This window comes from Vigna angularis, chromosome 2, assembly GCF_016808095.1.
Source record: "Vigna angularis cultivar LongXiaoDou No.4 chromosome 2, ASM1680809v1, whole genome shotgun sequence".
Taxonomy (NCBI): domain Eukaryota; kingdom Viridiplantae; phylum Streptophyta; class Magnoliopsida; order Fabales; family Fabaceae; genus Vigna; species Vigna angularis.
Window position 1 is genome coordinate 17630154 of NC_068971.1, and position 288358 is coordinate 17918511.

A 288358-nucleotide genomic window follows, 5' to 3' on the forward strand; every position below is an offset into this window, starting at 1 on the left:
CTTACCATTTTATATTACTTGTGCGATTTGGTACACTTGCCAATCCATCAACACTTGGCGCCCAAGCTCAACTTGTTTATTATTTTTGGAGGGAAATTAGGCCAAAAGTGAGGCCCCTCTTCACCTATAAATAAGAGGGCCTCTCCTTTGTAATTTTCACTTTTGAGCTTTAGAGAAATGCTGCAGAATTTGATTCCAGCCCTATATGCTCTTGAGTCACTCTTTCTGTTCACTTTCTCTACCCTTTCCTCTAGCTTCCTTCCATAATAGGAAGGCCTTCTGAGCTGAGTGGTCTCTACACACACTCCTTCCATTAAAAACACACTAAAACACCACTCATCTTCATTCATTCCGCTGCACATCAATGCTTTCTATTTGGAGTTGCTACCTGCGAGTTTCAAGCCTAGGCAGGCTTCCATCAGATGATGTATATTCCAATGGCCTTGTGGTGAATACTCACTTTTGCAATCCATGTTGGATCACGTAAAGAGGTACATTTTCCATAAAATTAGTTAAAATTCTTAGTCGAAGTAACTTAACATTTCCCTAAACCTATTAGCAATATACATCAACCAATCTGAATTGTTATTTTCATGTCACCTAGTCTGTTATGTTCACAAGCTTTAACAACACATCGCAACAACATCACTATATATGTTCCTTTCAACGAATCAAGGGTTAAGATATGCTCAACCTAATGTTAACCAACAATCCTGAAAATGAAAGTATTATTTCAATAATGCTCCCCAAATCATGTATTTTGGATACATATATAGACGAATTCTGAAGTAGTGTACTTACAATGGATGTTAATGAATTTTTTTCTACCAATAACCAAGCATTGGATGTAAAGTCACGATCAAGACTTGATTTTGCTATATCATTCAAAAATTGTTATTCATAGTGTTATTCAAATTGTATTTGATCATTAAACGAAGGAAATAATTTGTTCTATGCCAAGGAAATTTAACCAAGCCATTAAATATTCAAACCATAAAGACCTCCGATAGAACTGGCTTCCAAAGCAAGTTTTACCCTAGTCACAATGATCCTTTTTTATAAGGGAAATCTATAATTAAAAATATACCCCTATTATGCATTAATTGTGATTGCTTGTGAATGGAATGACTAATTCATTTAATTCAATTGTCAAAATTGAACCACTCACCTACTTTTTCATCTTTGTATTGCAATGAAATGTAGGAAAAGAGTGTTTCCAACACAAAAGAATTATTATCAATACATAAACCCTAACAATGGTAGAAGACGAACCTAGTGAATGTAGTGGTCAACGTCATTGATTCAACTGCTTCAATGTGAACAACCACTGTAGTTTTATTAAATAGGTTAGTTATTACAACTTTATATATTATGGAAAAAATAGTTCATTGTGTTACCCACTGTTGTGATTTGAGGAAAGAAGAGTTTTTATTAATTGAGGACTTATTCCTCTCTAACCTTAAGCTTACATTTATAGGAAAATAACTCTAACTAACCACACTCCTTTCCAACTCACACACAACTCATACACACTCACACACAGCTCATACACAACTCACACACACTAACCAATAATTCTAACACTCCCCCTCAAGCTGGATCATACATATTGTATGAGTCAAGCTTGGAATAAACATACTCAAATGGAAATAACATCAATAAACCAAATTGCAAATACAAGCACTAAGAAACTTCAACTTGGAAAGTCTTCAGACACAAGAGATTTCCTTTGCAGTGTTGTCTTGGAACGATACTCCCCCTCACTGTAGGGACTAAATTGTCATCACTTTCTGATGGGGCCTGTAGTGGCTGGAAGCGACAAAACTACAGGGACTGCCATCACTAACTGACGAGATGATGGGGACTTACAGGGACGGCCATCTAGCACTGACTGATGGGGCCTGCATGCCATCACTGACTGATGAGGTGATGGGGACTTACAGGGACGACCATCTAGCACTGACTGATGGGGCCTGTATGCCATCACTTACTGATGAGGGCCTACAGTGGTTGGAAGCATACTCCCCCTCACGACTGAACAACATGAACGTGAAGGTGGAAGAATGGGTGAGAACCGATCCGTACGAGGGTTTGGACAAATCTGAAACCCATAACTTCGGAAGATTCAATTCAGCGGACGGTCTCAAAGAACAACTCCACATGAGCTCACATGAGCTGTTACAACAAGGCATCTGCGGTCCAAAGACATGTTGGAGGTCCAAAATTCTTTGTTGGACAACTCTCAAGTAGTGATACTTAGCAGTGTATCACAAGACGATCAGGTTAAACTCTAGCACCGAACAACGGCAAACAATACCGAACTGAGGCAAACTACGCCTGGAAAACAACAAAACGACGAATAAGCTGGACATAGTCCAGCAGAGAGGGCTGGAAATTCACGGTCCAGGTGCTGGAAAAAAGAAGGAAATACACAGTATGGAAGGTCACGGTTTTGAGAGGCATGGCAGCAGCTGCACACAACATTGATGGCTGGAAGGAAAGAGATGAATCACGTCCATCAATAACATTTCACGTTCCCACCAGCTGCTAAGGAAAAAAAAGAAAACAGCAGCAAGTGGTAAGCATCCAGCAAACACAAGCCCAGCAAAGAGTGTGGACTTGAGAGAAGGCCGTCAGATAGCTGCTGGTCCAGGTGGAGAAGTGCAGCTCATGTAAGACATATCACGTCCAACAGAGAAAGCACACAAAGAGAGGATGATAGAGACAAGAAGCCCTTCACATTAGTGAAGGCAGAGAGCCCTTCTCAATGGAGAAGGAGATGATGGAAGCTGGAGATGATGAAGACGGTAGCAATGGCTGCTTTGGAGGGTCATACTGGAGAGAGGAAACTCTGGCGAGACGACCGGCATCGGTATTTCGACAGCGGGACAGCGACGCGTGAATAGTACACGTCTGTTCGCAGCACACAAAGAGACGGCGCGTGACAGAGCGTGGAGGAGAATCAGGCGAACCCACCGTCGGGGTTGGCTGTCGCGTGAAGAGGCGAACCAGATCCAGTGGTCGCGGACGAAACAGTGACGGCGAAAATCGACAAGGCGGCCGTGGAACCACGCGTCCGAGATCCACCGGAAAGAAGAAGAGCGTGGAGGCGCGTGAAGAGGTGTTAGAGACGGCGACCACCGGGGTTAGGTCGCGCTCAAAGAGGCGATCCAGATCCGCTGGTCACCGGTCGAATCTGTGACGGTGGCCGGCGGCGGACGGTGGCCGGCGGCGGACGGTGGTCGACGGCGGACTTATTTGGCGCTCGTGGTGGCGCGTTCGGAGGCTTCTGGTCCTGTCTCCGGCAGGGTTGTTCGTCGCTCAAGGAGACGGTCCTGATCCGCTGTTCATCGGACGAAACTGAGATGGTCGCTGGCGGCGGACGGTCGTCGGCGACGTACGGAAACAAGCGGCATTAGCGGTGGTGCACGGCGAAGTAAGCAGCGATAGTGGCTTTCTTGGGTTCTTCGAAGAAGAGACTACCGGTCTCTTAGATTCAATGTGAAACATCAAATGGATGAAGGGAATGCCAAAATTATTTGACTTCTAACACATGTAAAGTACCAGTTTCAGCTACTGGTCCAAAAGGGAAAGGAAATGGGTTCAAACCCCATTCTGAGACAAATTCTGGAAGAGCCTAAATTCTAAAGAAGAGACTTTTAGGAGGGGCTATCGGCGGCCGACCCGGTGGCCATGGTGGCCGGTGACGGCGACGGCAGCGGCGGCGACGGTGGCCGGCTGCAGACAGAGGCTGGCGGCGGACAGTGGCTGGCGATGATCGACAGCAGAGACGTTTGGCTGCACTAATGCTTACTGTGGCACTAATTTAAGAAGAAGAGAAAGAGTTGTCCTCTGGAATTTTAGGGGCTGCAGGCGGCCATGGCGGCCAGCCGCCGGCAGACGACAAAGACCACAGAGAAGGATCAGAGAACCTACTCTGATACCATGTTGTGATTTGAGGAAAGAAGAGTTTTTATTAATTGAGGACTTATTCCTCTCTAACCTTAAGCTTACATTTATAGGAAAATAACTCTAACTAACCACACTCCTTTCCAACTCACACACAACTCATACACACTCACACGCAGCTCATACACAACTCACACACACTAACCAATAATTCTAACACCCACAATGTTGTTGAGGTTATTGATTGTTTGGATTTATATTTCTCATACTCCCCTCATTTTATCATTTGAATGAGGCCAATAAACAAAAATCGTTCTAATATTTGACTATTAAGGAACTCAAACTTAGAAGTTCATATATGTTAAATAGGTTATATTTTAAAATTGCTTTATAATGTTAAGTGTGTAACGATTGATTCCATAGTCACGGTATGTTGTCCCGTTATAGTTACAATTCTTCTTTTGAATTAATGTACGAAAAGTAGGTAGAAGGAGGATATAAATACATCTTTGGATGATATTCAATATGATAAAGAACATGACAAAACACATGAAGAATTAAATGAAAACCATGTTCAATCCAATTCAATCCCTCTAACAATTGGAATGGTTTTTGAAACTATTAATGAAATGAAGTCATTTTATAGACAATACGCAATATCAAAGGGTTTTAGAATTCGAACACGGAGTTCAAGGAAGAACAACAACAACAAATTATGTTACTTCATGATGGTGTGTTCAACGGCGAAAAAATATGTGTCCCCCATTCAAAATCAGATGATTGCACGTCCAACATATGCTAATGATTGTGCAACACGAATTATTGTAACAAAAAGAGATCAAAAGTGGTACATTTCGTCATTTTATGATGTTCATACTCATGATCTTACTCCAACAAAGTCAAGGTTGTTTTGAGGCAAGAAAAGAATGAATCTAAACGTGAAAAGGACGCTAGACTTGAACACCGAAGCAGGAGTTAGGATTAACAAGAGTTTCCCATTCTTGGTTTGTGCTACAGGAGGGTATGAGAACATAGAGTTTGTCGAACAAGATGTTAGAAATTATGTGGCGAAACAGAGAAGAGCATTATCAAAAAGATGGTGATGCTAAAGCACTCTTAAACATTTCTCTTCCATGAGAGAATTAAATAAGGATTTCTTTTATGACATAGATGTTGATGACGACAACCGCATACTATGAGTTTTAGGCTAATGCACGAAGTAGGGCAATTGTGAGTATTTTGGTGATGTGATATCTTTTGACACAACATACTTAATGAATAAGTACGACATGTCATTTGCTCCTTTCATTGGTGTCAACCACCATCGACAATCTATATTTTTAGGTTGTGGTTTGTTATCTTCAGAGGACATAGAGTCATTTGTTTGGCTATTTAATTCATGACTTTGGTGCATGTCCAACACGTACCCCAAGGAATTGTTACAAATCAGTGCAAAACAATGAAGAAAGCAATAGAAAATATATTGAAAAATATACCAAAGTTATAAGGTTATGCCGCTTACAAAGATATCAAGTCACAACTTAAGGAAGTTATGTATAGTTCTGCTTCAGTTGATAGTTTCGTTTATGGATGGGAAAGGATGATAACAATTTTTTCACTCCACACAAATGAATGACTTTCTTCACTTTACGAAGAACGACACAGAGGGGTTCCTTATTACTTGAGAAACAATTTTTGGGCTGACATGTTGTTCGGATGTCGGCAAGTGAACTGAATCGTATCAAGTAATAATAAATGGTAAGACCAAGTATCGTTTTCCAAGAGACTCACGACACTAGACTATCATGTAATTACTTAACTAATTAAGACTCCAAAGAACAAATTTTGGGGTTTTTGAATGCAAATGCAATAAAAATAAACATGAATGAAATTTGATCAATTAAGGCTAAACACAAAGATGAATGGATGATATTGAAAATATGAGATGAATATGTTGTTGGGGATTAGAGTTCACCAATTTTCCTCTCATGCATGTATGAATTCATCTTCTTCATTAATGTTAATATCACTTTCTAAATTACTTAAAACCCGATGTCTCAGCAAAGAAAGTCTATCCTTAATTATTAGTTTACAATGTCTTGTGTCCCTAGCAATTAATTCTGCATTACATACGCACAGAAGCTTAAGATTACCAAAACTCATATCCCTATGTCTAGGCAATACTGCTTTTGGGAGCAATTATCCAGATCTACGTTTCCCCTGTCAGGAAGCGGCTGCAGCGGAATGGTTAGCGTGGAATAACAAACCAAGAGGGTTTTTAATACTAACTTGTGCCTTTTAATTTCTACTCAGTTAAACTTACTTAGCAATTAATATTGACAAACAAAGAGAGTAAGGTTGAGAGAAATTTGCACAGATGATTTTATCCTGGTTCGGATCTTACCAATCCTACGTCCAGTCGCTTATCTCAAAACAAGATAAACAGTTTCACTAACACAAAACAATTACAAACTACAATCACAAAGATACAATTTGTAAAAGTTTAGAAACCACCTCTCTTGATGCCACAAGAGATGAGACAACACCTCCTTTGAATCTTCACAAAGGATGAAACACTTCCTCCGAATACTTCACGAAGGATGAACACCTCCTCCGAATACTTCACGAAGGATGAACTTCCTCTTCCAGACACCTCCTTAGACACACCAAGGATGAACCAGCTATTCCTCTATCACCGTAGCAGTATATCACCAACTCTACAGACAGAGTTTCCTTAGCTGAGCAAGAGCACACAATTCTCAAGAGTTTCAGAGTATTTGAGCACAAGGGAAGAGTTGTAGGTAGTTCTTGAGAGAAAATGAGAGTCTATTTATAGACTCATCCAAAGGCTCCTCCATTTTTCGTTTTCAACTTTTCTGACAGTGTTAATCGATTAGCTACAGTGGTTAATCGATTAGCACCCCAACGGATAGTCCAACGGCTCTTAAAACGGCTAGTTTTTCAAACGGTCCCTGTGTTAATCGATTAGTCTGCTCTGCTAATCGATTAACGTTAATCGATTAACAGCCCCTGTTAATCGATTAGCTAATCGATTAGTCTGATCTGCTAATCGATTAGACTGCATTGATGTGCTTCTTCATGGCGCACTGGAACAATCGATTAACACCCTCTGTTAATCGATTAGCACTGCACAGTTTTGGGTTTTTGGTTTATTTTTACATCACTTTTGAATGCATACATAAAACTACTAATTTTCCTATGTTCATACAATTATTACAAAAGGTTACAAGTCTTCAAAGATCATTCTTCATGAGTCTTGATTGTTCTTGACTTGATTTGGACATCATCAAAACTTCATCTTCATCATTTTGCTAACAATCTCCCCCTTTTTGATGATGATCAAAACCTTCTTGATTTAAAGCTTTTGGTAATAATCTGTATTTAAAAAACAACTTAAGGAAGAAACAATTGTTAGTGAACTTAGAAATAAGTTTAAGGCTTTAAATATTTCTCCCCCTTTTTGATCATTATTAAAAAGTGATGTAGTATAGCTCCCCCTAAATTTATTAGAAAATATACTCCCCCTTAATAAAAGCATGTATGCATATTAAGGAAAAAACAATATATATTTTATTGAATTTTTAAAGAGGTAAGCATGCAATGAAATATAAAGGGCATACACTAATAAAAACATAGAAATATAAAGTACCCCTTTAGATATCCCTCCAATTTTGTAATGAGAATCCTCTAGGTTGTTTTCACATTTTGTTTAGATCTTCATCTTGAGGATTGACATCATTCTTCACTTCATTTGTTGTCTTCTACAAATCTTCATCATTGCCTGCAAATAATTTAAATGACTCAAGAGGTTTTGCCTCAAGGTCTACAATTTCATCAAAGACAACATGCACACATTCTTCTATTTTTCCGTTTGAAAAATAATTCCATTTACCTTGGAATAAAAATTTCTTAATTCTTCTTTTCAAATATGTAGAACAAAAACAAATTTTTAAAAGAAAATTTCTTAAATATTGTTTTAAAGAAATTTTAAATTTTAAACAATAGGTACCCAACTATTTTGTATGGGTCCTTTGGGTTAGTTTGAAAATTTGAAATCATTTTACAACCCAAATATATCTACCACTTGGAACACCATAATGCTTAATTTTACATTTGTTAGATGTATGACCCTTTTTCATACAATAAAAGCATGATACAACATTTGTGTTCCTATAAGTTGTTCCTTTTTCTACCCAATTTCTACGGGTTTTATGATTGTGTTTATTTTTAATTCTAGGAACATACTTATTTTTAATAACCTTATTTTCATTATTTTTACTACATTCTCCTGAGGTTGTTTGTTCTAGTAGTTTCTTAAAATTTTCACAAGAAGCACATTTATCACTACTAGTAAATTTACCTTTTTCATAAATTAAAACTTTATTTTTCAAATCTTTATTTTCTTCAAAAATATTTTCCAAATTTAATTTTAAATTCTTATTTTCTTCAAGAATATTTTCAAAGTCTGATTTCAAATTTATATTATGTTCAGAAATATTTTCAAAATTTAATTTTAAATTTTTGAAATCCTTTTTCAATTTCTGATGGGCTTTATCTAATTTTTCAGATTCTACTATTAAAGCAGCATAAATTTCATGCAATTCATTTTCACTAATTTGACTAGAATTATCAGAATCGCTAGATGTACTTACTTGGCTTCCAGCGTCGTCGTTCACCACTAAACAGATGTTTGCTTCTTCATCTGAGTAGCTTGAATCTGAAATGGTCTCATTGTCGTCTTCCCATGCAATGTATGCCTTCTTTTTCTTGAAGAATTTCTTTTCTTCACCCTTCTTTTGATTTGGGCAGTCTGCTTTTAAATGTCCCTTTTCTCCGCAACCGTAGCATCGGTAATTTGAGGAAGATACTGGATTATCTTTCTTTTCGTATCTAAATTTTCCTTTACCTTTAGACTTCATGAACCTGTTGACCCTTTTTATCATGAGTCTCAATTCTTCTTCTTCGTCTGAGTCTTCATCTTCCGATTTACCTTTGCTTCTTTCAACCTCAGATTTCAAGGCTAGACTCTTTTTCTTAGTTTTTGCTTTTGCTTCTTCTTCATCTAGTCTTCCGAGGTCAAGTTCATGTTCCCTCAACTTTCCAAAAAGTTCCGCCATAGTCATGGTGTTGAGATTTTGTGACTCAGAAATTGCAGTCACTTTTGGTTGCCAAGACCTGTCTAAAGATTTCAGAATTTTTATATTAAGCTCATCAGTATCGAAAGATTTACCTAGTCCAATGAGATGATTGACAATGTTGGTGAAGCGTTTTTGAACATCTACTATTGTTTCCCCTTGCTTCATCCTGAACATTTCGTATTCCTGGATTAAGGTATTCTTTCTAGCTCTCTTAACATCATCTGTACCTTCATGGGTTACTTTAAGTACTTCCCACATTTCTTGTGCAGTTTTACAAATAGAAATCCTGTAAAACTCATCAACAGTTAAAGCAGATGAAATAATATTACGAGCTTTTACATCATTACCAAATTTTTTCTTATCTTGAGCAGTCCATTGGTCACGGGGCTTTGGTTCCTGCATATTGTTAATTGGAACAAAAGGACCAGATGCAACAGCATCCCAAATATCTATATCAATAGATTCCATAAAAATTTGCATTCTTACCTTCCAGAATGCGTAATTTTCACCTGTGAATAGTGGTGGTCTATTGATAGAAGCACCCTCTGCAAAGGTTTGATGTGATCCCGCCATTTGAATGACTATCAAAGCAAGTTCTGATACCAATTGTCAGGAAGCGGCTGCAGCGGAATGGTTAGCGTGGAATAACAAACCAAGAGGGTTTTTAATACTAACTTGTGCCTTTTAATTTCTACTCAGTTAAACTTACTTAGCAATTAATATTGACAAACAAAGAGAGTAAGGTTGAGAGAAATTTGCACAGATGATTTTATCCTGGTTCGGATCTTACCAATCCTACGTCCAGTCGCTTATCTCAAAACAAGATAAACAGTTTGACTAACACAAAACAATTACAAACTACAATCACAAAGATACAATTTGTAAAAGTTTAGAAACCACCTCTCTTGATGCCACAAGAGATGAGACAACACCTCCTTTGAATCTTCACAAAGGATGAAACACTTCCTCCGAATACTTCACGAAGGATGAACACCTCCTCCGAATACTTCACGAAGGATGAACTTCCTCTTCCAGACACCTCCTTAGACACACCAAGGATGAACCAGCTATTCCTCTATCACCGTAGCAGTATATCACCAACTCTACAGACAGAGTTTCCTTAGCTGAGCAAGAGCACACAATTCTCAAGAGTTTCAGAGTATTTGAGCACAAGGGAAGAGTTGTAGGTAGTTCTTGAGAGAAAATGAGAGTCTATTTATAGACTCATCCAAAGGCTCCTCCATTTTTCGTTTTCAACTTTTCTGACAGTGTTAATCGATTAGCTACAGTGGTTAATCGATTAGCACCCCAACGGATAGTCCAACGGCTCTTAAAACGGCTAGTTTTTCAAACGGTCCCTGTGTTAATCGATTAGTCTGCTCTGCTAATCGATTAACGTTAATCGATTAACAGCCCCTGTTAATCGATTAGCTAATCGATTAGTCTGATCTGCTAATCGATTAGACTGCATTGATGTGCTTCTTCATGGCGCACTGGAACAATCGATTAACACCCTCTGTTAATCGATTAGCACTGCACAGTTTTGGGTTTTTGGTTTATTTTTACATCACTTTTGAATGCATACATAAAACTACTAATTTTCCTATGTTCATACAATTATTACAAAAGGTTACAAGTCTTCAAAGATCATTCTTCATGAGTCTTGATTGTTCTTGACTTGATTTGGACATCATCAAAACTTCATCTTCATCATTTTGCTAACATCCCCGTTTGTGTCCATATCACGAAAACCAATAATAATGCCATGAATGAGTTAAACATAACAATGCATAGAGCGAAGAAGAATAACCCTAACAATTAATGAAAGAAGCATAAATCAATCATAATCAATTCAAAATACATGAGAGTTTAAAAGGTTACATCTTTCCCAACAACAAATAAGGTTTAGTTCTCTATTATCATGGAAAAACTAGATTAACAATGGAATGAAAGAATGAAAGAGATAGAAAAACCCTAGAAAGAGAAGAGGAGAGCTGTCACATCCCCAAATCTACCCCCAAGGGATGAAAAGTGTGTTTTTATGCTCAAACCATCAAAAGATATAATCCTTAGGACGTCCAAGTCCTTAAATAGAACAAAAAAATATCAAAAAACGGGTCCAAACCCAACACGCTGGCGCTCAACGCCCTCATTTAGGGTGCCTGTGCGAAACTCCAAGAAAAGTGGCGCTCAGCGCCCCTAGAAGGGCGCCCACGCGTGGTGCGGGACTGAAACTGGCGCTCAGCCCCACCGGTAGCATTCCAACACTCACTTTTTTTGCTGGTTTGGCTGTTTTTATAGCTGATTCAGCTCTATACAGCTCTATATATTGTTGGATATTCTTCTAGGCACATTATTAGCTACAAAATAAAGGGAATTTAGTGATAAAATCATAAAGTATAACCTCTACTCACTTATTTGCAAAACTAAAGAAAAAACATGAGTTCAAGCAAGTATCTAAGTAAAAAAGGGTGCGTTTAGTATCAAAATTGAATCACAGATAACGATATATTTAACCGTTATCACATGTCAACATTTCAAAGAAGCGAGAGCATGAATGCATTCTTCGATGGATATATTAAGTCACAAACTACTCTTCAAGAATTTGTTAAACAATATGACAATGCACTATAATAAAGACAGAAAAAGAGACCAAAGTTGACTTCATGTCGTTAAGAACAACTCTTCCATACGGGTCACAGTTACTCATAGAGCGACAATTCCAAAACCATTACTCACATGCTACGTTTGCAGAAATACAGTCATAATTTAGAGGTAAAATTAATTGTTTCGTTGATGGTGTTGTTCTATGCGAAAATTTGTCATTGTACAAGGTCATGGAGGACTCTATTCATAATGAAATAAGTCAAGAGAGGGTATTCATGTTACATTTCACCGAGACACAATGAATGTCGATTGCAATTGTTTGTTGTTTGAGTTTAAGGGCTTTGTATGTAGACATTTTTGTGTGTGTCCTGGCACAAGAGCGAGTAATAGAGCTTCGTGCTAAGTACATGCTCACAAAATTGTGTAAAAATATCTACAAAAGGCACATGTATATTAAAGAAATATACAACAACAAACAGAAAGATCCATATATTGAACACTATGATAACTTATGCAAGATTTTTGGTAATATTGCTGAGACTGCCTATGAGTCAACAAAGATGACACAATTATTGGTTGACAACTTTAGATCATTTGTCAAGAAGCATGGCCTACAAATTTGACCCTCACTATACTAAACAACACCACCCACATAATACAAGAAGACCTTCATCATAGTGACATAGGCCATGATGTAGAAAAAAGTACACATAATGTTGAAATCCAAAGCCCTAAATATGTGAAGCGAAAGGGTCGACCTAGGACAAGAAGGTTGAATTCCACTTCTGAGAGACTAACAAGGAAGAAACCATCAGTGAAATGCACTAGTCGAATATTCATTGATATTGTTGTAAGTTATTATTTTATTATTTCTTACTATTATCAGTTGCAATAAACATTTGGTAGTGTTAAAATTTGCAAAGTACTACAATTTAAACTAACTTCATACCGACTATTCATAAAGGAAACATTGATGAACGTACCAAATACAACATTCAGCAATAACATTGATGTTACACTAAACACACACTACACAACAACCAATTCAATTGAACTGGTAAGGTTCAATAGTTATTTCATAGTTTATTCATTTCATATTTACTAGGTCGTACATATATTTAAATGTCTTGCATTGGATGCTGTGTGATGTAGGTATCAACTGTGTCATCCCTTGCGTTAATGATAATTTTTGGTGATGTGCTTTGAAAGATGTGGTGGCTTCAACCAAAATGAATGTCATATTTACCCAGATTGAACACAAATGTCATATTTATGTCATTCTGTTCTATAGTTTTTATACTCAGTCACTTGTATCCATGTTAACCATTTTGTTTTTGTATACAGTGACTGTCACAACTAACCACAAAATATGAATTGAATAACCACTTACTGAGGAAGAATCATACCACTTAAAATGACAACTTTGTTGTGCATAATACCATTACAACTAACCACATAACCTCATACATAACACTAAACTATAAGCGTGTCACATGTTCAATGAAATGCACAAACAAAGTGTACCGTACCCATGTATTCTACACGTATAACTAACGACAATGCTCACATCATTCTAACACAATAAGAACATTTTCATTATGTTTTATTAACCAATCACCATTCATTTACAAACTTAGTGTCATGGTACACACACCATACGAACCATATTAAACTCAACATATAATGTGATTCATACCAAATTTGATAGCTCAAATTCCAAATCTGTCTAGCATCTATTTACTCCAATAATTTAGTGCTTTGACATGTTAAATATGCCTTTTTGCTACATTGATTCCAGGTGTTAATTTAGATTATTATCCCAACTCTTCAAGGTTCAACCATGGGTAACACAAAAAATGTCCTTCGCTTCATTATTGTTTTCAATATTTTTCAAAGCTAGTTTTGATTTTTTCATTCTCATCACAAATTATAAAAGCTATAGGGATGGTGACAGAAACAACATGGGTAGAAGCTGCTTACAACCTAATCCTTTATATGTTCGCTAGCCATGTAAGTAGCTTAAATTAAAACTACTTTTCTTGATTGCTCATGCAATTGAAGTTATTCCTTATGCTATTATGTTGATTACAAAAAATTAAGTCTCGCGTTAAGAGAAAAATGTTAATACAAATAAAAAAAAAACTACAGTGGTTTATATTTCATCACATGTCAACATTATGCAACCTCTTTTTATTATCTTGGTTTTTGAATGAAAAATATTCCAAAAATATTTTAGGGGCTTGCTAGTATCTTCTGTCAATCGAGCAACAAGAAGCATGTTGGAGAAGTGTATGTGATTTGGAGAGTCATTTTGTGAATATGGATTCTTTGACTACCACAGGGTTAAAGATACCCATAGGGTCTCTTGGTTTATATAAAGTAATATCACAAATTTATGCTCACTAAATGCAAAAGATGAATTCTATCACTTTGGTATATACGTTTTGAAGTTACATCCTCAGCATTCTTCAACAAGTACTTCTTCTACGTGTGGTGGGGTCTAAGTGATACAAGAAGGTCTAACACCATAGGACCCATCACAAGAGGAATGGCCAAAAAGCTCCAAGATGAGTATTCTCCCCAAGGTCAAATACTATTTGCTATTTTTTGATGGAAAATTGGAGAACAAGAAGATGTTCCAAATTTGCCAAAACATGGAGAAGGGTAAAATGGACATTTACACACAAGAAGGGGTGTGCTTATCCTTCTATGGGGTGGCATTAGTAATTTTTCATTTTCACATGTAAAATTCAATTATCAACGTGTTTCATAAGGCTTTCTAGAAGCCACACATTTAGCACATGGTTAACATTTTAGATCTAAAGAAAACGTGTAAAAGGCTTGCTTAAGCTTTGAGATTGATCTATAAAATCTCATAAGCAAAGCTTGAAGTTCACTTTTGAATATATGGAGTTTTACTATGCTGATGCATTTTTTCCAGCAACCAGAACTCTGCCAAAAGTCACCTCTTATTGAGCTTTCCTTCTCCTTCTAGCCTCCTTCCAGTGAAGGCTTTCTAAGTTAGATAATCCATTCACCATAGAGCTCTGCATCCATCTCTACATCCATCTCTATATCCATCTCTGCATCCAGATCTGTCTCCACTGCATTAACTATACTGCTGCTGTTAAATCACATCTCAGTCCGCTGCCACTACCTCTCGTGAGCCATATTCAACATTGCTCATGATTCAATTCATCATTCCACTGCCTTCAATCCTCACTTTTGCTGGAGCAACTTCACCAAGTGGTATTCAGAGCCTTGGTTCTGCATCACGCTCCAGCTGAGTATCTGTTTTAATTCACTGCATTCTATCAACATTTCCATTCTTGTTTTCTGTATTTTGTTGTACTGTTACATTGTTTTCACAGTTCCAGTAGATTTCAATTGAGAAATTTGTTGTTTCCAGCTTTTAATTGCTTTATTGTTCATCATTTTAATCGGTCAATTCTTTGCTTTGAGTCTTTTAATTTTGAAATCTAATTCTGTCATGTCTAGTACTGTGTTTTGGTTTATTTTGTCAAATTTCTGAGTTGAAACTAGTTTGGGATAAATCTGCTGTGTTTGATTGGATTTTCAATAGAAGAACATGAGATGAGCAATGATTAAAGAGCTCAGTGCATCTTGAATTCCATCACAGTGCAGTGCCAATGAATGCTGATCCAAATCTGTTTTAAATATGGTTTTCATATGTTTTCTCTGAAACTGCATTGTATGGAAATATCATCCTTGGCTGTGATGATATGCTGACTTTACAATATGTGCAAACCATATTAATATTGTATTGTCTAAGACCATAAAAACTGGATGCACCATTATGCAAAATCTGGAAATCCTGGTTTAAGCAGCTTGACCGAACTGCAATCATCATTGTTTGAGTCATTTTTCTGATTTTGAATCTGTCCAAATTAGAACTTATATTTGGATATTTTTTCAGTCATTCCTAGAGTCTTGTTTAAGTTTGATTTGCTGTCCTAGAGTCATTTTAATTGATTACATATCAGTTTGATTCTTTTGCTAAAAATTGGATGGTGAATTGGCCAAATTTGGTGTGAAAGAGCAACTGCAATAGTCAAATTTTGATTTAAAAGCATTTAGCCTCTGCTGGCAGTTTGCACAAGTCATATTTGGTAAAACAAATTTGCTCCAATCATAAAATTAAGAGTCCAAATTTGTTTGTGCAAAAATGACCATTCAAACCACCAATTTTTAAGCATCTTTTCCTGGTATAGTTGCAGAATTTTTAATTTGAAAGCTTGTTGTGATTACTGCATCAAATTTAGTTCAGAATTGGTAGCAAAAGCTTGGTTCAATTGAATTAAAAGAAGTGCACAATTCAAATCTTACCATAAAATGCATTGTAAAAAGCTGTGTGAACCAGTGCCAAGCAAAATTTAAAATCTGATGCACAGTTTTTCAGCTTTCTTCTAGGCATTTTATCAAACACTTTGCCTAGTTTACATTTGCTTTCGAAATTGATCAAAGCTGCAACTTATCTTTGTTTCTTGCTTTTCAAATCTACTCTAGATCCTTTCCTAAGTTCATTTTGAGTGCCACCATTCATTGGAAACCGATTAATTGATTGATTTAAGCTGTTTGAAAATCCTGCACATAAGCTGTTTGATAAAACTACAGTTGTGCATTCTGGTTTAACAGTTTCTGGTAGCAACATTGTTGATTTTCTGGCTTAATAATTGATTATTGGTGGTCTGTATGAGCTCTTTGTTGGGTGCAGAATTATCTTAGGAGGTCCTACAACACTGGTAGCATCTTAGGGAGTGGATTGGAGCAAGGAAAGATCAACATTGAGGCTGAAATTTTTGGTGCAGCAGAACCAATTTCTTCACTGGTCTGCATCAAACTGGTTGCTGCAAGAACAACATAATTCACTTGCAGCTGAGAGAATTGCATGAATCCAAGCTGATTCATTACTTGTTTGAGAGCAACCAAAGCTGCCACATTCAACCACATTCTTGTTTTCCCAAATTTTGTGTTTCCCTTGTATTTTTGGTGTTTACTTTCTTTTTTTTCAATTTTGTAAGTTGGCCATTTCAAGCAAGTGAAGTGGAAGAGCTCATAAGTGTTCTTCCCTCATTTGCTAACTTGACTGAAAGAAGTCTCACAACCTAAAATTGAGTAGTCGGTGAGTGTGTCTTAGATCCAAAGTCTAAGCCTCACCTAGGAGACCTCACTTTAATTGCTTTTCTCATTCTCGACTAGATAGCATATATTTTGTGCGAATAGGAAGCTCTCTTAGGGGTCCGAATTTAGAGTTAGGTTGTGTTTATTCTTTGCTTTGTGTTTTCTTTGTTGTCTTTAAGACTTAAGTGGATTTAAGAGTGATTTTGATTTAAGGACTCTAGTAAGTAACTAGAAGCATATTTGGCAAGGATAAGGCTTGGTACTTAAGCATTCCTAGTGAATCACCTCCCTTACCTGGAATATTGCTTTTAAGTGAAAAGCTCTAGTCTTTACTTCAAGAATAACATTTAAGTCCATCATAATGTCTAGAAGGCATTCTCCTAGGATTAGTGATAGTGAAAAAGAACATTTTTCTCTTCAAACTTTAGTTAATGAATTCAAGGAAATAAGAAGAGAAATGAATGAAGAAAAAGTCAATAGAGAGCTTCAAAATGCTGTTATTCAAGATGAGTTGAGAATGATAAGGAAAAGTAAGTCTAGGGGAAGTCAGAGTGAAAACTCTCAAGAGGGAGGGATGTCTATGAGTCTGGGTGATTATTACCCTCATCAGCCTTCTACTTCTAGAAGGCATAGGAGAAATTCACATGCACCTTCACCCCCTAAAGAAGTCAATGTTGTGTTGCCTCACTTCCATGGGAAGGACAATGTAGAGGCTTATCTTGATTGGGAGATGAAGGTAGAACAATTGTTTGAATGCCACCAAGTGAATGAAGAGAGGAAGGTATCTCTAGCTACCCTAAGCTTTCAAGGGTATGCAATGTACTGGTGGACTGCTTTAGTCAAAGAGAGGCTTAGACATCAAGCCCCTCCCATCCACTATTGGAATGATCTCAAGTCTGCCCTTAGGAGGAGACACATTCCCTCCTACTACAATAGGGAACTCATGGATAAACTCCAAAGGTTACAACAAAGGTCTATGACAGTTGAGGAATATAGACAAAAGATGGAGTTGTATATGATGAGGGCAGGCATAGTGGAGGGTCCAGAAATTACTTTAGCTAGATTTTTAAGTGGGCTCAATTTTGACATAAGAGATAGGGTTGAACTTCTACCTTATAGAGATTTGAATGATCTTGTTCAAATGTGTATAAAGGTAGAACAACAAAACTTGAGAAAATCTTCTTCTAAAAGAATTCAAGTTCAACCTACTTTTGAAAAGAAAATTTTTAAAGAAAAAGAGCCATTTAAACCTCTAGCCAAAATAGAAGAGAGACCCAAGAAAGAAACACCCTCACACACCAGAACAAGTGAAATCAAATGCTTCAAATGTCTAGGAAGGGGTCATGTAGCTACTCAATGTCCTACAAAAAGAAACATTATTTTGAAAGGCAAGGACATTTATAGTAGTGAAAGTGACACCCCAACTAGTACGAGTGAGAGTGAGGAAGAAGAGAGGGAAGAGGAAATATATGCTGATGATGGGCAACTTCTCATGGTGAGAAGGATACTTAGCAACCAACCAAGTCTTGAACACATATCACAAAGAGAGAACAACTTTCACACAAGATGTAAAATTCAAGAAAATCATTGTTCTCTCATTGTTGATAGTGGATCTTGTTGCAATTGTTGTAGCACAAGGTTGGTTGAGAAGTTGAAACTTGATATTATACCCCATCCAAAACCTTATAAACTTCATTGGCTAAATGAAGATGGGGATATAATAGTCAAGAATCAAGTGAAGTTGGCATTTTCCATTGGGAACTTCAAAGATGAAGTTTTATGTGATATAGTTCCCATGGAAGCATGTCATGTGTTATTGGGGAGACCATGGCAATTTGATCATCAAACTATCCATCATGGTCTAACCAATACCATCACTATCCATCAAAAGGACAAGAAGTTTGTGCTTCATCCTTTGACTCCTACCCAAGTGGCTAAGGATCAAGCACAAATGAAGTCTTTAAGAAAGCAAGAACATAAACAAAAGAAAAAGTCAAAAAGAAAGGAGGGTATAGAAACAAGTGTGCCACCAAAGGTCACTCAACATGAAGTCCTTTTAAACAAAAAGACTTTAATCAATACACTTCAAGTTGAGCAACCTTCATATCTTCTTCTTTGTCAAGGGACACTTACATGCACATCTAGTGATTCAAAGACTTCAACTCTTTCTCCTTCCATTCAAAAGCTTTTGAAAGAATTTGATGACCTATTCCCACAAGAAATTCCAAAAGGGCTTCCACCCATAAGAGGAATTGAACATCAAATTGATTTCATTCCAGGGGCAATTCTTCCTAATAGGCCAGCCTACAGGACAAACCCCCAAGAAACTAAGGAGATTGAGACACAAGTCCAAGAGTTGCTAGATAAAGGCTTAGTTCAAAAGAGTCTAAGTCCATGTGCTGTACCAGTGTTGCTTGTACCAAAAAAAGATGGGAAGTGGCGCATGTGTTGTGATTGTAGAGCTATCAACAACATCACAATCAAGTATAGACATCCCATTCCTAGGCTTGATGATATGTTGGATGAATTGCATGGAGCACAAATATTTTCAAAGGTAGATTTAAAAAGTGGCTATCACCAAATAAGAATTAAAGAAGGTGATGAATGGAAAACTGCCTTTAAGACCAAGTTTGGATTATATGAATGGCTAGTTATGCCTTTTGGTCTTACAAATGCTCCAAGCACATTCATGAGACTTATGAATCATGTCCTTAGGGATTGCATTGGGAAGTTTGTAGTTGTCTACTTTGATGACATCTTGATATATAGTCAAAATTTGCAAACTCATGAACATCATTTGAGAGTTGTTTTGACAACTCTTAGAACACACAAATTGTTTGCAAACTTTGACAAGTGTACCTTTTGTGTTGATAGTGTCATATTTCTTGGATTTGTGGTCACCAAAAATGGGGTTCATGTGGACCCAGAAAAAATAAAGGCCATCCAAGATTGGCCTCCTCCAAAGAATGTAGGAGAAGTAAGGAGCTTCCATGGGTTGGCAAGCTTTTATAGAAGATTTGTTCCTAACTTCTCTAGTCTTGCTTCACCCCTCAATGAGTTGGTGAAAAAAGATGTTACATTCCATTGGGGGGATAAACAACAAAAGGCTTTTGAGCTACTCAAAGAGAAGCTCACACAAGCACCCATTCTAGCTTTGCCAAATTTTTCCAAAACTTTTGAGCTAGAATGTGATGCTTCAGGATTTGGCATAGGTGCAGTATTATTACAAGAAGGACACCCAATTGCATACTTTAGTGAAAAACTTCATGGTGCCTCTTGTAATTACCCCACCTATGACAAAGAACTCTATGCACTTGTGAGGGCTCTTCAAACTTGGGAACATTACCTTGTTGCCAAGGAGTTTATCATTCATAGTGATCATGAATCACTTAAGTATTTGAAGAGTCAACACAAGTTACAAAAGAGGCATGCTAAGTGGTTGGAATTCATTGAACAATTCACTTATGTTATTAAATACAAGAAAGGAAAATCCAATGTTGTGGCTGATGCTTTGTCAAGAAAAATTAATCTATTAGCCACATTGGGAGCTCAAATTCTTGGATTTAATAACATTCTTGAATTATATTCACAAGATCTTGATTTTGCTCATATCTATGAGGAATGTCTCAATAAGCCTCAAGGAGGGTTCTATGTGAAAGAGGGGTATCTTTTTAAAGAAGGAAAAATTTGCATTCCCCAAGGTTCACATAGAAAACTCCTTGTTAAAGAGACACATGAGGGAGGATTAATGGGACATTTTGGGGTAGAAAAGACCCTTGGCATGTTGAAAGAAAAATTCTTTTGGCCTCACATGAGAAGGGATGTTCAACGACATTGCTTTAAGTGTATAACTTGTTTAGAAGCTAAATCTAAATCAATGCCTCATGGACTTTATACTCCTTTGAATGTTGCTTCCACCCCTTGGGAAGAGATAAGTATGGATTTTGTGTTAGGTCTTCCCAAAACTTCTAGGGGTTTTGATTCTATCTTTGTGGTGGTAGATAGATTTAGCAAAATGGCTCATTTTATACCTTGCCACAAAGTAGATGATGCAAGCAACATTGCAAAGTTATTCTTTAGAGATGTGGTTAAACTTCATGGGTTACCTAAGGTAATAGTTTCGGATAGAGATACAAAATTTCTTAGTCACTTTTGGCGGACCTTATGGTCTAGATTAGGGACTAAGTTATCTTTTTCTACTACTTGCCATCCTCAAACAGATGGTCAAACTGAAGTAGTCAATAGATCTCTTTCCACTTTACTAAGGGTAGTTCTTAAAGGAAATCACAAATCTTGGGATGAGTACCTACCTCATGTTGAGTTTGCATACAATAGAGTAGTTCATGGAACTACTAAATTGTCTCCTTTTGAAGTTGTTTATGGTTTTAATCCTTTGACACCCATGGATTTAATACCCCTTCCAAATTCTATTGATTTTATTCATCACGATGGGGTATCTAAGTCTAAATTTATCAAAGAATTACATCAAAGGGTTAAAATTCAAATTCAACAACAAAATGAGAAATATGCCAAGCAAGATAATAAGGGCAAGAAAGAGTTAATCTTCAATGAAGGAGATTTAGTTTGGATTCATCTTAGAAAAGAAAGATTTCCTCAACTAAGAAAATCCAAACTCAATCCTAGAGGAGATGGACCTTTTAGAGTGATAAGGAGGATTAATAACAATGCATATCAACTTGATCTTCCTCCTGAATATGGTGTTCATGCTACCTTCAATGTATCTGATCTTAAACCTTTTTCAGGATTTGATAGTGAAGATGAAGACCTTTTGGATTTGAGGGCAAATCCTTCTCAAGAGGGAGGGGATGATACAAGAAGGTCTAACACCATAGGACCCATCACAAGAGGAATGGCCAAAAAGCTCCAAGATGAGTATTCTCCCCAAGGTCAAATACTATTTGCTATTTTTGGATGGAAAATTGGAGAACAAGAAGATGTTCCAAATTTGCCAAAACATGGAGAAGGGTAAAATGGACATTTACACACAAGAAGGGGTGTGCTTATCCTTCTATGGGGTGGCATTAGTAATTTTTCATTTTCACATGTAAAATTCAATTATCAACGTGTTTCATAAGGCTTTCTAGAAGCCACACATTTAGCACATGGTTAACATTTTAGATCTAAAGAAAACGTGTAAAAGGCTTGCTTAAGCTTTGAGATTGATCTATAAAATCTCATAAGCAAAGCTTGAAGTTCACTTTTGAATATATGGAGTTTTACTATGCTGATGCATTTTTTCCAGCAACCAGAACTCTGCCAAAAGTCACCTCTTATTGAGCTTTCCTTCTCCTTCTAGCTTCCTTCCAGTGAAGGCTTTCTGAGTTAGATAATCCATTCACCATAGAGCTCTGCATCCATCTCTACATCCATCTCTATATCCATCTCTGCATCCAGATCTGTCTCCACTGCATTAACTATACTGCTGCTGTTAAATCACATCTCAATCCGCTGCCACTACCTCTCGTGAGCCATATTCAACATTGCTCATGATTCAATTCATCATTCCACTGCCTTCAATCCTCACTTCTGCTGAAGCAACTTCATCACTAAGGAATTTGAGGTAATTGTTATGCGGTCGTTCTACCTTATCATTATCTTTTACACCCTAGTCAAGCTTCTAACAATTATGTCACCCTTTGCTCTCTTCAAAACAATTTAATTTTAATCCTAATTCAATAATCACGATTCATTCAAAATATGCCAAAAGTGCAACTCGTCTATTTTATTTCTTTTCATCTTGTTGAACAAAGGATAATGTGATCCATATCCTCTTATCCTCTTCTCAAGCAAATGGAATAAATTCTGCATGTGATAACAGTTGAAAAATTGTTATTTTCATGCTTAAAATTGACACTAAAAGCAACCTTTACACTTAGAAACTAGCTTGAAATCATGCTTTTACCAATATTTTCAGAAATAAGAGAGCTGGACAGGTTTATGCTTGATTTCAGTGTTTTTGTGCAGGTTTTAAGGTGAATTTGGTGAAAGAAGTGAAGAAGGAGAGAGATGAAATCAGATAAGACATCAAAAAGTGCAAAAAGAGAAGCCGCAACTGCCGCTCAGCGGCATTTTACCGCTGAGCGGCACTCAGGCAGTCACGCTGGCTCCGCTGAGGGGTGAAATGGCTGCTGAGGGGAGAAAACAAAGTCACGCACTCACCGCTGAGCGGTATTTTACCGCTGAGCGGCACTTTAATGGGCTTGGACTTGACTTTTTGTAATTTACGAATGATATATAAGCTTTAGGGTTTCCTAGGGTTAGGCATCTTTGGCAGAAACGAGGCAAACACTCTCTCTTCCACCCCTTTGAAGGAGGATCTTGGATGCTCAGGCTACCTCTTCACCTTTTTAGGGTTTATTCTTTCATTCTTTCATTGTAATTCATCTAGGTTCACCATGAATATGGTGAACTAAACCTTGTATGTTTGTTGGGGAATCAATGTAATCTTATGAAGCTCTCATATATGGAATCTGTTTGTTACATCTTTTAATTAAGATTTATGCTTTCTTTCATCATTAGTTAGGGTTTTTCCTCTTTGCTTAATGCTTGCATTGTTTAACTCATTCGATGCATGATTATTGGTTTTGTCGATACGGGAACGTACGGGGAAGTCTAGATCCGGGGAATTTCTCCCAATATGATATTGGTTGTCGTTAACCTCCTGCACTTATGAACTGATCATTAGGAATGCTAGGAATTGTATGAACTCGTGATTGGGGAGAAGCCTTCTAGAAAGGTACTTTAGAGAGTGGCATTAACAATGATGATTTGAATGTTGAATTCCTAAAATATATGAGAGTGGATAAGATGAAATTGACCCCCAACAACATATTCATTAATATATTCCATTGAAAGTGTGTGTCTTTTGTTTTAGCCATTGATCAAAACTTCATGCATACATGTTTATTTTCTGTCTTGCATATTAAACTTCAAATATTTCGTCTTTAAGTCTTAGCTAATCAAGAAATCACATAACTAAACTAGGCCGTGAGTCCTTTGGGAAGAACGATACTTGGTCTTACCAAGTTTATTACTTGAACGATTCGGTCATACTTGCCGATTGAAAAACAAGTTTGTGACATCATATTTTGGTGCTCATAAATTTGTCCATCAAGTTTTTGGCGCCGCTGCCGGGGACTCGTGGTTTAACTGGTTAATTTGTGTGATTATTGATTATCTTTGACTTTAATTTTGAATTTCTGTTTTTATTTTTCTGTTTTTTTTTATTTTTCTGTTTTTATTTTATTTTATTTTATTTTTTCTGTTTTCTGTTTTTATTTTCTAAATCTTATATCTTCTCTTATATCTTTTTGTGCTAACCAAATCTTTTCTAGGGTTTTGTGTTCTTGTGTATGCAGGAGGCAATTCGAACTAGGAGCAAGAAAACAACAGAACCTCTGCTTGAAGGATTAGAAGACAGTAGACGGAGGAGAAGAATCAGAACATCTAGAGAACTTTTTTCTCCTCCGAAAATTCTGTTGCAATCATCACCACAAGGTTCTGACAATAGCACAGAAAATATGGAGAACAATAACAACAGAAGAACTTTTGCTGATTACACCAATATAACTGGACCTCAGCATTTTAACAGCATAGCTAGACCTAGAGTCAATGCAACCAATATGGAGGTCAAACCAGCACTGATCCAATTGGTGAAAAATAATCAATTTAATGGGTTATCTCATGAAAGCCCATATGAGCACCTTACTACATTCAATGAAATTTGCAACACAGTCAAAATCAATGGGGTGTCAGACGAAGCAATCAAACTTAGTTTGTTTCCTTTCTCATTGGGAGGCAATGCTAAGCTTTGGTTGAATTCTTTCCCAGAAGACAGTTTCACAGAGTGGGAAGCAGTGGTAACAAAGTTTCTAAACAAGTACTTTCCACAATCAAAGGTGACAAAAGGCAAGCAAGAGATATCTTCATTTAAGCAGGGCATGGAAGAATCACTGGGGCATGCATGGGATAGATACAAAAGTCTACTCAGAAAAACACCCACGCATGGTTTTGAAGAACAGGAAGTAGTCTTAACTTTCCTTGGAGGGCTTGGTTCACAAACCAAGATGATGCTGCACGCCTCAGCAGGAGGCAATATTAAATGGAAAACTCCAGAGGAAGCCACAGAAATTATAGAAAACATGGCTACTAGTGATAATGAGCTGCACAGTGAGAGAGGAGCTCCTATGCAACAAAAAGGGATTCTTCAATTACAAACACATGATGCCTTGCTAGCTCAAAATAAAATTCTAACTCAACAGCTGGAGACGCTGAGTAAAACTCTTGCTCAATTACCCAAAGAGTTGAAATCTGCTGCACAGGTACAAACCCAGTTGTGCGAATTATGTGGAGGTGATCATATCAATGGTCAATGTGCTTTTCCAGTGGAAGCCGTGGAGGATGTTAATTTCATGGCTAATCAATTTCCATACCGTCAAGGGAATTACAATCAAGGGTGGAAACCACATCCAAGCATTGGTCAAGGACAAACTGGGCAAGCTAATCAATATAATAAGCAACAGCAGCAACCAACCATTTGGCAACAGTTATCTATGCTTAATGAAAGATCAACAAGGTTGGAAGAAACTCTTCAGCAATTCATACAGAAAACTGAATCTTCTCAAAAGAGCACTGAAGCTGCTATAAAGAATTTGGAGATTCAAATGGGTCAGATTACCAAGCAATTAGAAGAAAGGCCAAATAGAAATTTTGGGGCTAATACTGAAGTTAACCCCAGAGAAGAGTGCAAAGTGGTAAAGAGTGTGAATGAAGAGATAATTGAGTTAGAAGAAGGAGAAACAGAAGAAAGAAGAGAAATAGAAAGCAAAAATACTTTTCCTTTACCAATAAATCAAGAGAAACAAATGGACTTCACAGAATTATTCAGAATGTTGGATAATGAAGCACCTTGGGAGCAGATTCTACAGAAAATTGCAGTTTACACAAAATCTGATGAAGAAATCTCTACAAAGAAGAGACGTAGAGATGATGAGGAAAACAAGTGTATAACTGTTAAGAAAGAGTCATTCCCTCCTAAAGCACCAGATCCAGGTAGTTTTTCTATCCCTTGTACTATAGGGAAGAAAAAGGTAAAGAAAGCTCTCCTTGATTTAGGTTCAAGTGTTAACTTGATACCTTATTCTTTACTGGAGCAAATTGGCAATGTTAAAGTGAAACCTGTAAAGGTTAATCTAGTAATGGCCGATGGATCTTCAAAGGAGCCATGTGGGATTGCAGAGGACATTATAGTTTGTGTTGGCAAACTTCAGTTTTTAGCAGACTTTGTGGTGATGAAGATGGAGACCGAGAAGATACCTATCATACTTGGAAGACCGTTTATGAAAACGGCCAGGGCTATCATAGATGTAAATGAAGGTATAGTGGTGTTCCAGGACAGAGAGGAGAGAGTGGTGGTGGATGTCTTCAAAGATGAAACGCAAGCAAAGGAGGAAGAAGCTAGTTATAAAGCTGCATTTCGAGATGCACCCATGACTAGATGTAAAGATGAAGATCTTGAGGTTTCAGGTAACCAATGTTTGTTGTTTCAGGTACCCAAGGAAGAAGAGATTGGAAGAGAAGAAGAAATTCCTAGAGACTGGAAGAAGAGAAGACTCCAACTTGGCACACCTGTAAGAATCAAGAACAAGTTGTGGGTCGTGAAGGGCTTTAAAGAGAAGGAGATGATAGAGATAGAATCTCCATATTCAAGAAGAACCAAAACAGTTCAAAGGAAACAGTTGAGAAGTTGGTGGAATGACAGCATCAACTATAAAGAAGATGGAACTTGAACTTTATTGGGTCAAGCTAGTGACGTTAAAAGAGCGCTTGCTGGGAGGCAACCCAGTGATTTACAAACTTTTGATTTGGATTTTGGTTTTGTAACTTTTACTTTGTGGACATTATTTTTGTAAACATTTTGTTGGATATAGCATCTACTGAAGGATGCTAGGTGGTTAAGTATCTACTGATGGATACTCAGTTTGTAACACCTACTGATGGGTGTTGGTAAGAAAATTTTACACCTACTGATGGGTGTTGGTGGATTTTGGGTCAGGCTCATGACATTAAACAAGCGCTACCTGGGAGGCAACCCAGTTGATTGATTGTTTTTGTTTGTTTTAGTTGCATAATAGGGTTTGCATAAGCATTTTCAAAGATTGAATTGCAGGGAACCAATGAGGAACATGTTAGGAGGCACGTAGGTTAAGAAAAGAAGGAGAAGAGCACATCACGAAAGTGCCGCTGAGCGGTAACTTACCGTTGAGCGGTACTCGCGCAGAATGGGCTTTAGTTCCCCTTAGCGGGACTCGAGCCCATTAGGGTATTTTTATACCCCAAGCTGCGTTTTAGGGTTTCTTTCCAGGCTTTTCTCTGCACAAACACTTCCACACACCTTCTCCTAGGTTTCCACATCTTTTCACTCTTTCCTCTTAAGAAAATATCTCTTCCACTCACTTTTTCACTAGTGTGCCATCAAAGTTTGGGGTTGGAAGAGAGCATTCTAGCTTGGAAGCATTCTCATTGCATCTAGTATCTCCACCCAAGTGAGTAAAAAGCATTTTGTTCATTCTAGGGTTCTTGAATTTGAATATGATTGTCAAAGCATGAATATTTAGGGGTTTTGATTTCTATGCATGATTTGATGATATAGTTGATGTTTGAACCGATTAAACTGCATGATTATGAACTGGAAAACTGAAAATTGCATTTGGGTGGAGTTAGGAAAGTTTTAAAACAAGATTTTCAAAAATCTGCAGAGTTACCGCTGAGGGGTAAAACTACCGCTGAGCGGCACTCTGCCAGATTTGGTTTTTTTGGTTTTTTGTGATTTGGACTATGGCACTGGTGGCGCTGAGGGGAAATTCTGGCCCTCAGCGATGGTTTATCATCGAAAGGAGTTGTGTTCTATGTTTTACTAATGATTAACATCATGTTCTATGGTTGTGTATTTATATGTAGGAATGGCATCCTCTTCAGGAAAGAGATTGAAAACCATGGCAACCAAGAGAAAGGAAAAGGAACCAGAGCAATCCCAATCTAGCAGGTTCCTCTCTAGGAAACATGAGAAGCACTTTAGGGTGGTTCAGGACAGGAGACTTCTGATGGAGAGAAAGGTTGGAATGATACCTAACTTTGCTCCTCAATTTGGAGAGCAAGTGTTAGGGAATGATTGGGGAAAGCTAGCCACTTATCCTGCACCTGCCAACATAGCTGTAGTAAAGGAATTTTACACCAATGCAAAGAAGATTGGTGATTATCCAACTGAGAATTATTTGGGCTATGTCAGAGGCCATGCTATCAGGTATGATCCTGATTCTATCAACAACTTCCTGGATACTGTGTGGGCTGGTGAGCAATGCCAGTTTGCTCTTTGCATGGAGGAAGGTGCTGATTATGAGGATGTGGAGAGAGTGTTGTGTATACCTGGAGGACACTTCCAAAGAAATAGATCTGGCTCAGTGGTTAACATTAGGAGGACGGATTTGACTCCTCTTGCAAAGTATTGGATGGCATTTTCTCATGCCAACATTCAGCCATGTTCACATGTGTCAGATATTACTCTCAGCAGGGCACTATTCATCTACTGTGCTATCAGAAATTTAAATGTTAATATTGGGCAGGTGATAGCTGATGAAATTAGTATATGTGCTAACACCTCAAACAACAAAGCACCACTAGGACATCCTTCTTTGATTACTCACCTTTGCAAGCTAGCTGGGGTGGATACTTCTGTTCCACCATTTGAGAGGCCAAGAAAAGCTATTGATGAGGCCTATTACAGACAGTACTGTAGAGGTGAGGATGCTGCTCAGCCAGTTCCACCACGCCGTGCTCGCAGAGAGAGAATGCCAGCACAGAGCCAGACATCTGCTGAGACACATGAAGCAGAACCATTCCAGATGAGGGACATGTATATGTCTCTTATAGGTGCTCAGTTGCACTCCATTCACAGAGGGCAGGTGGTCATTGCTGAGATGATAGTGGGGATGTATGATACACCTCCAGCCCACAGGTGGACTATGGATGAATTCCATAATGTAGTAGCTTGGCCAGAAGAACCAGTGCATGGAGGAGGAGCTGGAGCAGCTGAAGCTTCAGCTAGAGATATGGAAGAAGATGAAGCTGATGAGGAGGATGCATTTGAAGATGATGAAGATGAGGAGGAAGAAGAAGATACAGAGGACAGCTCAGACTAATGATGAGCTGAGATAGCATTTACTGATGAATGCTATCATATGATTATGCGTTTGTGGTTTAAGTTTTCTAAACTTATTTATTATTTGTTTTAGATTAGGGTTTGATGTACTCTATTGGAAACCTAGTTTGTTATGATGGTTTGCTATTAATTGTGATTGTGTGATAAGTAATGCTTGATGATGATTAGTGATTGATTGATGTTGAGATAGATGTGCACATTAAAATGCTTATACAGGTGATTCACAAGCTTTGTGAACAAATGCAGGATATCATGATTATGATTGTGAAATTAAGCAGGATGTGTATTCAAATGTGAATGAGCTTATATGTGAGGTTTTGAGCTCCAGAGTTTTTGGTATGATTGAATGCTATTACTTTGAAAGCATGAATGACTTTGCTCAGGTTTTCTATGATTGAATCAATTGCTTGTTTTGCTTCATGTGATCAAGGCGGTTTGTTGGAACCCTTTTTATTGGCCAAATTCATAAAGTTAGCCCACTAAAAGAGAAGACTTTGTGTTCTATCCTTTGAACCCTTAGCCTTGAACATACACTGAAAACCCTTGATTGAAAATCTTTACCTTGAGTTAAGTAGAAGATCTTGTGTGGTATTGTTAAATGTTCAAGTTTGGGGTTGTTGGGAAAACATGAAAAAGGAAAAGCATTGAGCTAAGAGCTAAAAAAGTAAGAATATGCAAAGAAAAAAGAAAAAAGAAAAGAAAAAAAAAAGAGAAGCAAAGCTCAATGCAAATGCAAAGGCAAGTTGGGAAGAATAAGAATAATTGTGTTGTTATGACTCTCTTAACTCAAGGATTTTGTGATCCAGAAAAACCAATTTTCTTGTTAGCCAAGCCACATTATAAGCCATTGAAAAGTCCTTGTGATGATGCATACTTGTGAATGTTTTTGATTGTGGTAAAATGAAAGGCAAAGTTGATTCATGTAACATTGTGATAGTAGAGTGAATGAGTGATTACCTTTTATACACTTGTGTGTTGAGTGAAACAATTTATCTAGTGAGGAAATACTCCATTAGCACATGAACATCCATGCTTAATTGATTGATCATTCATGAAAAATAGCATTTGGTGGAAGATGGAGTTACATCTTGTTTGCTTGAGGACAAGCAAAGTTCTAAGTTTGGGGTTGTGATAACAGTTGAAAAATTGTTATTTTCATGCTTAAAATTGACACTAAAAGCAACCTTTACACTTAGAAACTAGCTTGAAATCATGCTTTTACCAATATTTTCAGAAATAAGAGAGCTGGACAGGTTTATGCTTGATTTCAGTGTTTTTGTGCAGGTTTTAAGGTGAATTTGGTGAAAGAAGTGAAGAAGGAGAGAGATGAAATCAGATAAGACATCAAAAAGTGCAAAAAGAGAAGCCGCAACTGCCGCTCAGCGGCAGTTTACCGCTGAGCGGCACTCAGGCAGTCACGCTGGCTCCGCTGAGGGGTGAAATGGCCGCTGAGGGGAGAAAACAAAGTCACGCACTCACCGCTGAGCGGCACTTTAATGGGCTTGGACTTGACTTTTTGTAATTTACGAATGATATATAAGCTTTAGGGTTTCCTAGGGTTAGGCATCTTTGGCAGAAACGAGGCAAACACTCTCTCTTCCACCCCTTTGAAGGAGGATCTTGGATGCTCAGGCTACCTCTTCACCTTTTTAGGGTTTATTCTTTCATTCTTTCATTGTAATTCATCTAGGTTCACCATGAATATGGTGAACTAAACCTTGTATGTTTGTTGGGGAATTAATGTAATCTTATTAAGCTCTCATATATGGAATCTGTTTGTTACATCTTTTAATTAAGATTTATGCTTTCTTTCATCATTAGTTAGGGTTTTTCCTCTTTGCTTAATGCTTGCATTGTTTAACTCATTCGATGCATGATTATTGGTTTTGTCGATACGGGAACGTACGGGGAAGTCTAGATCCGGGGAATTTCTCCCAATATGATATTGGTTGTCGTTAAGCTCCTGCACTTATGAATTGATCATTAGGAATGCTAGGAATTGTATGAACTCGTGATTGGGGAGAAGCCTTCTAGAAAGGTACTTTAGAGAGTGGCATTAACAATGATGATTTGAATGTTGAATTCCTAAAATATATGAGAGTGGATAAGATGAAATTGACCCCCAACAACATATTCATTAATATATTCCATTGAAAGTGTGTGTCTTTTGTTTTAGCCATTGATCAAAACTTCATGCATACATGTTTATTTTCTGTCTTGCATATTAAACTTCAAATATTTCGTCTTTAAGTCTTAGCTAATCAAGAAATCACATAACTAAACTAGGCCGTGAGTCCTTTGGGAAGAACGATACTTGGTCTTACCAAGTTTATTACTTGAACGATTCGGTCATACTTGCCGATTGAAAAACAAGTTTGTGACATCATATTTTGCTGCTCATAAAATTGTCCATCAGAGGACATTAACTATGTTGATGTGGAGGGGACCTTGTGCATGGTAGGTGGCCAGTTTCAAAGGAACAAGAATGATACACCAATTCATATTAGGAGGTCCTATTTGACTCCTCTAGCAAAATATTGGATGACATTCAGTCATGCCAATATCCAACCCTGCTCACATGTTTCAAATATTACAACAAATAGAGTAGTATTCCTCTACTATGTCCTCAGAGGTTTGACTGTTAAGGTAGGGCAGGTGATAGCAGATGAAATCAAGCATTGTGCCCATGCTGTCAGCAATAAATCACCTCTAGGGCATCCCTCTCTCAATTCTCACTTGTGTGAGCTAGTAGGGGTGAATACCTCCACTCCTCCATTTGAGCGACCCAAGAAGGAGATAGATGTATCCCATTATACCCTGTACTGCATCCTGGATGAGGTAGGAATTCCTATGCCAGCACCACAACCTCTCAGGCCTCATAGGAGAGCACCGCAGCAGGTCCAGTAGGATCAGGCCCATGTTGCGCCTTTCCAGATGAGAGACATGTATATGTCTCTAATGGAGCCTAGGATGGAGGCTTTGTACAAAAGAGAATAGGCATTACTGATGATCCTGAATTCTACTTTTCCTGAGAGATAGTTCATGTCTTAGGAGGACTTCATGGCTCATGTTGCATGGCCTACAGATCCAGCTTAGGCTAGTGGAGGAGTTGGAGCATCTGGAGTAGCTGCTATGGAGGAGGATGCTGAAGATGAAGATGAAGAGGAAGAGGAAGATGAAGAGGAAGACGATGATGATGGTGATGAGTCTGATGACAATAGGGGTTGATTTGATGGAGAGCATCTACTAATGGGTGCTGGATAGCATTTACTGATGGATGCTATCCCAACAAGATTTTTCTTTTACTTTATTGTTATGGATTTGTGAACTTTGGAAAGTGATTAATATGTACTGTACTTGGCCTAATGAATTATGTTTGAATGGTTTAGCTAATATGTTTGTGATGAGTAATTCTATCTTGTGTTGCATTATTGTGATTGATTGATGTTGAGATGATGCATGGTCTAGTCTTATAGACAGGTGGTTGCTCATGATTTTTAGAACCTAATGCATGATTTCAATTGCGATTAATATGATGGGCATGATGTTTATCAAATTGTGGAACTTGAGTTAACCTGTGAGAGGTTGGACTCGAGAGCCTTTAATTGATTGAATGATATTGCTTTGGAAGCATGATTGATTATTCCTAATTTTCTATGATTGAACCACTTGCTTGCTTCTTACATATGATCAAGGCCATGTTTTCTTCTCCCTTATAAGTCAATGCCTATATGTGAACCCAACAAAGAACAATGTTTTTTCTATCCTTTGAACCTTGAGCCTAAATTTTAAATTTGAAAAAAACCTTTTTGAAATCCTTACCTTGAGTTTAGTAGAGTATGTTTATATAGTAATGGAGAATGGTTCAAGTTTGGGGTTGTGAGAAACTGGAAAGAACTTTGTGAAATTCATTAAAGAGCATTAAGCAAAAGAAAAAAGCAAAGAGCAAAAAAAAAAGAAAAGAAAGAAAAGAAAAGGTTAAGCTCAATGCAAGTAAAGTTAGGAGTAAGTTCAAAATTGTTTCTCACATAAAAGAAGAAAGAGAGTTGATATTTTTAATAAGAATAACTAAATTGTGCACTATCTTAACTCAAGCTTTTGTTGTCTAGAAAAACCAATTTTCTTCTTAGCCCGACCTCAATACAAGCCACAAAAAGTCCTTGTGATGATAACTTTTGACACAATTGACACAAACTCATTTTTTCTCCAACTCTCTGGAGGCAGAAGTGGATGCGGAAGCTCTCCTCTTCAGTTTTTAGGGTTTATCTTTCATTCTCATTCCATTGTTCATCTAGTTCCTCCATGACAAGGGGAAACTAAATTCAATTTGTTGTTGGGGGATGATGTAACCTTGTGAACTCTCATGTATTTGAATTGGTAACCTTTTAATTATATATGCTTATTTCATCAATTGTTAGGGATTTTCTCCTTTGCTCTATGCTTGTTATGTTTTGATCACTCATGGCATGATTTTATGGTCTTCTTTGTTGTTGGGAAAATACCTAGAAACCACGATTTGGAGAATTTCTCCCAAAAGCAGTATTGCTCAGGGATAGGGGTATGAGTTTTGGTCATCTTAAGCTTCTAATCGTAACGCATAATTAATTATTAGGGATGCAAGGGATTGTGGTCTAGTAATTAAGTATAGGCTTTCTTCGCCGAGGGATCGAGTTTTAAGTAATTTAGAAAGTGATGTTAACAATTGCATGAAGAAGATGAATTCTTATATACATGAGAGTAAACTAGGTCAAATCTAAACCCCAACAACATACACCCATCTCATAATTTCAATATCATTCATTCACCTTTTTGTTTTTCTTCAATTGATCAAGAGCGCATTCCTATTTATTTTCTTGTTTTTGCATTCAAAATCCTAAATTGTTTTTCAAAAGTCTTAATTAGTTGAGTATTCACATGATTGTTCAGTGTTGTGAGTCTCTTGGGAAACTATACTTGGTCTTACCATTTATTATTACTTGATACGATTCGGTACACTTGTTGAGGTCTTAACACTCATTCGACAGTTGTTGAGTCACCGGCAAGTGTACCAGATCGTACAAGTAATATAAAATGGTAAGACCAAGTATCGTGTCCCAAGAGACTCTCAGCACTAGACAGTCGTGTGATAACTCGATTAATGAAGACTTAAAAGGAACGAAATCATTGGTTTAGAATGCAAATACAAAAAATTAAATATGAATGCAGTTTTGATCAATTGAAGAGTAGCATAGTGATGAACGAATGATGTTTATGTTATGAGATGAATATGTTGTTGGGGTTAGATTTCACCGAGTTTACTCTCATGTATATAAGAATTCTTCTTCTTTGATTAAAGTCAACGTCACTCACTAAATTACTTAAAACCCGATCCTTCGGTGAAGAAAGCCTATCCTTAATTACTAGTTCATACGATTCCTAGCCTTCCTAATAATTAATTATGAAGATCAGGAGCTTAAGATGACCAAGACTTATACCTCCATCCTTGAGAAATGGTGGTCTTGGGAATAATTCTACAAGAACCTGAATTGTAAGGAACCTCTCGGCACTCATGCAATTCATACATCATGCTATGAATGAGTTAAACAAAGCAAGCATTGATCACAGAAGAATTACCCTAACAGTTAATGAAGAAGCATAAATTATTAAGAATCAATTCAAATACATGAGAGTTTACAAGGTCACATCATCCCCTAACAACAAATAGATGTTAGTTCCCCATTGTCATGGTGAAATTAGATGTACAATGGAGAAGAATGACATAGAAAAACCCTAAAAGTTGAAGATGGAAGCTCCCGCATCCAAATTCGCCTTAAAAGAGTGGAAGAGTGTGTTGTTGCGCCTCCTCTGCCAAAGATACAAAACCTAGGGCGTTTGGGTCCTTTAAATAGAGCGAAATCAAAACAGAAACAAAGCCCAAGCCCATCTCATTGGCGCTCAGCGCTCCACTTAAGGCGCCCGGGTGTGCTGCAATACCAAAACTGGCGGTCAGCTTCACTTGGAGGGCAAGGAGGCGTGGTTCTTCAGGAAAAGTGGCGCTCAGTGCCCAAAAAGGGCGCCCAGGCGGTGTGCGGTAGGCTTTGGCGCTGAGGGCTCCAAAAAGGGCGCTCAAGCTTCATGCGTTCCTACTTTCTAGTTCTTTTTCAGATCTTTGTGAGCTCCATCTCCTTGGCACTTCAGCTCTGCTTCCATATTATCTCATTTCCTGCCAAAACAAGGGAATTTAGTCATAAAATCATCAAGTTCAACCATAACTCTCTTATTCACACAACTTAACAGAAAAACATGATTTCAAGCAAGTTTCTAAGTAGAAAAGAGTGCATTTAGTATCAAAATTACATCACAGATAAAGGTATTTTCAATCGTTCTCAATAGACAGATTAAAAGAATGAGGGTGCGATAATGGTCACTTTAAAGCAAATTTCCTCCTTTATCATCATGTCATAACTTTTTGTGCATAATTGCCATATACCATTAACAAAATTTGTTGATCTTGTTTATAATCTTGACGCCATAAATAAGGCTTATCAAGTCCAATTTCATTCGCTAAGAAATGAAGCTTATGGGTCTACCTATACTGGTCTAAATTTCATACCAAATCCTTAAATGCGATGTAAGGAATTAGGAATACCAACTACTACTCGAATCCATAACGAAATGGATCAACCAATTCTAGACAAATAAAAAAAAATGTTGTTACTGCTGCAATAAAGGTCATCATCATATTGGAACATGTCCATTTCGTCAATATTTTTTACTTCTTTGTGATCTTTATTGTTTTCTATTATTGAATTACTCTTATACCTCCTTTTCCTAAAAGGTTTTCCTTAATAAAACCACAAATCATTTAATCTATTATGATTTTCGTTAGTTATAAGATGTGGCCCCTATGATAAGGACTAGAATACTCTAGTAATTGATTACATTGTAATTGATTAAATAAATTTCCCTAATAATGGATTACAACCATATTGTAATGGATTACATTTTGTATTATGGAAATTGGAAGTCGTTTTGTACCTGAATGATATTCTACTAGAATTAAAATTTGTTTTCTAATCGATCACATTTCATTGAAATTGTTCTTTCCCTTGACAACTTCAAGGATTATCACGTGTTGACCCATAAACAAACGAAAGTCATGTGGTGAGTGAAAATAAGCTATAGAGAAAAAAAATGCCACATGGCAACTTGTGAATAGAGATATTTTTAGATGGAGCATGAAAATGAAAAGAAAACTTGGGCTATAGTGTGGAGGTAAAAGCTATTTTCTTTTTTTTTTCTTTATTATTTTTTATTAAATTATATTAAATTAATTTTTCATTTTATTTTTATTTCTCAATTTAGGGAGATTTTTTACTTACTTTTTTAAATTTACCAATTTTGTTTGCTGTTATACTTCACTATTTTTTTTTAATTTTTATAAATAATTATTATTCATCTGGACAAAATTTGATAATGAATAAAGACGTAGATACATAACCTAAAAGTGGATGACTTCCATGGTCGGTATAGTTTGTTCCTTACTTATTGTTGACACTACTTAATTATAGTGGTCAATTTTTTTTCATTATCTAATATCTAATTTTTAGTACAATGCCAAGAGTATTGTTTATAAAAAAATGACTTTACTTCTTCTCATTTATTTATTCTCTATCATTTGTTCATTCTATATAAGACATGTTTATGTTTTTTCTCTTTTCCTTAATGTTTATTGTTGGATTTATTGTTAATAACTTTGTTAAAACAACCCTTCTCTGTATTTGTTAACTAAATACTTCACTCATCTTCATCCATTTCACTTTCTTATTCCTTTTTTGAGTTCCAAATATCTAGGACTAAGTAAACTCCATAATCATTGAGATTTAATTGTTACTAATAAGGAGCATTGATGTCTTGAAGATAATGATTTTGATGATATTACAAAGTGAAGAATATGAAGACCATTGTTGTATTAAGTTTAAAAGCAGTCATGTATGTTGGTCCGTGAAGAAAGGGAACAAGAGCCTAGATGCAAAGTAGAGAAAAAGAAAACTGAACACAACAGCTACAAGACCGAACAATCACTAACAGATGAAGGTCGAACACAATTAAAGACCGAACGACGTCGAACACAAGCCTAACACAGTTAAAGACCGAACGACATTGAACACAAGCCGAACAATATTGAGTCAAACTAAAACTGTAGAATAATATGTTAAGAGTTGGAAGGTATACGAGAAAAGAAGAATCGAGTCGAATGGTAGAAGGTGGTGAGGGCTCAAGCTGAACGATGGAAGGAGGTGAAGAACTGAAGCCAACCGGTTGAAGAGTTAAATATCCTAATTGTTCCAAGTCTCGCAAATAATCGATTATCACTTACAATAATCGATTATCACTGGCAGTTGTAATACGTCTTTTTAGTTTCTGACCCTGCATGAACCTGGGCTTATAAATAGAGGTTTTCACAGCTCTTAGAAGGTAACTTTTCATTTGAGAGTATTAGAGCTTTGTGCCTAAGGGAAACTCTTTATGACTGAAAAAAGAATCTATTTCATTTGAGAATACAGTTTGTCTGAGGAAGTTCTCAAGTGATAGTGTTGCTCTTGTCAAGTCTTGTGAATAGAAGAAGCTCGCGCTTAGTGTGTCTAAGGTCGGAGGAGTTCTCTTCAAGTTGACTAAGTAGTTTTCTAAGCTTTGCACTCAACATGTCATCTGTTTTATTGAGCACTCATAAACTAACCATCCAATAGAAACTACTAACAAACAAGTATCTCTTAATTGATGCAAAGGTTAGGAACAACGACGGGAAGGTGGATAGAAGAATTGTTGGAAGTCCGGAGGCATATGAATGCACTCTACCATTCACTACCTAAGAAACTCCATATGGTTTTACTTATAAAATAAATGCTATAATACGATAAACAACTACAATAAAAAAGATTTAGTTTTATAACAATTTTATAACCAATGTAGATACAATTCTTTTTATTAATTTTTTCTTGTATCAAAATACTTTATTTCATTATTTTATCTTCTATTTTTTTACCATTTTTTAAATCCAATTAACTACCTCTAATAAAATCATTGCATCTCATAAAATTGTAAAAGAATATTCATTTCTTACATATTTTTCATAAATATACACTGTTAAAATCTAATGACATTTTTAATTTTAAGAATTATTAGTAAAAATACATGTGTTTATGCATCCAGTTTTTTGGATTACAAAAAAGTAAAAGTTTATTTCATTATAATTATTAAAATAAAAGAAATATTATCATATTTTAAAAACATATTTTTGGAAAGTAGCTATAAAATGAATAATTTTATTAGTTTTATCATATACAACTTTTTTATGGGAGTTAGTAAATTGAGTTTAAAAAACTATTGTAAAAAATTGAAAGATGAAATAAAACATATTGGTAAAAGAAAAAATTGGTAACAATTATGTAAATTATAACGGTTACAAAACAATTATAAAATTATTTTGTGTGTATTAAATTTTGTTAGGGTAATAAAACATTATAAAATATTATAATTATATTATTATTATTATTATTATTATTATTATTATTATTATTATTATTATTGGAATTTTTCAAGTTGTAAGATCCATGAAAAATATTTACAATTTTATTACTAGTAGAAATGAATTTCTTTGTAAATGAAAAATATATTAAGTTTATGTGAAAAGTTAAATAAGAAATTTTGGTAGCTTAATTGGTAGAAAATTTGTAGTAATGGGTTCAAACTCTTTTATACCTTTTTGTTAAAAAAAATACGAAAAGAATAAAATAAAATTTAAAATATTGATAGTGGATAAAGCACTCAGATTTTAAGGCATTATTGAGGGATCAAATACGCCAAGTGGTGATTAAAATATTAATATAATAAGATAATACTAAAATAATAAATAATATTAAAAAATTGTTAAATAGTAAAATTTTTGGACTATAAATAGCCATGAGAGGAGAGGTTATTCTCTACCAAGAGAAGAAGAATCAAGTGAGAGCTTGAGAAATAGAGAAGAAAGAGTTAGGGAAAAATTTTTAGTTGCAAGAAGAGTAGAGGTTCTAAAGGGTTTTCGGGAAAACAAATTCGGAGTAAGAGAAGTCTGGAATAGAGGTAGGGGAGCTAACCTTTCTAAGCTTTTATATTATGATTTAGTAATGTTTTATTACTATTTATGTCTTGAAATTCTGTGTGAATACTGTTAATGCTTACTGTATATCTATCTATAATGAATTTCTGTGTTAATATTATATGCTGTTGTTTTGAATCTGTAAATAAGAAATTTTTTAAAACTAGTTGAGGAACACTTTGGCTAAGGAAAGACTTGGTACTTAAGTTGTCCATTGTGACGCACCTCTCTTTCCTGGAAGTCTACTCGACCATTTTTTAACTTAAATCATGTTGAACAGATTATGTACTGTTAAACTATTGTGCAATATATCTCGTTGGAATGAATTTATGTTATTGTGGTAGATACGAAATTATGAATTATAATTGTGATGGTAGGATAGAGGAATCTTAAAAACCGGAGTTGGTACATCCCTGATCATAGAGCAGCCCTGGTCCAATCCAGTAAGTTGTGACTAGTCATATGTACTGCCGTTTATAATGAGTTTGATTCGTCAAACATTTGATTCTTCTCCGGTGACCATTTATGGTGATATTTTAGTATTGTTAATTTATTTTGTGGTATATTCATTTTGTATGATTTCTACGATGATTGGATTTTATTATATTAAATTTATGCATCTGAACATGATATAAATATTATGGGGAGATTTTGTAAGGGTATAATGTGAGTTGAGGAATATGAGCATGGTATGAGTCTCGTGGAGAGATTCAGTGATGATATGGTATTTATGTATATGTTGATGTTGAGGGTCCTGTAGTTGGAGGTTATCTTGATACTCTAATAATCATTCAGTCTCAAGTAGAGAAGGATGAATTATGTGGTGAGAGGGGTAGGAGGTCCTGGTCTATGTGCCGGTTTTGGACATAGTGTTGAGGATTAACCTTGTGAATGGTATGGAGTATTTTGGAAGTGTATTTGTACGAAGAAGTAGAAGTCATCACAAGTGTATAACCTCCCGTGACCGCTCATCAACGTATCATCTGGATGAGTGTCTATTGGGTATTGTGGAACGAGTGTCTATTGAGTATTGTGGGATGAGTGTTTATTGGGTATTGTGGGATGAGTGTCTAATAGGAATTGTGGTATGATGGGATGAGTATCTATGGTGTGATTGTGGTATAATGGTACGAGGGTGTCTGACATAATTATTATATGATGTTTGTATCAAAGGAATTATGCATGTTTTATAAATGATTTGTTGCATGTTAGCTCACCCTACTTGTTTGTGTTTGTGTATGTGCGATGATCGTATAATTCGTTATACGGGAGCAGATGAAGGAATGTCGTCTGATCTAGTACCAATGAAAAAAGAGATAGAAGAATAAAATTAGAAGATTTCAAGTTATATTTATGAGTTTGTAGTTGAAATCTGAGTTTAAAACATATGTATAGATATATATCAACTATAAATTTTCAAGTGTGAGATTACGGAATATTACTGTAAATGTAATGTTACAATATATAAATTATGAATTGTCAAGTATGAGATTATGGGATGTTATACACAAGTAATCTCTGAGATGGATGAAAGATTTTCAATAATTGAATATTTGTTCAGAGTTATTTTAGTCTAAATTCACACATAGAAACGGAGGAAAAGTTAATAATATGCAAAGACTATTCGATGTTAAAACTAAATAGTATTGAGTAAAAGGTGAATACTTCCTGTGATGAAATTAAGCATTTATAAACCTTTAGACCTATTAGAATAAATATAAATATATTAAATTCATAATTTTACTTCGGATATTTAAGAAGATAATCAAATTATGATATACAATGTAAATATTTTGATAATCATACAGAGGAAAGTTTTTCTTTTAAGTATACATATTTTGTTTCTAATAGCAAAATAACGGTTAGTTAATTGAGTTTAAAAAACTAATGTAAAAAATGAAATATAAATAAAACATATTGGTAAAAGATAAAATTGGTAACAATTATTTAAATTAAAATAACGGTTACAAAACAATTATAAAATTATTTTTTGTGAATTTTTTTTGGATAATAAAAGTATTATAAAATTATTAATATTATTATTACTATTATTATTATTATTATTATTATCAATAATAATAATAATAATAATAATAATAATAATATTATTATTATTATTATTATTATTATTATTGGAATTTGTCGAGTAATCTCTGGATGATGAAAGATTTTCAATCGTTGAATCTTTGTTCAAAGTAATTATTATATAGATGAGAGTTCTTCTTTTAGTGTACATATTTTGTTTTTAATTTCACTCTTTCAACAATAATTTTTTAACTAAAAATAATTGTTTTACTAATTTTACTTTTAAGTTATTACTATTTTTAAAATTTAACTATTTTTTGAAATAAAAAATAATTGTTTTACTAATTTTACTTTTAATTGATTACCTTTTTAAAATTTAACTACTTTTTAAAATTAAAATAACTATTTATAATAAAGAAAATTTATCTACAGGATAATTATAAAATATATTTATACTTATTTTTATATTTTTATATTCTTCCAAAATACTTTTAAGATTTTTACAATTAATATCTTATAATATAATAATTTATAGAGTTTTACACTTACACCTCTTGAAAGATGAACTATGAATAAATATAAATATATTATATTTTGATAAAGATAATCAACTATATCATTGTCAATATCTAATTTTGTTCAAGTAAATAAAATTTATTACAAAAATAAATAAATAAATAAAATAATATTAAAAATAAATTAATAAATAAAATAATATTAAAAATAAATAAAATTTATTTTACTCTTATTCTAATAGGTTACTAATCCAACACATTTTTCTCTCTTCACCACCTTTTTTTTCTTCTCATACTTCATTTTCCACATCACATTGTACGTCATTCTCACCATGACATTCCACATCATCTACCTTTTTCATATGCTATCTTCACTCTTTTTCTTATATTAACTTTTTCACCTATTTTCTCTACCTTTTCTTTACATTATTCCTTTCACTTATTTTTCACACTAACTTTTATTATTTATTTATTTTTATTATATTTTATTTCATCTAATTTTTTCACCCGTTTTTTATATTATTTCTTTCATTTAATTTCCACATTATTTTTTCTTATCACTTTTTTTATTATATTTTATTTAACCTAATTTTTTATCCACTTTCTATATTATTTTTTTTACTTATTCTCCACGTTAACCTTTTCTATTAACTTTTTTATTATATTTTATTTCATTTAATTTTTTCATCCATTTTTTATATTATTTTTTTTAATTATTTTGCACATTAACTTTTTCTATTTTTCTCACTAATTTTTTTTAAAAATTATATTTTATCCAACACTTTCACTATTATGACACTATAAATACCCATATATTCTTCACTCCATTTTTTACAACATATCTTTAGATACACACACATTTCTTCTCTCCCACTCCATCATTCTTCAACACGTCCCTTTTTCTCCATACCATTACTATTTTCTATTATCACCTTAATTTCATCACTCTTACGATATTATCCCCATTTCCTATTTTCCTTCTTCATACTCTACTATCATCGAACACTTCAACACATCTCTTCTCCTCTATATCACCATCTTCATATCCTAAAGCTTTCATTTTCACTTGCATCTCGATCAGGCTATCTTTGCTTTCTACATCCAGGTTCTCATCTCTTCATTCTTTTTGTTTTTGTTTTTGTTTGTTTGAATTATGTTGTTAGAGTTTTTTTTTGTTTATTAATGTTTTTATAGTCCTTTCGATTGTCATGTCAACTCTCGGATTTGTTTGATAATTAGCTTCTTCATAATCATCTTAATTCTTATGTCAAGTCTCAAATTTGTTTGACAATTAGATAAAAAAAGTATAAAATAATTTTCATATAATTAAATATAAATATTCGTGTGATTGTTGTTTGTCATCTAAATTTTTATTTAACATGTCAAAGTAATTTTTTTATAAAAAAATATAATATTAAAAAATGGTTTTATCTTTCATATGCTTTTTGTGAAGGTTTTATTATTTGTATTATGTTATTTTTTTAAATATATAAAAAAAATCATAAAATCTCCAAAATAAAAAATATCAATCTATTTCAAATCAAGATTGTCAAAACTAATTCCTGATTTTTAATCATACATCGAAATAAGTAGGAACGAGGTCAATTCTTGTCTAATTTACTTTCCAAAAATTCAAAATTATCTATGATCATTATTCTCAAACAAACTTTTAAACAATTTTCGAAATAATTTCTCAAACAATCATCCAAACCGTTTCTAAAATAATATAGATTATAGATAATAAAATTTATTATATCTAAACAATGTATATAATGATATAGCATCATTTTTACTACAATCTTTTCTAAATTAGATTTTAAGAATAAGACGGAATAATAAACTAAAAGATATAATTTTAAGAAAATTTTGATGATATATTAAGGATTTGGTTGTTAGTTAAGGAATTATTTCTTAAAAGATAAATTATATATTAACAAGATTTCTGATTTTATGATATTTGTAACCGTCCCAATAGAGCAAAAATTTCTCATCGTCTCTTTCTCAAGTTCTTGGGTAGACCATTCTTATTCGAGAGCATCAAGGGAAGTTTATTATTTGCCATCACCAACAAGTATGTTTACAACACTTAATTTTGTTTGATTATGTTTAAAGAAATATATATATATATATATATATATATATATATATATATATGATTTTACCACTAGTAAGAAATTTATATATTATAGCGATTTTTTATATCTGTTGAAATCCACCAGGTATAGAATTTCTAAATATGGAAAACTTTTTTATACCTATTGAAATCCATCAAGTATAGAATTTGTAAATATGAAAAACTTTTTTTATACCTGGTAAAGAAAGGGGTGTTGTGATAAAATTGTAATAAAATACTAATAATTGTATATAGGTTGCAATCAGAATAGGTACAAAAAATCTTTTTTCTATACTTCTTGAACTTAGAACACGTATAAATTATTTTTCTATACTATAGATTATTCTTTATTCTATTCAATTTCTCCTTTCTTGCTTCACTTTCTTTGTTCTGTCATTTTTCACGTCTCCAATGAAGCAACATGTCATAAAAGTTGCTTTCGGAGCATTGGGTTGCATTTCTTTTAACGGTTTATAGAAGGTTTATAAATGATTAGATTTTGAGTTTATGAACTATTTTATGCGTAAATAATAGATATTACATGTTACCTAACTATGTTAGTTAAATATATTTAGGAAATTGTTAGGTAAATATTACATTGAGTTTAGGAACTATTTTGATGTATTAATAATACAAAGAATATCAATTATTTTGCTCATTATTGATTATTTAAATTGTAATATTAGATTGAATTTTATGAAGGTCTGGATATGGAAAGCAACATATATAGATCAAGTATTTTAAAAATAATCAATCAACTTTTATACCGGTTAAAGCTTGAAAAGGTATAAAAAGTTTCACATTTATACCAGTTATGATTATAACGATATAAAAAGTCCCACTTTTTTTTACCTGTTTTGGGAAAATCACGAATAAAAACTCATCCTTTTTATACCTCTTTTAAGAAGAAAAAATATTAAAAATTAGTTTTTTTATACATGTTCTGGGAAGAACATGTATAAAAAATCAATCTTTTTGTACTAGCTTTTAGGAAACACCGACTTTTTATAACGGTTTTAAAACTGGTATAAAACTTTTTATACCATCAACTTCTAAACCGGTTCAAAAACTGATATAAAAAGTACTTTTTAAGTTGGACAACAAGCCTTTTTTAGCATAGTGTACAGTAGAATTTTAGGCTTTGTTATATAGTTAAAGTTTGTTTTTATTTATTTAAAGAGAGGTATTGTAATGTAGCTGGAGAATCCGCTGTTTCAGCTACTACAATAGTGTATTCCATTGCTCCTCTTTCTTGTAAAGTAGTCACAACTTGAGCCACAGAAGATGCTTTTTGACCAACAGCTACATAAACACATTACATTTTGTCCCTGTTGATTGAGAATTGTATCTGTGGCTACTGTTGTTTTACCTGTTTGTCTGTCTCCAATAATTAATTCTCGCTGGCCCCGTCCTATGGGGATCATCGAATCAATAGCAATAAGTCCTGTTTGGAGAGGCTCATATACCGAACGTCTTGAAATAATACCGGGAGCAGGAGATTCTATTAATCGAGATTCCGAAGCTGAAATTTCTCCTTGACCGTCAATTGGTTTAGCCAGGGCATTTATAACACGACTCAAATAAGCTTCACTTACAGGTATTTGAGCAATTCTTCCTGTTGCTTTTACTGAACTTCCCTCTTGTATCAGCAAACCATCCCCCATTAATACAACACCAACATTTTTTGATTCCAAATTCAAAGCAATGCCTATAGTACCTTCTTCAAATTCCACCAATTCACCCGCCATTACTTCATCAAGACCATAAATACGAGCAATACCATCGCCTATTTGAAGTACGGTACCTGTATTTACAATTTTTACTTCTGTATTATATTGCTCAATGCGTTCACGGATAATTTTACTAATTTCATCTGCACGAATGGTTACCATGAAAATATCTTAAGTTTATTTTTTATAAGAAAAAAATGATGCCTATACTCTATTTTATAATAGAAAGCCTAATCAGTTATTTTTTTTATTTCATCATCCCAAACATGCCAATATTAGCACTGATAGTACGTAAATGTAACTCGTTGTTCAAGCAACTATTTAGAGTTCCTAGAGCTCCCTGTAAGGCTTATTGTAAAACCCGGTGTCAAACTTGATTAATAACTCTTTGTTGTTCAAAATCAATGGCTTCGTTTTTGTAATTTTCTAATTGTTCCAAAGTCGTATAAATTGAATTAATTAAATTCAATTTTTCTCGTTTGATCTCAGAATAGCCATTCACCCGAAATAGATCTGCTTCTGTTTCAACTTTCCTTAAGCGAGCCTGGGCTTTTTCGAGCTGTTCAATGGCGTTTTCCTGTAATTCTTCTGAGTTTCGAATAGTTTTCCAGATTTTCTGTTTTCGATTATCTAATAAATCACATAATGAAAGTAGACTCTCTTTCCATCCATTTCAAAATGTCTATGATCTCTTCCCGAACCAAACATGAATCTTTCGATTCATTTGGCTCTCACACTCAATTACTTATCGGAAATTTACCAATTTTTTATGTAATGAGCCTATCCTCTCTTCTCTATTCAAAGTGAAAACAATTACCAATATAAGACCAGAATATTCGGAGGACTCTTTTGACCAAACAAATCTATGTCAATAAAGTTGTTTTTTTATTCAAATCCAAAGACTTCTTTTGAATTTATACATAGGTCATCCATCGATTACGCATCGTACAAAGGGGAGGTTTAAATTCACCCGTTTTTTATTTCTCGTCGTAAATAGGATTCAAGCCATTTTTTTTATCGACATGAGTGTTTTATATCGAAAAAAATATAATAATTGTTTTGAAACCATTTCCTTTCTGTATTAACATAGTGGTAGAAAGAGTACTACACTGCGTATAGACTTCAAACTATTTTTAACCATGGTAATAGTCCAAAATTTTTGGTTAATAGAGAATCAAAGTGGATTACCAATAAAACGCGAAATGCTATGGTTCTTTAAGATTTTTCTTAAATTATTCAAAAAAGAAAATGAATTCAGAAGTAATTCGCGGGATTCTGCACATTTTCTTAATTATAACTAAACTAAAAAATGTTGTTTGGTTAAATCCAATTTATTCTTTGAAATAAACAACTCGCACCCACTCCCTTTCCAAAAAAAAGTCAGTAGACCTAACACTACACTAAGATTTATTGGATTTGTTGCTAAAATATCGGTATTAAACACGAAACTTCCGGCGGATGGCCAGGAGCCCAAACAAAGAAAGAATCGGTTATATTTTTCATATGATCTCATCTCTTCTTATGAATAGACTAATTATCTTTCTAATATTCCTATTAGATAGATAATATAATAATCTAATTGGAATATATAATTATAGAATTTGATATAATTTGGATTGGTCAATCAATTGGAAGATTCCCTAAAAGAATGATACTTCTTAGAATTAGATACCAGTTCATTTATCAATTGCAAAATCTATCTAGTTTGAACACTTTCAAAAAATTATCTTAAAATAAATAAAGAAAAGAGGGGTTCGTTGGACTAAACAAAAAGAAGAAAGAGGGTGAATAAGTATGTGAATACCTTTCACTTAGTCCTTCTCGTGTGTTCTTATCTGAACGGATAAAGAATTGTAGGAGTGAATTATTAATATAATTCGAAAAAGGAAGTCCACATATGTATTTCTATCTTTTTAGGATTAAACAAAAGGATTAGCAAATAAAAGTGCTAATGCTACAACCAGCCTGTAAATTGTTAAAGCTTCCATAAAAGCCAGACTAAGTAATAAAGTACCCCGTATTTTTCCTTCTGCCTCTGGTTGTCGTGCAATCCCCTCTACAGCTTGCCCTGCGGCAGTGCCTTGACCAACCCCAGGTCCAATAGAAGCAAGCCCTACGGCCAATCTAGCAGCAATAACAGAAGCGGCAGAAATAATTGGATTCATGAGAATTTCCTCGTAACCTACATATAAAAGAAAGAAATAGTTAATGATATAATCGACTAAGAAATTCTGACTTCATTTTTCAATTACCAAGACTTTTTCAACTAAAGTAATTAATCAAAATAAGAATTACTTCGAGATTTCTTTTTTCGTCTCGAACTACATAGTTTTTGGGGTAAATCTTTATAATCTTTGTTCTTCTCTTACCTTAAATTTGGAATCATTCTTTGAATTCTTCGTTTTTTTATACAATTTCTTTAGTTATTTCCTTTTCAATTCACAATTAGAGCTGAAACGCAAGGACTTTGCTTTTCTATCCCTATAGAAATTGATAATAATAGCGAGGCCTTTTGAGATAGAAAAGATTTGTTATTTCAGATATATGGTTAGTTCATAGAAAATTAGTTCATCTATAATATCATATCACATATACATAGGTTTCTTCTATGCTGTAAACTAATTTTCTTTGTGTTTTAGATTCAATCGAAATTGAAATTCATTCTTTGATTGGAAACCTCAAAAACAAAGAAAGAGTTCTCTTATAGTGATCAGATTCTATGCACTCAACTTGACCCCCTCACTTCTATTTTTTTTATCATTTTTTTAAGCTCCCCTTCCCTCTTTTCTTATTCTCTTATCCCATATGGATACAATCAATCTAAATAAATTCATTAGATTTCATTAATGTTGAAAAGAAATATTGGAAATTGGGTGATCTAAATGTTTTTAATTCTCTTTTGATCAATCATTGAATTGAATGTGAATCAAACGAGATCTCGTGGAATCATATTGAAGATTTGATGATACATTCCGTACCTTGCTAAAAAATCGATCCTTGTTTCCCAACCACACATTGTCTAACCAAATCCAATTCTCTCGTGACATGTTCCTCAAAAACTCCGATTCGTGCGGACTCTTCCCCCAACTAACGAAGAGATCTTGACGGAATTGCCACATATGAAATTGAGTACAATTTTGCAAAGAAATAGCCCGCTTGTTTCTCAGGAAGAGATGCGAAACATGCTCAATATCATTTGATTGAATAATTGACCCAGTCCCTTGTTGTTTGAAGAAACCCTCCACTTCCTTTGGTATTTTTTCACGAAAAGCAAACATGAGATAATAAATCCAGTCTTTCACTAAGATTTCGAATAGTTGTCCCGAATTCAAGTTGATTATGTTTCGCCTCTTTCTCGGGGAAAGACAATCAAAAAATTCCCAATCATGGTCCTTACGGATCGGATCATCCATATAATATACAAAAAGGAACTCCAGATATTGGATATCTTTCCCTTTGAATGAGATCTCAATTCCAGCGATGGTTTCATTAGATATCTTACAACTAGAATCGCTCTTTTTTCCTATCCAGTTCCTCCACCACCGCGAACCCTGGTTAAATTCAGGCATGATATACTTTTTAGTTATTGGGAGAACCCGAGTACTCTCTTTCGGATCCAGGAAAGAACTCTCAGAGATCTTTTTTCCTTTTGGAAGATACAGGAGCGGAACAATCAACCTATTGATATTGGAAGACTCAGATGATTCTTCCAATGTATCATTTTTAGGTCCAATGGAATTCATAGGTATAGGAAGAAGCCTTGTCAAATAGGGATTTTTTCTTTCGACCATTTTTCGATTGTTAATACGATATATAAGGACCGCTACTACAAAGAGTACTACATACTTGATCGTGAAATATCGATTTCTTGTTGAACCCTGTGAATTACGTGAAAGTAGGATACTCCAAATTCGGGAGTCCAAGAGTTTTATAAAACTCTCTTGATGGATATGGTAGCAACAGGAAATTCTTTAGCACTTACTCGAGATATTCAGGAGGAACAGATTGTTCCAGCCCGATATCGTCAAGAATTTCGTACGATTGCATGGGAACAGGTTCATCTTCGAAGTATTTATCCCTTCCAATATTTTTCTATTAGAGCTTCTCTGATTCCTTTTATCGAACATAATGATGCGAATCGAGCTTTAATGAGTTCTAATATGCAACGTCAAGCAGTTCCGCTTTCTGAGTCCGAAAAATGCATTGTTGGAACTGGATTGGAATGCCAAGTAGCTTTAGATTCAGGGGTTTCCGCTATAGCCAAACACGAGGGAAACATTGTTTATACTGATACTGATAGGATCTTTTTATTTGTTAATGGAGATACTCTAAGTATTCCATTAACAATATATCAACGTTCCAACAAAAATACTTGCATGCATCAAAAAGCCCAGGTTCACCGAGGTAAATGCATCAAAAAGGGACAAATTTTAGCGGATGGTGCTGCTACAGTTGGCGGCGAACTCGCTTTGGGAAAAAACGTATTAGTAGCTTATATGCCATGGGAAGGTTACAATTCTGAAGATGCTGTACTCATTAGTGAGTGATAGATGACGCTCCGAGGAGAAGACGAAACTTGAGAGATTTGGACTCCTCGAGGCATCCTTGACATCAATGCGCAGCGGAAAGAAGCAGAAGAACGAAGAACCCTAGGTTGAGGTTTAATCGGAGAAAACTCTAGGGTTGAAGGTAAGGAAGGATTTAATCGGTGGAGAAGAAGTATGCAACGATTAAATCGATGAAATGGAAAGAAATCATGATTTGAATCGGTGAATGAGCGAAGAACGATGGTGGAAGAAATGATAGGGCACCAAACAAAGGTTCAATCGGTGCGAAGGTATCAAAAGGCAAGGATAAGGCAAATCTGAGATATGGATCGATGGAGATGACTTACGTGATGATCTGTGAGGGTGGATCTGTGAGGAAAACGGTTGCTGGAGGAGAAGCGCTGGAAGAAAGACGAACGCGAGAATGATGATTTGTTCTCTCGAATGATTGAGAGAGAAAAATGATGAGCTAGCGTTGGAGCTTCCAGGGACAGGCTCACGTGGCAGAAATGTAAGCGTGACGGATGACGCAAGCCACGCAGAAGTAAAGGATTGGGCGAGCGTGATGGACGGGAATGAAAATCTGATTTGGAAAATGAGAGAATGGATGATGTGAATGGAAGGTGGCTAGAGGAAATCCTTTGGGATTCTCTAGCCTTGACTTTCAAGGGAACTAAATTCTGGAGTTCTCTCTACAGAAAGTTTAATTCATTATTCTCAAAAGTATCTTACAAGAGGTGGTGACATGGCTATATATAGGACTAAAAGTCCCTCCTATCTAGCACATGCCTAACACCTTTTACACATGCTTTAATAAAAGTAAAAGAAATACTACACTAAACTAATTGGGCTTGGGCCCCGTCTATCATCCCCTCCCCCTTGGAAAGGATTTGTCCTTAAATCTGATGGTGCTTCTGAAGACTTATTTTTGTTGGCTTCACAAGGGTTCCTCCTGGGTCAAATATCCATCTGCAATAAACATCAAACATATCTCTAATTAGTTTTCTTTGACCCAATAATATATATAAAAGACTATGTGTAGAAGAAGGTTTCCTAATTTTGAAATTTTTAATGTTAATATAACAAGGAAACCTTTCTTCATTTGCAATTTTATGTGTATCTTGAGTTATTGGTAACCATAAAGGTAACCATAACCTAAGTTGTGACTTTGCATGTTTTGAAAGTGATAACATTTTTAAAGATGGAGTGGCAAAGTCTTTGAAAGAAAAGTGAAATTTGGAAAATTCAAATATAAATGGAGAAAAGTGAGAGGATAGAAAACCTCCCCTTAAGAATCTAGCTTCTAGGGTAGGAGGAGATGTGACCCTTAGTTGCTTTTTCTTTTCTTCCATTTCTATTCTTTCAACTTCTTCCTTTTCTCTTCTTTGTGCTTCTTTTCTCTCTTTCTCTCTTCTTTTCTCTTCTTCTCTTCTTTCTCTTTCTTCCTCGTCTCTTCTTTCTCTTTCTTCCTCTTTTCTTCTCTTGTTTTCTTCTTCTTCTCTTCTCTCTTGCTCTCTTCTTTTCTCTTCTTCTCTTCTTTCTTTTTCTCTTCTCTCTTTTTCTCTTTTCTCTCTTACTTCTTGCTTTTGTTTTTCTCTTTTTAATCTCTCAATTCTATATTTGCTTGTCTCTTCCCATAGCCTCTTAAGTTTTTCTAGAAACTCACTTTCCCTACGAGAGAACCCACTTAAATTTTGAATGAATGACTCACCTTTTCTAATAAGTTCTCTCATAAGTTCTAAGTTTCTTTCAATTTCTCGAGGCACAAACTTTCTTCTCATACAAGCTTTCAATTCATTCCAATCATGAATGGGATATTTTCTACCTATCTTAACATGATATTGCCTATCATCCCACCACTTTCTTGCATGCTTTTCAAAACTAGAAGTGTAGAGACTAAGAATATAAGATTCATTATCTCTAGAATAGAAGGATTCCGATTTACTTTTTCTAACCATGAATGAATGCATGTCATCAATTTCCTTTTCCCAAGCTAGGTATGTTAATGCACCAATATCATCACCAAAGAATGGAATACTTCCACTAGCTTGTTTATACAAATCATCTTCAATCCTATCAAATTCATAAAATGGACAAGACTTCCTTCTAGCTTTATCATGTTCTCTTTTGATGTCTTTGTAACTAAGTTGCTTATCAAAATTAAAATTCCTAGAAGACCTATATGGATAACAAGACATCTTTGTTTCTAAAAGTTTTTCTAGTGTAAAAGATATACAAGATTCACACTTAGACAAGTCCCAGGTAAGAGAGGTGAGTCATAAAGACTGCTTAAGTACCAAGTCTTGCCTTGCCAGAAATGTCTTAGGTTACTACTAGTTACCCTTTAAACTAAAATCACTTTTAAAATCAAAGGACACAACTTACAAATAATCACAACAATTAAGCACAATTAAAAGACTAGACTCTCGGACTCTAATGTGATAAGGCTTAGAGTTTAATCCCTTTTAGCCTAAATCACCCCTAAACGTGAAACACAAAATCAAACAAACACAACACTTAAGAATCCAGCGGACTCTAATGACCCCTACGAGAAACACAAATCAAATCACACATTCATCTATCTACCTATGCTAAATTTAAAGCAAGTAAAGTTGCCAAGAGTTTGAAAGAGCACCAAGGACTCTTCCAAAGCACTTGGACTTTATAAAAGGCCTTTTACAATGCAGAATAAACCCAATCAAAAAAGCTAACACTAGACTATTACAAACCAGATTACACAAAAACAAATTCAAATAAAACAAGCTATGCTACTAGTCTTGTTCTTGAACGTTCTGGGTACGGTTCACTGCTGCAGGGCTTCACTTGATCAAAATATGGCCTTCAACTACCTCTCTCAGCCTAATAAAGAAATTAACTTGTCCAATCCTGCAACACAAATGAATCAAGACTGCTATCACTTACACCCTTAGTAAAATTAGTTTGCACAAAAATATAGGGCAGTAATAACTTCCCTTTCTCTTGGCTGCACAAGCTTTCTAGTGAGATTCTGCAGCTGCTCAATTAAACTCCTGGACAATTTGAATTCCAATGAAAACAACTCTGCACAGATAATTCCAACTAAATCAGCAGATTAACAATTCTAATCCCAATGATTGCAGGCCATACAAAACAATTTAAGGATATCAAAAGCAGTTTGAGATAAAAGAAACTCCCTTCAGTTCAGATGGCTGCTACTGGTTGCTCAAGCTATACTCATGCTCATTCTAAACTAATCTCAACTTCTATTGGACACCCTGCACTGGTTCATTTCTGCATAGGTTCATTTCTGCATACAAAATCAAACCCAAATCCAGCAAATACAAATAGGAATGGACATTAACCAGATGCAATGTGTGTAATTCAAAGCTGAACTAAACTGATTTAAGCAACCATTCAATTCTAATTTAAAATCTGATAAATCCAACGGGTAAAAAATAATGATGTGCTTAATTCAACCAGGAAGTCAGAATTGGAAATTAAGTGCTTTAGTCACTTCTTAAACAAATGGAATGATGCTTTGGCAGTTAAAACAAGTTCATGCACAAGCCTAATTACTCCAAGCAAATCAATTCATGCATAAATCAGTCCATGAACAACTAACTAGGTGGCATGCAAGGGTATGCAATCAATCAATCTGAACAAAACTGAATTCTGCATGTGATTAATACCAGGAAAATATTTTCTATATGCATTTGGAAAAATGATCTCAACAAAGAAAGAGTGATGGTGCTAATAAGGACTCAACAGATTTCAACAATTGTAAGCAAACCATGAAATCAGTAATCACATTCAGACATATAATATCTCAATGATTTCAGTAAACAATTTAAAATCTAAAATGAATGCAACAGAATGCAATAATCAGATTCAATGCAAGAAAACTTTCTCTCTTGGTCCAATGGGTTGCATTCCAGCTTAATCAATCTCACTTTCCTGCACAAGTAAACCGTTAGCACACAGTTAAGTAAAACTGATTCTCTCATACAAATGTGCCAAGGAAGTGGCCTAAGTCAGCCTTACTAAGCTCACAGCACTGAGGTTTCTCTTTTAAACATTTTAAGGCACTCAAATGAAATTTTCAGTCTAAACCAGAGAATCCTGTGGATCACCACCACCTAATATGCTACCATTCACACTTACCTTCTTTCAAATCCCAAAAACCAGAATGGAATCAGATTTCTCAATCAGGAAAATGGCTAGGATAAACAAGGTAATGGAATGACAAAAACAGCAAAGCAACTGACTTGAGATCAGATTAATAAAGCAAAGAAAAGATTCAATTATGATTCAGCAGAACAGAATGAACATGCATTGAGACAAAAACCAGGAAAGTCAATCAAGACAAACAAGAAACAAGGTAATGAATAAGGTGAGCACACAAACAGAACCTAACAAGGGATCTAGAACAGATTAAGAAAACAAATAAAAAAAATGCAGTAAGGAATTGCAGAACTGGTTGGTGAACACAGGTTTCAGATGCAAAATTGAACTTGTCCAATAGCAATTTTTAGCAATTTCAATTCTGGACACAATTACACACTGAAATCCATTCGAACAAGTTTAATGATGCTTGTTTTGATCATTCAAGGCCAGTTTACACAATTTCATAGGCTTTTACTCAAATTCACATGTTCAGTTCCTTATTTTTCTTTTCAGAATTTGCCTTTTTTGAACCGATTTACTCAACTCATGCCTTTATTTCGTTTCAGACCAAAACAGTGATTAACAAGCATTGAAACAACTTAGTTCTGCAGTTTAGAAATTTTAAAAATGGTTTGCAAAGACTCTAGGATTAAATACACAAAATTCCAGCAATGATCTACTACTGAAATGAACAACAACAAAACAAATGACTCAAGCAAGGAAATATGCAGTTCGGCCTACTGCTTGCAAGTAATCTCTGCTGTGATTTTCACACTAACAACCAAGCTAATGCTGAGCCTATCACGGCTTTTCTGGTTGGCACTTTGTTACTAGTCATCTCAGCATTCCAGCTTAATTTTAAAAGTGCAGAATAGCTTCAATGTTCAGATTCAACAGCTTATTAAAACCAGAAGTTCACAACAGAAAATTCAAATCAGATATGCTGCTCATTTCATGCATCCGAGCTCTCAGTATTGAATGTCATAGCTCATACGGTATGCACATTGAACATACAATCAGATCACCACAAACACAACTCAATTAAGAAGTACAACTCGAAGTTATGAACAAGAAAAATCAACTAACATGACAACTATGAAAAAACAGAATTGATGCTCAAATAAAATGACTCAAACAAAATTTTGGACCGATTAAGATGAGGAAAAGACTCAAAGTAAAGCTGGCACACACAAATTGACTCAACCAGAACCTACTGTAAGCAGCAATTGATGTACAGAAACCAAACAACAAACAAGACAAAGTAAAATACTCAAGACATTGCACGAATGATAATCAACAACACGGAAAATTTGAAAAAAACCAAACGCACAGATTGAATCTCAAGAACAGAGAACAGATCGAGACAGAAAATTTGAGAATCAACGAAGAGTAACTCAGATCAGAGAGAAACGAGATACTTAGCTCAAGCGGACGCGCCTAACCTGGCTCTGATACCACTTGATAGATGACGCTCCGAGGAGAAGACGAAACTTGAGAGATTTGGACTCCTCGAGGCATCCTTGACATCAATGCGCAGCGGAAAGAAGCAGAAGAACGAAGAACCCTAGGTTGAGGTTTAATCGGAGAAAACTCTAGGGTTGAAGGTAAGGAAGGATTTAATCGGTGGAGAAGAAGTATGCAACAATTAAATCGATGAAATGGAAAGAAATCATGATTTGAATTGGTGAATGAGCGAAGAACGATGGTGGAAGAAATGATAGGGCACCAAACAAAGGTTCAATCGGTGCGAAGGTATCAAAAGGCAAGGATAAGGCAAATCTGAGATATGGATCGATGGAGATGACTTACGTGATGATCTGTGAGGGTGGATCTGTGAGAAAAACGGTTGCTGGAGGAGAAGCGCTGGAAGAAAGACGAACGCGAGAATGATGATTTGTTCTCTCGAATGATTGAGAGAGAAAAATGATGAGCTAGCGTTGGAGCTTCCAGGGACAGGCTCACGTGGCAGAAATGTAAGCGTGACGGATGACGCAAGCCACGCAGAAGTAAAGGATTGGGCGAGCGTGATGGACGGGAATGAAAATCTGATTTGGAAAATGAGAGAATGGATGATGTGAATGGAAGGTGGCTAGAGGAAATCCTTTGGGATTCTCTAGCCTTGACTTTCAAGGGAACTAAATTCTGGAGTTCTCTCTACAGAAAGTTTAATTCATTATTCTCATAAGTATCTTACAAGAGGTGGTGACATGGCTATATATAGGACTAAAAGTCCCTCCTATCTAGCACATGCCTAACACCTTTTACACATGCTTTAATAAAAGTAAAAGAAATACTACACTAAACTAATTGGGCTTGGGCCCCGTCTATCAGTGAGCGCCTGGTTTATGAAGATATTTTTACTTCTTTTCACATACGGAAATATGAATTCAAACTCATATGACAAGCTATGGTTCTGAAAGAATCACTAATAAAATTCCACATCTAGAAGCCAAATTACTCCGAAATTTAGACAAAAACGGAATTGTGATTCTCGGGTCGTGGGTCGAAACGGGCGATGTTTTAGTGGGTAAATTAACACCTCAAATGGCAAAAGAATCCTCGTATTCCCCCGAATTTTCTAATCTCATTCATAAAAAAACCATTTTCTTTTATATTCAAATATTCAAGAATAATTGATAAATGAATAGTTAACGGTTGCGATTTGTATCAAGATTTTTTTTTCAATTTTTGAATAGAAAAGGGGGGAGTATTCTCAAAAACTTCATATCTAGATTTTTATTGGCGGCATGGCCGAGTGGTAAGGCGGGGGACTACAAATCCTTTTTCCCCAGTTCAAATCCGGGTGTCGCCTGATTGATAAGAAACTTGAAATGAAAGATTATATTACTTTTTTTTAGAAAACCTTTTTTCTAATAGAAGCAAGAAAGGAGTCTTGAGAATTGCGTTTGATTCTAAATTCTAAGCATCAGTAGCTTTGTTTGTTCTAAAAAATGTTGTAAATATTTTCGTCTCGGATTCAAGGAAAGATTCTAGTAGTGAAAAGGAATCAATAATTTTAGAAATGAGAGTTCTTTCACTACACAACTATTGTAGTGTCTGTCTCCTGACTGGGTCTTTTATTAGATTGGATTAAGAATAAGTCGGATAGGAAATTCCATTTGTAGGGAGAGAAAAGGCAGAAGAAAAATCTGCTATACAGACTAATTGAATTGAAAATTGATGAGTGCTTCCACATTTTATCAATATTCTTTAGATAAATTAGAATTAATAGCTTTAATTTAGCTAATTCGCTTTCGTAATATTAAAAAAAAGTATTCTTTATATTTTCATATTCTATATTCTAATAAAATGAATAATTTTTTATTCTAAAATCGAATAAAAAAGAAAAAAAGTTTTTTTAGTTATTTTAGAAAACGAATCGGGAGACATTTAAGGGATTATTTCAAATAGAAAGAAGAGTATAAGTATGCAAATGAATCTGTCTTGATTCTTTTTTTAGGAAATCCTTAAAAATAATAAAATGAGGGGATAAAAGAGAAATCTTATTATTCCCACCTGGTAGTAACATTCATTTACTTATAACTTCCTATAATTTTTTTTATGTTTCATGTTTTCTGATTTTACAAAAAAGAATCAAAAAAAACTTTTTAGATGTTCTAAGAAATAGAATGAATTCTTGTTTTTCGTCGATGATGTTAGCCCATAATCCTTTTTTTGACTCTGTAACAACAATTCCACTATTATAGTATTTTTAGCGAATAATACAAAAAAGATAATAGAATAATCAATTTGAAAAAATAATGAAATAGTTCCTTCATATTTATAGAGATAGGAGACAAAATTTATATGGATATAGTAAGTATTGCTTGGGCTGCTTTAATGGTAGTTTTTTCATTTTCCCTTTCCCTCGTAGTTTGGGGAAGAAGTGGACTATAGGCATACTAAAAATTGAGTTAAGGGATCCAAGTAACCTTGTTGTTTTCTACCTGAATTTTTGAATTTTGGAACTATTGAATGAAAATATTTCATTTAAACTAATACTAATTAATTGAGTTCAAATAGAAAATCTATCTTGGTTCTATTATATTCTAGTAGTGTAATGTATTCTATGTATCTTATAGGAATTGAAAATACTCTTTCAATCAAACAAATATTTGAATTATTCCCGTATTCCTATTTTGAGAAAATCAAGGGAATCAAAAAGAAGAAGAAATGGATTCCTATTCCAATACAACTTTTCTTAAATATTCTATTTTCGATGAACTGACGCTAAACCTGGTTATATCTGGTTATATAGATATATATATATATATATATATATATATATGGAAAATGGCAGACCGTGTAATCACCATTCCTGTTTTTTTACCCCCTTTTTTTCATAAGATACCGGAATTGTTTGTAAAAAAGAATCTGAAAAAAATTGGACGCAATTCTCAGATAGTAGAAATCAAATATATTTCTACTATCTGGATTACGCTGATTGGACGATCATTTTTTTAAATCATTCATAAAAATGAAGCAATCATATTTTAGTGAAATTAGTCACTTTTACTTACCGTTTTTACATAAATTATAAGTAAAAAAGCAGTAGGAACTAGAATAAACAATGTAGTAGCAATAAATGCGAGAATATTTACTTCCATAATCTTTATTATGTTCTATTTCTCTTAAATTTCTAAAAAAAAAAATCGGGATTTAATCCCATAGAAATGTTAAATCTTTCAACAAAAATGTTAAATCTTTCAACAATGGTATAAATTGGATTTCGATGATATCAAATCGGATCAATATCATGAATCACAAAATCTGAGCTATCAAATCAACTCATGAAATAGTATAAATATTTTGTCGAAAATAATTATTAATAGATTATGATCATCGGTAATTACTAAAGATCTGTTCGTCGATAATTACTAATGACCTATACTTCTGTCGGTAATTATCGAGAGACTAAGGTTGTTAGTAATTACTACCGACATGAGACTGTTGGTAATGACCAAAAGTCATGATTTATCGGTAATGATGTGACAAAATAGGTTACATTATCAATAGATCATAGCCGTTGATAATTACTAACTTATCATGATCATCGATAATTACTGGCGACCTTCACCCTTTGATAATTACTAACGACCATGATCCACCGGTAATGACATGAAAACAGGTTATTTAACTACAAATATCTTAGTAATATAAAATATGATAATATGTTATTAAATTTCAAGGATATTTATAAAAGATTAACTACAAAAGTCTAAAAATATTCATAATAGTTGGGAGAATATATAATTATTAAAGTAAATATAAATTATTTATATAATTATAGTATAATTTTTATTTATTCTAAAGATAACTTTTTATTAGAGATAGTTATTTTAATTTTATTCATAATAGTTTGGGAGAATATATAATTATTAAAGTAAATATAAATTATTTATACAATTATAGTATAGATAATTTTTATTTATTCTAAAGATAACTTTTTATTAGAGATAGTTATTTTAATTTTTAAAAAATGGTTAAATTTTTAAAAAGTAATCATTTAACAAAATTTCTTCCCTTATCATCATGTCATAAATTTTTGTGCATATTCCTAGAGCTGTCAAAATGGGTCACAACCCGAGGGCCAACTCGGCCCACCATGGGTTTGAGCCAGGTTGAATTTGAAAAAATTGTATTTTTTTTATGCGGATCAGATTTCAACCCGGCTCATTTAAACCCGGCTCATGCGGTTTGAACCCGTGGTGGGCCGAGTTGGCCCACCAACCCATCTACCTAATTTTATTTTATTAAAATTTAATTTTAATTTTATAAAAAAATATTTATTATTTTGTTTTTGCTTGAAAAAATCATTTAAGTTTTTTATTTTCAAAATTAATTAAACACCCATGTTGGAAGTGAGCCAGTGAGCCAACCCGTTTACCCACCAACCCGTGGTGGGTCGGACCGGGTTCGAGTTTTTCTGGCTCGCTAATAAATGAGCCGGGTTGGGTTGGCTCACTAAGTGACCAACCCGTGGTGGGCCGGGCCGGGTCGAGCCGGGTGGCCCGTTTTGACAGCTATACATATTCCCTTATATCGTTAACAAAATTTATTAATCTTGTTTACAGTCTTGACGCCATAAATAAGCCTTATCAAGTCCAATTTCATTTGCTAAGAAATGAAGCTTATGGGTCTAACTATACTAGTGCAAATTTCATACCAAATCATTAAATAAGAATATAAGGAATTAGGAAGACTAACTACTACTCGAATCCATAACGAAATGGATCAACCAATTCTAGACAAATAAAAAGCATGTTGTTACTACTGCAATAAAGGTCATCATATAGGATTTACTACTCGAATCTATTTCGTCAATAACTTTTACTTCTTTGTGGTCTTCATTATTTTCTATTATTGAATTACTCTTATACCTCCTTTTGTTAAAAGGTTTTCCTTAATAAAACCATAAATCATTTAATCTATTATGATTTTCATCAATTATAAGATGTGGTCCACCATGATAAGGACCAAAGTACTCTAGTAATTGGTTACATTGTAATTGTGATTGATTACAATTGCATGTGTAGAAAATCAATTTCCCTAGTAGTGGATTACAACCATACTCTAATGGATTACATTATGTATTATGGAAATTGGAAGTCGTTTTGTACCTAAATGACATTATACCAGAATTAAAATTTGTTTTGTAATCGATTACATTTCATGGAAGTTGTTCTTTCCCTTGACAACTTCCAAGATGATCGCATGTTGACCCATAAACAAACGAAAGTCATGTGGTGGGTGTATGACTTCTTCATTATTGTCGTCCTCCAGTAGCACAACTTGCCTATTCTCATATTTTTTTTAAATTTTCCTATTCTTGCAATAATTGCACTAGATTTGCCTACTTTTGAAGAAAAAAAAGCTTGATACGGACTGAAAATTAGCTATTGAGAAAAAAAATGCCACATGCCAACTTGTGAAGGGAGATATTTTTAGAAGGAACATGAAAATGAAAAAAAAAATTAGGTTATAATGTTGAGGTAAAAGCTATTTTATTTTTTGTTTTCTTTATTAATTTTTACTAAATTATATTAAATTATATTGAATTAATTTTATCATTTTATTTTTATTTGTCAATTTTGGGAGATTTTTTACTTACTTTTTTCAAATTTTCCAATTTTGTTTGCTATTATACTTCACTATTTTTTTTTTAATTTTTATAAATAATTTTTATTTATCTGGACAAAATTTGATATTGAATAGAGACGTGGATGCATAACCTAAAAGTGGATGACTACCATAGTCGGTATAGTGTGTTCTTTACTTATGCTTGACACTAGTGGTCAATTTTTTTCACTATTGATAAACAAATTTTTAATCCCCGAAAACGAAGTCAAAAACTTGTTAAGACCTCGACAAGTGTACCAAATCGTATCAAGTAATAATAAATGGTAAGACCAAGTATCGTTTCCCAAGAGACTCACGACACTAAACAGTTATGTGATTACTCAACTAATTAAGACTAAACACAAGAATGAATGGATGAAGTTGATGATATTGTTGTTGGGTTTAGATTACACCTAATTTACTCTCATGCATATATGAATTCATCTTCTTCATTAATGTTAATGCCACTTTCTAATTTACCTTAAACCCAATGTCTTGGTGAAGCAAGCCTACTCCTAATTACTAGTTCATAATGTCTTGTCTCCATAGCAATTAATCATGCATTACATTCGCACAGAAGCTTAAAGGCAACCGATCTTCCTATTCCTATGTCTAGCTAATATTGCTTCCGGGAGAATTTCCCCAGTTCTAGATTTCCTCGTATGTGTCTATATCGACAAAATCAAAGATCATGCAATTGAATGAGTTAAACAAAGCATGCAAAGAGTAAAGAGGAAAAACCCTAACAATTAATAAAGTAAAGCATATATAATCAAGAATCAATTCAATACATGAGAGTTTAAGAGGTTACATCTTTCCCAACAACAAATAAGGTTTAGTTCTCCATCGTCATGGAAGACCTAGATGAACAATGGAATGAAAGAATGGAAGAGATAGAAAAACCCTAGAAAGAGAAGAGGAGAGCCATAACCATCTCCAAATCTACCCCCAAGGGGTGAAAAGTGTGTTTCTGTGCTCAAGCCATCAAAAGATACAATCCCTAGGACGTGCAAGTCCTTAAATAGAACATAAAAATAACAGAAAATAGGTCCAAGCCCATAAAAATAACAGAAAACAGGTCCAAACCCACGTCGTCGGCGCTCAGCGGTAGCTGCGGCACTCAAAACTGGCGCTCAGCACAACTTTTTCTGCACTCTGGTTGACTTTTCTACACTCTGGTTGACTTTTTTGCATTCTGATTGACTTTTCTGCATTCCAACCATTCGGTTCTTTAACTCTTCTTTTAAATCATTCCAATAGCCTACAAAATCAAGGGAATCTAGCCCAAAACCATTAAATTCACCTTCAACTCTCTTATTCACAAAACTAATGCAAAAACATGAGTTAAAGCAAGTTTCTAAGTCAGAAATGGTGTTTTTAATATCAAAATTAAGTATAAAAATAACGGTTTTTCAACCTTTATCACAACCCCAAACTTGAAACTTTGCTTGTCCTCAAGCAAAATGTAACTTGGCATAAATAAAATACTCATACTACAATGGTCTAGCACACCAAAAAGCATTTTTCTCTTAGTTCAAGTAAATCACTCATGAATGCTCATCATATAAAGGTTAATCAAGATATAATGATGCTTTAGCCAATCAAGCTTCAATTATGGTGCTCATATAATCAAGACATACACAATAGATGCAAACCTCATGAATAATCAACCAACCAAGAAAGAATGTTATCATATAGTGCATGGAACAATTCCTCACCAAAGACAGTGTTTCACTCAAGCACTCAAAAGTGTTTCACTCAAACTCAAAGATGTATAGTGAGGTGTGACTCTTACACTCTACCATCACAATGTCACATGAATCAACTTTGCCTTTCATTTAACCACATAACAAACACACTCACAAGCAAACTATCATCAGAAGGACTTTTCAAGGCTTGTATTGAGGCTGGGCTAAGAAGAAAATTGGTTTTTCTAGACAACAAAATTTCTTGAGTTAAGAGAGTGCTCAATTCATTTATTCACATTAACAATAATCTTTCTTTCTCCTTTTATGTGAGAGACCAAATCTTTAACTTATTCCCAACTTTTCTTTCATTGAGCTCAACCTTTTCTTTTCTTCCTTTTCTTCTTTTTTCTTTTTCTTTTGCTTTTTGCTTTTGCTCAATGCTCTTTGATAAATTTCACAAAGTTCTTTCCGGTTTCTCACCACCCCAAACTTGAACCATTCTCCATTACCACAAAACATACTCTACTTAACTCAAGGTAAGGATTTCAAAAAGGGTTTTTCCACTTTTCAAATTTAGGCTCAAGGTGCAAAGGTTAGAGAAAACATTGATCTTTATTGGGTTCACCTATAAACATTGGCTCTAAGGGAGAAGAAAAACATGGCCTTGATCATTTGTAACAAGCAAGAAAGTGGTTCAATCATAGAAAATTAGGCAAAATCAATCATGCTTCCAAAGCAATAACACTCAATCAATCAAAAACTCTGGAGCCTAATCTCTCTCAGGTTAACTCAAGTTCCACAATTTGATAAACATCCTGCCCAACATATTAATCATAATTGAAATCATGCATCTGTTTTTAACAATACTATGAACAACCACCATCTATGCTTAAAAAGCCTCAACAATCATTAACTCAATATGCATCATAGAAAAATAGAGCAAACACAAGAATATTACTCATCACAAACAATAGTTTATCACATCATACCAAACCATTACACACAACTCATTAAACCAAGTACATAAGTAAAAATAAAAATAAAACAAAATTCAAATAAAATTCCTGATCCAGCAACATCCATCAGTAGATGTTGTCAGTAACATCAATCAGTAGATGTCTACTAGCATAACATCTATCAGTAGATGCTCTCAGTAGCATCCATCAGTAGATGCTCTCTCATCTGAATCTTCCTGCATCCATTAGTAGATGTGAATCCTTCTAATCAACATCCATCAGTAGATGCTAATCTTTCTCATCTACATCGACATCCATCAGTAGATGCCTTTAGTAGCATCCATCAGTAGATGCTTAATCACATAGCCTCCATCAGTAAATGCTTAATGATGGACAAATTTATGAACACCGAAATACGGCGCCACAAACTTGTTTAACAATCGGCAAGTGTGACCGAATCGTTTCAAGTAATAAACTCGGTAAGACCAAGTATCGTTCTCCCAAAAGACTCACGGCCTAGTTTAGTTATGTGATTCGTTGATTATTTAAGACTTAAGAACAAAATAATTTGAGTTTAATATGCAAAACAGAAAATAAACATGTATGCATGAATTTGATCAATGGCTAAAACAAAATACAAATACTTCTATGGAATATATGGATGAGTATGTTGTTGGGGTTATCAATTTCATCTTATCCACTTTCATATACTTTAGGAATTCAACATTCTTTTCATCATTGTTAATGCCACTTTCTAAATTACCTTGTCTAGAAGGCCTATCCCTAATTACGAGTTCATACGATTCCAAGCATTCCTAATAATTAGTTCTTTTAGCGCAGGAGGTTAACGGCAACCAATATACTATTGGGAGAAATTCCCCGGATCTAGACTTCCCCGTACGTTCCCGTATCGACAAAATCAATAATCATGCAGTGAATGAGTTAAACAAAGCAAGCATTGAGCAAAGACGAAAAACCCTAACTAATGATGAAAGAAAGCATAGGTCTTAAATATAAGATGTAAAAACAAATTCCATATATGAGAGTTTCACAAGATTACATTGATTCCCCAACAACAATACAAGGTTTAGTTCACCATATTCATGGTGAAACTAGATGAATAATAATGAAAGAATGAAAGATAAAACCCTAGAAAGGTGAAGAGGTAGCCTGAGCATCCAAGATCCTCCTTCAAAGGGGTGGAAGAGAGAGTGTTTGCTTCGTCCCAACCAAAGATACAAACCCTAGGGCGTCCTAAAGCTTATATACTATTCGTAAATTACAGAAAATTAGGCCCAACCCCATAAAAGTGCCGCTCAGCGGTAAAGTACCGCTCAACGGTAAGTGCGTGAGTTGGTTTCTTCCCCTCAGCGGCCATTTTGCCCCTCAACAGATCCCCCATGAGCTCCTGAGTGCCGCTCAACGGTAAACTGCCGCTGAGCGGTAGTTGCGGCTTCTCTTTTTTCACTTTTTGATGTCTTTTCTGATTCCATCTCTCTCCTTCTTCACTTCTTTCACCAAATTCACCTTAAAACCTAAACAAAAACACTGAAATCAAGCATAAACCTATCCAACTCTCTTATTTCTGAAAATATGAATAAAAGCATGATTTCAAGCTAGTTTCTAAGGTTAAAGGTTGCTTTTAGTATCAATTTCAAGCATAAAAATAACAGTTTTTCAACTGTTATCACAACCCCAAACTTAGAACTTTGCTTGTCCTCAAGCAAACAAGATGTAACTCAATCTTCTACCAATTCATATGATGGTTCACTCATTCAAAAATCTTCTTTTTAAGATAAGTAAAAACATCAATCAAACTTATGACCAAGATTTCAATCAAGATGTGCACATGCTTTAGTGTTCACAAATTCATTTAATATCCAACAAATGCTATTTTTCATGAATGATCAATCAATTAAGCATGGATGTTTATGTGCTCATGGAATACTTCCTCACCAGGTAAAGTGTTTCACTCACACTCAAGTGTATAAGAGGTAATCACTCATTCACTCCACTATCACAATGTCACATGAATCAACTTTGCCTTTCATTTAACCACAATCAAAAACATTAACAAGCATGCATCATCACAAGGACTTTTCAATGGCTTAAAATGTGGCTGGGCTAACAAGAAAATTGGTTTTTCTGGATCACAAAATCCTTGAGTTAAGAGAATCATAACAACACAATTATTCTTATTTTTCCCAACTTTCTTTTGCATTGAGCTTTGCTTTTTCTTTTCTTTTCTTGTCTTTTTAATTTTCTTTTCATATTCTTAATTCTTAGCTCTTAGCTCAATGCTTTTCCTTTTTCATGCTTTCCTAACAACCCCAAACTTGAACATTTAACAATACCACACAAGATTTTCTACTTAACTCAAGGTAAAGCTTTTCAACAAGGGTTTTCAATTTATGTTCAAGGCTAAGGGTTCAAAGGATAGAACACAAAGTGTTCTCTTTTAATGGGCTAACTTTATGAATTTGGCCAATAAAAAGGGTTCCAACAAACGGCCTTGATCATATGATGCAAAACAAGCAATTGATTCAATCATAGAAAACCTGGGCAAAATCATTCATGTTTCCAAAGTAATAACATTCAATCAATAAAAACTCTAGAGCTTAAAACCTCACATATAAGCTCATTCACATTTGACATACACATCCTGCTTAATCTCACAATCACAATCATAAATTCTTGCATTTGTTCACAAAGCTTGTGAATCACCTGTATAAGCATTTTATGTGCACATCTATCTCAACATCAATCAATCACTAATCATCATCAAGCATTACTTATCACACAATCACAGTCAATAGCAAACCATCATAACAAACCAGGTTTCCAATAGAGTACATCAACCTTAATCTAAAACAAAAGTAAATAAGTTCAGAACACTTAAACCAACAAAAGCATAAGTTCATGATAACATTCATCAGTAAATGCTATCTCAGCTCCTCATCAATCTGAGCTATCCTCTATATCTTCCTCTTCTTCCTCATCTTCATCATCTTCAAATGCATCATCCTCATCAGCTTCATCTTCTTCCATCTCCCTAACTGAAGCTTCAACTGCTTCAGCTCCTCCTCCTTGCACCGGCTCCTCTGGCCAAGCTACCACATTATGGAATTCCTCCATAGTCCACCTGTGAGCTGGAGGTGTATCATACATCCCTACAATCATCTCAACCGTAGCCACCTGCCCTCTATGAATGGACTGTAACTGAGCACCTATAAGAGACATGAACATGTCCCTCATCTGGAACGGTTCTGCTTCATGTGTCTCAGCAGATGTCTGGTTCTATGCTTGCCCTCTCTCTCTGCGAGCATGGCGTGGTGGAACTGGCTGAGCTGCCTCCTCACCTCCACAGTACTGTCTGTAATATGCCTCATCAATGGCTTTTCTTGGCCTTTCAAATGGTGGAGCAGAAGTGTCCACCCCAGCTATCTTACAAAGGTGAGTGATTAAGGAGGGATGTCCGAGGGGTGCTTTGTTATTTGAGGTATTGGCACACACACTAATCTCATCAGTTATCACCTGCCCAATGTTAACATTTAAGTTCCTGATAGCACAGTAGATGAAGAGTGCCCGGCTGAGAGTAATATCTGACACATGTGAACATGGCTGAATGTTGGCATGAGAAAATGCCATCCAATACTTTGCAAGAGGAGTCAGATCAATCCTCCTAATGTTTACCACTGAGCCAGATCTATTCCTTTGGAAGTGTCCTCCAGGTATACATATTACTCTCTCTACATCCTCAAAATCAGCCCCTTCCTCCATGCAAAGAGCAAACTGGCACTGCTCACCAGCCCACACAGTATCCAGGAAGTTATTGATAGAATCAGGATCATACCTGATAGCATGGCCTCTGACATAGCCTAGATAATTTTTAGCTGGATAATCACCAATCTTCTTTGCATTGGTGTAGAATTCTTTTACCACAGCTATGTTGGCAGGTGCAGGATATGTGGCTAGCTTTCCCCATTCATTCCCTAACAATTGCTCTCCAAATTGAGGAGCAAAGTTAGGTATCATTCCAACTTTTCTCTCCATAAGGAGTCTTCTGTCTTGCACCACCTTGAAGTGCTTCTCATGTTTCCGAGAGAGGAACCTACTAGAATGGGGCTGTTCTGGTTCCTTTTCCTTTCTCTTGGTTGCCATGGTTTTCAATCTTTTTCCTGAAGAGGATGTCATTCCTGCAATCAAACCCAGATACAAAACCACAGAACATGATGTTAATCATTAGTAAAAACACAGAATACAACTCCTTTCGAAGCTAAACCACCGCTGAGGGTCAGATTTACCCCTCAGCGCCACCAGTGCCACGTTCCAGAACGCAACAACTCAAAAAAATCACGTCTGGCAGAGTGCCGCTCAGCGGCAGTTTACCCCTGAGCGGTAACTCTGTAGAATTTTGAAAAACTTCTTTTTATGCTGTCCTAACTCCACCCAAATGCAATTTTCAGTTTTCCAAATCAAAATCATGCAGTTTAATCGGTTCAAACATCAATTATATCATCAAATCATGCATAGAAATCAATACCCCTAGATATTCATGGTTTGACAATCATATTCAAAATCAAAAGCCCTAGAATGAACAAAATGCTTTTACTTACTTGGGTGGAGATACTAGATGCAATGAGAATGCTTCCAAGCTAAGATGCTCTCTTCCAACCCCAAACTTAGATGAAACACTAGTGAGCAAGTGAGTGGAAGAGAAAAGTTTTCACAAGAGAAGAGGTAAAAGATGTGGAGAACCTTGGAAAAGGTATGTGGGAGTGTTTGTGCAGAAAAGAGCCTAAAAGTAAGAGCATTTGCGCAGCTTAGGGTATACCAATACCCTAATGGGCTCGGATTCCGCTAAGGGGGAACCAAAGCCCATTTTGCGATAGTACCGCTCAGCGGTAACTTGCCGCTCAGCGGCACTTTCGTGAAGTGCTCTTCTCCTTTTTTTCTTAACCTACGTGCCTCATAAACATGCCCCTCACTGGTTCCCTGCAATTCAATTCTCAGGTTACTTATGCACAACCCTATTATACTACTACAATGAAACAAACAGAAACAATCAATCAACTGGGTTGCCTCCCAGGTAGCGCTTGTTTAACGTCACGAGCCTGACCCAAAATCCACCAACACCCATCAGTAGGTGTAAAATTTTCTCACCAACACCCATCAGTAGGTGTTACAAACTTAGTATCCTTCAGTAGATACTTAACCACCTAGCATCCTTCAGTAGATGCTATATCTAACAAAGTATTTACAAAAATAATGTCCACAAATTAAAAGTTACACAACAAAATCAAAAGTTTTTAAATCACTGGGTTGCCTCCCAGCAAGCGCTCTTTTAACGTCATTAGCTTGACCCAGTAAAGTTCAAGTTCTTTTTTCATAGTTGATGTTGTTATCCCACCAACTCCTCAGCTGTTTCCTGTGCACTGTTTTGATACTTCCAAAATGTGGAGATTCTATCTCTATCATCTCCTTCTCTTTATAGCCTTTCACAACCCACAACTTATTTTTGATTCTCACTGGTGTACCAAGTTGGGGTCTTCCTTTCTTCCAGTCCTCAAGAACTTTTCCTCCTCTTCCAATCTTTTCTCCTTTATGCACCTGAAATAACAAACAATGGTTACCTGTAACCTTGGGCTCTTCATCTTGATGGCTAGTCATGTGTGCATCTTGAAATGCAGCTTTATAACTAGCTTCTTCCTCCTGTGTTTGCATCTCATCTTTAAAGACATCTACAACAACTCTCTCCTCTCGGTCCTGGAGCACCACTATACCTTCGTTTACATCAATGATAGCTTTGGCCGTTTTCATAAACGGTCTTCCAAGAATGATAGGTATCTTTTCTGTCTCCATCTTCATCACCACAAAGTCTGCCAAGAACTGGAGTTTGCCAACACAAACTATAATGTCCTCTGCAATCCCACATGGTTCCTTTGAAGATCCATCGGCCATTACTAACTTAACCTTTATAGGTTTCATATTAACATTGCCAATTTGCTCCAGTAAAGAGTAAGGTATCAAGTTAACACTTGAACCTAAATCAAGAAGAGCTTTTTTAATCCTTTTCTTCCCTATAGTACAAGGGATAGAAAAGCCTCCTGGATCTGCTGCTTTTGGAGGGAATGGCTCCTTTTTAACAGTTTTACACTTCTTTGTATCATCATCTCTACGCCTTTTCTTTGTAGAGACGTCTTCCTCAGGTTTGGTGTAAACTGCAATTTGGTGTAGAATCTGCTCCCAAGGTGCATCATTATCCACCATCTTGAATAGTTCTGTGAAATCCAGTTGATTCTCATGATTCATTGGAAAAGGAAAAGTATTTTTGCTCTCTATTTCTCTTTTCTCTTCTGTTTCTCCTTTGTCTAACTCAACTATCTCATCATTTGTGCTCTCCACCACTCTACATTCTTCCCTGGGGTTAACCTCAGTATTAGCCCCAAAATTTCTGTTACGCTTTTCTTCCACTTGCTTTGTAATCTGACCCATCTGAATCTCCAAATTCTTGATAGCAGCTTCAGTGCTCTTTTGGGTAGACTCAGTTTTCTGTATAAATTGATTCACAGTTTCTTCCATCTTTGTAAACCTTTCGTTAAATGCAGCAAACTGTTGCCATAGAGTTGGTTGTTGTTGTTGCTTGTTGAATTGACCATTTTGTCCAGCCTGCCCATTCTGCCCTTGACCAATGCTTGGGTGTGGTTTCCATCCTTGATTGAAGTTCCCTTGACGGTATGGAAACTGGTTGGCCATAAAGTTCACATCTTCCAAAGCTTCTGCTGGAAAGGCACACTGACCATTTATGTTGTCACCTCCACATAATTCGCACAACTGAGATTGTACCTGTGCAGCAGTCTTCAACTCTTTAGGTAATTGTGCAAGTGTTTTTGTAAGAGCTTCCAGTTGTTGAGTTAGAATTTTATTTTGTGCTAGCAAGGCATCATGTGTTTGTAATTGAAGAACTCCTTTTTGTTGCAGAGGAGCTCCTCTTTCACTGTTGAGCTCATTATCACTTGTAGCCATATGTTCAATAATTTCTGTTGCTTCCTCTGGAGTTTTCCATTTAATGTTTCCTCCTGCTGAGGCATCAAGCATCATCTTGGTTTGTGAACCAAGACCTCCAAGGAAGGTAAGGACTACTTCCACTTCATCGAATCCATGCGTGGGTGTTTTTCGTAGCAAGCTTTTGTATCTATCCCATGCATGACCCAGTGATTCTTCCATGCCCTGCCTGAATGAAGAAATCTCTTGCTTGCCTTTGTTCACCTTTGATTATAGAAAGTATTTATTTAGAAACTTGGTTACCACTACTTCCCACTCTGTGAAACTTCCCTCTGGAAAAGAATTTAACCAAAGCTAAGCATTGCCTCCTAATGAGAAAGGAAACAAGCTAAGTTTGATCGCTTCATCTGGCACCCCATTGATTTTGACTGTGTTGCAAATCTCATTAAATGTAGTGAGGTGCTCATATGGGCTTTCATGAGATAACCCATTGAATTGATTGCTCTTCACCAGTTGGATCAATGCAGGTTTGACCTCCATGTTAGCTGCGTTGACTCTAGGTCTAGCTATACTGTTAAAGTACTGAGGTCCAGCTGTATTGGTGTAATCAGCAAGAGTTCTTCTATTATTATTGTTCTTCATATTTTCTGTGCTATGGTCAGAACCTTGTGGTGATGGTTGCAACAGAGTTTCCGGAGAAGGAAAGAGTTCTCTAGATGTTCTGATTCTTCTCCTCCTTCTACTCTCGTCCAAACCTTCAAGAAGAGGTTCTGCAATTATCTTGCTCCTAGTTCGAATTGCCTCCTGCATACACAAGAACACAAAACCCTAGAATTTTTGGTTAGCACAAAAAGATATAGGAGAAGATAAAATAAAAACAGAAAAAATAAAAACAGAAAATAAAATAAAATAAAATAAAATAAAATAAAAACGAAAAAAATAAAAACAGAAAAATAAAAACAGAAATTCAAAATTAAAGTCAAAGATAATCAATAATCACACAAATTAACCAGTTAAACCACGAGTCTCCGGCAACGGCACCAAAAACTTGATGGACAAATTTATGAACACCGAAATACGGCACCACAAACTTGTTTAACAATCGGCAAGTGTGACTGAATCGTTTCAAGTAATAAACTCGGTAAGACCAAGTATCGTTCTCCCAAAGGGCTCACGACCTAGTTTAGTTATGTGATTCGTTGATTATTTAAGACTTAAGAACAAAATAATTTGAGTTTAATATGCAAAACAGAAAATAAACATGTATGCATGAATTTGATCAATGGCTAAAACAAAATACAAATACTTCTATGGAATATATGGATGAGTATGTTGTTGGGGTTATCAATTTCATCTTATCCACTCTCACATACTTTAGGAATTCAACATTCTTTTCATCATTGTTAATGCCACTTTCTAAATTACCTTGTCTAGAAGGCCTATCCCTAATTACGAGTTCATACGATTCCTAGCATTCCTAATAATTAGTTCTTTTAGCGCAGGAGCTTAACGGCAACCAATATACTATTGGGAGAAATTCCCCGGATCTAGACTTCCCCGTACGTTCCCGTATCGACAAAATCAATAATCATGCAGTGAATGAGTTAAACAAAGCAAGCATTGAGCAAAGAGGAAAAACCCTAACTAATGATGAAAGAAAGCATAGGTCTTAAATATAAGATGTAAAAACAAATTCCATATATGAGAGTTTCACAAGATTACATTGATTCCCCAACAACAATACAAGGTTTAGTTCACCATATTCATGGTGAAACTAGATGAATAATAATGAAAGAATGAAAGATAAAACCCTAGAAAGGTGAAGAGGTAGCCTGACCACCCAAGATCCTCCTTCAAAGGGGTGAAAGAGAGAGTGTTTGCTTCGTCCCAGCCAAAGATACAAACCCTAGGGCGTCCTAAAGCTTATATATTATTCGTAAATTACAGAAAATTAGGCCCAAGCCCATAAAAGTGCCGCTTAGCGGTAAAGTACCGCTCAGCGGTAAGTGCATGAGTTGGTTTCTTCCCCTCAGCGGCCATTTTGCTTCTCAGCGGATCCCCCGTGAGCTCCTGAGTGCCGCTCAGCGGTAAACTACCGCTGAGCGGTAGTTGCGGCTTCTTTTTTTTCACTTTTTGATGTCTTTTCTGATTCCTTCTCTCTCCTTCTTCACTTCTTTCACCAAATTCACCTTAAAACCTACACAAAAACACTGAAATCAAGGATAAACCTGTCCAGCTCTCTTATTTCTGAAAATATGAATAAAAGCATGATTTCAAGCTAGTTTCTAAGGGTTAAAGGTTGCTTTTAGTATCAATTTCAAGCATAAAAATAACAGTTTTTCAACTATTATCACTTAATCACATAGTCTTCATCAGTAGACACTATCATTCATCACCCTCATAGCAGCATCCATCAGTAGATGCTGTCATCTGAGTCCTCCTAGCATCCCTCAATAGATGTTGTCCAACGCCCATCAGCAGATGATGTCATTCCTGCAAAGCAAAATCAAATCCAAAACACACAAATAATCAATTTAAAAAGAAAAATCAAAAATTGGGTTGCCTCCCAATAAATGCTTGTTTAACGTCATGAGCTTAACACTATTAAGCACGATCTGCATCTATGATGTTGGTGTTCCTTTTTCTTTCATCACACCAACTTATATGCAACATCTTGTTCACCATCTTTACCCTCCTTGAATAAGGAGTCTCAATCTCAATAACTCAATTCTCTTTGATATTTTTAACCACTTCATGCACAGAACTTGATGAACATGACACTTGAAGGATGGCGCTCAACACCCTTAATGGGGCGCCCAAGCGCGCCCTACGACCTTCTTTGTCCTTCTTCTCTTGATGATCATGTACTCCTAGTACAAATTTTTGAATTTTATCCTGCAAACACTAAAGAACACTGCACTAGAGCACCCAATTAGCACAAACAGATAAAAAAAATTAAAAATATAGAAAGATGAAGAGATAGAAAGATAAAAAGATAAAAAGATAGAAAGATAGAAAGATAAAAAGATAAAAAATTAAAAATAAAAAAAATGAAGAGATAGAAAGATAAAAAGATAAAAAAAAATAGAAAGATAGAAAGATAAAAAGATAAAAAGATAAAAAGAAAATAAAAAAATAAAAAGGTAAAAAGATAAAAAGATAAAAAAAATAAAAAGGTAAAAAGATAAACGATGAAAAGACAAAAATAAAAATAAAAAGATAAACAAATAAAAAAATAAAAAATAAAAAGATAAAAAAATAAGAAGAGAAAAAGAAAACTTGATAAACAAATTTTTAATCCCCAAAAATGGAGTCAAAAACTTGTTAAGACCTCGACAAGTGTACCGAATCGTATCAAGTAATAATAAATGGTAAGACCATGTATCGTTTGCCAACAGACTCACGACACTAAACGGTTATGTGATTACTCAACTAATTAAGACTCTAAAGAACAAATTTTGGGGTTTTTGGATGCAAATGCCACTTTCTAATTTACCTTAAACTCGATGTCTCGGTGAAGAAAGCCTACTCCTAATTACTAGTTCACAATGTCTTGTCTCCCTAGCAATTAATCATGCATTACATTCGCACAGAAGCTTAAAGGCAACCGATCCTCCTATTCTTATGTGTAGGTATTATTGCTTCCGGGAGAATTTCCCCAGTTCTAGATTTTCCTGTATGTGTCCATTTAGACAAAATCAAAGATCATGCAATTGAATGAGTTAAACAAAGCATGCAAAGAGGAAAGAGGAAAAACCCTAACAATTAATAAAGTAAAGCATATATAATCAAGAATCAATTCAATACATGAGAGTTTAAGAGGGTACATCTTTTCCAACAACAAATAAGGTTTAGTTCTCCATCGTCATGGAAGAACTAGATGAACAATGGAATGAAAGAATGGAAGAGATAGAAAAACTCTAGAAAGAGCAGAGGATAGCAGTCACCATCTCCAAATCTACCCCCAAGGGGTGAAAAATATGTTTATGTGCTCAAGCCGTTAAAAGATACAATCCCTAGGACGTGCAAGTCCTTAAATAGAACATAAAAATAACAGAAAACAGGTCCAAGCTCATAAAAATAACAGAAAACAAGTTCAAGCCCACGTCGTCGACGCTCAGCGGTAGCTGCGGCACTCAAAAGTGGCGCTCAACACTACTTTTTCTGCACTCTGGTTGACTTTTATGCACTCTAGTTGACTTTTCTGCGTTGGCTTTTCTGCACTATGGTTGACTTTTCTGCATTCTGATTGACTTTTCTGCATTCTGATTGACTTTTCTGCATTCCAACCATTCGGTACTTTAACCTTCTTTCAAATCATTCCAATAGCCTACAAAATCAAGGGAATCTAGCACAAAACAGTTAAATTAACCTTCAACTCTCTTATTCACAAAACTAAAGCAAAAACATGAGTTAAAGCAAGTTTCTAAGCTAGAAAGGGTGTTTTTAATATCAAAATTAAGTATAAAAATAACTGTTTTTCAACCGTTATCAACTATCTAATATCTAATTTTTAGTACAATTCCAAGAGTATTGTTTATAAAAAATGACATTACTTCTTCTCATTTATTTATTTATTCTCTATCATTTGTTCATTCTGTATAAGACATGTTTATTTTTTTTCTCTTTTCCTTAATGTTAAGTGTTGGATTTATTGTTAAATTTGTTAAAACAATCCTTCTTTGTATTTGTTAACTAAATACTACACTCATCTTCATCAATTTCACTTCCTTATTCCTTTTTTTAGTTCCAAATATCTAGGAGTAACTAAAGTCCATAATAATTGGGATTTAATGTAATGATATATCTAGACTCTATAGATTTTTCATATGCAATATAATTTCTTTTATTAATCTTGTGTTCTTTCTTTAATCTCATTTAGCATGATTGATTATCTATACTACTTTGTGTATCTCATCCATTTCAAGTAAGAACATCACTTTATTATACTCTTTCGCGCTAGGTGAAGAATAGATATTGTTGACCCTTTCACACTACGGAAAAGACAATCAAGATTTCTCTTATTACCAATTAATTATTTCACTAAGTGGATTAAGGTGGTTTCATTCCCTACAGTCATAACTCAACAAGTCTATAGGTTTATGTGAAAAAATATCATTCTCTTATATGTCATGCCTTATATGATTATAACTAACAAAAAAAAAAGAAACAATTAATCCACAAAGTACTTATACTCAATGTTATAAGGGTCTTTGCATTCGACATGTTATAAAAACTAGGCTTAATACCTTATTTTGTCCCCAGTTTCGCTCGAAAATGTCAAATTAGTCCATCCTTTAAAAAATGTGTTAATTACGTCCTCACTTAATAAATTTTGCATCAATTAAATCCCTTCCGTTAAATCCGTGCAAACGGCGTTAATAAAATTTCATTGATGCAAATTAACGCCGCTTGTACGGATTTAACATAAGGGATTTTATTTATGCAAATTTTATTAAGTAAGGACATAATTGACGCATTTTTTAAAGGATGAACTAATTTGACATTTTCGAGCGAAACTGGAGACAAAATAGGGTATTAAGCCTAAAAACTACTAACAAACAATTCTCTCTTAATTGATGCAAAAGGTTACGAACAACGAGGGAAAGGTGATACAAGAATTGTTGGAAGCCCGGAGGTATATATCATTGTCTTACATATGAAATAAATGCTATGATATGATAAATAACTGCAATAAAGAAGATTTAGTTTTATAACAACTTTATAACCAATGTAGTATATACAATTCTTTTTATTAATTTTATCTTCTATCAAAATACTTTATTTCATTATTTTATCTTCTATTTTTTTTAACATTTTTTAAATCCAATTAACTACCTCTAGTAAAATCATTGCATCTCATAAAATTGTAAAAGAATATTCATTTCATACATACTTTTCATAAATATACACTGTTAAAATTAGTGACATTTTTAATTTTAATAATTATTAGTAAAAATACATGTGTTTATGCACTTCTATATTCACTTTTTTAGATAACAAAAAAGTAAAAGTTAATTTCATTATAATTATTAAAATAAAAGAAATATTATCGGATTTTAAAAATATATTTTTGGAAAGTAGCTATAAAATGAATAATTTTATTAGTTTTATCATATGCAACTTTTTTATGGGCGTTAGTTAATTGAGTTTAAAAAACTATTGCAAAAAATTGAAGATGAAATAACATATTGGTAAAAGATAAAATTGGCAACAATTATGTAAATTATAACGGTTACAAAACAATTATAAAATTGTCTGTATTAAATTTTGTTAGGGTAATAAAACATTATAAAATATTATTATTATTATTAATAATATTATTATTATTATTATTATTATTATTAATAATAATATTATTATTATTTTTATTATTATTTTTATTATTATTTTTATTATTATTTTTATTATTATTAATATTATTATTTTTATTATTTTTATTATTATTATTATTATTATTATTATTATTTATTATTATTATTATTATTATTATTATTATTATTATTATTATTATTATTATTATTATTACTGGAATTTGTCGAGTAATCTATGAGATGATGAAATATTTTTAATGGTTGAATCTTTGTTCAAAGTGATTTTAGTCTAAATTCACGGAAGAAAAGTTAATCTGTAAAGACTATTCGATGTTAAAACTAAATAACGTGATAAAAATAAATAATATTAAGTAAAGGTGAGTACTTCTTGTGATGAAATTAAATATTTATAGGCTTTTAGACCTATTAAAGATAAATAAATATAAATATATTAAATTCATATTTTTACTTCGAATATTTAAGAAAATAATCAAATTATAATATAATATGATTTGGCAATATAACAAAATATGATAATGAGCTATTACATAATAAAATATTAACTATAATATAACAAAATTTGGTAATCTATATAATTATATAGATGAGAGTTCTTCTTTTAGTGTACATATTTTGTTTCTAATTTCACTCTTTCAACAATAATTTTTTAACTAAAAATAATTGTTTTACTAATTTTACTTTTAAGTTATTACTATTTTTAAAATTTAACTATTTTTTGAAATAAAAAAAAATCGTTTTACTAATTTTACTTTTAAGTGATTACTTTTTTAAAATTTAACCATTTTTAAAATTGAAATAACTATTTATAATAAAAAAATTCTTTAGAATAAAGAAAATTTATCTACAGGATAATTATAAAATATATTTATAGTTATTTTTATAATTGTATATTCTTCCAAAATATTTTAAAATATTTTTAAGATTTTAACAATTAATATATTATAATTTAAACAATTGTTGAATTCATTACAAAAATAAATAAATAAATAAAACAAAATTAAAAATAAATTAATAAATAAAACAAAATTAAAAATAAATAAAATTTGTTTTATGGTTTGTATTGCAAATTAATTTTTTAACTCTTACTGTAATAAGTTAGTTAATCCAACACATTTTTTCTCTTCTCACCACCTTTTTCTTCTTCTCACACCTCACTTTCCACATATATTCCACGTCATCTTCCAAATCATTTACGATTTTCATCTACTATCTCTACCTTTTTTTTTCTTATATTAATTTTTCATATTAACCTTTCTAATTTCTTAAGTTACCTTTTTAAATTATATTGTATTCACCTATTTTTTCACCTACTATTTATATTTTTTCTTTCACTTATTTTTCACACTAATTTCTATTATTTACTCTTTTTATTATATTTTATTTCATCTAATTTTTTCACTCACTATCTATATTATTTCTTTCATTTATTTTTTACATTATTTTTTCTATTGACTTTGTTTATTACATTTTATTTAACCTAATTTCTCTCTCCACTTTTTATATTATTTCTTTCACTTATTCTTCACATTAACTTTTTCTATTAAATTTTTTATTATATTTTATTTCATCTAATTTTTCCATCCACTTTTTATATTATTTCTTTTAATTATTTTGCATATTTTTTTCTATTTTTCTCACTAATTTTTTTAAATTATTTTTTATCCACCACTTTTACTATTCATCACATTATAAATACACATATATTCTTCGTTCCATTTTTTAAAACATATCTTTATATACACACATTTCTTCTCCCCCACTCCATCATTCTTCAACAACACATCCCCTTTTCTCCATACTGTTACTATTTTTTATTATCACCTTAATTTCATCACTATTCTTTTAATAATATACTGATACTATGTAAAAATAATTTTTTTAATAAAAATATAATATTACAAAAATGGTTTTATCTGTCATATTCTTTTTGTATTATGTTATTTTTTTAAATATATAAAAAAAATCATAAAATCTCCAAAATAAAAAATATCAATCTCTTTCAATCAGGATTGTTAGAATTAATTCCTGATTTTTCATTATAAATGGAAATAAGTAAGAGCGAGGTCAATTCTTATCTTGTTCACTTCCCAAAAAATCCAAAATTATCCATGATCATTCTCAAACAAACTTCCAAACAATTTCTCAAATAATCATCCAAATAGATTTTCTAAAATAACTAGGTACTTGATTTCTCACATGATAATATGTAGGAACAAAGTCAATCATTGTCGCACTTTAAAAAAACAAAATATTGTTTCTTTCATGTTGTCTTGCATTGTTATTTTTGAGGAAAAAACATTTTTAAAACCACATCATCTTTGCATATTTAATTAAAGATATTGTCTTTGGACAGAGACACTGTAGGATGATAATAACTTCTCTATACATAAGCTACTTCGGAACTCAAAAATCTGATTTCTTAGATTATGTCTTATTTTTATGATTTTGCTACAATTTTTCAAAATAAATTATGGTAACGACTTCTAAACTCATTTTTTTTTTCCTTTTAAAGGTTTAGCACTCTATGTGTGATTCCGGTTGCGATTGTGATAATTATATCATAAGTTATAAATATATTTGTAATATAACAAAATATGATGTAAAATATTATATCATAAAATATTAATTATATATCTTAATTGTGCAAAAAAAAATATGGTAATAAATTATTATATCATAAAATATTAACCGAAAATATCTTGATCAAAATCTACTTATTTTTTTTCAATTAATTCGAAATTATTGTTTTAAGATATTACTTTTTTCTCATGATTTTTCAAATTGAATTCTTCATTAGAAATGTAAAATACCACCAATTTGTCAGAATTTTTTTATCCCTTTTAATAGTTTTGTTCTTTTTACTAAAATGTATTTCTTGTTTTTAGAAGAGGAAATTTGACCAATATATGAGATGTTATGAAAATGTTGTCCATGGACACATCAATAGAAAGAAACATGGTAATGAAAATGGAATCCTAGGTGAGAAAATAAAACATTGCACTAATTATAGTCAATGTTGTCCTCACTTAGGTGTCTTTGACGCCTTTATTGAAGGGTCAAACTCATTGAAACAACACTCTTTGAAAAGCTATAGTAAATATTTGGTGATTACTACTATTAAAGGTACCAACACATCAACGAAGGAGAAATCAACTTTCAAATTTTCAAAAGCTCTAGAACATTTTGATAACTCAAACGAAACTTCACATTCTTCATACTTAGGAAATGAAGATATGGTGCTAAATCAAACACATAACAAGTCATTATCAGATGACAATGAAATTCCAAGACCAGTTATTCCTATTGGACCTCGTTTTCAAGCTGAAGTTCCTAAATGGGAAGGAACAACAAATGTAAATAATGATGATGATTCAAAGTGGTCAGGTGTTCAAGTTTGGCCAATGCCTAATATTAGTGAAAACTCCATAGAAGGTACTGGGAAAGGTAGGCTTGGAGGATCAATTGAATGTGTTAAACTACACATTAGGGAAGCAAGAGAACTTTTGAAATTGGAGATTGGTGCAACATTTTCAAGTTGGAAGTTTGATGAGATGGGAGAAGAATTTTCACAGTCATGGACATTAGAAGAGGATAAGAAATTTGAATCTATGATGAAATTAAATACATCTTCAAAGACTAGAAATTTTTGGAAGCTTGCCCTGAAACATTTTCCATCTAAATCATTGAAATGCATGGTAAATTTCTATCATAATGTATACATCCCAAGATGTTTAAGCATGAAGACTAGATCTTTGCTTGAAGTTGACAGAGACAATGATCATGATGATAACTTCAGTAAAAATATTCATTGATAGGTATGATTATAATTTGTCTTACAATATTATGGATAACAAATTTTCTCTTTTATATGTTATAAGTTCATATATGAGAATAATTAATTTGGTTGTTGTCCTTCAATCTTCTTTAGGTTTTATTAATTTTAAAAGCTAGTAATATTATTTTCTATTGATGTCATAATAGCTTATAAATAAGTTTATGTTCACACTTGTATTATTAATTTATATGAATATTCTTTGAATTTATTTTATTGTGTATATTCTTTTGTCTGTAAAAGCATATGCATAATTCTAATTCACAATTATTCAGTGAAGTTAAATGATTATAATTTTGGTACATAATGTCTTATTACAGGAAGGAACTTCTTATCACTTCATCCTAGATGAGGACTTTCGAATTAGTCTTTGGGGAAAGCAATTCTAGGTGGAGAACATATATGGTTTTATCTATTAAATCTTACTTAATGCATCATATTCTTAAGTGTATGATTTTGGATGAATGTATCAACTTTGAGAATGTTGTTGACTCATTTTTTGTATTTAATGTAATATGTAATATTAACAATTTAGACAGTTTTTAATTATTTTCATATTTCTTTAATCTAGTTATTACGCGTTGATAATTTATATTTTTAATCATAATTAAAATAGTTATTTGTGTCAAATATTGAAAATGACTCAGGTTCAAACTTTTGATGTGGCTTAATAATAAACACTTAATCTAAATATTGGTATTAAATTTAAGGTTAAAAGCTTGACTTTGGTGGGTAATTGTTGAGAAAGATTATTTGACTTGTATAAAGGTAGAGGGAACTAAGTCAAAATAAAACTATAAGTTATAATGTTTAAATTGTTACATAAGTAAAATAAAGTTGTTAGTTATGACTTTTAACGAAATAGTAAATCTCCATTCCAATAACACAAGTGTGATTACTACTATTAAAGGTACAAGTGTGAACAAGTCATTATGATTTGTAAGTAAATAAAGTGTGAACAAATTTTCAATCCTCGAAAACGGAGTCAAAAACTTGTTAACCCTCGACAAGTGTAACCGAATCGTATCAAGTAATAAAAAATGGTAAGACCAAGTATCGTTTCCCAAGAGACTCACGACACTAAACAGTTATGTGATTACTCAACTAATTAAGGCTCTAAAGAAAATATTTTGGGGTTTTTAAATGTAAATGCAATAAAATAAACATGAATGCAATTTGATCAATTGAGGTTAAACACAAGAAAGAATGGATGAAGTTGATGATATTGTTGGGTTTAGATTTCACCTAATTTACTCTCATGCATTTATGAATTTGTCTTTCTTTTCATTAATGTTAATGTCACTCTCTAAATTACCTTAAACCCGATGTCTCGGTGAAGAAAGCCTAATCATAATCACTAGTTTACAATGTCTTGTCTCCCTAGGAATTAATCATGCATTATAGTGAACAGAAGCTTAAAGGCAACCAACTATCATACTCCTATGTCTAGGTTTGTAATATACTGTTAGGAGAATTCCCTAGATCGTGATTTGTAAGACATCTCTCAATAACAATCCTAGGGAGAGAAAAGGAGAGCTGTCACATCCCCAAATTGTCCAACCCTAGGAGTACGAAATCTCCTGATACTTACAAATCATAAGATTTATGTCAAACATGAATAAAACATCACAATCATTTGAGCAAAGAAGAATATCTCTAACAATTAATGAAAGAAAGCATGTAGCTTTAAAAGATCTTGAAGAACAAATTCAATACATGAGAGTTTAAGAAGGTTACATCTTTCCCAACAACAATAAGGTTTAGCCCTCCATCGTCATGGAAGAACTAGATGAATAATGGAATGAAAGAATGAAAGATATAGAAAAACCCGAGAAAGAGAAGAGAAGAGTCGTCATCATCCCCAAATCTACCCCCAAGGGGTGAAAAGTGTGTTTTTGTGCTTAAGCCATCAAAAGATACAATCCCTAGGATGTGCAAGTCCTTAAATAAAACATAAAAATAACAGGAACCAGGTCCAAGCCCATAAAAAATTACAGAAAAGTGGCCCAAGGCCCATAAAAACGCCGCTCAGGGGTGTTTACCGTTCAGCGGTAAGTGCGGGTCTTCAATTTTGCCCCTCAACTATTGTTTTTTCCCCTCAGCGGTGATTTTGCCACCTGAAAACTGGCGCTCAACGAAAATTACAGCTCAGCGCCACTCGGCGCAACTTTTTCTGCACTCTGGTTGACACGATGGCTCCGCTAAGGGATGAAAAGGCCGCTGAGGGGAGGAAAACAACTCACGCACTTACCGCTGAGCAGCACTATTTTGGGCTTGGGCCTAATTTTCTGTAATTTTACGAATAGTATATAAGCTTTAGGTGTTCCTAGGGTTTGTATCTTTGGCTGGGACGAAGCAAACACTTTATTTTCCACCCCTTGAAGGAAGATCTGGGATGCTCAGGCTACCTCTTCATCTTGTATTGTTGTTGGGGAATCAATGTAGTCTTGTGAAACTCTCATATATGGAATTTGTTTTAACATCTTACTTTAAGACTTATGCTTTCTTTCATCATTAGTTAGGGTTTTTCCTCTTTACTTAATGCTTGCTTTGTTTAACTCATTTATTGCCATGATTATTGATTTTGTCGATATGGGAACGTACGGGGAAATCTAGATCCGGGGAATTTCTCCCAATAGCATATTGGTTGCCTTTAAGCTTCTGCACTTAAGAATTAATTACTAGGAATGCTAGGAATTGTATGAACTCGTAATTAAGGATAGGCCTTCTTGCAAGGTGATTTAGAGAATGACATTAGCATTGATGAAAAGAATGATGAATTCCTAAAGTATATGAGAGTGGATAAGATGAAATTGATAACCCCAACAACATAGTCATCCATATAATTCATTACGTGTTTGTTTTTCTCTTTTTGCCATTGATCAAATTCATGCATACATGTTTAATTATTGTCTTTTGCATTAAAAACCTAAAATCAATTGTTTACAAGTCTTAAAAACGAAATAGTAAATCTCCATTCCAATAATTGGTATTGCACAGTGTCACAAATTCAATTCTGAATAACAAATTTATAAAAAGGAAAGATAAAAAAATATGCTTCACCGACGTCATTTTGTCGCCTAAGTATCTTGGATGACAAATTTACGAATTAGTTTTCTATCTTTATTTTGTGTGGATTCTTGGTTAATTTTATTGTAATTATTGTTTTCGTGTGAATGTTAATTTAAACCCGTTTGTTTGACTATCTTATCATTCTTTGTACAATTTCATATTTTCCACTCTAGAATAAAATAAGCTTTATGGAAATTGGTTGGAAACTATCACTACAATAAAAACTTAATTTATCGACGAATATGATTCGTTGATAAATATAAAAATTCATTGATAATGTCAATTTTTTTTATTATTATTAACGAAAAAAAATCTGTTGTTAAATGTTTTATCGAAAATAATTATTAACGGATTATAATCATCGATAATTATTGACGACCTGTTCGTCGATAATTACTGACGACCTATACTTCTATCGGTAATTATTGAAAGGTTAAGACTGATAGTAATGATTTATCGATAATAAAGTGACAAAATAGGCTACATTATCGAAAGATTATAGTCGTTGACAATTACTGATAGATCATGATGGTCGGGAATTATCGACGACCTTCGCACTTCGATAATTACTAACGACCATGATCCATCGGTAATGACATGAAAACGGTGGACTATTTCAAATAATCTAATCTAGGTCTTGACATGATTAGATGTTTGGATTGCTTTGTATGAAAGTTGACTCATGTATGAAATATTAATGCATATTATGATTTGTTTTGTATCGCTAGCTTATCCTTCTATTTGTATCTTGTCTCTTGTTTATTGTTCGTTTTTGTTTTGTGTTGTATATAAAAATGGTTTTTAGGGTTAAATTAGATGATTATAAAATAACTTTATGTTTTTGTATGTTAGCTGATCTATTTATTAATCATATGATAGTTCCTTTATAGTTAAATACTATATATTTAGGATGCTATAATTATTTTTTAAAAATTTAATCATTTTTGAAATTAAAATAACTATGTATAATAAAACGTTATCTTTAAAATAAATGAAAGTTATCTATAAAATAATTACAAAAATTATTTATATTTATTTTTATAATTATATTCTCGGAAGATATTTTGAAATATTTTCAAAATTTTTATCGTTAATATCTTATGATAAATATTTTAGAGATATAATAATATATTATTTCATTATGTTATATTACCAAGATATTTGTAGTTAATATTTTATAATATAATAAAGTATAAACATTTGATCTATAAAATATAAATATATTAAATTAATATTGTTATAATAAAATGTTATATCATAAGTTATGGTAAATATCTTAACAATATAACAAAATAATATGATAAAAAAATTATTATATCATAAAGGATTAATTATAAATATCTTACTTATATAACAAAAATATGATAATAAATTATTACATTAAATATATTAATTGCAAATATCTTAGTATTATAAAATATGATTATATGTTATTAAATTTCAAGGATATTTATAAAAGATTAGCTACAAAAGTCTTAGAAATATTTATTTATAACAGTTAAGGATTTGTTTGTTAGATAAGGGATTATTTTTTATAAGATAAATTGTTTATTAAGTGTACGGTCCGGTTTGCAATACTAGTGTGTACAGTACGGCCTGTAGATCAAGTACCACCTATGTCGAACATTCAGATTGTTCTTCATCTCGTGTTTTCTTCGGTTTCATTTAGGTTGTCCTCCCAGACCGTCCTTCTAGGACTTCCTTCCAAGCAATTCTTTCAGGCTGTTTTATTAGGTCGTTGATGACAAATTTATGAACATCAAAAAACGGCGTCACAAACTTGTTTAACTCTCGGCAATGTGACCGAATCGTATCAAGTAATAAAACTAGGTAAGACCAAATATCGTTTTTTCAAAGAACTCACGACCTAGTTAGCTATATGATTTGTTGATTATTTAAGACCTGTAAACAATTGATTTTAGGTTTTTAATGCAAAAGACAGTAATTAAATATGTATGCATGAATTTGATCAATGGAAAAGAGGAATACAAACACTTTAATGAATTAGATGGATGAGTATGTTGTTGGGGTTATGAATTTCATCTTATCCACTCTCATATACTTTAGGAATTCATCATTGTTTTCATCAAATGCTAATGCCACTCTCTAAATCACCTTGCAAGAAGGCCTATCCTTAATTATGAGTTCATACAATTCCTAGCATCCCTAATAATTAATTCTGAAGTGCAGAAGCTTAACGACAACCAACCCTCATATTCCTATGCCTAGGCAATATGCTATTGGGAGAAATTCCCCGGATCTAGATTTTCCCGTACGTTCCCATATCGACAAAATCAATAATCATGGCATTGAATGAGTTAAACAATGCAAGCATTAAGCAAGGAGGAAAAACCCTAACTAATGATGAAAGAAAGCATTTATCTTAAAATAAGATGTTAAAACATAAATTCCATATATGAGAGTTTCACAAGACTACATTGATTCCCCAACAACAATACAAGGTTTAGTTCACCATATTCATGGTGAATCTAGATGAACAATAATGAAAGAATGAAAGATAGAACCCTAGAAAGATGAGAAGGTAGCCTAAGCATCCAAGATCTTCCTCCAAGGGGTGGAAAAGTGTGTGTTTGCTTCGTCTCCAGCCAAAGGTACAAACCCTAGGAAGACCTAAAGCTTATATACTATTCGTAATATTACAGAAAAGTGGGCCTAAGCCCAAAAGACCACCGCTCAGCGGTAAACTGCCGCTTAGCGGTACTAGCGCAAAGTCAATTTTCCCCTCAGCGGAGCTAACGGGTGTTCCTGAGTGCCTCTCAGCGGTAAACTACCGCTGAGCGGTAGTTGCGGCTTCTCCTTTTGCACTTTTTGAGTTCTTTTCTGATTCCATCTCTATCCTTCTTCACTTCTTTCACCAGATTCACCTTAAAACCTCCATAAAACACTAAAATCAAGCATAAACCTGTCCAGCTCTCTTATTTCCAAAATTATGAACAAAAGCATGATTCTAAGCTAGTTTCTAAGTGTTAAAGGTTGCTTTTAGTATCAATTTTAAGCATGAAAATAACAGTTTTTCAACTGTTATCACAACCCCAAACTTAGAACTTTGCTTGTCCTCAAGCAAACAAGATGTAACTCAATCTTCTACCAATCAATACAATGGTTTACTCCATTCAAAAGCCCTCTTTTCAAGATAAGTAAAAACTTCAATTAAGCTCATGACACAAACTTCAATCAAGACATACACATGCTTTAGTGTTCACAAAGTCACTTAATATCCAACAAATGCTATTTTTCATGAATGATCAATCAACTAAGCATGGATGTTCATGTGTTCATGGAATCTTTCCTGACTATACAAAATGTTTCACTCAAACACACAAGTGTATAAGAGGTAATCACTCATTCACTCTACTATCACAATGTCACATGAATTGACTTTACCTTTCATTTAACCATAATAAATACATTCACAAGCAAGCATCATCACAAGGACTTTTCTATGGCTTATAATGTGGTTGGGCTAACAAGAAAATTGGTTTTTTCTAGATCATAAAACCCTTGAGTTAAGAGAATCATATAAACACAATCATTCTTACTTATTCCCAACTTTCCTTTTGCATTGAGCTTTGCTTCTTCTTTTCTTTTCTTTCTCTTTTTCTTTCTTTTTTCACATACTTAATTCTTAGTTCTTAGCTCAATGCTTTCAATTTTCCTTTCTATTTTCCAACAACCCCAAACTTGAACATTTGTCAATACCACAAAATATTTTCTACTTAACTCAAGGTAAAGCTTTTCAACAAGGGTTTTCAAATCATGTTCAAGGCTAAGGGTTCAAATGATAGAACACATAGTGCTCTCTTTTAGTGGGCTAAATTCATGCATTTGGCTAACAAAAGGGTTACCAACAAATGGCCTTGATCATATGATGCAAACAAGTAATTGATTCAATCATAGAAAACCTGGGCAAAGTCATTCATGCTTTCAAAGTAATAGCACTCAATCACAAAAACTCTAGAGCTCAAAACCTCACATATAAGCTCATTCACATTTGACATACACATCCTGCTTAATATCACAATCACAATCACAATCACAATAACTTGCATTTGTTCACAAAGCTTGTGAACCACCTGTATAAGCATGTAATGTGCACATCTCAACATCAATCCATATCAAAGCATCATCAAGCATTACTTATCAAACAATCACAATCATAAGCAAACCATCATAAAGACAAAGTTTCCAATTGAGTACATCAAACCCTATTCTAAAAACAAAAATAAATAAGTTCAGAACACTGGGTTGCCTCCCAATAAGCGCTTTTTTAACGTCACGAGCCTGACCCAGAATTTCAAGGATCAACCAGCTGCATCATTGTGGACAAGTGTTGCACTTCTCCCCCTAGATAGGGCTTGAGACGTTGACCATTCACCACCCAACTTTTCTGTGGATCATCAGCAGCTGGATTAAATATTTCAATTGCTCCGTGTGGATGCACTCCTTTTACTACAAAAGGTCCTGACCATTTTGTCTTCAACTTCCCAAGGAATATCTTCAATCTTGAGTTGAATAATAGTACCTGTTGCCCTGAATTAAAGACTTTATTCACCAGCTTCCTGTCATGATAAAATTTAATCTTATCTTTATAAGCCTTGGATGAGTCATATGCATGTAACCGCATTTCTTCAAGCTCCAGAATCTGCCTTCTGCGTGTGCTCTGAGTTTCATAAGGATCAAAATTCAAGAATTTTAAAGCCCACAAAGCTTTATGCTCCAACTCTACTGGCAAATGACATGCTTTCCCATAGACTAATTGAAAAGGTGATAATCCCATGGACGTCTTCATTGCCGTCCTATAAGCCCAAAGAGCATCATCCAGTTTTAGTGACCAATCCTTTCTTGATGAAGTCACAGTTTTTTCCAAGATCCTTTTTATCACTCTGTTAGATACCTCAACTTGTCCATTGGTTTGTGGATGATAAGGTGCAACTACCTTATGTCTCACTCCATAATGTTTGAGTACTTTTGCTAGCTGATAATTGCAAAAATGCGATCCCCCATCACTAATTAACACTCTTGGAGTTCCAAAACGTGAAAATATCTATTTCTTCAAAAATTTAATTACCGTGCTAGCATCATTTTTAGGACAAGTTAATGCTTCCACCCATTTGCTCACATAATCCACTGCTACCATTATGTATTCATTGTTGAAAGATGGAGGGAAGGGTCCCACAAAATCAATACCCCAGCAATAAAAAACCTCAACCTCTAAAATGCCCTATAATGGCATCTCATGACGTCTAGTAATCGTCCCTGCTCTTTGACACTTATCACAACTTCTAGCATGATTATGAGCATCTTTAAATAGAGTTGGCCAATAAAACCCTGATTGGAGAACCTTTGCTGCTGTCCTTTCTCCATTAAAATGTCCCCCATAGGGTGAATCATGACAATGCCAGAGAATTCCTTCTACTTCTTCATTTGTCACACATCTCCTCAGAAGATTATCTGCTCCAATCTTGAACAAATAAGGATCATCCCAGACAAACTGCTTGGCATCATGCAAAAATTTCTTTCTTTGTTGCCAAGTTAAATCTTCTGGTATAACCCTTGCAGCTTTGAAATTAGCCATATCAGCAAACCATGGCCTCTGCTGAATATACATGAGTGCTTCATCTGAAAAAGATTCCCAGATCTCTGATTCCTTGCTAGTGACCTCCTTGTTGACTAACCGTGACAAATGATCAGCAATCAAGTTCTCACTCCCTTTCTTATCACGAATTTCCACATCAAATTCTTGCAAGAGTAATACCCATCTAATCAGACGGGGCTTAGAATCTGGCTTTGTCAACAAATATTTGATAGCTGCATGATCTGTATAAATAATCACCTTAGACCCAATAAGATAAGGTCTAAATTTCTCTAGAGCATATACTATAGCTAAGAATTCTTTCTCCGTAGTAGCATAATTCAACTGAGCATCATTCAGAACTTTGCTGGCATAATAAATTGGATGAAAAATCCGCTCTTTTCGCTGACCAAGAACGACTCCTATTGCATAATCACTTGCATCACACATTAGCTCAAAATTTTTATTCCAATCTAGAGCTATAATTACTGGAGCTAACACTAATTTGCTCTTCAATGTCTCAAAAGCTTTCAAACATTCTTCATTTATCACAAAAGGGGCATCCTTCATAAGAAGATTACTCAATGGTTTAGCAATTTTTGAGAAATCTTTGATGAATCTTCTATAAAATCCAGCATGACCTAGAAAACTCCTGATCCCCTTTACATTTGTTGGTGGAGGCAGTTTCTCAATGACTTCTACTTTAGCTTTATCTACCTCAATCCCTTTAGCAGAAATTTTATGTCCCAGCACAATTCCTTCGGTTACCATAAAATGACATTTCTCCCAATTAAGCACAAGATTTGTCTGAACACATCTTTTAAGAACAATATCCAAATTAGTCAAACACCGTTGGAAAGAATTTCCAAAGACTGAAAAATCATCCATGAAGACTTCAATGCACTTTTCTAGGAGATCTGCAAAAATTGCCTGCATACACCCTTGAAATGTAGCTGGAGCATTACATAATCCGAATGGCATCTTTCTATAGGCAAAGATACCAAAAGGACAAGTAAAAGCCGTCTTCTCTTGATCTTTTGGATCTACCACAATTTGATTGTATCCAGAATATCCATCTAGAAAGCAATAGAAAGCTTGACCTGCTAATCTTTCTAACATCTGGTCCATGAAAGGAAGAGGAAAATGATCCTTCCTAGTGGCTTTATTTAGCTTCCTGTAATCAATGCACATTCGTCATCCAGTAACTGTCCGAGTGGGGATAAGTTCATTCTTATCATTATAAATTACTGTCATTCCACCTTTCTTTGGAACCACCTGTACTGGACTCACCAATTCACTGTCAGAGATTGGATAAATGATACCAGCTTCCAAAAGTTTCAACACTTCTTTTCTAACCACCTCCTTCATTATAGGGTTTAACCTTCTCTGTGGTTGAGCACTCGGTCTATAATCCTCTTCCATAAAGATTTTATGCATACAATAAGTTGGGCTAATACCTTTAAGATTTGATATTGACCACCCAATCGCTTCTTTGTTAACTTTCAAAATTTCTATCAACTGTTCTTCTTCTTGTAGAGACAAAGAATTACTGATGATAACTGGCTTTTTTTCATCTTCTTCTAGAAATACATATTTCAGATGTGCTAGTAGTCTTTTTAATTCTAACTTCTTTGCTTTGACTTCTTCTTCCTTATCAATTATCTCAAACTTTGTATCCTCCACTGGAATCTTCTTCAATGTTTCCAAGTCCATCAGACATTCTTCAATTAATTTCTCTTCTCCTTCATCTAAATTTTCACAAGCATTAATAAGAGTTTTCTCTAATGGAGAAACATACCGCACCATCCTTTCTTGCATCATACAAACTTCATCAAGTTTGTCAAATTGAAAACATGCTTTATCATCATTTGGATATGTCATGGCTTTGAATACGTCAAAGGTGACTTCTTCATCATGAACTCTCAATTTAAGCTTACCATTCTCTACATCAATTAAAACTCTAGCAGTCTTCATAAAAGGTCTCCCAAGAATGAGAGGTACATCACTATTCCCTTACATCTCCATTACAATAAAATCTACTGGGAATACAAACTTATCAACCTTTACTAAAACATCTTCAACCACTCCATATGGATATTTAAGAGACCTATCTGCCAGTTGAAGAGCCATTCTGGTAGGTTTGATTTCCAAACCCTCAATTGTTTTACACATGGATAGCGGCATTAAATTAATGCTAGCTCCCAAATCAATCAATGCTCTTCCAACTTCCAAGTCTCCTATGGTGCACGGAATAGTGAAGCTTCCTGGATCTTTAAGCTTAGGAGGTAATTTCTGTATGATTGCACTACAATTACCCTGTACTTGGATAGTCTCCTTCTCAATGTACTTCTTTTTCTTTGTAAGGAGTTCCTTCAAAAATTTTGCATATGATGGCATCTGTTGCAATGCTTCAGAGAATGGTATAGTAATCTCCAGTTCTTAAACAACTCAATGAATCTTTCCAACTGTTTTTCTTTCTCCTTCCTTGAATAATTCTTTGGATAAGGAAGTGGTTTTTCAAATTCTCTTCCTTTTGTCTCTCATCTCTCTCTTTTTTTTCTTTCTTTTCATCTTCTTCTTCTTTCTTTTTTTCTCTCTCAACTCTTTCTTTTTCACTCTCATTTTCTTTCTCCTCTCTTTCTATTTTTCTCTCCTCTAACACCTTACCACTTCGGGTCACAATAGTCTTACACTCCTTTCTGAGATTATCATTTTTCATCTTGTCAACTATTCGCTCAATATGAATCTTCATATTTTTAAATGCAACTTCCACATTCTTACAATATGATGCATTCGTCTTCAAGAATTGTTGGAAAGTCTCGTCCAGTTTTGTTGTCTTCCTGGATGGAATAAGTTGCATTTGCCATTTTTGCTGCTGCCATTGAACCATTGAAACATTTTCTATTTCTTGTGGTAATTGAGAAAGTTTCGTAATTACTTCTTCCAACTGCTGAGAAATAATCTTATTTTGAATAAGCAGGGCATCATCTGATTGTAGCAACTCCTTCTGACTAGGAGCTCCTTTTTCACTGTTCAGCTCATTATCACTAGTAGCCATGTTTTCAATTATTTCTGTAGCTTCCTCTGGAGTTTTCCATTTGATATTTCCTCCAGCTGAGGCGTCAAGCATCATCTTGGTTTATGAACCAAGACCTCCAAGGAAGATCAAGACTACTTCCACTTCGTCAAAACCATGCGTGGGAGTTTTTCTTAGTAAGCTTTTATATCTGTCCCATGCATGACCTAGTGATTCCTCCATACCTTGCCTGAAAGATGAAATCTCTTGCTTTCCTTTATTTACCTTTGATTGTGGAAAGTATTTGTTTAGGAACTTTGTCACCACTGCTTCCCACTCTGTAAAGCTTCCTTCTGGGAAAGAGTTCAACCAAAGCTTAGCGTTGCCTCCTAATGAGAATGGAAACAAGCTAAGTTTGATTGCTTCATCCGGCACCCCATTTATCTTTACTGTGTGGCAAATCTCGTTAAACGTAGTGAGGTGCTCATATGGGCTTTCGTGAGACAACCCATTAAATTGGTTACTCTTAACCAGTTGGATTAATGTTGGTTTCACCTCCATATTAGCCACATTGACTCTTGGTCTTGCTATGCTATTGAAATGCTGAGGTCCAGCTACATTAGTATAATCAGCAAGAGTTCGTCTGATATTATTATTCTCCATCTCCTCAATGCTATGGTCAGAACTTTGTGGTGATGGTTGTAACAGAGTTTTCGGAGAAGGAAAAAGTTCTCTAGATGTACGGATTCTTCTCCTCCGTCTACTCTTGTCTAAGCCTTCAAGAAGAGGTTCTGCAGTTTTCTTGCTCCTAGTTCGGATTGCTTCCTGCATACACAAGTAAACAAATCCCTAAAAGAATTGGTTAGCACAAAAAGATATAAAAATGGATATAAGATCAGAGATAAGAAGATAAAATAAAAACAGAAAAATAAAATAATAACCGAAAAAATAAAAACAGAAAATAAAATAAAATAAAAACCGAAAAAATAAAAACAGAAAATAAAAACAGAAAATAAAAACAAAAAATAAAAACAGAAATTCAAAATTCAAAATTCAAGTCAAAGATAATCAATAATCACACAAATAAACTAGTTAAACCACGAGTCCCCGACAACGGTGCCAAAAACTTGATGACAAATTTATGAACACCGAAAAACGGCGCCACAAACTTGTTTAACCCTCGGCAAGTGTGACCGAATCGTATCAAGTAATAAAACTAGGTAAGACCAAGTATCGTTTTCCCAAAGGACTCACAGCCTAGTTAACAATATGATTTGTTGATTATTTAAGACTTGTAAACAATTGATTTTAGGTTTTTAATGCAAAAGACAGTAATTAATCATGTATGCATGAATTTGATCAATGGAAAAGAGGAATACAAACATTTTAATGAATTAGATGGATGAGTATGTTGTTGGGGTTATCAATTTCATCTTATCCACTCTCATATACTTTAGGAATTCATCATTCTTTTCATCAAATGCTAATGCCACTCTCTAAATCACCTTGCAAGAAGGCCTATCCTTAATTATGAGTTCATAGAATTCCTAGAATCCCTAATAAATAATTCTGAAGTGCAGAAGCTTAACGACAACCAATCCTCATATTCCTATGCCTAGGCAATATGCTATTGGGAGAAATTCCCCGGATCTAGATTTCCCCGTACATTCCCATATCGACAAAATCAATAATCATGGCATTGAATGAGTTAAACAATGCAAGCATTAAGCAAGGAGGAAAAACCCTAACTAATGATGAAAGAAAGCATGTATCTTAAAATAAGATGTTAAAACATAAATTCCATATATGAGAGTTTCACAAGACTACATTGATTCCCCAACAACAATACAAGGTTTAGTTCACCATATTCATGGTGAATCTAGATGAACAATAATGAAAGAATGAAAGATAGAACCCTAGAAAGATGAGAAGGTAGCCTAAGCATCCAAGATCTTCCTCCAAGGGGTGGAAAAGTGTGTGTTTGCTTCGTCTCCAGCCAAAGGTACAAACCCTAGGAAGACCTAAAGCTTATATGCTATTCGTAATAAAAGAGGAATAATGCAAGTATAATCAACAAATTATAGACAGTTTTCTTGTTGATTATTTAATGGGTTGTAAACAATTTATTTGTAATAAATCTAGTCTTCATGCATTCGGTTACACTTGCCTAGTTAACTATATGATTTGTTGATTATTTAAGACTTGTAAACAATTGATTTTAGGTTTTTAATGCAAAAGACAGTAATTAAACATGTATGCATGAATTTGATCAATGGAAAAGAGGAATACAAACACTTTAATGAATTAGATGGATGAGTATGTTGTTGGGGTTATCAATTTCATCTTATCCACTCTCATATACTTTAGGAATTCATCATTCTTTTCATCAAATGCTAATGCCACTCTCTAAATCACCTTGCAAGAAGGCCTATCCTTAATTATGAGTTCATACAATTCCTAGAATCCCTAATAAATAATTCTGAAGTGCAGAAGCTTAACGACAACCAATCCTCATATTCCTATGCCTAGGCAATATGCTATTGGGAGAAATTCCCCGGATCTAGATTTCCCCGTACGTTCCCATATCGACAAAATCAATAATCATGGCATTGAATGAGTTAAACAATGCAAGCATTAAGCAAGGAGGAAAAACCCTAACTAATGATGAAAGAAAGCATGTATCTTAAAATAAGATGTTAAAACATAAATTCCATATATGAGAGTTTCACAAGACTACATTGATTCCCCAACAACAATACAAGGTTTAGTTCACCATATTCATGGTGAATCTAGATGAACAATAATGAAAGAATGAAAGATAGAACCCTAGAAAGATGAGAAGGTAGCCTAAGCATCCAAGATCTTCCTCCAAGGGGTGGAAAAGTGTGTGTTTGCTTCGTCTCCAGCCAAAGGTACAAACCCTAGGAAGACCTAAAGCTTATATACTATTCGTAATATTACAGAAAAGTGGGCCTAAGCCCAAAAGACCACCGCTCAGCGGTACTAGCGCATAGTCAATTTTCCCCTCAGCTGCATTTTCACCCCTCAGCGGAGCCAACGGGTGTTCCTGAGTGCCGCTCAACGGTAAACTGCCGCTGAGCGGTAGTTGCAGCTTCTCCTTTTGCACTTTTTGAGTTCTTTTCTGATTTCATCTCTATCATTCTTCACTTGTTTTACCAAATTCACCTTAAAACCTGCATAAAACACTGAAGTCAAGCATAAACCTGTCCAGCTCTCTTATTTCCAGAAATATGAACAAAAGCATGATTCTAAGCTAGTTTCTAAGTGTTAAAGGTTGCTTTTAGTATCAATTTTAAGCATGAAAATAACAGTTTTTCAACTGTTATCAGTCGTCCACCTAGGTTGTCCTTCCAGGTCGTCCATCTAGGGTATCCTTATAAGCCTCTGATAACGATTGAAAAACAATTATTTTTATACTTAATTTTGACATTAAAAACATCCTTTATGACTTAAAAACTAGCTTGAAATCATGTTTTTGCTTAAGTTGTGGAAATAAGAGAGTTGGATGGGTTTTATGTTTGTTTTTCCTTGTTTTGACAGGAACTAAGATGAATTGGATGAAGAAGTTGAAGTAGCAAGGAGTTGGACTCAGGAAAGAAAGGAAAATTGCACAAAAGAAGAATCGCAGCCACCGCTCAGCGCCATTTCACCGCTCAGCGCCAAGCTTGCTGTTGAGTTCTCTATCTGACGCTTAAGCGCCATCGCTGAGGGCTAATCCAAGTATCGCAGTCACCGCTGAGCGGCATTTCTACCGCTGAGCGGCATTTCTACCGCTGAGCGGCATTTCTACCGCTGAGCGCCAAAGTCTGCTTGATGGATGAGCCTCCAAGGAAATGACGAATGTGCGTGTCGCGAGCTCCTTCGAAGCTTCCTCCAGAGATGAACGCAGTGGAAAATGACAAAAACAGTGGGTTAAACTCGATAGAAACCCTAGAAATGGAAGGAAACCCAATATGAACCGATTAATCGGTTCAAAATGAAGATTGAACAGTGGAAAAGGTTTGGAACGAATCAAGAGTGATTTTAATCGACTAAAATCAGAGAAAATGATGAAGGATGAAGAAACCCTAGACAAATGTGCAGATAATTTGGTGACAGTGGAAGAAAGATGAAGAAACTTGTGAATCTGATACTTACGGAGGAGAAGAGATGGATTTGTGATGAAGAATGGCTGGCGACGAGGAGACTCTCGAGTGGAAGAACGAGATGTGGTTCTGCGAGATGGAGAAAAGCTCTCACGAAAGAGAGAATGTGGTTGTGCATGTCTGATGTGTGAGAAGAAAAGCAAATGATGTGGAATGAGGGAGCGGACGCGTGGCTGAAGAAGGAAATGAAAAACGCTGACACATGCGAGGTGGCAGCGAAGGAGAGGTAGCGTGGAGGAATGAGTAGCACCGTGAAATTTGGAAAATGAAAGTGAGAGAGGTGCTTGGAAGGTGGCTAGAGAAGGTCTCTTGGACTCTAGCCTGACTTTCAAGAGAGAATAATTTCTGATTTCAGAAAATTCAATTCTCATTAATCTCAAAAGTGCCAATACAAGAGAGGAGCTGGGTATTTATAGTAACCCATGCTCCTTACAAGCTAAAATACATGCACAATAAAATGTAAAAACAACAAAAAGAGGACACTGATAAAATACATCAGGCAGGATTCCATCACTGCTGTTAAGTGCACTGTTTCACGCTTGGGCGCCATCACTAAGCGTCATTCTGAGTGCCGCACTTATCGCTGAGCGCAATTCCTACCGCTGAGCGCTGTCAACTTGGGCCTGGGCCAGTTTTCTATTATTTTTATAAATTATATAAGGGTTTAGTCGACCTAGGGTTGATATCTTTGGACAAAAAGAGGCGAAATTACACTTTTTTCACCCCTCGGAGGCGGTTTTGGATGCGGAAGCTCCGATCTTCAACTTCTAGGGTTCTATCTTTCATTGTTTTCATTATTTTCATCTAGTTTCACCATGTCTATGGTGAATAAACCTCCATTGTTGTTGGGGAAACGATGTAATCTTTTGAAACTCTCATGTATTGAATTGATTCTTGATTATATATGCTTTACTTCATTAATTGTTAGGGTTTTTCCTCTATACTCTATGCATGCTTTGTTTAACTCATTCAATTGCATGATCATTGATGTTATCGATATGGACACATATAGGTAAATCTAGAACTGGGGAAATTCTCCCAGAAACAATATTACCTATGTCTAACGCTTAAGCGCCATCGCTGAGGGCTAATCCAAGTATCGCAGTCACCGTTGAGCGGCATTTCTACCGCTGAGCACTAAAGTCTGCTGTTAAGTGAACTGTTTCACGCTTGGGCGCCATCACTGAGCGTCATTCTGAGTGTCGCACTTACCGCTGAGTGCAATTCCTACCGCTGAGCGCTGTCAACTTGGGCCTGAGCCAGTTTTCTGTTATTTTTATAAATTATATAAGGGTTTAGTCGACCTAGGGTTGATATCTTTGGACAGAAAGAGGCGAAATTACACTCCTTTCAACCCTCGGAGGCGGTTTTGGATGCGGAAGCTCTGATCTTCAACTTTTAGGGTTCTATCTTTCATTGTTAACATTATTTTCATCTAGTTTCACCATGTCTATGGTGAATAAACCTCCATTGTTGTTGGGGAAACGATGTAATCCTTTGAAACTCTCATGTATTGAATTGATTCTTGATTATATATGCTTTACTTCATTAATTGTTAGGGTTTTTCCTCTATACTCTATGCATGCTTTGTTTAACTCATTCAATTGCATGATCATTGATGTTATCGATATGGACACATATAGGTAAATCTAGAACTGGAGAAATTCTCCCAGAAACAATATTACCTAGACATAGGAATAAGAGGATCAATTGCCTTTAAGCCTCTGTGCGAATGTAATGCATGATTAATTGCTAGGGAGACAAGACATTGTGAACTAGTAATTAGGATTAGGCTTTCTTCACCGAGACATCGATTTTAAGGTAAATTAGAAAGTGGAATTAACATTAATGAAGAAGATGAATTCATAAATACATGAGAGTGGATAACATAAGTCGGAAACCCCAACAACATAATTATTCTATATTTTACATCAATCACTTTTGCATCTTTCAATCCAATTGATCAACACTTGCATTCATGTTTATTTTCTGCAATATAAACACAATAATTTCGTTTACAAGTCTTATTTAATCAAGAAATCACATAACTGTTTAGGCCGTGAGTCTCTTGGGAAACGATACTTGGTCTTACTTGATACGATTCGGTACACTTGTCGAAGTGTTAACAGCCTCCATCCAGGCTGTCCTCCTAGGCTATCTTCCCAAGCCGTCCTCCTAGGCCATCCTCCTAGGCCGTCCTCCTAGGCCGTCCTCCCAGGCCGTCCACCCAGGACTAGGCGGTGCTTAGTATGACCTAACATTATGGTTAGATTGTTAGTGATATTGACTAATTAAGCCCCTAATGTAGATTAAGGTGTGATTGGGCCGTCATTAGGCCAACGAAAGGTAAAAGTCCATCACAACTATTATAAATAAAGGTCCCAAGTATGACTTTATTATTATTATACACATTATATGCATCACTTATTGTGCTAATCGATCGATTATATTATTGACTTGAGCGTTAGAGTGCCTTTGACAGGTACCCATCTACACGACTTCGACAAGAAGGAGGGAGAGCGAATAACGTATCTTGGACAATGGAGGACCATTGAGGAACTCATCCAATTTTTAGGACAACTTGGACTACTTTGAATAAGGGACCTCAACCCCATACTCGAAACATTTTGGCGCCCATCGTGGGTCGAGCGAGTATTCCCTGTTGTAGCCATAAGGAACCAGTGAGTGGTACTTTAAAGGACCTCAATTGCCGAATCGTTAGGCCTCAATATTTATGTTCAGTATCAACTTGCTTAGACCACTCGCCCAAACTTGGCCTCAAGTGTTCGGCCACAACTGTTCGATCATACATTGGCTTCAACTGCTCGACCAATCATGCCCTCATAGGTAGTCGACCAAACTTGGCCTCAAGTTTTCAACCTCAACTGTTCGGTCATACCTTGGCCTCAACTGCTCGCCATTCATGGCCTCACAGGTACTTGACAAAACATGACCTCAAGTGTTCGACCTCAATTGTTTGGCCTTAACTGTTCGGTCATACCTTGGTCTCAACTGCTCGGCCAACCATGGTCTCACAGGTACTCAACCAAACTTGGCCTCAAGTGTTCGGCCTAAACTGTTCAGCCTCAAGTCTTTGGCCCAACCTTAGCCTCAATTGCTCGGCCACCCATGCCTCACAGGTACTCGGTCCAACTTAGTCTCAAGTGTTCTACCTCAATTGTTCGACCATACATTGGTCTCAATTACTCGGCCACCCACGACTCACAAGTACTCGGCCAAACATGGCCTCAAGTGTTCGGCCTAAATTGTTCGACCTTAATTGTTCGACCATACATTGGCCTCAATTGCTTGCCACCCATGGCCTTGCAGGTACTTGGCCAAACATGGCCTCAAGTGTTCGACCTCAACTCGACCTCAACTGCTCAGGCACCCATGGCCTCACAGGTACGCGGTCAAACTTGGCTTCAAGTGTTCGACCTCAACTGTTCGGCCTAAACTGTTCGGCAAAACCTTATCCTCAACTTTTCGGTCAAACCTTGGCCTCAACTGCTCGACCACCCATGGCCTCACAAGTACTCGGCCAAACTTGACCTCAAGTGTTTGGCCTAAATTGTTTGGCCTTAATTTTTCGGCCATACCTTAGCCTCAACTATTCGACTAACCATGGGTCAATGGTACTCGACCAAACTTGGCCTCAAGTGTTCTGCCTAAACTGTTCGGCTTCAATTGTTCGGCCAAACCTTAACCTCAATTGCTCGGCCACCCATGGCCTCATAGGTACTCAGCCAAACTTGGCCTCAAGTGTTCGACCTCAACGTTTTGGTCATACCTTGGCCTCAACTAGTCGGCCCCCATGACCTCACAAGTACTCGCCAAATTTGGCCTCAAGTGTTCGACCTTATTAGATATATTATCTTTATTTTATATTTATCTTTTATATTTAGTTTGTTTGCTATTATTTCTTATTTGTATTTTGGGGTTAGCCTATATTTCTTCTATTTTAAATAGAGGAACTCTATTTGTATATTCAACATAAGGGAGATTAATCCCATTCATAATTTTGACTATATTCAGCATGGTATCTAGAGCATAAGGTTCTTTGTTCGTTGGCCTTACCCACTACAACCATCGTTATCGTTAGAGTCTCCGTCGTTGCCATTAGAATCGTTGTCGCCGCCATCTTATAATGGTTGAAAAACCGTTATTTTTATACTTAATTTTGATAATCAATCAACCCTTTTTGACTTAGAAGCTTGCTTGGACTCCTGTTTTTGCTTTAGTTTTGTAAATAAAAGGTGAATTTAATGGTTTTGTGCTAGATTCCTTTGATTTTGTACGCTAATTGAATGATTTGAAAGAAGAGTTAAAGTACCGACTGGTTGGAATGCAGAAAAGTCAACCAGAAACCACAAAAGTCAACCAATCAACCAGAAAAGTCAACCAGTCAACCAGAAAAGTCAACCAGTCAACTAGAATGCAAAAAAGTCAACCAGAGTGCATAAAAAGTTGTGCTGAGCGGAAATTACCACTGAGCGCCAGTTTTTAGGTGCCGAAATGACCGTTGAGGGGCAAAACAACATCTGAGGGGCAAAAATAGAAGACACGCACTTACCGCTGAGCGCCATTTTTATGGTCTTGGGCTTACTGATACGACTGTCGCGGTCATACAAATTTTATACACGAAATTAATGTAGTACAGGACTAGGAAGTGACTCCTAGGTCGTCTCTCAAGGACCAATTTGTGTCGGTTCAGTTTCAGATTTTTTTACGAAAGGGGGGGTTTAAAGGTTGTTGTGCAGAAAAATTAAATAATGAAAGTAGTAAAATTAATTGACTGTAAAAACAAGATTAAGCAGTAAAATTCTGAAAACGGTAAAAACGAAATTTTAACAGAATTAAAATTGCAAATCTGAAATTCATGAACTGAAAATAATTGCATTTAAAATCTTAAACGTGAAAACGGATGTAGTGCGTAAATGAAAATCAAATCCATCATCACCAAAATTCAATACATGCAAGTGAAAATTAAACCAAATCCAAAACCTCCCCCAAAGGGGAGGAGAAAACCCAGCCAGCCAGAACGTAACTCCTAATTCCTACTCCTAAAATCTAATCAGTTTTCTGTCCTGGATGCTTGCTTCTTTTATAGCCAAAACTGAGAACCCGTGAGCCTATTTTCCTTGCATGCTGAACAATAGTTTTCTCTCCGTGAGAAAATAGGGTGAGGACCCCTCAATCTTGTCCTCTTGCACACCATTCCAGCACATCATCCTTTTGCTCCTCCAATTAGCAAGCCGTGAAATGTGACTGCTGTATGCTATGTTTGGCCGTGCCATTTCTCCTCTTTGTTTCATCTACTTTCCATCAAATTAAATCAAGACTAATGTGTATTCTTCCTTCTAAAACAAAGATCACCGTGTACACCTCCTGGAAGTGGCAGCAACAGCTCCCTCTTTGCTGGATCGTGAAGGTACTGGATCAGCTGGATGGAGAACATCATAACTCTTCTCTTTTCGGTAGCTACTCCCTCTGCTGGATTGCTGCTCCAGCCGTGACTGCTCCCATCCATCACCGTGCACACAAACTCGTGAATTGAAGAATGAAAGCTGCAAGGTGGTGGCTGCTTGGACGTTGGACTTCTTGCGTGTGGCTGCTGCATCGTGAGCACCTCCTCTGCTGCCAAGGGCGTGATGCTCCTAGATGTGTGGCTGGACTTCTTCTTCAAACTCAGCATGTTGGACGGTACCTTCAAGCTGCTGTGTGCGTCTCTTACTCAAGCGAACCAGGCTGTGATGCTGCTGCGTGAAGAGTTTCTTCCTGGCCGAGACACTTGCTGGACTCCACTCTGCTCATCCTCTTCTCCTTCCACGTTCTCGTTCACTCTCATTCTCCGCGGGTTTCTCTCCCTTCAACCGTGAGCTTCCTGGATGCTGCAACGTGGAGATAGCTGTGTGCAAGCTTCTGTCGTGTTGGAGAAGAATGGAGGGGCTGCTGTTTGAAGATCTGGATGCAAGGAGGCTGGACGTGAAACTGCTTCTATTCCTCTGCTAGAGCAGCTGCCGGAACTTCCTTGGACGTGGCTTAGCTCTTCATCACCGTGTGTGTTTTCCAGCAAAGTGAAATGGTATTTACTTGGGACAACACCGTATGCTCTTCTCCAAGGCCAAGCTAATTGAAAATAATGTTTCAGAAAGAATAAGTGTGGTGGCCCTTCATAATATGTTGTCTCTCAGTGACTTGTAAAGAGAAAGAAAATGCCATGAGTTTCATTTCATGATAAATTATCTTCCAAATTATTTGAGAACCGTTGGTGCACTTGTGGTCCCCTCCAATTATGTTTTACTGCCTCCTTCATTTCTTTTTAAGCTGAAATACTTTGCCAAAATGAATGGCCGTGAGCTTTTCACTTGGTGGCCCCTCCCCAAAATTAATTTTCCAAGCTTTATGTTTTGTCATGAACTTTCCAACATGGTGGCTCCCACTTTGCTAAATGCTTGCAAGACCATTAATTTCTTCCGTGAATTCATTTCCAATGTGGCCACTTCTTTCTTGTTAATTGTTGGATGCGGTCCCCTTCATTTCCATCCATCTTCATCATATGCGTACACACTTCATTCTCCTCCAAGCCAAAAAGAATTCTCCAAAGGTGGCTCCCACTTTCCATTTGCTTTACAAGGAAGAAAATTTATGTGGATGGTTTGGTATGGCCGTGGCATTCACTTTGAGAATGTGGCAGCACACTTGTTATTAACTAAAAACCGTGAGCTTACTTGCAAGTGGTCCTTCCTCTTCTCCATTCAATACATGTAATGCTTGCTACAATAAGACCGAGAATTCCAACCTTAGATGATGGCATCCTTCTTTCTTCAATTAATTGATAAAGTATCAAAAATTTTAGCATTTCCTTGGACTTCTCTTAGACGTGAAGTGTGTAGTAGTTCCAAATTAAATTTTCTATTTCAACACACACAAAAATAAATCAATGTGGTGCATCTCCTTCCAAGTAAATAATACAGTGTGCAAATTAATCTTCTTCCAAATGTCCTAGAATATTTGTAGAATTTTCCCTGTACTCAATAATGTAAATAATTAGTCTCAGATAATTCAAATTAATTAAAATAAGAATTTCTGATCGGATTAAGCTTAATTCAGTAAAATGGGAAAATACTGGACAATTATGCACAATTCCGTAATTAATTCTAGCACAATAAACTAAGTGAAGTGAAGAAAATAATGATTCATCAAAATAGACCACACTTAGTCTTTTGCACTCCTGGGCAAAATTAAGACTCAGATCAGGGAATGGTTCAACGGACTTTTAGGAACAGTGACACAAAACTCAGCAGATAGAAAAATAAAATCTCGCAAGAAAATAAAAAGAATTTACAAAGTTCTCAAGAAGTCTGGACAAAGAAAAGAAGTAGACAATATCCAACACATAGTCAAGAAAAGCACATACTTACAGAAATCATCCAAGCAATTCAATACATAGCAAAATGATTAATCAGTTCAAGAGGTGATTCAAAAATAACGAAACCTCACAGATGCACTACAATGTTTCTCTCAAGTGTTTAAGGTAAATCACTGCCACTCAATGCACTCAAGAAAGCAAACACAAGCAGACTTGACAAGCTTCTAATATCAACACTTAAAACATATGCATGTTCAGATCCAAAGGTCTTTACTGGGTTGTAATGGGGCCAAGGACATTGGAGGATAAAATATGGGTAAGTAGCTATAGCTCAGAAGAAATAGAGGTGCACTAGGGAACAAAAATGTAAACACAGTGAAATCTCACCCAAACCTCTAATTCAATCCTCTTCTCGACTCCATTATTCACAAAATTATTTTTCAATTTCTCTTTTTCTCATCAAATTTTTTTTTTTCTTTCATCCTGTCTTTCTTTCTTTTTTTTTATCACACAACAGGATATAAATTATCATTTCAAAACATGATGAAGAACCAACTAGCCAATTCATCAGAATTCCCTAGGAGACCACACTTTTTCACGAAACACTTCTATAGCTCCAGACTTTCCTAAGGTTCAGGTAATCATTTGTTTTTCACTTAGGATCAGTGTATGAGCTTTAAAAACAAACAAATGGGGAAAGTATAGGCTCAAAGGGGTTATCAAAGGATAATAACAAGGTAGGCTTATTTGGCTAAAGAGGCTCAAGAATAAAAATGCCTTTATCATTTCTAAACATGCATATCAATCAAGTATTGTCAAAAAGAATCAAGCCAAGGCATATGTGCAAGCAATCAAGATACATATCACACACAAGAAAGAAAATTAAGTGGCTCAATTCTCACACAGGGTGTTTGTCACAATCAAATCAACCTCTTAAACATTTTTAATCATCTTCCAAGGAGAGAAAAGAAAGGATTTCAAACCATAAGTATTAAGTAAGTGAAGGAAAAAATCTACAACTTAAACATCATCCAGAAATCAAGAGAAAAATGTAAAATTTATTTCACACAAAGCACACTAAAAACAACTTAAAACAGAAAAAATTTAGCACACAAAAACAAAAAAATTTAACACACATAATAAAGAAAAATCAGAATCTCTCCCAATAGACCACACTTAAACTACACATTGTCCTCAATGTGTTCTAAGCATACATCAGCAAAGAAAACAGTAACATATCATGGACAAGTGCAATAAAGTAAGGAAAAAGGGAGAGAAAGAAAATGCAAACTCCCGCAGATTATGGTGGAAGCTGCCAATTTTGGACTTGTAGGGAGATGTTTTCTTCTTCACGATCCAACCATGAAGTTTTGAGGACGAACTGCTTCATCCTCCATATCTGATCGAGCAGTGAAATGTTTTCCACAGCTGGATCAATGCAAGGATTGTTGATGAGCAGGTTCAGCAGGTGCCTATTGATGTCGAAACTTTTGTGAATGCTGGCACCTTTGTCTTCCAGCATGGATGCATGTTGGTCAAATTCATTTGTACCTCCTGCAATAAGGTTAGTGCAATATGGTTCCATAGAAATTTCATGCAGGGGTATGACACCCAATCCCAGTGTAACAGGCTGAACCTCAGATACATCCTCAGAATATGAATCAATTTTAAAATTGCATGCATTATCAAACACTGACTCAGATTCATGTTCAGAGGGAGAATTAAAAACATGCTCAGCAACAATATGATTATCAGCATACCTATCATCAGCATAATCTTTAATAACACATTCATGAATACCATAATCATACTGAGGTATGCTTACCTCCACTTCCTTGAAGATGGGAAAAGTGGTGGAAAATGGAGGTGGTCTACCTGGCTCAAAGGTATTGCTTATTCCTGCTTGGGCCTCAAAATATTCAGCAGTCTCTTCTGATGCAACATTGGCCATCTGCTTGATCTGATCAGTCAGATTCAGAGCGGCAACTTGAGTTTCCTGCTGGATTTGCTCGAACTGAATGCTCTTCATGGTTATCTGCTCCAGTAACTCTTTCATTGTAGGTTCAGAAGTAGAAGGCTGAGGAGTTATTTGAGCAGGAGCATCATAATATTGCCTCTGTTGTTGTTGGACTGGTTTAGGCATGAAAGTACTCTGAGATGATGCTTCCTGATATTTCTGTGGAGCTTCATACCATCCCAAACCAGGGTCATTCCATCGAGAATTGTTGTTGTAACTCTGTTGTACAGGGGGAAATTTCTTCAAGAACAAATGCTTCAGATTCTCCCATTTGATAACGCATTCTCGAGGAAGACGAGTTTTCCAATCCTTTGCCACTCCTTTTAACGAGTGGAAAAATGCCCTTAAGAAAACTTGATTATCCGCGACATTTGGAGGTTTCATTGCAGAACAAATTCTATAGAACTTCTCCAAATGTTCATGTGGGCATTCGCCTGCAAAACCATGAAACTGTGGCAGCATTTTTATCATTCCAGTGTTGAGAAAAAGATGATCACCTTCCCTGTTTGGTGGAACTGGCTCCCAAGGAGAGCTCTCAAAAGTTGGAGGATGAGCCATATTATTCTCAATAGAAAAGTCAACAGAATTACAATCAGAGTACCATGCAGAGGAAGAATCATAATTATAGGCACTCGCAGAATAAGCACTATTCTCATAATTAAAATAGGTAGACATGGAAAAATAAAAATTAAAAAATAAAAACTAAAAATTACGAAACAGATAAAACACAACAAATTTATACATGTTACATGCACACAAAAGACAGAACATAAATTTTTTTAAATTTTTTTTAATTAACAGACATAATACAAAACACAACACAATAAAAATATAAAAGACAACATAGATTACAACCACGTAATAAAACAAAAACAGTAAAAATCTAAAACAAGAACCTGGACTGAAGTGACAACGCCGCCAAAATTTGCTGAAGGTGTCGTTGTCGCCTACAAAAATATACAAAAGACAAAACATACAAAACACACATATTAATAAAACAAAAATTTACACAACAAGAATCTAAAACCAAACCGTCATTGGTCCCCGGCAACGGCGCCAAAATTTGATACGACTGTCGCGGTCATACAAATTTTATACACGAAATTAATGTAGTACAGGACTAGGAAGTGACTCCTAGGTCGTCTCTCAAGGACCAATTTGTGTCGGTTCAGTTTCAGATTTTTTTACGAAAGGGGGGGTTTAAAGGTTGTTGTGCAGAAAAATTAAATAATGAAAGTAGTAAAATTAATTGACTGTAAAAACAAGATTAAGCAGTAAAATTCTGAAAACGGTAAAAACGAAATTTTAACAGAATTAAAATTGCAAATCTGAAATTCATGAACTGAAAATAATTGCATTTAAAATCTTAAACGTGAAAACGGATGTAGTGCGTAAATGAAAATCAAATCCATCATCACCAAAATTCAATACATGCAAGTGAAAATTAAACCAAATCCAAAACCTCCCCCAAAGGGGAGGAGAAAACCCAGCCAGCCAGAACGTAACTCCTAATTCCTACTCCTAAAATCTAATCAGTTTTCTGTCCTGGATGCTTGCTTCTTTTATAGCCAAAACTGAGAACCTGTGAGCCTATTTTCCTTGCATGCTGAACAATAGTTTTCTCTCCGTGAGAAAATAGGGTGAGGACCCCTCAATCTTGTCCTCTTGCACACCATTCCAGCACATCATCCTTTTGCTCCTCCAATTAGCAAGCCGTGAAATGTGACTGCTGTATGCTATGTTTGGCCGTGCCATTTCTCCTCTTTGTTTCATCTACTTTCCATCAAATTAAATCAAGACTAATGTGTATTCTTCCTTCTAAAACAAAGATCACCGTGTACACCTCCTGGAAGTGGCAGCAACAGCTCCCTCTTTGCTGGATCGTGAAGGTACTGGATCAGCTGGATGGAGAACATCATAACTCTTCTCTTTTCGGTAGCTACTCCCTCTGCTGGATTGCTGCTCCAGCCGTGACTGCTCCCATCCATCACCGTGCACACAAACTCGTGAATTGAAGAATGAAAGCTGCAAGGTGGTGGCTGCTTGGACGTTGGACTTCTTGCGTGTGGCTGCTGCATCGTGAGCACCTCCTCTGCTGCCAAGGGCGTGATGCTCCTAGATGTGTGGCTGGACTTCTTCTTCAAACTCAGCATGTTGGACGGTACCTTCAAGCTGCTGTGTGCGTCTCTTACTCAAGCGAACCAGGCTGTGATGCTGCTGCGTGAAGAGTTTCTTCCTGGCCGAGACACTTGCTGGACTCCACTCTGCTCATCCTCTTCTCCTTCCACGTTCTCGTTCACTCTCATTCTCCGCGGGTTTCTCTCCCTTCAACCGTGAGCTTCCTGGATGCTGCAACGTGGAGATAGCTGTGTGCAAGCTTCTGTCGTGTTGGAGAAGAATGGAGGGGCTGCTGTTTGAAGATCTGGATGCAAGGAGGCTGGACGTGAAACTGCTTCTATTCCTCTGCTAGAGCAGCTGCCGGAACTTCCTTGGACGTGGCTTAGCTCTTCATCACCGTGTGTGTTTTCCAGCAAAGTGAAATGGTATTTACTTGGGACAACACCGTATGCTCTTCTCCAAGGCCAAGCTAATTGAAAATAATGTTTCAGAAAGAATAAGTGTGGTGGCCCTTCATAATATGTTGTCTCTCAGTGACTTGTAAAGAGAAAGAAAATGCCATGAGTTTCATTTCATGATAAATTATCTTCCAAATTATTTGAGAACCGTTGGTGCACTTGTGGTCCCCTCCAATTATGTTTTACTGCCTCCTTCATTTCTTTTTAAGCTGAAATACTTTGCCAAAATGAATGGCCGTGAGCTTTTCACTTGGTGGCCCCTCCCCAAAATTAATTTTCCAAGCTTTATGTTTTGTCATGAACTTTCCAACATGGTGGCTCCCACTTTGCTAAATGCTTGCAAGACCATTAATTTCTTCCGTGAATTCATTTCCAATGTGGCCACTTCTTTCTTGTTAATTGTTGGATGCGGTCCCCTTCATTTCCATCCATCTTCATCATATGCGTACACACTTCATTCTCCTCCAAGCCAAAAAGAATTCTCCAAAGGTGGCTCCCACTTTCCATTTGCTTTACAAGGAAGAAAATTTATGTGGATGGTTTGGTATGGCCGTGGCATTCACTTTGAGAATGTGGCAGCACACTTGTTATTAACTAAAAACCGTGAGCTTACTTGCAAGTGGTCCTTCCTCTTCTCCATTCAATACATGTAATGCTTGCTACAATAAGACCGAGAATTCCAACCTTAGATGATGGCATCCTTCTTTCTTCAATTAATTGATAAAGTATCAAAAATTTTAGCATTTCCTTGGACTTCTCTTAGACGTGAAGTGTGTAGTAGTTCCAAATTAAATTTTCTATTTCAACACACACAAAAATAAATCAATGTGGTGCATCTCCTTCCAAGTAAATAATACAGTGTGCAAATTAATCTTCTTCCAAATGTCCTAGAATATTTGTAGAATTTTCCCTGTACTCAATAATGTAAATAATTAGTCTCAGATAATTCAAATTAATTAAAATAAGAATTTCTGATCGGATTAAGCTTAATTCAGTAAAATGGGAAAATACTGGACAATTATGCACAATTCCGTAATTAATTCTAGCACAATAAACTAAGTGAAGTGAAGAAAATAATGATTCATCACTTACTTTTCTGTAATTTTTAGAATACTATATAAGGTTTTAGTCGACCTAAGTTAGACATCTTTGGCTGGAACGAAGCAAAAACACACTCTTTCACCCCTTGGAGGAGGATTTTGGATGCTAAAGCTCCTTTCTCAACTTTCTAGGGTTCTATCTTTCATTCCTTCATTGTATTTCATGTAGTTTCACCATGAATATGGTGAACTAAAGCTTTATTGTTGTTGGGAAATCAATGTAATCCTTTGAAACTCTCATGTATTGAGTTTGTTCTTTAAGATCTTTAAGATATATGCTTTCTTTCATTAATTGTTAGGGTTTTTCCTCTTTGCTTTAAGCATGCATTGTTTAACTCATTCAATGTCATGATTATTGATTTTGTCGATATGGACACATACGGGGAAATCTACATCTGGGGAATCTCTCCCAATAGTAGTATATACTTAGACATAGGAATATGATGGCTGGTTGCCTTTAAGCTTTTGTGTTGTGTAATGCATGAATAATTGCTAGGGAGACAAGATATTGTAAACTAGTGATTAGGATTAGGCTTTCTTCGCCGACACATCGGGTTTAAGGTAATTTAGAAAGTGACATTAACATTAATGAAGAAAGATGAATTCTTGAATACATGAGAGTGGATAGGATGAAATTGATAAACCCCAACAACATATGCATTAATATATTTCAAACCACGTGTTTTGTTTCTTCTTGCCCATTGATCAATACATGCATTCATATTTACTTTTCAGTATTTTGCATTTAAACCTACAAGACACTAGTGCAGAAAGGGCTATAGATGTCCGTTCTTTAGGCTTTTTGATGTCCGACGTTCGACCGACGTGTTTGCGGGTGACGTCTATGTAGACGTCCGTTGTGTCAGGCCGGACGTCTATATAGACGTCCGTTGTGTCAGGCCGGACGTCTATATAGACGTCCGCTGTGTCAGGCCGGACGTCTATATAGACGTCCGCTGTGAACCTCTCGGACGTCTATACACTACTGCAGAAAGGGCTTTATTAGACGGGTTATTTAGGATTACAGGGTTTGGACGTTTCTTTGTGCACTGCAACACGTCTGAAGAGCAGATTCGAAATGAAAATGGAGGGAGATGGAGGAGTAAACGACCTAAAACGTAGGCCAAAAAACGCCGCCCAAGAACACGCAACAAACTGCACCAAAATGCACCGAAAACGATTTTTAATCGGTCCAAATGAAAGATATTTCATCACTGAACAATTTAATCGGAATAAAAGTAAGATTAAATTTTCCAAAACAGATAAAAACCAACCTGGAAATGCAAGGCGCAGAGTGAACTCTCACGGGTTCGCATAACTCCTCGCGGGTTCGCGTTTTGGTTAGTATGTCCTTATTTTAAACGTCTTTTGAACGTCCGTTGTGGCGGGGGCCGTACGTCTATAATATAGTAGACGTCCGGCCCCCGCCAGGATGGACGTTCAAGAGGCTGACGAGTTCAACTACCTTGTCAGCCTCTTGAACATCCGTCCAAGAGGGGGACGGACGTCTACTATATATAGACGTCTGTCCCCCTCCAAGACGGACATTCAAGAGACTGACAGAGTAGTTGAACCCGTCAGCCCCTTGAACGTCCGTCCTGGAGGGGGACGGACGTCTATATATAGTAGACGTCCGTCCCCCTCCAGGACGGACGTTCAAGAGGCTGACAGGGTAGTTGAACCCGTCAGCCCCTTGAAAGTCTGTCCTGGAGGGGGACGGACGTTTACTATATATAGACGTTCGTCCCCCTCCAGGACGGACGTTCAAGAGACTGATGGGTTGACATACCCTTCCAGCCTCTTGAACGTCCGTCCTGGAGGGGGACAGACGTTTACATATAATACACGTCCGTCCCCCTCCACGACGGACGTTCAAGAGGCTGACAGAGTAGTTCAACCCATCAGTCTCTTGAACGTCTGTCCTGGAGGGGGACGGACGTCTATATATAGTAAACGTCCGTCCCCCTCCAGGATGGACGTTCAAGAGACTGACGGGTTCAACTACCCTGTCAGCCTCTTGAACGTCCGTCCTGGAGGGGGACGAACGTGTACTATATGTAAACGTCCGGCCCCCTCAAGGACAGACGTTCAAGAGACTGACGGGTTCAACTACCTGTCAGCCTCTTGAACGTCCGTCCTAGAGGGGGACAGACGTCTATATATAGTAGACATCCGTCCCCCTCCAAAATGGACGTTCAAGAGGCTAACAGGGTAGTTTAACCCGTCAGTCTTTTGAACGTCCGTCCTTGAGGGGGCCAGACGTTTACTATATATAGACGTCTGGCCCCCTCCAGGACGGACGTTCAAAAGGCTGAATCTTCAACTCTCCCGTCAGTCTTTTGAACGTCCGTTAGAGGGGTCAGACGTCTACTATATTATAGACGTCCGGCCCCCTCTAGGACGGACGTTTCCACACTCAATTATTTACATTTATGCCACCGGTCAATTATTTACGTTGGGGTTTTGGTGGACGGACGTCTATGGGGTGACGTTAAAGATCAATTCTGCACTAGTGAGAATTTGGTCACAAGTCTTAGATAATCAAAAAATCACATAACTGTTTAGGTCGTGAGTCCTTTGGGAGAACGATACTTGGTCTTACCAGTTTTATTACTTGATACGATTCGGTTACACTTGCCGAGGGCTAACCCATCACCGTCACCAGGGCATTAGTTTCAGTCGGGGACCACAATATTTCTTGTCTCGGCCAACCAACCACAACGTCGTCAAGATCTCTACCATCAGAGTTTAGACACACTCTCATGCACCAATCACAATTTGCTTTCACTATACTTTCTAGCTACTCGTGACAACACGTGTGTCATTGTCTTCGTTGTCGACCACCTTCATTGGACTCATTATGACCTCCCCTATCTGGATCTGGCCTGGTTGTGTTGATTGGGCCTCTTTTGAGTTCTAGGTTTTTACTCTCTTGCTTGTTCATGGTTTCTGACCTATCCATATATACTAACTATGTCAATCTGCATTTATCTATTGATAAGTTAGACTATACTAATTATGTGACTTGGGCATCAAACATTAAACTTTGGCTTAAGAGTCAAGAGTATCTTGATCATATTACTCAAAACGTGACAATTATTGATTCTGCTGCATTTACCCATTGGTTGAAAGTTGATGCTTAGTTATGCATTGTTCTCAAGGGCACCATTCATTCCTCTTTAAAACAAATTTTTCGTTACTACGAAACATGTTTTGAAATATGGGAACACCCCAAATTATTATACACCAATGATACTCAACATTTTTATGGTGTTTGTAATTATCTTCTCAATGTTGTTGCTCCTCGACAAAAGGACTCTATGAATGATTATATAAGTAAAATTCATGCTCTTTTTCATGAATTTAATGAATTATTGCCTTCTGTCTCTACTCTTGCCAAAGAAATAGAGCAATGGTCAAAGTTCTTCATGCTACTGGAATTGGACGACCTTGCTGATACTATTCTCATATTCGTGATCAGATTTTGGGTTCACTTGTTGTTCCTACTTTGACTTCTACTTGTTCCACTCTTATGCGTGTACTAGTAAACCCATCAATGATACATATGTTTCCTCTAGGTTGGCATCTCAATGTCATGATCACAATCACTTTTGAAAACCGAGAAAATGATGTCTCAAGTGTAACCATTGAGGCAAGCTAGGCTATACGATTGACAGGTGCTATTGTTCAGATTGCTCCTCACTCACAATCACCTATTGGGGATCCTCCTTCATCTGATATTTCCAATGACTCTATTACTTTAAGTAAATTTTCCACATGGTATAAGGATCAACAAGCTTCTAGTTCCACTACATCTATAGCACACATAGGTACATCTTTTGTTGCTTTGAGTCCATCTTCTTCTCTTGGCTCTTGGGTTCTTGACTCGGGAGTCACAAATCACATTACTAGTAAACAAATCCTTGTTTTCCTCTTTTTCATCTCCGAATCCTTTACCTTCTATTACACTGACTGATGAATCTAGAATTTTAGCTCATGGTGTTGGGACTGTGATAACAATTGAAAAGCTATTATTTTTATACTTAATTTGGACATAAAAAACAACCTTTATGACTTAGAAACTAGCTTGGAATCATGTTTTTGCTTATGTTTTGGAAATAAGAGAGTTGGATGGGTTTTATGTTTGGTTTTCCTTGTTTTGCAAGCATTGAGATGAATTAGATGAAAGAAGTTGAAGTAGTAAGGAGCTGGACTCAAGAAAGGAAGTAAAAGTGCTTAAAAGAACAGCCGTAGTCACCGCTCAACGCCAATTTACACCGCTGAGCGGCATTCTAAAGACCCACAGTCACCGTTGAGGGCCAAAACTGTAGCTGAGCGCCAATTCCGCACTTACCGCTGAGCAGCAAAAGTGCCGCTAAACGCCATTTATTTGGGCTTGGACCTATTTTCTGTAATCTTTAGGAAACTATATAAGGTTTTAGCTGAATTAGGGTTAGTATCTTTGGACAGAAAGAGGAGAAATCACACTTTCTTCACCCCTTAGAGGAGGATTTTGGATGCTCAAGCTCTATTCTTCGACATCTAGGGTTCTATCTTTCATTCTTTCATTGTTTTTCATATAGTTTCACCATGTCTATGGTGAACTAAACCTTTATTGTTGTTGGGGAACCGATGTAATCCTTTGAAACTCTCATGTATTGAATTAGTTTTATATTCTATATGCTTTTCTTCATTAATTGTTAGGGTTTTTCTTCTATACTCTATGCATTCTTTGTTTAACTTATTCAGTTGCATGATCATTGATGTTATTTGTATGGACACATATAAGTAAATCTAGAACTGAAGAAATTCTCCCAAGAGCAATATAGCCTAGACATAGGGATAGGAGGATTGGTTGCATTTAAGCTTCTGTGCGAATGTAATGCATGCATAATTGCTAGGGAGACAAGACATTGTAAACTAATTATTAGCAGTAGGCTTTCTTCACCGAGACATCGGGTTTAAGGTAAATTAGAAAGTGGCATTAACATTAATAAAGAAAGATGAATTCTTGAATACATGAGAGTGGATAGGATGAATCAGAAACCCCAACAACATCATCATTCCATATTTTACATCAATCACTTTTGCTTCTTTCGATCCAATTGATCAACTCATGCATTCCATATGAATACATGAGAGTGGATAGGATGAATCGGAAACCCCAACAACATCATCATTCCATATTTTACATCAATCACTTTTGCTTCTTTCGATCCAATTGATCAACACATGCATTCATATTTATTTTTCAGTATTTTTATTTAAAGCTACAAGATTTCGTTTACAAGTCTAATTTAATCAACAAATCACATAACTGTTTAGGTCGTAAGTCCTTTGGGTAACGATACTTGGTCTTACCATTTTATTATTACTTGATACGATTCGGTGCACTTGCCGAGTGTTAACAGACTGCTAACATTTTTCCTTTTTTTTATCCATTGAAAATGTTCTTTATGTCCCTAAGTCTCCTTTTAACTTATTATCTGTTAGTCTTCTAACTGGTTCTTTTGATTGTGATATTTCTTTTAACAAAGATTCTATTCTTTTACAAGACCGGAGTTCGAGAAAGGTGATTGACATTGAATGTGAGTGTCATGGTCTTTATCATCTTCGTCTCTCTAAACATATTGGCACAGTTATGGAGTCTCCATCTCTTCTTCATGCTTAGTTAGGTCATCCTAGTCTTGTCAAATTGTAACAACTTGTTCCTAGCTTATTGATGGACAAATTTATGAGCACCAAAATATGATGTCACAAACTTGTTTTTCAATCGGCAAGTATGACCGAATCGTTCAAGTAATAAACTTGGTAAGACCAAGTATCGTTCTTCCCAAAGGACTCACGGCCTAGTTTAGTTATGTGATTTCTTGATTAGCTAAGACTTAAAGACGAAATATTTGGAGTTTAATATGCAAGACAGAAAATAAACATGTATGCATGAAGTTTTGATCAATGGCTAAAACAAAAGATAAATACTTTCAATGAAATATATGAATGAATATGTTGTTGGGGGTCAATTTCATCTTATCCACTCTCATATATTTTAGGAATTCAACATTCAAATCATCATTGTTAATGCCACTCTTTAAAGTACCTTTCTAGAAGGCTTCTCCCTAATCACGAGTTCATACAATTCCTAGCATTCCTAATGATCAGTTCATAAGTGCAGGAGCTTAACGACAACCAATATCATATTGGGAGAAATTCCCCGGATCTAGACTTCCCCGTACGTTCCCGTATCAACAAAACCAATAATCATGCATCGAATGAGTTAAACAATGCAAGCATTAAGCAAAGAGGAAAAACCCTAACTAATGATGGAAGAAAGCATAAATCTTAGATTAAGATGCAAGCATAAATTCCATATATGAGAGCTTCAAGAGATTACATTGATTCCCCAACAAACATACAAGGTTTAGTTCACCATATTCATGGTGAACCTAGATGAATTACAATGAAAGTATGAAAGAATAAACCCAATAAAGGTGAAGAGGTAGCCTGAGCATCCAAGATCCTCCTTCAAAGGGGTGGAAGAGAAAGTGTTTGCCTCGTTTCTGCCAAAGATGCCTAACCCTAGGAAACCCTAAGGCTTATATATCATTCGTAAATTACAAAATTTTAGGTCCAAGCCCATTAAAGTGCCGCTCAGCGGTAAACTACCGCTCAGCGGTAAGTGCGTCAGCTCGGTTCTTCCCCTCAGCGGCCATTTTGCCCCTCAGCGGTCCTCCCGTGAGCTTCTGAGTGCCGCTCAGCGGTAAACTGCCACTGAGCGGCAGTTGCGGCTTCTCTTTTTGCACTCTTTGATTCCTTTTCTGATTCCCTCTCTCTCATTCTTCACTTCTTTCACTAAATTCACCTTAAAATCTGCACAAAAACACTGAAATCAAGCATAAACCTGTCCAGCTCTCTTATTTCTGAAAATATGGATAAAAGTATGATTTCAAGCTAGTTTCCAAGTCTAAAGGTTGCTTTTAGTATCAATTTTAAGCATGAAAATAACAGTTTTTCAACTGTTATCACAACCCCAAACTTAGAACTTTGCTTGTCCTCAAGCAAACAAAATGTAACTCAATCTCCAACCAATTCATATGATGGTTCACTCATTCAAAAATCCTTTTCTTTTCAAGATAAATAACAACTTCACTCAAACTTATGACCAAAAGTTCATTCAAGATGTGCACATGCTTTAGTGTTCACAAAATCATTTAAATTCCAACAAATGCTATTTTTCATGAATGATCAATCAATTAAGCATGGATGTTCATGTGCTTATGGAATATTTCCTCACTAGGTAAAGTGTTTCACTCAACACACAAGTGTATAAGAGGTAAAGTGTTTCACTCCTTCACTCTACTATCACAATGTCACATGAATCAACTTTGCCTTTCATTTTACCACAATCAAAAACATTCACCAGCATGCATCATCTCAAGGACTTTTCAATGGCTTATAATGTGGCTGGGCTAACAAGAAAATTGGTTTTTCTGGATCACAAAATCCTTGAGTTAAGAAAATCATAACAACACAATCATCTTATTCATTCCCAACTTTCTTTTACCTTTGCATTTGCATTGAGCTTTACTTCTTTTTCTTTTCTCTTTGCATATTCTTACTTTTTAGCTCTTAGCTCAATGCTTTTCTTTTCATGTTTTCCCAACAACCCCAAACTTGAACATTTAACAATACCATATAAGATCTTCTACTTAACTCAAGGTAAAGATTTTCAATCAAAGGTTTTCAGTATATGTTCAAGGCTAAAGGTTCAAAGGATAGAACACAACGTGTTCTCTTTTAGTAGGCTAACTTTATGAATTTGGCCAATAAAAAGGGTTCCAACAAATGGCCTTGATCACATGATGCAAAACAAGCAATTGATTCAATCATAGAAAACCTGGGCAAAATCATTCATGCTTTCAAAGTAATAGCATTCAATCATACCAAAAACTCTGGAGCTCAAAACCTCACATATAAGCTCATTCACATTTGACATACACATCCTGCTTAATCTCACAATCACAATCATAATATCATGCATTTGTTCACAAAGCTTGTGAATCACCTGTATAAGCATTTTAATGTGCACATCTATCTCAACATTAATCAATCAATAAGCATCATCAAGCAGTACTTATCACACAATCACAGTTAATAGCAAACCATCATAACAAACCAGGTGTTCAATAGAGTACATCAAACCTAATCTAAAAACAAAAACAAAAACAATTACTTACAAGATACTGGGTTGCCTCCCAGTAAGCGCTTGTTTAACGTCCCGAGCCTGACCCAAACTTTCACGGATCAACCAACAACATCATTGTGGAAAATTGTTGCACCTCTCCCCCTAGATAGGGCTTGAGACGTTGACCATTTACCACCCAACTTTTCTGTGGATCATCAGCAGATGAATTAAATATTTCAATTGCTCCATGTGGATGCACTTCTTTTATCACAAATGGTCCTGTCCATTTTGACTTCAGCTTCCCAGGAAATATCTTCAATCTTGAGTTGAACAATAGTACCTGTTGTCCTGGATTAAAAACTCTATTCACCAATTTCCTGTCATGATAAAATTTAATCTTGTCTTTGTAAGCCTTGGATGAATCATACGCATGTAACCGCATTTCTTCAAGCTCCAAAATCTGCCTTCTGCGTGTGCATTGAGTTTCATAAGGATCAAAATTCAAGAATTTCAAAGCCCATAATGCTCTATGCTCCAATTCAACTGGCAAATGGCATGCTTTCCCATAGACTAATTGAAATGGTGATAATCCCATAGACGTCTTCATTGCTGTTCTATAAGCCCAAAGAGCATCATCCAATTTGAGAGACCAATCCTTCCTTGATGAAGTCATGGTTTTTTCCAGGATTCTTTTTATCTCCCTGTTAGATACCTCAGCTTGTCCATTGGTTTGTGGATGATAAGGTGCAGCTACCTTATGCTTTACTCCATAGTGTTTAAGTACTTTCTCTAGCTGATAATTGCAAAAATGAGATCCTCCATCACTAATCAACACTCTTGGAGTGCCAAAACGTGAGAATATCTGCCTCTTCAGGAATTTAATTACCGTGCTAGCATCATTTTTAGGACAAGCCAATGCTTCCACCCATTTACTCACATAATCCACTGCTACCAGAATATATTCATTGTTGAAAGATAGAGGGAAGGGTCCAACAAAGTCAATACCCCAACAATCAAAAACCTCAACCTCTAAAATACCTTGTAAAGGCATCTCATGACGTTTAGTGATTGTCCCTGCTCTTTGACATTTGTCACAATTCCTAGCATGATTATGAGCATCTTTAAATAAAGTTGGCCAATAAAATCCTGATTGAAGGACTTTTGCTGTTGTTCTTTCTCCATTAAAATGTCCTCCATAAGGTGAATCATGACAATGCCAAAGAATTCCTTCTGCTTCTTCATTTGTAACACATCTCCTTAGAAGATTATCTGCTCCAATTTTGAACAAATATGGATCGTCCCACACAAACTGCTTGGCATCATGTAGAAATTTCTTTCTCTGTTGCCAAGTTAAGTCTTCCGGCATGACTCTTGCAGCTTTGAAATTCGCCATATCAGCAAACCAGGGCCTCTGCTGAATATACATTAGTGATTCATCTGAAAAGGATTCCCAGATTTCAGATTCCTTGCTAGTGACCTCATTGTTGACTAACCGTGACAAATGATCAGCAATTACGTTCTCACTTCCTTTCTTATCACGGATTTCTACATCAAACTCTTGCAATAGTAGTACCCATCTAATCAGACGTGGCTTAGAATCTGGTTTTGTCAACAAATATTTGATAGCTGCATGATCTGTATAGACAATCACCTTAGACCCAATAAGATAAGGTCTAAATTTTTCTAGAGCATATACAATAGCAGGAAACTCTTTCTCTGTGGTAGCATAATTCAATTGAGCATCATTCAGCACCTTGCTAGCATAATAAATTGGATGAAACTTTCGTTCTTTCCTTTGGCCAAGGACAACTCCTATTGCATAATCACTTGCATCACACATTAATTCAAAATTTTGATTCCAATCTGGTGCTACAATTACTGGAGCTGACACTAGCTTCTCCTTCAATATATCAAAAGCTTTCAGGCAGTCTTCATTCATCACAAAAGGAGCATCCTTCATCAAAAGATTACTCAATGGTTTAGCAATTTTTGAGAAATCTTTGATAAATCTTCTATAAAACCCAGCATGACCAAGAAAACTTCTAATCCCCTTTACATTTATTGGTGGAGGTAGTTTCTCAATAACTTCTACTTTAGCTTTGTCTACCTCAATTCCTTTAGCAGAGATTTTATGCCCCAATACAATTCCTTCAGTTACCATGAAATGACATTTTTCCCAATTCAAAACCAGATTTGTCTGAACACATCTTTTGAGGACAGTGTTCAAATTAGCTAAACATCTTTGGAAAGAATTTCCAAAAACTGAGAAATCATCCATGAATACTTCAATGCATTTTTCTAACAGATCCGCAAAGATTGCCTGCATACACCTCTGAAACGTAGCTGGAGCATTACATAATCCAAAAGGCATCTTTCTATATGCAAAGATACCAAAAGGACAAGTAAAAGCCGTCTTCTCCTGGTCTTTTGAATCTACCACAATTTGATTATATCCAGAATATCCATCTAGAAAACAATAGAAAGCCTGCCCTGATAACCTTTCTAGCATCTGATCCATGAATGGAAGAGGAAAATGATCTTTCCTAGTAGCTTTATTAAGCTTCCTGTAATCAATGCACATACGCCAACCAGTGACTGTCCGAGTAGGAATAAGTTCATTCTTATCATTATAAATTACTGTCATCCCACCTTTCTTTGGAACCACCTGTACTGGACTCACCCATTCACTATCAGAAATTGGATAGATGATACCAGCTTCTAGCAGTTTCAACACTTCTTTTCTGACCACCTCCTTCATAACAGGATTTAACCTTCTCTGTGGTTGAGCACTTGGTTTATAATCTTCTTCCATAAAAATTTTGTGCATGCAATAAGTTGGGCTAATACCTTTAAGATCTGATATTGACCATCCAATTGCTTCTTTGTTGGCTTTCAGAATTTCTATCAATTGCTCTTCTTCTTGTAGAGATAAAGAGTTATTGATGATAACTGGCTTTGTTCCATCTTCTTCTAAGAACACATATTTCAGATGTGATGGCAATCTTTTTAATTCTGGCGACTGCGCTTTGATTGTTTCTTCCTTATCAATTATTTCAAATATTGGATCTTCCTCTGAACTCTTTTTCAATGTTTCCAAGTCCCTCAGACATTCATCAATCAATTTCTCTTCTTCTTCATCTAAATCTTCACATGCATCAATGAGAGTTTTTTCCAATGGAGAAATATTTTGCACCATTCTTTCTTGAACCATACAAACTTCATCAAGTTCATCAAATTGAAAACATGCTTTGTCATCATTTGGATATGTCATGGCCTTGGATACATCAAAAGTGACTTCTTCATCCTCAACTCTCAATTTAAGCTTACCATTCTCTACATCAATCAAAACTCTAGCAGTCTTCATAAAAGGTCTCCCAAGAATAAGAGGAACATCACTAGTTCCTTCCATCTCCATCACAATGAAATCTACTGGAAATACAAATTTGTCGACCTTCACTAGAACATCTTCAACCACTCCATATGGATATTTAAGAGACTTGTCTGCCAATTGAAGAGCCATTCTGGTTGGTTTAATTTCCAACCCCTGAATTGTTCTGCACATGGATAGCGGCATTAGATTAATGCTAGCTCCCAAATCAATCAATGCTCTTCCAACTTTCACATCTCCTATGGTGCATGGAATAGTGAAGCTTCCTGGGTCTTTAAGTTTAGGAGGTAGTTTCTGTATGATTGCACTGCAATTACCCTGTATATTGATAGTTTCCTTCTCAATGTACTTGTGTTTCTTTGTGAGAAGTTCCTTCAAGAATTTTGCATATGCTGGCATCTGTTGCAATGCTTCAGAGAATGGTATAGTAATCTCCAACTTCTTAAACAGTTCCATGAATCTTTCCAACTGCTTTTCTTTCTCCTTCCTTGAATAACCCTTTGGATAAGGAAGTGGCTTTTCATACTCTTTTTCTTTCTGTCTCTCTTCTCTCTCATTTTTTTCTCTCCTCTCCTCTTCTTCTTTTTTCTTTTTCTCTCTCTCAACTCTTTCTTTCCACTCACATGTTTCTTTTTCACTCTCACTCTCATTTTCTTTCTCTTTTCTCTCTTTTTGTCTCTCCTCTAACACTCTACCACTTCTAGTCACAACAGTTTTACACTCCTTTCCAAGATTAGCATGTTTCATCTCGTAAACTATTCTCTCAACATAACCCTCCATTTTTTTAAATGTAGCATCCACATTATGACAATAAGACGCATTTGTCTTCAAGAATCTCTGGAAAGTTTCTTCAAGCTTTGTTGTTTTCTCAACTGGAGTAAATTGCATCTGCCATTTTTGTTGCTCTTGAACCATTGAAACCTGTTGTATTTCCTGTGGTATTTGAGGAAGTTTCATGGTTACTTCTTCAAGCTGTTGAGAGATAATTCTATTTTGGATAAGCAAAGCCTCATTTAATTGTAACAACTCCTTCTGACTAAAATCTCCGTTTTCAATATTGAGTTCGTTGTCACTAGTAGCCATATTTTCAATAATTTCAGTTGCTTCCTCTGGAGTTTTCCATTTAATATTGCCTCCTCCTGAGGCGTTCAGGATCATCTTGGTTTGTGAACCAAGCCCTCCAAGGAAAATTAGGACTACTTCTTCTTCTTTGAAACCATGCATAGGAGTTTTACGTAACAAGCTTTTATACCTGTCCCATGCATGCCCCAGTGATTCTTCCATGCCCTGCTTGAATGAAGAAATCTCTTGCTTGCCTTTGGTCACCTTAGATTGTGGGAAGTACTTGTTTAAAAATTTTGTGACCACTGCTTCCCACTCTGTGAAACTTTCTTCTGGAAAAGAATTCAACCAAAGCTTAGCATTGCCTCCCAATGAGAAAGGAAACAGGCTAAGTTTGATAGCTTCGTCTGGCACCCCATTAATCTTGACTGTGTTGCAAATCTCATTAAAGGTAGTAAGGTGCTCATATGGGCTTTCATGAGATAACCCATTAAATTGATTACTCTTCACCAGTTGAATTAGTGCTGGTTTGACCTCCATATTGGCTGCATTGACTCTAGGTCTAGCTATGCTGTTAAAGTGCTGAGGTCCAGCAATATTAGTGTAATCTGCAAGAGTTCTTCTAGCATTATTGTTCTCCATACTTCCTGTGCTATGAACAGAACCTTGTGGTGATGATTGTAAGAGAGTTTCTGGAGAAGGGAAAAGTTCTCTAGACGTTCTGATTCTTCTCCTCCTTCTACTCTCGTCTAGACCTTTAAGAAGAGGTTCTGTTGCTTTCTTACTCCTAGTTCGAATTGCCTCCTGCATACACAAGAAAACAAAACCCTAGAAAATATTTGTTAGCACAAAAAAAAAAAATATAGAAGATATAGATTCAGAAGATAGAATAAAATAAGATAGAATAAAAATAAAATCTAACCTAATCTAAAAGATAAAAATAAAATAAAATCTAATCAAATAAAATCAAATCTAATCTAATCAAATAAAATAAAAACCGAAAAATAAAAACAGAAATTCAAAAGTAAAGTCAAAGATAATCAATAATCACACAAATTAACCAGTTAAACCACGAGTCCCCGGCAACGGCGCCAAAAACTTGATGGACAAATTTATGAGCACCAAAATATGATGTCACAAACTTGTTTTTCAATCGGCAAGTATGACCGAATCGTTCAAGTAATAAACTTGGTAAGACCAAGTATCGTTCTTCCCAAAGGACTCACGGCCTAGTTTAGTTATGTGATTTCTTGATTAGCTAAGACTTAAAGACGAAATATTTGGAGTTTAATATGCAAGACAGAAAATAAACATGTATGCATGAAGTTTTGATCAATGGCTAAAACAAAAGATAAATACTTTCAATGAAATATATGAATGAATATGTTGTTGGGGGTCAATTTCATCTTATCCACTCTCATATATTTTAGGAATTCAACATTCAAATCATCATTGTTAATGCCACTCTCTAAAGTACCTTTCTAGAAGGCTTCTCCCTAATCACGAGTTCATACAATTCCTATCATTCCTAATGATCAGTTCATAAGTGCAGGAGCTTAACGACAACCAATATCATATTGGGAGAAATTCCCCGGATCTAGACTTCCCCGTACGTTCCCGTATCGACAAAACCAATAATCATGCATCGAATGAGTTAAACAATGCAAGCATTAAGCAAAGAGGAAAAACCCTAACTAATGATGGAAGAAAGCATAAATCTTAGATTAAGATGCAAGCATAAATTCCATATATGAGAGCTTCAAGAGATTACATTGATTCCCCAACAAACATACAAGGTTTAGTTCACCATATTCATGGTGAACCTAGATGAATTACAATGAAAGTATGAAAGAATAAACCCAATAAAGGTGAAGAGGTAGCCTGAGCATCCAAGATCCTCCTTCAAAGGGGTGGAAGAGAAAGTGTTTGCCTCGTTTCTGCCAAAGATGCCTAACCCTAGGAAACCCTAAGGCTTATATATCATTCGTAAATTACAAAATTTTAGGTCCAAGCCCATTAAAGTGCCGCTCAGCGGTAAACTACCGCTCAGCGGTAAGTGCGTCAGCTCGGTTCTTCCCCTCAGCGGCCATTTTGCCCCTCAGCGGTCCTCCCGTGAGCTTCTGAGTGCCGCTCAGCGGTAAACTGCCGTTGAGCGGCAGTTGCGGCTTCTCTTTTTGCACTCTTTGATTCCTTTTTTGATTCCCTCTCTCTCATTCTTCACTTCTTTCACTAAATTCACCTTAAAATCTGCACAAAAACACTGAAATCAAGCATAAACCTGTCCAACTCTCTTATTTCTGAAAATATGGATAAAAGTATGATTTCAAGCTAGTTTCCAAGTCTAAAGGTTGCTTTTAGTATCAATTTTAAGCATGAAAATAACAGTTTTTCAACTGTTATCACTTATCCAAGTTGTGCAATTTTGTTTGTGAATCGTTTCAATTACGAAAACGTATTCGTAGTTCACTAGTACAAAAAAAACCTATAACGTCGTTGTTTTTCGGCTTTTCACGTTGAATTCGAGATCGACGTCATATCGGGAGACGTTTAATTGATGTCGAACATAGAACAATTTGACGTTAATCAAATTAACGTCGAATTTTATCAATATTCGATGTTAATCAATTTTTTTTTCTTTTTAAATTAATTGTGATCCTTTTTTTACAACTCTACTTGACTTGGAAAGTAGAAAAATAACAAATTTCGGTTTTTGATATTTTATAAAACATGAAATATGAATGTATAATGTAGTATCAACAACAAACAATAATAACAAACAATAACAAACAACAAACAAGTTAAATCAAACAACAAAAACAATTAAACAGGTTCAACCAAACAAAAACAACAAACAAGTTAAAAAAAAAAACGAGTTCAACAAATAAGTTCTTCAAAACGAAAACGAAAACTATGAAGGAAATAAAGTATTGCCACTAGTGAGAGAGAAAGTAGAATGCGCCTATGAAGGACAAGAACACGAAATTAATTAGTCAAAACAAATGAAAATCATACCTAAAGTAGTTAATTAACATGCATTTGTCACAAATGAAAGAAAGATTACATGTGATGGTCGTCAAACTTCGTTCCAGAAAAGTTTGAGCAGAGAAAAGGGTATAGCGTGCTAAGATAAAGTCAATGAAATTTCAATCGCCCGCTCAAATTTTTATCGAATTCACTAACCTTTTAACGTCTAACGCTAGGGCATTCGACGTTTTATATCCTTTTGACGTCTAATTCTAGGGAATTCGACGTCATACGTAAATACATTTTCATTTCGCGCCAAACATTTTCGCAAAATTTACCGAATATAACAAATTAACGTGGAATTACAATTCTAAACGACGTCTAATAATTGCATTTATTTACAAAAATGCCACCGGTCATTTTTAACGTTGGTTATCCTGTGGTTAGACGTTGAACGTGTGACATTATACGTTGTTTTTGCACTAGTGGTTCCTTCCTCGTAGTGTCTCACAACGTGCTTTGTCCTTTTTTTCCTTAGTCCATTCTGACATTTGGGGACCTAGTCGTGTTAAGTCTATTTTAGGTTTTCAATATTTTGTTACTTTTATTGATGATTATTCTAGATGTACTCGACTACTTTTAATGAAAAATCGTTCTAATTTATTGTATCTTTTTCAAACCTTTTATAATGAAATTAAAACTCAGTTTGGTGTTTCTATTCAAACTTTGTGCAATGATAATGGTCGTGAATATCTTTCCCATTATTTTCAACAATTTATGGCTTCTCATGGTATTCTCCATCAAATTTCATGTGCTTATCACCTCAACAAAATAAAGTCGTTGAGTGCAAAAATAGACATCTTATTGAAACAACTCGTACTCTTTTAATTCTTCGTAACATTCTTCAATATTTTTGGGATAATGCTATTCTTACTGCATGTTATCTCATTAATCACATGCCATCTTCTGTTTTAGATTATAAAATACCTCATTCTATCTTATTATCTCATGAACCCCTTCACTCCTTACCTCTAAAAGTTTTTGGGTCTACATGTTTTGTTCATAATTTTAGTCTTGGTTTTGATAAGTTCGCTCCTCGATCACACAAATGTGCCTTTTTAGGCTTTACTAAATAGAAGAAAGGATAAAAGTATTTTTCTTAATCTTCCTCCATAGCTGAAGCTTCAGCTGCTCCAACTCTACTGCCTTGGATTTGCTCCTTTGGCCAATCCACCACACAATGGAACTCATCCATAGTTCACTTGTGTGCTGGGGTGTATCATATAACCCAATAATCATCCCAGTAGTTGTCGCCTGTCCTCTGTGGATGGACTGCATCTGTGCACCTATAAGAGACATGTACATGTCTCTCATCTGGAATGGCTCTGCCTCAAGTCTTTGCAGATGCCTGACTCTGTGCTGGTCTTTCTCTACGAGGACGTTGTGGTGGAACTGGCTAAGCTGCCTCCTCTCCTCCACAATACTGCCTATAATAAGCTTCATCAATGGATTTCCTCGGCCTTTCAAATGGTGGAGCAGAAGTATCCACCCTAGCTATCTTGCACAAGTGTGTAATCAAGGAAGGATGCCTTAAAGGTGCCTTGTTGTTCATCATGTTGGCACACATTTGTATTTCATTGGCAATCACCTGGCCAATGTTAATGCTCATATTTCTAAGCACACAGTAGAGGAGAAGTGCCCTGCTGAGAGTGATATCTGAAACATGAGAACACGACTGAATGGTGGCATGTGAGAATGCCATCAAATACTTAGCAAAAGAAGTCAGATCAGTCCTCCTGATATTCACCACTGCATCATTTCTGTTCCTCTGGAAGTGTCCTCCAGGTACACATAGAACACTCTCCACATCATTAAAATCAGTGCCTTCCTCCATACAGAGAGCAAATTGACATTGCTCTCCAACCCATTCAGTACCCAGAAAGCTGTTGATAGAGTTAGGATCATACCTAATAGCGTGGCCTCTAACATAGGTTAGGTAATCCTCAGCCGGATAATCACCCAACCTCCTTGTGTTGGTGTGAAATTCCTTTACCACTGCTATATTGGCTGGTGCAGGGTATGTGGCCAATCTCCTCCAGTTTCTTCCCATCAGTTGCTCTCCAAACTGAGGAGCAAAGTTAGGTATCATTCCAACTTTCCTCTCCATCAGGAGTCTCCTATCTTAAACAATCTTAAAATGCTTCTCATGTTTACGAGATAGGAACCTACTAGAATGAGGTTGTTTGGGTTCCTTGTCTTTCCTCTTGGAGGCTATGGTCTTCAATCTTTTTCCTGAAGAGGATGTCATCCCTACATCAAACAAAAATTACAAAACCACAAAACATGCTAAACCACCGCTGAGGGTCAAAAGAACCCCTCAGTGCAACCAGTGCACCAAGCTAGCAAGAAAAAGAAGCCAAAAACCAAGTCTGGCTGAATCGCGCTCAGGGGAAATTTTCGCTGAGCGGCGATTCTGCAGATTTTGAAAAATCCATTTTTAATGCTTCCTAACTCCACCCACATGCAATTTTCATACTTCCAGACCAAAATCAAGCATTTTAATCGGTTCAATCATCAATTAATTCATCAAATCATGCATAGAAATCAAAATCCCTAAAAAATCATGCTTTGAACATCCAAATTCATACCAATTCATACTTTCAAGAACCCTAGAATGAAAAATCCTTGACTTACTTGGGTGGAGATGCTAGATGAGTAGAAAATGCTCTACAATTATGAAGAACTCGGCCCCAACAACAATGCTCTCTCCAAACCCCAAACTTAGATGGAAAACTAGTGAGAAAATGAGTGGAAGAGGGATTTTGTAAAGGGGAATGAAGGGAAAAGATGTAGAGAACTCTTAGAAAAGTGTTTAGAAGTGTGTGAGAGGAAAGAAATCTGAAAATGAAACCAAAATCGCACCCTAGGGTGTAAAAATATCCTAATGGGCTTGCCTCCCGCTAAAGCCAACCCGTAAAAACCATTCTGCTTAGTTACCGCTCAGCGGAAATTTCCGCTGAGCGGCACTTGCGTGAGATGTTTTCTTTCTTCCTAACTTACCCTAGGTGCCTTCACTCATGCCTTTCACTCACTTCATGGATGTAAGTTCTCAAATCACTCATACCTATCTCCTGGATAATAATTAGAATAGGAAATAAAATAAATTGTATTTTTCTTATTAAAGATTAACATCTTTGTGGTGAATCTTTCTCTTAGGGTTTTTTAGGTGTCTTAAATATTTATACCTATATAGGGATACCAAATACATATGTAGACATTTTGGAAGCCATAATTATGCATTTGCAACGTTGAGGGAGGATTCTTTTGGTTCTTGGTCTTCAACTCTTATTCTTATCAAAGATTAACATCTTTGTGGCAAATATTTCTCTTACGGTTTATTAGGTTGCCTTAAACATTTATACCTATATATATTGTGGTGTTTCCATGTTGGTCTTACGAACCTTGAGAAAAAATATAAAAAAGTCGAGACGGACGGGTAAGGAAATGAAAGAGATGGATCTGTATATTTGAAATGGACCGATCACGACTACCACATAAGCGTTTATAAAAGACTCGAATTTAAAAAGTCGGCGACGATCAAAGATCAAACAAAATTAGAAGAACTTTTATTGACCACATTGAAATAAATTATTTTGAATAATTTAATAATTATAAATAGTTAGGTTTAATAGGTTCAGAGGTCCCTATATTTGCGGGTTCGTTTCAATTGGGTCCTCTAATTTTGGAAGTGATCAATTGGGTCCCTAATTTTGGTCAATTTGATTCAATAATAGCATTTTCGTTAAATATAGATGGCATCCAGGTGGCACCATTTGAGCTGTATAGATGAATTTTTAACATTTTTAATTGTTAAATATATTAATAAATGAAAATATAATTATAAATTATTAAAAATATTAAATTAGGCCGGTGGTGGGGACCTAATTGATCACTTCCAAAATTGAAGGACCCAATTGAAATGAACCCGCAAATATAGGGACTTCTGAACCTATTAAACCAAATAGTTATTAGTATAAATGATTATGATATCAAAAAATACTATGATTAACATTATTAGGAAAATAAATTTGAGACCTCTCATACATTATTTCTTCGTTTTTTAGTATTTTAACAAACATGTGATCAATATCAAGCCACGTTGTCATTAATATGACCGTAAATAATCATTATAAAAACTCATTTGCATTTCTTAATTTATAACGCTTTGAATCGATTCTTTATTACATAGAATCGATTATATTAACTTAGAATTTTGAGAGTGGAATTATATGAATATAGAGGGGCACATTAAACTTTTTAACTTCGACCCTCCAAATATCCCCTTCTTCGCGGGTGATTCAAAAGTATACAATTTCTGGGGAGCGTGACGTCAATTTGTTTTTAAATAAATCCAACGAAATTCATTCATTTTTTACAGATTGATGTGTGAACGTTGAATTCGGTGGGGCTTCGACGTTCATACAAGAAAGTGCAGAGTGGCAGTTACTAATCATAATTACACGATGTACGTCTGTTCATCTATAAATATAGCTTGCATTTCACATAATCCCTGCCTCCTGTTTCGGTATTGAACATATTAGGATTCATGTTTTTTATCTCCTTGGCGTTTTCCTTTCCTTAGATTTCGAAACATGTGTGTTCTTTAAATTTCAATTTGCTCGGTTGAATTTCAAAGAGGCTCGTTCATGTCTTACTGAAAGGGAATCGCTTAGGAAAAAGAAATATGGTTCACAATATGTTTAATGTTGAAATAATTTTGAGATCTAAAATAATTGTAGAAAAATGTTGTTCATCTTCATCATTTAAAATTGCATGATTCTTTTTTAAATTGTCCATAAGTTGCACTCCTCTATTAGATTTCAGAGCTATCTGTTTTCTAACGGAGGAGACAACTTAAGGACAATTTAAATTTGGAATCTATTTACACAATTGACGTCGAATGTTGAGTACCTCTGATGCAAAAACCTGAAGTTTATTCATTGTTAACATCCATTATATGCGATAAACGTGAAGGGAATTGCAGTATAATGGGAGCATTATTGTGACCACTGATAACAGTTGAAAAACTGTTATTTTCATGCTTAAAATTGATACTAAAAGCAACCTTTAACACTTAGAAACTAGCTTGAAATCATGCTTTTGTTCATATTTTTGGAAATAAGAGAGCTAGACAGGTTTATGCTTGATTTCAGTGTTTTATGCAGGTTTTAAGGTGAATTAGGTGAAAGAAGTGAAGAAGGAGAAAAATGGAATCAGAAAAGACATCAAAAAGTGCAAAAGGAGAAGTCGCAACTACCGCTCAGCGGCAGTTTACCGCTGAGCGGCACTCAGGAACTCACGTTGGATCCGCTGAGGGGTGAAAATGCCGCTGAGGGGAAGAATCAACTCACGCACTTACCGTTGAGTGGTAGTTTACCGCTGAGCGGCACTCTTTTGGGCTTAGGCCCACTTTTCTATAATTTTACGAATAGTATATAAGCTTTAGTTGTTCCTAGGGTTTGTATCTTTGGTTGGGAGGAAGCAGAAACACACTTTTCACCCCTTGGGGGTAGATTGTGAGATGGTGACGGCTCTCCTCTTCTCTTTCTAGGGTTTTTCTATCTTTCACTATTTCATTATTGTTCATCTAGTTTCACCATGAATATGGTGAACTAAACTCTTCTTGTTGTTGGGGAATCAATGTAATCTTGTGAAACTCTCATATATGGAATTTTTGTTTTAACATCTTATTTTAAGATACATGCTTTCTTTCATCATTAGTTAGGGTTTTTCCTCCTTGCTTAAAGCTTGCATTGTTTAACTCATTCAATGCCATGATTATTGATTTTGTCGATATGGGAACGCACGGGGAAATCTAGATCCGGGGAATTTCTCCCAATAGCATATTGCCTAGTGTCGCAACAGGAATCGCGACGGGACGATAATCCGAAAAAATAACGTAAATTTGGAAAAGAGAGATTTTGGAGTCGCCACCATAGTTTATTCTGGAAAACTACGGAAAAACCATAAAATGATAAAGCATGGTCTGCGAAAATGAGATTCTTGGTTCGGGAGTCGGTTACGTGTAGGGAAGGTATTAGCACCCTACAACGCCTGCCCAAAGACAGTACCTTTAACTAAATACGCGAATATGATGTGGTTTTTCAAAATGTTTAACTATCCCCTAAAATAAAACTTTAACGACACAAAATATATTTTTAGTTTTTCGGGCCCGACAAGGATTGACCTTGCTCCTACGTATTCTCATTAAAAATGAGAAATCAGGGTTACGTAGTTCTTTTAGAAACTGCTTGAAAATATTGTTTGAGAAATTGTTTAGAAAATTTGTTTTGAAATGATTTGGATTTTTGGGAAGTGAACCTGACAAGGACTGGCCTTGCTCCTACGTATCTCCACTTTTGATGGAGAACCAAGGATCACGTAGTTCTGACAAGGAGATATTGTTTGTTGTTTGAAAATGTGGATGTTTTTGGGTTTTGGAAGATTTTGTATTTTTTTGGTATTTTTATAAAATAAACAGAAAATGTTTTCAGCACAAAGACGATGCGTGCGATCACACATGTGCTTAACCTTTAAAATATTTTTGGTATTTTTATAAAATATTTAGATTTTTGCGTAATGACCACTAGGCTGATGCGTACAATCGCACGAGTACTCACACGACTTTTTTTCTTATTGTTTGCGTAATGAGCGTTAGGCTGATGCGTACGATCGCACGAGCACTCACACGACTTTTTTTTGTTTATTTTATATTTTGGGCAATGAGTACTGGGCTGATGCGTACGATCGCACGAGTACTCATACCGATATTTATATCATTAAATGTTTTTTAAAGTTTTATATATTTTTTATTCTTTTACAATTTTTATAATTTTTATACAAAACAACACAAACAAGTTTACTAGATATAAATAAAACAAAGGGATGAGGGTTACTGTACAAGGGATTACATGCAATAAAGCAAAATAAAAACAACGCAAAAGCATACAAATAAAGCAAGATAAATAACTTAATAAGAACAAGGGTGCAGAAATAAAAAACCAGAAATATGACTCAATCAGCTTCAATCCAGGTCCAGATGACGATATGGGTGCAACAATGAAGTTTGGAGGTGTTAATTGCATGCCTGGAAGAGGAATCAGCCCACCAGACGGGCCCAATTGCTGTCCAATTCTTCTTTTTTAAATTTTAATTTTATTGTTTCGTAAAGGCTTCAGCCCAAATGAAATGGGTGTGAGATTTAGCAGAAACCATATGGACTTCAGTCCAAAATGAAAGGAATGTGAATGGGATTGCACGTGTGGCAAGAAGAGAGGATGCGGCCCAAAGCTTGGCCTAAAGCCCTTGAACATCAGGGGTTCTGCACAATTTTCTCATTTCAATATCTCCAGTGCATCTGATCTCCTCTCTTCTCTGACCAAAAGGAAACGAAGCACCGCCATCTCCGACACTCACGACCGCGAACCAGCCTCCGCCCAAGCGGCCATGCCTCAGTCACCGCCCTTCGTCCATCCAGCCACCGCGCCACTGCATTTGCCGATTCTAACGCCGATAGCCACCTCCCGTCTCGCGTTTCTTGCTACCGGCGACCTTCTTGCCCAACTTAAGGTGCTGCCGGCCACCTCGGTTTTAGCCAGCCACCACGGTTGCCACCACTTGTTCTTCTTCCTCCCCAATCCTTCCTTGTCCTTTTCTCCTTCTCGTCTACTCTCTCTCTGACCGATCCCTAACTCCGAGAACCACTGCCTCATGCCGCGGTCTCCGAATCACAAACTAGGGTCACGCCGATGACGCGCCTCGCTACCGGCATACGTAACCATAGTCGTCTTCCTTCGTTTCAAACTAGAACTCGCTGTCGGCAACTGTTTCTACATCCCTCTGATATTTGTTTTCTGTTTTGGGTGTTGGGAAATTTTTCCTTGTTTTCCAGTTGTTGAAGAGGGAGATGAGGATGGTTCGGCCAAATTGGAAAAGGATTTAAAGGTTCACAGTGACTTAGTCATTTCTGGTTTTTGTGAATTCCTTCTTGCAGGTTTGGATAAACAAAAATCGATGGCAGGGAGGTATGGTTGATGGGTTGGAGTTGGGTGATGGAATGGAGGAAAATGGGTAATGGCGTTTTGTAGTGATGAGGAAGGGCGTCGGATGGTTTCTTGGTGGTGGTGGTGGTGTGGGCGTTGCAGCAGAGGATGGATGATGAATGAAGATGATAATATTGGGGTTTAGTGTTGGAGGTAATGGATGTTGGAAGTGAAATGGAATGGTAGTTGGGATGGTTACGGGTGAAGGTCGTGAGAGGCAAAGGCCCTGGTCAGAGGTGAACGATGAATGAAGAGTAAAATCCAGAAGATCCCCCCTTAGGAGATGAAGGTCTTGTGTTTAAATTGGGAGAAGATTGAGAATTGTCGGCAACTCTGATTGGAGTTCGTCTGTCGGCAGCTGTGATTGGGGGATTGTTTGAAAGTGGAAGAATTTGGTAGGTAGACAGATAATTGGAGGGTTGGTGAAGTGGGGGAAGGTAGAAGTGGACCGTTGGAAGATTGTGGGAATCATTACTGGGGCCCAGGAGCGACGGGTGATCAGGACGAGCGGTAGACGAGGGGATTGATTGCAGTTTGCTGCTGGGCCGAACGCTGGACGAAATTAAGCACTATTAGTACGAACGCTGAAGACAAACGTCATTGAGACCGTTCACTAAGAATAAACATGACTGAACGCTATTTGCTAAAAACCACAATGGGCCGAACGTTCAAAACCGAACCCTGAAGACAAATATCATGGAGACCGAACGTTCATGAAAACATTATGACCGAACGGTTGAAGCGGAGGACGAACGTCCTAAAGCAGAATGGCCGAACGGGCGAACAGTGCAAAGGACGAGCGGTTGATGCTGAGGATGACCGAACGGTGCGAACAGTGCAAATGACGAACGTCCTTGAGGCTGAGTGGCCGAACGTCGAACGTTCGTAAAGCTAAAATACAAGGCCGAACGCTTTTTTCTTCTTTTTTTTATTATTATTTTTTGCTATTTTTTATTATTTTTATTTTTTATTATTATTATTATTTTTTTATTTTACACACATGATGAAAAATAAAATAAATCTACTAGTCAATCCGGAAGAAATTGGGTGTTGACAGCTGCCCCTCTTTACTTAGATATTACTAGATAATATGAAAATTTGACATTTTCGTATTATTAGAGTAACAGCTAAGTAAAGAAAAAGACACTAATTTCGTCCGGATTCCAAAATGAGCGAGAAACAAACAGGGAAATCTACACAAAATGAACAAGGCTAGGAGAATTGAGGTGTGGATATTATGGAAGGTGTGACAACCCTATGGAAGTGAATGAGGTGTAATAACCTCGTGGAGGGTGTACCAACCCTATGGATGAAGTTGATGAGGTGTAGAAACCTCGTGGAGGGTGTACCAACCCTATGGAAGAAGTTGATGAGGTGTATTAACCTCGTGGAGGGTGTACCAACCCTATGGATGAAGTTGATGAGGTGTAGAAACCTCGTGGAGGGTGTACCAACCCTATGGAAGTGAATGAGTTGAGTTTGATTGTTGGGCTCGACCATTGCCTTGCAGAGGGCCGAGAATAGAAAACTAGAACCTGGATTTGACCATTGCCTCGCAGAGGGCCAAACTCACAGAACAAAAATTTAAATCCGACCATTGCCACGCAGAGGGCCGATAACAGAAAACTAAAACCTGGATTTGACCATTGCCTCGCAGAGGGCCAAACTCACAGAACAAAAATTTAAATCCAACCATTGCCATGAAGAGGGCCGATAACAAAAAACTAAAACCTGGATTTGACCATTGCCTCGCAGAGGGCCAAACTCACAAAACAGAAATTTAAATCCGACCATTACCATGCAGAGGGCCGAGAATAGAAAACTAGAACCTGGATTTGACCATTGCCTCGCAGAGGGCCAAACTCACAGAACAGAAATTTAAATCCGACCATTGCCATGCAGAGGGCCGATAACAGAAATTTAAAAACCTGGATTTGACCATTGCCTCGCAGAGGGCCAAACTCACAGAACAGAAATTTAAATCCGACCATTGCCGCGCAGAGGGTCGATAACAGAAATTTAAAAACTTGGATTTGACCATTGCCTCGCAGAGGGCCAAACTCGCAGAACAGAAATTTAAATCCGACCATTGCCATGTAGAGGGTCGATAACAAAAATTTAAAAACCTGGATTTGACCATTGCCTTGCAGAGGGCCAAGACCGCAGAGCACATTTAAAATCGACCATTGCCATGCAGAGGGTCGTTAGACAATTGACTTGTTTGATTGTTTTGAAATTGAAATTTTGGAATTTGTTGGAATTTTGAGAATTTTTTTTTTTTTTTGAAAATTTTGCATAAGGTTGAAATTAAGAAACAAGGTGTTGCATTTTTGTACAAGAATTTGGATTTTGAAACCTCGATGTGCAAGAGAAACATGGTTGATGTAAATTTTGAAATTTGGAGAAGAAAACTTTGATGCATGTTGATTTTTTTGTCTTTTTGAAGGAAGAAGATTTGATGTAATTTTGAAATTTGAAGGAGAAAATTTTTGATGCATGTCGATTTTTTTTGTCTTTTTGCAAGGAAGAAGATTTGGTAAACATTCATGAAATTAAATTCAAAGTTCATGAAAATATGTACATGATGTGATTTTTTTTTTGAAAGTTTTGAAATCAATAAACAAAGTGTTGCATTTTTGTACAAGGATTTGAAATCTCGATATGTAAGAGAAATATGGTTGGTGTAAATTTTGAATTTTGAGGAGAAAACTTTGTTGTATGTTGATGATTTTTTTTTTTTGGTCTTTTTGAAGGAAGGAGATTTGATGAATATACATGGAGACAAAATCAAAGTTGATGGAAATATGTACATGATGTTGACTTGTGATTTTTCTTTGTTTTTGTTTTACTGGAAGATTATGAAACTATGACACTTTTTTTTTTAGTCAATTTGTTTTCTTTGAAATCATCAAATTTATGAAGATTTAGACCTTAATTTTTTTTTTAATGGATGTCAAATTCTAAAGTTAAATGTTCAAAGTGATGCGCTTAATATTTTCTTTTGAAACATCAGTGTATGCATGCCTGATATCAAGGGTTGGGACAAATGTGTGGAGGATGATTGGAAGGATTTGGAGAGTACCGGGTTGGCTACTTGGGCCTCTTACTCCTTAAAATGGCTACAAATGCCAATGTGAGGTAGTAGATACTCAGAAGCTGCTCCAGTCTAGGGCATGGTATAAAGGTAGGTATGGACAAATGTATCTGTGAATTGTGAGGGAATAAGTCATGAATCAGGGAGTGAGAATATCATGTGAGATTTACAAATTGCCCCAATTTTGGTGGTGATGGATTTTTGAAGTTCGGGGCGAACCAAAATCATGCGAGGCCCAACAAGGGATGCCCCAGTCTTTGTATGAGCTTTGAATATTCAAATGAAAAATTAACAAAGTCGCCCAATATTTTGAATGGGCCAAAACGCATGAAACTCACAGAGTTGTCCCTAGTTTTGGGCATGAGTCAATTAAGCGAGGTTCAAAAAGAGGTTGCCCCCCACTTTGGGTTTACGAATGGTAAGATGGACTCAAAATCATACAAAGCCCCAAAGTGTCTGCCCCTGTTTTGAGGGTGGATCTATGAATTTCAGTGCGGACAAATCTGAGAGGCCCAACAAGGGATGCCCTGGTCTTGGTACGAACTTTTTACATGAAACAAAGTTGAGACTAACAAAGTTGCCCCATATTTTGAATGGGCCAAAACATATGAAATAAAGTTGCCCAAAATTGCCCCCTAGTTTGGGAATCGGGGGAAGAGTTTGAATGGGATTTATTCAAATTTTTGTGATGGATATGGAAATGATTGGCTTGAAAGGATTGCCCCAATTGGCTTGATTCTCCTTCATATAATTTTGATCAATAGGGAGTTCCCTTCTTCCGAGGACCTTTATTTTTTCATCATTTTTTTAACTGCATTGTTAGCCATTTTGTCTTGTCTCAAAATTAAGCTTTATGAAAATTTAAGCAACCATTATTCAATCTGTGTGGACTTTTATTGGGCTTGTAATGTGGCTTGGGCTGAAGGGTATTGAAAGAACGGATATAAAGGCTCAAATAAATATTTGTGGGTTATTTGAAACAAGAGTTACCATCTACACCTTGTATCAGCTATTCGTCAAATCTATTTTGACTATTTTGCCCTTTCTCAAATTTCATTCTTTGTTTGCCATCACTTTGTGATTTTTCCATTTTGCTTCACTTTTGAGGAATTCTCTTCATTTGATCACTAAGTGTGTTCCTTTGCAATTTGAGTCGACTTCTACTGTGATGGTAACCCTTGTTTGGGTAAATTTTGAAAAGAAATTTCTTATTGGCTCAAATTTGGTATCAAAGGATATATTTTTGTTTTTTGGATGAAGAATGATGGCCACACGTCATTTCAAATTTTGGTTGTTTTATTCTCAAAAGATTAATTAGGAGACAAGACTAAATGATCTCAACAAGAGTCATTTTTCTTTTTTTTTCTTCTTTTTCTCTTTTTTTTTTCATAACGGATTCCAGGATCTCCCTAATGAAAGCCAATGGATGTAATGGAAAATCTGCCCCAGTGTAAAACTTTGTGTTTATTATTTGGGCTCAAGAACATGATTGGGTCAATCTATGGTTAGGTGAAGGTCGAAGGATGATGTTTTCAAGCAATGCACACAAAGATCTCTTAAGAATATGTGATTTAAACATTTGACTACAGGAGATTATGACATTCATTACATTTTTTTTCGAAATCTCATAAAATGGATGATTTGCATCGAAAATAATTGACTCAACTTTTGCGTATTTTTTTTTTGGATTTATGCATGAAGAAAAGTAATATGAAAAGAAAAATGATGATACTAGTTGAAAAACAGATTTTCTTTTAGAGAAAATTATGTTTGGTGGCCAGTATGAAAACTGGGCTTGGGGGCCAGTGTGAGCTGGGCTTAGGGGCCAGTGTGAGCTGGGCTTAGGGGGCCAGTGTGAGCTGGGCTTAGGGGGCCAGTGTGAGCTGGGCTTAGGGGGCAGTGTAGGAACTGGGCTTTTATGGGCCAGTGTAGGAACTGGGCTTTTGTGGGCCAGTGTAGGAACTGAGCTTTTGTGGGCCAGTGTAGGAACTGGGCTTTTATGGGCCAGTGTAGGAACTGGGCTTTTGTGGGCCAGTGTAGGAACTGGGCTTTTATGGGCCAGTGTAGGAACTGGGCTTTTGTGGCCCAATGTAGGAATTGGGCTTTTGTGGGCCAGTGTAGGAACTGGGCTTTTGTGGGCCAGTGTAGGAACTGGGCTTTTGTGGGCCAGTGTAGGAACTGGGCTTTTGTGGGCCAGTGTAGGAACTGGGCTTTTATGGGCCAGTGTAGGAACTGGGCTTCTGTGGGCCAGTGTAGGAACTGGGCTTTTAATGATAATCCGGAAGACTGTACTGAAAACACATTGTTAACAATTTGTATCTTCCACAATTATGCTACTTTTTTATTGGACAAATATATTACTGAAGGAAAATTATGCAATTTACGGAAAAAAATCTTTTTGTATTTTTTGACAAAGAAGGACAATTGGACTCAATGGGCTCCGAACCGATCTTTTCTTTTTTTTGTTTTTTTTTTTACTTTCCGACACGGGAAAATCCAGATCGGATCGGACCTGAGGAGAAGTAACATAGAAGGAAGTTGGACTTACCAGGCACATTGACCCAATGGATCAGATGACCTGAGCCGCGTGAACTTGACACAAGAAGATGACAAAGAAAACATTTTTTTTTCATAGTTTATGGAACAAGCTAAAAGAAATTCATTTTTTTCATTTTTTGTTATGAGAGGATTTCACAAGATTGAACTAAAGAAAATTTTGCAACACTACTAGACTCAATGGGCCCAGCACTATTCTTTTTACAACCATGACAAAATCTTCAGACAAGGGTCTGAATTCCTCTATTTTTATTGAATTTTTCTTTTTTTTTCTTTTTTTTTTTGACATGCAAATTTGTTGAAAGAATATGACTAGGTGGTTATGAGGGCACCGAGGCTGCTGGATCTGTTCCCCATTCCGATCATCATCGACGATGAAAGCGATGAACGACAAATCCCTCCACCTATGCCTCTTGCATTCCGAACCAGAGCTCCCTCGACGGAGCTTACCTTAAGATCGCCACCCAGTAACCATTATCCATTTTAAAGTTTTATTATTTTTTAGTTTTTTTTTTATTTTGGACTGTAAGCTTAACGATCACTAGTGATCGAACCATGAACATCCTTATCTTTATGATTTTTTTTGTTTTGTTTTGTTGGACTGTAATATTACTGATCACTAGTGATCGACCTCTACACACCTTTATTTTGTTATTATTATGTTTGTTTTTGTTTTTTTTTTTGGAGGACTGTAACCTTAACTATCATTATTGATCGATCTCTGCACATCTTTTATTTTTATGTTCATTTTTTTTAAATTTTTTTTTTCTTTTCTGTCGATGAATGGTCTCCTCAAGAAGATTGCAAATGTAAATTTTTTTTTTGTTTTTTTTTTGTTTTTTTATGTTAAGACCGTTTCAGTGTATTCGTTTTTCAATAATTGTATTTAATTTTGTATTTCTGTTCAATCTCAATAATCCTATATCTGTTCATTTTTCTTCCCTCTGTATATTACTGTAAATTTCGCTCTGATGAAATCATATGTCTTTCTTATTCGATCTAAACAAAATTTCCAATCTGTACGAAATAATGAAAAAATGGGTTTAAAAGAAAATAATTTATTTACAAAGAAAATAAAGAAAATTGACTTCGAATAAAATGAGATCCGAAGTGAAAGTTATGAACATGATAAAATTGTGAAATATCGAAAAAATGGACTAAAAGTAAGCCTCTGATCGAAATAAGGACAAAACAATTTTGAATAATAAGAATTTGAATTTTGATGACCCTCTTTTTTTTTTTTGAAAATTTTCCTTTTTTATTTATGATTTTATTTGGTTCATTTCTTTTTATTGAAAACGGACTCAAGAAAAATGCACAATTGAGTCTTAACGAAACGAAAAATAATTCTCAAAAGCTTAAAAATATGGTTTCAATTTTTTTATGAGTTAATTATATTTGTTTTTTTTTTTAATTTTTTTTATTTTTAAGAAATATATATATACATGCGGGAAAAATTAATTTTCATTTGAAAGAAAAACAAAAATATTTTTATCAAAAATTTCTTTTTTTTTGAAGGATAGCAACAATTCACATTTTATTTGTATGAAAAAAAATGATGATGTATTAGATGATTTATATTGCCCCAAAATATTTACAATTTTCATTTTTTTTTTGCTTGTGCCAGCTGAATATACCCGTGAAGCTCAGACTGATATGCAGTATGAATATGCGAAGAGAAATACGAACGAGAATATGCACAAAATACAACAAGTTTTAAAAGACAAAATCAATATCCTTTAACGACATCCCTTATCATGGAATCATAAAGCTTTCTAACCATTTCAGAATTAATCGGTAATGGTAATTCCTCTCTATCCATTCTTGTGACACCTTTTTTATTATGTTTTTGGTATAATTGCCTCTGACACACTGTCGTTAACCCTTTTTTTCTTTTTTTTTTTTATGAAATCGAGTTAATTTAATTGGGCTTAAACCTACTCCGCTTCCTCTGATTGAACCCCAAATGGAAATACCGCTTCCGTCCCATACACAAGCAAGAAAGGCGTTGCCCCAAAAATTAAGAAAGTGTAATTTTTTCGTTTTTTTTTTTTGGAATGATTCCGAGACAAAATTAATTATGAATTCAAACTTTATTTATTTATTTATCAATTTTTTTTCTTTTTTTTTTTAAAAGAAGCATGACACATTTATAGAAAGAAAAAGACTGACAGACAAACTTGAACAATTAATCTCCCTTTTGTGCCTTATCGAAGGTTGAGTGACTAAAGTTCTAAGGCCAAATATATGCACTCACAAGGATAGCTTCCTAATTCTTAAACCAAGGCCACTAGAGCTATGGCTCTTTTCACTGTTTCTCCACAACAGTTAGAGTAATCAACTAGATGTGGAGACGCAAATGAAGAGAACAGACTCTAGCTGGAGTTCTCACGATAGCCAGACAGGAAGTACATCCTAGAGTGACACCGCTACACAACCCCTCTATTTCTAAGTTGCGCTCAGACCCGGGTATAGGGCCTCACTCATGATATGCATATTGTGTGGAGGGAGATTATAATGTAAAACAACAATTGCAAAAATAAACACAGATAAGTAGAAACAATTAATTTCAAACATAAATAAAAAGTAAAAGAAACTCACATGCAATTATTCCAAATATTAAACATAGATAAAGACAAAGGGAATAAAAACACAAAGAAAAACCACATCGAATTCGCTTATCTAATTAAATGGCCTGACTCTCCGACGTCCCCAGTGGAGTCGCCATCTGTCGCAACCGGAATCGCGACGGGACGACGATCCGAAAAAATAACGTAAATTTGGAAAAGAGAGATTTTGGAGTCGCCACCATAGTTTATTCTGGAAAACTACGGAAAAACCATAAAATGATAAAGCATGGTCTGCGAAAATGAGATTCTTGGTTCGGGAGTCGGTTACGTGTAGGGAAGGTATTAGCACCCTACAACGCCTGCCCAAAGACAATACCTTTAACTAAATACGCGAATATGATGTGGTTTTTCAAAATGTTTAACTATCCCCTAAAATAAAACTTTAACGACACAAAATATATTTTTAGTTTTTCGGGCCCGACAAGGATTGACCTTGCTCCTACGTATTCTTATTAAAATGAGAAATCAGGGTTACGTAGTTCTTTTAGAAACTGCTTGAAAATATTGTTTGAGAAATTGTTTAGAAAATTTGTTTTGAAATGATTTGGATTTTTGGGAAGTGAACCTGACAAGGACTGGCCTTGCTCCTACGTATCTCCACTTTTGATGGAGAATCAAGGATCACGTAGTTCTGACAAGGCGATATTGTTTGTTGTTTGAAAATGTGGATGTTTTTGGGTTTTGGAAGATTTTGTATTTTTTTGGTATTTTTATAAAATAAACAGAAAATGTTTTCAGCACAAAGACGATGCGTGCGATCACACATGTGCTTAACCTTTAAAATATTTTTGGTATTTTTATAAAATATTTAGATTTTTGCGTAATGAGCACTAGGCTGATGCGTACGATCGCACAAGTACTCACACGACTTTTTTTCTTATTGTTTGCGTAATGAGCGCTAGGCTGATGCGTACGATCGCACGAGCACTCACACGACTTTTTTTGTTTATTTTATATTTTGGGCAATGAGTACTGGGCTGATGCGTACGATCGCACGAGTACTCATACCGGTATTTATATCATTAAATGTTTTTTAAAGTTTTATATATTTTTTATTTTTTTACAATTTTTATAATTTTTATACAAAACAACACTAACAAGTTTACTAGATATAAATAAAACAAAGGGATGAGGGTTACTGTACAAGGGATTACATGCAATAAAGCAAAATAAAAACAACGCAAAAGCATACAAATAAAGCAAGATAAATAACTTAATAAGAACAAGGGTGTAGAAATAAAAAACCAGAAATATGACTCAATCAGCTTCAATCCAGGTCCAGATGACGATATGGGTGCAACAGTGAAGTTTGGAGGTGTTAATTGCATGCCTGGAAGAGGAATCAGCCCACCAGCCGGGCCCAATTGCTGTCCAATTCTTCTTTTTTAAATTTTAATTTTATTGTTTCGTAAAGGCTTCAGCCCAAATGAAATGGGTGTGAGATTTAGCAGAAACCGTATGGACTTCAGTCCAAAATGAAAGGAATGTGAATGGGATTGCACGTGTGGCAAGAAGAGAGGATGCGGCCCAAAGCTTGGCCTAAAGCCCTTGAACATCAGGGGTTCTGCACAATTTTCTCATTTCAATATCTCCAGTGCATCCAATCTCCTCTCTTCTCTGACCAAAAGGAAACGAAGCACCGCCATCTCCGACACTCACGACTGCGAACCGGCCTCCGCCCAAGCGGCCATGCCTCAGTCACCGCCCTTCGTCCATCCAGCCACCGCGCCACTGCATTTGCCGATTCTAACGCCGATAGCCACCTCCCGTCTCGCGTTTCTTGCTACCGGCGACCTTCTTGCCCAACTTAAGGTGCTGCCGGCCACCTCGGTTTTAGCCAGCCACCACGGTTGCCACCACTTGTTCTTCTTCCTCCCCAATCCTTCCTTGTCCTTTTCTCCTTCTCGTCTACTCTCTCTCTGACCGATCCCTAACTCCGAGAACCACTGTCTCCTGCCGCGGTCTCCGAATCACAAACTAGGGTCACGCCGATGACGCGCCTCGCTACCGGCATACGTAACCATAGTCGTCTTCCTTCGTTTCAAACTAGAACTCGCTGTCGGCAACTGTTTCTACATCCCTCTGATATTTGTTTTCTGTTTTGGGTGTTGGGAAATTTTTCCTTGTTTTCCAATTGTTGAAGAGGGAGATGAGGATGGTTCGGCCAAATTGGAAAAGGATTTAAAGGTTCACAGTGACTTAGTCATTTCTGGTTTTTGTGAATTCCTTCTTGCAGGTTTGGATAAACAAAAATCGATCGCAGGGAGGTATGGTTGATGGGTTGGAGTTGGGTGATGGAATGGAGGAAACTGGGTAATGGCGTTTTGTAGTGATGAGGGAGGGCGTCGGATGGTTTCTTGGTGGTGGTGGTGGTGTGGGCGTTGCAGCAGAGGATGGATGATGAATGAAGATGATAATATTGGGGTTTAGTGTTGGAGGTAATGGATGTTGGAAGTGAAATGGAATGGTAGTTGGGATGGTTACGGGTGAAGGTCGTGAGAGGTAAAGGCCCTGGTCAGAGGTGAATGATGAATGAAGAGTAAAATCCAGAAGATCCCCCCTTAGGAGATGAAGGTCTTGTGTTGAAATTGGGAGAAGATTGAGAATTGTCAGCAACTCTGATTGGAGTTCGTCTGTCGGCAGCTGTGATTGGGGGATTGTTTGAAAGTGGAAGAATTTGGTAGGTAGACAGATAATTGGAGGGTTGGTGAAGTGGGGGAAGGTAGAAGTGGACCGTTGGAAGATTGTGGGAATCATTACTGGGACCCAAGAGCGACGGGTGATCAGGACGAGCGGTAGACGAGGGGATTGATTGCAGTTTGCTGCTGGGCCGAACGCTGGACGAAATTAAGCACTATTAGTACGAACGCTGAAGACAAACGTCATTGAGACCGAACATTCAAATGAAGACCGAACGTTCATTAAACAATATGACCGAACGCTCACATAACATGACCGAACGCTATTTGCTGAACACCACAATGGGCCGAACGTTCAAAACCGAACGCTTAAGACAAATATCATGGAGACCGAACGTTCATCAAAACATTATGTCCGAACGTTCACTAACACATAACACATCAAAACCGAACGTTCACTAAGAATAAACATGACCGAACGCTATTTGCTAAAAACCACAATGGGCCGAACATTCAAAACCGAACCCTGAAGACAAATATCATGGAGACCGAACGTTCATGAAAACATTATGACCGAACGGTTGAAGCGGAGGACGAACGTCCTAAAGCAGAATGGCCGAACGGGCGAACAGTGCAAAGGACGAGCGGTTGACACTGAGGATGACCGAACGGTGCGAACAGTGCAAAGGACGAACGTCCTTGAGGCTGAGTGGCCGAACGTCGAACGTTCGTAAAGCTAAAATACAAGGCCGAACGCTTTTTTCTTCTTTTTTTTATTATTATTTTTTGCTATTTTTTATTATTTTTATTTTTTATTATTATTATTTTTTTTTTATTTTACACACATGATGAAAAATAAAATAAATCTACTAGTCAATTCGGACGAAATTGGGTGTTGACACCTAGACATAGGAATACGAGGGTTGGTTGCCGTTAAGCTTCTGCACTTCAGAATTAATTATTAGGGATGCTAGGAATTGTATGAACTCGTAATTAAGGATAGGCCTTCTTGCAACGTGATTTAGAGAGTGGCATTAACATTGATGAAAAGAATGATGAATTCCTAAAGTATATGAGAGTGGATAAGATAAAATTGATAACCCCAACAACATACTCATCCATTTAATTCATTAAAGTGTTTGTATTCCTCTTTTCCATTGATTAAATTCATGCATACATGTTTAATTAATGTCTTTTGCATTTAAACCTACAATCAATTGTTTACAAGTATTAAATAATCAACAAGTCATATAACTAACTAGGTCGTGAGTCCTTTGGGAAAACGATACTTGGTCTTACCTAGTTTTATTACTTGATACGATTCGGTCACACTTGTCGAGTGTTAAACAAGTTTGTGGCGCCGTTTTTCGGTGTTCATAAATTTGTCATCAACCACTTAACTTCACATTAATAGAATGTCTTATAAGATAGGGCTTCGACGTGGAATTTTTTCTTTTTACTTCTTCCTTAATTGATTCAAATAAGCAGTGTACTGAAATTTGCACTTTTAACCAGTCATCAATTTTTGATCAATATCAGAACATCATAATCTTCTTTCTCAACTAGATTGAGGGTTAGTCCACATACATCATAATCAACATTCACAATTCAAAGATCGTTTACTAAATTAAAATATTCATTTCATTTCAATCTAAAACCGAAAGAAATACAGAAACCATAGTTGGCTTACTATCCTTGATTACAAAATTAAAAACAAAAAACATTGAAAATTAGGCTCTAAATTAATTATCAAGAAGATTCCATTGAATCTTCATCATCAGAATCTTCAGTATGATCTTAATCAAGAGTAGGTGGACTCTAACAGTTTCCTTATCAAAGAAGAACCATCCATTCACAGTCTTTTTCAGCCCAATAGATGACAGACTTGGTATACCAATTTCTTCTGACCTTTTGCAAACAATTCTTTCTTCTTCAAACACATCTACTCCTTGGACTTCCAACACCTTGCTGATAAATACTCCATATGGCAATTTGCGTGCATAATCATCTCCTGCAGCGATCATGTGGTGTTTGAGTACCGCAACCCAGTTGGTTGGGATTCTAGTCTTGATAGCATTCAACAGAAAGACATCTTCTGTTGACAATTTGTCCTCGTTCAATCTTCCAGGCAGCAGTACCCAAGTCAGGACATAAGAAATCATTTTCTCCTCCTTGTTTAAGCCATCATGTAGGTACTGCTTATCCACCCTGTACATTCCTGGATATCTTAAGTAGTTTATATATATGGCTCTCTTTGTTAAAAATCTGTTTGACTCAGAATCACGGACATGAGAATCCAAACCTTCAGCTTTCCGCCCACCAATATGTGACCAAACATTATCATCAATAGTAATGTTAACACCTTTGACCCTTGAGTGAATGACCCCATTTACAACCCTTAGGTTTGTGTAGAAAACCTTTACCAAATCTGGATAACAATGTCCTTTCATCTGCACAAAATTAGTAAGCCCTTGATACGCAATCCATTCTTAAAAAAGGAACCCTTCGTTCTTGAACAATTGCAGGTCCAGATACTTGTGAGGAACTACATTTTTTATATGTGACCAGTATAAAAACTTTGCTCACGTGTCTCAATCACTTATCCATCCAGATGGGCTTGCGTTTCTTGTAACCTAGGCAACCTTCTCTTTTCCTCTTGATGATGACGATGGAGAAGCCATTTCTGAATAGAATTCTAGGAACGTCTTTCACAATATCGACTTCTTAATTTGATAAGTGTGAGGAGACGTCGAATTATAGAGGGCAACGACGTCATAATTGTCAGCCAGAAGACAAAGAGTTAAGAAAAGACGTCACGATTATGAAAATTCGACATTTTCTTTTTCATCCTCCCCCACCTACTTTTCTTTTTCCTTTATAGAACCGCTCATGAACTCCCATTACCATTATATTTCAATATAATATTTACATGTTAAGATAACCTCCCCCATTAGAATTGCAACGTTACCAATATTTGAGGTTTTTTTAATCAGCCTCCCGCCCTTTTTCTGTCCTTTTGTTGGTGAAATTTAAAGAGAATAAAATTGTATTTGTTTAAATGAATCCAACAAAATTTATTCATTTTTTACTGAATGATCTGTGAATGTCGAATTTGGTGGGGCTTCGACGTTCATATAAGAAAGTGCAGTGTGGCAGTTACTAATCATAATTACACGATGTACGTCGTCCGTTCATCTATAAATATAGCTTGCATTTCACATAATCCTTTCCTCCTATTTCGGTATTCAACATATTAGGATTCATGTATTTTTCTCCTTTGCATTTTCTTTTCCTTAGATATCTAAGCATTTTTGTTCTTTATATTGCAATTTGATAACTTGAACTTGAAAGTGGTTCATTTATCGTCATTTCATATGAAGGAGCCCTTTCACGTTCAACTTAACAAAATGTTTTTGTAGTACAGAAATGGTTAACATATCTTACTGAAAGGGAAGTTCTTAGGAAAAAGAAATATGGTTCACAATATGTTTGATGCTGAAACAATTTTGATATCTAAAATAATTAGAAAAAAAATGTTGTTCAACTTCATCATTTAAAATTGTATGATTCTTTTTTAAATTGTCCATCAGTTACATTCCTCTCTCAGATTTCAGAGCTATCTTTTTTCTAAGAGAGGATGCAACTTATGGACAATTTTAATTTGGAATCAATTTACACAGTTGACGTCGAATGTTGAGTACCCAAGATGCAAAGACCTGAAGTTTATTCATTGTTCACATCTTGTTTCCGTATTTGACATATTAGGATTCATGTTTTTTTATCTCCTATGCATTTTCTTTTCCTTAGATATCTAAACATGTTTGTTCTTTAAATTGCAATTTGCTCGCACTAGTGCAAAAAGGACTTTAGACGTTTGTTATTTTGGGCTTTTAACGTCTGATCTTTGTCCGACGTCTATATGGGTGACGTTAATGAGACGTCGGACCCTTTAGGTCAGACATCTCGTTAGACGTCGGACCTATATAGGGGATTTAAACGTTGGTTCCCCCAATTAACAGACGTCTAAAGTGCTTCAGAAGTCGGTTCCCTCCATAACAAACGTCTAAATAGAATAAAAAATTATTTTTTTTAACTTTTTCGTTTAGTTTGGGCGTCTATTCGGGGTAGCCGACCTATATGAGTATTTAGATGTCGGGCCCTTACATAACCGACGTCTAAATAGTTGTTTTATTTACGAAAAATGCCACCAGTCATTTTTTACGTTGGATATTCGAGGGTCAGACGTCTAAAGGGTGACGTTAAAGGTCTTTTTTGCACTAGTGTCGGTTGAATGTCAAAGTGCCTCATTCATATCTCAGTTCATATGAAGGTGGCCTTTGATATTCAAGTAAACAAAATGCTTTTTACAGTAAAGAAATGATTAAGTTATCTTATTGAAAGGAAAGTGCTTGGGAAAAAGAAATATGGTTCACAATATGTTTAATGCTTAAACAATTTTATGATCTAAAATAATTATATAAATAAGATGTTCAACTTGAACATTTAACTATGTATGAATCGTTTTTTAAATTGTCTTGGAGTTGTCTTCTACCATTAGATTTCACAGCTATTTGATTTCTTATGGTGGAAAGAACTCCAAGACAAATTAAATTTATAAATTTGACGTCGAATGACATGTCTATGTTTAGTCAGCAAGGAGATCAGAAGAATCCAAAGAGATTTTTTACTTATTCAGTTAATGATGATTGAACGTCAAATTCGGAGGGGCTTCGACGTTCAGAAAGTTAATGTCAAATATTTGTGCTCGAGGACATCCTAAAATATCTACGTTTAGTCAGCAAGGAGTTCTTAAGAATCCAAAGAGATTTTTTACTTTTTCAGTGAATGATGTTTGAACATATTGCTGATGTTTGAATGTCGGATTCGGAGAGGCCTAAATGTTTAGATATGATAGTTAGTAAGTACACGATGTACGTCATCGGTTCATATATAAATATTGCATCCATCACGTTATCCCTTGCTTCCTATTTTCGTATTGAACATATTAGGATTCATGTTTTTTATACCCTTGGCATTTTCCTTTCCTTAGATTTCGAAACATGTCTTTTCTTTAAATTGCAATTTGCTCGATTTAATGTCAAAGTGCCTCATTCATGTCTCAGTTCATATGAAGGTGGCGTTTGATATTCAAGTGAACAAAATGCTTTTTACAGTAAAGAAATGATTAAGTTATCTTACTGAAAGGAAAGTGCTTGGGAAAAAGAAATATGGTTAACAATATGTTTAATGCTGAAACAATTTTATGATCTAAAATAATTATATAAAGAAGATGTTCAACTTCAACATTAAACTATGTATGAATCATTTTTTAAATTGTCTTGGAGTTGTCTTCTACCATTAGATTTCATAGCTATTTGATTTCTTATGATGGAAACAACTCCAAGACACATTAAATTTATAAATTTGACGTCGAATGACATGTCTACGTTTAGTCAGCAAGGAGTTCAGAAGAATCCAAAGAGATTTTTTACTTATTCAGTTAATGATGATTGAATGCCAAATTCGGAGGGGCTTCAACGTTCAGAAAGTTAATGTCAAATATTTTTGCTCGAGGACATCCTATATCATTATTCATCATAGAAATATCTACGTTTAGTCAGCAAGGAGTTCTTAAAAATCCAAAGAGATTTTTTACTTTTTTAGTGAATGATGTTTGAACGTATTGTGGTCGAGGACGTCCTAAATCATTATTCATCATAGTAATGTCTACGTTTAGCCAGCAAGAGGTCTTAAGAATCCAAAGAGATTTTTTACTTTTTTCGTGATGTTGGAACGTCGAATTGTGTGGGGTTTCGACGTAAAGGATATTAATAATGTGTAATGCTTTTAAAATGATTTAATTTATCTACGCGATTCATCTAATTTTTAGTATTTTTTTCTTTTTAATTTTTAATCATTCAATGACACGTCCGACTCTAGAGCAGTGGGACATTAATGGTGTGCATCTTCCAACCATATTTTTAACGTCTTTTGTTAGGGGCTCGACGTCAATTGGTTCTTATGGTGGAAAGAAATGAAATATAAATTAAATTTATACGATTGACGTCCAGTATAGACTGCAAAGGATGCAAAAGTCTGGAGATTGAGTCTAATATTTGTGATCAATGACGTCCTATATCATTATTTATCGTAGAATGTGTTCAATTAGTCAGTAAGGAGATAATATCGAATCCAAAGAGATTTTTTACTTTTTTGGTGAATGATGTTTGAACGTCCTGTTATGCGGGGCTTCGACGTGCATACGATGTGAATGTTTCTAGTCATAATTACACGATGTACTGTTTTTATAATGATTTAATATTCGTCAGCAGATAATCTAATTTTTAATATTTTTTCTTTTTAACTTTTAATCATTCAATAGCATGTCCGACTCTATGGTGGAGTAGTAGGATCATGTTTCCAACGATGTTTTTCACGTCCGACTCCTTGACGTCATCATTTCATCTATAAATATAGCTTAAATTTCGTGTAATCCCTACCATCCTGTTTCTATGTTGAACATATTAGGATTCATGGTTTTTATATCCTTTGCGTTTTCTTTTCCTTAGATTTCGAAGCATTTCTGTTCCTCAAATTGCAATATGCTCACTTGAATTTCAAAGTGCCGCATTCATGTCTCAGTTCATATTAAGGTGGCTTTTGAAATTCAAGTCAACAAAATGCTTTTTATAGTACAGAAATGATTAAGTTATCTTACTGAAAGGGAAACGCTTAGGAAAAAGAATAATGGTTCACAATATGTTTAATGCTGAAACAATTTTACGATCTAAAATAATTATATAAAGAAGATGTTCAACTTCATCATTCAACAATGTATGAATCGTTTTTTAAATTGTCTTGGAGTTGTCTTCTACCATTAGATTTAAGAGCTATTTGATTTCATATGTTGTGTTTATCAGCAAAATCCTGACCCTTCAAGGTGTGGATGTTAGTGGTGAAAAGAAATGCTCTTGTAACTACTCAAATGTGGTAAATCAAAACACCTTGAATTCCATTGGCCTTGGGAAGACCACAAAGGAATGGTGCTTCAAGGATGAAGAGAATATGGTTCAAAGTTCTGGAAGCACGCTTGCACTAAATGAAGACCGCACCAACTTCGTCCCTGAAACCAATTTTGAAAGATTTGTTGGTGAAAAACTCAGGAGACTTGAACAGAAGACATACGCTCTACATGAGAAAAAGAATAAAAATGATTCTCCAACTGAAGATTCAAGTGAAGAGTCTAGTAAGGAGGATTCAATGGAAATATTTTGAATGAGAATAGAGGCTTAGAATTTTAGTATGGAGTCGGTTTTGTGTTTCTGTTGTTTCTGTTTTGCTTCTAATATGATTATAATCACTATGAATATGAATGAAATTGTACTACTTGAAATGAAATCCAATTCTGTTAACTTATTTCTTATGTTTTCTATAGCTCTTTCATGCGTCACCGTAACTTTTGTGACCTTGAAAGAGTTATGAGGAAACATAAAAAATATGATATCAGAGTGACACGTTACGTAACATTAACTTTTTCCTATTTTTATCTTTTAAAACGTCGACCTTTTTAAGAATTGACGTAAAAAAACTTCAAGGATTTAAAAAAAAACAATAATAACATTAAACAAAGAAAAATATGAAAATATAACCACGAAAAGTATATATTAAAATTTCAAACAGAATTCAAACATACAAAAATATACTAAAATATATTAAAATATTACATTAATTTCAGAAAAATAAACTAAAATGGACTCTTCTTCCTAATCTGAGTCAGATGTCTCCATAGACTCATCTTTTGTTGTGTCGTCTTCATCATCAGATTCACTTGCTGAGGGAGTTATGAGAGCATTGTCTTCATCTGATTTCTTGTGAATCATGATCAGAGATTTTTCAACTTTTGAAATTCTTGTTGAAAGCCTTCGAAATTGATCCATAACAAATCTTTCAAACTTAGTCTGTGGAGTGAAGGTAGAAGGAGTTTCGTCAACATCCTTGAACACCCAACCATCTTTTGTTTTCTTTAGACCATTATGTCTCAATGCCGCTTTTCCTATTTCATTTGATTCGGTGCACCAAATTTTTTTTTCACCAGTAAGATCAACTTGATGATGCTTCAATACACGACTAACAAAAACACCATATGGCAGAATATGTCCATGACTACTTGCAATTTAAATCATGTGCTCACTCATAACAACAACCTAGTTGATTGGTATCTGAGTTTTTATGGCATGAACCAAAAATAAATCTGCAGTAGTTAGACGATCACGTAAACATCTTCCAGGTAGTATTACCTAAGTAAGTACAAAAGCACACATTTTTTCTTCCATTTTCAAACCATCAAGTAGATACGACTTGTATACCTTTAGCCTTGTTGGACTTCTCAGATATTCCTTATAAATTTTCTTCTTGTTGGTCCATTGGTTGAGTTCAGAGTTTCTTTCATGAGGCATGAAGCCTTCTGCTTTGAGACCAGTAAAAGATAGCCATATCTCATCATCAATTTTAATATTGACACCTTTCACCCGAGAGCATATAACACCATCGACAACCTTCAGATTGTGGTAGAAGACCTGTACCAGGTCAGGATAGCAATCACCGGTCATTTCTACAAATTTTAGAAGACCAACATCTACAAGCCATTCTTGAAAGATAAACCCCTCCCTTCTGAATAATTCCACATCCAAGAACTTGTGAGGGACCACCTTGAAGAGTTTTCTATAACATCCAAATTTGTATTGTTCTTCGTCATCACTGATGCACCCATTTGCACTAGCATTTCTTAGAAGGTGCGCAGCCTTCTTTCCACGCCGTGAAGATGAAGAAGCCATCTAAGAACAGGATTTAGACATTTACAGGAAATGTTTAAGAATTTCGTTTCTAGCAATGATACATGATAGATTTAATCAAACTATATGACGGTTTATTTGCCTGCATAAGTATTCATTTTTAAACCTTGAAGTTTATTAACTTTTAATTTCCCTATTAAAGTATGTCGTCCAATTCGATTTCTATTCGACATCCTATATCTTTTACTTGAACAAGAAACTATATTAAAATATTGTCAACCGCATAATAAAACGTCGAACCCTTTCGACATTCGTGGTTGATGAAATTATTTTAATGGGATATATAAAATTGATAAGAAGTCATGCACAACTTTATAAATACTAGATTTCGAAACGCACTCAGTGTTTTCTAAGCTGAATAGTTACAAACCCTAGAAATGTGAAAGACTTTCTAGAATCTGATCAGAAATGGCTTCTTCATCATCAAGACGAAAATGGAAGGTTGCCTGGATTGCAAGGAATGCTAATCCTACAAGTTGGATTGTTGATGAAGACATTCGACGAAAGCTTTTTTGTCTAAGGAAGATTAAAATCGTGGTTTCTCACAGATATCTGAAACTGGTGAGCATGTTCTACTCCAACTTAAAGATGAGTGATGAAACATTTTGTAACAAAGTCAAGGGGGTTAATGAGTCAATATTTTCTTCACTTCACTTAATCTATTGTGCTAGAATTAATCAGGAAATTATGCTTGAATGTCTAGTATTTTCCTATTTTTGCTAATTGTGCTTAATTTGACCAGAAATTGTTATTTTAATTAATTTGGATTATTTGAGCTTATTATTTTCATTTTGGATTGTAGAAAAATTTTGAAATTACAATTTGGGACATTTGGAGGTCAAAAGAAAATGCCACATCAAATATACTTGAAACTAAAATGAAAGGAGGTGTGGATTTCATTTTTGGGGGTGCACACGGAAGAAAAAAGAGCTGCCACGTTTTAGCAGGTGCTGTTTGATGACAAATTTATGAACACCGAAAATTGCGCCACAAACTTGTTTAACAATCGGCAAGTGTGACCGAATCGTATGAAGTAATAAAACTAGATAAGACCAAGTATCGTTTTCCCAAAGGACTCACGACCTAGTTAGTTATCTGATTTGTTGATTATTTAAGACTTGTAAACAATTGATTTTAGGTTTTAAATGCAAAAGACAATAATTAAACATGTATGCATGAATGTGATCAATGGCAAAAAGAGTAAAACAAACACGTAATGGATGATATGGATGAGTATGTTGTTGGGGTTATCAATTTCATCTTATCCACTCTCAAATACTTTAGGAATTCATCAATCTTTTCATCAATGTTAATGCCACTCTCTAAATCACCTTGTCAAGGAGGCCTATCCTTAATTACGAGTTCATACAATTCCTAGCATTCCTAGTAATTAGTTCTGAAGTGCAGGAGCTTAAAGGCAACCAATATGCTATTGGGAGAAATTCCTCGGATCTAGACTTCCCCGTACGTTCCCATATCGACAAAATCAATGATCATGGCAATGAATGAGTTAAACAAAGCAAGCATTAAGCAAATAGGAAAAACCCTAACTAATGATGAAAGAAAGCATGTATCTTAAAATAAGATGTTAAAACACAAATTCCATATATGAGAGTTTCACAAGACTACATTGATTCCCCAACAACAATACAAAGTTTAGTTCACCATATTCATGGTGAAACTAGATGAATAATAATGAAAGAATGGAAGATAAAACCCTAGAAAGGTGAAAAGGGAGCCTGAGCATCCAAGATCTTCCTTCAAAGGGGTGGAAAAGAGAGTGTTTGCTTCGTCCCAGCCAAAGATACAAACCCTAGGAACACCTAAAGCTTATATACTGTTCGTAATAATATAGAAAATTAGGCCCAAGCCCAAAATAATGCCGCTCAGCGGTAAGTGCGTGAGTTGGTTTCCTCCCCTCAGCGGCCTTTGCACCCCTCAGCGGAGCCAACGTGGGTTTCTGAGTGCCGCTCAACGGTAAACTGCCACTGAGCGGTGGTTGCGGCTTCTCCTTTTGCACTTTTTAATGTCTTTTCTGATTCCATTCCTATCCTTCTTCACTTCTTTCACCAAATTCACCTTAAAACATGCATAAAACACTGAAATCAAGCATAAACCAATCCAGCTCTCTTATGTCTAAAAATATGACCAAAAGCATGATTTCAAGCTAGTTTCTAAGTGTTAAAGGTTGCTTTTAGTATCAAATTTAAGCATGAAAATAACAGTTTTTCAACTGTTATCAGAGTGCTCTTCTTGTCATTCACAGAGGGCTCCACTAGTGTGAGTGCTTCTTCCTTCAGTGTGTGTGAGCTATCGGAGTCCCTTCTGCTGTTGTGGATCGTCGTCCATTCTGCCCTCATTCGCGGCCAGTGGTAAGTATTATCGTTCGTTAGTGGGTTCTTCGGTCAGTGGGTTCTTCGGGCGAAACGTCATTGTTGGGTGGCACTTGTAAGTGTGTCCTTATCCTAATCATGTGTGTCTGTGCTGACTCTGTTGGTGTATTGCGTTTTACAGGCTATTGTAGGGTCATTCACAACGCAGGTGAGGGTGTTGGTTGAGGGACTAAGGGGGAGGGTCCGTGGTAGGGTTTTGTTGGTTGTCGTGGTCTACTATTCTTACCATCGAGGCAGGTTATCCAGAGGTCGTCCAGGAGGTAAGTTTTATGTTTTGCAATTAAATTTTGCATTTCATTTCCCTGATGAGGAATAAAAATTCTTCTATTGACACTATAATCCTTGTGAAACCTTGAAATGTCAAGGCAGAGGAGTTCCTAATATCGTCAATGTTGGTCAGCAAGGAGTAATAAGTTAGCCTAGTGATCGTTGAGGTGTACCTTATTTTTGTGATTGATACTCAATAACTAAGACTATAAGGGAAGGAATGCATATACTGACATGGCTTCAGGGTGGGGATAAGAAGACTAATGCATATGTGGTTAGGATGAGTGACATAGAGATATGTTTTGAGGAATGGAATGAGGGACAGAGAAGGTGGTCAAAAGGAAAGAGATGATGAGCAATGAGTGTTTGTTTTATGCAGAGGGGTGCTGGTGAGGTCTATTTGAGTGACTTGGCTAGGAAAAAAAGAACAAAACTGAGAGACGAGGTTGAACTCAGGGATTGTGGGTTTAGGATTGATTAAAGTGAGTTTGCAACCATAACGATAGTGTTAATTCCTCACAGGAAAATACTTGTACAAAAATTATTTTAGGAGTTTACCCAAGGATATATCCTTCGGTAATTACCAAAGGACTCTCCTTCGGTAATTACTGAAGGACTCAATCCGTCGCTAATTTTTACCGACACGTGTATTACCGACGGTAGACGGACCGTCGGTAATCCGTCGATAAATTCTTATTATCGACAGAATATATAAATTACCGACGACATTTGACCGTCGGTAATACCAACTCTTGTTGTAGTAACGGTTCGGTCTTAGGTATTTTGTTGTGTTAGTGTGTGTTGCGTTTTGTCTTGTGTTGTGAGTGTTCTGTTCTATTTTGTGTGTTGTATTTAGATAGTTTTAGTTGCATATTTTCATTGCATTCTTCCTTTCCCCATTCTTTCGCCATGTCTATCTATTTTGATTATGAACATACTACTTCTCCTGCTTATGCCTGTAATTATGATTCTCCTTCTGCATGTTACTCTGATTATGGTTCTCATACTAATTTCTATGTTGAGAACAATATGACTCATCCCCCACTCGTGAGAGTGCTCATTGGAAGTCGGTTACATCAAATAGGGATGATGATCATTGCGTTTTCACCTATGGACTGATACATTTGTTGCCTAAGTTTCATGGTTTTATAGGTGAATGCCCACATAAACATTTGGAGCAGTTCCATCTCATTTTCTCTACAATGAAACCTCCACATGTCCCGGATGATCACATTTTCTTAAGGGCATTTTCGCACTCAGTACAAGGAGCAGCATGCGAGTGGCTTTGTTATCTTCCTCCAAGATCCAAAGCTAGTTGGGAAAATCTTGAGCATCTGTTTTTGGACAAATTCTTCCCTACTCAGCATAATTTTGATCTGTATGGTTACAGCAACAATACTGGATGGAATGATCCTAACCTGGGATGGAATGGTACTCCACAGCATCAATATCAGGAAGCACCATATCAGAATGCTTGTATGCCTCCACTAGTCCAGCAACAACAACAACTGCAGCTTCACGAGCTTGCTATATTAGCTCCTCAACCTTATAGTTCTGAGCTTATGTTAAAGGAGTTGTTGGAGGAGATGACCATGCAGAACATTCAGTTTCAATAGGAAACAAGAGCTTAGATTATGCAATTTAAGCAAGAGACTAGAGCATACATTCAAAACTTGACTGATCAAATGGGGTAGATGGTCACTCAACTCACTGAGGAACAATCTCAAGATACAGAGTTACCATTTCAGATTGTTCAAATTCTATATGATGTTAGTACCATTGACTTAGGAGATGGGAACTAGAGTCTTGTGCTCATTGTGCCACCTACTTTCCCACCTTCAGATTTTCCTACTCTTGCACTTGAAGAGATAGATCCTGATAAAGATTTTGAGGACCAGGCAGGTATGAGTAACAATTTTGAGCTAGGCAGACCACCTTCATCTTCCACCAGGCAACCAATCTTTAGGGAAGTGGAGGTATACATACCTTAGATTGATTATGTTGTTGATGATTGTGCTATTCATGATTATGCTATTGATAGGTATGTTGATGAGCATGCTTTTAATTCTCCCTCTCTGCATGATGAGAACCACTTTTTGCTATCAGATCTGAATGTTTATTCTCCATCCATTGAACATGAATCTGAGCATGTGCTTGATATTGCTTGTAAAATTGAACTTGTCATGTTTTGAGAGTATATCTGATGTTCATCCTGTTACATTGGGATTGGGTGTTATACCTCTGCATGTCATTTCTTTGGAGCCACATTGCACTAACCATGTTGTAGGAGGTACACATGAAATTGACCAACAAGCACCCACAATGGAGAACAAAGGTGCTCGCATACACAAAAGCTTGAAAATTAATAGGCACCGGCTGAACCCGCTCATCAACAATCACTTCTTCTTAGATCCAGTTGTGGAAGACATTTCCCTGCTTGATCAAATTTGGAGGATGAAGCAGTTCCTCCTCAAAACTTCTTTGCTGGATCCAATAGTGGTAAACATCTCCTTGATAATCCAAAATTGGAAATTTCCACCATGACCAGGGGAGTTTTTCTTTTTCCCTTCTCCCCATTTCCCTACTTTTATTGCACTTGTCCATGATCTATTCATTGTTCTGATTTCTGATCTTATGCTTATGACACATTGAGGACACTATGTAGTTTAAGTGTGATCTATTGTGGGAGATTTTGATTTTTCTTTGTTATTTTTTGTTTTCTTTGTTAAATTTTTTTGTTTTAGTTTGTTTTTGTTGTGTCTTGTGTATAGTTTTTCATGATTCTCTTCATTCCTAGATTTTGTTTAAGTTGTAGGCTAGTCTTTCACTTCACTTGATTGATACTTGGCTTGAAATACTTGCTTTTCTTTTCTTGGAAAGATGATTATGAGGTTTGAGAGTTTGATTTGATTGTAACAATTACCTTGTGTGACATTTGAGCCACTTTATGTTTTTTCTTGTGTGATATGTCTCTTGATTGCTTGCACACATGCCTTGGCTTGACTCTTTTGATAATTCTTGATTGATATACATGTTTGGAAGTGATAAAGGCAGTTTTGTTCTTGAGCCTCACTAGCCAAATAAGCCTACCTTGTTTTGATCTTTTGATAACCCTTTTGAGCCTATACTTTCCCCATTTCTGTGTTTTGAAGCTCATACACTATCCCTAAGTGAAAAACCATGTTTACCTTAACCTTAGGGAATTTTGGAGCTTTGGAAGTGTTTTGGGAACAAGTGTGGTCTTCTTGGGGATTCTTATGAATTGGCAAGTTGGTTCCTCTTCTTGTTTTGTTTTTTAAAATATGATGTGTATCTTGTCTCTTACAATTGTGTCCTAAAGAGAGAGAAAAGAAAAAGAGACAAGATGAAAAAAGAAAAAAAAATATAGAGAAAAATGAGAAAAATAAAAATCTGTGAATAATGGAGTCAAGAAGAGGATTACACTTTTGGGTGTGATTTTACTATGTTTACACTTATTCCCCATTCCTCCTCTATTTCTTTTGGTCTATAGCTTCTCATCCATATTTATCCTCCTTTGTCCTTGGCCTCATTATAATCATGAAAAGACCTTTTGATTTAAACATGCATATGTTTTGAGTGTTGATATTAGAGGCTTGCCAAGTTTGTTTGTGTTTGTTTTCTTGAGTGCATTGAGTTGACATTGCTTACCTTAGACACTTGAGAGAAACACGATAGTGCATCTGTGAGGTTCTGTTGCTTTTGGATTCACCTCTTGAGCTGATTGATTATTTTACCATCTTTTGGAATTGCTTGGATGATTTCTATGGTATCTGTATTCTCAAATTATCTGTGTGAAGATGTTGTCTACTCCTTTTTTTTTCAAAATCATTGAGGATTGTGTAATTTTGTTTTCTGTCTTGTGTGTCTTTTTTGTTTCTGTGTCCGGATGTTTATGTGTAATTATGCTTAAATCTACTTATTTTCTCAATTAATTCGAAATTAGTGTTTTAATATATTACTTTTTTCTCATGATTTTCCAAATTGAATTCTCATATGGAAATGTAAAATTCCACTAATTTGATAGATTTTTTTGATCTTTTTAAATAGTATTGTTCATTTTACTAAAATGTTGTTCTCTTGTTTCCAAAAGAGGAAATTTGATAAATATATGAGATGTCATGAAAGTGTTGTCCATGGACATATCAATAAAAAGAAACATCGTAATGAAAATGGAATCCTAGATGATAAAATAAAATATTGCCCTAACTATAGTCAATGTTGTCCTCACTTATGTGTCTTTGACACCTTTATTAAAGGGTCAAACCCATTGAAAGAACACTCTTCGAAAAGCTATCGCAAATGTTTGGTGATGGCTACTACTAATAGTATGATGGGTGTCGTACCCACACCAAATTTGATGTGCAATAAGAATGCAGTATAGACTAGGAAGTGACTCCTAGGTCTTCTCTCAAGGACCAAATGTGGTTTGAGAATTAGGTCAGACATGTAGTGGAGGGGAGGGGTTGGTGAAGAGTTTGTGAATGCAAATGAACTAAATTAAAACACGAATATAAACACAGATGTAAACAGAGATAAAAAAGACGGTTGGTCATTAACTCAATTAAGCTAACATTACAACTAAATTATTAGCACTGAACAAAATAGACAACTTAATGAACGAAAAAAATAAACCAAATTTTTCTAACAACTAAGTTATAGTCCCAGCAGTAATTAAGTATGCACGCATCCTAGCTAAGGAAATGAGGCATGGAAATATAAACTTGGTGAACAGCAGCAGGAAAATGAAATTTCAATCTCAACATGCGTAATCCAATTGAATGCAATAGCTGAATTAGTAAATGCATCAAACATTATACAAATGCAATATTTCAATGAAAATCCCTTCTCTAAGAAATAAAATGCCAGCTTGTGTACATCTTCCCAAAAATGATATCAGCGTGCGTGGTGCTCCCAGGACGTAACACCAGCTCTCCAAAAGAAAGAAAAAAACTCAATCCCATACTGCACCGCTTCTTCAAAAATTAAAATTAAAGCTTGTGCATCTTCCCAGGCCATGACACCACCTTCTCCAAAGCAAATGAATCAACAGTCGTGACAAATAAATAATAAGCGCCTCTTATCCATGAATTAGCATGCCCTCCTTCTAAGAAAATGAATGCACCGTGTCCTTCTAAAAAAAATGAAATGTGCTTCTCCCAGGCAAGAATTAGCGTGCTTTTCTTTCTAAGTCTTAGAATGTTCTCTTTAACTAAATACATTTACCTTGCTTTGTAGGTCACTAATAAGAGTGGAAAACCATAGCCAATCAACCAAAGAAGCTTGGTGAGCTAACGGAAGCAAAGTTGGTAAAGAAAGGAAGAAAGGAAGTGCTTTTTGGATTGGAAAAGCAAAGCTGATATACAGCATACGGCCAACCAAGCAAACCAGCGTTCCCACTTTCTTTTAAAGCATGTTTTCAATGTTTACCGTATGGAACATGTGGCCAGCTATATAGCTTCTCCTGCATACTTCTTATAGAGCTTCATGTACATTGCTAATATGTCCAGTAGCTTGCTAGGCACGTTTCTGTTCATCTATAAAAGAGAAGCCAAATCACTTGTAAATGTAACTTGAATTGTATAAAGAAATGCTGCTGAATTGTCCAGCCAGTTCTCACTTTCAAGTTCACGGACTTGTGCCTTCTTAGCACACTTATCCTCTAGCTTCCTTCCCCCTTGGAAGGCCGTCTGAGCTAGAACCTCTGCCTACACACTCCAAAACCGCACCAGAAAATTCATCAAACCCCTTCCGTGCACCACCAACTGCATCTGCGTTTTCCAATTTCGCTGCCACCTCTGGTCTGAGAAGTTGCTCATTCTTGAAGAGTGAAGCTGCTTCCATCATTTGGTATCAAGAGCCAGCACATCCACGCTGTGCTTCAACGAGCTAAGTTGCTCTTTTCTTCATTGAAGATGGAACTTGAGCTTTACTGGGTCAAGCTAGTGACGTTAAAAGAGCGCTTGCTGGGAGGCATCCCAATGATTTGAGAACATTAATTTCTTTAATTTTTATTTTTGGGTGATGTAATTTTATAAACTTTGGACATTTTTTTTATGATTGAGACTTTTGGGTATAGCATCTACTGATGGATGCTAGGTGGTTAAGTATCTAGTGAAGGATACTAGGTTTGTTACACCTACTGATGGGTGTTGGTAAGAAAGAATTGCACCTACTGATGGGTGTTGGTGGATTTTGGGTCAGGCTCGTGACGCTAAACAAGCGCTACCTGGGAGGCAACCCAGTTGATTAATTTTATTTTTGTTGCTTGTTTTGATTCTGTTTTAGTTGCATGATAGGGATTGAATGTTTGAGTGATAGTTGAACTTTAATGCAGGTAGTGAGTCAGAGGAATGATTATTGGACACCTAGGGCGAGTTAGGAAGAAGGAGAGTAAGTAACGCAAGTGCCGCTCAGTGGTAATTACTGTTGAGCGCAACACCTACAGATTGGGTAAATTGGATTGGTTGAGTGGGCCTCAGCGGAAGTAGGGCCCATTAGGGTATTTTTATACTCTAGGGTGCGACTTTCCCTCTATTTGCAGATTTCCTTCTTCCCACACACTCTTAAACACTTTCTCAAGAGTTCTTTACACTTTTTCCCTCTTCCCCCTTTACAAAACCTCTCTTCCACTCACTTTCTCACTAGGTTTCCATCCAAGTGTGGGGTTTGGTGAGAGCATTGCTATTGGGAGCTGATTTCTTCACATTCCTAGACTATTTTTCATTCATCTAGCATCTCCACCCAAGTAAGTTCAAGAAATTTTCATTCTAGGGTTCTTGAAAGCATGAATTGATATGAACATGGTTGTTTAAGCATGATTCTTTAGGGATTTTGATTTTTATGCATAATTTGATGAATTAATTGTTGTTTGAACCGATTTTGATTTGGGTCTGGAACTAAGAAGATTACATGTGGGTGGAGAATAAGACATTCTAAAAGGAATTTTGCAAAATTTGCAGAATCGCCGCTCAGCGAAATTTCCCACGATCGCGACTCTGGCAGAATGGATTTTTTTGCTCTTGTGCTTGTTGGTTTGATGCATAGGTTGCGCTGAGGGGCTCTGTTTGCCCTCAGCGGTGATTTGGCATGGTTTTGGGGTGTTTTTTGTGGTTTAATAATGATTAACAACATGTCTTGTGGTTTTGTGAATAGTGTTTGATATAGGTATGGCCTCATCATCTGGCAGGAGATACAAGACTATAGGATCCAAGAGGAAGGATAAGGAACCAGAACGCACCCATTCTAGCACGTTCCTTTCCCTAACGCATGAGAAACATTTTAAAATTTTCTAAGATAGGAGGCTCCTAATGGAAAGGAAGGCTGGATTGATTCCTGAATTAGCTCCATAGTTTGGAGAGCAAATGGTGAGTAGAAACTGGAGGAGGCTAGCCACCTACCCTACACCAGCTAACAAAGGAGTGGTGAAAGAATTTTACACCAATGCAAGGAGGTTGGGTGATCATCCTACTAAAGGTTACTTGAGCTATGTTAGAGGTCGCGTCATTCGGTATGATCCTGACTCTATCAATAGATATTTAGATACTGAATGGGTTGGTGAGCAATGTCAGTTCGCTCTCAATATGGAGGAAGGAACAAATTTTGATGATGTAGAGAGTGTGTTGTGTGTGCCTGAGGGAATTTTTAGAGAAACAGGAATGGTGCAGTGGTGAACATTAGGAGAATTGATTTGACTCCTTTAGCAAAGTATTGGATGGCTTTATCTCATGCCAACATTCAGCCTTGCTCCCATGTGGCTGATATTACTGTTAGTAGGGCACTTCTTTTATACTGTGTGCTTAGAGGGATGACAACACAGGTGTGTGCCAACACTATGAACACCAAGGCACCTTTGGGACACCCCTCTTTGATCATGCACTTATGTGAGCTTGTTGGAGTGAACATCTCTATTCCACCATTTGAGAGGCCAAGGAAAGCTATTGATGAGGCCTATTACAAACAGTACTGTAGAGGTGATGAGGCAGCTCAGCTAGTATCACCACACCGTCCTCGTAGAGGAAGAGGACCACCACAGAGTCAGGCATCTGCAGAGATTCATGAGGTAGAGCCATTTCAGATGAGAGACATGTACATGTGTCTTATAGATGCCCAGATGAGTCGATCAACAGAGGGCAAGTGGTCCTGCTGAGATGATTATTGGGATGTATGATACACTCCTAGCACACAGGTGGACCATGGATGACTTTCATAATGTGGTGGCATGGCTAGAGGAGCAAGCTCAGGGTAGTAGAGCTGGAGCAGCTGAAGCTTCAACTGTGGAGGATGATGAAGATGATGAGGATGAGGACACATTTGAAGATGTTGAGGATGAGCACGCATTTGAAGATATAGATGACAGCATGGGATGAGATAGCATTTACTGATGGATGCTATCATTACTAGAGCAGGATCTTTTCTATCTTTTGTTTTGTACTATTGAACTTATTTGCTTATGTTAGTAGAATAGGGTTTGATGTACTCAATTTGAAACTGTGTCTGTTATGATGGTTTGCTTGTGACTTATGCATGATGAGTATTACTTGATGATGCTTTGATATTGATTGATGTTGAGATTGTGCACATTATTTTCTTATACAGGTGGTGGTTCACGAGTTATGTGAATAAATGCATGATGTTGTGATTGTGATTATGATGCTAAGCAGGATGTGTATGTTGGAATTTGATTTAGCCTGTGTGAGGATTGAACTCCAGAGTTTTTGTGAGTGAGTGTTATTACTTTGGAAGCATAAATGACTTTGCCCAGGTTTTCTATGATTGAATCACCTGCTTGTATGTATCAAATGATCAAGGCCATCTGTTGTTACCCTTTATTAGCCAAATGCATGATTTTAGCCCACTAAAAGAGAGCACTATGTGTTCTATCCTTTGAACCCTTAGTTCTGAGCATGATATAAAACCCTTTTTGAAACGTTTTACCTTGAGTTGAGTTGAAGATATCTTGTGGTAATAATAAATGTTCAAGTTTTGGGTTGTTGGGTGGTTTAAGAAAAGAGGAACATGAAAAGCATTGAACTAAGCATGTGAAAAGTAAAAGAAAAGGAAAAGAAAAGAAAGAAAAAGGAAGGCTCAATGCAAAAGAAAGTTGGGAAGAAGGAAGAATGGTTTAGATGATTCACTTAACTCAAGCATTTTGTGATTTAGAAAAACCAATTTTCTTGTTAGTCCAGCCACATTATAAGCCATAGAAAAGTCCTTGTGATGATACTTACTTGTGAATGTTTTTTTATTGTGGTTAAATGAAAGGCAAAGTTAATTCATGTGACATATTGATTGTAGAGTGGATGAGTGACCTCTTATAAACTTGTGTGTTTGAGTGAAACACTTTATCTAGTGAGGAAAGAGTCCATGAACACATAAGAACATCTATGCTTAGTTGATTGCTCATTCATGAAAATAACATTTGTTGGATATTATGTGATTGCGTGAACACTAAAGCATATGCACATCTTGATTGAAGTCTTTGTGATGAGCTACTTGAGTACTAACCTGCCTTGAAAGAAGGAGTGATGAGTCAATATTTTCTTCACTTCACTTAGTTTATTGTACTAGAATTAATCGGGGAATTGTGCTTAAATGTTCGATATTATTCCATTTTCGTTAATTGTGCATAATTTGATCAGAAATTCTTATTTTAATTAATTTGAATTATCTGAGCTTATTATTTTCATTAATGATTGCAGGAATATTTTGGATTACATTTTAGGACATTTAGAAGAGCATGCATTTGTACACGGTGCTATTTAACTGGGAGAAGCTAGTTCCATTGATTTATTTGAGTGTTGAAGTGGAATATTCGCACAATTTGGAGCTCATTTCACGAAGAAGCATGATGATTTGGAACCACATACAACATCACATGGCCATTCAGCTTTGTTGCAACAAGCATTACTGTTGAATGAAAATTAAAATAAGGATCACACTTGTGTAGCAAACTCACGTTAACATGTGCCTTGTCACGGATGTTAAAGTTGAATTCACTGAAGAATAAAATGAAGGGACCCTCATGGTTTTGCTAAGTTAACATTCTTCATTGAAGAGCTTGCTATAATTGCTACCAAACTAAAAGCATACGGCCTAGGGCCCATGAAGAAGCCAATTTGGAAAAGCAATCAGCAAAGTTGGAATTTAAAGTGGGAGCCACCATTATGGAGAATTTTGTTTTCTTTGACTGAAGTGAGGAAATGGGGTCAATTTTTCCTTATGTGAGAAAAGTGGAAGAACCCCTCATTCATTCATTATTGGAAGGCCAGCACAAGGGTGACAACCAGCAGTAGCAACACGCATGCAAAGTGTTGGAGCATCCAGTGAAGCACACGGCTGCCACATGAAGAGCTGCAGCCACTATCACGGCATGAACAAGAAGCAGCTGGTCCAGCAGAGGCAGCAGTTCACGGTTGGCTGGAAGAAAGAAGCAAGGTGCTGCATGGTGATGGAGGTACAGCTGGTTCAGAAAAGCAAGAGAAGAAATGAATTTACTTTCTTTTACAATCAACATCCACGTTTCAAGTCAAGCACATGGTTTTCACATATTCAAAAGGGAAGGCTCTTTTGGCCCATGGTTTTTCTAGTTCAGGGAATTAGTTTTCTTCCTTGCAACCCATACCACACGTTCCAAAGAGAAGATGTTGCATGGATTAATTTTTGTTGGAAGCACAAAACATTGGAACACACGGTCTGCACCAGAAATGGGAGAAGCCACATTCAACATCTCCAATCTTCGCAACGTAACTATCTATAGCAGTAGAAGCTCACGTTGCAGGAAGGAGGTGCAGCATCCAACAACCTTGAAGAAGACCTTCACGCTGCAGCTCACGGTCCAGCACAGAAGCTTGGAGAGCTCTCGGTCCTCCATGCATCCAGCAAGCTACGTCACCAGTAACAGCTGAGAAGGAAATTCCTGTCCAGCAGGAACCATCACTAAAGAGAAGAAGTGGTGCAGCAGCTACCATGTCCGGGAAGCAGTTCACGTTCAAGGGAGAAGAAAAGGGAAGGAGAAGAGTGTCACGGTTGGAGAAATGGCAGCAGAGAAGTTTGATTCTAGCTTAGAGAATGAAGAAGGAAGTTCAAAAGGGAGCTGGAGCAAAGATGTGGTGTCACGGCTTGTTGGAAGAGGCAGCAGCTTCACGGACCTGAGTTGGTGTGCATGAGGGCCCATGATTTGTTATTATTAAGTGGTGCATGGTGGACGGCTGGAAGAAGTTCCACTTAGAGACCAAGAAAGTGAAATATTATTTTTGGAAGTGGTGTACACACGTGAAAGAGGAGGGAAGTGGTTATAAATTGGCAGCAGCATAGCAGAGCAAATTATTAGATTTTAGAGTAGATTTCTAGAGTAGAAGTTAGGTTTCTGGCTTGGTTTTCTCCTCCCCTCTTGGGGAGGTTTTGAATTTCTTTTAGTTACCGTTTCCATGAATCTTGTAATTTCCAGTTTGCATTTTCAAATCAATGTTCGTTGAACTTTCTTCTCATTTACCATTTTCTGCACAATTACTGTTTTTGCAAATGCGAATCTTTGACAAATTTCATTTTCAGTGAAGTGTTCTTAATTTTACCGCCTCTTTTATTTTACTGTTTAGTATTTTCTGCATCGTTTAATTTTATCGTTTTCAATTTACCGTTTCTGAATATTTACTGTTCCATTTTTACCGTTTTCCGTTTTTACCGTCTTTTACTTTTTTGATTTTACTATCTTTAAAATTTACTTCAGTGTTGTTAAATTCTGTTTTATTTAAATTCAGTTGTTTTTCAATTTATTTTATTTTTCTGTGTCAAAAAAATCACAAACACCCCCCCTTCGTGTAAAAAAATCTGAGACTGAACCCAAATTGGTCCTTAAGAGACGACCTAGGAGTCACCTCCTAGTCTATACTGCATAAATTTCCTGCAATGAAATTTGACGGGTCGCGACGCTCGTATCAAATTTTGGCGCCGCTGCCGGGGATCAATAACGGTTCGGTTTTAGATTTTTGTTGTATAAAGTTTTGTTCTGTTAATATGTTTGTTTTGTGTGTTTGTCTTGTATATTTTTGTAGGCGACAACGACACCTTCAGCAAATTTTGGCGGCGTTGTCACTTTAGTTCAGGTTTTTTGTTTTAGATTTTTACTGTGTTAATATATGTTATGTTAATATATGTTTAGTCTTTTATATTTTTATTGTGTTGTGTTTTGTATTATATCTGTTAATTAAAAAAATTAATTAATAAAAAAAAAATTTAAAAAAAAAATTTGTTCTGTCTTGTTTGTGTCTGAAGCATGTTTAATTGCGTTGTGTTTTATTTTGTGTTGTGATGTGATGTTCTATTTTCTGTATGCGTGTCATATGTATTTTATCTGTTAATTAAAAAAAAAAAAAATTTCCTGTGTTTTATTTTGAATTTTTCTTTTTAGATGTCTACCTATTTTAATTTTGTGAACAGTGTTTATTCTGCCGATACCTCTAATTATGAATCTCCTTCTGCATGGTACTTTAATTATTCTGCTGATTTTTGTAATGAGAACAATATTGCGCATCCTCTGGTGAGGGGCGTACATGATGATGTTGCCCAGTCTATATCAGATTTTGAAAGCAAGTTGGACGATAAGATTGACTCTCTTGAGAAGTTGGTGACACAATTGACTACCAACCGGAGATCTACATCTCCATCTGCGTCTGTTGCACGACTATGTGCTATTTGTCCTTCCAGTAACCATTATACAGATGCATGTCCTTCTTTGCAGCACCCTATTGCCTCTGATGCACCTCAAGCTTATTCTACGAACATCTACAACAGGCAACAAAAACAGCAACAACAACAGATGCAATTTTATGATGCTCCCTTTCAAATAACTCCTCAACCTTCAACTTCTGAACCTACATTGAAGGAGTTATTAGAGCAGATGACCATGCAGAATCTCAAGTTCAAGCAAGAGAGCAAGAAGATCCAGCAGGAAACTCAAGCTGCCATGCAGAATTTGAGTAATCAGATCGGGCAGATGGCCACTCTTGCACCTGAGGGGAATGCTGAAGTTTTTGAGGACCAGGCAAGAATAAGCAGTACTCTGGAGCCAGGTAGACCATTTTTATCTTCCACCGTGGAGGTAAATGTACCTCAACTTGAATGTGCAGTTGATGACTTGGAAATTCATGAGAAAATTTTTACTGAGCAAAAACATGTTTATTCTGAAACTGATATAGATTTGATTGACAATTCTGAAGTTTTTGATTCAGTATTAGTTTCTGAAACCATTGGTATAAATGTTGTGTTGAATGAACATGATTACAGTGATGAAATTTCCATTGATAATAGCTTTGAACTGAATGTGGATTTTGTTGATAATGCATATGTCAATATTGATTTTGAGACAGGAATTTTGCAATCGCATAACATGATAGAGTTAGAACAAAATTTCGATCTGACTCAGTTTTCTGAGAATTGTGAATGTGATTGTGAATCTGGTTCTTGCCCGATTTGTATTGAAATTGATTATGTGTTACAAACAGATTCTGAATTCATAACAGATGTTATTGATTATGAGTTTGATGACCAGGTTACAAAAGTAAATGAGAATACAGGTACTGACATAGACGAAATAATGATAGATGAAGGAAAGTATACTGCTATTTCTCTTATTACTCCGGTGTCACAGACTCAACAACTGCTGGTGGACAGAAGGCAACTGATTTTATTGATTCAACAACTTGCTCGGAGAAGAAGCAAGAAAAGTATTGATTTGAGTGAGAGGGCAGTACTGGGCGAGCTGCTCCTGAAGACATCTTCGCCGGATCATGAGGTGGAAGATATCTCACTGATGGTCCAGAATTGGCAACTGCCACCATGACCAGGGAGCACTCTTTTTCCTCATTATGTACATATTATTTAGCTTTTCTGGTGTGTTTTCATGGTTGCATTTATTTCATTTTAATTTTTTTTTAAATTGTGAGCATGAACCAAAAAAAAAAAATGTGTTTTGTGTTTTAGTTGCTTCGTGATTTTTAGTGTTTTACTAAAATGAAAAAAATTTCGAAAAAAAAAAAAATTTGTTTTGCGTAGTCATTGATTTTTTTTTCTTCGACCCTCAGTTTAATTAGAGGCTCACCTTCAACCCAATTTTTTTATTTTATTTATTTTATTTCATACAAATAATTCATAAAAAGTTTTGTTTATTATTTTCGCTTCTGATCTCATTTTTTCCTTCACTATAAATAAAATTTCTTAGTTGTTTCATACTCAAAATTGATTGAAAATTTTTAGACTAAGAAAATATTTCATTCATAATAGCAAAATTACAGTAATGGAAAAATGGAGATCTGAAAATAAATTTGCAGTAGATTTATATATGAAAATAAAGATGTTCGGTGTTCGATCAGTAATGATCGTTAATATTACAAACCAAATAAAAAAAAACATAAAAACATAAAAAAAAATTAATTGTCCATATTACATGCCTTATTCAAATTCTGGCCACACTCGGCCAACAAAAACATAAAAAAAAAAAAAAAAAACATAAAACATTAAAATTGAAAGTTGTTGCTGGGTGGCGATCTTAGGGTAAGCTCCGTCGAGGGAGCTCTGGTGCGGAATGCAGGGAGCATAGGTGGAGGGATCTGTCGTTCATCTTTGTCGTCGTCAATGATGATCGGAATGGGGAACAGATCCAGCAGCCTCGGTGCCCTCATAATTACCCAGTCATATTCTTTCAACAAAAAATTTTTGTGTTAATATATAATAGAAGAGGAAAGGAAAAAAATTCAATAAAAATAGAGATATGATCAGTGTTCTTACCGTACATATATCGCGGCAGCATGGAAAAGATGGTGCAAGTGGGGTCTAACTCCGCTTGCAGGCGCCTGACCCGATTGCCGTGGTTGTTGAACCAGCAATGCACGTTGTATTCGCTGGCATCTCCGAAGGTCCTTAGTCGAGACGCGATCTCGACAACTTGCGCTCTGCTTGGGTGTGTGACCACATAATTGTAGATGTTGGTCATCATCTTGACCTGATCATCTGTAGGACGCCACCGCTAAATGGTGTATCTCTCTATTTCCATCTCATTCATCCTTCCTCTCGTAGTTTTCTAAAAAGAAAAAAAAAACAAAAAAATAAAAAGAACAAAACAAAACAAATTGCATAACATATAAAAAAAAATTAGATTAGTTCTGTGTTTTCTTTATTTGTTCTTGTTTCCTTTTAGATTTATTTTGTCCAATCTGTATTTGATGTTTTAGTGACTGGTCTCAGATCTGTTTCACGGTCCTTGCAAAAGGGTCCTAAACGGATCTACGTCCAGTTGTCCTGTTGTCCTTGTTGTTCTTGTAATTTAAGTTTCTGTGTTTTTAGTTTTAAGTGGGGTACGTGACGTTGTTCTACCCGATTGTCTCTGCCATACCTTCAAACGAAGGGAGATTAACGTCTGTTTCCAGCCGATATACCCCTTAAGTTTTAAGACAGTTGTGTTTTTAAGTGTTTTAAGTTTACAAAAATGAAAAAAAAAATAGAGAAAAAGAAAAAAAAAAGCGAGGAGAAGATGAACTGGAAAAGGAAAGCAGGAAATGGAAAATAATCGACAGGAAAAAATAGATGATGAAATAAAAGACTGGAAAGATAGAAATTACATGAAGGAAAGAAGTAAGGAAAGAGGACTTACCTGTAGAAGAAGGGCTTGCAGAGACTCCTCGCCGATCTCAGACTCTTCAGATGGCACGGTGGCAGAGGCTCCGTGCAGACTCCAGACGCTTAGAGGAGAGAGGGGAAGAGTGAAGAGAGATAAGAGAGGAATAGAGAGAGAGCAGGGCAGTCAGAAATGCCGCTCGGACGCTGATAATGGCCTATTTACAGCCAGATTGCTTTCCACTGTAGCAACAGTTTCGGTCATTGCCACCGAAACTGTTGTCACAGTGCCGGTCATCTCCTTTTTCAAAAAAAAAAAATAAAAAAAATAAAAAAAAAAATCTTATTAGCATCTGCTGATGGGTGCTAGGTGATTTAGACATCTGCTGATGGATGTCATTGACAACATCTACTGATGGATGTTACTGAAAATTTCTTCCCTTTTTCCTACTTTTATTGCACTTGTCTATATTATTTGAATGCTCTGAAATTGATAATCTGATGATTGTAACACACTGAGGACATTGTGTGATTTAAGTGTGGTCTACTAGGGAGAAATTTTGATTTTTCTGTTAGTTTCTATTAAGTTTTTATTTTGTGTGTTAAATTTTTCTGTTTTAAGTTATTTTTATCGAGTTTTATGTGCAATAAATTTTACATTTTTCTCTTGATTTCTGGATGATGTCTTAGTTGTAGATTTTTCCTTCACTTACTTAATACTTAAAGTTTGTAATCCTTGCTTTTCTCTGCCTGGAAAGATGATTATACGTTTGAGAGGTTGATTTGATTGTGACGAATACCCTGTGTGAGATTTGAGCCACTTAATTTTCTTTCTTGTGTGTGATATGTATCTTGAATGCTTGCACATATGCCTTGGCTTGATTCTTTTTGATATACTTGATTGATATGCATGTTCAGACGTGATAAAGGCATTTTTGTTCTTGAGCCTCTTTAGCCAAATAAGCCTACCCTGTTATTATCCTTTGATAACCCCTTTGAGCCTATACTTGCCCCATTTCTTTGTGATTAAAGCTCATACACTGAACCTAAGTGAAAAACAATGATCACCTTAACCTTAGGAAAGTCTGGAGCTATAAAAGTGTTTTGTGAATAAGTGACGAATACCATGTGTGAGATTTGAGCCACTTAATTTTCTTTCTTGTGTGTGATATGTATCTTGAATGCTTGCACATATGCCTTGGCTTGATTCTTTTTGATATACTTGATTGATATGCATGTTCAGACGTGATAAAGGCATTTTTGTTCTTGAGCCTCTTTAGCCAAATAAGCCTACCCTGTTATTATCCTTTGATAACCCCTTTGAGCCTATACTTGCCCCATTTCTTTGTGATTAAAGCTCATACACTGAACCTAAGTGAAAAACAATGATCACCTTAACCTTAGGAAAGTCTGGAGCTATAGAAGTGTTTTGTGAATAAGTGTGGTCTCCTTGGGAATTATGATGAATTGGCTAGTGGTTCCTCATCTTGATTTGTTTTGAAAATGATGATTTATATCCTGTTGTGTGATAAAGAGAAAAAAAATAGACAGGATGAAGAAAAAAAATGATGAGAAAAATAAAATGATAAAAAAATATATATAATTTTGTGAATAATGGAGTCGAGAAGAGGATTGAATTAGAGGTTTGGGCGTAATTTGACTGTATTTACACTTATTCCCCATTGCTCCTCTATTTTTCTTCTGGTTTACACCTACTTATCCATATTTTATCCTCCCCTGTCCTTGGCCCCATTACAACCCAGAAAAGACCTTTTGATCTGAACATGCATATGTTTCAAGTGTTGATATTAGAAGCTTGCCAAGTCTACTTGTGTTTGTTTTCTTGAGTGCATTGAGTGACATGGATTTACCTTAAACACTTGAGAGAAACACTGTAGTGCATCTGTGAGGTTTCGTTATTTTTGAATCACCTCTTGAACTGATTAATCATTTTGCTATGTATTGAATTGCTTGGATGATTTCTGTAGGTATGTGCTTTTCTTGACTATGTGTTGGATATTGTCTACTTCTTTTCTCTGTCCAGACTTCTTGAGAACTTTGTAAATTCTGTTTATTTTCTCGTGAGTCTTTATTTTTCTGTCTGCTGAGTTTGTGTCACCTTCCTAAAAGTCCTTTGAACTATTCCCTGATTTGCGTCTTGATTTTGCCCAAGAGTGCAAAAGACTAAGTGTGGTCTATTTTGATGAGTCAATATTTTCTCCACTTCACTTAGTTTATTGTACTAGAATTAATCGGGGAATTGTGCTTAAATGTTCGATATTATTCCATTTTCGTTAATTGTGCATAATTTGATCAGAAATTCTTATTTTAATTAATTTGAATTATCTGAGCTTATTATTTTCATTAATGATTGCAGAAATATTTTGGATTACATTTTAGGACATTTAGAAGAGCATGCATTTGTACATGGTGCTATTTAACTGGGAGAAGCTAGTTCCACTGATTTATTTGATTGTTGAAGTGGAATATTGGCACAATTTGGAGCTCATTTCACGAAGAAGCATGATGATTTGGAACCACATACAACATCACACGGCCATTCATCTTTGTTGCAGCAAGCATTACTGTTGAATGAAAATTAAAATAAGGATCACACTTGTGTAGCAAACTGACGTTAACATGTGCCTTGTCACGGATGTTAAAGTTGAATTCACTGAAGAATAAAATGAAGGGACCCTCATGGTTTTGCTAAGTTAACATTCTTCATTGAAGAGCTTGCTATAATTGCTACCAAACTAAAAGCATACGGCCTAGGGCCCATGAAGAAGCCAATTTGGAAAAGCAATCAGCAAAGTTGGAATTTAAAGTGGGAGCCACCATTATGGAGAATTTTGTTTTCTTTGACTGAAGTGAGGAAATGGGGTCAATTTTTCCTTATGTGAGAAAAGTGGAAGAACCCCTCATTCATTCATTATTGGAAGGCCAGCATAAGGGTGACAACCAGCAGTAGCAACACGCATGCAAAGTGTTGGAGCATCCAGTGAAGCACACGGCTGCCACATGAAGAGCTGCAGCCACTGTCACGGCATGAACAAGAAGCAGCTGGTCTAGCAGAGGCAGCAGTTCACGGCTGGCTGGAAGAAAGAAGCAAGGTGATGCATGGTGATGGAGGTACAACTGGTTCAGAAAAGCAAGAGAAGAAATGAATTTACTTTCTTTTACAATCAACATCCACGTTTCAAGTCAAGCACATGGTTTTCACATATTCAAAAGGGAAGGCTCTTTTGGCCCATGGTTTTTCTAGTTCAGGAAATTAGTTTTCTTCCTTGCAACCCATACCACACGTTCCAAAGAGAAGATGTTGCATGGATTAATTTTTGTTGGAAGCACAAAACATTGGAACACACGGTCTGCACCAGAAATGGGAGAAGCCACATTCAACATCTCCAATCTTCCCAACGTAACTATCTATAGCAGTAGAAGCTCACGTTGCAGGAAGGAGGTGCAGCATCCAACAACCTTGAAGAAGACCTTCACGCTGCAGCTCACGGTCCAGCATAGAAGCTTGGAGAGCTCTCGGTCCTCCATGCATCCAGCAAGCTACGTCACCAGTAACAGCTGAGAAGGAAATTCCTGTCCAGCAGGAACCATCACCAAAGAGAAGAAGTGGTGCAGCACCTACCATGTCCGGGAAGCAGTTCACGTTCAAGGGAGAAGAAAAGGGAAGGAGAAGAGTGTCACGGTTGGAGAAATGGCAGCAGAGAAGTTTCATTCTAGCTTAGAGAATGAAGAAGGAAGTTCGAAAGGGAGCTGGAGCAAAGATGTGGTGTCACGGCTTGTTGGAAGAGGCAGCAGCTTCACGGACCTGAGTTGGTGTGCATGAGGGCCCATGATTTGTTATTATTAAGTGGTGCATGGTGGACGGCTGGAAGAAGTTCCACTTAGAGACCAAGAAAGTGAAATATTATTTTTGGAAGTGGTGTACACACGTGAAAGAGGAGGGAAGTGGTTATAAATTGGCAGCAGTATAGCAGAGCAGATTATTAGATTTTAGAGTAGAAGTTAGGTTTCTGGCTTGGTTTTCTCCTCCCCTCTTGGGGAGGTTTTGAATTTCTTTTAGTTACCGTTTCCATGAATCTTGTAATTTCCAGTTTGCATTTTCAAATCAATGTTCGTTGAACTTTCTTCTCATTTACCATTTTCTGCACAATTACTGTTTTTGCAAATGCGAATCTTTGACAAATTTCATTTTCAGTGAAGTGTTCTTAATTTTACCGCCTCTTTTATTTTACTGTTTAGTATTTTCTGCATCGTTTAATTTTATCGTTTTCAATTTACCGTTTCTGAATATTTACTGTTCCATTTTTACCGTTTTCCGTTTTTACCGTCTTTTACTTTTTTGATTTTACTATCTTTAAAATTTACTTAAGTGTTGTTAAATTCTGTTTTATTTAAATTTCGTTGTTTTTCAATTTATTTTATTTTTCTGTGTCAAAAAAATCACAAACACCCCCCCTTCGTGTAAAAAAATCTGAGACTGAACCCAAATTGGTCCTTAAGAGACGACCTAGGAGTCACCTCCTAGTCTATACTGCATAAATTTCCTGCAATCAAATTTGACGGGTCGCGACGCTCGTATCAAGGAGTTTTGAATGTGGTGAACCATTGTGTGGATTGGTGGAAGATTGAGTTACATCTTGTTTGCTTGAGGACAAGCAAAGTTATAAGTTTGAGGTTGTGATAACAGTTGAAAAACTATTAGTTTTATACTTAAAATTTACCTTAAAGACAACCTTTATGACTTAGAAACTAGCTTGGAATCATGCTTTTGTTTATGTTTTGAAATAAGAGAGTTGGATGGGTTTTATGCTTGGTTTTCCTTGTTTTTTGCAGGTTTTAAGATGAATTGGATGAAAGAAGTGAAGTAGGAAGTAATTGGAATCAGAAAAGGAAGTGAAAAGTGCACAAAAAGAGAAGACACGATTACCGCTTAGTCGAAATTACCGCTGAGCGGTGTTCTTGAGGTCCCGTAGTCACTGCTGAGGGGCAACAATGCAACTGAGCGTCAAATAGAAGAACATGCACTTACCGTTGAGCGGTATTTACTGCTGAGCGCCATTTTTATGCGCCTTGGGCCACTTTTCTGTAATTTTTAGAATAATATATAAGGTTTTAGTCGACCTAGCCTTTGGCTGGAACGAAGCAGAATACCCTTTCTTCACCCCTTCGAGGAGGATTTTGGATGCTCAAGCTCCATTCTTCAAATTCTAGGGTTCTATCTTTCATTCTTTCATTGTTTTTCATCTAGTTTCACCATGATTATGGTGAATTAAACCTTCATTATTGTTGGGGAACCATTGTAATCCTTTGAAACTCTCATGTATTGAATTAGTTATTTAATTCATATGCTTTCTTTCATTAATTGTTAGGGTTTTTCTTCTATACTCTATGCATTCTTTGTTTAACTCATTCAATTGCATGATCATTGATATTATTTGTATAGACACATATAGATATATCTAGACATGAAGAAATTCTCCCAATAGTAGTATTGCCTAGACATAGGGATATGATGGTCGATTGCCTTTAAGCTTCTCTGCGAATGTAATGCATGAATAATTGCTAGGGAGACAAGACATTGTAAACTAGTGATTAGGAGTAGGCTTTCTTCACCAAGACATTGGGTTTAAGGTAATTTAGAAAGTTGCATTGACATTAATGAAGAAAGATGAATTCTTGAATACATGAGAGTGGATAGGATGTATTGGTAAACCCCAACAACATAATCATCATATATTTCAATCACATTTTTTGCATTGTTCAAGTCCATAGATAAAAACCTTGCATTCATGTTTATTTTTGCATAATTCAACAACAATATTCTTTTGTACAAAGTCTAAGATAATCAACAAATCACATAATTGTTTAGGCTGTGAGTCCTTTGGGAAACGATACTTGGTCTTACCATTTTTTTTATTACTTGATACGATTCGGTTACACTTGCCGAGGGTTAACACACACCAACACTGCTCCTTTATTCTGGCCGTGACCTTGAGTTTTTGGTGCTTTCTACATTGCAGTCGTCTGTGTGCTTCTTCTCTCCATTCCAGCACGTCACCGTGTGCACTCCAATGCTGGACGTGAGCTCCCATTTGCAGCCCTCACCGTGTGCTCCTTAAATGAACAGATGAATCCCCAAATTCCATGTGCTGCAACCCTAATGAACCAGCCATCTTTTCTCTAAAAACACAAAATGAAAATCCGCTTTCTCTAAGCTTGCTGGACATCGAAAATTAATAGCCCAAATGCTTCCTAAAGCAAACCCATCAGCCCATCCGTCAATGTGCACACACACCTGGGCCATTCTAGGCCGTAACAGCGTGCAGGACAACCTCCCAAGGGATTCCAAATCTAAATTTGGTCTTAAAGTTCAAAATTCCAATTCTACCCTTCCTATTTTAGAATATAATTGATGTGGAATTTCTCTTCAAGTCCTAAAATGTATTTCTTAAATTTTCCTGCAATCAATAATGAAAATAATAAGCTCAGATATTTCAAATTAATTAAAATAAAAATTTCTAGTCAAATTAAGCACAAGTAGAAAAAAAGGGGAAATATTGGACATTCAAGCACAATTCCCTGATTAAATCTAGCATAATAAGCTAAGTGAAGTCAAGAAAATATTGACTCATCAAAATAGACCACACTTAGTCTTTTACACTCCTGAGCAAAATCAAGACGCAAATCAAGGAATAGTTCAGAGGACATCAGGGGTATGACACAAACTCAGCACACAGAAAACAAAGACTCACAAGGAAACCAACATAATTACATAGTCCTCAAGGAATCTGGAAAAAAAAAAGAAGTAGACAATATCCAACACAGAATTAAAGAAAACAGATACTCATGAAATTATCCAAGCAATTAAAGACATGGAAAAATGATCAATCAGCTCAAGAGGTGAATCAAAAGCAACAGAACCTCATAGATGCACTATCACTATTTCTCTCAAGTGTCTAGGGTAAAGAATTTCAACTCAATGTACTCAAGAAAGCAAACAACAACAGACTTGGCAAGTCTCTAATATCAACACTCAAAACATATGCATGTTCAAATCAAAAGGTCTTTTATGGATGTAATGGGGCCAAGGACAAGGGAGGATATAATATGGATGATAAGCTATAAACCAAAAGAAATAGAGGAGCAATGGGGAACAAGTGTAAACATAGTCAAATCACACCCAATCCTCTAATTCAATCCTCTTCTTGACTCCATTATTCACAATTTTTTTTTCTCATTTTTCTCTATTTTTTTCTTTCTTTTCTCATCTTGTGATACAAGAAGGCCTAGCACCATTGGGCCTATCACAAGAGGGATGATCAAGAAGCTACAAGATGAGTACTCTCCCAAAGGCCAAACCCTCTTTGCTATCTTTGGATGGAAGATTGGAGATCTAGAAGATGCTTTTAAGATGCCAAAACATGGAGAAGGGTAAAAGTGGACTTTGGCACATGGGGGGGGTGTGCATAGTAGCCTAAGGGGTAGTATTAGCTTATTTTAATTCCCCTTATGCGTCTATGTAATAAGCCACGTGAATAATATGGCTTCTAGAAAGCCATCACACTTTGCACATGTGGGTGAGGTGGCACTTGATCCGTATTTTATGGATCTACTTACCTCACATGCATAAGCATTGCATGGACTTGAGATTTAGCTATATAATCTCCTGGGCTAAGCATGTATTTCACTTTTGGAAATATATAGAAGATGAATTCTGCACTTTGCAATTTTCTCTCATCCGAAAGTCATCTCTACTTGCTTGCTCTTCCATTGCTATCTTCTTCCATTGTGGAAGCCGCCTGAGATAGCCTACCATTCCCTCAAGCCAACTTCCATTTCACTTCACCATAATCACTTCAATCCGCTGCCAACATTCCATACTATCCAGCCAAAACAGAGAGCCTTCTTTGTTACAATTTCTCCAGCACTGAACAGAGAGCTTTCCTTACTGTTCCATTGACTCTTTGGTTGCAGCAGAGCTGGTTGCTTCCTCCAATCTCACGGATCTGCTCCTATGCATCCTCCTTGATGCATCAAGTGGTATCATGAGCCCAGGTTCAAGTTAGAACCGTGAGATAAGTCCAGATTGTCAGAGCGGCTGCAGCGGAATGGTTAGCTTGGAATAACAAACCAAGAGGGGGGTGAATTGGTTCTTACTAAAAACGTGTGCCTTAAAAATTTCTACTCAATTAAACTTACTTAGCAGATAATAAAGACAATAAAATAGAGTAAGGTTGAGAGAAATTTGCACAGATGATTTTATCTTGGTTCGGATCTTACCTCAAAACTGGTTCATCCTACGTCCAGTCGCTTATCTCAAAACAAGATAAACACTTCACTAATCACAAAACAATTACAAACTACAATCACACAGATACAATTTGTAAAAGTTTAGAAAAAACCTCTCTTGATGCCACAAGAGATGAAGCAATACCTCCTTTGAATCTTCACAAAGGATGAAACACTTCCTCCGAATACTTCACGAAGGATGACTTCCTCTTCCAAACACTTCCTTAGATGCACCAAGGATGAACCAGCTATTCCTCTATCACCGTAGTAGTATTTCACCAACTCTACAGACAGAGTTTCCTTAGCTGAGCAAGAGCACACAATTCTCAAGAGTTTCTGAGTATTTTAGCACAAGGGAAGAGTAGTAGTTGATGCCTTGAGAGGAAAATGAGAGTCTATTTATAGACTCATCCAAAGGCTCTTCCATTCTTCAAAAAATGAGCCATCTAACTGTTTTAATCGATTAAATCAAGTATTAATCGATTAAACTAAGTACAACGGCTAGTTTTTCAAATCTGAAACCCCTAACGGCTAGTGTTAATCGATTATTCTCAGGTTTAATCGATGAACTAATCGATTAATTTAGGCTTTAATCGATTATTCCAGTGCAACGGCTAGTCTTCAACTCTGGAACCTCCAACGAACTGTTTTAATCGATTAATCTCAGAATTAATCGATTATGTAATCGATTAAAACAAGCTTTAATCGATTAATCCAGAGGCAATTTTGGTTTTCAGTGTCAGCCTCGTTTTAATCGATTAATACCCATTTTAATCGATTAAAACAGTGCACTTTGGACTCTGGTTTTTGATTATATGGTATGGAATTACATGGAATCAAAAACACTAAATGTCTAAGTCCTAGACACTAAATTACAATTATTACAAAAGCTTTTCCATAGCAATACAAGTCTTCATAACATCTTGATTTCTTCTTGACTTGATTTGGACATCATCAAAACTTCATCTTCATCATTTTGCTAACAATCTCCCCCTTTTTGATGATGATCAAAAACTCCTTGATTTAAAGCTTTTGGAATAACCTGTATTTAAAGCACAACTTATGAAAGAAGGAGTGCATTAGTGAGGAAACACTAATAAGCAAATAAGCTTTTAAATTATTTTCTCCCCCTTTTTGATCATAATTAAAAAGTTGTGTTTAAATTTCTCCCCCTAAATTTATTAGGACTTATACTCCCCCTTAATAAAAGCAGATATGCATAGAAATATTAAAAAAAACATACATTTTATTGAATTTAAATAGACAAGCATACAATTATAAAGATAACTAAGAAATAAGATCTAGAACTCATCACTTTCGTCACTATTAAAGTGGCGCTCTAATCCTGAAATCCTATTGTCTAGATTTTTTAGATGAGTACATATTTCTTCATGACGAGTGTTTTGAAGGCAAGCCATCTCAGTAATTTGTCTAGAGAGACTCTCTAGACTATAGTCCTCATGGATTTGAGATGGGCCAGCAACATTTGTAGGGTCAGGCATGGGAATATTTGCATCATCGTCTTCACTTGCTTGCTCACCAATGGCATCCTCAGGGTGAATGTAGGAGAGTCCTTGTTGGATAAAGCCCATTTGCCTCAGGGAATTTTCTCCAATCTTATGACCCGGTAGGACATGCTCAAAATGTTCATTTGAGATATCTACTCCTTTGTATTCACAAATTTTGGAGACAAGGAGAGGATATGGAAGAGGTGCAAGATCTGACCTTTTGGCTTTGAGCATGATTGTTTGAATCAGGTGAGGCCAGTTGAGTGGAATGCTCTAAGTAATTGCATGCATAACGATGAGATCAGTTTCAGAACACTGTGCATGATTTGACCCTTTAGGGCACAAAAGCCACACAATAATGTAATGCAAAAGGCGTTCTTCCATTTTGAGGCCACCAGCAAGAAAGAGGCGATTGTTGCGTTGTCTAGGATTTCGGAGAAATGATTGATACACCATTATTTTGTTGAAGTGAGGAAAGTCATTTGGAATGTTTTGAGAATTTCCAAGAACAGGGACTTTGGCCACATTTGTCCAAATCTCATTGTCCAAGACAATGTCTACACCTTTGACCCTTGTTCGAAAAACCCCATCATAAACCTTTAAGTTGAAATAGAATATTCGAACAAGATCGGGATAATACTTCCCTCAGAGTTCCATGATGTGTTGGACTCCTTGTTCAATGATGAGATTGGGAAAGGAGAAGTTGTAGTATGTGTACCATGAGAGATCAATGAACTTTTGTTTAATGAGCTTCCTTTCCTTCCAAAATGTGGAGAATGAATGATGATCTTGCTCATCGGAGAGCCACCCGTCTATGGTAGCATCTCTTCTGCGAATATTATTTTCCGAAACTTCACTTGTTCTTCGTCTTCTTCTTCTGGAAGGTTCAGCCATTTCAATGGATGAAAGCAAAGATTTTGATGAAAGAAAAAGAGAAAGCAAGAGGTAAAGTCTCAAAATTGGTTCAAGTATGGAGAGTGGAGACCAAGGGAGGTATAAATAGGCTTAAGAAGGCTCCCCAACGTTCAGAATTTGAGATTTTGACCGTTTATAGTCGTTGGCAACGGTTAGAAACGGTAACATTTTTAAAAAAACAGTCTGGAGCGGTTTTAATCGATTAAATGGGATTTTAATCGATTACGTAATCGATTAATACGTAGATTAATCGATTAATTCAGTCGTAAATGGAAAAGTAACGCTTTTAATCGATTTACACGTAGATTAAACTTGTTTAAGCAACAAAAAATGCAATATTAAGTCCAAGAGTACCTATTTTTCTATTTCCAATATCCCTAACTTCCTTCTAAGCTCAAAAAATCTTTCCTTAGGCAATGCTTTGGTGAAAATATCAGCTAATTGATGTTGTGTATCAATATATTCTATTTTACAATCTCCCTTTTGCACATGATCTCTAAGGAAGTGATGCCTAATCTCAATGTGCTTGGTTCTAGAATGCATTATGGGATTCTTTGTAAGATTTATTGCACTTGTATTATCACACTTAAGTGGAATATGGTCTAAATGAATGTTATAATCTTCTAGTTGTTGTTTCATCCATAAAATTTGCGCACAACAATTTCCAGCAGCAATATATTCAGCCTCAGTGGTTGATAAAGCTACACAGGCTTGTTTCTTAGAGTTCCAAGAAACTAAGGAACTACCTAGAAGATGACATGTTCCACTAGTGCTCTTTCTATCGATCTTACAACCTCCATAATCAGCATCTGAAAAACCTACAAGACTAGGTTCCGTTCCTGATGGATACCATAAACCAAAGGATGCAGTTCCCTTAAGATATTTCAATATTCTTTTAACTGCTGTAAGGTGAGATTCTCTAGGACTAGATTGATACCTAGCACACACACAAACACTCTGCATAATATCCGGTCTACTAGCAGTAAGATATAACAAAGAACCTATCATGCATCTATATTTAGTTTGATTTACCTCTTTCCCTGACTCATCTTTGTCAAGATAGCAAGAGGTTCCCATAGGTGTACATGCTTCCTTTGCTTTGTCCATTTCAAACTTCTTAAGAATTTCTCTACAATACTTAGTTTGAGAAATGAACGTACCTTCTTTCATTTGCTTAATTTGAAGACCGAGGAAGAATGTTAATTCTCCCATCATAGACATTTCAAATTCACCTGCATAGTCTTAGCAAATTCCTCACAAAGAGATTTATTAGTTGATCCAAAAATAATATCATCAACATATATTTGAATAATCAAAATATGTTTTCCGACTCTTTTAATAAACAAAGTGGAATCAACTTTTCCTCTATTGAAATCATTTTCTAAAAGAAAATTGCTAAGTCTTTCATACCAAGATCTAGGTGCTTGTTTTAAACCATAAAGTGCTTTCTTTAATTTATAGATGTGATTTGGAAATTTAAAATCTTCAAAACCGGGTGGTTGTTCAACATACACATCTTCTTTTATAAAACCATTTAGAAATGCACTTTTAACATCCATTTGAAATAATTTAAATTTCATTATAGATGCATAAGCAAGAAGTAGGCGTATTGCCTCTAACCTGGCAACTGGAGCATATGTCTCATCATAATCTATACCTTCTTCTTGACTATATCCTTGAGCCACAAGCCTAGCTTTATTCTTGGTGATGTTTCCATCTTCATCCAATTTGTTTCTGAATACCCATTTTGTTCCAATTACTTGATGAGTATCTTCCCTAGGAATCAATTCCCAAACTTGATTTCTTTCAAACTGGTTGAGTTCTTCTTGCATTGCAATACACCATTGTTCATCTTGAAGAGCTTCCTTAATGTTCTTAGGTTCTATCTGCGACATGAAAGCTACATTCATATAAAAATTAACTAAATTTCTTCTAGTGTTTACCCCTTTTGATATGTCACCAATGATGTTGTCCAATGATAATCCTCTAGGTTGTTGCCATATTTTGTTTAGATCTTCATCATCTTGAGGACTATTCATTTTCTCTTCATTTGTTGTCTTTTGCAAGTCTTCATTTTCACCTGCATCTGATTCATCTGACTCAAGAGGTTTTACCTCAAGATCCACAATTTCATCAAAGACAACATGCACAGATTCTTCTATTTCAAGTGTTTTCCGATTAAAAACTCTATAAGCTTTGCTAGTTAGAGAATATCCTAGAAAAATAGCTTCATCGGATTTGGAATCAAATTTTCCTAAATTTTGTTTTCCATTATTTAAGACAAAACATTTGCATCCAAAAATTCTTAAATGTGAAACATTTGGTTTTCTTCCTTTAAAAAGTTCATAAGGAGTACATTTCAAAATTGGCCTAATAAGCATTATATTCAATACATAACATGCAGTACTCACAGCATCAGCCCAAAATTGTTTAGGAACACTATATTCATTTAACATAGTTCTAGCAAGTTCCTCTAAGGATCTATTCTTTCTTTCTACAACTCCATTTTGTTGAGGAGTTCTAGGTGCAGAAAAATTATGAGAAATGCCATATTCTTCACAAAAAGTTTCAAAAGATTCATTTTGAAATTCACCTCCATGGTCACTTCTAATAGCCTTTATTTTCAAATCCTTTTCATTTTGAACTAAATTTGCAAACTTTTTAAATTCTTTGAAAGCTTCACTTTTAAGAGTAAGAAAGAAAGTCCAAGTATATCTTGAATAATCATCTACAATAACTAAAGCATAATAATTTCCTCCAAAACTTTTTATCCTAGAGGGACCAAATAAATCCATGTGCAAAAGTTCTAAGGGTTTTAAACTAGAAACAACATTTTTCGAATGAAAAGATGATTTCACTTGTTTTCCCTTTTGACATGCATCACACAATTTATTTTTCACATATTTTAGTTTTGGTAGACCAATTACTAAGTCTTTAGAAATGAGTTTATTCAATTGTTGCATATGAATATGTGCAGCTCTTTTATGCCATAACCATGGATTTTCTTCTTTTACTACTAAACATGAAATATTCCTATTTGATGCATTTTCTAAATCAATCAAATAAATATTGTTATGCCTAATTCCTTTCAAAGCAATTTCAGAAGAATCATTTTTATAAATAGTGCAAGAATTTTGTTCGAAGGTTACCTTGAATCCTTTATCGCATAATTGACTAATGCTAATTAAGTTATGCTTTAATCCTTCCACATATAGCACGTCTTTGATCATCAAGGTATCTTCACTTCCAATATCTCCTATTCCAAGGATTTTTCCTTTGTTGTTGTCACCATAGGTGACAAAGCCTCGTTCCTTTTTCCGGAAGCTTGTAAATTTCTTTTTATCTCCGGTCATGTGTTTTGAACATCCACTGTCAAGACACCACATATACTTCCTTGGTTTTGATAATTCCTACAACATAAAAAGAACAAGCTATTTAGGTACCCAACTACTTTGTATGGGTCCTTTGGGTTAGATTTAAAAAGATTAAAATCATTTTACAACCCAAGCATATCTACCACTTGGAACACCATAATGCTTAATTTTACATTTGTTAGATGTATGACCCTTTTTCATACAATAAAAGCATGATGCAACATTTGTGTTCCTATAAGTTGTTCCTTTTTCTACCCAAGTTCTACGGGTTCTATGATTATGTTTATTTTTAGGAACATACTTATTTTTAACAACCTTATTTTCATTATTTTTACTACATTCTCCAGTGGTTGTATTTTCAGAAAAATATTTGAATTTTTTGCAAAATTCACATTCATTATTAGCAACATATTTTTCTTTTTCATAATATAAAACTTTACTTTTTAAATTTATGATTTCTTCTGCTTGATATAAAAATTTATTTTTCAAACTTCTGTTTTCTTCAGATAAATTTGTAAATTCAGTTTTCAAATTATCATTAATTTTAGAGAAATTTTCAGAAGTAATTTTCAAATTTTCATTTTCTTCAAGAATATTTTCAAAATTTAATTTTAACTCTTTGAAATCCTTTTTCAATTTCTTATGAGCTATATCTAATTTTTCGGATTCTACTAATAAAGCAGCATAAGTATCATGCAATTCAGTTTCACTATCATATTGACTAGAATTATCTGAATCGTTAGATGTACTTACTTGGCTTCCACTGTCATCGTCATCCGCCATTAGACATATGTTTGCTTCTTCATCAGAACTGCTCGAGTCAGAAATTGATTCGTTGTCATCGTCCCATGCGATGTATGCTTTCTTTTTCTTGAAGAACTTCTTTTCTTTCTTTTCTTCACCCTTCTTTTGATTTGGGCAGTCTGCTTTTAAATGTCCCTTTTCTCCGCAACCATAGCATCTATAGTTTGAGGAAGATCCTTGATTTTCTCTCTTTTCGTTTCTGAATCTCCCTTTGCCTTTTGATTTCATGAACCTATTGAACCTCTTGATTAGTAGACTCAAATTTTCATCTTTTTCTGAGTCTTCATCTTCCATTTTGCTTTTGTTCTTTTCTACCTCAGATTTGAAGGCTAGAGTCTTTTTCTTAGTTTTTGCTTCTTCTTCATCTAGTCTTCCGAGGTCAAGTTCATGCTCTCTCAACTTTCCAAATAATGCAGCCATGGTCATTGTGTTGAGATTTTGTGACTCAGAAATTGCAGTCACTTTTGGTTGCCAAGACCTGTCTAAAGATTTCAAAATTTTTACATTAAGCTCATCAGTATCGAAAGACTTACCTAATCCAATAAGATGGTTTACGATGTTGGTGAAGCGTTTCTGAACATCTACTATTGTTTCCCCTTGCTTCATCCTGAACATTTCGTATTCCTGGATTAAGGTATTCTTTCTAGCTCTCTTAACATCATCTGTACCTTCATGGGTTACTCTAAGTACTTCCCACATTTCTTATGCAGTTTTACAAATAGAAATCCTGTAAAACTCGTCAACAGTTAAAGCAGATGAAATAATATTACGAGCTTTTACATCATTACCAAATTTTTTCTTATCTTCAGCAGTCCATTGGTCACGGGGCTTTGGTTCCTGCATATTGTTAATTGGAACAAAAGGACCAGGTACAACAGCATCCCAAATATCTATATCAATAGATTCCATAAAAATTTGCATTCTTACCTTCCAGAATGCGTAATTTTCACCTATGAATAGTGGTGGTCTATTGATAGAAGCACCCTCTGAAAAGGTTTGATGCGATCCCGCCATTTGAATGACTATCAAAGCAAGCTCTGATACCAATTGTCAGAGCGGCTGCAGCGGAATGGTTAGCTTGGAATAACAAACCAAGAGGGGGGTGAATTGGTTCTTACTAAAAACGTGTGCCTTAAAAATTTCTACTCAATTAAACTTACTTAGCAGATAATAAAGACAATAAAATAGAGTAAGGTTGAGAGAAATTTGCACAGATGATTTTATCCTGGTTCGGATCTTACCAATCCTACGTCCAGTCGCTTATCTCAAAACAAGATAAACACTTCACTAATCAGAAAACAATTACAAACTACAATCACACAGATACAATTTGTAAAATTTTAGAAAACACCTCTCTTGATGCCACAAGAGATGAAGCAACACCTCCTTTGAATCTTCACAAAGGATGAAACACTTCCTCTGAATACTTCACGAAGGATGACTTCCTCTTCCAAACACTTCCTTAGATGCACCAAGGATGAACCAGCTATTCCTCTATCACCGTAGCAGTATTTCACCAACTCTATAGACAGAGTTTCCTTAGCTGAGCAAGAGCACACAATTCTCAAGAGTTTCTGAGTATTTTAGCACAAGGGAAGAGTAGTAGTTGATGCCTTGAGAGGAAAATGAGAGTCTATTTATAGACTCATCCAAAGGCTCTTCCATTCTTCGAAAAATGAGCCATCTGACTGTTTTAATCGAATAAATCAAGTATTAATCGATTAAACTAAGTACAACGGCTAGTTTTTCAAATCTGAAACCCCTAACGGCTAGTGTTAATCGATTATTCTCAGGTTTAATCGATGAACTAATCGATTAATTTAGGCTTTAATCGATTATTCCAGTGCAACGGCTAGTCTTCAACTCTGGAACCTCCAACGAACTGTTTTAATCGATTAATCTCAGAATTAATCGATTATGTAATCGATTAAAACAAGCTTTAATCGATTAATCCAGAGGCAATTTTGGTTTCCAGTGTCAGCCTCGTTTTAATCGATTAATACCCATTTTAATCGATTAAAACAGTGCACTTTGGACTCTGGTTTTTGATTATATGGTATGGAATTACATGGAATCAAAAACACTAAATGTCTAAGTCCTAGACACTAAATTACAATTATTACAAAAGCTTTTCCATAGCAATACAAGTCTTCATAACATCTTGATTTCTTCTTGACTTGATTTGGACATCATCAAAACTTCATCTTCATCATTTTGCTAACACAGATTTCTTCCATTTCTTTGCTGTCAAAAATTTCCTGGTTGTTCTTGACTGTTTTCATCAATCATTGCTGTGTTTAGGATCTACTCTTAATTTCATTGGCTACTAGCTGTCGTTGCTTGAGTTTTCCTTCACTTTATTCGGCTGTTATTGATTGTTTGAGTCTATTTTACCATTTAAACCTCTAGCCAAAATAGAAGAGACACCCAAGAAAGAAACACCCTCACACACCAGAACAAGTGAAATCAAATGCTTCAAATGTCTAGGAAGGGGTCATGTAGCTACTCAATGTCCTACAAAAAGAAACATTATTTTGAAAGGCAAGGACATTTATAGTAGTGAAAGTGACACCCCAACTAGTACAAGTGAGAGTGAGGAAGAAGAGAGGGAAGAGGAAATATATGCTGATGATGGGCAACTTGTCATGGTGAGAAGGATACTTAGCAACCAACCAAGTCTTGAACACATATCACAAAGAGAGAACATCTTTCACACAAGATGTAAAATTCAAGAAAATCATTGTTCTCTCATTGTTGATAGTGGATCTTGTTGCAATTGTTGTAGCACAAGGTTGGTTGAGAAGTTGAAGCTTGATATTATACCCCATCCAAAACCTTATAAACTTCATTGGCTAAATGAAGATGGGGATATAATAGTCAAGAATCAAGTGAAGTTGGCATTTTCCATTGGGAACTTCAAAGATGAAGTTTTATGTGATATAGTTCCCATGGAAGCATGTCATGTGTTATTGGGGAGACCCTGGCAATTTGATCATCAAACTATCCATCATGGTCTAACCAATACCATCACTATCCATCAAAAGGACAAGAAGTTTGTGCTTCATCCTTTGACTCCTACTCAAGTGGCTAAGGATCAAGCACAAATGAAGTCTTTAAGAAGGCAAGAACATGATCAAAAGAAAAAGACAAAAAGAAAGGAGGGTATAGAAACAAGTGTGCCACCTAAGGTCACTCAACATGAAGTCCTTTTAAACAAAAAGACTTTACTCAATACACTTCAAGTTGAGCAACCTTCATATCTTCTTCTTTGTCAAGGGACACTTACATGCACATCTAGTGATTCAAAGACTTCAACTCTTTCTCCATCCATTCAAAAACTTTTGAAAGAATTTGATGATCTATTCCCACAAGAAATTCCAAAAGGGCTTCCACCCATAAGAGGAATTGAACATCAAATTGATTTCATTCCAGGGGCAGTTCTTCCTAATAGGCCAGCCTATAGGACAAACCCCCAAGAAACTAAGGAGATTGAGACACAAGTCCAAGAGTTGCTAGATAAAGGCTTAGTTCAAAAGAGTCTAAGTCCCTGTGCTGTACCAGTGTTGCTTGTACCAAAAAAAGATGGAAAGTGGCGCATGTGCTGTGATTGTAGGGCTATCAACAACATCACAATCAAATATAGACATCCCATTCCTAGGCTTGATGATATGTTGGATGAATTGCATGGAGCACAAATATTTTCAAAGGTAGATTTAAAAAGTGGCTATCACCAAATAAGAATTAAAGAAGGTGATGAATGGAAAACTGCCTTTAAGACCAAGTTTGGATTATATGAATGGCTAGTTATGCCTTTTGGTCTTACAAATGCTCCAAGCACATTCATGAGACTTATGAATCATGTCCTTAGAGATTGCATTGGGAAGTTTGTAGTTGTCTATTTTGATGATATCTTGGTATATAGTCAAAATTTGCAAACTCATGAAAATCATTTGAGAGTTGTTTTAACAATTCTTAGAAAACACAAATTGTTTGCAAACTTTGACAAGTGTACCTTTTGTGTTGATAGTGTCATATTTCTTGGATTTGTGGTCACCAAAAATGGGGTTCATGTGGACCCAGAAAAAATAAAGGCCATCCAAGATTGGCCTCCTCCAAAGAATGTAAGAGAAGTAAGGAGCTTCCATGGGTTGGCAAGCTTTTATAGAAGATTTGTTCCTAACTTCTCTAGTCTTGCTTCACCCCTCAATGAGTTGGTAAAAAAAGATGTTACATTCCATTGGGGGGATAAACAACAAAAAGCTTTTGAGCTACTCAAAGAGAAGCTCACACAAGCACCCATTCTAGCTTTGCCAAATTTTTCCAAAACTTTTGAGCTAGAATGTGATGCTTCAGGATTTGGCATAGGTGCAGTATTATTACAAGAAGGACACCCAATTGCATACTTTAGTGAAAAACTTCATGGTGCCTCTTGTAATTACCCCACCTATGACAAAGAACTCTATGCACTTGTGAGGGCTCTTCAAACTTGGGAAAATTATCTTGTTGCCAAGGAGTTTATCATTCATAGTGATCATGAATCACTTAAGTATTTGAAGAGTCAACACAAGTTACAAAAGAGGCATGCTAAGTGGTTGGAATTCATTGAACAATTCACTTATGTTATTAAATACAAGAAAGGAAAATCCAATGTGGTGGTTGATGCTTTGTCAAGAAAAATTAATCTATTAGCCACATTGGGAGCTCAAATTCTTGGATTTAATAACATTCTTGAATTATATTCACAAGATCTTGATTTTGCTCATATCTATGAGGAATGTCTCAATAAACCTCAAGGAGGATTCTATGTGAAAGAAGGGTATCTTTTTAAAGAAGGAAAAATTTGTATTCCTCAAGGTTCACATAGAAAACTCCTTGTTAAAGAGACACATGAGGGAGGATTAATGGGGCATTTTGGGGTAGAAAAGACCCTTGGCATGTTGAAAGAAAAATTCTTTTGGCCTCACATGAGAAGGGATGTTCAAAGGCATTGCTTTAAGTGTATAACTTGTTTAGAAGCTAAATCTAAATCAATGCCTCATGGACTTTATACTCCTTTGAATGTTGCTTCCACCCCTTGGGAAGAGATAAGTATGGATTTTGTGTTAGGTCTTCCCAAAACTTCTAGGGGTTTTGATTCTATCTTTGTGGTGGTAGATAGATTTAGCAAAATGGCTCATTTTATACCTTGCCACAAAGTAGATGATGCAAGCAACATTGCAAAGTTATTCTTTAGAGATGTGGTTAAACTTCATGGTCTACCTAAGGTAATAGTTTCGGATAGAGATACAAAATTTCTTAGTCACTTTTGGAGGACCTTATGGTCTAGATTAGGGACTAAGTTATCTTTTTCTACTACTTGCCATCCTCAAACAGATGGTCAAACTGAGGTAGTAAATAGATCTCTTTCCACTTTACTAAGGGTAGTTCTAAAAGGCAATCACAAATCTTGGGATGAGTATCTTCCTCATGTTGAGTTTGCCTACAATAGAGTAGTTCATGGAACTACTAAATTGTCTCCTTTTGAAGTTGTTTATGGTTTTAATCCTTTGACACCCATGGATTTAATACCCCTTCCAAATTCTATTGATTTTGTTCATCAAGAGGGGGTATCTAAATCTAAGTTTATCAAAGAATTACATCACAAGGTTAAAAATCAAATTCAACAACAAAATGAGAAATATGCCAAGCAACACAACAAGGGCAAGAAAGAGTTAATCTTCAATGAAGGTGATCTAGTTTGGGTTCATCTTAGAAAGGAAAGATTTCCTCAACTAAGAAAATCCAAACTCAATCCTAGAGGAGATGGACCTTTTAGAGTGATAAGGAGGATAAATAACAATACATATCAAATTGATCTTCCCCCTGAATATGGTGTTCATGCTACCTTCAATATATCTGACCTTAAACCTTTTGCAGGTTATGCAAGTGAAGATGAAGACCCTATGGATTTGAGGGCAAATCCGTCTCAAGAGGGAGGGGATGATACAAGAAGGCCTAGCACCATTGGGCCTATCACAAGAGGGATGATCAAGAAGCTACAAGATGAGTACTCTCCCAAAGGCCAAACCCTCTTTGCTATCTTTGGATGGAAGATTGGAGATCTAGAAGATGCTTTTAAGATGCCAAAACATGGAGAAGGGTAAAAGTGGACTTTGGCACATGGGGGGGGGTGTGCATAGTAGCCTAAGGGGTAGTATTAGCTTATTTTAATTCCCCTTATGCGTCGATGTAATAAGCCACGTGAATAATATGGCTTCTAGAAAGCCATCACACTTTGCACATGTGGGTGAGGTGGCACTTGATCCGTATTTTATGGATCTACTTACCTCAAATGCATAAGCATTGCATGGACTTGAGATTTAGCTATATAATCTCTTGGGCTAAGCATGTATTTCACTTTTGGAAATATATAGAAGATGAATTCTGCACTTTGCAATTTTCTCTCATCCGAAAGTCATCTCTACTTGCTTGCTCTTCCATTGCTATCTTCTTCCATTGTGGAAGCCGCCTGAGATAGCCTACCATTCCCTCAAGCCAACTTCCATTTCACTTCACCATAATCACTTCAATCCGCTGCCAACATTCCATACTATCCAGCCAAAACAGAGAGCCTTCTCTGTTACAATTTCTCCAGCACTGAACAGAGAGCTTTCCTTACTGTTCCATTGACTCTTTGGTTGCAGCAGAGCTGGTTGCTTCCTCCAATCTCACGGATATGCTCCTATGCATCCTCCTTGATGCATCATCTTGTCTCTTTTTCTTTTCTCTCTCTTTAGGGAACATCTGTAAGAGACAAGATACACATCATATTTACAAAAAAAAAGACAAGAAGAGGAACCAACCAGCCAATTCATAAGAATCCCCAGGAAGACCACACTTGTTCCCAAAACACTTCCAAAGCTCCAAAATTCCCTAAGGTTAAGGTAATCATGGTTTTTCACTTACGGCTAGTGTATGAGCTTCAAAACAAAGAAATGGGGAAAGTATACGCTCAATAGGGGTTATCAAAGGATTAAAACAAGGTAGGCTTCTTTGGCTAGAGAGGTTCAAGAACAAAACTGCCTTTATCACTTCCAAACATGCATATCAATCAAGAATTGTCAACAAGATTCAAGCCAAGGCATACGCGCAAGCAATCAAGAGACATATCACACAAGAAAGAACATAAAGTTGCTCAAAACTCACATAGGCTAATTGTGACAATCAAATCAACCTCTCAAACATCATAATCATCTTTCCAAGCAAAGAAAACAAGGATTTCAAGCCATGTATCAATCACATGAAGGAAAGACCTACAACCTAAACAAAGTCCAGAAGGCAAGGGAAACATGCAAAACTGTACACAAGACACAACAAAAACAACCTAGAAAAGAAAAAATTTTAACAAAGAAAACAAAAACTAACAAAGAAAAATCATAATCTCCCCCAATAGACCACACTTAAACTACACAATGTCCTCAGTGTGTCACAGACAATAAGATCAGAAATCAAAATAGTGAACATATCAAGGATAAGTACAATAAAAGTGAAAGAAGAAGGAGAAGAGAAAAGAAAACTCCCCTGGTCATGGTGGTAGTTGCCAAACTTGGACAAGCAAGGAGATGTTTTCCACCACTGGATAAAACTTGGAAATCTTGAGGATGAGCTGCTTCATCCGCCAAATCTAATCGAGTAGGGAAATGTTTTCCACAACTGGATCTAAGAAGGAAGGATTATTGATGAGCGGGTTCAGCCGGTGCCTATTGATATTCAAGCTTTTGTGTATGCGAGCACCTTTGTCTTCCACCGTGGGTGTTGGTTGGTCAAATTCATGTGTACCTCCTGCAACATGGTTAATGCAATGTGGCTCCAAAGAAATGACATGCAGAGGTATAACACCCAATCCCAATGTAACTAGCTGAACATCAGATATACTTTCAGAACATGAATCAAGTTCAAATTTAGAAGCAACATCAAGAACAACCGCAGATTCATGTTCAGTGCATGGATAAGAAGTATTCAGATAGGATGGCAAAAATTGTTTCTCATCATGCAAAGAGTGGAAATGAAAAGCATGCACATCAACATCATAATCATCAACATACCCCTCAGTAGCATAATCATTAAAAACAGAATTAAACTCAGGTATGTTTACCTCCACTTCCCTGAAGATTGGTAAAGTGGTGGAAGACGAAAATGGTCTACCTGGCTCAAAGGTGTTGCTCACACCTGCTTGGTCCTCAAAATCTTTATCAGGATCTATCTCCTCAAGTTCAAGAGTAGGGACATCTGAAGGTGGGAAAGTAGGTGGCACAATGAGCACAAGACTCTGGTTCCCATCTCCTAGGTCAATGGCACTAACATCATCTAGAATCTGAACAGTCTGAAATGGTAACTCTGAATCTTGAGACTGTTCCTCAATGAGTTGAGTGGCCATCTGCCCCATCTGATCAGTCAAGTTTTGAATGTATGCTCTGGTCTCTTGCTGAAATTGCATATTCTGAGCTCTTGTTTCCTGCTGAAACTAAATGTTCTGCATGGTCATCTGCTCCAACAGCTCCTTCAATGTAGGCTCAGAAGTAGAAGGCTGAGGAGCTACTTAGGCAGGCTCATGAAGCTGCAGTTGTGTTAACACTCGGCAAGTGTACAAAATCTTATCAAGTAATAATAAAATGGTAAGACCAAGTATCATTTCCCAAAGGACTCACGGCCTAAAAAGTTATGTGATTTGTTGATTATCTTAGACTTGTAACCGAAAATATTGTTGTTGAACTATGAAAAATAAACATGAATTCAAAGTTTTATCAATGGAATTGAAAGATGCAAACATAGTTGATGTATAATATGAATGATTATGTTGTTGGGGTTTCCGATTCATCCTATCCACTCTCATGTATTCAAGAATTCATCTTTCTTCATTAATGTTAATGTCACTTTCTAATTTACCTTAAACTCGATGTCTCGGTGAAGAAAGCCTACTCCTAATCACTAGTTTACAATGTCTTATCTCCCTAGCAATTATTCATGCATTACATTCTCATAGAAGGTTAAAGGCAACCAATCCTCCTATCCTTATGTCTAGGCAATATTACTCTTGGGAGAATTTCTTCAGTTCTAGATTTATTTATATGTGTCCATACAAATAACATCAATGATCATGCAATTGAATGAGTTAAACAAAGCATGCATAGAGTATAGAAGAAAAACCCTAACAATTAATGAAAGAAAGCATATAGAATATAGAACTAATTCAATACATGAGAGTTTCAAATGATTACATCGGTTCCCCAACAACAATGAAAGTTTAGTTCACCATAGACCTAGTGAAACTAGACAAAAAACAATGAAAGAATGAAAGATAGAACCCTAGAAGTTGAAGAAGAGAGTTTGAGCATCCAAAATCCTCCTCCAAGGGGGTGAAGAAAGTGTGATTTTGCCTCTTTCTGTCCAAACATACTAACCTTAATTCGGCGAAAACCTTATGTAGATTCCTAAAAATTACAGAAAATATGCCCAAGCCCAAACTAAACGGCGCTCAACGGTAATTAGCGCTCAACGGTAAGTGCGGTTCTTCTATTTTGCGCTCAGCTGTAGTTTTGCCCCTCAGCGGTGACTGTGGGACTTCAGAGTGCCGCTCAACGGTAAAAATGGCGATGAGTGGTAACTACGACTCTTATTTTGTGCACTTTTCCTTCCTTTTCTGAGTCCAACTCCTGGCTACTTCACTTCTTTCATTCAATTCATCTTAATTCCTGCAAAAACAAGGAAAACCAAGCATAATAAAATAGTATCCAACAAATTCTATTCTCATGAATGATCAATTAACTAAGCATAGATGTAATCATGTTCTCATGGAATCTTTCCTCACCAGATAAAGTGTTTCACTCAAACACACAAGTGTATAAGAGGTCACTCCTGCACTCTATTATGACAATGTCACATGAATTAACTTTGCCTTTCATTTAACCACAATCAAACACATTCATAAGCAAGTATCATCACAAGGACTTTTCTATGGCTTATAATGTGGCTGGGCTAACAAGAAAATTGGTTTTTCTAGATCACAAAATCCTTGAGTTAAGTGAATCATCTAAACACAACCATTCTTCCTTCTTCCCAACTTTCTTTTGCATTGAGCCTTTCTTTTTCTTTCTTTTCTTTCCTTTTTATTTTACTTTTCACATGGTTAGCTCAATGCATTTCATATTTCCTTTTTAAACCTCCCAACAACCCCAAACTTGAACATTTATCCATACCACAAGATAATTTTCAACTCAACTCAAGGTAAAGCTTTTCAAAAAGGGTTTTCTATCATGTTCAAAGCTAAGGGTTTAAAGGATAGAACACATTGTGCTCTCTTTTATTGGGCTAAAATCATGCATTTGGCTAATAAAAGGTTACCAACAAAGGGCCTTGATCATATGATACATACAAGCAATTGATTCAATCATAGAAACCTAGGCAAAGGCATTCATGCTTTCAATGTAATAACACTCATTCACAAAAACTCTAGAGTTCAAAACCTCGCATATAGGCTCATTCAACATTCCACATACACATCCTGCTTAGCATCATAATCACAATCACAACATCAGGCATTTGTTCACATAACTTGTGAACAACCACCTGTATATCAGCATATTGTGCACAATCTCAACATCAATCAATATCTAAGCATCATCAACCAATAATCATCATGCATAAATCACAAGCAAACCATCATAGCAGATAAAGTTTCAAACTGAGTACATCACAACCTATTCTAATAACATAAGCAAATAAGTTCAACAGTACAAAACAAAAGATAAAAAAAATTCTTCTCTAGAGGTGATAGCATCCATCAGTAGATGTTATCTCAGCTCCCCATCAACCCATGTTGTCATCTGAATCTTCCTCCTCTCCGTCATCTTCAACATCTACAAACTCATCGTCATCATCATCATCCATAGTTCGAGCTTCAGCTGCTCCAACTCCCTAAGCTTGCTCCTCTGGCCATGCCACCACATTGTTGAACTCCTCCATGGTCCATCGATGTCCTGGGCGTGTATCATACATCCCAATGATCATCTCTGTTTTGGCCACCTACCCTCTGTGGATGGACTGCATCCTAGCATCTATAAGAGACATATACATATCTCTCATCTGAAACGATTATGCATCATGAGGCTGTGCAGATCCATGTGGTGGTCCTCTTCCTCTACGAGGATGACGTGGTGGTACTGGCTGAGCTACCTCATCTCCGCCACAAGACTATCTGTAGTAGGCCTCATCAATTGCCTTTTGAGGCCTCTCAAATGGCGGTGTAGAGATATTCACTTCAGCTAGCTCACACAGGTGTGTAATCAAAGAGGGATGCCCCAAAGGTGCATTATTGTTCATGGTATTTGCACACACTTGTATCTCATTGGCTATGACCTGGCCAATGTTAATGCTCATCCCTCTTAGCACACACTAGTGCAGAATTGATCTTTAACGTCACCCCATACACGTCCGTCCACCAAAACCCCAACGTAAATAATTGACCGGTGGCATAAATGTAAATAATTGAGTGTGGAGACGTCCGTCCTAGAAGGGGCCGGACGTCTATAATATAGTAGACGTCTGATGGACAAATTTATGAGCACCAAAATATGATGTCACAAACTTGTTTTTCAATCGGCAAGTATGACCGAATCGTTCAAGTAATAAACTTGGTAAGACCAAGTATCGTTCTTCCCAAAGGACTCACGGCCTAGTTTAGTTATGTGATTTCTTGATTAGCTAAGACTTAAAGACGAAATATTTGAAGTTTAATATGCAAGACAGAAAATAAACATGTATGCATGAAGTTTTGATCAATGGCTAAAACAAAAGACACACACTTTCAATGGAATATATTAATGAATATGTTGTTGGGGGTCAATTTCATCTTATCCACTCTCATATATTTTAGGAATTCAACATTCAAATCATCATTGTTAATGCCACTCTCTAAAGTACCTTTCTAGAAGGCTTCTCCCCAATCACGAGTTCATACAATTCCTAGCATTCCTAATGATCAGTTCATAAGTGCAGGAGCTTAACGACAACCAATATCATATTGGGAGAAATTCCCCGGATCTAGACTTCCCCGTACGTTCCCGTATCGACAAAACCAATAATCATGCATCGAATGAGTTAAACAATGCAAGCATTAAGCAAAGAGGAAAAACCCTAACTAATGATGAAAGAAAGCATAAATCTTAATTAAAAGATGTAACAAACAGATTCCATATATGAGAGCTTCATAAGATTACATTGATTCCCCAACAAACATAAAAGGTTTAGTTCACCATATTCATGGTGAACCTAGATGAATTACAATGAAAGAATGAAAGAATAAACCCTAAAAAGGTGAAGAGGTTGCCTGAGCATCCAAGATCCTCCTTCAAAGGGGTGGAAGAGAGAGTGTTTGCCTCGTTTCTGCCAAAGATCCTAACCCTAGGAAACCCTAAAGCTTATATATCATTCGTAAATTACAAAAAGTCAAGTCCAAGCCCATTAAAGTGCCGCTCAGCGGTAAAATACCGCTCAGCGGTGAGTGCGTGACTTTGTTTTCTCCCCTCAGCGGCCATTTCACCCCTCAGCGGAGCCAGCGTGACTGCCTGAGTGCCGCTCAGCGGTAAACTGCCGCTGAGCGGCAGTTGCGGCTTCTCTTTTTGCACTTTTTGATGTCTTATCTGATTTCATCTCTCTCCTTCTTCACTTCTTTCACCAAATTCACCTTAAAACCTGCACAAAAACACTGAAATCAAGCATAAACCTGTCCAGCTCTCTTATTTCTGAAAATATTGGTAAAAGCATGATTTCAAGCTAGTTTCTAAGTGTAAAGGTTGCTTTTAGTGTCAATTTTAAGCATGAAAATAACAGTTTTTCAACTGTTATCACAACCCCAAACTTAGAACTTTGCTTGTCCTCAAGCAAAAAAGATGTAACTCCATCTTCCACCAATTCATATGATGATTCACTCATTCTAAAATCTTCTTTTCAATGATAAGTAAAAACTTCAATCAAAATTATGACCAAGAGTTCAATCAAGATGTGCACATGCTTTAGTGTTCACAAAGTCATTTAAATTCCAACAAATGCTATTTTTCATGAATGATCAATCAATTAAGCATGGATGTTCATGTACTAATGGAGTATTTCCTCACTAGATAAAGTGTTTCACTCAACACACAAGTGTATAAAAGGTAATCACTCATTCACTCTACTATCACAATGTTACATGAATCAACTTTGTCTTTCATTTTACCACAATCAAAAACATTCACAAGCATGCATCATCACAAGGACTTTTCAATGGCTTATAATGTGGCTTGGCTAACAAGAAAATTGGTTTTTCTGGATCACAAAATCCTTGATTTAAGAGAGTCATAACAACACAATTATTCTTATTCTTCCCAACTTGCCTTTGCATTTGCATTGAGCTTTGCTTCTCTTTTTTTTTTTTTTTTTTTCTTTTCTTTTTTTCTTTTTCTTTGCATATTCTTACTTTTTTAGCTCTTAGCTCAATGCTTTTCCTTTTTCATGTTTTCCCAACAACTCCAAACTTGAACATTTAACAATACCACACAAGATCTTCTACTTAACTCAAGGTAAAGATTTTCAATCAAGGGTTTTCAGTGTATGTTCAAGGCTAAGGGTTCAAAGGATAGAACACAAAGTGTTCTCTTTTAGTGGGCTAACTTTATGAATTTGGCCAATAAAAAGGGTTCCAACAAACGGCCTTGATCATATGATGCAAAACAAGCAATTGATTCAATCAAAGAAAACCTGGGCAAAGTCATTCATGCTTTCAAAGTAATAGCATTCAATCATACCAAAAACTCTGAAGCTCAAATCCTCACATATAAGCTCATTCACATTTGACATACACATCCTGCTTAATTTCACAATCACAATCATGATATCATGCATTTGTTCACAAAGCTTGTGAATCACCTGTATAAGCATTTAAATATGCACATCATCTCAACATCAATCAATCAAGAAGCATCATCAAGCATTACTTATCAAACAATCACAGTTAATAGCAAACCATCATAACAAACCAGGTGTTCAATAGAGTACATCAAACCCTAATCCAGAACAAAAACAAATAATGCTTACAGAATACTGGGTTGCCTCCCAGCAAGCGCTTGTTTAACGTCACGAGCCTAACCCAAACTTTCAAGGATCAACCAACAACATCATTGTAGAAAATTGTTGCACCTCTCCCCCTAGATAGGGTTTGAGACGTTGACCATTCACCACCCAACTTTTCTGTGGATCATCAGCAGCTGGATTAAATATTTCAATTGCTCCATGCGAATGCACTTCTTTTATAACATATGGTCTTACCCATTTTGATTTCAGCTTCCCAGGAAATATCTTCAATCTTGAATTGAACAATAATACCTGTTGTCCTGGATTGAAAACTCTATTCACCAACTTCCTGTCATGATAAAATTTAATTTTGTCTTTGTAAGCCTTGGATGAATCATATGCATGTAATCGCATTTCTTCAAGCTCCAAAATCTGCCGTCTGCGTGTGCATTGAGTTTCATAAGGATCAAAATTCAAGAATTTCAAAGCCCATAATGCTCTATGCTCCAATTCTACTGGAAAATGGCATGCTTTCCCATAGACTAATTGAAATGGTGATAATCCCATAGACGTCTTCATTGCTGTCCTGTAAGCCCAAAGGGCATCATCCAATTTGAGAGACCAATCCTTTCTTGATGAAGTCACTGTTTTTTCCAGGATTCTTTTTATCTCCCTGTTAGACACCTCAGCTTGTCCATTGGTTTGTGGATGATAAGGTGCAGCTACCTTATGCTTTACTCCATAGTGTTTGAGTACTTTCTCTAGCTGATAATTGCAAAAATGAGATCCTCCATCACTGATCAACACTCTTGGAGTGCCAAAGCGTGAGAATATTTGTCTCTTTAAGAATTTAATTACCGTGCTAGCATCATTTTTAGGACAAGCTAATGCTTCCACCCATTTACTCACATAATCCACTGCTACCAGAATATATTCATTGTTGAAAGATGGAGGGAAAGGTCCAACAAAATCAATACCCCAACAATCAAAAACCTCAACCTCTAAAATACCTTGTAAAGGCATCTCATGACGTTTAGTAATTGTCCCTGCTCTTTGACATTTATCGCAATTCCTAGCATGATTATGGGCATCTTTAAATAAAGTTGGCCAATAAAACCCTGATTGAAGGACTTTTGCTGCTGTTCTTTCTCCATTAAAATGTCCTCCATAAGGTGAATCATGACAATGCCAGAGAATTCCTTCTGCTTCTTCATTTGTAACACATCTCCTTAGAAGATTATCTGCTCCAATTTTGAACAAATACGGATCATCCCAAACAAACTGCTTGGCATCATGCAAAAATTTTTTTCTTTGTTGCCAAGTTAAGTCTTCCGGCATGACTCCTGCAGCTTTGAAATTCGCCATATCAGCAAACCAAGGCCTCTGCTGAATATACATGAGTGATTCATCTGAAAAAGATTCCCAGATTTCAGACTCCTTGCTAGTGACCTCATTGTTGACTAACCGTGACAAATGATCAGCAATTAAGTTCTCACTTCCTTTCTTATCACGGATTTCTACATCAAATTCTTGCAATAGTAGTACCCATCTAATCAGACGTGGCTTAGAATCTGGTTTTGTCAACAAATATTTGATAGCTGCATGATCTGTATAGACAATCACCTTAGACCCAATAAGATAAGGTCTAAATTTCTCTAGAGCATATACAATGGCCAGAAATTCTTTCTCTGTGGTAGCATAATTCAATTGAGCATCATTCAGCACCTTGCTAGCATAATAAATTGGATGAAACTTTTGTTCTTTCCTCTGGCCAAGGACAACTCCTATTGCATAATCACTTGCATCACACATTAATTCAAAATTTTGATTCCAATCTGGCGCTGTAATTACTGGAGCTGACACTAGCTTCTTCTTCAATATGTCAAAAGCTTTCAGGCAGTCTTCATTCATCACAAAAGGAGCATCCTTCATTAAAAGATTACTCAATGGTTTAGCAATTTTTGAGAAATCTTTGATAAATCTTCTATAAAACCCAGCATGACCAAGAAAACTTCTAATCCCCTTTACATTTGTTGGTGGAGGTAGTTTCTCAATGACTTCTACTTTAGCTTTGTCTACCTCAATTCCTTTAGCAGAAATTTTATGTCCCAATACAATTCCTTCAGTTACCATGAAATGACATTTCTCCCAATTCAAAACCAGATTTGTCTGAACACATCTTTTGAGAACAGTATTCAAATTAGCCAAACATCTTTGGAAAGAATTTCCAAAAACTGAGAAATCATCCATGAATACTTCAATGCATTTTTCTAAGAGATCCGCAAAAATTGCCTGCATACACCTCTGAAACGTAGCTGGAGCATTACATAATCCAAAAGGCATCTTTCTATACGCAAAGATACCAAAAGGACAAGTAAAAGCCGTCTTCTCCTGGTCTTTTGGATCTACCACAATTTGATTATATCCAGAATATCCATCTAGAAAGCAATAGAAAGCCTGCCCTGATAACCTTTCTAGCATCTGATCCATGAAGGGAAGAGGAAAATGATCTTTCCTAGTAGCTTTATTAAGCTTCCTGTAATCAATGCACATACGCCAACCAGTGACTGTCCGAGTAGGAATAAGTTCATTCTTATCATTATAAATTACTGTCATCCCACCTTTCTTTGGAACCACCTGTACTGGACTCACCCATTCACTGTCAGAGATTGGATAGATGATACCAGCTTCTAACAGTTTCAACACTTCTTTTCTGACCACCTCCTTCATAACAGGATTTAACCTTCTCTGTGGTTGAGCACTTGGTTTATAATCTTCTTCCATGAAAATTTTGTGCATGCAGTAAGTTGGGCTAATACCTTTAAGATCTGATATTGACCATCCAATTGCTTCTTTGTTGGCTTTCAGAATTTCTATCAATTGCTCTTCTTCTTGTAAAGATAAAGAGTTATTGATGATAACTGGCTTTGTTCCATCTTCTTCTAAAAACACATATTTCAGATGTGATGGCAATCTTTTTAATTCTGGTGTCTGGGCTTTGACTGTTTCTTCCTTATCAATTATTTCGAATATTGGATCTTCCTCTGGACTTTTTTTTAATGTTTCCAAGTCCATCAGACATTCATCAATCAATTTCTCTTCTTCTTCATCTAAATCTTCACATGCATCAATGAGAGTTTTTTCCAATGGAGAAATATTTCGAACCATCCTTTCTTGCACCATACAAACTTCATCAAGTTCATCGAATTGAAAACATGCTTTGTCATCATTTGGATATGTCATGGCCTTGGATACGTCAAAAGTGACTTCTTCATTATCAACTCTCAATTTAAGCTTACCATTCTCTACATCAATCAAAACTCTGGCAGTCTTCATAAAAGGTCTCCCAAGAATAAGAGGAACATCACTAGTTCCTTCCATCTCCATCACAATAAAATCCACTGGGAATACAAATTTGTCGACCTTCACTAAAACATCTTCAACCACTCCATATGGATATTTAAGAGACCTGTCCGCCAATTGAAGAGCCATTCTGGTTGGTTTAATTTCCAGCCCCTGAATTGTTCTACACATGGATAGCGGCATTAGATTAATGCTAGCTCCCAAATCAATCAATGCTCTTCCAACTTTCAAATCTCCTATGGTGCATGGAATAGTGAAGCTTCCTGGGTCTTTAAGTTTAGGAGGTAGTTTCTGTATGATTGCACTGCAATTACCCTGTATAGTGATAGTTTCCTTCTCAATGTACTTGTGTTTCTTTGTGAGAAGTTCCTTCAAAAATTTTGCATATGCTGGCATCTGTTGTAATGCTTCAGAGAATGGTATAGTGATCTCCAACTTCTTAAACAGTTCCATGAATCTTTCCAACTGCTTTTGTTTCTCCTTCCTTGAATAACTCTTTGGATAAGGAAGTGGCTTTTCATACTCTTTTTCTTTTTTTCTTTTTCTCTCTCTCAACTCTCTCTTTCCATGGGTACCTGAAACAACAAACATTGGTTACCTGAAACCTCAAGATCTTCATCTTTACATCTAGTCATGGGTGCATCTCGAAATGCAGCTTTATAACTAGCTTCTTCCTCCTTTGCTTGCGTTTCATCTTTGAAGACATCCACCACCACTCTCTCTTCTCTGTCCTGGAACACCACTATACCTTCATTTACATCTATGATAGTCCTGGCCGTTTTCATAAACGGTCTTCCAAGTATGATAGGTATCTTCTCGGTCTCCATCTTCATCACCACAAAGTCTGCTAAAAACTGAAGTTTGCCAACACAAACTATAATGTCCTCTGCAATCCCACATGGCTCCTTTGAAGATCCATCGTCCATTACTAGATTAACCTTTACAGGTTTCACTTTAACATTGCCAATTTGCTCCAGTAAAGAATAAGGTATCAAGTTAACACTTGAACCTAAATCAAGGAGAGCTTTCTTTACCTTTTTCTTCCCTATAGTACAAGGGATAGAAAAACTTCCTGGATCTGGTGCTTTAGGAGGGAATGACTCTTTCTTAACAGTTATACACTTGTTTTCCTCATCATCTCTACGTCTCTTCTTTGTAGAGATTCCTTCATCAGATTTTGTGTAAACTGCAATTTTCTGTAGAATCTGCTCCCAAGGTGCTTCATTATCCAACATTCTGAATAATTCTATGAAGTCCATTTGTTTCTCTTGATTTATTGGTAAAGGAAAAGTATTTTTGCTTTCTATTTCTCTTCTTCTGTTTCTCCTTCTTCTAACTCAATTATCTCTTCATTCACACTCTTTACCACTTTGCACTCTTCTCTGGGGTTAACTTCAGTATTAGCCCCAAAATTTCTATTTGGCCTTTCTTCCAATTGCTTGGTAATCTGACCCATTTGAATCTCCAAATTCTTTATAGTAGCTTCAGTGCTCTTTTGAGAAGATTCAGTTTTCTGTATGAATTGCTGAAGAGTTTCTTCCAACCTTGTTGATCTTTCATTAAGCATAGATAACTGTTGCCAAATGGTTGGTTGCTGCTGCTGCTTATTATATTGATTAACTTGCCCAGTTTGTCCTTGACCAATGCTTGGATGTGGTTTCCACCCTTGATTGTAATTCCCTTGACGGTATGGAAATTGATTAGCCATGAAATTAACATCCTCCACGGCTTCCACTGGAAAAGCACATTGACCATTGATATGATCACCTCCACATAATTCGCACAACTGGGTTTGTACCTGTGCAGCAGATTTCAACTCTTTGGGTAATTGAGCAAGAGTTTTACTCAGCGTCTCCAGCTGTTGAGTTAGAATTTTATTTTGAGCTAGCAAGGCATCATGTGTTTGTAATTGAAGAATCCCTTTTTGTTGCATAGGAGCTCCTCTCTCACTGTGCAGCTCATTATCACTAGTAGCCATGTTTTCTATAATTTCTGTGGCTTCCTCTGGAGTTTTCCATTTAATATTGCCTCCTGCTGAGGCGTCCAGCATCATCTTGGTTTGTGAACCAAGCCCTCCAAGGAAAGTTAAGACTACTTCCTGTTCTTCAAAACCATGCGTGGGTGTTTTTCTGAGTAGACTTTTTGATGTCTTATCTGATTTCATCTCTCTCCTTCTTCACTTCTTTCACCAAATTCACCTTAAAACCTGCACAAAAACACTGAAATCAAGCATAAACCTGTCCAGCTCTCTTATTTCTGAAAATATTGGTAAAGGCATGATTTCAAGCTAGTTTCTAAGTGTAAAGGTTGCTTTTAGTGTCAATTTTAAGCATCAAAATAACAGTTTTTCAACTGTTATCAACGTCCGACCCCTCTAACGGACGTTCAAAAGCCTGACGAGAGAGTTGAAGATTCGGCCTTTTGAACGTCCGTCCTGGAGGGGGACGGACGTTTCCTATATATAGACGTCCATCCCCCTCCAAGACGGATGTTCAAGAGACTGATAGGTTCAACTACCCTGTCAGCCCTTGAACGTCCGTCCTGGAGGGGGACGAACGTCTATATATAGTAAACGTCCGTCCCCCTCCAAGACGGACGTTCAAGAGGCTGACAGGGTAGTTGAACCCATCAGTCTCTTGAACGTCCGTCCTGGAGGGGGACGAACGTCTATATATAGTAAACGTCCGTCCCTCTCCAGGACGGACGTTCAAGAGGCTGATGGGTTGAACTATTGTGTCAGCCTCTTGAACGTCCGTCTTGGAGGGGGACGGACGTTTACTATATATAGACGTCCGTCCCCCTCCAAGACGGACGTTCAAGGGCTGACAGGATAGTTGAACCCATCAGTCTCTTGAACGTCCGTCCTGAAGGGGGACGGACGTCTATATATAGTAAACGTCTGTCCCCCTCCAGGACGAACGTTCAAGAGGCTGACGGGTTGAACTACTCTGCCAGCCTCTTGAACGTCTGTCCTGGAGGAGGACGGACGTTTACTATATATAGACGTCCGTCCCCGTCCAGGACGGACGTTCAAGGGCTGACAGGGTAGTTGAACCCATCAGTCTCTTGAACGTCCGTCCTGAAGGGGGACGGACGTCTATATATAGTAAACGTCCGTCCCTCTCCAGGACGGACGTTCAAGAGGCTGATGGGTTGAACTATTGTGTCAGCCTCTTGAACGTCCGTCTTGGAGGGGGACGGACGTTTACTATATATAGACGTCCGTCCCCCTCCAAGACAGACGTTCAAGGGCTGACAGGGTAGTTGAACCCATCAGTCTCTTGAACGTCCGTCCTGGAGGGGGACGAACGTCTATATATAGTAAACGTCCGTCCCTCTCCAGGACGGACGTTCAAGAGGCTGATGGGTTGAACTATTGTGTCAGCCTCTTGAACGTCCGTCTTGGAGGGGGACGGACGTTTACTATATATAGACGTCCGTCCCCCTCCAAGACGGACGTTCAAGGGCTGACAGGATAGTTGAACCCATCAGTCTCTTGAACGTCCGTCCTGAAGGGGGACGGACGTCTATATATAGTAAACGTCTGTCCCCCTCCAGGACGAACGTTCAAGAGGCTGACGGGTTGAACTACTCTGCCAGCCTCTTGAACGTCTGTCCTGGAGGAGGACGGACGTTTACTATATATAGACGTCCGTCCCCGTCCAGGACGGACGTTCAAGGGCTGACAGGGTAGTTGAACCCATCAGTCTCTTGAACGTCCGTCCTGAAGGGGGACGGACGTCTATATATAGTAAACGTCCGTCCCCCTCCAGAACGGACGTTCAAGAGGCTGACGGGTTGAACTACTCTGCCAGCCTCTTGAACGTCCGTACTGGAGGAGGACGCACGTTTACTATATATAGACGTCCGTCCCCGTCCAGGACGGATGTTCAAGGGCTGACAGGATTGTTGAACCCATCAGTCTCTTGAACGTCCGTCCTGGAGGGGGACGGACGTCTATATGTAGTAAACGTCCGTCCCCCTCCAGGACAGACGTTCAAGAGGCTGACGGGTTGAACTACTCTGTCAGCCTCTTGAACGTCCGTCCTGGAGGGGGACAGACGTTTACTAGATATAGTCGTCCGTCCCCCTCCAAGACGGACGTTCAAGAGGCTGACACAATAGTTCAACCCATCAGCCTCTTGAACGTCCGTCCTGGAGGGGGACAGACGTTTACTATATGTAGACGTTCGTCCCCCTCCAGGACGGACGTTCAAGAGACTGATGGGTTCAACTACCCTGTCAGCCCTTGAACGTCTGTCTTGGAGGGGGACGGACGTCTATATATAGTAAACGTCCGTCCCCCTCCATGACGGACGTTCAAGAGGCTGACACAATAGTTGAACCCATCAGTCTCTTGAACGTCCGTCCTGGAGGGGGACGAAAGTCTATATATAGTAAACGTCCGTCCCCCTCCAGGACGAACGTCTATATGTAGTAAACGTCCGTCCCCCTCCAGGACGGACGTTCAAGAGGCTGACGGGTTGAACTACTCTGTCAGCCTCTTGAACGTCCGTCCTGGAGGGGGACAGACGTTTACTAGATATAGTCGTCCGTCCCCCTCCAGGACGGACGTTCAAGGGCTGACAGGGTAGTTGAACCCATCAGTCTCTTGAACGTCCGTCCTGGAGGGGGACGGACGTCTATATATAGTAAACGTCTGTCCCCCTCCAAGACGGACGTTAAAGAGGCTGACGGGTTGAACGTCCGTCCTGGAGGGGGTCGGACGTGTACTATATATAGACGTTCGTCCCCCGCCACAACGGACGTTCAAAATATGTTTAAAATAAGGACATACACACCAAAACGCGAACCCGCGAGGAGTTATGCGAACCCGTGAGAGTTCCCTCTGCGCCTTGCATTTCCAGGTTTGTTTTTATCTGTTTTGGACCATTTAATCTTACTTTTATTCTGATTAAATTTTTCAGTGATGAAATATCTTTCATTTGGATGGATTAAAAATCGTTTTTTGTGCATTTTGGTGCAGTTTGTTGCGTGTTCTTGGGCGGCGTTTTTTGGCCTACGTTTTAGGTCGTTTACTCCTCCATCTTCCTCCATTTTCATTTCGAATCTGCTCTTCAGACGTGTTACAGTGCACAAACAAACGTCCAAACCCTGTAATCCTAAATAACCCTAAATAACTCGTAAATAACCCTAAATAACCCGTCTAATAAAGCCCTTTCTGCAGTAGTGTATAGACGTCCGAGAGGTTCACAGCGGATGCCTATATAAAGGTCCGGCCTGACATAGCGGACGTCTATATAAACATTTGTCCTGACACAACGGACGTTTATATAAACGTCCGTCCTGGCACAACGGACGTCTACATAGACGTCACCCGCATAGACGTCCGACCTCCCCCGGACGTCAAAAGGCCCACAAAACGGACGTCTATAGCCCGTTCTGCACTAGTGACACAGTATAACAGAAGCGCCCTGCTGATAGTAATATCTGAGACATGTGAGAAAATTCCATCCAATACTTTGCTAGAGGAGTCAGATCAGCTATCCTTATGTTCACAACTGCATCATTCCTGTTTCTCTGAAAGTGCCCTCCAGGCACACATAGCAAACTCTCCACATCACCAAAGTCTGCTCCTTCTTCCATATTTAGAGCAAACTGACACTGCTCACCAGTCCATTCAGTATCTAAAAATTTGTTGATAGAATTAGGGTCATATCGAATGGCATGTCCTCTAACATAGCTTAAATAACCCTCAGTAGGATGATCACCCAACCTCCTTGCATTGGAGTAAAATTCTTTCTTTCACCACTATTATGTTAGCCGATGCAGGATAAGTGGCTAGCCTCCCCCAGTACCTATTCTCCAATTGCTCTCTAAATTGTGGAGCAAAATCAGGTATCAGTCTAGCCTTCCTTTCCATTAATAGTCTCCTCCTGTCTTGGACAACATTGAAGTGGCGCTCATGCTTGCGGGAAAGGAACTTGTTGGAGTAAGAGCGGTCTGGTTCCTTATCCTTCCTCTTTGATCCCAAAGTATTGATCCTCTTGCCCGATGAGGTGGACATCCCCACATCAAACATAATTCACAAAACCTCAAGAAACATCATTAAGCATTAGTAAACCACAAACAACACTCTAAAACCATTCCTATCACCGCTGAGGGCAAACAGAACCCCTCAGCGCAACCTATGCATCAAACCAGCAAACTAAAAAGCACAAGACACTAGTCTACCAGAATCGTGCTCAGGGGAAATTTCCGCTAAGTGGCGATTCTGTAGATTTTGCAAAATGCCTTACAAAATGTTATAATCTCCACCCACATGCAATCTTCCTAGTTCCAGACCCAAATCAAGCAGTATAATCGGTCCAAACAGCAGTTAATTCATCTAATCATGCATAAAAATCACAATCCCTCAAAAAATCATGCTTAGACAATCATGTTCATACCAATTCATCCTTTCAAAAACCTAGAATGTAAAATGCTTATACTTACTTGGGTGGATATGCCAGATGAGTGAAAAATGCTCTAGGAATGTGAAGAAATTAGCCCCCAACAGCAATGCTCTCACCAAACCCCAAACTTGGATAAAAACTTGGTGCAAAAGTGAGTGGAAGAGAGGTTTTGTGAAATGGGAAGAAGGGAAAAGTGAAGAGAACTTTTTGGAGAATGCTTAAGAATGTGTGGGAAGAGTGAGATCTGAAAGTGCCTACCAAAACGCGCCCTAGGGTATAAAAGAGGCCTAATGGGCCAAATCCCGCTGAGCCCAATTAAAACAAAACAGTCCACGCAATCTACAGCGATCACCGTTGAGCGGCATTTGCGCCCTCAACTCTTTTTCTTCCTAGCTCGCCCTAGGTGTCCTTTATCAATGCCTCTCACTATCCCAATGCATTTAGTTTCTCACATCACTCAAACATTCAATCCCTATAATTCATCTAAAGTAGAATCAAAACAGACAAACAAAGATAAAGTCAATCAATTGGGTTGCCTCCTAGGTAGCGCTTGTTTAACGTCACGAGTCTGACCCAAAATCCTCCAACACCCTTCCGTAAGTGCAAATCTTTCTTACCAACACCCATCAGTAGGTGTCTGCTAACCAAGTATCCTTTAGTAGATACTCAACCACCTAGCATCCATCAGCAGATGTTATACCATAAAATCTCAAAAAAACATAAATCAATGTCCCAATGTTTATAAAATTACATCACCAAAATAACAAAATTAAGGAAATTAATGTTCTCAAATCACTAGGGTGCCTCCTAGTGATAATAGTTGAAAAACTGTTATTATTATACTTAAAATTGACCTTAAAGACAACCTTTATGACTTAGAAACTAGCATGGAATCATGATTTTGTTTATGTTTTTGAAATAAGAGAGTTGGATGGGTTTTATGCTTGGTTTTCCTTGTTTTTGCAGGTTTTAAGATGAATTGGATGAAAGAAGTGAAGTAGGAAGAAGTTGGAATCAGTAAAGGAAGTGAAAAGTGCACAAAAAGAGAAGACACGAGTACCGCTCAGCGATAATTACCGCTGAGCGGTGTTCTTGAGGTCCCGTAGTCACCTCTGAAGGGCAAAAATGCAGTTGAGCGTCAAATAGAAGAACGCGCACTTACCGCTGAGCGGTATTTACCGCTGAGTGCCATTTTTATAGGCATTGGGTCACTTTTCTGTAATTTTTAGAATAATATATAAGGTTTTAGTCGACCTAGGTCAGTCATCTTTGGCTAGAACAAAGCAGAATACACTTTCTTCACCCCTTGAAGGAGGATGTTGGATGCTCAAGCTCCACTCTTCAAATTCTAGGGTTCTATCTTTCATTCTTTCATTGTTTTTCATCTAGTTTCACCATGATTATGGTGAACTAAACCTTCATTGTTATTGAGGAACCGTTCTAATCCCTTGAAACTCTCATGGATTGAATTGGTTATTTAATTCATATGCTTTCTTTCATTAATTGTTAGGGTTTTTCTTCTATACTCTATGCATGCTTTGTTTAACTCATTCAATTGCGTGATCATTGATATTATTTGTATGGACACATATAGATATATCTAGACATGAAGAAATTCTCCCAATAATAGTATTGCCTAGACATAGGGATATGATGGTTGGTTGCCTTTAAGCTTCTGTGCGAATGTAATGCATGAATAATTGCTAGGGAGACAAGACATTGTAAACTAGTGATTAGGAGTAGGCTTTCTTCACCAAGACATTGGGTTTAAGGTAATTTAGAAAGTGGCATTGACATTAATGAAGAAAGATGAATTCTTGAATACATGAGAGTGGATAGGATGAATTGGTAAACCCCAACAACATAATCATTCATATTATTCATCAACCGTTTTTGCATTGTTCAAGTCCATTGATCAAAACCTTGCATTCATGTTTATTTTTGCATAATTCAACAACAATATTCTTTTGTATAAAGTCTAAGATAAATAAATCACATAACTGTTTAGGTCGTGAGTCCTTTGGGAAACGATACTTGGTCTTACCAGTTTTATTACTTGATACGATTCGGTTACACTTGCCGAGGGTTAACACCCAGTAAGCGCTCTTTTAACGTCATTAGCTTGACCCAATAAAGCTCAAGTTTCATCTTCAATGTTGGTGTTCCTCTTTCTTTCATCACACCAACTCATCAGTTGTTTCCGGTCCACCTTTTTTACTCTCCTTGAATATGGAGCTTCAATCTCTATCATTCCATTCTCTTTATAGTCTTTCACAACCCATAACTTGTCCTTGAATCTTACTAGTATACCAAGTTTGAATTCTGCCTCCATCAAGTCATCATGAACCTTCCTTCCTTTGCCATCTTTTTCTTCTTCCCTAACCTGTGACAAGAAACAATTTTTACCTTTGAAGACCGGCTTTGCAGCTTTTGAACTAATCAAGGGTGCATCTTTACATGCAGCTTTATGATTAGCCTCCTTCTCTTGAATTTGCTGCTCCACTTTGACGACATTAAAGATCACCTTTTCTCCTCGGTCTTGAAGCACTATCATCCCATCATCCACATTGATGATTACCTTTGCCGTTTTCATAAACGATCTTCCAAGAATGATTAGGCCCTTCTCATCCTACTTCATCTCCATCACCACAAAGTCTACTAGGAATTTTAGTTTGTCTATGCAAACCACCACATCTTCCGCCACACCATAGGGTTTCTTTGAAGATCCATCCACCATTAGCAAAGTCACCTTTAGTTGTTTGACTTCAAGATCACCAATTTGCTCAAGTAGAAATAAAGGCATCAAATTAATGCTTGACCCTAAATCAATTAGGGCTTTCCTTATATTCTCCTTCCTAATGACGCAAGGAATAGTAAAACTTCCTAGATCTTTCACTTTTGGAGGAAGTGGCTTCTTCTAAATAACACTTTAATCTCCCTTTTCATCTAGATATCTCTTCTTTGTGGAGACTTGCTTCATGTGCTTTGCATAAGCTGGAATTTGTTGCAGTGCTTCATTCAAAGGTATTGTAATCTCCAATTGCCTGAAGATATCTTTAAAGTGCCCATATTGTCTCTCTTTTTCAATTTTTTCACTCTCTTTAGGATAAGGGAGAATTTTTTTCATTTTTCTCAATCTTTTCCTCTCCCCTCTTCTTGTCTTTCTCTTTTCCCTCATCCTCACTTATTATCTCTTCTTTTCTCTCAACTCTCTCTTTTCTCTCTTCTTTTTCTTCTTTTGTTTCTAACTCAACTCGCTTTTTTTCTCATCCACCCTCTCATCATCTGCACTTACAATAGCTTTACACTCTTCCTTAGGGTTAACCTCAGTATTAGCCCCAAAACTTTTGTCAGGCATATCTTCCAACTTCTTAGCCATTTGACCAAGCTGTATCTTCAAATTTCTAATTGCAGCTTTAGTGCTTTTATGGTTGGAGATAGTCACCTGAATAAATTGTTGAAGAGTTTCTTCAAGCTTTGATGATTTCTCATTCAATGCAGATACTTGTTTCCATATTGATGGTTACTACTATGGTCTATTGAATTTTCCTGCTTGTCCAGCTTGTCCATTCTGACCTTGACCCATGCTTGGGTGAGGTTTCCACCCTTGGTTATAGTTCCCTCAGCGGTATTGAAATTGATTTGCCATAAAATTGACATCTTCTAAGGCCTCCACTGGAATAGCACATTGACCATTAATATGATCACCACCACATAGTTCACAAAGTTGTTGTTGAACCTATGCAACGTTGTTTAGCTCCTTTGGCAACTCAACAAGTGTCTTTATCAAATTTTCCAATTGTTGAGTTATTATTTTGTTCTGCGCAAGCAAGGCATCATTTGATTGCAATTGTAGAACTCCCTTCTGTTGAATTGGAGCTCCTATCTCATTATGCATCTCATTGTCATTAGTAGTCATGTTATCAATCAATTCAGTGGCCTCCTCTAGAGTCTTGCATTTAATATTACCTCCAGCTAAGACATCTAGCATCAATTTGGTTTGTGAACCAAGACCTCCAAGCAAAAGAATGACTATTGTTGCTTCGTCAAAGCCATGAGTGGGCATCTTTCTCAACAAGCTCTTGTATTTATCCCATGCTTGACCTAGCGTTTCCCCCATGCCTTGTCTAAAAGAAGTAATAATCTTGCTTCCCTTTGTTGATTTTGGACAATGGGAAGTACTTGTTTAGAAACTTTGAAACCATAGCTTCCCATTTAGTAAAGCTTTCCTCCGGAAAAGAATTCAACCATAACTTAGTATTGCCTCCCAATGAGAAAGGAAACAAAAAGATAAAAAGATAAAAAGATAAAAAGATAAAAAGATAAAAAGATAAAAAGATAAAAAGATAAAAAGATAAAAAGATAAAAAGATTAAAAGATAAAACAAAAAAGAAAAAAAGGTAAAAAGATAAAAAGGTAAAAAGATAAACAAAAAGATAAAAACCTAAAAAGATAAAACAAAAAGATAAAAAGATAAAAACAAATCAAGTCAAAGCTAATCAATAATCACACAAAAAGAATAGTTAAACCACGAGTCCCCAGCAACGGCGCCAAAAACTTCTTAACCCTCGGCAACTGTACCAAATCGTATCAAGTAATAATAAAAGGGTAAGACCAAGTATCGTTTTCTAAAGGACTCACGGCCTAAACAGTTATGTGATTTGTTGATTATCTTAGACTTGTAACCGAAAATATTGTTGTTGAACTATGAAAAATAAAAATGAATGCAAAGTTTTGATCAATGGACTTGAAAAATGCAAAAACGCTTGATGTATAATATGAATGATTATGTTGTTGGGGTTTCCGATTCATCCTATCCACTCTCATGTATTCAAGAATTCATCTTTCTTCATTAATGTTAATGCCACTTTCTAATTTACCTTAAACTCGATGTCTCGGTGAAGAAAGCCTACTCCTAATCACTAGTTTACAATGTCTTGTCTCCCTAGCAATTATTCATGCATTACCTTCTCACAAAAGCTTAAAGGCAACCAATCCTCCTATCCCTATGTCTAGGCAATATTACTCTTGGGAGAATTTCTTCAGTTCTAGATTTATTTATATGTGTCCATACAAATAACATCAATGATCATGCAATTGAATGAGTTAAACAAATCATGCATAGAGTATAGAAGAGAAACCCTAACAATTAATGAAAGAAAGCATATAGAATACATAACCAATTCAATACATGAGAGTTTCAAATGATTACATCGGTTCCCCAACAATAATGAAAGTTTAGTTCACCATAGACATGTTGAAACTAGATGAAAAACAATGAAAGAATGAAAGATAGAACCCTAGAAGTTGAAGAAGAGAGCTTGAGCATCCAAAACCCTCCTCCAAGGGGTGAAGAAAGTGTGATTTCGCCTCTTTTTGTCCAAAGATACTAACCCTAATTCGACTAAAACCTTATATAGATTCCTAAAAATTACAGAAAATAGGCCCAAGCCCAAACTAAATGGCACTCAATGGTAATTAGCGCTCAGCGGTAAGTGCGGTTCTTCTATTTTGACCCTCAGCTGTAGTTTTTCCCCTCAACGGTGATTGCGGGACTTCAGAGTGCCGCTCAGCGGTAAAAGTGGCGTTGAGCGGTAACTACGGCTCTTCTTTTGTGCATTTTTCCTTCCTTTTCTGAGTCCAACTCCTGGCTACTTCACTTCTTTCATTCAATTCATCTTAATTCCTGCAAAAACAAGGAAAACCAAGCATAAAACCCATCCAACTCTCTTATTTCCAAAACTTAAGCAAAAACATGATTCCAAGCTAATTTCTAAGTCATAAAGGTTGCCTTTAAGGTCAAAATTAAGTATAAAAGTAATATTTGTTTCAACCGTTATCAAGCTGTTGTTGTTGCTGTGGGGTAGCATACCATCCCAAGTTAGGATCATTCCATCCAGGATCGTTGTAACCATACTGAGGAGGGAAGAATTTTTCCAAAAACAGATGCATAAGATTTTCCCAACTGGCTTTGGATCCTAGAGGAAGATATTATAGCCAATCCCAAGCTGCTCCTTGTAATGAGTGCGAAAATGCCCTTAAGAACATGTGATCATCCAGGACATGTGGAGGTTTCATTGAAGATCAAATGAGATGGAACTCCTCCAAATGTTTATGTGGGCATTCTCCTACAAAACCATGAAACTTAGGCAACAAATGTATCAGTCCAGAGGTGAGAGCGCAATTAAAGTCATCCTCATTAAGTGAAACTAGCTCCCAAAGAGAACTCTCAGGAGTTGAAGGATGAGCCATATTTTTCTCACCATAGAAATCAGCAGAATATACATCATAATTAGAGTAACATGCAGAAGGAGAATCATAGGAATAGGAATAGGTAGAAGAAGCAATATTTACATAATGAAAAAAAGGGTAGACATGGAGAAAGAAGGGGGAAAGTAGAAAGGAAATGCTCAATATTATGAAACAAACAAAACACAACACAATTAAACATGCAACACGCACACACAATAACACACACACAAAACAGAACATCACACTCACAACACAAGACAAAACACAACACACACTAACACAACAAAGACCTAAGACCGAACCGTTGGTCCCCGGCAACGGCTCCAAAATTTGATGGGTGTCTGATAACAGTTGAAAAACTGTTATTTTCATGCTTAAAATTGATACTAAAAGCAACCTTTAGACTTAGAAACTAGCTTGAAATCATACTTTTATCCATATTTTCAGAAATAAGAGAGTTGGACAGGTTTATGCTTGATTTCAGTGTTTTTGTGCAGGTTTTAAGGTGAATTTAGTGAAAGAAGTGAAGAAGGAGAGAGATAGAATCAGAAAAGGAATCGAAGAGTGCAAAAAGAAGAAGTCGAAGTCACCGCTCAGCGGCATTTTACCGCTGAGCGGCACTCAAGAGGTTGCGGGAGGTCCGCTGAGGGGCAAAATGGCCGCTGAGGGGAGAAAACGAGACGCGCAATCACCGCTGAGCGGTATTTTACCGCTGAGCGGCACTTTAATGGGCTTGGGCTTGACTTTTTGTAATTTACGAATGGTATTTAAGCTTTAGGGTTTCCTAGGGTTAGGATCTTTGGCAGAAACGAGGCAAACACTCTCTCTTCAACCCCTTTGAAGGAAGATCTTGGATGCTCAGGCTACCTCTTCACCTTTTTAGGGTTTATTCTTTCATACTTTCATTGTAATTCATCTAGGTTCACCATGAATATGGTGAACTAAACTTTGTATGTTTGTTGGGGAATCAATGTAATCTCTTGAAGCTCTCATATATGGAATTTATGCTTGCATCTTAATCTAAGATTTATGCTTTCTTTCATCATTAGTTAGGGTTTTTCCTCTTTGCTCAATGCTTGCATAGTTTAACTCATTCAATGCATGATTATTGGTTTTGTCGATACGGACACGTACGGGGAAGTCTAGATCCGGGGAATTTCTCCCAATATTATATTGGTTGTCGTTAAGCTCCTGCACTTATGAACTAATCATTAGGAATGCTAGGAATTGTATGAACTCGTGATTAGGGAGAAGCCATCTAGAATGGTACTTTAGAGAGTGGCATTAACAATGATGATTTGAATGTTGAATTCCTAAAATGTATGAGAGTGGATGAGATGAAATTGACCCCCAACAACATATTCATTCATATATTTCATTGAAAGTGTTTATCTTTTGTCTTTGCCATTGATCAAATTTCATGCATACATGTTTATTTTCGTCTTTTGCATAATATAATCCAAATATTTTGTTTGTAAGTCTTAGTTAATCAAGAAACCACACAACTAAACTAGGCCGTGAGTCCTTTGGGAAGAACGATACTTGGTCTTACCAAGTTTATTACTTGAACGATTCGGTCATACTTGCCGATTGTGAAACAAGTTTGTGACATCATATTTTGGTGCTTACAAATTTGTCCATCAAGTTTTTGGCGCCGTTGTCGGGGACTCGTGGTTTAACTGGTTAATTTGTGTGATTATTGATTATCTTTGACTTTAAATTTGAATTTTTGTTTTTATTTTTTCTGTTTTTATTTTATTTTATTTTTTAGATTAGGTTTTATTTTATTCTATCTTATTTGATTCTATCTTCTAAATCTTTTTATCTTCTGAATATATATCTTCTTCTATATCTTTTTGTGCTAACAAATCTTTTCTAGGGTTTTGTTTTCTTGTGTATGCAGGAGGCAATTCGAACTAGGAGTAAGAAAACAACAGAACCTCTTCTTGAAGGTCTAGACGAAAGTAGAAGGAGGAGAAGAATCAGAACGTCTAGAGAACTTTTCCCTTCTCCAGAAACTCTCCTACAATCATCACCACAAGGTTCTGTTCATAGCACAGGAAGTATGGAGAATAACAATGCTAGAAGAACTCTTGCAGATTACACTAATATTGCTGGACCTCAGCACTTTAACAGCATAGCTAGACCTAGAGTCAATGCAGCCAATATGGAGGTCAAACCAGCACTAATTCAACTGGTGAAGAGTAATCAATTTAATGGGTTATCTCATGAAAGCCCATATGAGCACCTTACTACCTTTAACGAGATTTGCAACACGGTCAAGATTAATGGGGTGCCAGACGAAGCTATCAAACTTAGCTTGTTTCCTTTCTCATTTGGAGGCAATGCTAAGCTTTGGTTGAATTCTTTTCCAGAAGAAAGTTTCACAGAGTGGGAAGCAGTGGTCACAAAATTTTTAAACAAATATTTCCCACAATCTAAGTTGACCAAAGGCAAGCAAGAGATTTCTTCATTCAAGCAGGGCATGGAAGAATCACTGGGGCATGCATGGGACAGGTATAAAAGCTTGTTACGTAAAACTCCCATGCATGGTTTCAAAGAAGAAGAAGTAGTCCTAACTTTCCTTGGAGGGCTTGGTTCACAAACCAAGATGATGCTGAACGCCTCAGCAGGAGGCAATATTAAATGGAAAACTCTAGAGGAAGCAACTGAACTTATTGAAAATATGGCTACTAGTGACAACGAACTCAATATTGAAAAAGAAGACCCTAGTCAGAAGGAGTTGTTACAATTAAATGAGGCCTTGCTTATCCAAAACAGAATTATCTCTCAACAGCTTGAAGAAGTAACCATGCAACTTTCTCAAATACCACAGGAAGTACAACAGGTTTCAATGGTTCAAGAGCACCAAAAATGGTAGATGCAATCTACTCCAGTTGAGAAAACAACAACGCTTGAAGAGACTTTCCAGAGATTCTTAAAAACAAATGCGTCTTATTGTCATAATGTGGATGCTGCATTTAAAAAAATGGAGGTCTATGTTGAGAAAATAGTTGATGAAATGAAACATGATAATCTTGGAAAGGAATGTAAAACTGTTGTGACTAGAAGTGGTAGAGTGTTAGAGGAGAGAAAAAAAGAGAGAAAGGAGAAAGAAAATGAGAGTGAGAGTGAAAAAGAAACATGTGAGTGGAAAGAAAGAGTTGAGAGAGAGAAAAAGAAAAAAGAAGAAGAGGAGAGGAGAGAAAAAAATGAGAGAGAAGAGAGACAGAAACAAAAAGAGTATGAAAAGCCACTTCCTTATCCAAAGGGTTATTCAAGGAAGGAGAAAGAAAAGCAGTTGGAAAGATTCATGGAACTGTTTAAGAAGTTGGAGATCACTATACCATTCTCTGAAGCATTGCAACAGATGCCAGCATATGCAAAATTCTTGAAGGAACTTCTCACAAAGAAACACAAGTACATTGAGAAGGAAACTATAAATATACAGGGCAATTGCAGTGCAATCATACAGAAACTACCTCCTAAACTTAAAGACCCAGGAAGCTTCACCATTCCATGCACCATAGGAGATGTGAAAGTTGGAAGAGCATTGATTGATTTGGGAGCTAGCATTAATCTAATGTTGTTATCCATGTGCAGAACGATTCAGGGGCTGGAAATTAAACCAACCAGAATGGCTCTTCAATTGGCAGACAGGTCTCTTAAATATCCATATGGAGTGGTTGAAGATGTTCTAGTGAAGGTTGACAAATTTGTATTTCCAGTAGATTTCATTGTGATGGAGTTGGAAGGAACTAGTGATGTTCCTCTTATTCTTGGGAGACCTTTTATGAAGATTGCTAGAGTTTTGATTGATGTAGAGAATGGTAAGCTTAAACTGAGAGTTGATGATGAAGAAGTCACTTTTGATGTATCCAAGGCCATGACGTATCCAAATGATGACAAAGCATGCTTTCAATTTGATGAACTTGATGAAGTTTGTATGGTTCAAGAAAGAATGGTGCGTAACATTTCTCCATTGGAAAAAACGCTCATTGATGCATGTGAAGATTTGGATGAAGAAGAAGAGAAATTGATTGATAAATGTCTGATGGACTTGGAAACATTGAAAAAGGGTCCAGAGGAAGATCCAATATTCGAAACAATTGATAAGGAAGAAACAATCAAAGCACAGTCTCCAGAACTAAAAAGATTGCCATCACATTTGAAATATGTGTTTTTAGAAGAGGATGGAACAAAGCCAGTCATTATCAGTAACTCTTTATCTTTACAAGAAGAAGAGCAGTTGATAGAAATTCTGAAAGCCAACAAAGAAGCAATTGGGTGGTCAATATCAGATCTCAAAGGTATTAGCCCAACTTATTGCATGCACAAGATTTTTATGGAAGAAGACTATAAACCAAGTGCTCAACCACAGAGAAGGTTAAATCCTGTTATGAAGGAGGTGGTCAGAAAAGAAGTGTTGAAACTGCTAGAAGCTGGTATCATCTATCCAATCTCTGACAGTGAATGGGTGAGTCCAGTACAGGTGGTGCCAAAGAAAGGTGGGATGACAGTAATTTATAATGATAAGAATGAACTTATTCCCACTCGGACAGTTACTAGCTGGCGTATGTGCATTGATTACAGGAAGCTGAATAAAGCTACTAGGAAAGATCATTTTCCTCTTCCTTTCATGGATCAGATGCTAGAAAGGTTATCAGGGCAGGCTTTCTATTGTTTTCTAGATGGATATTCTGGATATAATCAAATTGTGGTAGATCCAAAAGACCAGGAGAGGACGGCTTTTACTTGTCCTTTTGGTATCTTTGCATATAGAAAGATGCCTTTTGGATTATGTAATGCTCCAGCTACGTTTCAGAGGTGTATGCAGGCAATCTTTGCTGATCTTTTAGAAAAATGCATTGAAGTATTCATGGATGACTTCTCAGTTTTTGGAAACTCCTTCCAAAGATGTTTAGCTAATTTGAACACTGTCCTCAAAAGATGTGTTCAGACAAATCTGGTTTTGAATTGGGAGAAATGTCATTTCATGGTAACTGAAGGAATTGTATTGGGGCACAAAATCTCTGCTAAAGGAATTGAGGTAGACAAAGCTAAAGTAGAAGTTATTGAGAAACTACCTCCACCAACAAATGTAAAGGGGATTAGAAGTTTTCTTGGTCATGCTGGGTTTTATAGAAGATTTATCAAAGATTTCTCAAAAATTGCTAAACCATTGAGTAATCTCTTGATGAAGGATGCTCCTTTTGTGATGAATGAAGATTGCCTAAAAGCTTTTGATATATTGAAGCAGAAGCTAGTGTCAGCTCCAGTAGTTGCAGCACCAGATTGGAATCAAAATTTTGAATTAATGTGTGATGCAAGTGATTATGCAATAGGAGTAGTCCTCGGTCAAAGGAAAGAACAAAAGTTTCATCCAATTTATTATGCTAGCAAGGTGCTGAATGATGCTCAATTGAATTATGCTACCACAGAGAAAGAGTTTCTTGCCATTGTATATGCTTTAGAGAAATTTAGACCTTATCTTATTGGGTCTAAGGTGATTGTCTATACAGATCATGCAGCTATTAAATATTTGTTGACAAAACCATATTCTAAGCCACGTCTGATCAGATGGGTACTACTGTTGCAAGAATTTGATGTAGAAATCCGTGATAAGAAAGGAAGTGAGAACTTAATTGCTGATCATTTGTCACGGTTAGTCAACAATGAGGTCACGAGCAAGGAGCCTGGAATCTGGGAATCTTTTTCAGATGAATCACTCATGTATATTCAGCAGAGGCCCTGGTTTGCTGATATGGCAAATTTCAAAGCTGCAAGAGTCATGCCGGAAGATTTAACTTGGCAACAGAGAAAGAAATTTCTGTATGATGCCAAGCAGTTTGTGTGGGACGATCCATATTTGTTCAAAATTGGAGCAGATAATCTTCTGAGGAGATGTGTTACAAATGAAGAAGCAGAAGGAATTCTCTGGCATTGTCATGATTCACCTTATGGAGGACATTTTAATGGAGAAAGAACAGCAGCAAAAGTCCTTCAATCAGGATTCTATTGGCCAACTTTATTTAAAGATGCTCATAATCATGCTAGGAATTGTGACAAATGTCAAAAAGCAGGGACAATCACTAAACGTCATGAGATGCCTTTACAAGGTATTTTAGAGGTTGAGGTTTTTGATTGTTGGGGTATTGACTTTGTTGGACCCTTCCCTCCATCTTTCAACAATGAATATATTCTGGTAGCAGTGGATTATGTGAGTAAATGGGTGGAAGCATTGGCTTGTCCTAAAAATGATGCTAGTACGGTAATTAAATTCCTGAAGAGGCAGATATTCTCACGTTTTGGCACTCCAAGAGTGTTGATTAGTGATGGAGGATCTCATTTTTGCAATTATCAGCTAGAGAAAGTACTCAAACACTATGGAGTGAAGCATAAGGTAGCTGCACCTTATCATCCACAAACCAATGGACAAGCTGAGGTATCTAATAGGGAGATAAAAAGAATCCTGGAAAAAACCGTGACTTCATCAAGGAAGGATTGGTCTCTCAAATTGGATGATGCTCTTTGGGCTTATAGAACAGCAATGAAGACGTCTATGGGATTATCACCATTTCAATTAGTCTATGGGAAAGCATGCCATTTGCCAGTTGAATTGGAGCATAGAGCATTATGGGCTTTGAAATTCTTGAATTTTGATCCTTATGAAACTCAATGCACACGCAGAAGGCAGATTTTAGAGCTTGAAGAAATGCGGTTACATGCATATGATTCATCCAAGGCTTACAAAGACAAAATTAAATTTTATCATGACAGGAAGTTGGTGAATAGAGTTTTCAATCCAGGACAACAGGTACTATTGTTCAACTCAAGATTGAAGATATTTCCTGGGAAGCTGAAGTCAAAATGGACAGGACCATTTGTGATAAAAGAAGTGCATCCACATGGAGCAATTGAAATATTTGATCCATCTGTTGATGATCCACAGAAAAGTTGGGTGGTAAATGGTCAACGTCTCAAGCCCTATCTAGGGGGAGAAGTGCAACGATTTTCCACAATGATGTTGTTGGTTGATCCTTGAAAGTTGGGTCAGGCTCGGGACGTTAAACAAGCGCTTACTGGGAGGCAACCCAGTATCTTGTAAGTATTTTTGTTTTTGTTTTTAGATTAGGATTTGATGTACTCTATTGAAAACCTGGTTTGTTATGATGGTTTGCTATTAACTGTGATTGTGTGATAAGTACTGCTTGATGATGCTTATTGATTGATGTTGAGATAGATGTGCACATTAAAAATGCTTATTGATACGACTGTCGCGGTCATACAAATTTGATACAGATATAGAATGCAGTATAGACTAGGAAGTGACTCCTAGGTCGTCTCTCAAGGACCAATTATGTGTGGTTCAGTTTTAGATCTTTACACGAAGTGGGGGGTTTGATTATTTTTTATTTGCAGAAAATTAAAATTTAAATTAAAATCAAAATTTAAAAACAGTTTTCAGAAATTAAAAGCTGAAATAAAATCAACATACTGTAAAAACGAAATTTAAAATGGTGCAGAAAACATAAATATAGTAAATCCTCAAAAATACAAAATACAGTAAAAACTAAAAGCAATAAATTCCGAAAATGGTAAAAACGAAATTTGACTTTTGTAAACATTACAGGAAAACGAAAATCACTGGGCAGTAAAAAATAAACAGAGAAACTTAAATTGCAGTTGAAAATGTAAATTGGAAATGAAAATTGACAGAATCAAAGTTCGCATTTGGAAACTGGAAGCAATTTTAGCAGAAATTGAACAGAACTGCAGTAAACCGGAAAATGACAGCAAATTGATTTCAGACAGTAAACATGAAATTGGATTGAAGATGACAAATAATGCAGATGAAAATAAAATTCAACACTGAAAATCACATATTGTAAATTACATTCAAAACTGAAACAAACAACAACATTAACTGAAAAACGCAAACTGGAAAATGAAGATTCAATACATGAACTGAAAAATAAAAACAAACCCAAAACCTCCCCAAGGGGGAGGGGGAAAAATGAACTCCAGAAGAAGACGTCCTACACTACTCCTACGCTACTGGAATCTCTACTGTCTCCCCACTCCCCTGGATGCTTGCTTCTTTTATAGTCATTCTGAACATAGTCTTCGTAGGTTGTCTAGTGTCCTCTCCATAACAGGTTTTGTCTTCTATCCCCTAGGTTGCTGACTTTCTTTCCCTCCTAGCCATGCCAAAGAAATAGGGTGGGGCCCTCTATTTGGTGTCTGTTTCCTTCCATCTCTTGCAATATTCCGAGACTCAATTCTTCCCCTCTTCACGTGTCCAACTATTCTCCATCCTGCTGGATGCTGATCAACTTTATCACTGTGCCTTGGCTGGATTTGCTGGTCCTCAAATGAGCGTCCTATTAATTCCATGAACTTCATTTCTTCCAGCTTTGCTTTGGACGTAACTTGCTGGATGCTTACCAATTTTAATGAGCCGTGTGCAGCTGCTGGATGTAGATAGATGTTGGACCGAGGAGCTTGTTGGATGAAGATCTCCCTCTCGGTGGTGCCAAGTTGCTGGAATGGAGTAAGGTGTGTTGAACGTAAACGTGGCTGCTGCTGCTGCAGAGATGGATCAACCTTCTTCCAGCCCCCACCGTGAACTCTTTGCCAATTATGTGCTCTCCACTTTCTTCCTTTGTCGTGTCCTTCATGTGAACGGCTTCCTTGTCATTATGCATTTTATTTCAGCCGAGAAAAGAGGTCCATTATGTGACCCAATGCTTTCCATGTCACAAAGGAGAGCCCACTTGTATTGTTGCAGCCGTGTGTTTTTGTCTCCTCCACTTTTGAATTCAAGAAAAACAAATGAATGCCCATTGATGCACCTTCAATTTTTTATTGAATCCTGGTGCCGTGTGTTTGCTGCATATTCTTTCTCACTTTCTATGAAGACCAGCTTCCAAATTCATAATTCATTTTTAATGTTAGTGCTCTTTTTGGTGGTGGCCGTTTGTGCTTTCAATCTCTCTTTCACGTGAATTAATTCCTCCCAGCCCATGTTGTTTTCTTTCTTCAAATTAAACAAATACTACACAAATGCATTCCTCCCATGCCTCTGACACCATGTATTCTCGACAACACCACTTCTTTATTCCAATACAGTGCAGCTTGTGATTGTTATCTTCTTTTCTTGTGGGCCGGTGCTGCTTCCTTCCAAAGCCAAACCGTAAAGTGTTCCCAAAGATAAAGAAATGAATCACTTCCTTTTTATAGGGGTACTGCCACTCTTTTGAACTTTGTCTGCTGTAACGTGCATGTGCCCGTCTGCTTCCACCATACCGTCACTCCTTCTCTCTCTGTTGGAACGTGAAGCTGCTGGAACGCTTCTCAAGGGTTGCTTGCTGCCAACGTTTCTCCAAACAGAAAATGAAATGGTGTAGCCCCTCGCTGGACAATCTCCTTCACGTGCTTAGATGTGCATGTTGCTTGGACAAGGAATGGATGAGCGTGAAGAAAGCTAGGCCTAGCTGCTGTCATGGCCGTTTGGAGCAAGGTGTTTGGATAGTGAAGTGTTGGTCGTTGCTCCTTGCTTCCGTGAAGCATGCTGGCTTCTTTCTCCTCCACTCTACCATGTGCCAATCTGTTGTGTTTTCTCCTAGGCCGTGGCAGGTTGAAGCTGCTGGAACGTGTTGATGATGCGGCTGGACATGGATGAAAACCGAGAGCTGCTGGATGTCACCCTTTTCCAATAATCAAGCACCCCTTTAACAAATTAAAATGACCAAAATGCCCTCTAAAGATGACAAAATTATTACTCAATAATTTCCCAAAGAATTAATAACGTAAATACTTAATCATAGACAATCCAAATTAATCAAAATAAGAATTATCTATCAAATTAAGCACAATTATGAAAAACGGGAAAATACTGGACAATTAAGAACAATTTCCTGATTAAATCCGGTACAATAGACTAAATGTAGTGAACCAAATATTGACTCATCACTTATACAGGTGGTTCACAAGCTTTGTGAACAAATGCATGATATTATGATTGTGATTGTGAGATTAAGCAGGATGTGTATGTCAAATGTGAATGAGCTTATATGTGAGGTTTTGAGCTCCAGAGTTTTTGGTATGATTGAATGCTATTACTTTGAAAGCATGAATGATTTTGCCCAGGTTTTCTATGATTGAATCAATTGCTTGTTTTGCATCATGTGATCAAGGCCATTTGTTGGAACCCTTTTTATTGGCCAAATTCATAAAGTTAGCCTACTAAAAGAGAACACGTTGTGTTCTATCCTTTGAACCCTTAGCCTTGAACATACACTGAAAACCTTTGATTGAAAATCTTTACCTTGAGTTAAGTAGAAGATCTTGTATGGTATTGTTAAATGTTCAAGTTTGGGGTTGTTGGGAAAACATGAAAACAAAAGCATTGAGCTAAGAGCTAAAAAAGTAAGAATATGCAAAGAGAAAAGAAAAAGAAGTAAAGCTCAATGCAAATGCAAATGTAAAAGAAAGTTGGGAATGAATAAGATGATTGTGTTGTTATGATTCTCTTAACTCAAGGATTTTGTGATCCAGAAAAACCAATTTTCTTGTTAGCCCAGCAACATTATAAGCCATTGAAAAGTCCTTGTGATGATGCATGCTTGTGAATGTTTTTGATTGTGGTAAAATGAAAGGCAAAGTTGATTCGTGTGACATTGTGATAATAGAGTGAAGGAGTGAAACACCTCACCTCTTATACACTTGTGTGTTGAGTGAAACACTTTACCTAGTGAGGAAATAGTCCATAAGCACATGAACATCCATGCTTAATTGATTGATCATTCATGAAAAATAGCATTTGTTGGAAATTAAATGACTTTGTGAACACTAAAGCATGTGCACATCTTGATTGAACTCTTGGTCATAAGTTTGAGTGAAGTTGTTATTTATCTTGAAAAAGAGGATTTTTGAATGAGTGAACCATCATATGAATTGGTTGGAGATTGAGTTACATTTTGTTTGCTTGAGGACAAGCAAAGTTCTAAGTTTGGGGTTGTGATAACAGTTGAAAAACTGTTATTTTCATGCTTAAAATTGATACTAAAAGCAACCTTTAGACTTAGAAACTAGCTTGAAATCATACTTTTATCCATATTTTCAGAAATAAGAGAGCTGGACAGGTTTATGCTTGATTTCAGTGTTTTTGTGCAGGTTTTAAGGTGAATTTAGTGAAAGAAGTGAAGAAGGAGAGAGATAGAATCAGAAAAGGAATCGAAGAGTGCAAAAAGAAGAAGTCGAAGTCACCGCTCAGCGGCATTTTACCGCTGAGCGGCACTCAAGAGGTTGCGGGAGGTCCGCTGAGGGGCAAAATGGCCGCTGAGGGGAGAAAACGAGACGCGCAATCACCGCTGAGCGGTATTTTACCGCTGAGCGGCACTTTAATGGGCTTGGGCTTGACTTTTTGTAATTTACGAATGGTATTTAAGCTTTAGGGTTTCCTAGGGTTAGGATCTTTGGCAGAAACGAGGCAAACACTCTCTCTTCAACCCCTTTGAAGGAAGATCTTGGATGCTCAGGCTACCTCTTCACCTTTTTAGGGTTTATTCTTTCATACTTTCATTGTAATTCATCTAGGTTCACCATGAATATGGTGAACTAAACTTTGTATGTTTGTTGGGGAATCAATGTAATCTCTTGAAGCTCTCATATATGGAATTTATGCTTGCATCTTAATCTAAGATTTATGCTTTCTTTCATCATTAGTTAGGGTTTTTCCTCTTTGCTCAATGCTTGCATAGTTTAACTCATTCAATGCATGATTATTGGTTTTGTCGATACGGACACGTACGGGGAAGTCTAGATCCGGGGAATTTCTCCCAATATTATATTGGTTGTCGTTAAGCTCCTGCACTTATGAACTAATCATTAGGAATGCTAGGAATTGTATGAACTCGTGATTAGGGAGAAGCCATCTAGAATGGTACTTTAGAGAGTGGCATTAACAATGATGATTTGAATGTTGAATTCCTAAAATGTATGAGAGTGGATGAGATGAAATTGACCCCCAACAACATATTCATTCATATATTTCATTGAAAGTGTTTATCTTTTGTCTTTGCCATTGATCAAATTTCATGCATACATGTTTATTTTCGTCTTTTGCATAATATAATCCAAATATTTCGTTTGTAAGTCTTAGTTAATCAAGAAACCACACAACTAAACTAGGCCGTGAGTCCTTTGGGAAGAACGATACTTGGTCTTACCAAGTTTATTACTTGAACGATTCGGTCATACTTGCCGATTGTGAAACAAGTTTGTGACATCATATTTTGGTGCTTACAAATTTGTCCATCAAGTTTTTGGCGCCGTTGTCGGGGACTCGTGGTTTAACTGGTTAATTTGTGTGATTATTGATTATCTTTGACTCCTAGTTCGTCTCTAAAGGACCAAATGTGGTTTGAGAATTAGGTCAGACATGTAGTGGGGGGTTGGTGAAGCGTTTGTGAATGCAAATGAACTAAATTAAAACACGAATATAAACACATATGTAAACAGAGATAAAAGAGACGGTTGGTCATTAACTCAATTAAGTTAACATTACAACTAAATTATCAGCACTGAACAAAATAGACAACATAGTGAAGGAAAACAATAAACCAAATTGTTCTAACAACTAAGTTATAGTCCGAGCGGTAATTAAGTACGCACACATCCTCGCTAAGGAAAATGAGGCACGAAAATATAAACTTGGTGAACAGCAGCAGGAAAATGAAATTTCAATCTCAACATGCGTAATCCAATTGAATGCAATAGTTGAATCGGTAAATGCATCTAACATCATAGAAACGCAATGTTTCAATGAAAATCCCTTCTCTAACAAATAAAATGCTAGCTTGTGTACATCTTCCCAAAAATGAAATCAGCGTGCGTGGTGCTCCCTAGATGAAACAACAGCTCTCCAAAATAAAGAAAAAAAACTCAATCCCCTACTGCACCGCTTCTTCAAAAATTAAAATTAAAGCTTGTGCATCTTCCCAGGTTGTGACACCACCTTCTCCAAAGAAAATGAATCAGCAGTTGTGACAAAGAAATAATCAGCGCCTCCTATCCATGAATCAGTGTGCTCTCCTTCTAAGGAAATGAATGCACCGTGTGCTTCTAAAAAAAATGAAATGTGCTTCTCCTAGCCAAGCCATTTGATGAGTGCATATTTATGCCCACATTTATGCTTTAAAATTTAAATTTTTATGAGATTTATGTGCTTAAATGATTGATTTAAAGTGAATTTGTGATGATTGGACCTGTTGGGTTTGAGAATTAAAGAGACGTAAAAAGCGAGTTTTAACGCATAAATTATTCTTGTATTTTCTAATATTTATTTGTGCAGTTGAAATTAAAGCTTTATTGGCCTAAATTGCAAAATAAGGCCCAAAATCAGGTTTTATTTGAAAAATAATGTAAAGATGGGCCAAACAGGAAACTTTTACCCTTGCACCTCCAAATTTCCAACATACACCTCTCTTCTCTTAACCAGGCCTAATACTAAGCCAAACAGTAACCCTATTTTGAATACACCTCCTAAATTCTCCTACCCATACCCCTCCTACCACTAACTAGTCAGACTACACCAGATCATGCCACGTGGCAGTCCATTATTAACAGATTGAACCACTTAGATGATGCCAAATCACTAATCCTTTCACTCACTAGTGAACCAATCAGAACACGCCACCGCAGCCCTAACACATGAGCATAATCTTCTCCACAGAAACCCTAGCCGTCGTCGTACCGTCCTCACCGCTAGCCAACTTCTTCTTCTTTCTCGCAAGATCCTGATAGCCGCCGCGGATACTAGTCAGGCCGCCACCGTGAAGCCACCACCATCAACACGCATCTTGCGAGAACTGAGCCGCATCTTCTACAACCATCGTCATCTTCCTCGCGTGTCAATCTCGCCGGTCACTACCTTGCCGCAACCAAGTGCCACAACCATGCGCCGCAAGCAGAGCAACCATAGGCCGAAGCCTCCACGCATCAGACCATCACCGGATCTGCAACTGCGAAACCGCCGCGCTCCCCACCATCCTCCTCGCATAGCCGTCTTCTCCATTCGCGACCTGCAAGGAAAGATCATCAAACCAAAATCAAAACCAGAAAACCCAATCTGATCCGAAAAAATCCTTTGAACCCTAACGCCCAAATCGAACTCCAAGCCAGAATCCCAATTGATTTCGCCAACATCTCCTTCACGCGAACCCTTGCCTGACCGCGACTCCCTCTTCCACATTGCCGCCATGAAAAGCCACCTGCAATTCAAAACCAGAAAAAGGCAAAAACGAAACCCAATGTCGCGCCTCCATAATTCGCAGCGTTGCGGAGGAGAAGAGGAAAACCGCGAACAGCACGGCGCAGGAGCAAAGTGGCGGCACAGAGAAAGCTCCTTTCCCCCAATCTGCAGAACCCTAATTTTGGGTGGATGGGGAGCGGACACGTGGAAGCACCTCATTGGCCGCGTCTCCCCCTCAGTCAAAGCTGGTCAAACAGGGACCTTTGTGCAATTTTGGAGATTTTTGAAGGGGCTAAAGTGCAGATAGAGGAAATTCAGGGTATTTGTGCAATTTTGGAAAGTCAGAAAAGCTAAAAGTTAAAATTCAGTTGTTCAATTAATTTAATTTGGGAATATCAACAAAAAATATCTTCTAAATAATATTATAATTATCTAAATCTTTTAGTTATTTGGAAGATATAAGATAAAAGATTATGTCAACTGAATATTCAGAGTCCAAGCCCAAGCAAGCCCTATATAAGAGACCCAGGGGAGGCAAAAAAGGGACTTCAATTCATTCATTCACCACTTCTCTCTCTTATTTCATCTTGTATTCAACTCCATTCATGGAAAGATAAGCAACTAGGGCTATTCTATTGTAATTCCATTATGGATTCTCAGGTTAGGTTGAGTTAATGCAATTGTTTATTTTGATTATTGATTTAAGTTGATCTCTCTCTATGTCTTTCATCTCTCTATCAAATTAAAAGTAAAGATTTTTGGCATCATAATGTGTTTGAATCTACATGCATATTGATTATATGAGTTCTAGGGTTTCTAGGTTTAATTAAGAATCTACTCTGATTTAATTTATGAACTTTCATATGATTAAATGGTTTTTACTATCAATCGAGAATGTACTTTGATTGGTAGTAATAATTTCAACTATAATCAATTGAGAATTTACTTTGATTGATTAGTTTTTAACTTGGTTAGGAGATTTAAGAATAGACATGATTAAACACAATAGAATTTGATTGAGAATGTACTTTGGTTGAATTTATTGTGAATAATCTAGAAAGGTTTTGCATTTCATTAAGAATTTACTTTGGTTAATTGCATGATCGCCCTCAAATTAATTAAGAATGTACTTTAATTAATTTGAAACTTAAATAATAATCAATTGAACAATTATCAGTGAATAACCGATGATGAATCTATCTTGGAAAAGCAATGGAATTAGCCTATTTCATCGAAACTGTTTTTAAGTTTCTTATTTGTTCTTTAAACATTCTCCAAACATTACTTTTATCCATAAGCATTGCATAACATTCGAAAGAGTCAGATATTCAAAAGCAATTCTGTGTTCGTTGGGAGACGACTCAGGGTTACTTTAGCCCTATCTACTTTCTTGAATACTACTCCGCAATACTGAAGTTGCCTTGAAAAGTAGTATTAATTTGATAGCTTCAACGACAACTTATCACCATTACACCTCCTTTGTAGCTCAACGTGTGCACCGCTACCAGCTTCTTCCTGAAAATGAATCAGCGCCTCCTATCCATGTGCACACCAACGCTGCTCCTTTATTTTGTGACCGAGAGTTTTTGGAGCTTTCTACATTGCAGTCGTCTGTGTGCTTCTTCTCTCAATTCTAGCATGTAACCGTGTGCACTCCAACGTTGGACGTGAGCTCCCGTTTGCAGCCCTCACCGTGTGCTCCTTAAATGAATAGATGAATCCCCAAATTCCACGTGCTGCAGCCCTAATGAACCAGCCCTCTTTTCTCTAAAAACAAAAAATGAAAATACGCTTCCTCCAAGCCTGCTGGACACTAAAAATTAATTGCCCATGTTCTTCCTAAAGCAAACCCATCAGCCCATCCGTCAACGTGTGCACACACCTAGGCCATTCTGGGCCGTAACAGCGTGCATGCCAACCTCCCAAGGGATTCCAAATCTAAATTCTTGGTCTTAAAGACCAAAATTCCAATTCTACCCTCCCCATTTTAGAATATAATTGATGTGGCATTTCTCTTCAAGTCCCAAAATGTATTTCTAAATTTTTCATGCAATCAATAATGAAAATAATAAGCTGACATAATTCAAATTAATTAAAAGAAGAATTTCTAGTCAAATTAAGCATAATTAGCAAAAATGGGGAAATACTGAACATTCAAGCACAATTCCCTGATTAAATCCAACACAATAAGCTAAGTGAAGTTAAGAAAATATTGACTCATCATAGTACTAAGACAACAATCAAGGAGAAATCAACTTTAAAATTTTCAAAAGCTCTAGAACCATTTCTCAATACGAATTTTGATAAGTCAAATGAGATTTCACATTCTTCATACTTAGAAAATTAAGATATTGAGCTGCATCAAACACATAACAAGTCATTATCAGAGGATAATGAAATTCTAAGGCCAGCTATTCCTATTGGATCTCGTTTTCAAGTAGAAGTTCCTAAGTGGGAAGGCACAACAAATTAAAGAATGATGATGATTCAAAGTGGCTAGCTGTTCAAGTTTGGCCAATGCCTAATATTATTGAAAACCGCAAAGAAGGTATTGGGGAAGGTAGGCCTGACTCGTGTTATTGTAAAGGCTTAAATGCTTACTTCGTCCCCATGTTAAGAGATGAATTTCTGTTTAGTATCCGGATTTTAAAAAGAAGACATTGGGTCTCTATGTTATGAAAAGTGTATGACTTTAGTTCTATCTGTTTAACGGCGTTAAAATTGATAACGTTGAACTGACGTGGATGTGAGGTATGCAAGAAATGTCGTCGTGGCAGCCAAGGTTTCTTTTCCCATTCAGGAACAGGGAAAGCTTGGGGTTCCCTCTTCATCGCGGCATCCATCTGCCTCTGCCCCAAACAGATCAATGTCGCTCCTTGTTAACACTTCGACAAGTGTACCGAATCGTATCAAGTAATAATAAATGGTAATACCAAGTATCGTTTCCCTAGACACTCAAGGCCTAAACAGTTATGTGATTTCTTGATTAAATAAGACTTGTAAACGAAATCATTGTGTTTATATTACGAAAAAGTAAACATGAATGCAAGTATTGATAAATTGGATTGAAAGATGCAAAAGTGATTGATGTAAAATATGGAATGATTATGTTGTTGGGGTTTCCGACTTATCCTATCCACTCTCATGTATTTATGAATTAATCTTTCTTCATTAATGTTAATGCCACTTTCTAATTTACCTTAAACTCGGTGTCTCGGTGAAGAAATCCTAATCTTAATTACTAGTTCACAATGTATTGTCTCCCTAGCAATTAATCATGCATTACATTCGCATAGAAGCTTAAAGGCAACCGATCCTCCTATTTCCTATGTCTAGGTAATATTGCTTCCGGGAGAATTTCCCTAGTTCTAGATTTTCTCATATGTGTCCATAATGACAAAATCAATAATCATGCAATTGAATGAGTTAAACAAAGCATGCACAGAGTATAGAGGGAAAACTCTAACAATTAATGAAGTAAAACATATATAATCAAGAATCAATTAATTACATGAGAGTTGCAAAGGATTACATCGTTTTCCCAACAATAATGGAGGTTTAGTTCACCATAGACATGGTGAAACTAGATGAAAAAATGAAAAGAATGAAAGATAGAACCCTAAAAGTTGAAGATCGGCGCTTCCGCATCCAAAATCCGCCTCTGAGGGGTGAAAGGAGTGTAATTTCACCTCTTTCTATCCAAAGATGTTAACCCTAGGTCGACTAAACCCTTATATAGTGTATTAAAAATACAAAAAATTGGCCCAAGCCCAAGAAGACAACGCTCAGCGATAGAATTGCGCTCAGCGGTAAGTACGACACTTCAGAATGACGCTCAGCGACGACACTCAAGCGTGAGACAGTGTACTCAACAGCAGACTCTGGCGCTCAGCGGTGAAATGGCACTAAGCGATTGTTGCGATTCTTCTTTGTGCACTTTTCCTTCCTTTCCTGAGTCCAACTCCTTGCTACTTCAACTTCTTTCATCCAATTCCTCTAAATTCCTGTCAAAACAAGGAAAACCAAGCATAAAACCCATTCAACTCTCTTATTTCCATAACTCAAGCAAAAACACGATTCCAAGCTAGTTTCTACGAATATAAAAGGTGTTTTTGATGTAAAAATTAAGTATAAAAATAACAGTTTTTCAACCGTTATCGCTCATCCTGGCCGGCCAAGCACGTCGTTGGTGTTGACAACGCCAACGTTGGAGCGTCCCGCCCTTCACGGCCCTCCTCCTTTGGCTCGCTCTCTTTCACGCATGGGAGAGAAACACAACCAACGCGAGGCATTGCTTGTCGTCGCTTTAAAATACCAATCTAAAATTGAAAACCCTACTTTAAAATCTTTTCAGAACCCTATTTCGCGAACCAGTCCCAACCAAACCCTCGTCTCGCTCAAAAATCTTATCCAAGGTCCAATTACCTTCCCGGGTTGGTTCCCAAGCCCAAACCTCTCCCCCTCTCTCTACAAAACCCAAGATCCCACTCCTTCCAGCCCTAAAGCTTGGTTTCCGGGCTTTCACTTCCAACTCCGTTGATCGGCATCTTTATCGTTAGTTTCCCACTCTAAAACCTAGTAATTTTCATTTCTCCTAATCTTTTTCTATGGATTTACATGCTTTCGTTGTTGTTGTTATACACAGCCTCTAAGAATTTTCTCTCTCAAGTTCAGCTTTTTCTCTCTCTTAAATATTCAGCTTTATATTTTGGCAATAATCTTCCATAGAGTTCCTTGGTTGAAGTAGCATTTCCTTGCACGTTTGAATCCATAGAAATTTTTCTTCAAGTTGCGACACACTTTCATACAATGTGCTCAGGCTGCCAACTTTAACTGGTTGTATATTGGACTCCTTAGCCACGAGTCTAGCAATAGTCCCTAAAGGCAATGTTAAGAAACTCAGTAGAACATCTACAAACTCTTTCCCTACTTCAGCAAAGACCACTTTATTGTTCTCTTTGTTTACCAAAACTTTCAGGGAAACTGTGTGATCTTCATCCCCTGATTGAGTTGCAAATTCAGCCATTGCGGCTTAACGATCAAAGATTAGCTTTGCCAAACTCTTCTTATTGAGAGCACAATCGTTTGAAAATTAGAACTTTTCATGTTTAATTCGATTCACCTGGTACCGATAAAAGAAGATCATAACTTTACCTGTTCTAGTTTTTAGACGGTTTTGAAAAGGAAAATTTTGGTTTTGTTACCCATGATCATAATATTAGAATTCTTAAATATCACTCTTTTTAATGGACAAAATATTACAGAAAATTAAAAAAACATTTAAATAATATTTCCAGTATAATTAAAGCTTGTCAAACTATTCATCTTCTATTTACTCTAGTTTTAACTTTTTCTTCGCATTCGTCTTAAAAGAGGCGGCACAATATTTTTAAAAAATTATCAATAATCGAGAACGTGAGAGGTTCTTAAGAAAAAGAATTTTCTAAGGCAATAAGAAAGAGAGAAAAAATCTAGAGAGAGAAAAATTTGGACAGTAGAGGAGAGAAGAGAAAAAGTACGCCACATTAGCATAGAGTTAACACCGTTGGTGTCAACTTAACGAACATGACCTTATTCATACATTTTTCATAACATAGGGACCCAATGTCTTCATTTTTAAAACCGGGTACTAAACAGAAATTCACCTCTTAACATGGGGACGAAATAAGCATTTAACCCTATTGTAAAAATTCAGGATCAAATGAATGTGTTAAACAACACATTAAGGAAGCAAGGGAACTTTTGAAATTAGAGATTGGGGCAACATTTTCAAGTTGGAAGTTTGATGAGGTGGGAGAAGAAGTGTCACAGTCATGGACATTAGAAGAGGATAAGAAATTTGAATCTCTAACGAAATTAAATACATCTTCAAAGACCACAAATTTTTGGAAGCTTGCCATGAAGAATTTTCCATCGAAATCATTGAAATGTTTGGTAAATTACTATCATAATGTATACATCCCAAGATGTTTAAGCATGAAGACTAGATCTTTGCACGAAGTTGATAGAGACAGTGATCAAGATGATAACTTCAATAAAAATTATGCATGGAAAGGTATGATTATAATTTGTCTTACAATATTATGGATAACAAATTTTCTACTTTATATGTTATAAGTTCATATACGAAGAATAATTATTTTGGATGTTGACCTTCCACTAGTGCAGTCAAGGGAAACGATAGCGGTTATTTTTTCCATAGGCAGCGGTTCCCGAACCAAGGCATATCCAGGCGACATTTTGCCTCGGGTGCGAACCGAGGCATAAAAGGAGAGGATTTGGCCTCGGTTCAGCCTTAACCGAAGCAGTAGATGTTCTGGTTTTTTTTATTTTTTGTTTCATAGGACTTTATGCCTCGGTTCCTACCGAATCGAGGCAGTATGTCCAACTCTATTGCCTCGGTTGAAACCCTAACCGAGGCAGTAGAGCCCATTTTTGTTTAATTTTTTCATCTGCCAGCCTTTCTGCATCGGGTGTGACCTTAACCGAGGCCATAGGGGGCTTTTCTACCTCGGTTATGACCTCAACCGAGGCATATTCCCCTGTTTTTTCTTAAAAAATGAGGTTTGTTTCAGCTACATTCCCAACTACAAAAACAGACATGCATATATATTTATAGCCAGAACAGTCCAGAATAATCCAGAAACGTTTTTCCCTTAATGTTTAGTAGTGTACCAATCAAGTTATCACAAACATTTTTCTCTACATGCATGACATCTATGCAATGTCTAACATCTAACTTTGACTAATATGGAAGATCAAAAAATATTGATTTCTTCTTCCAAGGGGTCGTTACAGAAGACTTCTTCGACGTTTTCCCAAATACATGATGTACTCTATTAACTTTTTCAAGAACTTCAAGTCCAGTAAGTGGAATGGGTGCATTGTCTTTCTCTTGTTCTCCATTGAATGTTTTCTTTAACCTTCAATATGGATGATTAGATTGTAAAAATAGTCGATGACTATATACATTGCCTTCCTTTCGTGTTTTAATTGATGAGCTGTAGTGTTTTCTTCACATATAGGAAATGCTTTATGACCCTTCACACTGTATCCCGACAAATTACCGTAAGCTGGGAAGTCATTAATGGTGAAAAATAACATGGCATGCATCATGAAAGTTTCTGAAGCAAAGGCATCAAATATTTCAACCCCATCAACCCGCAATAACTTCAAGTCTTCAACTAGTGGCCTGAGATAAACATCGATGTCATTTCCAGGCTGCTTTGGACCATATATCAACATTGACAACATCATGTACTTTCTTTCCATGCACAATCCAGGGGATAAGTTGTAAATTATCAGTATAACAGGCCAACAACTGTGATTGGTACTTAAATTACCAAATGGGTTCATTCCATTAGTAGCTAAGCAAAACCTAAGATTTCTACATTCTTCACCAAATTGGGGGAATTCTTGATCAATATTTTTCCAGTGCTTTGAATCAGCTGGATGACGAAGCATTCCATCAGTTGTTCTCTCAACTGCATGCCATCTTAGGTTTTTAGCGTCTTTGGGATTCGCAAACAAACGCTTAAGTCTGGCCATGAGTGGAAGGTACCAAACTACTTTCAAAGCATAACCATTCTTTTCTGTGTGGTCACTATCTTCACCGTTGTTTTTTGACTTGTATCGTGATAACCCACATTTTGGGCACTTTATCAAAACTTCATTCTCATTCCTATATAATATGCAATCATTCGGACATGCATGTATCTATTTATACTCCATACCCATCGGACAAAGAATTTTTTTTGCATCATAATTATGAGTGGGTAATGTATTTCCATCTGGCAGCATTTCATTCAACAATGACAATAATTGTGTAAAACTCTTATCAATCCATCCATTGCTCGCCTTTAAATTCATGAGCCTTAACACTACTAACAACCGTGTGAACTTAGTTGAACCGGCATACAAAGGAGTCTCTGCATCAGTGGACATCGTTTCATACACATGCGCTTGGGCAAAAGCTTCTGCACCAACATCGCGGATCATGTCCTCTAAGTTGTCTTCTTCCGGTCGATCTTTTATATCCATTGTGGAATCATATACATTTTCAGTTGAAGAGACAGTTGGAAAGTCTGTTAATTCGTCGTGCCATATCCATGTTGTATAACTTCGTATGAAACCATCACAGATAAGATGTTCCCTAATATCAGTTGCGTTCAACTTCCTCCCATTCAAACAGTTCACACAAGGACATCTAAATTTGACTTCATCATCACCACTTGTACTCGCATTATGTTGTGCAAACTCTATAAATTCTTTTACCCCTCTCTCGTACTCAATGCTGATGCGTGGTAAATTAATCCACCCTCGATCCGTACGCGTGTTTATTGTAATTGTTTACACAATTTAAATAATCTTGAATGATCACTTTGATCGTGTTTGTATTCAAGGTGTGACCCTATCCCATTCAAGAAGATTCACTTTTTTTAGTTTATTTACCATATCAATTTTAAACAACATATCTAAAATTTCACGAAATTTTGCCAGCATTTCACATTGGTCTTCAGGTTACACAAAATGAAAGTGATTATAAATCACAATCAAATATGCACCCGAAGATCAATACAAAACACAACGGCAAATTTTCATGAAATTTAAGACATGTATATTAAAATTGATATGTTATAATAAAATATGAAAAAATTATTACTCTTCTTAAACTGTCCAACTGGACAATTCAAGATTCAATACTTCTAAATTATTATTACCATCTCCTCTATTCATTTGTAAAAAGTACGTTTGTTCAAAAAATCTAAGATAGTAAATAATTTTTGTATTGAATCTCAAATGAGAAACTAAGGCTAATTGTCAACAACAATATATATTCAAGCAAACAAATAATTACATATACAACATGCAATTTATTCAAACAAACAATATATTGAAGCAAACAACAAGTGAGAATAATTAGCATTAATGATTGCCATTGATTTTTCTCATACTCCTAACTAATTGGATAATTCAGGTGCTTAGTAAAAAATATAAATTTTTTATCTAATCCTAAAGTTTATATGCTTTAACTATCTATAATTAGACAATAAAATTTCGTAAGAAAATAATTTTTTTATCATATACAATTCTTCAGAATTTGCATTTCTTCGGCAAAGAAATCCTTCAAATAATTCAATTACAATCACACTTAACTAAAACCTACATAAATAATTTACATGACATTCAACTCAATATATTAAGACAGTAAATATATATGCATTTTTCACTATAAGAAAAGTTGTTATTACCGACGGTACATTACCGAAGGCCTCTAGGCCTTCGGTAAGTTACACTTTTCGAAGGATTTACCGAGGGCTTCTAGAGGAGTAAAATACCGAAGGATTTAGACCGTCGGTGGTAATGGAAGTGTTAATTACCGAAGGCCTATGCCCCTCGGTAAGTGGTTCAGCTATAAGAAATAACAATTTGGGTTTTCCCTCCCGTAATTGCATTTCGCGAAAACACTTCTTCCCCAAAACAGTAGAGCTCTCATTGCTAATCTCACTCTGCATTACCCCTACCCTTACCCCAATCGTGACCGGCGTTGTTCCCTAATCCTCCATTGCATACCGTCGTTCCCCAATCTCCAGTGTACGGTTTCTTTTCAAACCCTCATTCTCGAATCCTCCATTGTCGTTGCTCTTCAGTCGTGGTCCTCCATGGTAGTCGCATTGCGGGCTCGTGAGCAATCTGGTGGTTCAAGTGAGCTATTGTGGCAAGAGTATTGGAGGTGGTTGCCTGACGACGGGGATTTCACCATTATCGCGAGACCAGGCGGTTGTCGGTGTGTGACGAGGGCATCCATTATCGCTGCGTGACTCCGCGCCTACTGCTACGTGACTCCGCGCCTGCTGCTACGTGACTCCGCGCCTACTGCTACGTGACTCCGCGCCTGCTGCTACGTGACTCCACTCCTGCTGCTACGTGAGGAGGTGTCCTATTATCTCTAGGGAGGCTATTGGAGGGGGCTGTCGTGGAGGTAAGTTGTAAATTGTGATTGTTGCAACGTTGTTAAATGTTAATTTTATCATCTTTCTGATTTTATTAGTTGGTTATTTTGTGTTTTCATACTGTCTCTGTAATCCAATGTGTGTTTGATTGTGTTTAGTTGAAGTTGATGATATAGTTATAGACAAGTTAAATACTATGGTAGATTTCCAGTAGCTTTGCTTTGGAACCCTCCATCAGATCCCTTTGATTTGGTTATTGGAAAATGTATGTTTAAGGGAAACTTTATTGCTAGCTTTTCCAATCCTGTCATGTACAATTTAGGAATCACCAAAATTGCAACCATGATTTCCAACTCTCTGGCTCATAATTTGAGTACTGCAAACCCAAATGACTTTTTCTGCTGTTGATGCTCGGAACTTGAATAGCTTCAGATGGAGTGCAAGCATAACACTTGTGCTCACAACTTAGTGGAATTGACCCTATCTTCCTCACTCCTATGTTGTATGTTTTTTCCATAGAATCCAACATAACTTTCGTTTATAAAATTAGACCCTTTAACAAAGGAAAATAAACACATTAGTACTAGGAAGTTTGAAATCTTAATGATCTTTTTATATGCAAAAGAATATTCTTTTCTTGCAATTGAAAAGCTTATAAACATATATGCCACTGCCACACAAATTTGAGAGAAGTAGTTAATCATTTCTCATACTTGAAACTAGCATCCACTTATAAAACTCTAAAATGGGAGAAGGGTGACAAACGTTTTGTGACTCTATAGTATTTTATGGTGTCACCTTAAGTAGGCAAAGGTTTCACCTTCTTTTGACACCTCACTAGGTGCTTTAAGAGTAGCCTGTTTTCCACTCCCTTTCACCCTTAAGCCAAGCCAAGCTCAATAAAATCAGTGTCCTGTCTGTTGTTTAATGCATTCAGATTAGGCAAAATGGAATTTTCAGCACTTGAAATATAGTGTAGAATTGTCTTTAGGCCAAAGCTATTTTGACTTCATGTGCATCCACTCAAATCCATTTGTCTTAACTATTTCAAGGCATTTTCACTCCACTAAAAAATTTCTTTTGGATGATATACACTCAATCTCACAATCACTCAACTATTTGGCTTCTATCTCAAAATTTGGCTATAGGAGTTGCCAATTTTCACACTTTTGAATTCTGGACAACAAACTTGAATGTTAAGATTCAAGTTCCTCTCCATTTGCTAAGATGATACCTTAGTAGGGAAGGGTTAGGCAACTTGAGTGCTCCAATTGGACTTCACAACATCCTTGAAATGAGCCAAAACAATCACCAAACAGATTTGTTAACTGCACCAGATTTTGCACCAGATATTGGTTTTAAAATTGACACTTAGGAAGCAAAAAATCTTTAAAGCAATGAAAAACGGTGTAGAAATGAAGGAGGCACACATTTAGATCCAAGGAATGGTTCTAGAATATATTAGGATAGCAACTGAATTAGTGAAATTCTATTTTGGAAGCATTTAGCCTTTGTTGGCAGTTTGCACAAGTCATATTTGGTAAAACAAAGTTGCTCAAATCATCAAATTCAGAATCTAAACTTGTTTATGCAAATTGGCCAATTAAACCACCATTTTTCAGCACTATTTAGGTTTAAGTTGCAGATTTTTTGTGTTGAAAGTTTGTTGTGATTAATGCATAAATTTTAGTCTCAATTTGGTACTAAAAGCTTGGTTGAATTGATTAAAAAGACATGCACTATTCAAGAATATAGAATAATCAAGTGATAGAAAGCATATAGAACCTTGAAATCCATATTATAGGCCATGAAAATCAAAAGCTCAAAATCTAAAATTCTTTGGGGCATTTCATCAAACACCTTTAAAAATATCAAACAATTTGCATGTGGAATGAATTTTGAACTGTGATTTCAGTTTTTCTTGCTTTCATAATATGTTCTAGATCCTTTATTAAGTTCCTTTTGAGTGGTTGTTGTTATTCCATCTCTGTTCCATTTGAATTCTTCACTCTTGGCTTCTAAGTTGTCAACATTCAAAGAAATTGGTTTGCTGATTTCTGGTGTAGTATTATAAATGTGTTTGGTGATGTTTGATTTTGTTTTTGGAGGTTTGTGACATCTGGTGCACTATGTAGGTTTGTTGTTCCAACCTTTATTTCTTTGAAACTTGATTTTGGTGGTATGATGGTGTATTTTACTGCATATATGGCAATAGCAAGGGTTGATTTTCGGTTTATGCTTTTTCTGTTATGTCAATTCACCTAATATAGACTCATTTTAAGTAATGTCAACATCCTAACAAGTCTAAAGTAGTGAAATGAACCTAGGAAACAGTCAAAAGCAAAGAATTAGGTAAAACTCAAAGTTTGAGTTGTTAGAACCTAAAAAAGTGGTTCCAAGTTGGTGAAATGCTGCTGAAAATCAAGCCAAATTGCTACTTTTAGAGCTACTTCTTTGTCCAATTCAGCAACCCTTCCATTACCTAGTATGCTACCTCCTTGGAGCAAGAATTCTAGACCTTGGAAGCCTCACCAAAACGTCACAACACCCTACCACACACTAAACCAGTCACAGCAAAAATCTGCACTGCACCATATTTTAATTTCAGGTAACAGACTTTGTGGCACAATTTAGAGGCCAAACAAGTGGATTTCAAATGATTTTAAGCCTTGAATCAATAGAGGGACACAAAAGGAACCTAGGAGAGGCACTAGATCAGATTAAGCACGCAAGAAAAATAAAAAACGAAGAGCCAAAAGTAGTGCAGTAAGGTGTTTGATAAAAATGCAATTGTTTGATGAAAGTCTCCAAAGAAGTGCAGATTTTGTGATTTTCGGTTTTTGGGGTTCAAAACTGGATTGCTTGGTTTTCAAATGATTTTTATGATTGGATTATACTTTTTTGATCATATAATTCCATTTTCAAACATGTAACCAGCTCTTGCCAACCCAGAATTGAAATTTAAAGAATGTACAAAATCAAACAACACTAAAATGAGTGGCAGTGTTTCTAAAGCTCAAGTGATGATTCAAGCAACTTTATTTCATCAATTTAAAGGTGTTTAAACATTGAAACAACAAGGAATCACACTACACTCAAAAATCACTAATTCACTTCCAAATTTAAGCAAAATTGATGGTTTAGGAAGTGATTTTGCATGAAGGCTCAAATTTGACGAAATGAACAGTGCACACAGGTTTGAAATGGTAAAATAAACTTGTTCAAAAATTCACAATGGACATAAACAACCAGATGCTTCAAATCACACCTGCTATAGCCAATTATGCAGCATTTTTAAACCAAAATTAGCACTAGAATTGAAAACACAAACTAGAATCAAACTGTACAGCATAAACAAAGCTAAAGGAAGTCCTAATTCACTAGATCTACGTACAAAATCTTAGCTAGGAGATGTCAAATGGCCTAAGACACAACAAAATTCTGATGTAGTTTTGGTGACATTTTCATACATATTTGGCTATAGTAAGTATGATTTGTTGAATCTTGCTGTGTTTGTGCATATACAACGTTTGAGCAAGTTTATTTTGCCATTTTAAAGTTGTGTGCACTGTTGAAATGATCATTTTTATGCCTATATGTAGAATCATGTCTTAAACCATCAAAATTGGCTTTAAAATGGAAGTGAACCAGTGAATTCACATTGCAATCTGTTTTCAAACTGTTTCAGTGTTTAAATATCTTTAAAATAATGATAAAAATTTGTTTGATGCATCAATTGAGCTGTTGAATCACTTCCAATCAATATTGGGTTTAAAACCACCAAATTAGAAGCATTTTCCTAGTGTAGTGTTCAAATCAAGTTCTGTTTGAAAATTTGTTTGCTCCAATTTTCGATTCTAGGTTGGCATGTGCAGGTTTATGCTTCCAAATGCAATGTCCAGTGGTGCATGACAGGACAAGGTTCAGAACGCCCTTCGGTAATTACCGAAGGGCGGAAGCCCTCAGTAAATGTTAGCGACAAGGGATTTATCGAGGGCTCTTTGGCCGTCGATAAGCCGTCTATAATTACCTTTTACCGACGGTTTCGGGTTGTTTCCGAGGGCTCCTGGCCTTCGGTAATGCCCTTCTTTTTTGTAGTGTTTTTTTGTATTATTCAATTATTCGTGTATTCCTATTTCTACAATAAACTATAATTTTAAATAGATAAAGATAGATCCTAGATATAATTTTTTCAATGAAAAGAAATAGACAACTTATTAATTAGTTGTTGTTTTCATTTTGATTTTGATTTTAATTTGATTTGAAATTTGGTGTCATGTCAGGTTATGCAGGTTATTTACGAACTCCTAGCCAGAGAAGAAGCCTTGCACACAGACTTTGTATATATACCAACTTTGTTCCTTTGAATAAGTACATGTTTCCATAACAAATTATAAAGCAAAACGTAGATAGCAGAGACACTTGAATAGTTTCAACCACCAATGGACCAACTCAAATTAATATTAAAGACATTTAAAAAATTTACCGTGATGGGCAGTGAGAGCGACGGCAGCAACGGCTATGACGGTGAGAACAGCAACGACAAAGGCAGCACCAAAAATGAAGGCAGCGAAGCGGCAACGAAGCAACAGTGGTAACGGCACATACGAAGCAACAGCGCGAAGAAGCAAGGAGAAAGAAGAAGAAGCAGAAGCAGCGCGAGAAAAATGAAATGAGAGTTGAAAAATTTAACCTTAATAAACGATACTACCTCAGTTATCTAAAACAACCGAAGCAATAGAGAACTATATGCCTTGGTTAAGAAAGAAACCGAGGTTGTAACTCTTGGAAAAAAAGAATTGAGGCTTCAAAAGGTCTTCAAAAAGCGATACGGTGCAGAGGTGGCAGAGGCTTTATGCCTCGGTTCTGAGATAAACCGAAGCAGTATGACCTTTTCATAAAGTTGTCAACTGGCGTGTTCAGTGAGTTGCAAGTGTGGCAGAGGCTTTATGCCTCGGTTCTCAAAGAAACCGAAGTAGTAGCACTGGTTTTAGGCACCGGTTCTGAAAGCAGCGAGGTGCTATCTCCGTTATGCTTCGGTTGATCATGCAACCGACGCCTATAAGGTCAACTTAATTTCAAATCTGCCACCACGTTTTGATAGGCAGCGATTTGTTGTAAAGTGATGTATATTGTGCGAGTTTAAAAGCAACACTACAAAAAAGAAGGGCATTACCGAAGGCCAGAAGCCCTCGGAAACAGCCCAAAACCGTCGGTAAAAGGTAATTATCGAAGGCTTATCGACGGCCAAAGAGCCCTCGGTAAATCCCTTGTCGCTAACATTAACGAGGGCTTTTGCCCTTCGGTAATTACCGAGGGCCGAAAGCCTTCGGTAATTACCAAGGGCCAAAAGCCCTCGGTAATTACCGAAGGGCAAAAGCCTTCGGTAATTACCGAAGGGCTAAAGCCTTCGGTAATTTCCGAAGGGCAAAAGCCTTCAGTAATTTCCGAAGGGCGAATTTTCTGCTGTCCAGTAACCAATTATGGTGCAATTTATGATCTGCTTTGGTGCTAATTTCGTGTGATTTTTTATTACTCTCCAGCATTGTGGTTCAATCCAGTAGCTTCAATGTTACCAAAACAGTGTTTCTCAATCTATTTTGAAGTACCATCAAAATTACTTTAAACTTTCAATCATCCAAGTATATTAGATGTTGTTTGTACTTTACTGTTGTATATCACATAACCTTTTTATTTAGACTAAACTAACTGCAAAATCTACTGCTAGAGCTACATCTACTTAAATCTAGAGCTAAAGACACTATTGGCAATCTATGTTAAAGAAATAAAGCTAAGAAGTTAAGTAAATCAGCAAAGAATTGAATGAAATGTGAAACAGAGTCAAGAAAGAACCTAAAAGTACCTAAACAATATTACCTAAGCTATAAACAATCTAAACAAAGCAACACAGAACAGAATGTAACCAAAAAGAATCTAAACTAAAGCTCTACAAAGTAAAACAGCAAAAGAAGAAAGAAAAGACTCTAAACCAAAGAAACAAAAGATACCTAAAACAATAAACTTAACAAAATCTAAACCAATTGAAACAGAGATGTAGAAAGAAGTAGAAACTTAAAACAATGCTTAAAATAAAAAGAACCTAAAAGGAATTCTAGCTAAAGACTAAAAACAGAACCTATGCAATGAAAAGAAATCTTAAAACAACAAATCCTAATTTACAAGCTCAAACAGAACCTAGAAAATGAAAAGAATCTAAAATAACTACTAAGAAAACAACAACAGAACAAGAAACTAAAAGAAGGAAGAGAAAATAGGAATAGGAAAAGAAAGAAACCTAAAAGAAGTTCTAATAGAATCAATGAAAGTAAAAGAATCTAAGAAGTATTAACAATAAAAACTAAAAACTAGCTAATTCATATTAAAAAAACCAAAACAGATTATGAAAGGTATTTACACACTAAAACAAGAATAGTAAACTACACTAAGTATTTAAAACTAAACCAGACCTAAGCTAAAGGAAAAACAGCTCAGAGAAAAAAAAATTATCCCTATTTTATTACTAAAACTAATGCTAAACACAGTTATTTACATTAGAACAAGTATTTTTAAATTTATACCTTCCCACCCCCACACTTAAGACGCACATTGTCCTCAATGTGTGAGTGAGTAAGGCTTCCTAATAACAACACAGACAAACCACAGATATATACAGATCAAACATGCAGAATTAGAATTTAACAAGAAATATGTACAACAGAATCAAGAAAACTGAACACAACATGTACAAGAATAAAGCTGGAAAAAGAAAACTAAAACTACAAGCTACACTAAGAAGAAAATTTGTTCAAATAGGCCACTCTTTTCTTATAAACTAAAACTAAAACTACAAACTACAAACTAAAACTACAAGTCACTCTTTTCAGCAGTGTCTCCATGGCTTCCTTGCCCTCCTCCTTCCCAGCTCTCTGCTACAACAACATCTCTCCTTCCACTGGCATCTGTTGTGTGTGTGGCACTAGGCTGGAGATCTTTCCAAACCTTTCTGCACTTTCCTCCTCCCAAATAATTGCCTTAGTGTTTTTAGCATTCTTTGCTTCCTTTAATTCTGCACAACAATCAAGTTCAAAGTTAGGTGCATCTGTTAGGACTCTTAGTTCTGGCTGTGTAACAGAATTTATCTCAGTGCAAATGGAGCAAGAACCAGATTCACAATCACATTTGAAATTTTCAGAAAACTGTGTTAGATCAAAGTTTAGTCCTAACTCTATAAGGTTCTCAGATTCCACAGTTTCCATCTCAAAATCAGTACTAACATATGCATCATCAGCAGAATCAAAGGTTAATTCAAAGCTATTATCACTAAAAATTTCATCAAGGCAATTATGTACATTTGACTTTAAAACAGCATTTATACCAATGGGTTCAATGGCTGAAACTTAATTAAGAATTTTAGCATTATCATTCAAAACTATATCAGTTTCAATCATAGACTCTATAACATCAATGTGTAGCAAATCACAAGAATTTAAATGCATAAACAGCTCAGGCAAAGCAATTGGAATTTCAAAGTTAGAATGACCATTTGAACAGTGCATATAGGCATAAAAATGACCATTTCAATAGTGCAGACAACTTTAAAATGGAAAAATAAACTTGCTCAAACTTTGTATATGCACAAACACAACAAGATTCAACAAATCATACTTGCTATAGCAAACTATGCATGAAAATGTCACCAAAACTGCACCAGAATTTAGAATTCAGTGGAATGAAATGAAGACAACAGTTGCAATGACTCTAAGACATCCTTAAACACTTGATATAACTACAGAGAATTAGCTAGAAGAATTTAAACACCTAAGACACAAGCAAAGATATCAATCACGGTGAAAAGATTGATCAAAAAAGTAATAACAGGACCTTGTTTCAGGATTTATTAGCAACTCAACTATGCTTTTTGCACTTTAGTGATTAATACAGGTTGCTATTACTTGGAACATGTTTAATATCATTAAACAAACTTGCACATTGCTTAAGAAACAAAAAACTTCCACTGAAACAGATTTATGAGATTGCACCAAATTTATTCCATTTTGTGCAGAATTTTTGAAACAGAATCATGTTTTAATTGATCTAGCACATATAATCAAGGCTATACATTGTCTCATTGCCTTATATGATTCATAAATGGCTACAAATGCACTGCAACTAGAGAAAAGAATCAAACCTTAGCTGGAAAACAAATTCTGCACTAGAAAAAGTCCCTAGTTTGGTGGTTTGATACTCAAAAACATATGCAAGTGATTTAAACACACAACTGAATGTTCAAGCAACTTTGTTTGATGATTTTAATTGTCTTTAAACTCTAAAATGAGTTATAAACAGCCTGCAACTCAAAATCACTACTCCACTTCTATTTTAACTCAAAAAGTGATGGTTTAGAAAGCATAAACCCAAAATCAACCCTTGCTATTCCAAATCAGTTGTGGATACTTTTGCATCAAGGAAAGCACATCAAATAAGCTATAAAGTGCATTTCCACAGCTTGACTGCTTAAACCATATGACTGCACAGTTTTCAACTTATCACCATGCTAGCTTTGCTTTGAATCATTAATTCGAGTTTAATTTCACCTAGTTGATATTTTCCAGCTTGGTTCAGTGTTAATACCTATTTCAATGTTGTTTGCATTGTTGTTTGGTCATTTGTTTCACTAAAACTCAATTTGGGGTGTGAGGTTGCTTATTTTCCTGCATAATGGGGTGTTAGGAGGTCATATTATGATCTATGTTGTTTCTGTACAAATTCCCAGCTTAAACAAATCTAATTTCATAATATAAAGTTGCTGGAATTCATTAATTGACCTTAGAGCAACTTGTGTGCATTTTCACATCTCAAAAACCCATTCTGAGTTCATTTTTGGTATAAGTGGATGTTGTCAAGTCTGATTTTAATTTTACATTGCAAGTAGACTTGGTTGGATTGAGTAAAAGCCTAGAATAAACAAAGTTAAATTTCTAGATAAAGCTAAATTCAACATATCACAATTTTCAGATAAAGATAAAGTTCAGGACTCCCCTGAACTTGAAGCAGAACATTGAGATATTGATCAACCAAAAATACAGCAGGAATATCAAATATTCGTTTCATGTTTGTAGAAATTTTGTTAGATATTTTAAGCAACGAGTTTGTAGATTCCCTTAGTCACTTGCCACTTGCCATCTTGTGTTAGACTTGCTTACCTCAATTTACACACATGCTTCAAACGTCAAAACAAACTCTAGGAAGTCCTTGTTATAAAGTTCTTATTTTAGCAAATTTTTATATTGGATTGATATTAATTGCAAATATATTTCATGTGTATTGCAGATTTATATTTGATCTAGGAGGAGGAAAAATAGATCTCAAGGAATAAGGAATAAGGCCACTGCAAGATGGCTATACTCCAGTTCTGGAGCGTCTTCATAAGGCAACTGCCAAGATTTGAGGACAAATCTTTTCTTAAGAGGGAGGGAATGATGGCATACTGCCTTATGAAATTACCTCATTGTTCTCTTGTATTTTTTTACATTTTAATGTACATGCATTTCATTTCTCTTGGAGTACGGGTCACTATAAATACCCGTCTCCACCATTGTTTCATTCACTTTTGAGCATAATGAATTGTGATTTCTGTAGAGAAAATCCAGACACAATTCTCTCTTGAAAGTCAGGCTAAGGAGTCCAAGGGATCCGCCTCTAGCCACCTTCCAAGCACATTCCTCGTTCTTTCATTTCTCCATTTCTCCATTGTGCTTTCTCTCTCATCCTCCACGCTGACTCTCCACTGTCACATCTTGCATGCGTCAGCTCCTCATTACGTTTCCACTCCAACGCATCAACCACATCTTCAGACCGCGCCTCTCATTTCTTCCCTCGTGCATCCATAACGCATCCAGCCACATCTCAGAGCATCTCATTCTCGCTCTCGAGAATTCCTCGTCTCCAACCACAGATCTGCACTCCACACGCGTCTTCGAAGGTATTCTCTCGTCGTTCATCTCACTACTTCATCTTCTTCTATGGTTTCCCACTCACTTCCTTCGATTTCCACCGATCGTTCTCTATTTCTCACCATTTAAACCACTTTCCACCGTTCAATCTTCAACTTCAACCGATTAATCGGTTCCATTTCACTTTTCCACCGATTAAACCCTAGATCCTAGGTTTTCTAGTGTTCGATATCAGTTTTCCCCTTCAATCTCGCGTTTCCTCTCCATTCTGCTTTGAGAATCCGGATTGCCTTCTGCTTCCTCCGTCGGTCCGAACTCCTTAGGTGCTTCCATCATTTGGTATTCAGAGCTCAGGTTCGAGCACGCGTCAACAGATAAGTTGTTCTCTCTGTTCCGAATTTTTTTTCTCTCATTTGATTCGCTTATGTTCATGTAATGTTCAAGTTGTATTCGTTTGTTTTCTCTTGATTTTTTTTTCTTTCTTTTCGATCTCTGTTGTCTCTTTTCATTGCTGAGTTGTTCATCATTTTCCTGTACTGTCTTGTGTTTACCTTTTGTCGTCATTGAATCAATTCAATATTTTTGTTCTGGTTTGATATTGAATAAGTTTGTGTTTCATGTATTTCCATTCAGTTAAATTTGTTTTCATATGTTTAGGTTTCCAAATTCTAACAAGGTTGATTGATCTGTGCTTGTTGTGCTTTCAGTCAGTGTTTCCATCATTTTGTTCGGTTCAATTTAATCTTTGAGTCATCTTAGTTTTGAATTCCAATTCTGTTTTGTCATAGTCATGTTAGTTGATTTTTCTTGTTCATAACTTCAAGTTGTACTTCTTATTTGAGTTGTGTTTGTGGTGATCTACTTGTATGTTCAATGTGCATACCGTATGAGCTATGACATTCAATATTAAGAGCTCGGATGCATGAAATGAGCAGCAGATCTGATTTGAATTTTTTGTTGTGAATTTCTGGTTTTAATAAGCTATTGAATATGAACATTGAAGTTATTCTTCACTTTTAAAATTGAGCTGGAATGTTGAGATGACTAGTAACAAAGTACCAACCAGAAAAGTCGTGATATGCTCAGCATTAGCTTGGTTGTTAGTGTGAAAGTCACAGCAGAAATTACTTGCAAGCAGTAGGCCGAACTGCATATTTCATTGCTTGAGTCTTTTGCTTTGTTTTTGTTCATTTCAGTATTAGATCATTGTTGGAATTTTGTATATTCAATCCTAGAGTCATTGCCAACCGTTTTGTTTTTACACTTTCTAAACTGCAGAACTAAGTTGTTTCAATGCTTGTTAATCACTGTTTGGGTCCAAAGCGAAATAAAGGCATGAGTTGAGTAAATCAGTTCAAAAGAGGCAAATTCTGAAAGGAAAAACAAGGAACTAAACATGTGAATTTGAGTAAAAGCCTATGAAATTGTGTAAACTGGCCTTGAATGATCAAAACAAGAATCATTAAACTTGTTCGAGTGGATTTCAGTGTGCAATTGTGTCTAGAATTGAAATTGCTAAAAATAGCTATTGGACAAGTTCAATTTTGCATCTGAAACTTGTGTTCACCAACCAGTTCTGCAATTCTTTGCTGCATTTTTTTTATTTGCTTTCTTAATCAATTCTAGATCCCTTGTTAGGTTCTGTTTGTATGCTCACCTTATTCTTTGCTTTGTTTCTTGTTTGTCTTGATTGACTTTCTTGGTTTTGTCTCAATGCATGTGCATTCTATTCTGCTGTTCATAATTGAGCTTTTGTTGCTTTCATAATCTGATCTAGAGTTGATCTTGAGTAAGTTTCTCTGTTGTGCTGTCAATTTCATTATCTAGTGCTTACATTGTTGGTGGTTGTCCTGTTCTGATTTCTGACTTTGCCTTAGCCTATCCATTCTTGATTGAGAAGCTTTTATACTTTGGTTTCTAGAATTTGAAAGAAGGTTTGTGTGCTTGGTAGCATATTAGGTGGTGGTGGTCTGAAAGACTCTCCAGCTTTGTACTGCCAAGGGAGAATCTCCCTTCCAAACCTTTTAATTTTAGTGCTTTAAGCTTCCAGAGAGAAACCTGAGTTTATGAGCTTTGTGTGGCTACATCTAAAGCCAAATATCCTTATTGAGAGCGTGTTCTTACTTCAGTTCTGAATCTGAATTGTGCTCACCATTAGATTTGTGCAGTTTTTGTTTTGATTGCCATTTATAGTTGGTGTTGTGTCAAGAGTGAATCACAAAAAGCTGCAACAGTGAAGAAGTTGAACAAGGAGTTTCATGAACCTTGAACTGAATGGGCTTTGGGAGTGCAGACCAGAACCTTCACTGATACAATTGTAGAACTTCAACAGAGTCTAGCTTAAGCAATCAGAGGCAAAAACACTTCATGTGGGAGTGTTGAACTAAAGGGAGTCTTTCACCTTAAATTGCTTCTGTTTTGGTTGAACTATTCCTGTTATAGCTTGTTATTGCTTAGCATTATTTGAAGGTTGATCTGGTATGATAGTTTTTGTAGACTAGGATTAGCCATTTTGAATTGGAATTGTTTCTGCATTGCATTGGATTGGTCAGGTTTTGATTAATCTGGTTGGTTGTTTAATCAGATTGGTTTCAGCCCTGAATCACATCCATTTGCATCTGGTTAAATGTACATTTCCATGTGTATTTTGCGGGATTTTGATGTAACTTTGTGTGCATAGCAGAATTGATTGAACCTTTAGTTTGAGCAGAAGATTTATGAAGAAACAGTAGCAGAAACACCTCATTTGGGAGTTGTGAAATTAAGGGAGTTTGCTTAAACTGTTTTATTTGTTATAACTTGCAATTGTTAAGATTGGGTGGACTGCTAATTTGATTGGAATTCAGTTTGTGCAGGAGTTTAATTGAGCAGCAGCAGAATCTCGGTGGCAAGCTTGGGAAACTTGGAAAGCTTGTGCAGCCAAGAGAAAGGATTATACTGGCTAGGAGATTCAAAAGCATTGATTGCAGAAGCAACAAAGTTGAACCAAGACTAAGATGTCCAGAAGCCAAATTGAGCACGTGATTTTCCTGCAGCATGAACAGGACCGTAGCACAGGATTGTTGCTTTTGTAATTGTTTTTTTCTTCCATTTGTTTGTAATAGGATTGTGTTAGCTTTAGCTTTTGTTTTGTAAAAGGGCCTTTTATAAAGTCCAAGTTCTTTGGAAGAGTCCTTGGTGCTCTTTCAAACTCTTGGCAACTTTACTTGCTTTAATTTAGCATAGCTAGACAGGTGAGTCTGTCTTGTTGGCTAAAGCTACAAGCCTCACCATAGAGTCTGCTGGTTTCTTAAGTGTTTTGATTGTTTGATTTTGTGTTCACGTTTAGGGGTGACTTAGGCTAAAAGAGATTAAACTCTAAGCCTTGTCACAATAAAGTCCGAAAATTAGGAGTCTTGTTTTGTTTGTTTGTGAGTTGTGTCCTTTGATTTTAAAGGTGATTTTAGTTTAAAGGGTAACTAGTAGTAACCTAAGACATTTCTGGCAAGGCAAGACTTGATACTTAAGCAGTCTTCATGACTCACCTCTCTTACCTGGGACTTGTCTAAGTGTGAATCTTGTATATCTTTTACACTAGAAAAACTTTTAGAAACAAAAATGTCTTTTTATCAGTCCATTAGTTTTAAAGAAATTAAAAGAAAACTTGATGATGCGAGAAGAAGAACATGTTCATTTTATGAATTTGATAGGATTGAGGATGATTTGTTGATAACAGTTGAAAAACTGTTATTTTCATGCTTAAAATTGATACTAAAAGCAACCTTTAACACTTAGAAACTAGCTTGAAATCATGCTTTTGTTCATATTTTCAGAAATAAAAGAGCTGGACAGGTTTATGCTTGATTTCAATGTTTTTGTGCAGGTTTTAAGGTGAATTTGATAAAAGAAGTGAAGAAGGAGAGAGATGGAATCAGAAAAGACATCAAAAAGTGCAAAAGGAGAAGCCGCAACTGCCGCTCAGCGGCAGTTTACCGCTGAGCGGCACTCAGGAGCTCACGGGGGATCCGCTGAGGGGCAAAATGGCCGCTGAGGGGAAGAAACCTACTCACGCACTTACCGCTGAGCGGTACTTTACCGCTGAGCGGTACTTTACCGCTGAGCGGCACACTTATGGGCTTGGGCCTAAATTTTCTGTAATTTTAGAATAGTATATAAGCTTTAGGACGCCCTAGGGTTTGTATCTTTGGAAGAAACGAAGCAAACACTCTCTTCCACCCCTTTGAAGGAGGATCTTGGATGCTCAGGCTACCTCTTCACCTTTCTAGGGTTTTATCTTTCATTCTTTCATTATTATTCATCTAGTTTCACCATGAATATGGTGAACTAAACCTTGTATTGTTGTTGGGGAATCAATGTAGTCTTGTGAAACTCTCATATATGGAATTTGTTTTTACATCTTATATTTAAGACCTATGCTTTCTTTCATCATTAGTTAGGGTTTTTCCTCTTTGCTCAATGCTTGCTTTGTTTAACTCATTCAATGCATGATTATTGATTTTGTCGATACGGGAACGTACGGGGAAGTCTAGATCCGGGGAATTTCTCCCAATAGTATATTGGTTGCCGTTAAGCTCCTGCACTAAAAGAACTAATTATTAGGAATGCTAGGAATCGTATGAACTCGTAATTAGGGATAGGCCTTCTTGCAAGGTAATTTAGAGAGTGGCATTAACAATGATGAAAAGAATGTTGAATTCCTAAAGTATATGAGAGTGGATAAGATGAAATTGATAACCCCAACAACATACTCATCCATATATTCCATTGAAGTGTTTGTATTTTGTTTTAGCCATTGATCAAATTCATGCATACATGTTTATTTTCTGTTTTGCATATTAAACTCCACTTATTTCGTTCTTAAGTCTTAAATAATCAACGAATCACATAACTAAACTAGGCCGTGAGTCCTTTGGGAGAACGATACTTGGTCTTACCGAGTTTATTACTTGAAACGATTCGGTCACACTTGCCGATTGTTAAACAAGTTGGTGGCGCCGTATTTCGGTGTTCATAAATTTGCCATCAAGTTTTTGGCGCCGCTGCTGGGGACTCGTGGTTTAACTGGTTAATTTGTGTGATTATTGATTATCTTTGACTTTAAATTTGAATTTCTGTTTTTATTTTTCTGTTTTTATTTTTTCTGTTTTTATTTTATTTTATTTTATTCTCTGAATCTTATATCTTCTCCTATATCTTTTTGTGCTAACCAAATATTCTAGGGTTTTGTGTTCTTGTGTATGCAGGAGGCAATTCGAACTAGGAGCAAGATAATTGCAGAACCTCTTCTTGAAGGTTTAGACGAGAGTAGACGGAGGAGAAGAATCCGAACATCTAGAGAACTTTTCCCTTCTCCGGAAACTCTGTTGCAACCATCACCACAAGGTTCTGACCATAGCACAGAAAATATGGAGAACAATAATATCAGAAGAACTCTTGTTGATTACACCAATACAGCTGGACCTCAGCACTTTAACAGTATAACTAGACCTAGAGTCAATGCAGCTAACATGGAGGTCAAACCAGCATTGATCCAACTGGTAAAGAGCAATCAATTCAATGGGTTATCTCATGAAAGCCCATATGAGCACCTCACCACATTTAATGAGATCTGCAACACAGTAAAAATCAACGGGGTGCTAGATGAAGCGATCAAACTTAGCTTGTTTCCTTTCTCATTAGGAGGCAATGCTAAGCTTTGGTTAAATTCTTTTCCAGAGGGAAGTTTCACAGAGTGGGAAGCAGTGGTAACCAAGTTTCTAAATAAATACTTCCCACAATCAAAGGTGAACAAAGGCAAGCAAGAGATTTCTTCATTCAGGCAGGGCATGGAAGAATCACTGGGTCATGCATGGGATAGATACAAAAGCTTGCTACGAAAAACACCCACGCATGGATTCGATGAAGTGGAAGTACTCCTTACCTTCCTTGGAGGTCTTGGTTCACAAACCAAGATGATGCTTGATGCCTCAGCAGGAGGAAACATTAAATGGAAAACTCCAGAGGAAGCAACAGGAATTATTGAAAATATGGCTACTAGTGATAATGAGCTCAACAGTGAAAGAGGAGCTCCTATGCAACAAAAAGGAGTTCTTCAATTACAAACACATGATGCCTTACTAGCACAAAATAAAATACTAACTCAACAACTGGAAGCTCTTACAAAAACACTTGCACAATTGCCTAAAGAGTTGAAGACTGCTGCACAGGTACAATCTCAGTTGTGCGAATTATGTGGAGGTGACCATATAAATGGTCAGTGTGCCTTTCCAGCAAAAGCTTTGGAAGATGTGAACTTTATGGCCAACCAGTTTCCGTACCGTCAAGGGAACTTCAATCAAGGGTGGAAACCACACCCAAGCATTGGTCAAGGGCAGAATGGGCAAGCTGGACAAAATGGGCAATTCAACAAGCAGCAGTAACCCACTTTATGGTAATAGTTTGCTGCATTTAATGAAAGGTTCATAAAGATGGAAGAAACTGTGAATCAATTTATACAGAAAACTGAGTCTACCCAAAAGAGCACTGAAGCTGCTATCAAAAATTTGGAGATTCAGATGGGGCAGATCACCAAGCAGGTGGAAGAAAGGCCAAATAGAAATTTTGGGGCTAATACTGAGGTTAACCCTAGAGAAGAATGTAGAGTGGTGGAGAGCACAAATGATGAGATAGTTGAGTTAGACAGAGGAGAAACAGAAGAGAAAAGAGAAATAGAGAGCAAAAATACTTTTCCTTTTCCAATACATCAAGGGAAACAACTGGATTTCACAGAACTATTCAAGATGGTGGATAATGATGCACCTTGGGAGCAGATTCTACAACAAATTGCAGTTTACAATAGAACTAATGAAGACGTCTCTATAAAGAAAAGACGTAGAGATGATGAGGCAAAGAACTGTAAAACTGTTAAAAATGAGCCATTCCCTCCAAAAGCAACATATCCAGGAGGCTTTTCTATCCCTTGTACTATAAGGAAGAAAAGGATTAAAACAGCTCTTCTTGATTTAGGTTCAAGTGTTAACTTGATACCTTACTCTTTACTGGAGCAAATCGGCAATGTTAATTTGAAACCTGTAAAGGTTAATTTAGTAATGGCCGATGGATCTTCAAAGGAACCATGTGGGATTGCAGAGGACATTATAGTTTGTGTTGGCAAACTCCAGTTCTTGGCAGACTTTGTGGTGATGAAGATGGAGACAGAAAAGATACCTATCATTCTTGGAAGACCGTTTATGAAAACGGCCAAAGCTATCATTGATGTAAACGAAGGTATAGTGGTGCTCCAGGACCGAGAGGAGAGAGTTGTTGTAGATGTCTTTAAAGATGAGATGCAAACACAGGAGGAAGAAGCTAGTTATAAAGCTGCATTTCAAGATGCACACATGACTAGCCATCAAGATGAAGAGCCCAAGGTTACAGGTAACCATTGTTTGTTGTTTCAGGTGCATGATGTCAGAAGCGGCTGCAGCGGAATGGTTAGCATGGAATAACAAACCAAGAGGGTTTTTAATATGAACGTGTGCCTTTTAATTTCTACTCAATTAAACTTACTTAGCAATTAATGATAACAATTAAATAGAGTAAGGTTGAGAGAAATTTGCACAGATGATTTTATCCTGGTTCGGATCTTACCAATCCTACATCCAGTCGCTTATCTCAAAACAAGATAAACAGTTTACTACTCACAAAACAATTACAAATTACAATCACAAAGAAAAACAATTTGTAAAAGTTTAGAAACCACCTCTCTTGATACCACAAGAGATGAACCTACACCTCCTTTGAGTCTTCACAAAGGATGAACACCTCCTCCGAATACTTCACGAAGGATGAACACCTCCTACGAATACTTCACGAAGGATGAACTTCCTCTTCCGAACACCTCCTTAGACACACCAAGGATGAACCGACTATTTCCTCTGTCACCGTAGCAGCACTTCACCAGCTCTACAGACAGAGTTTCCTTAGCTGAGCAAGAGCACACAATTCTCAAGAGTTTCTGAGTATTTGAGCACAAGGGAAGAGTTTCTCTACTTGATCTTGAGAGGAAATGAGAGTCTATTTATAGACTCATCCAAAGGCTCTTCCATTTTTCGTTTTCAGCCTTTCTGACTGTGTTAATCGATTAACTTAAGTAGTTAATCGATTAGTCACTAAAAGACAAAACAACGGATAGTCCAACGGCTCAAAAACGACTAGTTTTTCAAACGGTCACTTTGTTAATCGATTAACAGCCTCTGCTAATCGATTAACGCTAATCGATTAACAGCCCTTGTTAATCGATTAGCATGCATTGTTGTGCTTCTCCATTCTTCTCTGGAACAATTGATTTTTGTACTTTGCTAATCGATTAACGCTAATCGATTAACCACCCTTGTTAATCGATTAGCACTGCACAGTTTTAGCTCTTGGTTCATTTTTACATCACTTTTCAATGCATACATAAAACCACTAATTTCCTAGACACTAAACTACAATTATTACAAAAGCTTTCCATAGCAATACAAGTCTTCATAACATCTTGAATCTTGATTTCTTCTTGACTTGATTTGGACATCATCAAAACTTCATCTTCATCATTTTGCTAACATTCTCCCCCTTTTTGATGATGATCAAAAACTCCTTTGATTTAAAGCTTTTAGTAATAATCTGGATAAAACACAACTTATGGAAGAAAAAGTGCATTAGTGAATAAACACAAATAAGCAAATAAGCTTTAAACATTTTCTCCCCCTTTTTGATCATAATTAAAAAGTTGTGTTTGATGTTTTTGCCCTAAGATAATACTCCCCCTTAATAAAGGCATGAATGCATATGAGCTAAAAATATTTCAAATATAAAGATTCATTCAAACTTACACAATAGGATATTTAAAGCAAATAATTTTAGGATAAAGAGCTTATAAAACATTGTTTAGATCTTCATCTTGAGGATTGTCATCATTCTTCGCTTCATTTGTTGTCTTCTACAAATCTTCATCATTGCCTGCATGTAATTCAACTGACTCAAGAGGTTTTGCCTCAAGGTCTACAATTTCATCAAAGACAACATGCACACATAAAGATTTTTCCGATTGAAAACTATATATGCTTTGTATATTAGAAGATATCCAAAAAATAATTTCATCGGCCTTGGAATAAAATTTTCTCAAATTTTGTTTTATAGAAATTCTTAAATATTAAACAATAGGTACCCAACTACTTGTTTGGGTCCTTTGGGTTAGATTTAAAAAGAAATTATTTTATAACCCAAACATATCTACCACTTGGAACACCATAATGCTTAATTTTACATTTGTTAGATGTATGACCCTTTTTCATACAATAAAAGCAAAATACAAAGTTTGTGTTCCTATAAGTTGTTCCTTTTTCTACCCATTTTCTACGGGTTCTATTATTATGTTTATTTTTAGGAACATACTTATTTTTAACAACCTTATTATTTTTACTACATTCTCCTAAGGTTGTGTGTTCTAGTAGTTTCTTAAAATTTTCACAAGAAGCACATTCATCACTACTAGTAAATTTACCCTTTTTAAAAAATAAAACTTTATTTTTCAAATCTTCATTTTCTTCAAAAAGGTTTTCAAAATTTAATTTTAACTTTTTATTTTCTTCAAGAATATTTTCAAAGTCTGATTTCAAATGTTTATTTTCTTCAGAAATATTTTCAAAATTTAATTTTAAGTTTTTGAAATCCTTTTTCAATTTCTTATGAGCTTTATCTAATTTTTCAGATTCTACTATTAAAGCAGCATAAGTTTCATGCAATTCATCTTCACTAATTTGACTATAATTATCAGAATCGCTAGATGTACTTACTTGGCTTCCAGTGTCATCGTTCACCACTAAACAGATGTTTGCTTCTTCATCAGATTCGCTCAAATCGAAAATTGTTTCGTTGTCATCGTCCCATGCGATGTAGACTTTCTTTTTCTTGAAGTTTTTCTTTTCCTTTAATTCTTCACCTTTCTTTTGATTTGGGCAGTCTGCTTTTAGATGCCCCTTTTCTCCACAACCGTAGCATCGGTAATTTGAGGAAGATACTGGATTATCATTCTTTTCGTATTTTAATCTTCCTTTGTCTTTTGATTTCATGAACCTGTTGAGCCTTTTTATCATGAGTCTCAAATTTTCTTCATCTTCTGAATCTTCATCTTCCATTTTGCTCTTGCTCCTTTCTACCTCAGATTTCAAGGCTAGACTCTTTTTCTTAGTTTTTGCTTTTGCTTCTTCTTCATCTAATCTTCCGAGGTCAAGTTCATGCTCTCTCAACTTTCCAAATAATGCCGCCATAGTCATTGTGTTGAGATTTTGTGACTCCGAGATTGCAGTCACCTTTGGTTGCCATGACCTGCCTAAGGACTTCAAGATTTTAATGTTAAGTTCATCGGTATCAAATGACTTACCCAGTCCAATGAGATGATTGACAATGTTGGTGAAGCGTTTTTGAATGTCTGAAATTGTTTCTCCTTGCTTCATCCGAAACATTTCATACTTTTGGATTAAGGAGTTCTTCCTTGCCCTCTTTACATCATTTGTTCCTTCATGCGTCACTCTGAGTACGTCCCACATTTCTTGAGCAGTTTTGCAGACAGAGACCCTGTAGAACTCATCAACAGTCAACGCTGATGCAATGATATTCCGGGCTTTTACGTCATTCTGAGATCTTCTCTTTTCTTCAATGGTCCATTGATCATGGGGCTTTGATTCCTGTGTATTGTCAGTAGGAACAGAAAAGCCAGACGCAATAACATCCCAAATATCACAATTAATAGATTCAATAAATATTTGCATTCTTACCTTCCAAAATGCATAGTTCTCACCGGTGAATAGTGGGGGTCTATTGAATGATGCACCCTCTGCAAAGGTTTGATACGATCCCGCCATTTGAATGACTATCAAAGCAAGCTCTGATACCAATTTTCAGAAGCGGCTGCAGCGGAATGGTTAGCGTGGAATAACAAACCAAGAGGGTTTTTAATACGAACGTGTTCCTTTTAATTTCTACTCAATTAAACTTACTTAGCAATTAATGATAACAATTAAATAGAGTAAGGTTGAGAGAAATTTGCACAGATGATTTTATCCTGGTTCGGATCTTACCAATCCTACGTCCAGTCGCTTATCTCAAAACAAGATAAACAGTTTACTACTCACAAAACAATTACAAATTACAATCACAAAGAAAAACAATTTGTAAAAGTTTAGAAACCACCTCTCTTGATACCACAAGAGATGAACCTACACCTCCTTTGAGTCTTCACAAAGGATGAACACCTCCTCCGAATACTTCACGAAGGATGAACACCTCCTTCGAATACTTCACGAAGGATGAACTTCCTCTTCCGAAAACCTCCTTAGACACACCAAGGATGAACCGACTATTTCCTCTGTCACCGTAGCAGCACTTCACCAGCTCTACAGACAGAGTTTCCTTAGCTGAGCAAGAGCACACAATTCTGACTGTGTTAATCGATTAACTGAGTTTTTGAGTATTTGAGCACAAGGGAAGAGTTTCTCTACTTGATCTTGAGAGGAAATGGGAGTCTATTTATAGACTCATCCAAAGGCTCTTCCATTTTTCGTTTTCAGCCTTTCTGACTGTGTTAATCGATTAACTTAAGTTGTTAATCGATTAGTCACTAAAAGACAAAACAACGGATAGTCCAACGGCTCAAAAACGACTAGTTTTTCAAACGGTCACTTTGTTAATCGATTAACAGCCTCTGCTAATCGATTAACGCTAATCGATTAACAGCCCTTGTTAATCGATTAGCATGCATTGCTGTGCTTCTCCATTCTTCTCTAGAACAATCGATTTTTGTACTTTGCTAATCGATTAACGCTAATCGATTAACCACCCTTGTTAATCGATTAGCACTGCACAGTTTTAGCTCTTGGTTCATTTTTACATCACTTTTCAATGCATACATAAAACCACTAATTTCCTAGACACTAAACTACAATTATTACAAAAGCTTTCCATAGCAATACAAGTCTTCATAACATCTTGAATCTTGATTTCTTCTTGACTTGATTTGGACATCATCAAAACTTATCTTCATCATTTTGCTAACACATAAAGGAGAAAAGATTGGAAGAGGAGGAAAAGTTCCTGAGGACTGGAAGAAAGGAAGACCCCAACTTGGTACACTAGTGAGAATCAAAAATAAGTTGTGGGTTGTGAAAGGCTATAAAGAGAAGGAGATGATAGAGATAGAATCTCCACATTTTGGAAGAATCAAAACAGTGCACAGGAAACAGCTGAGGAGTTGGTGGGATAACAACATCAACTGTGAAGAAGGAACTTGAACTTTACTAGGTCAAGCTAATGACGTTAAAAGAGCGCTTGCTGGGATTCAACCCAGTGATTTAAAAACTTTTGATTTTGTTTGTGACTTTTAATTTATGGACATTATTTTTGTAAATACTTTGTTGGATATAGCATCCACTAAAGGATGCTAGGTGGTTAAGTATCTACTGAAGGATACTAAGTTTGTAACACCTACTGATGGGTGTTGGTGAGAAAATTTTGCACCTACTGATGGGTGTTGGTAAATTTGTAACACCTACTGATGGGTGTTGGTGGATTTTGGGTCAGACTCGTGACGTTAAAAGAGTGCTACTAGGGAGGCAACCCAGTTGATTGATTGTTTTTTTTTTGTTTCATTGAAGTAATATAATAGGGTTGTGCATAAGTAACCTGAGAATTGAATTGCAGGGAACCCGTGAGGGGCATGTTTAGGAGGCACGTAGGTTAAGAAAAGAAGGAGAAGAGCAAGTTATCGATGAGCGGTACTATCGCAGAGTGGGTTTAGTTTCCCCTTAGTGGGACCTGATGACAAATTTATGAACACCGAAATACGGCGCCACAAACTTGTTTTACAATCGGCAAGTATGACCGAATCGTTTCAAGTAATAAACTTGGTAAGACCAAGTATCGTTCTCCCAAAGGACTCACGGCCTAGTTTAGTTATGTGATTCGTTGATTATTTAAGACTTAAGAACGAAATAATTGAAGTTTAATATGCAAAACAGAAAATAAACATGTATGCATGAATTTGATCAATGGCTAAAACAAAATACAAATACTTCAATGGAATATATGGATGAGTATGTTGTTGGGGTTATCAATTTCATCTTATCCACTCTCATATATTTTAGGAATTCAACATTCTTTTCATCATTGTTAATGCCACTCTCTAAATTACCTTTCAAGAAGGCTTCTCCCTAATTACGAGTTCATACGATTCCTAGCATTCCTAATAATTAGTTCATTTAGCGCAGGAGCTTAACGGCAACCAATATACTATTGGGAGAAATTCCCCAGATCTAGACTTCCCCGTACGTTCCCGTATCGACAAAATCAATAATCATGCAGTGAATGAGTTAAACAAAGCAAGCATTGAGCAAAGAAGAAAAACCCTAACTAATGATGAAATAAAGCATAGGTCTTAAATATAAGATGTAAAAACAAATTCCATATATGAGAGTTTCATAAGACTACATTGATTCCCCAACAATAATACAAGGTTTAGTTCACCATATTCATGGTGAAACTAGATGAACAATAATGAAATAAGGAAAGATAAAACGCTAAAAAGGTGAAGAGGTAGCCTGAGCATCCAAGATCCTCCTTCAAAGGCGTGGAAGAGAGAGTATTTGCTTCGTCACAGCCAAAGATATAAACCCTAGGAAACCCTAAAGCTTATATATTATTCGTAATAATACAGAAAATTAGGCCCAAGCCCATAAAAGTGCCGCTCAGCGGTAAAGTACCGCTCAGCGGTAAGTGCGCGAGCTCGATTCTTCCCCTCAGCGGATCCCCCGTGAACTCCTGAGTGCCGCTCAGCGGTAAACTGCCGCTGAGCAGTAGTTGCGACTCCTCCTTTTTCACTTTTTGATGTATTTTCTGATTCCATCTCTCTCCTTCTTCACTTCTTTCACCAAATTCACCTTAAAACCTGCACAAAAACATTGAAATCAAGCATAAACCTACCCAGCTCTCTTATTTCTGAAAATATGAACAAAAGCATGATTTCAAGCTAGTTTCTAAGGGTTAAAGGTTGCTTTTAGTATCAATTTTAAGCATGAAAATAACACTTTTTCAACTGTTATCACAACCCCAAAACTTAGAACTTTGCTTGTCCTCAAGCAAACAAGATGTAACTCAATCTTCCACCAATTCATATGATGGTTCACTCATTCAAAAATTTTCTTTTTAAGATAAGTAAAAACTTCAATCAAACTTATGACCAAGATTTCAATCAAGATGTGCACATGCTTTAGTGTTCACAAATTCATTTAATATTCAACAAATGCTATTTTTCATGAATGATCAATCAATTAAGCATGGATGTTTATGTGCTCATGGAATACTTCATCACCAGGTAAAGTGTTTCACTCACACTCAAGTGTATAAGAGGTAATCACTCATTCACTCCACTATCACAATGTCACATGAATCAACTTTGCCTTTCATTTAACCACAATCAAAAACATTAACAAGCATGCATCATCACAAGGACTTTTCAATGGCTTAAAATGTGGCTGGGCTAACAAGAAAATTGGTTTTTCCGGATCACAAAATCCTTGAGTTAAGATAACAATACAATTATTCTTATTTTTCCCAACTTTCGTTTGCATTGAGCTTTGCCTTTCTTCTCTTTTCTTTCTCTTTTTCTTTTCATATTCTTAATGCTTAGCTCTTAGCTCAATGCTTTTCCTTTTTCATGCTTTCCTAACAACCCCAAACTTGAACATTTAACAATACCACACAAGATTTTCTACTTAACTCAAGGTAAAGCTTTTCAACAAGGGTTTTCAATTTATGTTCAAGGCTAAGGGTTCAAAGGATAGAACACAAAGTGTTCTCTTTTAATGGGCTAACTTTATGAATTTGGCCAATAAAAAGGGTTCCAACAAACGGCCTTGATCATATGATGCAAAACAAGCAATTGATTCAATCATAGAAAACCTGGGCAAAGTCATTCATGCTTTCAAAGCAATAGCATTCAATCAATAAAAACTTTGGAGCTTAAAACCTCACATATAAGCTCATTCACATTTGACATACATATCCTGCTTAATCTTACAATCACAATCATAATATCCTGCATTTGTTCACAAAGCTTGTGACTCACCTGTAAAAGCATTTTATGTGCACATCTATCTCAACATCTCAATCAATAATCATCATCAAGCATTACTTATCATACAATCACAGTCAATAGCAAACCATCATAACAAACCAGGTTTCCAATAGAGTACATCAACCTTAATCTAAAACAAAAAATAAATAAGTTCAGAACACTTAAACCAACAAAAGCATAAGTTCATGATAGCATTCATCAGTAAATGTTATCTCAGCTCCTCATCAATCTGAGATGTCCTTTGTATCTTCCTCTTCTTCCTTATCTTCATCATCTTCAAATGCATCATCATCATCAGCTTCATCTTCTTCCATCTCCCTAACTGAAGCTTCAGCTGCTTCAGCTCCTCCTCCTTGCACCGGCTCCTCTAGCCAAGCTACCACATTATGGAATTCCTCCATAGTCCACCTGTGAGCTGGAGGTGTATCATACATCCCCACAATCATCTCAGCAGTAGCCACTTGCCCTCTATGAATGGACTGTAACTGAGCACCTATAAGAGACATGTACATGTCCCTCATCTGGAACGGTTCTGCTTCATGTGTCTCAGCAGATGTTTGGCACTGTACTTGCCCTCTTTCTTTGCGAGCACGATGTGGTGGAACTGGCTGAGCTGCCTCCTCACCTCCACAATACTGTCTGTAATAGGCCTCATCAATGGCTTTTCCTTGCCTTTCAAATGGTGGAGCAGAAGTGTCCACCCCAGCTATCTTGCAAAGGTGAGTGATTAAGGAGGGATGTCCTAGGGGTGCTTTGTTATTTGAGGTATGGCACACACACTAATCTCATCAGCTATCACCTGCCCAATATTAACATTTAAGTTCTTGATAGCACAGTAGATGAAGAGTGCCCTGCTGAGAGTAATATCTGACACATGTGAACATGGCTGAATGTTGGCATGAGAAAATGCCATCCAATACTTTGCAAGACGAGTCAGATCAATCCTCCTAATGTTTACCACTGAGCCAGATCTATTCCTTTGGAAGTGTCCTCCAGGTATACATAGTACTCTTTCTACATCCTCAAAATCAGCCCCTTCCTCCATGCAAAGAGCAAACTGGCACTGCTCACCAGCCCACACAGTATCCAGGAAGTTATTGATAGAATCAGGATCATACCTGATAGCATGGCCTCTGACATAGCTCAGATAATTTTCAGCTGGATAATCACCAATCTTCTTTGCATTGGTGTAGAATTCTTTTACCACAGCTATGTTGGCAGGTGCAGGATATGTGGCTAGCTTTCCCCAGTCATTCCCTAACAATTGCTCTCCAAATTGAGGAGCAAAGTTAGGTATCATTCCAACTTTTCTTTCCATAAGGAGTCTTCTGTCTTGCACCACCTTGAAGTGCTTCTCATGTTTCCGAGAGAGGAACCTACTAGAATGGGGCTGTTCTGGTTCCTTTTCTTTTCTCTTGGTTGCCATGGTTTTCAATCTTTTTCCTGAAGAGGATGCCATTCCTGCAATCAAACACAGATACAAAACCACAGAACATGATGTTAATCATTAGTAAAACACAGAATACAACTCCTTTCGAAGCTAAACCACCGCTGAGGGTCAGAATTACCCCTCAGCGCCACCAGTGCCACGTTCCAGAACGCAACAACTAAAAAAAATCACGTCTGGCAGAGTGCCACTCAGCGACAGTTTACCCCTGAGCGGTAACTCTGCAGAATTTTGAAAAACTTCTTTTCAAACTGTCCTAACTCCACCCAAATGCAATTTTCAGTTTTCCAGATCAAAATCATGCAGTTTAATCGGTTCAAACATCAATTATATCATCAAATCATGCATAGAAATCAATACCCCTAAATATTCATGGTTTGACAATCATATTCAAAATCAAAAACCCTAGAATGATCAAAATGCTTTTACTTACTTGGGTGGAGATACTAGATGCAATGAGAATGCTTCCAAGCTAAGATGCTCTCTTCCAACCCCAAACATAGATGAAATACTAGTGAGAAAGTGAGTGAAAGAGAGATTTTTTTAAGAGGGAAGAGGGAAAAGATGTAGAAAACCTTGGAAAAGGTATGTGGGAGTGTTTGTGCAGAGAAGAGCCAGCAAACAGAAGCTTATGCGCAGCTTAGGGTATAAAAATATCCTAATGGGCTCGGATCCCGCTAAGGGGAAACTAAAGCCCATTTTGCGAGAGTACCGCTCAGCGGTAAGTTGCCGCTCATCGGTAAGTTGCCGCTCAGCGGCACTTTCGTGATGTGCTCTTCTCATTCTTTTCTTAACCTACGTGCCTCCTAACATGCCCCTCACTGGTTCCTTGCAATTCAATCTTCAGATTACTTATGCACAACCCTATTACTACTACAATGAAAAAAACAATCAATCAACTGGGTTGCCTCCCAGGTAGCGCTTGTTTAACGTCACGAGCCTGACCCAAAATCCACCAACACCTATCAGTAGGTGCAAAATTTTCTCACCAACACCCATCAGTAGGTGTTACAAACTTAGTATCCTTCAGTAGATACTTAACCACCTAGCATCCTTCAGTAGATGCTATATCCAACAAAGTATTTACAAAAATAATGTCCACAAATTAAAAGTTACATAACAAAATCAAAAGTTTTTAAATCACTGGGTTGCCTCCTAGTAAGCGCTCTTTTAACGTCATTAGCTTGACCCAATAAAGCTCATGTTCTTTCTTCTTTTTCTTCTTTCTACTGAACTTCTTCAGAAATTTGATCAAACCAGGAACCTGTTGCAATGTCTCAATCATAGGAACTTTAATCTCCAATTTCTTGAAGATTTCCATAAAGCACTTGAATTTCTTTTCCTTCCCATGATTCTTCTTTAGATGAGGATGGGATTTTTCATATGATTTCTTCTTCTTTCCTCTCATCTTCTTTTTCTTCCTTTTTCTCTCCCTAAAATTTCTCTTTTTCTTTTCTTTTATTTTTTTCTTCCCTTTTCTTTTTCTTTTCAACTTCTTTATTTTCACACAAATTTTCTTTCTCTCTTCTCTCTCAACCACTTCTTTTTCTTTTTCTTCATCTTGATTTTTCTCACTCAACTCTTCTTTTTCTTTTCTCTCTATCTGTTCCTCATCTCCCCCTATTTTTTTCTCATCAAGAATCTTGTCACTTTCAGTGACAATGGCTTGCCCTTCCTCCTTAGGGTTAACTTCAGTATTAACCTCATCATTCAATCTTTGACTAATGTAACGAAGGTGCATCTCCATCCTTTTACATGATTCTTCAATGCTTTTCTGAATAGAGTCGGAATTTTTCAAAAATCGTTGAAGGGTGTCATCCAAACTTTCTGATAGAGAGGGTTGTTGCTGCCATTGTTGTGGTGGCGGCCTATCAATTAGGTATCTGTATGTACTGTTGAACTGCCTCCTCCAACGTTATCCTTCTTCCCGATAGAGAGGGTTTTTGCTGCCATTGTTGTGGTGGTAGATTCTTAAATTGTTTGACAGCTTGCCAAAATTGACTGTTATTCATGCTTGAGTGAGGTTCCCACTAGTGGTTGAAATTACCTTAGTAGAATTGAGTGCCCATATAGTTAAATTCTTGACCAAATTGCATCCTGCAGACATTAGGCACAGAACTCTAGAAAATATTTGTTAGCACAAAAAGATAGAGAAAAAAAATCAAAGGATATAATTGAAAACATAAGAAGATAGGAAATGGAAAATAAAATAAAATAAAATAAAATAAAAACAGAAAAAATAAAAACAGAAATTCAAAATTAAAGTCAAAGATAATCAATAATCACACAAATTAACCAGTTAAACCACGAGTCCCCAGCAACAGCGCCAAAAACTTGATGACAAATTTATGAACACCGAAATACGGCGCCACAAACTTGTTTTACAATCGGCAAGTATGACCGAATCGTTTCAAGTAATAAACTTGGTAAGACCAAGTATCGTTCTCCCAAAGGACTCACGGCCTAGTTTAGTTATGTGATTCGTTGATTATTTAAGACTTAAGAACGAAATAATTGGAGTTTAATATGCAAAACAGAAAATAAACATGTATGCATGAATTTGATCAATGGCTAAAACAAAATACAAATACTTCAATGGAATATATGGATGAGTATGTTGTTGGGGTTATCAATTTCATCTTATCCACTCTCATATATTTTAGGAATTCAACATTCTTTTCATCATTGTTAATGCCACTCTCTAAATTACCTTTCAAGAAGGCTTCTCCCTAATTACGAGTTCATACGATTCCTAGCATTCCTAATAATTAGTTCATTTAGCGCAGGAGCTTAACGACAACCAATATACTATTGGGAGAAATTCCCCAGATCTAGACTTCCCCGTACGTTCCCGTATCGACAAAATCAATAATCATGCAGTGAATGAGTTAAACAAAGCAAGCATTGAGCAAAGAAGAAAAACCCTAACTAATGATGAAAGAAAGCATAGGTCTTAAATATAAGATGTAAAAAAAAATTCATATATGAGAGTTTCATAAGACTACATTGATTCCCCAACAACAATACAAGGTTTAGTTCACCATATTCATGGTGAAACTAGATGAACAATAATGAAATAAGGAAAGATAAAACCCTAAAAGGGTGAAGAGGTAGCCTGAGCATCCAAGATCCTCCTTCAAAGGGGTGGAAGAGAGAGTATTTGCTTCGTCACAGCCAAAGATACAAACCCTAGGAAACCCTAAAGCTTATATACTATTCGTAATAATACAGAAAATTAGGCCCAAGCCCATAAAAGTGCCGCTCAGCGGTAAAGTACCGCTCAGCGGTAAGTGCGCGAGCTCGATTCTTCCCCTCAGCGGCCATTTTGCCCCTCAGCGGATCCCCCGTGAACTCCTGAGTGCCGCTCAGCAGTAAACTGCCGCTGAGCGGTAGTTGCGGATCCTCCTTTTGCACTTTTTTATGTCTTTTCTGATTCTATCTCTGATAACAGTTGAAAAACTGTTATTTTCATGCTTAAAATTGATATTAAAATCAACCTTTAGACTTAGAAACTAGCTTGAAATCATGCTTTTTATCTTTATTTTCATAAATAAGAGAGCTGGACAGGTTTATGCTTGATTTGAGTGTTTTTGTGCAGGTTTTAAGGTGAATTTAGTGAAAAGAGTGAAGAAGGAGAGAAGTGACATTAGAAAAGACAAGAAAGAGTGCAAAAAGAGAAGACGAAGGCACCGCTGAGCGGCACTCAAGGGGTCACGTTGGAACCGCTGAGGGGCAAAATGGCCGCTGAGGGGAAGAAAGAAGACGCGCAACCACCGCTGAGCGGTAAATACCGCTGAGCGGCACTTTTTGGGCTTGGGCTTTTGTAATCTTTTGTAACTCTAGAATAGTATATAAGGACTTGCACGTCCTAGGGTTAGGGATCTTTGGCAGAAACGAGGCAAACACTCTCTCTTCCACCCCTTTGAAGGAGGATCTTGGATGCTCAGGCTACCTCTTCACCTTTTTAGGGTTTATTCTTTCATTCTTTCATTGTTCATCTAGGTTCACCATGAATATGGTGAACTAAACCTTGTATGTTTGTTGGGGAATCAATGTAATCTCTTGAAGCTCTCATATATGGAATTTATGCTTGCATCTTAATCTAAGACTTATGCTTTCTTTCATCATTAGTTAGGGTTTTTCCTCTTTGCTTAATGCTTGCATTGTTTAACTCATTCTATTGCATGATTATTGGTTTTGTCGATACGGACACGTACGGGGAAGTCTAGATCCGGGGAATTTCTCCCAATATTATACTGACAATATTATATTGGTTGTCGTTAAGCTCCTGCACTTATGAACTAATCATTAGGAATGCTAGGAATTGTATGAACTATTTGATTAGGGAGAAGCCATCTAGAATGGTACTTTAGAGAGTGGCATTAACAATGATGATTTGAATGTTGAATTCCTAAAATGTATGAGAGTGGATGAGATGAAATTGACCCCCAACAACATATTCATTCATATAATCCATTGAAAGTGTTTATCTTTAGTCTTTGCCATTGATCAATTCATGCATACATGTTTAGTTTTCGTCTTGCATAATATAATCCAATTATTTCGTTTGTAAGTCTTAGCTAATCAACAAACCACACAACTAAACTAGGCCGTGAGTCCTTTGGGAAGAACGATACTTGGTCTTACCAAGTTTATTACTTGAACGATTCGGTCATACTTGCCGATTGTGAAACAAGTTTGTGACATCATATTTTGGTGCTTACAAATTTGACCATCAAGTTTTTGGCGCCGTTGCCGGGGACTCGTGGTTTAACTGGTTAATTTGTGTGATAATTGATTATCTTTGACTTTTTGAATTTCTGTTTTTATTTTTTTTTGTTTTTATTTTATTTTATTTTATTTGATTAGGTTAGATTAGATTTTATTTTATTTTATTTTATCTTTTAGATTAGGTTAGATTTTATTTTTTAGATTAGATTTTATTTTATTCTATCTTTTAGATTAGGTTAGATTTTTATTTTTTTTTTTAGATTAGGTTTTATTTGATTCTATCTTCTAAATCTTTTTATCTTCTGAATATATATCTTCTTCTATATCTTTTTGTGCTAACAAATATTTCCTAGAGTTTTGTGCCTAATGTCTGCAGAATGCAATTTGGTCAAGAATTTAACTATATGGGCACTCAATTCTACCAAAGTAATCTCAACCAATGGTGGGAACCTCACTCAAGCATGGATCAAAGCCAATTTTGGCAAGCTGCCAGACAATTTGAGAACCAACCACAACAACAATGGCAGCAAAAATCCTCTCTATCAGAAAGTTTGGAGGACACCCTTCAACGATTTTTGAAAAATTCCGACTCTACTCAGAAAAGCATTGAAGAATCATTTAAAAGAATGGAGATGCAACTTCATTACATCAGTCAGAGATTGAATGATGAGGTTAATACTGAAATTAACCTTAAGGAGGAAGGGCAAATCATTATCACCGAAAGTGACAAGATTCTTGATAAGGAAAAATTAGAGGAAGATGAAGAAAGGGTAGAGAGAAAAGAGAAAGAAGAGTTGAGTGAGAAAAATAAAGATGAAGAAAAAGAGAACGAAGTGGTTGAGAGAGAAGAGAGAAAGAAGATTTGTGTGAAAATAAAGAAGTTGAAAAGAAAAAGAAAAGGGAAGAAAAAAATAAAAGAAAAGAAAAAGAGAAAATTGAGGGAGAGAAAAAGGAAGAAAAAGAAGATGAGAGGAAAGAAGAAGAAATCATATGAAAAATCACATCCTCATCTAAAGAAGAATCATAGGAAGGAAAAGAAGTTCAAGTGCTTTATGGAAATCTTCAAGAAATTGGAGATTAAAGTTCCCATGATTGAGACACTGCAACAGGTTCCTGGTTTGATCAAATTTCTGAAGAAGTTCAGTAGAAAGAAGAAAAAGAAGAAGGAACTCGAGTTTGGGTCAAGCTAATGACGTTAAAAGAGCGCTTGCTGGGAGGCAACCCAGTGATTTAAGAACTTTTGATTTTATTTTGGTTTTGTAATTTTTAAGTTGTGGACTTTATTTTGTAACTAGTTTGTTGGAGATAGCATCTACTGAAGGATGCTAGGTGGTTAAGTATCTACTGAGGGATACTATGTTGTAACACCTACTGATGGGTGTTGGTAAGAAATTTTGCACCTACTGATGGGTGCTGGTAAGTTTGAAACACCTACTGATGGGTGTTGGTGGATTTTGGGTCAGGCTCGTGACGTTAAACAAGCGCTACCTGGGAGGCAACCCAGTTGATTGTTTGTTTGTTTATTTTTAGTTTTTGCATAAGCATTTTTAACATTGAATTGCAGGGAACCTATGAGGGACATGTAGGGAAGGCACGTAGGTCAAGAAAAGAAGGAGGGGAGCACTTCACGAAAGTGCCGCTGAGCGGCAATTACCGTTGAGCGGTACTATCGCAGAGGGGCTTAAGTTCCCCTTAGCGGGACCCGAGCCCATTAGGGTATTTTTAATACCCCAAGCTGCGTTTTAGGGTTTATTTTCTGGCTTCTCTCTGCACAAACACTTCCACACATCTTCTCCTAGGTTTTCCACATCTTTTCACTCTTACCTCTTAAGAAAAAAATCTCTTCCACTCACTTGCTCACTAGTTTTCCATCTAAGTTTGGGGTTGGGAGAGAGCATCATTGAAGGGGCTGATTTCTTCATTGTGGTTTACTAATGCTTAACAATGTATCTTTTGGTTTTGTGAATTATGTTTGATGCAGGGATGGCCTCCTCATCGGGCAAAAAGAATCAAGACTAGAAGATCCAAGAAGAGGAAGATACAGAGGACAGCTCAGACTGATGAGGAGCTGAGATAGCATTTACTGATGAATGCTATCAAATGATTATGCTTTTGTGGTTTAAGTTTTCTGAACTCATTTGTTTTTGTTTTTAGATTAGGGTTTGATGTACTCTATTGAACACCTGGTTTGTTATGATGGTTTGCTATTAACTGTGATTGTGTGATAAGTACTACTTGATGATGCTTAGTGATTGATTGATGTTGAGATAGATGTGCACATTAAAATGCTTATACAGGTGATTCACAAGCTTTGTGAACAAATGCATGAAATTATGATTGTGGTTGTGAGATTAAGCAGGATGTGTATGTCAAATGTGAATGAGCTTATATGTGAGGTTTTGAGCTCCAGAGTTTTTGGTATAAGTGAATGCTACTACTTTGAAAGCATGAATGATTTTGCCCAGGTTTTCTATGATTGAATCAATTGCTTGTTTTGCATCATGTGATCAAGGCCATTTGTTGGAACCCTTTTTATTGGCCAAATTCATAAAGTTAGCCTTCTAAAAGAGAACACGTTGTGTTCTATCCTTTGAACCCTTAGCCTTGAACATACACTGAAAACCTTTGATTAAAAATCTTTACCTTGAGTTAAGTAGAAGATCTTGTGTGGTATTGGTAAATGTTCAAGTTTGGGGTTGTTGGGAAAACATGAAAAGCATTGAGCTAAGAGCTAAAAAGTAAGAATATGCAAAGAGAAAAGAAAAAGAAAAGAAAAGAAAAAGAAGTAAAGCTCAATGCAAATGCAAAGGTAAAAGAAAGTTGGGAATGAATAAGATGATTGTGTTGTTATGATTCTCTTAACTCAAGGATTTTGTGATCCAGAAAAACCAATTTTCTTGTTAGCCCAGCCACATTATAAGCCAGTGAAAAGTCCTTTTGATGATGCATGCTTGTGATTGTTTTGATTGTGGTAAAATGAAAGGCAAAGTTGATTCATGTGACATTGTAATAGTGGAGTGAATGAGCGAAACACTGTACCTTTTATACACTTGTGTGTTGAGTGAAACACTTTACCTAGTGAGGAAATATTCCATAAGCACATGAACATCCATGCTTAATTGATTGATCATTCATGAAAAATAGCATTTGTTGGAATTTAAATGACTTTGTGAACACTAAAGCATGTGCACATCTTGATTGAATCTTGGTCATAAGTTTGAGTGAAGCTGTTACTTATCTTGAGAAAAAGATTTTGACTTAGTGAACCATCATATGAATTGGTTGGAGATGGAGTTACATTTTGTTTGCTTGAGGACAAGCAAAGTTCTAAGTTTGGGGTTGTGATAACAGTTGAAAAACTGTTATTTTCATGCTTAAAATTGATATTAAAATCAACCTTTAGACTTAGAAACTAGCTTGAAATCATGCTTTTTATCTTTATTTTCATAAATAAGAGAGCTGGACAGGTTTATGCTTGATTTGAGTGTTTTTGTGCAGGTTTTAAGGTGAATTTAGTGAAAAGAGTGAAGAAGGAGAGAAGTGACATTAGAAAAGACAAGAAAGAGTGCAAAAAGAGAAGACGAAGGCACCGCTCAGCGGTAATTTACCGCTGAGCGGCACTCAAGGGGTCACGTTGGAACCGCTGAGGGGCAAAATGGCCGCTGAGGGGAAGAAAGAAGACGCGCAACCACCGCTGAGCGGTAAATACCGCTGAGCGGCACTTTTTGGGCTTGGGCTTTTGTAATCTTTTGTAACTCTAGAATAGTATATAAGGACTTGCACGTCCTAGGGTTAGGGATCTTTGGCAGAAACGAGGCAAACACTCTCTCTTCCACCCCTTTGAAGGAGGATCTTGGATGCTCAGGCTACCTCTTCACCTTTTTAGGGTTTATTCTTTCATTCTTTCATTGTTCATCTAGGTTCACCATGAATATGGTGAACTAAACCTTGTATGTTTGTTGGGGAATCAATGTAATCTCTTGAAGCTCTCATATATGGAATTTATGCTTGCATCTTAATCTAAGACTTATGCTTTCTTTCATCATTAGTTAGGGTTTTTCCTCTTTGCTTAATGCTTGCATTGTTTAACTCATTCTATTGCATGATTATTGGTTTTGTCGATACGGACACGTACGGGGAAGTCTAGATCCGGGGAATTTCTCCCAATATTATACTGACAATATTATATTGGTTGTCGTTAAGCTCCTGCACTTATGAACTAATCATTAGGAATGCTAGGAATTGTATGAACTATTTGATTAGGGAGAAGCCATCTAGAATGGTACTTTAGAGAGTGGCATTAACAATGATGATTTGAATGTTGAATTCCTAAAATGTATGAGAGTGGATGAGATGAAATTGACCCCCAACAACATATTCATTCATATAATCCATTGAAAGTGTTTATCTTTAGTCTTTGCCATTGATCAATTCATGCATACATGTTTAGTTTTCGTCTTGCATAATATAATCCAATTATTTCGTTTGTAAGTCTTAGCTAATCAACAAACCACACAACTAAACTAGGCCGTGAGTCCTTTGGGAAGAACGATACTTGGTCTTACCAAGTTTATTACTTGAACGATTCGGTCATACTTGCCGATTGTGAAACAAGTTTGTGACATCATATTTTGGTGCTTACCAATTTGACCATCCCTCTCCTTCTTCACTTCTTTCACCAAATTCACCTTAAAACCTTCATAAAAACACTGAAATCAAGCATAAACATGTCCAGCTCTCTTATTTCTGAAAATATGAACAAAAGCATGATTTCAAGCTAGTTTCTAAGGGTTAAAGGTTGCTTTTAGTATCAATTTTAAGCATGAAAATAACAGTTTTTCAACTGTTATCAGGACCCGAGCCCATTAGGGTATTTTTATACCCTAAGCTGCGCATAAGCTTTTATTTTCAGGCTCTTCTCTGCACAAACACTCCCACATACCTTTTCCAAGGTTTTCCACATCTTTTCCCTCTTCCCTCTTAAGAAAATCTCTCTTCAACTCACTTGCTCACTAGTGATTCATCTAAGTTTGGGGTTGGAAGAGAGCATCTTAGCTTGGAAGCATTCTCATTGCATCTAGTATCTCCACCCAAGTAAGTAAAGCATTTTGTTCATTCTAGGGTTCTTAATTTTGAATGTGAGTGTCAAAGCATGAATATTTAGGGGTTTTGATTTCTATGCATGATTTGATGATATAATTGATGTTTGAACCGATTAAACTGCAAGATTTGGATCTAGAAAACTGAAAATTGCATTTGGGTGGAGTTAGGACAGTCTAAAAAGAGGTTTTTCAAAACTCTGCAGAGTTACCGCTCAAGGGTAAATTGCCACTGAGCGGCACTATGCCAGACCTGAAATTTTTGAAAATTTGTGTTCTGGAATGTGGCACTGGTGGCGCTGAGGGGTAATTCTGACCCTCAACGGTGGTTTAGCTTCAAAAGGAGCTGTATTCTGTGTTTTACTAATGATTAACATCATGTTCTGTGGTTTTGTATCTTTGTTTGATTGTAGGAATGGCATCCTCTTCAGGAAAAAGATTGAAAACCATGGCAACCAAGAGAAAGGAAAAGGAACCAGAACAGCCCCATTCTAGTAGGTTCCTGTCTCAGAAACATGAAAAGCACTTCAAGATGGTGCAAGACAGGAGACTCCTTATGGAGAGAAAAGTTGGAATGATACCTAACTTTGCTCCTCAATTTGGGGAGCAATTGTTAGGGAATGACTGGGGAAAGCTAGCCACATATCCTGCACCTGCTAACATAGTTATGGTAAAAGAATTCTACACTAATGCAAAGAAGATTGGTGATTATCTAGTTGAAAATTATTTGGGCTATGTCAGAGGCCATGCTATCAGGTATGATCATGATTCTATAAATAACTTCCTGGATACTGTGTGGGCTGGTGAGCAGTGCCAGTTTGCTCTTTGCATGGAGGAAGGGGCTGATTTTGAGGATGTAGAGAGAGTACTATGTATACCTGGAGGACACTTCCAAAGGAATAGATCTGGCTCAGTGGTAAACATTAGGAGGACTGATCTGACTCCTCTTGCAAAGTATTGGATGGCATTTTCTCATGCCAACATTCAGCCATGTTCACATGTGTCAGATATTACTCTCAGCAGGGCACTCTTCATCTACTGTGCTATCAGGAACTTAAATGTTAATATTGGGCAGGTGATAGCTGATGAGATTAGTGTGTGTGCCAATACCTCAAATAACAAAGCACCCCTAGGACATCCCTCCTTAATCACTCACCTTTGCAAGATAGTTGGGGTGGACACTTCTGCTCCACCATTTGAAAGGCAAGGAAAAGCCATTGATGAGGCCTATTACAGACAGTATTGTGGAGGTGAGGAGGCAGCTCAGCCAGTTCCACCACGCCATGCTCGCAAAGAGAGAGGGCAAGCACAGAACCAGACATCTGCTGAGACACATGAAGCAGAACTGTTCCAGATGAGGGACATGTACATGTCTCTTATAGGTGCTCAGTTACAGTCCATTCATAGAGGGCAGGTGGCTACTGCTGAGATGATTGTGGGGATGTATGATACACCTCCAGCTCACAGGTGGACTATGGAGGAATTCCATAATGTGGTAGCCTGGCCCGAAGAGCAGGTACAAGGAGGAGGAGCTGAAGCAGCTGAAGCTTTAGTTAGGGAGATGGAAGAAGATGAAGCTGATGATGATGATGATGCATTTGAAGATGATGAAGATGAGGAAGAAGAGGAAGATACAGAGGACAGCTAAGATTGATGAGGAGCTGAGATAGCATTTACTGATGAATGCTATCATGAACTTATGCTTTTGTTGGTTTAAGTGTTCTGAACTTATTTACTTTTGTTTTAGATTAAGGTTGACGTACTCTATTGGAAACCTGGTTTATGATGATGGTTTGCTATTGACTGTGATTGTGTGATAAGTAATGCTTTTAGAATAGTATATAAGCTTTAGGACGCCCTAGGGTTTGTATCTTTGGCAGAAACGAAGCAAACACTCTCTCTTCCACCCCTTTGAAGGAGGATCTTGGATGCTCAGGCTACCTCTTCACCTTTCTAGGGTTTTATCTTTCATTCTTTCATTATTATTCATCTAGTTTCACCATGAATATGGTGAACTAAACCTTGTATTGTTGTTGGGGAATCAATGTAGTCTTGTGAAACTCTCATATATGGAATTTGTTTTTACATCTTATATTTAAGACCTATGTTTTCTTTCATCATTAGTTAGGGTTTTTCCTCTTTGCTCAATGCTTGCTTTGTTTAACTCATTCAATGCATGATTATTGATTTTGTCGATACGGAAACGTACGGGGAAGTCTAGATCCGGGGAATTTCTCCCTATAGTATATTGGTTGTCGTTAAGCTCCTGCACTAAAAGAACTAATTATTAGGAATGCTAGGAATCGTATGAACTCGTAATTAGGGATAGGCCTTCTTGCAAGGTAATTTAAAGAGTGGCATTAACAATGATGAAAAGAATGTTGAATTCCTAAAGTATATGAGAGTGGATAAGATGAAATTGATAACCCCAACAACATACTCATCCATATATTCCATTGAAGTGTTTGTATTTTGTTTTAGCCATTGATCAAATTCATGCATACATGTTTATTTTTTGTTTTGCATATTAAACTCCACTTATTTCGCTCTTAAGTCTTAAATAATCAACGAATCACATAACTAAACTAGGTCGTGAGTCCTTTGGGAGAACGATACTTAGTCTTACCGAGTTTATTACTTGAAACGATTCGGTCACACTTGCCGATTGTTAAACAAGTTTGTGGCGCCGTATTTCGGTGTTCATAAATTTGCCATCATTTGTATAAACAAGCTAGGGCAAATATTCCATTCTTTGGTGAGGATATTGGTGCATTAACATACCTAGCTTGGGAAAGGGAAATTAATGACATGCGTCCATTCATTGTTAGAAGAAGTAAATATGAAACCTATTTCTATTCTAGAGATAGTGAATCATATGTTCTTAGTCTCTACACTTCTAGTTTTCAAAAACATGGAAGAGAGTGGTGGGATGAAAGACAATATCATGTTAGGATAGGAAGAAAGTCCCCCATTTGTAATTGGAATGAATTAAAGTCTTGCACGAGAAGAAAGTTTGTGCCTCTTTCAATCCAAAGAAACCTAGAACTAATGAGAGAAAGTATTGAAAATGGGAAAATATTTCTTGAGAGATTAAATTATTATGGTTTCTTTCATAGAGAAATAGAATTTGGGGCAAAACTTCAAAAGTAAAGGGATAAGAAAAGGGAAAGAGATACTAAACGAAGAGAGCTAGAAAGGAAGGAGGAAGAAGAGAAGAGAGAGAGAAGAAGAGGGAAGAAAAGAAGAAGAGAGACAAAAGAGAGAAGACGAGAGACTAGAACGAGAAAGAAGAGAAGTGGAAAAGAGAAGAGAAGAAGAAACGAAGGAAGAGGAAAGTAGAGAAAAAGAGGAATTGTTACTGATAGCACATTCCACTCCAAAAATCATAGAACATACAAGGGAAGGTTTTCAATTCTTTACATCTTTTCCAATAATTGTTGGGTCTTCCATCTCTTTCAAAACAATTGCCATTTCATATTCTATGCAAAACTTTTCAACAAATGGAAATCTTGAGTTATTGTTACCTTTACGGAGACAAATAACTCAAGATAAAAACAAAATAACTTTTCTCCCTGGACTTCTACACATGCTTCAAACGTCAAAACAAACTCTAGGAAGTCCTTATTATAAAGTTCTTATTTTAGCAAATTTTTATATTGGATTGATATTAATTGTAATTATATTTCATGTGTATTGCAGATTTATATTTGATCCAAGAGGTGGAAAAATAGATCTCAAGGAATAAGGAATAAGGCCACTGCAAGATGGCTATACTCCAGTTCTGGAGCGTCTTCATAAGGCAACTGCCAAGATTTGAGGACAAATCTTTTCTTAAGAGGGAGGGAATGATGGCATACTGCCTTATGAAATTACCTCATTGTTCTCTTGTATTTTTTTATATTTTAATGTACATGCATTTCATTTCTCTTGGAGTACGGGTCACTATAAATACCCGTCTCCACCATTGTTTCATTCACTTTTGAGCATAATGAATTGTGATTTCTATAGAGAAAATCCAGACACAATTCTCTCTTGAAAGTCAGGCTAAGCAGTCCAAGGGATCCGCCTCTAGCCACCTTCCAAGCACATTCCTCGTTCTTTCATTTCTCCATTTCTCCATTGTGCTTTCTCTCTCATCCTCCACGCTGACTCTCCACTGTCACATCTTGCACGCGTCAGCTCCTCATTACGTTTCCACTCCAACGCATCAACCACGTCTTCAGACCGCTCCTCTCATTTCTTCCCTCGTGCATCCATAACGCATCCAGCCACATCTCAGAGCATCTCATTCTCGCTCTCGAGAATTCCTCGTCTCCAACCACAGATCTACACTCCATACGCGTCTTCGAAGGTATTCTTTCGTCGTTCATCTCACTATTTCATCTTCTTCTATGGTTTCCCACTCACTTCCTTCGATTTCCACCGATCGTTCTCCATTTCTCACCATTTAAACCACTTTCCACCGTTCAATCTTCAACTTCAACCGATTAATCGGTTCCATTTCACTTTTCCACCGATTAAACCCTAGATCCTAGGTTTTCTAGTGTTCGATATCAGTTTTCCCCTTCAATCTTGCGTTTCCTCTCCATTCCGCTTCGAGAATCCGGATCGCCTTCTGCTTCCTCCGTCGGTCCGAACTCCTTAGGTGCTTCCATCAACACCACTAGAACCCTACCCACACAATGCCACCAGACAGACGGGAAAGGGAAAGGGAGAGGGAGAGGAAGAGAAACATCAAACAAAAGTGAGAGGAAGAGAATGGGAAGCACAAATTGGGGACGAGAACAGAGAAGGAGGGAATGGGGAGCACTACGCGAAGTCGATATAGGTATAGGGTTGTGTCTTACGAATTGGGGACGACCTCCTACAATAGCCCCAATTAATTAGTTTAAGGGGTCGAGCCTCTTACCGAAGGTCGTAAACCCCTCGATAATGCTCTTTTGACCTTTGATAACTACATTTCATTATGTCCGTCTGTAATTCTCAATTTGACTGTCGAAAACATTTATTTACCGACGACACTTAAGCCGTCGGTAATAAACCTTCGAAAATAAGCTAAATTCTTGTAGTGCAAATATTCTACTAGTGTTCAATCTTCTTTCGGTTTTATAAATTTTAAAAAATAGTAGTATAATTTCTATTAATGTCACCACAACATATAAATAAATTTATGTGTTCACACTTGTATTATTAATTTATATGAATATTCTTCGAACTTATTTTATTGTGTACATTCTTTTGTTTGTAGTATTGAAAGCATATGCATAATTATAATTCACAATTATTCAATGAAGTTAAATGATTATAAATTTAGTACATAATGTCTTATCACTTCATCCTAGATGAGGACTTTGGAATTAGTCTTTGGGGAAAGCAGCCTCTAGGTAGAGAACATATATGGTTTTATCTATGTAAATCTTACTTAATGCACCATATTCTTAAGGTATGATTTTGGATGAATGTATTATTTATCAACTTTGACAATGTTGTTGGCTATTTTTTGTATTTAATGTAATATGTAATATTAAATATTTAGACAGTTTTTAATTATTTTTATATTTCTTTAATTTACTTATTACGCGTTGATAATTAATATTCTTTTAATCATAATTAAAATAGTTACTTGTGCCAAATATTAAAAATGATTCAGGTTCAACTTTTGATGTGGCTTAATAACAAACACTTACTATAAATATTGGTGTTAGATTTAATGTTAAAAGCTTGACTTTTGGTGGGTAATTGTTGAAAGAGATTATTTGAATTGTATAAAGGTAGAGTGAACTAAGTCAAAATCAAATTATTATGTTTAAATTGTTACAATATTTTAAAGTAAAACAAAGTTGTTAGCTATGACTTTTAACTAAATAGTATATCTCCATTCCAATAATTGGTTTTACATACAATGTCACAAATTCAATTCTCAGTAAAATGGAAAGATAAAAAATATGCTTCGCCGATATCATTTTGTGGCCTAACTATTGAATGAAAAATTTACGAGTTGTTTTCTATCTTTATTTTTTGGCTTAATTACTTACTCAGTCCCCATGTTATGAGGTAATTTTCTTTTTAGTACTCGGTTTTAAAAATGTAGGCATTTGGTACCTATGTTTTGAAATTTGTATCAATTCAATCCTATCCAGTTAACGGCGTTATAGATTCTTAGTTAATCTCATTGTAATTGTTGTTTGTGAATGTTCATTTAAATCCGTTGGTTCGACTATCTTATTATTCTTTTGACTCACATTTTATATTATATTTTTACTTATTTCTCACATTAACTTTTTCTTTTGATTTTTTGTTATTATATTTTATTTCACCGAATTTTTCATCCTCTTTTTATATTATATTTTTTACTTAATTTTTACATTAACTTTTATTATTTTCTTTTTTGTTATTATAATTTATTTCATCTAATTTTTTCACCCACTTTTTACATTATTTTTTTCACTTATTTTTCAAATTAACCTTTTTCATTCATTTTTTTATTATATTTTATTTCATCTAATTTCTCCATCCACATTTTGTATTATTTTTTTTTACTTATTTTCCATATTAACTTTTTCCAATTTTCTTACTAATTTTTTTTTAAAATTATATTTTATCCACCACTTTCACTATTCAGGACACTATAAATACCCATATATTTTTCACTCCATTTTTTACAACATATTTTCAAGTACACACATTTATTTTCTCATACTCCATCATTCTTCAACAACACACCCCTTTTCTTCCACACCATTATTATTTTCTGTCATCACCATAATTTCATCACTCATCACCATATTATTTTTATGGTTTTTTTTTTAATTTCTTAGAATAAAGTATGACGACAATATTTTCAAAACTCTGTTTATTTTTTTAAAGAGTTTCACTGTCCCGTCGCGATAAGTTATATATATATATATATATATATATATATATATATATATATATATATATATATATATATATATATATATATATATATATATATATATATATATATATATATATATATATATATTTATTTATTTTTATTTTTTTGTAATATAACAAAATATGGTGATAAGTTATTATATCATAAAATATTAATTATATATCTATGTAAAAAATATGATAATAAATTATTATATCATAAAACATTAAGCGAAAATATCTTAATCATATAATACAATATGATAATGTATTTAAATTTAGAGGATATTTATCGTAAAATATTACCATATATATCTTAAAGATATTTCGTAATAATCGGGAAGAATACACAATTATTATGCAAGTAAATATAAATGATTTTTATAATAAAATTATAGATAATGTTTTATTATAGATAGTTATTTTATTTTTAAAAAATGGTTAAATTTTAAAAAAAGTATTCATTTAAAAGTAAAATGAGTAAAACAATTATTTTTAATTTAAAAAATTATTATTGAAACAGTCAAATTAGACACATACATTAAAACAAAAAATATCTTTTATTTCATCATATAGATTATAAATAATAAAACTTAGGGTTAAATATGTTTTTAGTCCCTAAACTATTGTTCGTTTCTGGTTTTCGTCCCTCTTTCAAAATAAGGTACAATTTGGTCCTCATTCTTTTCGAAACGTTCGTTTTAATCCTCGAAACTTTGGTTTTAGTCCTCATTTTGTTGACTAAATGAGGACAAAATTTTTAACGGTGTTAGTTTTCGAGGACTAAAACGAACTTTTCGAAAAGAATGAGGACCAAATTGTACCTTATTTTGAAAGAGGGACGAAAATCAGAAACGGCCAATAGTTTAGGGACTAAAAACATATTTAACCCTAAAATTTATTATATCTAAACAATATAAATAATAATATAGCATCATTTTTACTACAATATTTTATGATATTAAAGTAGATTTTAAGAATAAGATGAAATATTAAATTAAAGGATATCAATTTTAAGAAGATTTTGATGATATATTAATGATTTGTTTGTTAGGTAAGAGATTGTTTCTTAAAAGATAAATTATTTATTAACAAGATTTCTAATATTTTGTTATTTGTAACAGTTAATATTCTAAATAGTGATCTTATAAGTAGTCAATAGTCTTCCCTATTTTGTGAGAGTCTATTCCAAATAGTGATCTTATAAGTAGTCAATAGTCTTCTCTATTTTGTGAGAGTCTAGAGATTCTACATCAATGGAAAAGTAATACAATTCATTCTATAGGACTCTGGTCAAGGTATACCATTCTTATTCGAGAGCATCAAGGGGCAATTTATTGTTTGCCATCACCAACAAGTATGTTTACAACACTTAATTTTGTTTGATTTTTGTACGTATAAAGTAATATATATCTACGATTTTATCATGGAAAAAAAATTTTATAGCAACTTTTTACACTTGTTGAAATCCACTAGGTATAGAAAGTGGCACGATTTAGTTTTCTAAATATGAGAGAAATTTTTATAGTGATTATGCTAAGAAAAAGTATAAAAAGGGGTGCAGCGACAAAATTATCATAAAATACAAATATTTTTATATCATGCAAGTAGAATAGATATAGATAGTCTTTTTTTTATACCTCTTAAACCTAGAATAAGTATAGATTATTTTTCTATATCGGTTAGATATTATAACCGATATAGATTATTTTTTATTCTATTCAATTTCTTCTTTCTCGCTTCACTCTCGTTGTCCTGTGATTTCTTTCTCGTTCTGGTTCTCCTTCCTTTTCCTTCATTCCTTCTCCTTCTCCTTCATCTCGTTCTTTGGTTGACATTGTTCTCATTCACTCGTTCGGTGATTGCCATTGTTCTCGTGCACTCTTTCGGTCCTTTCCATTATTTTTGAAGTGTTTGCTTTATTTGAAACTTTATTTTCCTTATTCCAAACAAAATATTGTATAAACTAAATAGACGAACTCAATCTTTAGTTCTTTAGAGTATGTGACTATGCTTTTCATAATTTAAAATCATATACATGATGCTTCCCTCATAGTTGGGTTGCTTTTTCACATCCCAATGGAGCAACATGTCATAAAAGATGATCGGGAGCCGTGAGTTTTTTTAACTACTTACAGATGATTATATGTATTCAATATTACATTTTTAGTTTAGGAATTATAGTAGATATTACATGTTAAGTTAGTATGTTAGGTAAATATATTTAGGAACTTAATGTTAGGTAAATATTACATCGAGATAAGGAACTATTTTCATGTGTTAATAGTAGAAACAATATTGATTATTTTGCTCATTTTTGATTATTTGGATGGTATTCTCGGATTGAATTTTATGTAGGTCTGAATATGAACAGTAGCACATATAGATAAAGTGTATTTAAAAAATCGTCTCTTTTTATACCGGTTATGACTCTAACCATTATAAAAAGTCTAACTTTTTATATCGGTTTACTTTTATATCGGTTATGACTTTAACCGATATAAAAAGTCTCACTTGTATACCGATTTTGAGTCTAACAGGAATAAAAAAGTTTACTTGTATATCGATTATGACTCTGATAGGTATAAAAACCTCACTTTTCTATCGATTATAACTCTAACCGGTATAAAAAGTCTCATTTTTTATATTTGTTCTAACACCAACATGTATAAAAATGAGACTTTTTATATCTATTTTCACAATAATAGGCATAAAAGGAAACTTTTTATACTTGTTGGGGGAATATTAGTTATAAAAAGTCAACTTTTTTATACCTCTTCTATTAAGAATCAGTATAAAAAATTTAGTTCTCTTATACCTATTCTAGGAAGCATCAGTATAAAAAGTTGAAACTTTCTATACTCTTTGCTTCTATATCTATTCGAAAATTAGTATAAAAAACCTTTCTTAGCATAGTGTACACTAGAATTTTAGGCTTTATTATAAAATTAAAGTTATTTAAAAATTGTTATTTATATTTTTATCAACCATTACTTTTCTTTACTTGATGATATTGTTTCGTAGATATATCGTTATTGTGATAGTTGTGTTTGTAATATATATATATATATATATATATATATATATATATATATATATATATATATATATAATTTATTAGTTATATGATATTAACCTTTCTTTATTTTGAAGGAGTAAGGTTTCTCATATATATATATATAATAATTAATAACATATTTTTTAGATAGGTAACAAAAGGGTTTTTCATTTGTGTAATCCATTATTACACTATTTTTTTTAGATTGGTAGCGTTTATCATATATATAGTAATAATTTTTATCATATCTCTAAATACAACATATCCCACTTTTGTCAAAAAGTTCTTTTAAAATTTGTAAAAATATTTATCATATCTCTAATATTAGTTTCTATGGATTTGTAAAAAGGGTGTTGCTTCGTTTCCCTTAAGGGGGTTATCTCTTTTTAATTGCATCCAATGAAAAACATGTAATGTGAAATTGCTTTAGTTGATAGAGTAATCGCATTTAATCGTAGGAGATGAAGAGACTAAGTGCCACTAATCACCTCTAGTAAATGGCTTCATCCTCCTTCAAAACGAGGCAATAGTCATAGTGTAATTGCAAGGTGGTGGCACTTACCTTTTTCATCTTCAGTTCGACTATGAGCTAAAACAACGGCACATGACATGTTTTCGTTGGATTCATATAAAAGGCAACCAAATCTCTTTATTTAATGGACATCAAATAACACTCTTGTAACAATCTTGTCTTCCAAATCAGTAAAATTATTTAAATATATATGATCGTGTTTCTAAGATATGTAGTAATATTATTTCTAATATTTGTATCAACAACATTTCTTAGATATGTATTAAAATACCTACATTAGTAATATTGCATGAATTTATCTTTTATTACTATTGCATGAATTTTTCCTTCATATTGCAGGTATATAAAAAAGTTGAGTTATAAGAATTTGCTGTGAATTCTTTCATCATTCTTCTATCAAAG

General features: G+C 36.2%; 3 protein-coding genes and 1 non-coding gene across 4 annotated transcripts; 2 read left to right on the plus strand and 2 right to left on the minus strand.

Annotated features, from left to right (window-relative positions):
- Positions 1-44993: 44993 nt before the first annotated feature.
- LOC128195300 (ATP synthase subunit alpha, chloroplastic-like) lies at positions 44994-47226 on the minus strand. The gene is given in 2 exon segments (XM_052872545.1): positions 44994-45144; positions 45146-47226. Coding segments are annotated over 2 exon segments (726 nt in total). The 5' UTR covers positions 45721-47226.
- Positions 47227-56989: 9763 nt separating this feature from the next.
- Positions 56990-57060, plus strand: TRNAC-ACA (transfer RNA cysteine (anticodon ACA)). The gene has a single exon. It is a non-coding gene; the product is annotated as a tRNA-Cys (tRNA).
- A 23524-nt stretch (positions 57061-80584) lies between these two features.
- On the plus strand, positions 80585-81163 carry LOC108327344 (AT-rich interactive domain-containing protein 2). The gene has a single exon (XM_017561060.1). The coding sequence runs from the start codon at positions 80585-80587 to the stop codon at positions 81161-81163; it is 579 nt and encodes a 192-aa protein (XP_017416549.1).
- Positions 81164-90046: 8883 nt separating this feature from the next.
- On the minus strand, positions 90047-202413 carry LOC128195431 (uncharacterized; the record flags this gene model as incomplete). The annotated part of the gene is made up of 5 exons (XM_052872913.1): positions 90047-90924; positions 120036-120743; positions 147681-147706; positions 201194-201919; positions 202055-202413. Coding segments are annotated over 5 exons (2697 nt in total), but the record flags the coding sequence as incomplete, so codon positions are not given.
- Positions 202414-288358: the final 85945 nt, after the last annotated feature.

Bases quoted from the DNA above. Each gene is read 5' to 3' on its own strand.
- LOC108327344 (XM_017561060.1), top strand. From the start codon at position 80,585: ATGGTGCTAAATCAAACACATAACAAGTCATTATCAGATGACAATGAA.